The sequence below is a fragment of the Monodon monoceros genome, unplaced genomic scaffold (assembly GCF_005190385.1).
Source record: "Monodon monoceros isolate NGI ecotype Baffin Bay Population unplaced genomic scaffold, NGI_Narwhal_1 Super_Scaffold_18, whole genome shotgun sequence".
Lineage (NCBI taxonomy): Eukaryota > Metazoa > Chordata > Mammalia > Artiodactyla > Monodontidae > Monodon > Monodon monoceros.
Genome location: NW_021703774.1, coordinates 137,815,979 through 138,104,336, shown reverse-complemented (window position 1 = coordinate 138,104,336; position 288,358 = coordinate 137,815,979). Strand labels below are relative to the sequence as shown.

Here is a 288,358-nt window from a genome sequence, read left to right as displayed (position 1 = left end):
CTTTCCCAAAATACCATACTGCCCAGTCCTTCCCTAGACAATCTGGGTTGTTCTCTCATCTAACAGAAGACAGAACAGAAGTGAAGGTTACTACATTCATGGAGGAGAAATGAGACATGCATACATCAAATTAAAGATCATAGGTATATGCTACCTACTACATTATCACATTCAGATAGAATATGGAAAAAGTATGGAAAGATTCATTGTTACCTTTTATTGCTCCACCTCGGGAAACATTCCTGAATCAAGTTTATTAGTCACTAAAGTGCTACTATTTGTGTGTGTGTGTGTGTGTGTGTGTGTGTGTGGAGGTTAAGGTACCTTTTTTTTTTTTGAAGTATAATTGACTTATAACATTATATTAGTTTTAGGTGTACAACATAGTGATTCCATGTTTTTATATATTACAAAATGATCACCACAGCAAGTCTATTTACCATCTGTCACCTTACAAAGTTATTACAGCATTATTGACTATATTCCCTATGCTATACATTACATCCCCATGACATTTATTTTACAGCTGGAAGTTTGTACCTCTTAATCTTCCTTGCCTATTTCACTTATCTCCCACTCTTTCAAGTGCTATTATTATTTAAAATGACTCCCTCTACTCTGTTCTAAATTTTTTAACCAGTTATTTTCACCAGCCACTTATTTTTGTAAGTTAACTGTTCTATTCAGCTTGCTACAAAATTGAGTGATTCAAAATATTTCCTATGAGAAAACAGGACCCTGGCTAAAAGTAGATCTTTAGTGCCAAGGCAATGGACAAAGTACTAGGAGAAAAAAAAAAAAAACACTTAAATGCTATCCTTTAATTTTTTTTTAAGATATAATTCACATACCATAAAATCCACACTTTTAAAGTATACAATTAAAAATAAAATAAAATGTATAATAAAGTATATAACTCAGTGGTTTTCAGTATATTTATAAAGTTGTACAAGCATCACCTCTATCTAGTTCCAGAATATTTTCATCAGCCCAAAAGGAAACTTCCATGCCCAGTAAGCAGTTGCTCCCTGTTACCCACACCTCCCAGCCACTGACAACAACCATCAATCTGTGCTCTGGCTCTATAGATTTACCTATTCTGGATATTTCATATCCAGATAAATGGAATCATATAATATGTGACCTGTTGTGTCTTGCTTCTTTCACTTAGCATATTTTCAAGGTTCATCCATGTTGTAGAATGAATCAGTACTTCATTACTTTTTATGCTGAATAATATTCCACAGTATGCAAATTCTACATTTTGTTTAACCATTCACTCATTGAAGGACATTTGGATTGTTTCCCCTTTTTGGCTATAATGAATAATGCTGCTGTGAACACCAGTGTACAAGTATTTGTGTGGACATAGGTTTTCAATTCTCTTGGGTGTATACCTAGAGGTGGAACTGCAGGCTTATATGGTATCTCTATGCTTAACTTTTTAAGGAACTGTCAAACTGTTTTCCAAAGCAGCTGTACCATTTTACACTCCCACCCACAATGTATGAGAGTTCCAATTTCTCTACATCTCCAACACTTGTTATTATCTATCTTCTAATTTTTTTGCTTACTGCAACTCTCACTGCCTTCCATTATTATTACATTATTCCTGTTTCTCTGCGTATAGAAAGACACTTAAACAGCTTTTCTCTAGTTCAAGTAGCTGATTTATAAGGTATATTGAGTCCAAGTTCCCATGTGAAATAAAAATTACTTTAAAATTTTTTTTAAATTAAAAAAGACTGGCTTGAATAGTCTGAAAGAGCATTCCTATTTGCCTTTACTGATGAAGACAAGAAAAATATCTGAAGAGGAGATATGTCAACTTTGTTAATAAAACAGAAATATATAAAAGCTGAAATAAGCTGAGCTACTTGAGTTAAAATTTAGCAGTTCAAACAAAGATATGAACCTTTCTGATTTGTTCTTTGTACTGATTAGGTTTTAGTCTGAAATGTTTTGGGCTCATGTTTTAAAATCAAGACAAGCATTCATGAATACTGTGCTAAAGGTAAAAAAGAAAAAAATGAGCTACAAAATGGCGAGCTATAAAAAATGGTATCTTGAAATGTCTTGCTAAGAAGAAACTAGAAGGGCAGAAAGAAAATCTAACTCAGCTAATGCGAAAAAGCCAATCCCCCAAAAAGGAATAAGGGTATTAGTTATGGCTGTAGTCCACAATTCTTACTCCTACTCTTTCCCTGCCACAGTTCTGCCCACATGTTGCCACAACAGTTGATAAGAACACTGAAAAAAATCAGTACTGCTAAAGTTGATGGCAGGACTTGGGGGTTCTATGCATATCAATCAATTTATAGAAGAGAAGTGTCTATAGGACCCTCAAATGGCCAATATAAAACACAGTAGCTCTCTGTTTTCATAGAACAAGATTTCAATTTCAAATGACTTCAAACATATACAGCAGACTGTATAGGAATCAATAGCAACTGGAAGCTTATAGTTTTTGTGACCTTGTCCTCATGTACTTAAGTCTTCTCAAATTATAGTAGATATTTTTCCCTGGTGATGATCCAAAAAGGCAGATTTCACGATGCTCTATGAACTGGTGCTAAATTGGGGGCTCTTAATTAAGGGCCTACAGATACCTCCCACAAGATATCAGTGGACAAATTCAGGGAGGGCGGGAAGCATGAGTTTGATTGGGAAGAAATTACATATTTATTTTCACTAAACTCTAACTTAGCATTTTTATTAATTTATAAATATACAGGCAACAAACCACAGCAGTATTATCAGCATCTATGACTATAACCAATAGAAATCACAATATAGCTGTTGCAGATATCTCAAAATAGCACACTCAGAAGATGGCGGAGTAGAAGGACATGCTCTCCCTCCCTCTTTCAAGAACACCAGAATCACAGCTAACTGCTGAACAACTATCGACAGGAAGACACTGGAACTCACCAAATAAGATACCCCACATCCAAAGACAAAGGAGAAGCCGCAATGAGATGGTAGGAGGGGCACAGTCACAATAAAATCAAATCCCATAACTGCTGGGTGGGTGACTCACAAACGGGAGAACACTTATACCACAGAAGTCCACCCACTGGAGTGAAGGTTCTGAGCCCCACGTCAGGCTTGCCAACCTGGGGGTCTGGCAACAGGAGGAGGAATTCCTAGAGAATCAGACTTTGAAGGCTAGCGGGATTTGATTGCAAGACTTTGACAGGACTGGGGGAAACAGAAACTCTACTCTTGGAGGGCACACACAAAGTAGTGTGTGCATTGGGACCCAGGGGAAGGAGCAGTGACCCCACAGGAGACTGAACCAGACCTACATGCTACCCTGTTGGTGGGTCTCCTGCAGAGGTGGGGGGTGGCTGTGCCTCACTGTGAGGACAAGGACACTGGCAGCAGAAGTTCTGGGAAGTACTCCTTGGCGTGAGCCCTCCCAGAGTCTGCCATTAGCTCCACCAAAGAGCCTGGCTAGGCTCCAGTGTTGGGTCGCCTCAGGCCAAACAACCAAAAGGGAGGGAACCCAGGCCGACCCATCAGCAGACAAGTGGATTAAAGTTTTACTGAGCTCTGCCCACCAGAGCAACAGCCAGCTCTACCCACCATCAGTCCCTCCCATCAGGAAACTTCCACAAGCCTCTTAGATAGCCTAATACACCAGAGGGCAGACAGCAGAAGCAAGAAGAACTACAATCCTGCAGCCTGTGGAACAAAAACCACATTCACAGAAACACAGACAAGATGAAAAGGCAGAGGGCTATGTACCAGATGAAGGAACAAGATGAAACCCCAGAAAAACAACTAAATGAAACGGAGATAGGCAACCTTCCAGAAAGAGAGTTCAGAATAATGATAGTGAAGATGATCCAGGACCTCAGAAAAAGAATGGAGGCAAAGATCAAGAATGTGCAAGAAATGTTCAACAAAGATCTAGAAGAATTAAAGAACAAACAAACAGAGATGAACCATACAATAACTGAAATGAAAAATACACTAGAAGGAATCAATAGCAGAATAACTGAGGCAGAAGAACAGATAAGTGACCTGGAAGACAGAATGGTGGAATTCACTGCTGCAGAACAGAATAAAGAAAAAAGAATGAAAAGAAATGAAGACAGCCTAAGAGACCTCTGGGACAACATTAAACGCAACAACATGCACGTTATAGGGGTCCCAGAAGGAAGAGAGAGAGAGAAAGGACCCGAGAAAATATTTGAAGAGATTAGAGTCGAAAATTTCCCTAACATGGGAAAGGAAATAGCCATCCAAGTCCAGGAAGTGCAGAGAGTCCCATACAGGATAAACCCAAGGAGAAACGCGCCAAGCGACATAATAATCAAATTGGCAAAAATTAAAGACAAAGAAAAATTATTGAAAACAGCAAGGGAAAAACGACAAACAACCCACTCCAAAAATGGGCAGAAGACCTAAATAGACATTTCTCCAAAGAAGACATACAGATGGCCAAGAGGCACATGAAAAGCTGCTCAACATCCCTAACTGTTAGAGAAATGCAAATCACGACTACAATGAGGTATCACTTCACACCGGTTAGAATGGGTATCATCAGAAAATCTACAAACAACAAATGCTGGAGAGGGTGTGGAGAAAAGGGAACCCTCTTGCTCTGTTGGTGGGAATTTAAGTTGATACAGCCACTATGGAGAACTACTAAACTAAAAGTAGAATTACCATATGACCCAGCAATCCCACTACTGGGCATATACCCAGAGAAAACCATAATTCAAAAAGAGTCATGTACCACAATGTTCATTGCAGCTCTATTTACAATAGCCAGGTCATAGAAGCAACCTAAATGCCCATCAACAGACGAATGGATAAAGAAGATGTGGTACATATATACAATGGAATATTACTCAGCCATAAAAAGGAACGAAATTGGGTCATTTGTAGAGATGTGGATGCATCTAGAGACTGTCATACAGAGTGAAGTAAGTCAGAAAGAGAAAAACAAATATCATATATTAACGCATATATGTGGAAACTAGAAAATGGTACAGATGAACCGGTTTGCAGAGCAGAAATTGAGACACAGAAGTAGAGAACAAACGTATGGACACCAAGGGGGGAAAGCGGCAGGGGTGGGGGGGTTGGGGGGGGTGATGAATTGGGAGATTGGGATTGACATGTATACACTGATGTGTATAAAATGTATGACTATTAAGAAGAAAGAAATAGCACATTCATTGCTACTTAAAATTGTAATAATTATTAGATCTACCATTAGACTTTGTTATTTAATATATCGATACAGAGACCCATATTACTAATTTTTACTATTTTGAGTCTTTATTTCAGTATTCCTTTGTAACCTACTGGATTTTATCTTATGCATTTAAAAACACTATTCTATGAAAGGGAACCCTCCTACTCTGTTGCTGGGAATGTACATTGGTGCAGCCATTACAGAAACAGTATGGAGCTTCCTTAAAAAAAACTAAAAATAGAGCTACCATATGATCCAGCAATCCCACTCCTTGGCATATATCTGAAAAGATGAAAACTCTGATTTAAAAAGATACATGCACCCCAATGTTCATAGTAGCACTATTTACAATAGCCAAGACATGGGAGCAACCCAAGTGCCCATTAACAGATGAGTGATTTAAGAAAATATGATACACACACACACACACACACACACACACACACACACACACACAGAGTGGAGCATTACTCAGCCATAAAGAAAAGAATAAAATATTGCCATTTGCAGCAACATGGATGGACCTAGAGAGTATCATACTAAGCAAGTCAGATAGAGAAAGACAAATATTATGATATCATTTATATGTGTAATCTAAAAAATAATACAAATGAAATTTATACACAAAACAGAAACAGCCTCAGACATAGAAAACAAATTTATAGTTACCAAAGAGAAAGGGATGGGGGGAGGGATAAATTAAGAGTATGGGATTAACAGATACAAATTACTATACATAAAATAGATAAGCAGCAAGGATTTACTATACAGCACAGGGAACTATATTCAATATCTTGTAATAACCTATACTGGAAAATAATCTGAAAATATATACATATATACATATGTATCACTGAATCACTTTGCTGTATACCTGAAACTAACACAATATTGTAAATCAACTATACTTCAATAAAAACAAAATACAAAAACAAAACAAAAAACCCACTATTCTATGGGTTGCATAATAAATATTTAACAGTATTGTTTTAATGTTAAATTTCCTGAGCACAACAATTTTAGTGAGGTTATGCAAGAGAATACATTTGTTTGTAGCAGATACATGTTAAAAAACATTGAGAGGTGAAGTATCATGATATCTGTAATTAAATCTTAAAAAAATACACACACACAAGAAGAGGCGTGAGAGAGAAAGAAAATATGGCAAAATATTAAGAACTGGTAAATCTAGGTGAGGGATATACCAGTGATCATTGTACTACTAGGGCGATTTTTCTGAGAGTTTAAAAAGATGAAGAGGTGAAATAATATTCTGGGGAGGGGTCCATAGGATTCAACAGATTTCCAAAGGGATCCAAGGCACAAAAAGGGTTTTTTAAAAACCCTGCTCTAAACTCCTTACCTTTCAACTTTGCTTTCATATACCCTATGCCACAGACATGTAGGATCATTCACTTTTTCATAATACCCCAGAGTTCCTTACTTATGTGCTTCCTATTGCTTAGAATATCTAAACCTTATCCATTTTTTAATACTGAACTCAATTCAAATTTACTACATCCATGAAGGCTTCCCTGTCCTATTCCAGTCAAGGTAAATGCTTTCCTTACCCTGAAAGTACAAAGCACACTATTTCTAACATTATATATGGTAATTACTTCATATTACCTTGTAGAATGTCTTCACAATATTTGAATTCCCAAAATATCAAGCTCTCCATGAATGTTTATCAAAGGGATTAAAGGGACAGACATATGAAATGACTACATAGATGAATGATTGTCACACAACATGATCTGTGTCAATCTGCCTAATTCTCTCACTGTTACTCAATATAAATACTCAAAAACACAAGAGTGAATTTTCAGAAACCTCAAGGCCATCTTGAGACTCACATGACAGAGAGTGGCAGAATTAAAACTCCAGTGACACTTCCAAAAAGAGGAACAATGTCCACACCAGTTTCAACTTGGTCACAGATAACATTCAAAAAGAATTTGACTTCCAGTACCTGTTCTTGGTAATGAAATTCATTATCCTCAATTTTCTGAATCTCTTCAAAAATTCTGTGAAAGAAGAAAATTATAATTAGAAGACATATTTAAATTTCTCATTAGAATCGTCATCAAGAAAAGAGAAGTATAAAAATAAACAGACTGTCCACGTAAACCTAAATCTTTAACATACGTTCACATGTAGCGGAATAAGGATATGGAACAAGTAAAGGAAATTAAGCAAGAAATGCCTGGAAAACCACCAAGCAGGACTAACGCATATCTGTTGGTAGCCTGAAGGCTAAAACATATTAGGATTGACTCTTATAAGTATATATTACCTTTTTTCTGGGCCTAGCTTCTGCAGCATTTTTAAATACTGGAAGACAGTATGAGCAACCTAAAAATGAAACATCTAATTATACTTTTGCATAAAGTGATATCTATATAATTTTAAAAACCCTCCATTTTTATTACTTACCTCATAGAAATGTTCATAACCTTCATCAGTCAATGTAATAGAAATGCTGAACACTGAGTAAGTAGAATTTTGCTCAAATCCTGTCTCACCATTTCCACCAAATAGTGCAAGAGCCCAGCACCTACAGTTAGGAGAAAAAATTAATCCAGTCAATATCTTGGGATTGATAGTCTACAAATACTTCAAATTAACAAAATAGGTAGGCTTTCTATGTAAAATTTGGGAAGCCCAGGCTTTGAAGCAAACATGCTTTCCAACAGTAAGTTTAAAAGAACAATTTTTTTTAAAGTACAAAGCCTCCCAAGGAATTGTACTGCATACAGGAATGATCAGAAGGAAATAACAGCCGTATTTACTTCTTTAATGGGAACACTAATATTACAACATAGTAAAACATTATCAGTTTCATGAAGCCACAGTAATTTTTTGTCGAAGAGAACAAAGTAATTTTTTGTCAAAGCATACTTTTAATATATTGTGAAGTATGTTCTTCATACTTCATACTTCACAATATATTAAAAGTACGCTTGCTGGGAAGCATTTCTCTTTTTCTTTTTTTTAGCCGCACTGCTAGGCTTGCAGGATCTTAGTTCCCTGACAAGGGATTCAACCCAGGTCCTCAGCAGTGAAAGTGCGGAGTCCCAACCACTGGGACCGCCAGGGAATTCCCCTGGGAGGCATTTCTCGCATCCCTTTTTGAGCCGTCTCCCAAGAGAAGCCTTAAAAAACACTTCAGATACTTCCCTACTTAGAATGTTAAGTGGGCTCTTTGAGACCATCAGCTAACCTGCACAGGTTATCTAAAAAAGAAGCAATAAGATTGTATCTTTTCCTGACTAGAATAATCCTGAAAGTCTAAAATAAGGAGAGAGGAGGCCAGAATGAAAAACTTGAAATTCTAATAAAGTTCAGTAAGGTAAAAAGGTTATGCAAATCTCAAATCATATTACATTTATTGTGTAAGGCATATATGTACTTAACGTCATTCATTATTTTTCTAATAAGCCTGCCCTCTCAGCTTTCTTTTAATAATCTAGTACACATCAATATTTTAAAGTCTTATTTAAATTTCTCATCTACCTTCCATTCTTGAATAGTGTATAGAAAAGTCAAGCAAGGAATTACTTTAATGTGTTTTGGTCCTGATTCTAAAGCTGTATTTCTATTATTTGGCTAGGCAACTTAAACAAGTGCTTAAATGCTTTAGGAAACATGGCTAACATACTGCTAACATGGCTGCATATACTGTTCACAGTCTCCCATATTTATATGATTTATCTGCCCAGTGAAGTTTTCATTAAAGTCTACCTTCTGGGTTGGGAAAGCCTGGAGATCCACATCATTTAAATAATTGACTTCATTATTATTCAAATCCAAATTCTTGATTAGAGCTAAACTATCATGTAATTCTGGACTCTATTTATGAATTTAAAAATTTTGTGTACAACTATAATACTTCCAACATGGGCTAAAAGGTAGCTTCCAAGGAAATATACAAATATGATATGGCCATTACAATAATCTAGGTTATGAAGAGACTTTAATTATTAGATTTGAATCTACGCTTCCTGGCAGACAAAGCAAAAAAAGAAAAGAATGGGTTATATAACACTTGTCCATTATTTTTCAGAGATTGCTACACTGAAAATACTTATTAATTAAATACTTGCTTTTTTCTAAGGTAAGAAAGAATGCTGCCTTTGCCTTCATGTCCAACCAGCCAAGAGATATAATGAAGCGGCTTCACCCTTTAAAAAAAAAGTTAAGGTCAGAAATTTTTAAAAATTAAGGTATAAATACCTTAATTTTACTTTAGAAAATCTTACTTCTGAGATTGATATTTGAGAATGTGATTACAAACTTATTTTCACATAAATTCTACTAAATATGAAACTATAATTAATTTGACAGCAGCAAGATAAAAATAGAAAACATGGTGAAATTTAACTTTTCATCTGAAATCACTGAATAAGTACAAATATTCCAAAATTTAAGAATTCTTTTGGATACTACTTTTTCTTTTGGATACCAATCTTACTTCTTTTCATGGTAAAATCTTTATTTTTTCACCCAAAATAGAAATAATATAGATTCTTTATCATTTTAGAATCTGATGCAGATATGAATCATTCTGTATCCTTAAAAGCTTTCGGCATTGCATCAGGCTCTGTGGTAAACTGAAATGTGTTGCTTTATGGGTCAGAAAATCTAGCTTGTAGTTTTAGTTATTCCTGTAAGTACGTGCATGATCTTGAGCAAAAGACTTAATCTCACTCTATTTTCTTTTTCTCTCTAGTTGCCTAACTACTTACTCATAGGCTTTTCAGGAAAATGCAATAACAGGTGTAAAAAATATCTTATATAATAATATACATCAATAGTCTGAGTAGTTGTTTATGTGTTATTCACATCATCTTTTCCCACTGGCTTCTACTATAATTTTGGGAATATATTCCTACCAAAAATATACAGAAAAATCAAGCTAGGAAATCTAAACATTCTTAAATTTTAAACTTAGTTTACAGAATTATACTCAGTAAACTCTTAAAAGTCACTGTTTAAAATATGAATTTGAAAAAAACCACAAAATATGAATGACATATTTTAGATTTCATCTATCCTAAAACTGACATAGAGGAGCAAATCAGTTAAAGAATGAACCCAGCTGAATACATAACATTTGCATGTGACCAAATCTAATTGTACTGTATTTGGTAACTCTGGAGGGAGAAACACTTGCTTCTTTGTAAAAAAATAAAATCATTCCCCCAAAAGCTAATTTAGTGGGAGTTCACATATTTGGGATAAACATCAGGTTAAAACAAATATACAGTTCATTAAAAAAATAATAATAACTGGATCAAAACATACAGAAATGGTAACAGTCTTTGGAAAACAGAATCATGGATGACTTTTTTCTACTTTTCAGTAGTTTTCAAGATTTCTACAATGAATTACCTTAGTAATCAGGCAGAAGATAAACAAGGCTTTGTTAATTAACAAGAAATGCAAAAAATGGGAAAAATGGTATACATAGTATAATTCTATTTCCATTAAAAAAGATATGTTTTATATTCATTATTTTAATGTCTGAAGGATATATATGGAACTATTAATGTTGGGCATATCTTTGAGGACAGAGGAGAAGCAGAGCTTTACCTTTTACTTAATACTCTTTTGTCCTCAACATTTTACAAGCATATTACTCTTATAATATAAATTTAAAACAAATGGAATAAACTTTTAAATATGCATGTAATCATTTTAACACTTTTTGGGATACTCTAACATAACTATACAACCAATGGACATTACTTTTTCCTATATTATCCTTGCACTAAAAAAAAGTAAGTAGACAATACACACGTTCTCTGCTTTCTCACTGGAGGCATACTGTTATTGTTAACTTCATGGGACTTGATTGTTAAAAGCATTTTTTACTGAGCTTAAAGCAATACACATTACTTTTCTTTCCTTCTGCTTGTATGTGTCTCTTCTTGGGTTTGTTTTGTTGGTTAGTTTTAGAAACTTAAGTTAAATTTTTATCAGTTCATTAGCATTTATTTCCAATGAGAAAAGCATTTGTAGCCATTGACTGATCCTTATCTTTAAGGAACTTCTTAGCCCATGTATATTGCTCATGTAAAATAATTATATAAATAAATTGAAGTGTTTTCCTAATTTCTAAAAATCTGACCTAACTCATTCCCAACTCAAGTAGGTCCTTGAGATTTATGCTGTAGTTGTGTTTCAGGCTCAAAATTATTTAACTTTACTTTTGACAAGATCAAACTAAATGGCCACCACTGACAAATAAATCATAAGCTAACATATATTTGTACTCAAAGTGCTAAAGAAAATAATTACAAAAGTTAGCATTCACACTAAGACACTTAACTTCAAAGACTCAGGAAAGGCAACTAATTATAAGAAAACTCTAGCTTTTATACCCAAGAAGACATTAAAATATATAGCAAAGGCTTGAACAATCCAGGAGTAGTGAGGTCCTAGTTTACCATGTTACCTGTGTTTATAAATCCGGAATGCCCAAATTTAAACCATTTAGTATGCTTTTAAAATATGATTTTCACTCAGTATCTAGTGGAGTAAATTTGCCTTTGAACTCTTACCTGTAATGTTGCTGTTGAGGGGGAAGTGCCCATGTGATGGTCAGAGCATGAATTTTTCTGATTGGAACAACTGAACAAAAATATTTTTCAGAAGAACAGATATAAGTGTTTCTCTATAACTTATATATACTATGTTACATGAAATTTTTTTAAATTCAATATATTTCATCCTCCAATAAGCATGGGAAAGTTAAATATAATGCAATTATTATTTCAAGTTGCCAATTTTCCGATTTGAATAATGCAATTTTTGTAAATTTCTTTTCAATTTGGTTTCACAGATAGAGAAGGCATGGATAAAAGAACTATGAAAATAGGCAAGCCCCTAAAGATGGATCCCTTCTTGCAAGAACAGGTACAGGACTAGGAGTCAGGAGACCCATGGCTGAAATCCAGCCCTACTACTGTCTTGCTATCTGTGTTTATACAACCTTGAGAAAATCACTTGCATTTAACTCATTCTGAATCTGTTATGGTATGACGAGTGGGGTAGGCTGAAGTAACTCTAAGATTCTTCCCAGTGCTTCCCATTCTTCTATGATTCTTTGAAGAGAAAATCTACAGCCAGGAAGAATACAACCAAAAATAAGTTGTCTCTGGGAAGAGTCAGCTTAGATAAAATGGAGCCAGCAGCAGATAAAGAGTGTGACAAAAGTCATTGGTCAGAGAAAGGGAAGAGGAAAGAGACTGGCAATGGGGTGAAGGAGAAGAAGGGAATAACTAGGCAATTAGGAGAAAGAAAAAAATCTGCCATGATAAAAAGAGCAAAGAAAGAGAAATGGTGAATTAGGAATGTTTCTGCAATATTCACTATGGGCAAACTGTTAAGTAAGTTATAGCATAACCATGCGATGGCTCATTGGGCAGTTATTACAAATATAATATTAAATGAAATAAGCAAGAGATAGAGTGTATATACTTTATAATCTCAACTACATTAAGAAAATATACCTACAGAAACTCAAAAGGAAATCTGCCAAAACCACTTCTCTGGATGGTAAGATTTAAGGGTAACTCCCCCCACCCATTTTTTTTTTTTACACTAAATCTGCCTTCATTTAACAAAAATTGGTTTTATAATGAAGATAAAAGGAAATTATTTCCAAAGTGTTTTCCCATCCTCTATTTTTCTCTTTTAAAGGCAAAAAAGAGCAGAATATAGATAAAAACAAAATAGGAAAGAAACAAAAAACCAAGAACAAAAGGGAACAAGAAGAAAATAGGGAGAAAGCATGAAACAGACTCAAGTAGCATTAAGGTGCCAAACCAATGAAACTGCTACTAGTTAGTGGCCTGCTATCTGTCACTAGTTGGATTTCCACTATCTACTCCCTTTCCAATCCAGCTGTACTTTCTGTTGTATTCTCATTTTCAAAGAAAATTGGCAGCCTCAGTTAAGTTTTAGAGAATGTGCTAAAGTTATTTCAAACAGTTTTAAACCTTTGGTTCACGAACCTCTATAAAGTTTGTTAAATGCTGGTGTGTCAAATGGATCCGTTAAATGGCCAAAGTTTGGTTTGGGTAACCCACTGAAAATAAAACAAATACATTAAAATTTAATTGGCAAAAGCCTTTATAAGCAGTATCTTTAGGGATGCCTAAACTGATAGGTTTTTATAGTCTATTCTACATACTCCTGGCTGAAAAGCATTCTAGGCATAAGCGAATAGATGGCAACAAAGCCACAAAATCCTGAACTACACAAACTATTCTTAACCTCAGCCCCAGTAACTCAAATACTTTTAAAACTCACAGGAGACAGAAAACAATGAATTGAAGGGACCTCCCCTCCCAATATTTACTGTCTCTATCAGTCTCATCCAACTTCAGTTCTCCTCTTAATACAAAGCCATTTCAGAAAGAAAACTTACACTAGAGATTTTTTTTTAATCCAAGAAATATACATGGAGAGATTCTTACATATAAAGTACAATATTAGGCACTGTAGTATTTGAGAAACTTGGACTCTTCCTTCTAGAGGCTTCCCACCTGGTTGAATATATTGTAACTAATATTTCTTCTAAAATATGGTCAGTATGAATCAGTATTAATTACCTAGAACACTTTTTAACCCGTCTGATTAAGGAACCAAAGTTCTTAGTGAATAATATGTAAAAGAACGTTTTTTAATTTAAAATTCTTATTAGGAATTGATTGACAAGACCTAATGAATCCGTCTATTCAATATACCTCTGATTTTATTAGTAAAGTTTCACAGTGAAACACATTTCAATCTGCCATTTGACATTTCCATACCTAATACTCATTTCTTATCAAAACAAACAAACAAAAACAAATTAAATAACCTCATAACTTTGGCATGGCTTTCATTATCTTAATTAGCATACTTAAAAGTATTGCTAATTATCAACAAAAGTTTACATAAAGCCAAGATAATAATAACCAATCTGTTGCTATTACAAATTATTCCAACATTTTTAAAGCTAATTTTTCTTTCATAAATTTAAAACAAATTGTCTTGGAATGAAGAACTGGAAAGAGTCTAGCTTACTCACCTGATGCAAGAAAAAATAATCTGATTTCATTTAGTTTACTAAAACGCAAACTGCTAAGAGTGGGAAGAGACACTTTGCTTGAGAATTAAATTTTCTGTATTCTTTGCAACAAAAAATGTAACAATAAAGTATCTTTTAAATATTTGTATTATTTTGATGAATTTGAGGTGGACAAAAAAATAGTAGCTTTCTGAACTAGAACCCTACATCCAATTTCTAATAAAAGGCAATTTGATTCAACTACAATATATGCAATAGACTTTTCAGGCAATATGTAAAGTCAGTCATCAACTACGAGATTATTTTGTTTATGGGGAAAAAGCATTCCAAGTTCCAAACAACTGACTTTAAAAAACAAACCTTCAGAACTTAATTTGTTCTGAGACAGGGGATACATATATGTATATGCTACCTCTCAATACAATATTTGCTTTCATATCATAATTTCAAGCACTGTACACAGTAACAGAAAAGCTCTGAATAAATGTAAAAGGAGGCACAAATTCTTCAGGGTTACTGCTTACTATAAGTTTACAAGCTTATAAGTTCTGAACTACAGAAACTATGGGATCTTTGGTTATCTTAGTTTTCCCACTCAAAGGCTGTGCAATCTTGCTAAACTACTTTAGTTCTTAATATAATCACCTGTTTAAAAAAAAACTAAAAGCAAAAACCTCTGTGATTCACACGGGAAGATATGAATCTTTAACTCTTTAACTTTAGCCTCTTTAACTCTATAGGTGTATGATTTATGAAAATAAATGTCTTACTTGTTTGGTATCTGAGAGAAGATTTCAGTCACCCACTTTTCTAAAGTATCCAGTGTTTCTTCGTGGAGAGGGCAGGAAGGAGACAGGGAAAGGCAGTGTTGTTATTAAAGGTAGAAATGCAATTATATTTCTCACAGATCTTTAACTATAAAACAAAGGAATACTTTAGTTTGGGCATCACTTGCCACTCCTTAATCAGTAATAGGAAAAATAATATTTAAGAAAACCTTGAGACACATATAATTTTGTTAAGACTCCTTTATTCTTTCTCCCTGGCAAAGTTAGAAAAAACACACAAGTAGAAAAAAAAGTTTTTGTTTATCATTAGGCTAGATGAAGGACCAAGAGATAAAAATACATCAATCATCCTCCTACCCCATTCCAAAACTTACTTCCTCTAGGAAGGTTTCTCTTAATTAACCTACACTACCCTTCTCAGCAGCTCATCAGTACTATTATACTCCATTTACTTTACATTAATTTACACTTGCTGTGGTTTTAATATATGTCTTCTTAGGCTGATATGATTTCTATCTTCTTTTGATTATTTTCTTATATTTCATAAGAAATTCTTCTGAAATTTCTAGTAAAACAGGAGATCTAAATGAAAAAGGAAACCTTTTAGCTTTATCCCAGTGACTCGTTACCATCACTGGATAGTATTTGTTAGTTTCACCAGCTACATGACTTTCACTAATTCTCAAAAGAGATGCCCCAGTATATAAATACAAGATGCAAATTAGACTAATCAAGTTCTGAATTTACTCTATACTATTTATACTGATATTTAACTCTTAAATGATATAATAAATGCTGAAGCTCCGAAATCAACTGACTCTAGACTGGACAAGGTTTTCTAATCAAACACGTGGGGCTTATTTTAGAAATCTGCAACAAGCGTTAATATGCTCATATTTGTTATCACAGAGGAAGAGAATGAAAAAGAATCAATACCTAGTTGAAGAAAAATGCATGTTCATGACAGATTTGAAAACAAAAATTAATTAAAAATTGCAAATTAATATTACATACCATAGAATTGCCTTTTTTAATAAATGCTGTAAAAGGAATCTAGAAGCATATTTGTAGTTTGAATGCCATACCATATCTGTAACTTTATGTTCAAGTTAACTTTAGTGGACTAATTTTGATCCTAAACACAAAAATATTTTATAATCAAGTGCCAAGTCAGCTCTGATCTTAATTTTGACAATGAGAGAGCAAAATTTTATAAAAAGGAGAATCACATTAGGGTGAGAGGATTAGTTTTTCAAAAAGAAATATACAAACTATAAGGTATTGACATATCAAAATGAACAGCTTAGCAAATGACTGACTTTGAAAAACAGCCTAAGGAGATTAAAATATAAAGAAAACAAAAGAAAGGTACTATGATTTCTTTAATGAGAAAAGTTGACACAACATTATTTTCAGTAATGATAAAAGAAGGAAAAGAGTAGAGGTATTGACCAGTATTATTACATTTAAGACACTTCTGCTAGCATCACCATGACAGACTTCAATTAATCATGCCATTTTACTGAACCCTATGTAAGGATGAAAAGACAAACACTGTGCCCTTTAAGAGTTTATGATTAATACAGATTAAATGCAAAACCGGAGATAACAGAGGCAGCAGCCAAATGTGGCTTAAAAGGCCAATTCATGGGAATTCCCGGTGGCGCAGTGGTTAAGAATCTGCCTGCCAATGCAGGGGAAACGGGTTCGAGCCCTGGTCTGGGAAGATCCCACATGCTGAGGAGCAAACTAAGCCCATGTGCCACAACTACTGAGCCCGTGTGCCACAACTACTGAAGCCCATGCACCTAGAGACCATGCTCCACAACAAAGAGAAGCCATCGCAATTAGAAGCCCACAAACTGCAACGAAGAATCGCCCCCGCTCGCCGCAACCAGAGAAAGCCTGCACACAGCAATGAAGGCCCAACACAGCCAAAATTAAATAAATAAATAAATAAGTTTATTAAAAAAGAAAAAACAATTCATGATCAATCAGTACATTAATACACTCATAGACTAGCCTGGAGTTAAGACCTATGTCTATAAAAGAAAAAACATTTGCCTGAGAATCAGATGATTTTGTGCTTCCCTGAGCTTTGCCTCTTCAAATTCTGATTTTCTTTAGTTCATATTAGGATCAAGCACTAAAGTATTGTAAATTAACAGTGAACTGCAACATTGATACGACAGACAAATCCTAAGAAAGCACTACTTCCAAATAATTTTAAGGGCCATAGTAGACAATATTACCTTTGGATTGAACCACTAAAGTCATGTAATGAGCAGAATAGTAATGCATCCAGAATTCTCTCAATCTAGCATGTGTATCAATATTATTTCTTTTTGGTTCATGTTTGAGAGTCTCAGCATTTCCTATAAAAAGATGGAAAAGATTATAGAAATAACTAAGTTTATTAAGTCTCCACACTGACAATGCATCCTTTGCTACTATATTTAACTAATGAAATAACCCAAGTGACTCAAAATACTGAAAGTGTATAATAATAATAATAAGACAAAAATTCATAAGAAACAATTTCAAAGTATATTTTAACACATAAGGAATTAATCTCTAGTTGGCAATACCTTAACAACAGTAATTGCCTTAAGCTTCCTTTCTTAATAATTAGTCTACTATTAGGTTTTATCTCTTAATTATTTTAGTAATATTCTGTATAATTCTTAAAAATAAACCACATAAAGCAAGGATGACATACAAAGTGTATATAACTGTACAAACAAGCAAACAAGCAAATCATCCTTTGAATGAAGTACCATTTAGATCAACTCATTCCAGATTCTACTCTGTGGTCAAGAGGATTAATATAAGGCTATAATAACTGAATTCTAACACTAAGAAAAAGCCATAATAACTGAAATCTAATGCTAAGAAAAAGTCATTATGAAAAACCAGATACCATTTAAACAGCTTAACAATTAAACAAAATTAGGTCACAGCTCAAAAGCTACTAGAGAAATTGTTGCTGAATCTCTGTTGATAACTGGAACTGTCAGGTTGGGGAAGAGCACACACTTTATAACCAGATAAACAGAGGTTCAAATCCCACATCCACCACTATCATATTTAAGAAAATTAACTTCTCTGAGCCTGTTTCTTTATCTTTAAATGGAGATTATAATGGTACCAAGCTCATAACATTGTTATGATGATTGAATGGGATAATTCATGTAGTGTTACCAGAGCATCTGGCACCCAGAAAACATTCACAAAATGTTAGGTGCTATTCCTCATATATCCAATGTTAGAGAACCAAATATAGGCATGCTGAACTACTTTCTATTTGAAAAGCTTCCTACCTACCCTAAAAAGTAAAAGGTACCTAGCTACCCTACCTTTATAACTTTCCATTCTTTATAAACTTTTCATATTCTCAATCTTCCTTAACTAGAAAACATGAAATAGATGAAGTATTTAGTATCTTACCCCAAAAAAATTTCCCCATAGGATGTCCAGGTCTAGCAAGGCTTCCAAACAACATTTCCTTTCTGTTTGCATCAGAAGGTCTTGCAAGTTGATATTCTGTCAGTTTTAAGGAAACACTTTTAATAAAATGAAACTCAGTATCTTGCTTTATTATCTGGAAATTCAAGCTTAAAGAACTGAAAGTAAGGAAGTAACAAAAATTAATTTTATGAATAAAGTGTAGTAAGACTGAAGCAGGGAAATCAATGATCTAGGACAAGTTCTATGACTTAACATATTCTCTAACTTTGGGTAGTCAATTCACCTTTCTAGAGATTTTCCCTTATTTTCAAATGAAACAGGCAGTTAATAATCTGAAGGTTATTATTGTGAGAACTAAAGTATTGCCTGCCATATCAGTAAACAAAAGATGTTGCAGCCATCAAGCCATCACATTACAGCCACAGGGACGGTGCGCCCTCAGGAAGCTCAGGATGAGAAAACATAGGATACTGGACCCAGATAGCTGCGGTGCCTATCAAAGGAATGATTTCAGTGAGCCCAGACTCTTGCATCTTCCCGTACATAGAAAAGCGCTAAATTCCTTAACTTGAGATATCTCGGTTTCTTTTATTAACAGTAATCTTCTGATGTTCCGACTACCTGGTCTTTTGTTGCAAAAAAATCCTATATATCCTAGCTCCCCCGCTTGCCTCTTTGGAACAGTTTTCTCAGCGTTATCTGAGATGCTGTGTCCCAGGCTTGAAGTCCTCAGAAAATCCACCAAATAAAACATAACTCTCAACTTTTAGGTTGTGCTTTTTTTTTCAGTCAACAGATGCTATGTCCAAGATCTTACTGATGAAAGTGCCAAGAAAATGTTAAATCAAACTCCTTACTGTCTGGGAACTTTGTCATATATATTGTTTAAATCTCCTCCAAAGCCAACTGTGTTGGTAATAAAGTATTAATGGTTAAAAACAATCACTTTGAAGTCAGAAGTATCTTGGCTAGAATCCAAGTTTTGCCATTTACTAAACTATACAACCTTGAGAAAGTTATCTAACTTCCCTGATTCTATTTCTCATTTATAGAATGGAGTTACAAGTACCTAGCTCACAGGATTCTTATAAGAATTAAACAAGATATATTCCTTCAACAAATATTTACTGAACATCATGCAGCAGGTACTACTAAAACTAGCTGCTGGAGGCAGAAGGTTCAGAATCAAAGCAGAGGCAAGATATCAGGCCGAAGAGTTAAGAAACAATTTTTGAAAGAGCACTTCTAAGCCTCAGTTTCATTGTATGTCAAATAAGGATAATGGAGGTAATAATCATAACAATGCACATAATAAGTGCTCAATAAATGTTAGCTATTTGGGGGGGGGCTTCCCTGGTGGCGCAGTGGTTGAGAGTCCGCCTGCCGATGCAGGGAACACGGGTTTGTGCCCCGGTCTGGGAAGTTCCCACATGCCGCGGAGCGGCTGGGCCCGTGAGCCATGGCCGTTGAGCCTGCGCATCCGGAGCCTGTGCTCCGCAACGGGAGAGACCACAACAGTGAGAGGCCCACATACCGCAAAAAAAAAAAAAATGTTAGCTATTTTTTTTTAATCATAGGAGTAATGGTAAGTCATTACAAATGTTTAATAAGGAGAGTAACATTATCAGATCTGGACTTCACTAAGTTCATTCTGGTTGTAAATGTTGAAGCAAAAGTACAGACAGGGAAACTGATTAGAGGCCATCACTGTTATACTTGGTAAAGAGAGTGGAAACTAAAGTGGTGACAGAAGAGATGGAAAGAAGCAAAAGTATATTCAATAAAATACTTCAGTTATAAGCCATGAAGTCTAAATCAAAGATGAGACAGTAAAAAAATATATACATTTATAATTTCCATACCTGGAAAACATATGTAGTAAAAAAATATATACATAGCTTCAACAGAGTAAATTTTTTAAATCTCTGTAAAAATTATGAAGATATGGCTGTAACACAGAAGAAACAATTCCATTATTAAGGTGACAGGCTGAATAATGGCTCCCAAAGATTGCCACATCTTAATCTCCAAAACCTGTGAATGTGTTACCTTATGTGGTAAAAGGAACTTTGCAGTGTGATTAAATTAAGGATCTTGAGAAGGGGAGATTATCCTGAATTATCTGGGTCCCAATGTAATCACAGGGTCCTTAAAAGAGAGAGGTAAGAGGATCAAAGACAGAAGATATAAAGACAGAAGCAGAAGTCAGATAGCAAAGAAGATTCTACACCCATGGCTCTTCAGATAGTGAAAGGAGCCATAGTCTAGGAAAGTAGGTGGTATCTAGAAGGTGCAAAAGGCAAGGAAACAGATTCTCCCTTGGAGGCTCCAAAAGGAATGCAGCCCTGAGGAAATATTTTAGACTTCTGACCTCCAAAAGTTTAAAAAATAAATCTGTTGTTATTTTAAGCCTGAGTTTCTGGTAACTTGTTACAGCAGCAACAGAAAACTAATGGAGTAGACATATAAACATACCTACAAAAAGTGATTTAGTACCTCCTACAACTGATAAAAACAGAGTATAAATACTGAACACTTAGAGAACACACTCAACCACTTGATTATGTAAAAGAAGTCTTTGGCCATATCCTCAGTCTCAATTACTAAGGTACAATATGCAGGCAATTAAACATGCTTATGTAAAAGTATGAACAGTCATTAAAATAAAGAGCTAATCATTAAAAATAACTTTTTTCTCTATAATCTTCTTTTAGCAATAAGTTAATCCCATTTTAAAACCTACCCTGTGGACATTTATGAGCTTCTGGGATTAAATGTATTCAAGAAAATTATAAAACACTGAACAGACCTATCTGCATTGTGCAAATAAATGCTTATAAATTTGTGTGTATAACCACTCCACTGAAAGATTAGACCAAAAACAGATTGTCGATGCAGGGCATGGTGATAAAGTAACGAAGGTAAAACAAGATAATAAATTTAAAACTCAGGAAAGAATCTCTTCCATAAGCAGGTGGAAAGGAAAAAAGGAAAAAGAAAATGAAAAGATGATTCTACCAGGATAGCTGAACTTCCTTTCAACTCCTCTCACATTGAATGGGCCATCCAAGCATGCAGGCAACTAAAAACATGCGAATGAGATGAGAATGATAGAATAAAGACTATCACATCTGAATAGAAGAAAATAACACCTGATTATTGAGCTTTCAAAAATAGATCTCATTATTTGCAGATATTGATTTTGGAAAAAAGAAAAGCTAAGATGTATGAATATAATACTGACTTAGACCTGGCCTAGAGCTGTTAACTCTTAATGGTCTGCATACTATACACGTTAACATGTAAAACTGTTAAACATTTTGTGGTTTTAGCCAAGATAAATTTATACTGTGTTCACAATAAATATCAATATCTATCAATGTATAAATATTAAGTCTCCAAATGATCTTGTTGTATGTTCATAGAATCTAAACTTAGCTCTTGTCTTATTTATAATTTTCTGATGTCTTATAAATGCAAATAAAAGAATAATACATCATAAACAGTATGCTAAAAAGCAAAACTGGCTAATGAATACTAGTTTATTACACAAGTTAAAATTTAAGACCTCTCCCATCTCCCTAATCTCAAGTAAATCCTTCATACTTAGAAGGTTAAGTAACTAATGATACTTATATCAGATTTATATCAGATCACAAATTGAAATCTAGGTCTCCTATCATCAAAAACAAACAAAAAAACAGAGGCTTTAGCTTAAGTTCATCTTAAACCAAAAAGACTTATTGTATGTGAGTGTGTGTGTACATATCATATATCACATATGTACATATATACATATATTTCTGCATAATATTCAAAATATAATAAAATATATTCTGAATTAAACTTGTAAAATTAAATTAGACGTTTAATCTTTCTTTTTTGGCCGCACCGCACAGCTTGCGAGATCTTAGTTTGCCGACCATGGATTGAACGTGGGCCCTGGCAGTAAAGCGCTGAATCCTACCACTGGACTGCCATGGAATTCCCTAGACGTCTAACCTTTTAAATGCCAATTTCGACCCACTTTAGAAACTGTATAAAGAAAAACACACTTGAAAGAATTAAAGACACAGAATATAGTTCCTAGGTCCCAAAAAGTAGGGAAGGCTTTTGGAGTTTTCCTTAGTTATTTTGGTTTTTCATGTATTCAACAAATACTTATCTGGGCCTATGAAAAAACAGACACTGTGGGTAGGCAAGTAACAAAAATGAAGAAAATAAATCCTTGATTATAAGGAGCTACTAGAACCAGGAGGAATCTAACTCCATTCCACCCTCTTTTACAAATAAATTGAGGGCCACAGTTAGTGACATTTCTATAAGTAAAACACAGTTTGCTGACTTCAAGACAGTTCTTTCCAGCCATCTGCAGTTTATTCAGCCTAGTGAACACAATAAGTGATTATTAGAACTAGACAATCAAGCCAAGAGGGAAAATGCTACAAAGGGAAGAACTAGTACAGAAACCTGGCCTCTTCAGCTATGCAAGCCAAGCCTAACCCATGTGAACTAGAAATCCCCCCAAGTCTACTGTTACATGTTTCTAATACTAAAATAAGGAAGCAGGGTTAATCTGCAGTGGTGCTATTTACTGGTACTTTGTAATTAAGGGATATGTGCAGCACAGTTCTCTAATGAACCTGCACCCCATAGAGACACACAGCCTTCCTTACGGTCTTCAGTATTTAAATCACAAAGATAAGAAAAACTGTCAAAAAGTAAAATTAAACGCATTTCCTGTTCAGGAGTTTAGTTTCTTCATCCATAAACATATCACGATTGTTTTCAGAACTACAGAAACTCAACCCACAAAGCACTGACACACAGAGGCAACAAAAAATAAGCTATTTAAATATCAGGATGGTGCTTAAAATAAAGCCTCAGAGAAAATGCCTCTTCATACAAAAAGAGTATGTGAACTTTTAAAGTTTTAACACCCAGTATTAGCTTTAAGAATTAGGCTCTTATCCTGCAAAAGGTCAGTCACTGTGGTAAAACCCTCAAAAAACAAAGGCTGAAAAATCGAAAATCTACCATTCTTTGACTTATTTCAAATATATACTGAATTAAACATTTAATGGCTTCAAAAATAAACATGACATATTTATTTTAACTTAGCCCTTTATAATATAAAGAGTGACAAAGAATAGTAAATGTGCTAAACGACTGGATCAATGAAGGAAAAAGCAGCAAGACATAAAGCACTTACCACTATCAACAGCTTCAACTTCCCGGTCAATTGCATCTCTGATCATTAGTGGATGGATGAAGAATTGGGCCCATCTGAAAAAAAAAAAAAAAAACTGTTTGGTAAAAGCTTTTCATCAGTCAACATCTACTTTTTTAATTAAGAAGCTTTACTAAGATGGAGATTTAGTTCATAATCATGCATATAAAACCTAAACAATACACAGCATTTCTAGATTTTAAAGTCTACAAACTACCTTTTTTCTATTATGAAATATAATACCCATACAGAAAAGTATTATATATAAAACATGGGCATATAGACTATAAGGTAAACACCTGAGTGGCCACCACTCAGATCAAGAAATAGACCACTGTCAGAACTCTAGAAGAACCCAGCACCCACCTTATCCTCAGAGTTAATACCATGAATGTTACGGGTATCACTTCTCTGCTTTTCTTGATAGTTTTACCACATATATATGTATTTCTAGGCTGGTGTTTCTTGATCTTTTTTTTTTCCATTATCAACCCTAAGTGGCCTTTTCAGAAATTTTCTTCTAATCACTCCCCTATGACATTTTTACACACATATACAATCTGTTTACATATTTTATGTGTATCTGTGATTTTATAAATAAAAAGTATCTGAGGCCTACTTTTTTTAACTTTTTAAGTTAAAATTTTTTTTAATTAATTTATTTATTTTTGGCCGCGTTGGGTCTTCAGTGCTGCACGTGGGCTTTCTCTAGTTGCAGCAAGCGGGGTCTACTCTTCGTTGTGATGCGCGGGCTTCTCATTGCAGTGGCTTCTCTTGTTGCGGAGCACGGGCTCTAGGTGCACGGGCTTCAGTAGTTGTGGCACGCGGGCTCAGGAGTTGTGGCTCGCTGGCTCTAGAGCGCAGGTTCAGTACTTGTGGTGCACAGGCTTAGCTGCTCCACAGAATGTGGGATCCTCTCAGACCAGGGATTGAACCTGTGTCCCCCGCATTGGCAGGCGGATTCTTAACCACTGCACCACCAGGGAAATACCAAGTTAAAATTTTAAAGGCTATTAGTATTTCACTTAATTTTATAACTGTATTTGCTGTTTAATGTAATATATTCCTTATATAAATTGTGATGCATCAAATTACATATGCAAATTAACAATTTATATAATAACAGCAATGCAATCAAGTTTTTAAAAAATTAAACTCATTTTTCCAACAAAACACATTGAAAAAATTAATTTCCTACAATATTTAATAAACTTTGAACTTTTGCTTGCTCTGAGAAGAAACTTTTAATTTAATTAGATACTCATTAAAATATTACTGACATTTTTTTCTTGTCGGTACTTAGTATAACTAATGAAGGGTTGAATAACTTTTGTTGAACTAAATAATAAAACAGAATATTTTTATTTAATTCTAAAAATCAAAGTCACAAACAAAAGCAGAGAGAGGATCAAACATAACATCCACAAGGCAGCCAATGGCAACCAACTGACACACACAGACCACCTCTAGTGATGATTTCAAGACCAGTCATTTGAAAGTCCTCCAATCATCTATCCACCACAATTTTGTACCCCTGACCTTGCAGACGCTCTGCACATCTTCCACAAAGTCAATGTCAGAGTAAATGGTGCTCAGGTGATATTTGAGAAAACTCAAAAAGAAATCAAACACTAAGATTTTGCAGGTAGGGTTAAGCTTTGGAGGGCCACAAACGATTATAATATCAAATGTTTTTTCACCTTCAAGACCAATTTTTGCCACCAAAAGAAACAGTATGAACCCTGCCAAGAATGCATGCTCTAGACAATATAGGTTCGTTTTTGAACTTCATATAAATGGATATATAGTGTATGTATTCTTTGAGTGATTTATTTAACTCAACACTCTTTTTAGTAGTCATCCATGATGCTACATGTGGCTGTGGATCATTTATTTTCATTGCAGTAGAATATTCCATTGCATGAATTTATTCATCCATTCTACTGCTGGTAGACATTTGGGCTGGTTCTGGGTTTGAACCATTACAAACAATGCTGCCATAAACATTCTTATAAATATGTACCACAGCACATGTGCACAAGTTTGTCTAAATATATATCTGAGAAAGGAACTCCTAGGTAATAGTATATGCATCATATGTTCTACATCACTAGGTAATAATCAAACTTTTCCAAAGTGATTGTGCCCATCTACACTTGCATCAGATCATCCTCCAATCCTCTACAACATCACCCTCACTTGGTATTGTCAGACTAAAATTTTCTGCAACTTTTAGGAGGATAGTTAAATCTCATAATGGTATTAATTTACATCTTCCTGATTGAACATTTTATATATTTATTAATAATTTGAATTTCTTATCTTGTAAAATGCCTGTTTAAGGGTTTTTTTCTATTGGGTTGTATTTTTCTTACTGATCATAATAATATATATATAATTATCCATTTATATGATATTATCATATATAAATTATGTTACATACAATTACATATATAATCTAATAATTAAATCTCTGGTCGTTATTCTAAATATAAGTCCTCTGTTAGTTACATGTGTTGCAAATATATTCTCCCACTTTATACTTGCTTTTTTCATACTCTATGTTATCTTTAGATGAACATAACGTACTATCATTTTTCTTTATGTTTTGTTTTTGCATCTTGTTTGATAATCCTTACCTAAGGCTAAAGTCAAGCTTACCTATAAAACTTTTAATTGTACTTTTCACTTTTTGGTCTATAATCCACATAGAATTGATTTTTTTGTGCATGTTGTGAGATAGGGAGTCAATTTTGGTTTTGCCTTTATAGAAGCCCAACTGTCTCGGCATCATTTTTTTAAAAAGCCCTTTCACCACTGCTCCATAATGCTCCTATCAAAAATCAAGTGTCCACATATGTGTTGGTCTATTTCCATTCCAAGAAATATCCTGTTCCATCATCTCTTTGTCTAGCCCTCTGCTAACACCCCAATGTCCTAATTACAAAACAAATCTTAATATCTAGTAGGTCAAGTCCTGCTACCTTGTTATTTTTCCAATTCAAAAGTATCTTGTCTATACTCAGCCCTCTGCATTTCCTTATAAATCTTAGAGTTAGCTTGTCTATTTAAGACTAAGTAAATCTGAGATTATGGTTGCGATATCACTGAATCTGTACATTAAATAGGAAGATTAATGTCACTAAAAGAAAAAAAGGCTTCAGGGAATTCCCTGGTGGTCCAGTGGTTAGGACTCCGGAGCTTCCAATGCAGGGAGCACAGGTTCGATCCCTGGTTGGGGAACTAGGATCCTGCATGCCGTGCAGCATGGCCAAAATCAAAACAAAACAAAAAAAACAAGGCTTCAAATCCATGAATAGTATTTCTCTCAATTTATTTAGGTCTTTTTAAATATCTCACAATAAGGTTTTAATATATTCTCCATGAAGAGGTCTTACACATAATTTTTGGGATGATTCTTGAGTGTCTGATTATTTGTGTAGCTTTTATAAACTTTTTAAATTTTAATTTCTAACTGTTGCTGATACATAGAAGTTGTACTTTTATATGTTAAACATAGTATCATTTTTATCATTTTTAATTTTTGCATATCAAGCTATCTTACTAAATTCTGTTAATGTTACTAATTTTTATATGTAGAAGATTTTAGATTTTCTATGTTCACAATCATATGTTTTGACAGTTGTGTATTTTGCTTATTTTTCTTTCTTGCCTAATATAATAGAATGATGAACAGAAGTGATCACAACCCGTATCTCTGTCTTGTTCCTGATCTCAACTTGGAATCTTTCAAGGTTTCACCATTAAATATAAGGTTTGGTTTAAACTATCAAATATCATATTGAGAAAGCTGCCTTATACTCTATTTGCTAAGAGCATCTTTGTGAATAGATACTGAATTTCACCACGTAATTTTTTTCTACATATACTGAGACATGGTTTTTCTCCTTCAATCTGACAATGCGATGAACAGCACTGATTTTCTGTTAACCCTACCTCATATTTCTAAGATGACCCCAACTCAGTACTGCTATATCAGCCTGTTTGTGAATCTGGTCTATATTTTTTCTTATATTATACTTTCTTAAATCAAGGTCATGCTACCTTCATAAATGAGGGAGGAATTATTTCTTCCTTCAATTTTTTGTACGACTCTAAACAAGTTTATTTTTGAGAAGAGTTTTTATTACTGACTGATTTAATGATTATAAGAGTATGAAAACTTTTAAATTATAATTTCTCTTATGTGGGTTTTATAAATAATATTACTAAGAATTTGTGAACGCCATCTAGTTTTTTCATTTACTGGAATAGGTTGTTCAAAATACCTTATTGTATTTTCAATATCTGCCAATATGTCTTAATTCTTTTCCATTCCTGATATTTGCACATACTCTTCTTTTTCCCTGACCAGTCTCATGAAATGTTTACCTATTTTGTCAGTTTTTTCAAACCAACATTTAGCTTTCTTGAAACTACCATATGTATATTGTTTCTACTGAGGAATAATTCACATACCACAAAATGCCCTTTTAAAGCACATAATTAAAGGGATTTTACTACATTCACAGAATTGTGTAAACATTACCACTGTCTAATTTCAGAAATTTTTCATTAACCCAAAAATAAACTCTGTACCCATTAACGGTCATTCCCCATTTCCTCATCCCTCCAGCCCCTGGCAAGCACTAATCTGCTTTTGGTCTCTATGGATTTGCCTATTTTGGACATTTCATATAAATGGAATCATACACTATGGGGCCTTCTGCATCTGGCCTCTTTCTCTTAGCATAACGTTTTCAAGATTCATTCATGTTGTATTACTTACCAGGACTTCATTCCCTTCTTATTGCCAAGTAATATTCCTTTGTATGGATGTGCTACATTTTGTTTATCCATTCATCAGTGGATTGACATTTAGGTTGTTTCCACTTTTGACCTATTATATATAACACTGCTACTAACACTCATGTAGAAGTTTTTGTGTAGATATATGTTTTCAATTCTGTAGAGTATGTATACTAAGAGTGGAACTTTTGGGTCATATGGTAACTCTATGTTTAACTTTTGAGGAAGTTTTCTAACTACATTTTCTAACACAGCTGAACCACCAGCAATGTACGAAAGTTCCAATTTATCCACACATTCACCAATAATTGCAAATGTTCTTCTTTTCAAAGTGGTATCTCATTGAAGTTGTTTTTTTAATTGAAGTATAGTTGATTTACAATGTTGATTTCTGCATACAGCACAGTGACTCAGTTATACATATTCTCTTCCATTCTGATTTATCACAGGATATTGAACATAGTTCCCTGTGCTATAAAGTAGGACCTTGTTGTTTATTCATTCTATGTATACTAGTTTGCATTTGCTAATCCCAAACTCCCAATCCTTCCCTCCCCCACCCTCCTACCCCTTGGCAACCACAAGTCTGTTCTCTATGTCTGTGAGTCTGTTTCTGTTTCGTAGATATGTTCATTTGTGTACTATTTTAGATTCCACATATAAGTGATATCACATGGTATTTGTCTTTCTCTTTCTTACTTAGTATGATATTGCTGCAAATGGCATTGTTTCATTCTTTTTTATGGCTAATATTCCATTGTATATACATACCACATCTTCTTTATCCATTCATCTGTAGATGGACATTTAGGTTGCTTCCATGTCTTGGCTATTGTAAACAGTGCTGCTATGAACACTGGGGTGCATGTATCTTTTCAAATTAGTTTTTGTCTTTTCCGGATATATGCCCAGGAGTGGGACTGCTGGATCATATGGTAACTCTATTTTTAGTTTTTTGAGGAACTGCCATAATGTTTTCCATAGTTGGTGGGAATTTATATTCCCACCAACAGTGTAAGAGGGTTCCCTTTTCTCCATACCTCTCCAACATTTATTATTTGTTGACTTTTTAATGATGGCTATTCTGACCAGTGTGAGATGGTATCTCATTGTAGTTTTGACTTTCATTTTCCTAGTGACTTAAGATGTTGAGCATATTTTCATGTGCTTATTGGCCACCTGAATATTTTCTTTGGAGAAATGTCTTATTCAAATCGTTTGCCCATTTTAAAATTGGGTTATTTGTTTTCTTATTGTTGAAACTAAAAGTTTTATATATATTCTGGATACTACCACCTTAGCAGATAGATGATTTGTAAGTATTTTCTTCCATTCTGTGAGTTGTCTTTTCACTTTCTTCATAGGACCCTTTAAAGCAAAAAAGTGTTTACTTTCAGTGGAGTCCAGTTTATCTAGTTTTTCCTTTGTTGCTTCTGCTTTTGATGTCATACCTGAAAAACTATTGCCAAGTCCAAGGTTACAAAGATTTATGCCTATGTTCTCTTTAGAGTTTTATAGTTTTTGCTCTTACACTTAAGCATATGTCTCAATTTGTTAATATTTGTATATGGTATGAACAAAGGATCCAACGTCATTCTTTTGCGTGTGGATATCCAGTTGTCACAGTAGCATTTGTTGAAAAACTATTCTTTCCCATTGAATTGCCTTGGCACCCTTGCAACTGACAATAAATGTAATGGTTTACTTCTGGAGCCTCAATTCTATTCCACTGAAGTATATGTCTATTCTTATGCCAGTACCATGTTGCCTTGATTACTGTAGATTTGAGTAAGTTTTGAAACTGGGAATATGAGTCCTTTAACTTTGTTCTTTTTCAAGATAATTTTGGCTATTCTTGGTCTCTTCCTTTCCATATGAATTTTAGAGTCAGCTCATCAATTTCTTCAAAAAAGACAGCTGAAATTTTGATAAGGACTAAGTTGAATCTGTAGACCAATTTGGGATGTACTGTCATCTTAACAATATTAAGCCTTGTAATCTATGAACATGGGATGGCTTTCCATTAATTTAATTTGTTCTTTAATTTCGTTCAAAAAATTTTTGTGGCTTTCCACAAACAACTCTTGCACCTCTTTTGTTAAATTTATTCCTAAGTATTTTATTCTTTTTAATGCTATTGTACAAGGAATTTTCTCTTAATTTCATTTTTGTATTTTTCATTGCTAGTGTATAAAAATACAACTGATTTTTGTACAATGATCTTGATCCTGCAACCTTGTTGAACTTGATATTAGCTCTAATCGTTCATTTGTGGACTCTGTAGGATTAGCCATATACAATGAGTTCCTATTATTTGTGGTAGTTATGTTTTCTAAAGTTGTCATGACTGCTGAATTAGCGAGTATTGAATGACTGTCCTAGGAGTAATACACATACACAGATTATGATCTTAAATCCTAAAGGTATCTCATTCTAGTTGACTCTCTTTTCTTTATTTCACAAAAGAGAAAATGAGGTTCAGAAGTGTTAAGGAAACTGCCTGAGGCCACTTCCCCAGTGGGTACCAGAGTTGGGACTCAAACTCCATAGAACTGGCTCCAGAGCCAGAGCTTCTCTTACTATATTGTACTGTCCCTTATCCTCTGGTCACTTCTGTATGAAAGTTGAAACAAAAAGGTAGAGTGTTGCCTTTTTCAACCTCAGCTGAGGTGTGTGTCAGGCAACTCAAATTTTTCACAACAATTTTCAAATTTTTTCCAAATTTTTCACATGTCCATGAATGACTAGAAAAGCACTGCAAGTATTCATTTTGGAGTTACAAATAAATTTTAGTGAGTAGGTGAATTCTCCACAAATAATGAGAATCATCTGTACAAGATTATGCCATCTGCAAATAGAGATAGTTTGACTTCTTTTTGAATCTGCATGATTTTATTTCATTTTCATGTCTAACTGCTCTAGCTAAAACCTCCACTACAATGTTGAATAGAGGTGGACAGGGCTGATATCTTTATCCTAATCTTTGGGGAAATGCTTTCAACCTTTCACCATTAAGTATGATGTTAGTTGTGGGTTATTCAGATACCCTTTATCAGGTTGAGGAAGTTCCCTTTTATTCCTAGTTTATCAAGTGTTTTATCATTAGAGGGTGCTGGATTCTGTTAAATGTTTTTTCTGTTTATATTGAGATGAATTCTGGAATGTGTTTTTGTCCTTTCTTCTATTAATATGGCATATTATGTTGATTGGGTTTTGTATGGTGAACTAACCTCGCAATCCTGGGATAAATCCCACCTGGACTGTGCATAATCCTTTTTATATGTTGCTGGATTCAGTTTTGTGGTTTTGTTGAGGATTTCTGCATCTCTATTCATAACAGATACTAGTCTGTAGTTTTCTTGCACAATGATTGTCTAGTTTTGATATCAGAGTAATACCGGCTTCATAGAATGATTTAGGAAGTGTCCCTCCTCTTCTATATCTTGGAAGAATTTATGAAGCATTAGTGTTAATTCTTTAAATGTTTGGTAGAATTCACCAGTGAAGTCACCTGGGTCTATACTTTTCATTTGGTAAATTCTTGATTACTCATCCAATCTCTCATTACAGGTCTATCCAGATTTTCTGTCTTCTTAAGTCAGTTTCAATAGTTTTGTGTCTTTCTAGAAATTTGTCCATTTCATCTCAGTTATCTATTTGTTGGCATAAAATAGTTCATAATATTCTATTATACTCTTTTTTATTTTGGTTAAGATCATACTAATGTTCACTCTTTCATTCCTCATTTTAATAATCTGAGCCTTCCTTTTTCTTGGTTAGTCTAGCCGAAAGTTTGTCAATTTTGTTCATCTTTTCAAATAACCAACTGTTGGTTTTATCTTCTATTGTTTTTCTATTCCCTATTTATTTCCACTCAAATTTTTATTATGTCCTTCCTTCTGCTTACTTGGGTTTAGATTGCTCTTCTTTGCCTTGTTAATTAAGATGGAAGTTTAGGGTCACTTGAGATCTTTTTTAATGGAGGTGTTTACAGTTATAAATTTCCCTCTGAGCACTGGTTTTGATGCATCCCATAATTTTTGTATGTTGTTTTCATTTTCATTAGTCTCTATTTTTTAAATTTCCCTTGTGATTTCTTTTTTGATCCATTGATTATTTAGGCTAAGGTTGTTTAATTTCTACAGATTTGGGAAATTTCCCAAATTTCCTTCTGTTACTGATTTCTGATTTCATTACATTATAGCTAGAGAACATACTCTGTATAATTTCATCCTTTCAAATTTACTAGGAATAAATTTATTTTATGACCTAATATATATCTATGCTGGAGAAAAATACATGCTGCACTTGAGAAGAATGTGTATTTTGCTGATTTGGGGTGAAGTGCTCTGTAGATGTCTAGTTAGTTTATACTCTTGTTCATGTCTTCTGTTTCTTGTTCATCTACCTAGTTTGTTCTATCCTTTATTGAAAGTGGGATATTTACATTTGCAACTATTATTATTTAATTGTGCATTTTTCCCCTCAATTCTGTCAGTTTTTGCTTTATGTATTTTGAGGTTCCTTTGAAACATGAACTTATGTTTATAACTGTTATACCTTCTTGATGAACTGACCCTTTTATCATTACAAAATTCCCTTGTCTCTAGTAAAAAGTTTCATCTTAAAGTCTTATTTTGTCAGATATTAGTTCAATCACTCCAGCTCCCTTTTAATTACTATTTGTATGTGTATCTTTTTTCATCTTCTTATTGCCAACCTATTGGTGTATTTTACTCTAAAGTGTGTCTCTTACAGACAGCATTTATAGCTGACATGTTTCTTTCCCCAGTCTGCCAGTACCTTGTCTTTTAATTGAAATGTTTAACCTGTTTACACTTAACTTAATTACTGATAAGACAGGATTTATATCTTCCTTTGCTATCTGTTTACTGTAAGTCTTATGTCTTTTTTCCCCTCTATTCCTCCATTGCTGACTTCTTTTTGTTAAAATAGATATTTTCTAGAGTACCATTTAAATTCCCTTGCCATTTCTTTTACTATATTTTTTGAGTTATTTTCTTAACTAACATCTTAACTTATAACAATCCATTTTGAATTAATACCAACTTAACTTCAGTAGTATACAAAAACTTCGCTCCCATATACCTGTTCTCTCTCCCTTCCTTTGTGTTATTATTGCCATACAAAGGATGTCTTTATACATTACATGCCTATCAACACAGATTTATAATTTTTGCTTTATACAGTTAGTTATCTTATAAATCAGATAGGGAAAAAATTACAGAAAGTATATTTATACTTTCTTTTATATTTACCTATATAGTTACCTTTACCAGTATGCTTTATTTCTTCATGTGGATTTCAGCGTCCTTTCATTTCAGTCTGAAGGACTCCATCCATCTAGTATGTCATATAGAGAAGATCTGCTAATGACAAACTTAAAACTTGGTTTTTAACTCATCTGAGATTGTCTTAATTTCTCCATTTAGAAGGATATTTTTGCTGGATATAAAATACATGGTTTGTAGTCTTTTTCTTTCAGCACTTTGAATGTGTCATACCATTGCCTTCTTGCCTCCATGATTTCTGATGAGAAAGCACCTGTTTACCTTATTGAGATTAACTTTTATGAAAAAAGCTGCTCTTCTCTTGCGACTTTCAATATTCTTTTTACATTTGGCTTCTGACAGCTTGATTATAATGTGTCTTATTGTGAATGTCGTTGTTGTGAATACCATTGTGTTTATCCTTCTGGAAATCCTTGAGTTGCTTGAATGTGTAGATTTTGGTCTTTTATCAAATTTGGAAAGAGTTTGGCTATTATACCTTCAAGAATACTTTCTACCCTTTTCTCATTTCCTTTTGGAACACCTATGATACACATGTTAGTATGCTTGATGGTGTCCCACAGATCTCTGAGGCTCTGTTTATTTTTCTTCATTCCTTTTCTTTATTTCTGTTACTCAGACTGGACAATCCCAACTAACCTTTCTTCAAGTTTGTTTACTCTTTCCTCAGCTAACTCAAATCTTCTGTTGAGCCCTTCTAGTTAATTTTTCATTTGAGTTGTACTTCTCAACTCCAGAATTTCTATTTGGTTCTATTTAATAATTTGTATCTCTTTATTGATGTTCTCTATTTAGTAAGACATCATTCTCATATTTTCCTTTAGTTCTTAGACAGTTTTCTTTAGCTCTTTGAACATAATTAAAATAGGTGATTTAGGGTAAAGAAGATGTGGCACATATATACAATGGAATATTACTCAGCCATAAAAAGAAATGAAATTGAGTTATTTGTAATGAGGTGGATGGATCTAGAGTCTGTCATACACAGTGAAGTCAGAAAGAGAAAAACAAATACCATATGCTAACACATATATATGGAATCTAAAAAAAAAAATGTTTCTGAAGAACCTATGGGCAGGACAGGAATAAAGACGCAGATCTAGAGAATGGACTTGAGGACACGGGGAGGGGGAAGGGTAAGTGGGGACGAAGTGAGAGAGTGGCATGGACTTATATATACTACCAAATGTAAAATAGCTAGTGGGAAGCAGCCACATAGCACAGGGAAATCAGATTAGTGCTTTGTGACCACCTAGAGGGGTGGGATAGGGAGGGTGGGAGGGAGATGCAAGAGGGAGGAGATATGGGGATATATGTATATGTATAGCTGATTCACTTTGTTAAAAGCAGAAACTAACACACCATTGTAAAGCAATTATACTCCAATAAAGGTGTTAAAAAAAAAAAAAGGTGATTTAAAGTTTTTGCCTAGTAACTCCAGAATCTGGGCCTTCTTAGGGACAGTTTCTATTGACTACTGTTTTTCTGGTGTTCAGCCATACTTTCTGCATCCCTCATAACTTTCTGTTGAAAACAACATTTTAAATAATATAATGTGGCAACTCCGTAAATCAAGATTCTCCTCCCTCCCCAGGGTTTGTTATTATTGCTGTTTGCTGTTCTTACTGTTTATATATTTAGTACCTTTCTTAAACTAATTCTGTAAAGTCCATATTCTTTGGCAAGTACAACCACTGCTTGGTTAGCTTAGTGATAATCTTTGGTTGAGGAGAGATTTCATTAAATGCCTTGCCAAGGGGTTGTCTGTGCATATTGGGGGATGCTTTCAACATTCAGTCAGGCAGTTTACAACTCTGCCTTAGCCATCACATCCTGCTTGCCCAGAGACTCAAGGTCAACCATGGTGACAGCTTAAGGCATTCTTAGGTCTTTCTTGAGCATGCACACAGCCCTGGACATGACACAGCTATATGCACATATGTGACCTTCAAAATTTCCAGGAATATACTGGAGCTTTTCAAAGCCCCTTAGGATATCTCATTTTCCAGTTTTTCCTTTTAAGCTTTTTGAATAGCCTATTTGTTTGCCCCAACTGTTATCCACTGCCTCAGGTAGTCATAAAGGTAAACAACTTCCATCCAAATGTTTTCAACAAATGCCTCCAGAGAAAGATTTCTGCAAATGGGTGAGCTCCCAGTCAGGCCAAATACATAAAAATCCGTGAATGGTGGTTCCCAGGAAATTACCAGACAGGTCAAATAATGAAGATTCTCCAGAATGATGTTTTTAGAGAGCTCTAAATCCATCCAGCCCCCTTCAGTGGCTGCTAGACTGCTGTTTTTTACTGAGATTGTGGGACCTCTTTGTTTTCGAGACTACTGTAGAGCTGGGTAGAGGGCAATGGAAATAGGGCAAGTTAAAATGCCACAAAACTCACTGTTCTTAGTAAGATTTAGTCACTCACTTGAATAAATACTCCTTGGATTGTTGCAAGCTTTTGGTTATTTCCAGAGTTCTGAAAAAGTTGATTTTGACAATTTTTGGCAATGTTCTCATTGCTTTTATAGAGGAGGAGCTTTTTGGAGGTCCTATTTCACCATTCTTCTGAGGTCAGTCTGCTTTTTATTTCATTTATTTTCATCATTTCTTTCTTCTTTCTTTGGGCATACTTTGCTGGTCTTACTCAGACTTCCTGAGATTGATCAGCTCATTAATTTTAAGCCATTCTTCTTTTCTAGCATATACATTTAAGATTATATATTTCCCTCTAAGTACTACTATTGCTGCATCCCACAACTTTTGTTCTATAATATTTTTATAATTCAGTATAAAATACTTTCTAATTTCTGATATGCTTTCGTCTTTTACCCAGGTGTTTCTTAGAAATATATTTAATTTCCAAACATAAGGCAATGTTCTAGTCGGCTTTCTGCTTCTGATTTCTAGCTAAAATTTAACTGTACACTGTTTTCAGAAAACATAATTAATATGGTTTCAATGCTTTGAAATTTGAGACTGAACTTGTGGCTTAAAATAGGGTCAACTGAAAAAATTTTGTAGTTGGAAAGTGTTAATTAGGCATTCTGTATACATCTATGAAAAAAAGTGGTAATCCTTTTGTTATAATCTTCTACATCCTTATTGATTTTACGGTTGTTCTATCAATTACTGAGAAAGGGGTGTTAAATCTCCCACTGCAGTTGGTACTTGTTCATTGGTCTTTATATATGATTTACTGTGAGGCTATGTTAGTAGATGTGTTCAAACTGGAAATAATTATGTCTTCCTAGTTAAGTTTTATCAATATGAAGTGAGCCTTTTGAGCAACAGTAGTATTTTTTCCAAGCCTTACATCTAAGTCTTGAAAACTATTTGATTGGGTTTTTAAAAATCCAGTCTGACAATGTTTAATTGGAAATTAATCCACTTACATTTAATGAGAATTACTGTTATATATGGATCAACATCTACCTCCATCCTACTTTGTACTGCTTCTCCCACTTGTTCTGTCTCTCCTACTACTTATTTTTCTTTGAATTTATTATTAAAAAGAATTATTCCAAATGTTTTCCCTGTACTGGTTTGGAATTTTTACGCTCAAATTGTGTTCTTTTAGAAGTTACCCTTGAAAATATTACATGTATCCTTTTAACTTATCAATGTCTAATGTTAATCAATACCTTATAAAAATACCTTTTTCTCCATCATCATTATTCCTGATTGATGTTATTGTTGTTTTAATTCTGTATACTTTTTAAGTTTTTTAATTACTGTTTTAAGTAATCAATGTTCATTTATATTTATTCACATAAAATGACTTTCATTGTTCTTCTATCTTTTTTTGCCATCTCTGATCTGCATTTTCCTTCTGCCTGAAATAAATTCTTTAAATTTCCTTTGGTAAGTTGGCTGGTGGCACACACTCTCAATTGTGTGTCTAAAGGTCTATTTTACAATCATTCTTACAAGGTATTTTTTGCTTGGTGTAGAATTGGTGGTTGGTAGTTATTTTCTTTCAGGCTATTACAGATATCCCACTATCTTTTTTTTTTTTTTTTTTTTTTTTGCGGTACGTGGGCCTCTCACTGTTGTGGCCTCTCCTGTTGCGGAGCGCAGGCTCCGATTGCGCAGGCTCTGGACGCGCAGGCTCAGCGGCCATGGCTCACGGGCCTAGCCGCTCCGCGGCATGTGGGAACTTACCGGACCGGGGCATGAACCCGTGTCCCCTGCATCGGCAGGCGGACTCTCAACCACTGCGCCACCAGGGAAGCCCCCCACTATCTTTTAGCTTCCACTACTGCTGTTGAAAAGTCATCCATCAGACTAACTAATATGACTTTGAAGGAGTTCTGCCCTTCCATCTTGCAAAGATTTTCTGTATTTGGTTTTCTGCGGTCACTATATCTTTCTATATGTGGATGTCTTTTTATATACACTTTTGGAATTAGTTAAACTTCTTTAACGTCTGATTTGATGTTCTGGAAATTTTCCAGTGATCAAACCTTCAAGTATTTTGTCTACTCTATCTTTCTCTCCTCTCCTTCTAGGACTTCAGGTAAATACATATTTGACATTTTCACTCTATCCACTATGCCCCTTTTCCTTTTTTTCTGTACCTTTCATCTTTTTTCTCTTCATACTGTATTAGGGATTTCTTTTGGTCTATCTTCCAATTCACAAATTCTATCTTCATCTACAGCTACTCTTCTCTTAAACTTGTCCATTGGGTTTCAATTTCAATTATCATGTCTCAGTTCAAAATGCTCTTTCTTTTTTTTATATTTCAAATCCCATAGGTCACATTTTATAGTTTCCTATGCCTTGCAACTGTATTCAAACTTGTCCCTTATTTCTTTAAAATTGAATCATTTTTGTAATCGTACATTCCAATCTCTAAGATTTCTAAGGCATTAAAAGTCTTTTTCTGTTTTCTGTTCTCATTCATGTTGTCTTGTTTTGCTGTGTGCCTGCTTATGTGTGACTGAATGCTGGTCACTCTACTTGAAAAACTGTTTATAGGAGTAATATAAAGCATAAAATAAAGGTATTTTCCTTTTGAGAGGATTTGTGTTTGCTTCTCTTGGGCATCAGAGAACACTACCAGCTCTGGACCATGTTAAATCACAATCAAGGCTTAAGGTTTGCTAGGCAACTCAGGCATTTTGAAAGCAGGCTGTAATTCCTCAGAATGGCTAATCCATTTCTTCAACCTGAGGGTGATGCCTTCTGGAGTCCCAGTTTATCACGAGAAGGGCATCCTGTTAGACATCCCACCATATGAACATCCTGGGCTTTGATAATTCTTGCTCTTGCCCTGAAATACTGATAAACCAAAGTTCAAATTTACTGAAATTAGCAAATGCCAACAGGGCAAAAGCAGCTTCCATTCTCATTTACTTACTAGAGTAAAAATTCAGTCATCTCAACTTTTTATTTAAATGATTCAAGATACTGATAAACAATGTGACCTGTGAAGGAATTGGATTTTACTGACTTATTAAAAAATACTGGCACTTAATCCACACTATATAAGAGTCCTTTGAAAATGATCCAAAGACTTTTTATTCCTTACTAACTGTAGAAGTGTAATATTTTCATATTTATTATAGTATAGGCAATGCTTAATGCTCTACCACTATCTACCATTTATGGCATGAATTCATGGTTTGATATTCTTATTTATTTCTCCTATTAAGCAGTAGCATTCTTATTATTAATTCTGATAGGTTCTTTTTCTTTTAAGTAGAAATAATATATAATAAATGTGTAAATATCTTTTGATTTCCTGAAGTAGTCCTTAGATTTCAAATACATAGAATTTCTTAAGAAGAAATGAAACAAGTTCTTTAACTAGACTTTATACCAAGTTTCATCATCTCTGAGGTGGTCAGAATTTATTCAACATATCCCTTGCCTATTCTTTTTTCCAATGAAGTGGATTTTTTCCTTCTTTATATCTGGATATAACCAAATATAAAGTCATGAGAATTCAACTTGTCTACTGCTTAAGCTTTCTTCACACATAAAGACCTGTTTCAATGTTGTGAAACTTGGAAGCTGAAAACTTTGAAACAAGAGCAAACATGCAGTCATCCTAAAAGTATTCCTAATTTTCTCATGGCTTTTTTTTTCTTTCTGGCCATGCGGCATGTGGGATCTTAGTTCCCCAACCAGGGATTGAACCTGCACCCCCTGAAGTGGAAGCGTGGAGTCTTAACCACTGGACGGCCAGGGAAGTCCCAGAGTATTCCTAATTTTCTAAGTTTATAGAAAAGATAAATTTGGGTATCATTTGCATTGCCTTTGTTAATTTCTTTTGTCTCTATTCCTTGGTTTGTTATTTGGGAATTAAATGTTTAATTAGAGAAACACTGAGATCAAATCTATGTGCTATAAGCATGTCCTTAAGTATATGATTAAAAAAGAGCTATAAACTAGTTCACTGAATGCAAGTAGACAGCCATATTTTAGATTAATGAAGAAAAACCACTAAGTTGTATCCTATTATAAATATTGTCATCAAAGTAACTGCATCAATTTTAATGGAATTTTGGCATTGTTTTAGGAAAAAAAGTTGTTAATTTGGGGGTTCAAGAACACATAAAGGGGCTTCCCTGGTGGCGCAGTGGTTGAGAGTCTGCCTGCCGATGCAGGGGACAAGGGTTCGTGCCCCGGTCCGGGAAGATCCCACATGCCACGGAGAGGCTGGGCCCGTGAGCCATGGCCGCTGAGCCTGCGCGTCCGGAGCCTGTGCTCCGCAACAGGAGAGGCTACAACAGTGAGAGGCCCGCGTACCGCAAAAAAAAAAAGAAAAAAGAAAAAGAAAAGAAGAACACATAAAATATTTATTTCATTGAAAATAATGGTATATGCTTTCAACTTACAGGAATTTACCTAAAAGTTTTCTCAGGGTTAAATTAATCTCTTAAGGGATGAGACAATTTCTTTAAGAAAACTGGACCTTTGTCATGTTTTGAGATTTTTTTTTGCCATTTCTGTTTTGATTTTATGGTATTTTTTTCTATTAAAGAAAAACTGTGTTAATTCATTCAAGAAATATCAAGTATCTGCCAAATTCTTGATGCTGGAGATATATCAACAAAAAATAGTCCAAAATTTCTGCCCTCAGGGCTTACATTATACTGGTCAAACTTGAGATTTCTTTTTTTTATATTTCAATCTTATATTTATCTAGATTTTGGTATAAAGTGACTCCTTTTTTTCCAGCGTAGGCTTTGGTTTACAACCTTGTGATAGCAAAGCTCTACTAATGCCCTGACGTAAACTTTCTAGAAGACAATTTTGCAGTGAGTATCAAAAGTTCTTTTAAAAAAAGCTTTAAAAATATTCATGAAAATAGACAGAAATTTCACTCCTTAGACCTTAACTAAAAGAAATAATTAAGGATGTACACAAAGATTAGGATATTCATCATAGCATTACAATACTAGAAAACTGGAAACAATTCAACTGTCCAATAATATGTGACTGGCTGAACAGATTACGGTACTTCTATATAATATGAATCATAAACAATCACTTAAAATCATGCTTTATAAATTATAAAATTATATGTAAAAGTGATATACCTTGTTTAAAAATATGAAAAGATATGAACAAGCTGATCCCATATACATTACGAGTATAGATAGCTATATTCCAAAATATCAACCACGGTTAACTCTAGATTATGAAATTGGGAGCAATCTTATCTCTTTTTGCTTCTCTGTTTTTCCATATTTTCTACTAAATTAGAAAATAACAATTGCAATAATGAGTCAATAGAGACTATGTTATGTACAAAACTCAAAAGGTGTTTAAAGGGCTTCAGTTTAGTCTTTAAAACAAAGACTAAGGATTACAAAACAAGAGCCAAGGCGTATTTATAATTTGCTCTTTTCTCCAAATAAAGTATTGTGACAATTCTACAGAATTAGAACACTGCTCAAAAAGAAATACCATAGAACAATGCCCAATATTTCCAATTGTAAGGTGGCATTAGATAATCAAAATAAAAATACATTTTGAGTTAATTACCTATCCAGGGCTTCTTTGAAGTACTTCCTCTGGACATCAAACTGAAAGACTGTACGTTCACAATCAGTTGAAGCATTATCACTACCCCCATGTTTCTTCAGGAAGGCGTCAAACCCATTCTCATCTGGATATTTCAAACTACCCATGAATACCACTAAGTGGAAAGAACACAAAGTCACAGAACACAAAGATACAGACAATGTTTTTATTAACAAGGATGAAATTTCTCATATGCAGGAAAAAAAAAAAGAAGAAAATATGTCATGAACAATGGTTACATCTGGATAATACTTTCTTCATTACACTTCTGTTTTTGTAATTTTCTATAACGTTCATACATTACTTTTATTCTCAAAGCCTAAACATTTTATTTTTAATGAAAGAAATACATAATTTATTTGTGAAAAGGTTAAAATGTAAACACAGACATATAAGCAGATTAATTTCTACTGTAAAATCTCATGAGAAGTTTACCCTCAAGTATTGAATAGCTTAGAAAACCAGAACACAAAAAAATGAGTAATTTAAGTATCATAACTGTATAGCATTCACAAAGGTTTTACTTGGGTACATTCATAATTAAACTGAAGATTTTCTGTTTTATTTTGATATTAATCATGCCTTTTTATTTTCTGTATTTCTGATGCTTTGACATCTTGAGGCCTTGCCAGCCCTGGAAGAGACTGCCCCTCCCAAGGCTACAGCCTAAATTCCTCGAGGTTAGCAATTTTCTCCTGATTTGTTGGGCTTCCTGTACCTGAATAATAAAACCTACATTTTAAAATAGTTTTCTAAGTGGTTTCACTCTAATCTTCAAAATAAGTGCACTCAAGGAGATTAAAATTAAGTCTTCCCCTATGATATCCACTAACATTTTTTCTTAGTTTTTCTCTTATTAAACAAATTATAATTCTACCAAACCAGTTACTTATCTTTGAAATCATTTCATTCAAATTTAGAGGGAAAAACACACCCGGGAATGATATTTTACAAAGATCTTACTGTGCTCCAAAAAGTGTGCCAGCCCTGGCAGGTCATCTGGATCAGCAAAACTCCCAACTCCAACACAAAGAGCCGCTGCAGACTGGAGTAAGTAGAACACATACAAATAAACAGTGAGTCAATCCTAAAGGAATAATATTATCATCTCATTTTAAAGATTCACTTGGAGATGGGCTTTTTCCAATAGAAAGTAACAAAATTCTTTCCCTGAGAATCAGGAGGAGCAGCAAAGTGAAACTCACCAGAACTGTGTCAGTTTCACCCTGCTGCTCCTCCTCTTGCCATCCTGCCAAATGCTGAACAGGTGCAGACCTAAGGAAAAAAGCAGAAACAGACAGAAAAAAGCGAAGGGGGACTGGCCAGCCCACCCAAGTATTATATTGTGCCAGCATTTCAAAGTTCTGGACCAAGTTTGTTTCCTGATTTATCAGATTTCAGAAATCTGCAGAAGTAATATACCTGAGTAGATTCTGTCTAAAGATCTCTAAGCAATTAAAGGCTCTCTGTGTTCAGTAACTCAGTTACTAGATGGAAACTTCTCAATATGTTACTCAGAAAATCTTGTTTTTATTAAAACAGGGCATAAAATAACAAGTCAGGAAAACATCTAACAAAGAAAATAAATAAATGGTTAAGAAAGAAAATCTTTAACTATTAAAAAACTACAGAACTAAACTTTAAAGAGGCTTTTTAGTTCTTCACTTCTTATTGAAGATATATAAAATACTTATTGGTTGATATTCTCGCAATACCTTGGGAAAATCAGTTTCCAACAAAATAGATGGTCAGGAGGCATACCAAATTCTGCATTTAAAATGATCAGGGCATACCATTATATCATTATAAGTTAAAAGATACAAAAGGGGAGAGAAAAATAGTCAATTTGAATCCTTGAGGATAGAAAGTTGAATTATTAACTTTTCCAAATTTTACAAATGTCAATTTTAAAGGGCTAACAGATTCGATGACACAAGACTGTTTTGATAAATGGTTATCCTCTTAGAGGGCTTTTAAAAAATAGCATACACCTGGTATAAAGTCTAACCATGTGTCAGAGGAGAAAAAAAAGTACGTTTTTGGAAGAACCAAATAGTCTCACTTGATACCATAAATCCCATACTTAAGACTTAGGCACATAAACTCAGTTACAACATGAGGGAATATCCACTTCTTTAAGGCACAGTCTAACCTGTTCTGTGATGTTTAATAGATGCCTAACCTGCTTTCAGCTCCAACTACCCCATAAAGTTTTCTTGTCTCGACCAGCAGGGTTGAAGACATTTTTGTATAAGTTGACTTAAACCACAGTCTATCAGTCAGCTTTGACAACAGCAAAAACAGGCTCTGCAATTGCTAGAAAAGAAATTCATACTTGAGAATTATCTACCCAAGAAATTCATACTTGAAAAATTCATACTTGAGAATTGACTTAAGAAAGGCCTAAACATATCATAATTCAGCATATATCATACTTAAATTCCAATCTTGTTAATTTATCAAAGCTTTCAGATCAAGAACAATTTCCTTTTGAGAGGAAGAAAATAGAGGGGATAAAAATGATAACTCAAAAGAGTAGTTAACTTGCTAATTAGGTAAAAGTTCTCCAAAAACCTCAAAATTTTTTCTTCCCACTACCCTTATAAATTCACATATTTATCTTGAACACATTTCACATTTTTCAAACAAAAAATCATAAAACTGCTGCAAACCCTATACTACTCTTAAGCCACCTCTTACCTAGACTATCTACGTTATTTCCCTTTTGTAGGCATTTATTCATTCAATGAATATAAATCATTTTCCCAGATCATGGGATCAAAGGAAAGCCTTTCACTCGTGTACCCACTGCATCTGAATCTAAACAATTCGATCTCTTCTTCAAATTACATTAGGTTCCTCCATTCCTTTCTAATATCCAGAGAATTAGCTATCAATATCATATGAGGGAATATATCATACCAAGTTCTCAGAAAAGAAAGGCAGCATCTAAGCCATTTTTTAAATGATCTCTAGAATGTGACCTTACTGCTTCTAGACAAGGTAACATTTGGAGTTTGATGCACTTAAGCAAGATAAAAAGGGGTACCCAAAATACTGGATGCACATATTCATTTGTCAAAGATGTTCACAATTTCTGTATAAATCTAAGATATTTTATTATATCTTGACAATAAAATTGGCTGTCAAAACAATTCTTAATTTAATCCTAGAGTTTTGCTCATCAGTTGATAGAAGGTATACAGAAGTCCAAAACACAGGAAAAGCTACAAATAGATATATAGAAAGAAACTTAAAGACAAGGAATATTCAGGTATGAAGTTATAACACAGTAAGTTCTGGAGCTAAAATGGACTTTAAAATTTATGTAACCTAATTCTCTTGTTTTAGAAATGAGAAAAAGACGAGAAAATGAAAAGGCCTAAGATCATTCAGAAAGATAGTGACAGACTCAGAATTAGAATTCAGGTTTCCTGACTGTCAATGTTCTTTCCATTTCTGACTTTTATCATTTCTTCCCTTCTATTATTCCTCTATTTGGAATTACTAGATCTATTTTAAATTAAAAGTGAACTTATTAATTCCCAATTTACTTACAAAGACTTTAGTATAGACTATCAAGTAGCATATATATATATTTTTTTTTCCCCCCAGTGTTTTGGTTTTCATCCCTAAAGCTTTCCAAACTAAAACCACTTGACCTATCTTGCTCTCCCAAAACAGGCATCACTCACTATCTGAATAGCAAGGGCAAATAGCTTCTTTAAACATGACTCAATCCCTCCAACACCTCAGTGAAAGAATTGCCACAATCTTCTTTAAAAAAAAATATTTTTTTCCAGGAAGAGTATCTATCAAAGAATTTATTTAGGCCATATCTGCTACTTAAATCTCACATCTTCACACTTTGAGAGCTGACTTTATAGTATTATACATATGACCTTTAGATTTTAGTGTTAATAATCTGAACTTTAATTCATTTTTTGAGGACTGTACCATGTTGAATGCATTATCAATATTCAAGATACTAGCTTTAACAAACATTTGCTGATCAATTCCACTATAATAGCTCCAGAATATTATCCTCCAATATAGGTATTTCCTACTGCAAAATGGAAGCATTCTTAAAAAAATATCCAGAGAGGAAAATTATCTCTATCAAGCCCTACTTATCTATTCACCTATTGTCATTATACGTTTCACTAACTAAGCTCAACTCCCCATTTCTATTTCATTTCTTCCAATTTACTTATTACTTATTCAGACCTCTGGTGCTTCCTCATAAAAAGAGATAAATCACATTCAATTACCAAGACAGAAATTACCCATATGAGGACTCTTAGAACCCTAGGCCCAGGTGAGGACTCTACACTAGCCTTGTTCTTTTCTTATGCTTTTTCCAGTCTCTCCAAGGATGATACTCTCTCTTATTCCTCTATCCCAGGCTAAGAATTATGCGGATCCTCACCTCCAGGCATTTGTTTTTAAAACATATAACGCAGTCAAATACTACCAGTGATTACCTCTGAGAGTTATGGTTATGGGCAACTTTTATATTTTTGTTTTTCTTTATTTTCCATTAGCTTCTATAATAAGCATTTGTCACTTTTAAAATTAGAGCAAAACATTTTTTTAAATGTAATCTTTATACAGAATAAATATACCTTTACTAAGATCAAAAGATATATATTTCCTTTTGGCCATTAAGAGATAAACATAAGCTTGGAACTTATCCCAAAGAATTCCCAAATTAGAAAAAGATATAACAGACATGATTCACACCTGTTTTTCGGTGGTTTTCTTTCTAGCTTCTGCCCTCTCTTCTAATTCTTCCAATTCATTATCCTCAGTATCAAGATCATCATCATCATGTTCATCATCATCATCAAACTCATCTTCATCATCAAAACCCTCTTCATCATCATCTTCTATTTCCGCTCCAGAATCTTCATCATCATCGTCGTCGTCGTCATCTTCTTCTTCTTCCTCCTCTTCTTCTTCCTCTTCATCATCTGTTGCATCACCCATTTTACCTTCCACATTACTTAGGTCTGAAATCAAAAGTGCCTGCAAGCCATTTCGTAATTTGATGTATCTAAAAAAAAAAAAAAGAAAAGAAAAATCACAAAACATTTGAGTCAGCCATTCATTATACTACACCAACGCAAGTGATCAGCTTAGCAGAATTATTTTAAAAATCCAAGTACACGCACACACACACCCAACACTATTTTTAAACTAATGAAAACTGGTTGATTGTGAGGAGAACCTCAAAAGCTTATCAGTTTCCAAGTATCTACAGGGAAAGTATGAGAGAGATGCTTCCCTGTTTGTATTTTCTAAATACAGGGAATCTACCCTGTTTGTATTTTTAATTTTGTACTATGAAAATATATTTACCTATTCAAAAACTAAATTTTAGAAGTTAAACATAGACAACAAACCCACCACCCAGCCTCCCTTACTATTTTTTTTTAGCTTATAAGTATTTAATAAACATTCTACCATACCAGAAGACCTACCCTAAAAGAGACATATCACTCAATATACAGAGCAGTCATATCAGCTTAAATATTGAATCAAAATCTCATTATATTTAAACTCTGTTGATTCCTTTTGGTACAATGTGTTTGATATTTTATACCAGTCTCCAAAGATGCTTTTATGAACTAAGAAAATGGCTACATCTCTAAGAAAAGTAAATCCCACAGACTAGTAGCACCGCTGTAAGCATGACTATCCTAATTAGTAAAACTGTTGTGCCAGTTTGATGACTGAGTACCTATGACAAACTTCTCGCATTTATACTCATTCTTCAGTGTGTTAGTCAATAAACATTTACTTAGCAGCCTGAAGTGTATAAGATACATTAAGGGTAAAGAGAATAAAATCACATTATTCATCCTCAGGCACTCACTGTCTAGTACAATACAATAAAGCCAGTACAATACAGAATGACAGAGGTAAACACAGGATGTTAGAAAGAAGGAAGCAGTCAGGGAAGGCTTCTGAGATAAGGTACACTTAACCTGAGCATTGAAGATGGGAAAAAAAAAAGTTTTCTAGCAGAAACTATAAAAAATAACATGCAACAAGAAAAGGAGCCTATGAGTCAAGATGGAAGACAAAACACATGGATTTATCTCCTTCCCATATCAAAAATCACATTTAAAAAACAGCGGGCTTCCCTGGTGGCGCAGTGGTTGACAGTCCTCCTGCTGATGCAGGGGACACGGGTTCGTGCCCCGGTCCGGGAAGATCCCACATGCCACGGAGCGGCTAGGCCCGTGAGCCATGGCCACTGAGCCTGCGCGTCCGGAGCCTATGCTCCGCAACGGAGAGGCCACAGCAGTGAGAGGCCCGCGTACCGCAAAAAAAAAAAAAAAAAGTTATGGTTATTTTTTGTTTTGGCTTTGTTTGAGAACAAAATCACAACAGACTTTGAAAATGTTAGCATAGGAAACCATAAACAAGACGAAAAGACAACCTACAGAATGGAAGAAAATAGCTGCAAATGATACAACCAACAAGGGGTTAATTTCCAAAATGTACAAACAGCTCATATAACTCAATATCAAAAAAACAAACAACTCAATCAAAAAATGGTCAGAAGACCTAAATAGACATTTCTCCAAAGAAAACGTACAGGTAGCCAACAGATACATGAAAAGATGCTCAATATCACTAATTATTAGAGAAATGCAAATCAAAGCTACTATGAGGTACCATCTCACAACAGTCAGAATGGCCATCATCAAAAAGTCTACAAATAATAAATGCTAGAGAGGGTGTGGAGAAGAAGGAACCCTCCTACACTGTTGGTGGGAATGTAAATTGGTGCAGCCACTATGGAAAATAGTATGAAGGTTCCTTAAAAAAACTAAAAACAGAGTTACCATATGATCCAGCAATCCTACTCCTGGGCATATATCCAGAAAAAATGAAAACTCTAATTTGAAAAGATACATGCACACCAACGTTCACAGCAGTGCTATTTATAATAGCCAAGACATGGAAGCAACCTAAGTGTCCATCAACAGATGAATGGATAAAGAAGATGTTACACACACATGCACACATACACACACACACAGTGAAATATTACTTAGCCATAAAAAAAGAATGAAATACTGCCATCTGCAGCAACATGGATGGACCTAGAGATTACCATACTGAGTGAAGTAAGTCAGGGAGAGAAAGACAAGTATTATGTCACTTATATGTGGAATCTAATACAAATGAATTTATTTACAAAACAGAAACAGACTCACAGACGTAAAAAACAAACTTATGGTTACCAAAGAGGAAAGGGAGGGTGGGGAGAAATAAGTTAGTAGTATGGGATTAAAAGATACACACCACTATATATAAAATAGATAAACAACAAGGATTTATGTATAGCAAAGGGAACTATATTCAATATCTTATAATAATGAAAAAGAATCTGAAAAATATATTATATTTATATATGTATAACTGAATCACTTTGCTGTATACCTGAAACTTACACATTAATGTAAATCAACTATACTTCAATAAAAGAAAGAAAAGGATGCCATTACGCAGATCAGAAGTTTTTAGAAATTATTAGAAAACAACATGTGAATTTAATCAGATTAATGGAGAAAACAGAAAAGAGAACATGACAAGGTATTAGTTCTTCCCAAGAAAGTCTGAAAAAAAGCCTACACTACCCACTCCCACCCCACACACATACCTCAAGTCTATCCTTAGCAGCCTGAAGAAAGCAGATCAGGTGTATTATGGGCTAACTTGTGTTCCTCCAAAAGTCTTATGTAAAAAGTCTTAACCGCAGAATGTGACTGTATTTAGAAATAAGGTCTTTAAAGATGTGATTAAGTTAAAATGAGGCCATTAGGGTAGGCCCTAGTCTAATCTGACTGGTGTCCTGATTAAGAGGAGGAAATCTGGACACACAGACACTGGACATGCCCACACACAGATCAAAGAGCAGATGGGGAGACAGCAAGAAGACCGTCAACTGCAAGCCAAAGGGAGAGGCCTCAGAAGAAACCGAACCTACTGACAGCTTTATCTTGGACTTCTAACCTCCAGAATTGTAAGAAAATAAATTTCTGTAGTTTAAGTCACTTTGGTATTCTGTTATGGCAGCCCTAACAAACTAATACAAGGCCATTTCTCTTTTCAAAATCCATCAATGGCTTCCCATCATACTTGGAATAAAATCCAAAATCCTTACCAGGGCCTAGAAAGCTCCACATAATCTGGCGCCCCACCACTTCTCCAAACTTCTTTCCTACTCTTCCCTCATTCTCTTTGCTCTGACCAAAACGTTATTGTTCTTTCTTGAACATCTGCTCCATCTCTTTCAAGTCTTTGCTAAAATGTCCCCTTTTCAAACACGCTTTCTCTGACGCACTAATATTGCACCCCAGTCCATCCCTATCCTCTTTTATCCTGTTTTAACTTTTTTCACACTATTTATCATCACTTGTTTTTGTTTTTTAGTTTTTTGGGGTTTTTAAAAACTTTTCTGTCTGCACCTTTAGAAAGTTAGCTCTGAGGGCAGGGCTTTTCTTTTTCTTCATAGCTATATTCCCAGCACCTAAGACATTGCCTGGCACTTAGGAAACATTTAAGAAATATTTGTTGAATGAACAAAAGAATGTTAATGCCTAAAGGGTACCTGATACATGATAGATACTTAATATCTGCTAAATGAAACAAAATATCAAGTAGTTTTATAAAATAAATAAAATTATGTGTACACATATACACACTAAATGTACATAAAGGTATAGCAAAAGAACTAAAAGGATACAAACCAAATGTAACAATAATATATACATCTGGAGAGAGGAATAAAAGTAGAGCAAGATACAAGAACTTTCATGCTTTACTCTATAATTTCTACATATTTTTCAATCTTTTGTAATAAAAATACAATCACTTATTTGTATAATAAAAATAATTTAATGAAAATCCAAAACCCACTCCATAACAAATTAAGAACACACACACACACACACACACACACACACACACACACACACTCCCCTTAGCTTTACAGAGAGTTAACTTCTACAAAATCATCAAATCCATTTAAAGATAGTTATGGACAAAATGCTCTTCATCATCACTTCTATTCAGCACTGTATTAGAAGTCCTAGCAAATGAAAACAGCTCCACAATATAAATAAATAAAATACATTTATACAGCAAAGATACTGAAAGCTAAAACAATTCATTGCAAAAATATACGATTACCAAGAGAATGCAAGAGAATTTAAAATATATATATATATTAGTATAGTATGAAGAGTTCAGCAAAGCATCCAAATCAAGAACCATGAACGAAAATCATGAATTTCCTATATACCAAAAGTAACCAATTAAAATGAGATTTAAATAAAAGATCCTATTCACAAAAGCAAAAGAAACTATAAATATATATTTAATAATAACACCTCACATTTTAAGTGTATTAACTTATATGTCTTAACCCATTTAATCTTCATAATAACCCCAATGAGTTATTATTCCCATTTTATGGGTGAGGAAACTAAAGCACACACACACACACACACACACACACACAAAATAAAGGATTTTTATTTGCCCAAGCTTAGCAGGGATTGAACCCAAGTAGCATGGCACCAGAAGCCATTCTGTTCCTCATCCAACATGAGGAAAACTAGAAAATTTTACAGGAGAAAATAACAGACATAACTAGTCATACCATGTCATTGCAATGGGAACTTCAATATTACAAAGATATAAATTCTTCCCCCAAATTAATCTATAAATTCAAGGCAATTCCAATTTTAAAATCCCAGTGTGTGTGTGTGTGTGTGTGTGTGTGTGTGTGTGTGTGTGTAACTTGGCATACTGATTCTAAAATCATATGGACAAAAAAAAAACCCAAAAATGACAAGAACATTTTGAAAAGGGAAAACATGAGGGGGAACTACCTTACCAATTATAAAAATAAATATTTTAAAGCAATTAAAATTAAAGAGTATACTGGAACAGGAACACCTACAGATCAATTTAAGAAAACAGGTTCTAGAAACAGAGCAATGTTTATAATATTGTTGCAATACTTTATTATAATTCAATAAATGATGTTGAAACAAGAGATAATTCATTTAGGGAGATAAAATAGCCATCTCTATCTTGCACCTAACACATATAAATTCACATAGCTTACAGAGCTAAAAGAAAAAAAATGTCTTAAAAGTATTTATGAGAAAATATTGCTATAATATTGGTATGAAGAAAATTTATGCTAAACAAGATACAAAATCCAGAAGCTATAAAGGGCGGTGGGGGGGAGGAAAGATTTCACTATATTCTAATTTAAAACTTTTCTAAAACAAAACATCATAAACTAAATCAAAGAGAAAAGTACATATTGAGAGAAAAGAATAATATACACGAGTCCCTTCAAATCAATAAGAGCAAAAAACAAAAACTAATAAAAATAGGTTTAAAAATATATACAAACATTTCAAGAAGAGATACAAGATGTCTAATAAATGAAATGATGCTGAACCTTAGCAGAAATCAAAGATAATCAACTGAAACAACAAAATATTTTTCATCCAGCAAATTAGCTAAATTTGTATTGCTATCCAATACTGACAAGGGGACAGGGTATTCTCACACACTTGCTTATGAATCTCAGTGGGTACAGTATTTTTGTAGAAGAATATGGCCATACCTATTTTCTTAAAAATGTAAACTCTGCATACGTTTCAACCCAGTGATTTCATTTCTATATATCTTATAGAAATGTTCACACACATGCACAACAATGTTCACTGCAGCAACATTTGTGGTAGAGAAAAATTGGAAATCATCCAAATGTCCATATATAGAAAAATATGCAAATACATTATCTCATAGCCATACCACAGTATACTATATAGCCTTCAAGACCTCATTTCCATATACAGAGAGAAAACCATTAGCGACTCAGGTTCTATCTTAAATTGCTATTTTTAGACCTAGACTATGCTAAATCATTATAGGTCAAAAGAGGGTACTAGGGGGGCTAACTTTGTAATTATATAACTCGTCATTACCTCCCCCCAAACCATGTAGTCTCAATTATTCGTGTGTGTGTGTGTGTGTGTGTGTGTGTAAATTTTTGGAGGGGTAGGGCTCTTCTAAGATGTCTAAGAAAACCTCTCTCCCTCTAGCTTATTCAACTTGTCTACCTTTATTTGATTTCATCCTCACACTGCTCCTGTACTGACTATAAAGACTGAAGTAGGGAATTCCCTGGCAGTTCAGTGGTTAAGACTCGGTGCTTTCACTGCCGGGCGCAAGTTGGGGAACTAAGATCCCACAGACTGCAATGGCATGGACAAAAAAAAAAGACTGAAGTATATTTTTCAAACCAAGCCCAAGAATCAAGAATGTGGCATTATTTTCTTTATAATAAAGTATCCACCCACTCATTTTTATTTGTTCCTTAATTAAATGAACCAACCTTTTGTGAAGCCACTTTCAGTCACTAAAATTACTGCAGTTAAGAGCTCATGTATTTAAATCCAAAAATACTTGAGACCATATAGTGGGGGGCAGGGGACGGGTAGTGACAAGTTACATAATTACAAAGTACCGTCTTTTAACCTAAAAAGATTTAGTACTCTCTTTCTAGACCTGGAATTAACAATTTAAGGCTAGAGCCTTAGTCATTAACTACTGTATAGTACATTTGAAACTTTAGACATCTTTGCAGTTTAAAGCTGCAGACCTGGTTTAAGAAGTCCATAAAAGCATTAATTGTTATGCTCACCAAACCATTAAAAATTAAATCCCTGTTCAGTTTTGCCTATAATTCTAGGCCAGTTGCAAATCTCAAGTTAAAACAGTCCACATAGTAAAGCTGATATGGCCTGCCTGAGTCAGCTAAAGCCTTCTCACCCAAGCTGCATTAGTTTAAAGCTAACCATACAACTTGTTTTAAAAAAGAAGAAAAAGATGGGGACTTTCCTGGTGGTGCAGTGGTTAAGAATCCACCTGCCAATGCAGGGGACATGGGTTCGATCCCTGGTCCGGGAAGATCCCACATGCCCCAGAGCAACTAAGCCCGTGCGCCACAACTACTGAGCCTGCGCTCTAGAGGCCACGAGCCACAAGTACTGAAGCCCGTGTGCCTAGGGCCCATGCTCCACAATAAGAGAAGCCACCGCAATGAGAAGCCCGCGCACCACAAGGAAGAGTAGCCCCTGCTTGCCGCAACTAGAGAAAGCCTGTGCACAGCAGCCAAAGGTAAAATTTTTAAAAAGAAGAATAAAAAGAAACAAAAACTTACTGCATGGTACAATATAGTTCTTGCAAATAACCAAGATCAAAAAAATCCACATGCTTCTCTGCTTGTTAAAACATAACAGCAAGCTACCCCATTTAAGACTCACCAGAAGGCCTTTTTGTTCCCTAATGGCAGTCCTTCCCTATTTCTCAAGGTTCCTCATCTATGGATCAGTTATTAGGTTATTAGGTGTAATTGATCATTTTAATAATGGCCCCCACAGTGACCTGGTCAATCTTCCCAAGAGTTGGAGTCTATTTCTCCCCACCCCTTGAATCTGGGCTAGCTTTGTAAACTTTGCCCTATAATTTGTCGTGAAGTCCTAGAGCCTAGGCCTCAAGATGCCCTGCAGCTTCTGCCTTCACTCTCTGGGAACTCAGCTGCCATGTCAAGAAGTTTAAGCTAAACTATGAATGAGGATATATTATGTGCAGAGAGAAGGCCTACCTTCTAGCTGTCCCCACCAAGGCCTCAGACATGTGATTGAAGCCATCTTAGACCCCCTAGCTCCAAACAACCCACAAAATGAATATAGCCACAAAAATGAGCCCAGGTAAGAAGAAAACAAAAATTGCCTGGTCATCCCATAGGATTGTAAAAAAATAATAAATCATTGTTGCTTTGCGCCACTTAAATTTTGAGGTGGACTATTACACAGCAACGCTAATACATTAGGAGGACTCAAATGACTGAACAAGTCCACTTCCTGGTATATACCCAAATGAGTTTAAAGCAGGGACTAGAAAGAGTATTTGTAAGCCAGTGTTCACAGCAGCATTATTCACAATAGCTAAAAGGAGGAAACACCTCAAAAGTCTATCAACAGATGAATAAACAAAATGTGACATATACATACAGGGGAATATTATTCAGTCTTAAAAAAGACGGAAATTCTAACACATGCCACAACATGGATGAATTTTGAAGATATTATGCTAAATGAAATAAAGCAGATACATAAGGACAAACATGGTATAATTCAACTTACATGAGGTACCTAGAATAGTCAAATTCACAAATAGATAGTAGAATGGCAGCTGCCAGGGACTGGGAGGAGGAGGAAATGGGGAGTTATTATTTCACGGGTGCAGAGTTTCATTTTAAGATGAAAAAGTTCTAGAGATGGATGATAGTGATGGTTGCACAGCAATGTGAATATACTTAATGCCACTGAACAGTACACTTAAAAATGGTTAAAATGGTAAATTCTGTTATGTGCAGTTTACCACAATTTTAAAAAAGCACGTCTCTTCCCCACTTGATTTCAGAATCAGATGAGAAAAAGAGAGGGAACAGAAAAATTGAGAGCAAAATGTCAGCTTTATCCTTGATATAAAGCTAGGTTGGAGAACACAGCTCAAGAGCGGTTTGGAAATGGCTTGCTAACGCTCTCTGAATTGAAGTTATCCACAAGAACTGAAATATTTCCCCCAAAAGGCAGAGCTAGTCGTGCACTCAGTCTACTGCACTGGCTAAGAATATGCCAAAATACTGGCTGTCTGCAGGCTGGAATGAAAAGAGAGATGAAAAGGTTAGAGTGAGCATGCCCAAGGTCATTCTACTGCACTCACTAATCAAATAAGCCACTCCTGTGAAGGGGAAGAAGAGGTAGAGAAAGAGGCTAACAGTGTTACCATAGTAAAGTCCCTCTCATTGAAACAGTGTTCCTATATTATATAGTAGCTTCAAAAGAAAACAGGGGAAAATTAGGGAAAAAATTCAAGAAAAATTTCCTGGGACTGAAGAATTTATATTCTAAACTGATTGAGGAATGAAGATACAAGATAACAGTTGAACTGATGGATTTATTGATGTGTTTGACCATAGTTAGAGGAGTTTTAAAGCTCTGGCAGAGAACTACGGTAGAATTCATGTTAGATCACAAAGAGCACTAAACAAAAAAAATAGTAATAAGGCATCTTAGATATGATGCACAAGCAACAATAAAAATAATCATAAAAATTTAGAACTTTTGTGCTTCAAAGGACACCATCAAGAGAAAATTTTTGCAAATCATTTATCTAAGAAGACCTATATCTAGAATATATAAAGAATTATTACTACTCAATTAAAAAAAGTAAAGTTGGACAAAGGATTTAAACAGATACTTGTCCAAAGAAGATACACATAGTATAAGATAAGAAGATGACAGATGACTAGTAAACACACGACAAGATGTTTAACATCATCAGCCATCAGGGAAATGCAAATGACAATGAGATACCACTTTATACCCTCTAGGATGGCTATAATCAAAAAGACAGATAGTAGCAAATGTTGGTGAGGATGTAGAGAAATTGGAACTCTCACACGCTGCTGGAAGGAAAGTAAAATGGTACAATCACTTTGGAAAAGTCTGAAAGATCCTCAAATGGTTAAATGGCTTCCATATGATCCAGCAATTCTATTCCTATTTATTATATACTTGAAATAAATGAAAACCTACATCCATGCAAAACTTATACATAAATGTTCATAGCAGCATTATTCATAATAGCCAAAAAGCATCCATCAACTACTGAATGGATAAATAAAATATATCCATACCATGGATTAGTCAGCAATAAAAGAAATGAAGTACTGGTACATGCTACAATATGGATGAACCCTGAAAACATTAAGTGAAAGTAGTCAATCACAAAAGATGACATATTATATGATTCCACTTATATGAAATGTCCAGAATAGACAGAGGCACAGAAAGTAGAGAGACATCTAGAAAGCAGATCTATAGAGACAGACAGGGATTAGAGAGACAGAAAATAGATTATCATTTGCCTAGGGCTTGTACAGGTTGGACCACTGGGGAGGGCTGACAAGGGGTGTGGGGTTTCTTTCTGAGGTAATGAAAATGTTCTAAAATTGTGGTAATGAATGCACAACTCTGTAAATATACTAAAAGCTAAGGAGTTGCACACTTTAAATGGGTGAATTGTATGGTATGTGAATTATATCTAAATAAAGCTGTCTTTAAAAATAAGGCAATTTTTAATACTAGAGACAACAAAGTTGCTCAAGAAAGAAGATGTAATCATAGTAGACTACATGTTTCAATATGAACAATATTTTGAGCTATAAATACTGATACTGGTTTATCAAAAAAAATTGGGATGTATTTTAGAACAGGAAGTGGGATGTTACATCTAAATTTCATCTTCAGTAAAGACCTATTAATGAAAAATTAATAAGTTACTAATTTTAGCAACAAAATCAACCAGATTAAAGATTTATATCAAGTAAAATAAATGGAAACAGCAAGAAATCAAATTTTTAGTCCACAGACACGAAAATTATTTGACAAACCCTCTCTGCAAATAAAATATGAATTTTTAGGCCATGACATAATGAAAAAGAAATTTACAAAATAAAACATAATAAAGATCCCTGAAAAAAGATTCATTCATATATGAAAACTTAACATATGACAGAGTTGGCAATATAGGAAAAAAGATATACCAGGAATTACCAAACTATGGCTTACAGCTTTCAAACTAAGAATGGTTTTTACTTTTTTAAGTGGTTGGAAAAAAATCCAACAAAAGATTAATATTTCATGATACATGAAATTATCTGAAATTCAAATTTCAGTGTCCATAAACAAAGTTTTATTGGAACACAGCCACACTCATTCATTTACTTATTGTCTATGGCTGCTTTTGAGTCACAATGGCAGAATGGAGTAGTTGTGAGAGAGCACACGCAGCATTTTCACTGCTGCTCGACAACCTAAAAACCGCAGCAACGCATTTATAACTGAACATTTCAAGTGTCACATGTACTGTAACTTTTTCTTTGAAACAACAGCACATATCTATCATGTCCAAATAAGGAAAGGGGAAAGTTGAATTCAAATGTCACACTTTCAATGTGGATTTTGTTAATAAATTCCCATCTTAAAAAAAATTTTTAAATAAATAAATAAATTCCTATCTTTAGTAGTCATTTGCTCTTGTAGACTTTATAATCATTAGTTCTGTTAATTTTTGTCAGAAATAGAAGCTGAGGGACTTCCATGGTGGCGCAGTGGTTAAGAATCTGCCTGCCAATGCAGGGGACACGGGTTCTGAGCCCTGGTCCAGGAAGATCCCACATGCCATGGGGCAGTTAAGCCCATGTGCCACAACTACTGAGCCTGTGTTCTAGAGCCGGTGTGCCGCAACTACTGAGCCCACGCACCGAGAGCCCGTGCTCTGCGACAAGAGAAGCCACCGCAATGAGAAGCCTGTGCACCTCAACAAAGAGTGACCCCCACTCGCCACAACCAGAGAAAGTCCACACGCAGCAAAGACCCAACGCAGCCAAAAATAAATAAATAAATTTATTTAAAAAAAAAAAAAAAGGAAATAGCTGAATATTTTTTTTTTTGGCTGCTCCGCACAGCTTTCAGAATCTTAGTTCCCGAACAGGGATCGAACCCAGAACCGTGGCAGTGAAAGCACAAGTCCTAACCACTGGACTGACAGGAAATTCCCAGAAACTGAATATTTTAATTTCCTTTACTCTAGAGTAAGCAGTTTGATGGCTTAGCAATAGGAACCTTTTATTGCAATGTTTTGAGCTCAGAGTAAAAACTTAAACTTTTTTGAAGAACAGCCTTCAGCCACTGTCAAATACCAGATGGCTTTGGAAGTTAGCTTTTGCTGTGGACTTCATGTTTCTTAATGATTTCAACCCAAAATTACCAAAGTGCCTATACGCAAAACTTATGTTTCAAAAACAACTAATGTTATCTGAATTACAAGCAATGGCAAGCGACTTTATACTTTTCCTGTGCTGTTAAAAGTTAAAACAAGAAGCCCTATCTCCATTCCCACACAAATTTGCCACAGATATGTTTTCCAAGCAAACTACGGTTCCAGCAGTGTTTTTCAGACGGTGGTGCAATCACAAAGGAAATTTCCTTATTTCAAAGTCCTTTTAACTGTGCAATTGAGGAGCTTCCACCTAATTTTCAATCAGAAATGATTAATCTACAATGTAATGGCAAAAATATCAGAGAAGAAACTAAACGGCAAAAATATCAGAGAAGAAACTAAAAGAATTCTATAAATGCCTTCCAAGCAATGAATATGCTCAAATAAAATCAAATGCTCGTAGACTAATATCAGTATTTGGTAGTACCTGTCTGTGTGAAAACACATTTTCAAAGATGAAATATGTAAACTCTCATTACAAATCAGTATTAACAGATGACACATTTGCAATCAACTTTAAAGACAGGGAACATTAACTTTGAACCCCCCCAAAAGCAAAATGCTATCCCTCCCAAAAAGAATTCCACCTCTTCTCACTAGTAGACCTGTATTACTAAATAAAGTACTACTACTGTATTTTGAACTTAATAAAAATTTTATTAAAAATTTGCAGAGGGAATTCCCTGGTGCTCCAGTGGTTAGGGCTCAACACTTTCACTGTGGTGGCCTGAGTTCAATCCCTGGTCAGGGAACTAAGATCTCGCAAGCTGCACAGCATGGCCGAGAAAAAAAAAATTTTTTTTTTTAATTTGCAGAAATTTGTTTTCTTTCTTGTTATATAGGTACCTACATAATATCCTTAATTTTACCTCTTGACTGACAAAGTCTAAAATATTTATTATCTAGCCCTTTACAGAAAAAATTTGGTGATTTAGACTTTTCAAAAGGTGTGCTTGGACAACTGGCTGCCCATATTCTTAAAGAACAATAATAAAATCAGATCCTTACGCAAGTGTAAAAAGCAAAACAATAAAACTTCCAGAAGGAAATAAGATGAAAAAGCACAAACCATAAATAAAAAGATGAATAAATCTGATTAAATTTTAAGACTTTATAAACAAAGGGTAATGATAAGCTATATAGACTTAGAGAATATATTTGCAACTCATATAATCAAAAATGGATTATTTAAAATATGTAAAGAATTCTTACAAGTCAATTTAAAAGAGGGGAAAAAAAAAAACCCAACAGAAAAATGGGCGGTTCATAAAAGGAGAATCCAAATGGCCAGGAAACATGAAATAATGTTTGATTTTATTAGTAATAAGGGAAATTGCAAATAAAAAAAATTTTAAGAGAAAAATATTTCCCACAGATGAAGTTCTCAATAATTTTTTTAAAAATCTAACAATATCAGGAATTGGTAATAATATATAGAAGCAGGAACTCTGGAACAAATGTAAATAGTACAACTAATTAGAAGAGTACTTTGGCAACATCTATAGTAAGGTTAAAAATTAGTCATTTCACTTATAGGTATATAAATAAAGTCTAAAATGTGTACTCAAAGGGTCATGTATAAAAATGTACACTAGGGCTTCCCTGGTGGCGCAGTGGTTGAGAGTCCGCTTGCCGATGGAGGGGACACGAGTTCGTGCCCGGGTCTGGGAAGATCCCACATGCCACGGAGCGGCTGGGCCCGTGAGCCATGGCCGCTGAGCCTGAGCATCCGGAGCCTGTGCTCCGCAACGGGAGAGGCCACAACAGTGAGAGGTCCGCGTACCGCAAAAAAAAAAAAAAAAAAAAATGTTCACTGAAGCACTGGAAATAACCTAAATATACAACAATCGAGAAAAGATAAATTGTGGCATAATCAGAAAACAAAATACAACAGAAAATTGGGAATAACCTAAATGACCAGTGGTAGGAAAACAAATAAATAATGATATATTCACACAAGATATTAAACAGCATGTAACACAAATAACTAGTATTACACTTACCAGCATGAACAAACCTCAAAAGCAATGTTAAACCAAAAAAAAAAGGTTATGAGAAATCTAATGTGATATAATTTCTATTTATATGTCTTAAAACATGTGAAAGCAATAATTATACTGTTTATAGATAAATGCAAATTTAATAAAAAATATAAGAATATACATAGGAATGGTATATATATATAAAATTCAGATAATGGTTAAGACTGGAAAAAGAGGATAGGGAATGCAATAGGAGGGGGCAATATCCAAAGAGCTTCAAGTGTATCTATATGGCTTTATTCCTTAAAAAAATATTTTAATCTGAAATAAAAACAAGAAATAAAATGATTTTTAAAAAGGAAGACTGCAAAACATATCCTTATATATCCATCAGGCCAAAGAAAAGGATGAAGGGGTCAGAGATGGAAGCAAGACTATGAGAAAGGCACCATTCTAGGCACTAGAGATATAGGGATGAACAAAACAAAGTCCTTGCTCTCATGAACAAGTAAATATATAGTATATCAAATAGTAAATAAGTGCTATGAAGAAAAATAAAACAGTAAGCAAGAGCATAGGGGTGGGGAACCTAAGTAAAATTGTTATTCAATACAGGGTGCTATTTAAAGCCACAACACAGGGAGCAAAAGCAGACAGGTAAGAGAAGTCCAAGAACTGAGCCCAGGCGCTCCAAAATTTAGAGATAAGGAGAAAGGAGATAAGGAGAAACCTTGCAAATGAGGCAGAAAGAGAACTAAGAACAGTGTTGACCTGGAACTGAAAAAAAGCATTTCCAGAAGGAAAGAACGATCAACTGTGTCATAAGATACTGAAAGGTCAAGTAAGATAAGAACTTGAGAACTGACCAATTGTAAAAGTTATTGGTGATCTTGAAAATAGCTATTTTGGTAAAGCAAAGTGGCAAAAGCCCACTCTGAGTTCAAGAAATAATGGGAGTAGATGAACTGCAAATTTTGAATACAGACAACTCTTCTAACAAGCTTTGCTATCAAGGAAATAGAGAAATTTGAGTAGCTGGAAGGGCATAGGTCCAAAGGGATCTGAGCAAAGAAATGCTTTTCCCCAGAAGATAGGAACAATTATAGCATATTAGTATGCTCATGGGAATGATCCAGTAAAAAGGGGAAATTGATGATGCAGGATGGAAGGGGAACAACCGGTGAAATAATTAGTGGCTGGGATCAATAAAGAGGGGATGAGATCTATTGCACAAGTGGAAAGATGGGTGTTAGGTGTATAGACAGTTGATTTATTAATAACAGAAAAGAAGGCATACAAAGATTCAAAGAAACTAAATCCCTCTCTACAAAAATTTCAGCATAATAGAGGGGAAAGACAAACCAGTACTTACAAATATATGAAATAGCTTGAAAAAATTTGCTACAGGGGCACACAAGAGTGTAAATAGCTCACATATAGGAGGGGAAGATTGAAAGAAGAGAAGTAAAGGGTTCAGAGAGGAGGTAACGTTTGACCAGAGTACAGCATGTGCCAAGAAAAGTAGCACAAAACTGCATAACAGAATGTGAAGCTGGAAAGTTAAGAATCAAAAAATGGAAGGACTTAGACCTTATCTGCCGTGGTTAAGAATTTTGCTTAGACGGAACCAAATGAGAGAACACAATTCATTTATACTCCAGTTAGTGCTCAGTACCTGCTCAGGAATGTATTTTCATAGAATAGCATTTAGGCTATCATGTAATAAGAGCACGATCTAATAGGATTACTGTAAAGATTAAATGAGATAATCTATGTAAACGCCATAGAATAGCACTTAATACCTAGTAAGCACTCAACAAATACCAGTTATTATTAGGAGAACAAAGACCATTGTTGGTGGTGGTAATAGAAATATAAATTCTCTGTCTTCAGAGGACCAAGTGAACTTTCCAAACTACAATCTACTTCCAACCTTTCTGCAAACAGTTTAATTCTGGTCCATGTAACTAAGCCCACCATCTCCACCACAAAAAAAGAAAAAATAATACATACACACACACACACACACACACACACACACACACACTAGAAAAGGACTATAATATACTCAGTTTCCTATGACTTGGACAGGCTTAATGACTGACTTCATTCTAGGAACCAGTATGAAAATAAGACCTATGTCAGAGTGAAAGTCCCAGAACAAACCATCTTCTTATCTGCCAGTTCTCCCAAGTAAAGAATATCCTAGAAACAGACCAGATCACCAGAGGTTACCCTACATATCTACCAAACCCATTATGATTGGGTCTACACCCAAAGAATTCAGTTGAGAATAAACAGGCTTCTAAGGTAAAGAAAAATTTGATAATCTAAACATCCTATAAAATGCTAATGATTAAATTATGGTATATCTACACCATGGACTTCTAAGTGGACAAAATATATTGAAAAACACTTAATAAGAAAATGTTCACAACATTGTTAAAGATAGTATTATACCATTTCAAAATTATAAATTACAACTGCATAGCAAAAAGGAATAAACATTACCAGTGGTTAATGCCAGGTGGAATGATTATAGGGAATTTAAATTTTTTCTTGTGGACCAAATAATACTTTTGTTTATTGATCAATCTTTTTTAATTACTAAAAAGTAAACAACTCAAGTCAAATCTCTCCTTTTCTCTAGAGAAACAAGCTTACTTAATATCACTTCTAATCATTTCTCTACATATCTAAACACAGTAAATTACATTTTAGGTAAACATATAACGGGAGGTGTTGTTTTCTGGGTTTTCTTTATAAAACTGGAATTATACAATATATTGTGGTTTGCAACTGGTTTTTTTCATTCAATAGTAAATGGGACACCTCTCCATATCGATATATAAAACCATCTATCTATTTTAAACACTTTATTTTTTTTAATAAATTTATTTATTTACTTATTTATTTATTTTTGGCTGCATTGGGTCTTTGTTGCTGCGCGCAGGCTTTCTTTTTAGTAGCAGCGAACGGGGGCTACCCTTCATTGCGGTGTGCGGGCCTCTCATTAAGGTGGCTTCTCTTGCTGCGGAGCACAGGCTCTAGGTGTGCGGGCTTCAGTAGTTGTGGCACGTGGGCTCAGTAGTTGTGCCTCACGGGCTCTAGAGCACAGGCTCAGTAGTTGTGGCACATGGGCTTAGTTGCTCCACGGCATGTGGGATCTTCCCAGACCAGGGTTCGAACCCGTGTCCCCTACACTGCCAGGCAGATTCTTAACCACTGCGCTACCAGGGAAGCCCCTCTATCTAGTCTTATAGTTACATATTATTTTCATTGTAGAATGGTATAATAATAATCTTTAGCCAACCAATGGACAATAAAGTTGTTGCCAACTTTTTGCTATTACAGTGCTGCAAATATCATTTAATTGTGAACATATTAAAACAATAACAGCTAACATTTGAATGCTTATTACGTGCCAACTACCACAAGCTTCTATATGAATTAAATATACTACAATATCACCATTCATATTATTATTTGTATAATTTATATTTTTTCTCTGTAACCTGCCTATTCATACTTGTTTTCTCTCAAAAATCAAGTAATTATTTTTTAAAACTGGCCAGGATACAAATTTGATCTAAAAAGTTCCTAGCAGAATATCCCCAAGAGTTCCATGAAAATGCCTGGCATATGGGCACTCATGCATTTAGACTTCCTACAAATACTATTTGAGAACTATGACATGCTGTGAGTGAGCAAAACAGAGTTGAACTCCAGATTCATAGGTTTTTAGCCTAGCAAACATTTGTTAAATTAACTTAATAAGAGGAAAGAAAAAAAAAGTGAAGAGAGGAACACATCAATTACAGAAAGAATAGTACCATATACATCAGCACACACCATTCAATACACAATTATTGGGTTGGCCAAAACATTCATTTCAGTAAGATGGCTCTAGTAGCGCTTAGTTGTGTTTAACCTCATTCAAAACAATTTCATTAGAGTGTTTTGTTACAGCTGTCACATCAGCGTGCATTTTAAAAAAACATCAAAATTGGTGAATTTGTGTAGCCATTTTAATATTGAAGATGGAAGAAAAAAAGCAACATTTTCGGCATATTATGCTTTATTATTTCAAGAAAGGTAAAAACGCAACTGAAACGCAAAAAAAGAGTTGTGCAGTGTATGGAGAAGGTGCTGTGACTAATCAAACGTGTCAAAAGTGGTTTGAGAAGTTTCATGCTGGAGATTTCTCCCTGGACGATGCTCCACTGCCGGGTAGACCAGTTCAAGTTGATAGCGATCAAATTGAGACATTGAGAACAATCAATGTTATACCACCTGGGAGACAGTCAACATACTCAAAATATCCAAATCAAGCGCGAAAATCATTTGCAGCAGCTTGGTTATGTTAATCGCTTTGATGTTTGGTTTCCACATAGGTTAAGCAAAAAAAAAACCTTGACCACATTTCCGCATGCAATTCACTACTTAAACGTAACAAAAACGTTCCGTTTTTAAAACAAATTGTGATAGGTGATAAAAAGTGGATGCTGTACAATAATGTGGAAAGGAACAGAATGAGGCAAGGGAAATGAACCACCACCAACCACACCAAAGGCCGGTCTTCAGCCAAAGAAGGTGATGTTGTGTATATGGTGGGATTGGAAGGTAGTCCCCTATTATGAGCTCCTTCCGGAAAACCAAACAATTAATTCCAACAAGTACTGCTCCCAATTAGACCAACTGAAAGCAGCACACCACAAAAAGCGTCCAGAATTAGTCAACAGAAAACTTATAATCTTCCATCAGGATAACGCAAGACCACATGTTTCTTTGATGATCAGGCAAAAACTGTTACAGCTTAGCTGGGAAGTTCTGATTCACCAGACACCGCACATTCGGATTTCCATTTATTTCGGTCTTTACATAATTCTATTAATGGAAAAAATTTCAATTCCCTGGAAGACTGTAAAACGCAACTGGAACAGTTCTTTGCTCAAAAAGATAAAAAGTTTTGGGAAGATGGAATTATGAAGTTGCATGAAAAATGGCAGAAGGTAGTGGAACAAAACGGTGAATACATTGCTCAATAAAGTTCTTGGTGAAAATGAAAAATATGTCTTTTATTTTTACTTAAAAACTGAAAGAACTTTTTGGCCAATCCAATATAATTACCCCTTAAAACAGTCTTGCCACATCTCGTGGGTCTAAGCTACTATCTTCACATTAATCTTAAAACACTGCTTTATTTACATCATTTTCATGCTCAAGAACTCATAACTTCTGTCTTAGTATTTCTCAAATATACTTCACCCATTCTCTACACTATCTATTTCAAACCTTCACTGCTAAAGGCTTCCCTTCTGTTTCCCACTCCTTCCCGTACAACTTCTTAAAGGACCACTTAAGTTGACCTCAATGCCTACTTTACAGGAAAAAAAGTCCCTAATCCTTCCAGAAGAGAAGGAAATCAACACTTACCAAGCTACAGATCACTAAAAAAAGCAGAATGGATGTCCTGGAGGTATGATTAACATTTCCAAAAACTTAAAACAAATTACATATAGAGAAGTAAAATTCCACAGGCTATTTTAATAAACGCAGACTGGTAAACAAGTATTTTGAGGTGTTATTTTCAACAAAATATTCCTTTAATCAGGTCCACCTCTGGTACTTATTCACACATTCAAAAGATAAATAATTATAATACAATGGATGTGTACTGTAATGGACCATGTATAAAGTCCTACTGAAATACAGTGAAAGGAGGGATTAGTTCTGCCTGGAAGTGCTTCACAGAGATAACATCTGAGCAGGTCCTAGAAGGGATAATTCAGCTCTCTGGGCTGCAGATGCCTCATGTCTACTTCTGGTTACAAAATTCAGAGAATTTAACTTTAGGATGGTTAAATCTTTAAAATTCATCTAATATCGAGGTTTTCCACCTTTATTTTAAAGTAACAAAATCTTTCCTTTAAGAGTCTAATGGAAAACGTTGGTATATAAAACAGATAAAAGTGGACCTGCTCTTTTGAAAGGAGAGGAAGTTATTGGAAAACACTGCTATTCTTAATCAACACCCTTCACTTTAAAATAAGAAAACTGAGACACTAAGGACAATGATTTGGCAAAAGACCACAAAAATGTAGAAATGCAACAATTACTCAGACAATACTTTTTAAGCATTATCTCCTCTTTCAAGTCTTTTCTAACTTTCTCCCCAGGTAGAGTTTATACCACTCCTTACTTTATTCCTTGCTATACCCAGCACATACTTCTATTATAGTTTCTATAAAACTTCAGTGCTCTATTTATACCTTTTTTATGTGTCTGTGTCCCTCTACTACATTGGAAGCTCCCTGAAGGCAGGGACTGTCTTAATCATCTTTGTATGCTCAGTACCCAGAATAAAATATCATTTATTAAATTATATTCAACCGAGTTTCAGAAAAGATTTAAGATAGCTTAAGACTTGGTAAGTATTTTTCAAATGAATATGCCAAAAATGAGGTCATTAAATGAAACAATACATCAAAGGTAGTTAGAACAGTATCTGACACATAGTGTACATTCTATAAACATTACCTGTTATTATGTAACTTTATATAGGCAGAAAAAAACTGAAGCTGTTATTTAATCTGGACAGCAAAAACTAAATAACTTTTATCAAGGTTTCAACTTGCTCATTTACATTATTACTACTATAACCACATCTTTGATGAGAAAGAGAGAAAACTTAGCCCATTCATAAAGATCTTCAGCCTGGGAAGAACAGTACAAAGAGTTGTGTACTGTTAATCTCTAGATGTGGAGTGAAAGAAGAATTTAGGCCTGTCTTCAATTTAGGGCTAAAACACTTCCTTCTAGACCTTAGTTTCAGTCACCTGTCTTTTGCGGGTGGTGGGGAGTGAAAAAGATTAAGGCTAAGGTTCTTTCCTGCTCTAACAATGTAGGGGCATACAACAAATTTAACCTAGAATCCTTCAGCTTTCAACTCAGTAAGAACTTTATAAAAATCAGTAAATTGTGCAGGGCATTTGGTGTCAGATGGACAGGGTTCAAACCAGCTCTGTTATTATTCAGCTGTATAATTCTGAACAAGAAGCAGACTCTCTGGATCTCAATTTCCTCAGCCTTTAAAATGAAGTTAGACAATATGCTCTCTCCTTAAAATACATTACAGTCATGACGTCCTATGGAATAAGTTACCTGTGAAGATAATATTTAGGTGGGGATTGAGCCACCAGTTATCAGAGATGTTTAGAGGATTATGGCATAAACCAAAAGTTGAGAATTTCAGGATTAGAAGAAACCTTACAAGTAAGTCTTCTATGACTCAGTTGAGATTCAAGTCCTCTCTAACACATTCTTGTAAGAGTTCACCCAACCATTCTAGCAATGAGAAACAACCCATGGAAATAAGTCACTTCATCACAGGCCAACTCTGATGCCTAAATTCTTTTACTGAAACCACACGATCCTCTAGTAACTTCCACCCATTAGTTTTACCCCTCTTTCAACTACAGGCACCTCAAGTATTTGTGGATAGTGATGATATGCCCCTTAATATCCTCTCCAAAATTAAAATCCCCAGCCCCTTCACCCTTTCCTCATAACAGAATACCAAGACTCCCTGACCATCCAGCCTGCCATCCTCAGGAAAACCTCCACTCTTGCTTTAGCGAATGTCATAACTACTCGAACAACCCTTCCCGTTCTGACATCCTGATTCCTGGTTGGACCCAAGATCTGCCCCTCGTCGAGCTGACACCACACAGATGCCCCTAACTGCCCTTGCCACTTCCATCCAAGGAAGCTTCTGGGGTGGGAAGTGTGCCCCTGGTTGCTCCTTCGGAAGATTAGGAGACGAGAAGGGACCACAGCGGGAACAGAGAGGCCGCCCCCTGCTCTCCTCCCCGGTCCAAGCCTCCTCCCTCACCGGTATTGCTTGGGATCGCTGGGAGACTTGACGATCTCAGGGTCTCCGACATTACTGACAGGCCCCCTCCGTCCCTCCTCCTCAGATTCATCGGCTCCCAGACGAGCAACCCGGCCGCTCTCGCCCAAATCCTGTCCATTGGGCTGCAGGTCAGGGCAGCTGCAGGTGGACTTCGCCTTGTTCCTTCCAGGCATGGTCAGAATAGGAAAAGGTCTGGCAGCCGCCGAGTCTTCGCACCGACCCCGCGCTTCAATTCTCCACAGCGCCGCGAGCTCCCGTCCGGCCTCACACCACAACTTCCTCCTGGTGGCACAGACTGCAGCAACCGTGACTCTCCTCAGCATTCACCACCAAGCCGGAGCAAGTGGCATCCCGCTCGCCAAGACCCACCTCCTGCTCCAGCTGCTCCTCCTCCTCAGCGTTCCAGAGGCGGTAGCGGCCGGTGGTGGTGCTGCCGCAGCCGGCGGGGGGACAGGCCTGAACCCCTCCCCCAACCCGGTCTCCCTCACGCCAACTTCCCTCATCCCCACGCCCTCCTGGCCGTCGATGACGCAATTGATTCTAGCCAATAATAAGGCAAGACACCAGTCACGCGCACGTAATCAACCAATGGGAACAGGGAATAAAAAGAACCAACGAGCGCGGGCCGAATTCTCGGAGCACCCAGCGAGCTCTTCGAAACCAGGGGTGGGCGGGGCGAGGAAGAAGAGGCGGAGAGAGTGGCACGGAGGACGACGGGAGAAGGGCGCCAGAAAGGTTGCGCAGAGTTTATGACCGAAGCGGGAAGGTGGTTTGAGGAAGTGGTTGAATAGCGCTTCGGGGCTCAGAGGAAAATATTCCCCTGAGGAGAAAACCGATAGGCGAGTGGAGAAAATTAATTCCCAAGCCTTTTTTTTTTCCCCACTCGTGTCATATTTTGCTCATCCTGCCCCTCAAACCTGGGGTGGAGACTGTGGCCGTGACTCAGCACGTAAAAAGCAGAACGCCGGAAGTATTTTTCTGCCGCCGGATGGAAGCTGCGCTTGAGTGGAGCTGAGCTGAACGCCAAAAGCAGCAGTTTTGATTCTCCGCCTTGTGGCCTGCTAGACCTTCGTGCTGTTCGCCCTCAGGGCCTAAGAAAGTTTAAGAGACAGGTGTAGATGTGTTCAGTCTTGCACGTGAAAAGATTTTTTAGCTCCCCCTCAGACTGGAGTCCACAGCCTCAAGTTAGCCAACTTTTATTGAGCAGCCACCTCGTGTCAGGCTGCTACCCTCAAGTCCTTTTCCCAAAGTTTTTTCTGCTTTCAGTGGCCTTTGGTGGGCAAAAGGTGATTGAAACAGACATACTTGAAAATAAAAAGCAGCTGACATACATACAATATGTCTTATTAACCATGGGATGAGGGTTCCTAGCGCATAAAAGGAGTAAATATGAATGAGTGAATGGAGAAACACTTGAAGAAAGGAGATTTATTGTTGATCGTTATAAGTCTTTAAATTTTTCTAGGCTTCCCCAACTCCAGACACAGGGGATACAATCATGAACAAAACAAAAAAACTTGTCTTCTTGGAACTTGCATTCAAAGGGGAAAAAACACAATAAAGACATTTTTTTAAAAGTGTAAGCTATGACAATGAATAACGCAGGATAGGAGAGGAGAGTAAGGAGCTGGGAAGGAGAAATGCAACGATTCAGGCAGGAGGTGAAACCTGAGAGGGCAGCAGATGAGATAAATTCATTGAAAAATATCGTTCAAATATCCCAGTTTGTTTTCAAGAACCTATCAATTTTTAAACTAAGCAATTCCACTAGATTGCCCTCCTTCAGAGCAGTGTATTTTCTTTATTACCAGTCCCTAACATAGCTTCCCAGCGCATTGTAAAACAGTAATGTTTGTTGTTGAATAAATACCTGAAGTGACATGACTATTCTGGTTTTTTTTTTTTAACTCTCCAAAGCAATAACACATTACAAGTAATGATTCCCAAAATTGGGTTCACCTCTTGGTGGGTGTCTAGCCAAAAGACACAACTAAGCCAAAGATAGGGAGAAGGAAGGATTAATTACCTGCAGCAAGTAAGGAAAATACTGGGGATCTTTCCTAAAGCAGTGTCTCCCTGAACAGCAAAACTGGGGAAGTCTTAAGCTAAGGGAACATGCATATTCATGAAGGGATTTGGGTGGTGTATGCATACACATGCAGGGGCTTGAGCAGCGGCAAATTCAACAGTGAATTGGGGCAAAGTTTGACAAAGTCCAACCTTTAGTAGATTGAAGTCATAAGGGTCAGAAAAGGTCAACATGATCATTCCTTAGATTCCTACCAGTCTGAGGTCTTAGCATGTAGTTAGCATTCTCCAACAGGGTGTAGGAGGTTAGTTCCTGTAGAACAACTCCAAGATATGTATCAGATTAATACTCGTCCCTTGAGGAGGAACTAGCACTCTTTTATCACTGAACTATTGTTTCTTGACCTTTTCGTCTGTTCCTGCATTCCTTTGTTCCCTTAAGATCATTAATTACTGAGACCTGCTCAAGGGCAAGCATTGTGGCCAGGCTTAGATCACAAAATGGCTTAATCCAAAATGGCTTCTCTTGTGTCAAAAAAACTATATCTGGTTCTTTTCCTCTGAGGACTCCCTACCCTATCTGCTTACCGTAAGGAATCTTCAAATTCAGCCAACAATTGGTATTTTCTGACTAGAAACAAAGAGAGGCCACATCCTAAAGTGTGACCGTCAGTTTTTCCCTTTATAAAGAGGCCTCTGAATCTTACAGGTCACCAGACTATTGAAATAGGGCTTCCCTGGTGGCGCAGTGGTTAAGAATCTGCCTGCCAATACAAGGGACACAGGTTCAAGCCCTGGCCCAGGAAGATCCCACGTGCCACGGAGCAGCTAAGCCTGTGGCCACAACTACAGAGCCTGAGCTCTAGAGCCTGCAAGCCACAACTACTGAGCCCACGTGCCACAACTACTGAAGCCTGCATGCCTAGAGCCCGTGCTCCGCAACAAGAGAAGCCACGACAATGAGAAGCCCGCACACTGCAAGGAAGAGTAGCGCCTGCTCACCGCAACTAGAGAAAGCCCGTGCACAGCAATGAAGACCCAACACAGCCAAAAATAAATAAATAAATAAATTTATAAAAAAAGGAATATAACAGCACTCTGTAATTAGGCATTCATTTATTCATTCAACCAACAAATTTAGCGCCTAACATGTGCCAGACACTGGGAATAGAGTAATGGATAAGAAAATTTCCTGTTCTCTTGGAGCTTATAAGCAAACTAGTTGGAGAGATATTAAACAAGCATGCAAATTTTTAGATTTATCATTGTGAATAGTTTTTGAAAGAGGGACCTAGTTTGGTCAGAGAGCTTCTCTAACGAGACAGTTAGGCATCCATTTGGAAAATGTATAAGAATTGGTATAGGAATGTATAGGAATAGACTTGTTCAAAAGCTCTGAGAAAGCAAGTCTAATATGGCTAAACTATAGTAATCTGGGAGCAAAGGAGAAGTGAGTCAGTGGTCAAGATTATACAGAACCTTCCTAAGAGTAAAAAGAAGTCATTGCCTTGTCTATTTTGTGTGTAGCTGGATTCCTAGCTTCTAGAATAGTGTCTGGCATATTAAAGGTACTCAGTAAATAATGGTTGAACAAATAAAACAGGAAGACATTATCACAGGTGTTTTCCAAGTAGATCACTCTGGCTGATGTGTGAAAAATAGTTTGGGGGTCAGGTGGGGGGAGGCCAAGACAAAGAAAGAAAAGAGAGAGCACTTAGGAGGGTATTAAAGTGATATAGACACTAGAAAATGATGGCTCGGATTTGAGGAGTAATAGAGATACATGTACACAGATATGTCATATATTCAGGAGGTAGAATTGACTGGTTTGGGGTAGTAACTGATTCAATGTGGAAGAAGGGAGAGGTGTCACTCCCTTGTGTCTAGTTTTCTGGGTGAATAGATGATGGTGCCAGTATCTCAGTAAACAAGACATTTTGAAAGAGGAGCAGGTTTGGGAGGAGAAAAGCCTAAGCTCAGTTTTGGATATGTTATGTTTGAGTCATTTGTGAACCATACAAAAGGAGGATCAGGTCTGGAGCTCAGAAGAGAGGCCTAAATTGGAGATGTCAATTTGACGTTTATGGGCTTCTAGGTGGTAACCAAAGCCTTTTGAATAAAATCACCTACGCTCATTGTGAAGAGAAAAAGCTCAGGAACCAAACTTTGAGAAGCTTATAGAAGAGGAAGAACTCCCAAAAGAGACTGAGAAGGAACTACCAGAATGGTAAGAGGAAAACCATAAGAATGTAATATCACAGGAAAATTTTCTCTTTGATGCTTGGCCCAATACAATTCTGACCCCATAGCAGATGTCAAAGGTGTCAGATTAGATGTGTAAAATGTGAGAACTAGCAAGGGATCACAGGAGTACTTTAATCTGGTCTCTTCAGCTATAAAGAGAAATACCTATCCAGAGAGGTGAAGCTCACAAGTAACCCGTGGCACAGCCAGGACTCCCAAACCAGGAGTGTTATTTTCCCATTTTAAATAATTTAGAAATTTGCCATCTTCCATTTGAGTATTCATAATTATTGTGAAGAATATTCCTCAGAGAAAACAGATAAATTAAGCTATTGCCATTTTACAGGAAACTGAGATATTTGAAGGTTAAAAAGATCTTAAGAGCCCCAAGAAAGATAAGAAGCACAGACTATAACTTTTAGCCTTATTTCTCCAGGCTCTCCTAGAGTGTTTAAGTGCTTTTTTCTAATGTGGCCTCTCCCGTTGCGGAGCACAGGCTCCGGACGCGCAGGCTCAGCGGCCATGGCTCACGGGGCTAGCCGCTCTACGGCACGTGGGATCTTCCCGGACCGGGGGACGAACCCATGTCCCCTGCATCAGCAAGCGGACTCTCAACCACTGCGCCACCAGGGAAGCCCACTCCTTCCCATTTTTACCTTAAGGATTTCTCTCCCGGGAATTCCCTGGTGGTCCAGTGATTACGGCTCCACGCTCTCATTGCTGAGGGCCTGGGTTCGATCCCTGGTCTGAACCCTGATCGGGGAACTAAAATCTCACAAACTGTGTGGTGCAGCCAACTGTCCTGTCAGGTCTGGTGACCCTTCTCTCCCTATTTTTTTCTGATGAGGTCAGAAATCATGAAAATTAAGCACATCTCATTTTTATGTTTGATGCCTGCTTCAGAAAGTTATTTTAGTCAATGCAATGGCTGTCTGCCTCCCAGAGGGACAAATCTGCGCCTTACTCCTAAACATTCAAAGGTAAATTGTTTTATTCACCCCATTACCCACCTTTATAGTTGAGATTCAGGATAATCAGAAATGTGGAATGTTGATTCTAGGGTGAGTAGATTGGGAGTGCTGTGAGCCTCAAACCTAAAGTTATCTATCTTACTTTAGTGTCTAAAATTCCCCCATTAGTGATTCATTGTCCTCTTTAGAACTCCTCTTAAATGCCAATAATATCCTTGAAAGGAGTAAAAAACTAGCACCATTTTGTGAATGGATTTGCTTTTATTTCCCCCTTTTTGAAGCACACTGTGGGCAACTTGAGATCACCATGAACCCAGGTGATAAAGAGGTTGCTAAATGTGAGAGGAAAGGCACAGAAAGAGGAGGTGGGTAACAAGAGAAATACTATTTACTTTACAATTCTGTCCTGGGCCCATGCTCTAAGCAATTATACTTTTGGAGCTCTAGTTATTAGTGTCCTGCCCACTGATGGCTCTCCACATTTGGTAGCTTTGTATCTAGGTCAAGAAGTAGGCATGTTCTTATGGAGTCTTCTGTTGTGAGACTAAATGTGTGCACAACATACCAAAGAATTTGTGTGATGATAAAAATAGTTTTCTATTGTACTATAAGCATACTTCTAGAAAGAATTTAGTGTTCAAACGTCAAAATAAATTGAGTGACTTTAAAAAATACTTTATGTCAAATGAAAGTTATTCTATCACAAATCCAGCCAAGAGCTCCTCAACTCTCATCTAAAGATACAGATTTTGGGCATAGGAGGGAGGCCAGGGAGATCAGGAGAGGCCCTCCCAGACCAGAGGAGCAAGAGAGGAGAGGAGGGCATTTGCCCCACCCACTTGAGCCCAGGAAGCCTTCTGGGCTCCCAGGTGAGGTCCCCTGCCCTCTGAGACCAGGGGTGAGGGGCACACCTGGGCCCCTTCTGTTCCTTGAGCCTAAGCCCCACCCCCCACAGCCCCCAGGGCCTTTTCCAGCCCTGTGGGTCCTGAGCATTGGCCCCACCCACTGCCCAAACCTCATCCTTGCTTAGGCCCCGCCCTCCACAGCCAAGGCCTTTTCCCCCCACCTTTTTTCTTCTTTTTCCCTCCTCCTCTTTTTTACTATTGTGGTACTGATGTACCTTCCGATTGTTGATTCATATATTTTTTTAATTAATTAATTAATTTGTTTATTTATGTATGTATATATGTATGTATGGCTACACTGGGTCTTCATTGCTGCTCGTGGGCTTTCTCCAGTTCCAGTGAGCAGGGTCCACTCTTCGTTGCAGCACGTGGGCTTCTCATTGCGGTGGCTTCTCTTGTTGTGGAACACAGGCTCTAGGAGCGTGGGCTTCAGTACTTGTGGCACACAGGCTCAGTAGTTGTGGCTCATGGGCTCTAGAGCACAGGCTCAGTAGTTGTGGCACACAGGCCCAGCCACTCCATGGCACGTGGGATCTTCCCACACCAGGGCTCAAATCCATGTGCCCTGCACTGGCAGGCGGATTCTTAACCACTGCGTCACCAGGGAAGCCCCATCTATATTTTTATTTTTATATTCTTTCTAACATATCTGTTAGTTTCATAGTCTAATTTTATTTTTTACTTTGTTATTGTTCTTTTTTTTTGGCCACCCCATGCGGCTTGCAGGATCTTGGTTCATGAGCCCAGGGTCAGGCCAAAGCTCCTGCGGTGGGAGCTCTGAGTCCAAACCACTGGACTAGCAGAGAACCTCAGACCCCAGGGAATATTCATCAGAGTGAAGTCTCACAGAGTTCCTCATCTCAGCACCAAGACCCAGCTGTACCCAAGAGCCTACAAACTCCAGTGTTGGAAGCCTCAGGCCAAACAACCAGTAAGACAGGAACACAATCCCACTCATCAAAAAAAAAAAAAAAAATTAGATGGCAAAAAAATATGTCACAGATGAAGGAGCAAGATAGAAACCTACAAGACCAAATAAATGAAAAGGAAATAGGCAGTCTACCTGAAAAAGAATTCAGAGTAATGATAGTAAAGATGATCCCAAATCTTGGAAAGCGAATGGAGGCATGGATTGAGAAAATACAAGAAATGTTTAACAAAGATCTAGAAAAACTAAAGAACAAACAAACAGAGATGAACAACACAATAACTGAAATGAAAAATACACTAGAAGGAATCAATATCAGAATAACTGAGGCAGAAGAACAAATAAGTGAGCTAGAAGACAGAATGGTGGAAATATCTGCTGAGGAGCAGAATAAAGAAAAAAGAATGAAAAGAATTGCAGACAATCTCAGAGACTTCTGGGACAACACTAAATGCACTAACATTCAAATTATAGGGGTCCCAGAAGAAGAAGAGTAAAAGAAAGGGTCTGAGAAGATATTTGAAGAGATTATAGTTGAAAACTTCCCTAACATGGGAAAGGAAATAGTCACCCAAGTCCAGGAAGCACAGAGAATCTCATACAGGATAAAACACACCAAGACACATATTAATCAAACTAACACAAATTAAATTCAAAGAAGAAATATTAAAAGCAGCAAGGGAAAAACAAAAAAAACATACAAAGGAGGGCTTCCCTGGTGGCGTAGTGGTTGAGAGTCCGCCTGCCTATGCAGGAGACAAGGGTTCGTGCCCCGGTCCGGGAAGATCCCACATGCCACGGAGCGGCTAGGCCCGTGAGCCATGGCCGCTGAGCCTGCGTGTCCGGAGCCTGTGCTCTGCAATGGAAGAGGCCACAACAGTGAGAGGCCTGCGTACCGCAAAAAAAAACAAAAACAAAAACCTACAAAGGAATCCCCACAAGGTTATCAGCTGATTTTTCAGTGGAAACTCTGCACGCCAGAAGGGAGTGGCAGGACATATTTAAAATGATAAAAGAGGAAAACCTACAACCAAGATTACTCTACCAGCAAGGATCTCATTCAGATTCGATGGAGAAGTCAAGAGCTTTTCAGACAAGCAAAACTGAAGAGAATTCACCACCACCAAACCAGCTTTAAAACAAATGCTAAAGAAGCTTCTCTAAGCAGGAAACACAAGAGAAGAAAAAGACCCACAAAAACAAACCAAAAACAATTAAGAAAATAGTAATAGGAACATACATATCGATAATAACCTGGAATGTAAATGGATTAAATGCCCCAACCAAAAGACACAGACTGGATGAATGGATATAAAAACAAGACCCATATATATGCTGTCTAAAAAAGACCCACTTCAGACCTAGGGACACATACAGACTGAAAGTGAGGGGATGGAAAAAGATATTCCATGCAAATGGAAATCAAAAGAAAGCTGGAGTAGCAAAACTTGTATCAGATAAAATAGACTTTAAAATAAAGACTGTTACAATAGATAAGGAGGGACACTACATAATGATCAAAGGATCAATCCAAGAAGAAGATAAAACAATTTTGTATGTTTATGCACCTAACATAGGAGCACCTCAATACATAAGGCAAATGCTAACAACCATGAAAGGAGAAATCGACAGTAACACTTTAACACCCCACTTACACCGATGGACAGATCATCCAAAAAGAAAATTCATAAGGAAACACAAGCTTTAAATGACACAATAGACCAGATAGATCTTATTGATATTTATAGAATATTCCTCCCAAAAGTGGCAGAACACACTTTCTTCTCAAGTGCACACGGAACATTCTCCAGGATAGATCACATCTTGGGTCACAAATCAAGCCTCAGAAAATTTAAGAAAATTGAAATCATATTAAGCATATCTTCTGAGCACAACAGTATGAGACTGGAAATCAATTCCAGGAAAAAAAATGGTAAAAAACACAATACATGGAGGCTAAACAGTGTGCTACTAAATAACCAAGAGATCACTGAAGAAATCAAAGAAGAAATTTTAAAAATACATAGAAAATAGTGACAACGAACACACGATGACCCAAAACCTATGGGACGCAGCAAAAGCAGTTCTTTTTTTTTTTTTTTTTCACCTTGAGCATAAATGCTTTATTGTCACCTTAGGGTTCTCAGGTAGGTGGGGCTGTTGCACATCATGGGAGGGCAGGTACACTGAGCTGATGGCAGAGCTGCGACCAGTGCTCTCTCTGTCCTCCCTACCCTCCCCCCACTCCGTGGCTCGATGGAGTGCAAGTGGGTCATTCATAGGCTGCCCCTGGGGCCTTCTCAGATAGAAAGGAAAGGGGCCCCCGACATGTGCCCCCACACCCCCTCATAAGTGCCTTGCCCTGTACCCTTCTCCTCATAGTCTGCTACTGCTGTTTCTACAATTAACATTCATACTTGGGTGGTCAGTACCACACCGAGGAAGGTCTTACTACCCCTGTCCTTTTCCTGTCAGCTTCCAGTCCTTGTCCTGTCTGGCTCCCTAAACAGGCTGAGCCAGTCAGTCAGTGCACTCTGCCTTTCAGGCCCAGGCCCTGCACAACCTCCTTCCTCTTGCTACCCCACCCGCAGCTGCACCCCCACCCCCACACTCCCATCCCGGACCCCAGTCCAGACCAGGGCTCAAGTCTTACGGTGCATTCTGCTTTCAGGATCACGTGCTCCCTGTGGGCACACCGTCTTACCTCTTTTAAGTCTCCTTGACCTCAGTCCTTGGCAGGGCCCTTCAGCCTTCCAGTCAGCGGACCGGGGCCCAATCCCAAAGCCAGAGTTTCTGGATATGTCCCCACCCATCCTCCTGCGACCTCACCTCCCAGGGCAGGATGGCGGGGAATGGGGCCGGTTGGTCCGCCTCAGCCCGCTCCCCAGGCCCTGGGCCAAAAGAGAGTTCAGCGGGGCAGAGGGGGGCTGGCACTGCGCCCCCAATTGGAAAGAAAGTCGATGGCGGCGCGCACGGAGCGATTGGTGCTGACGTCGACGGCAGTGACCTGAATCTCAGTGTCGCCAAACTGCATGGCAGTACGGATCTCGCGGCGGCTAGGGGGCGCGCCAGCGGCATGGGGGCCTCCCTCGGCGGGCTCGAGCTCTAGACTGAGCTCGCCGCACTTGCGCAAGCCCGGGCGCGCGTCCTGGGCGGCGCAGCAGTACAGGTTGATGAGCACGCACCGCTGGCCTGGGCGCGCCGGGCAGTAGCTGCGCAGCACGTCCTCGCCCAGGGCCACCGACTGCTCGGCGGCCACGAAGCGCTCGAACACATCGGTGCACCAGCGGCGGCCGCCGCGAACCAGCAGCTTGTCGGGCGGGTGGCGCCCAGCCACGAAGCGGTTGAGCACGTCCACGCCGTACGTGAGCGGCGAGCGGCGCACCCGAACCACGCCCGGAGCCTGCCCGAAGAACACCGCGCCCTTTAGGATGGCGAGGCCCACGTCGTGCGGAACCACCACGCGGAGGCCGCGGGTGCCCAGTGCTGCCTGCACCGCGTGCTGCAGCACTGCCGACTCTGAGAAGCTGCCCACCAGGAACAGCAGCTTCACGCCCTGCACTTCGGGGCGCGCCAGCAGCGCCTCTGCGGTACAGGAGTGGAGGGTGGGGGTAAGGAGGAGGGACGTGGAGTGGGCCACTGAGGCCACCACTGCGCAGCCACTGGCGCCTCTCCTCTGCCCGCCTGTATCCTCGGGCAACCAGAAACTAGTCATTTCACTATAAAACGGTAGCCTGGTTCCCATAAAGGAAAACACCGGGCACTTTCATGAGGGCCCCTGGCAATCTTTATGGGCTCTGCTTCCCCACCACACCATTGAGGGCTTGAGATAAGGGTTTGCATTTACACATATTAAATGCCTACTATGTGCACGACATTGCACTCACTCTCTAGATACTTCAGCTCATTTAAATCCCTGTGATAACAGTTTGGGGGACCTAATACTATCACCCTATTTGGGGAAACATGCACCAGAGGTTCTTTAACCTGGCAAGACTGCATATCTTCCCGCCACACTGCATCCTCCAGGTATTCCAGATGATTCTGGGTCTCATTCCAGTGTATGGATATGGGGAGGTTTCCAGGCACTAACAGGGTAACATATTCCCGCATCTGGGTATGTATGTTGAGGTGAATGAAGGACCCAGGCACAGGTGCTCACCTATGTGCTGGATGATCCCGCTGACCGTGGGCTGAAAGAGGTTGTTCATGGCCTCACAAGACATCCTGAGCATCCCCTGTGAGGACCACTTCACGAAGTTCGCGCTGCTCCTGCGCAGGGCTGTCTCCACGTTGTAGCCTCGCTGCTTGCGGTAGAAGTCAATAACCGAGAAGGGCAGCGAGATGTTGAGCGCCCCCGCACGGTGTGGGCCTGCGGTGCGTTTGCAGGCCTCAAAGGCTATAGTCAGATCCACCCAGGCTGCGGGGCTTTGCGTTTTGAAGGTGCTGATGAAGTCCTCGCCGAAGATGCGGCTCAGCAGCTGCTCGAAGGCCAGGTCCACGCCCACCGCGCCACAGGGGCCACCAGATGCCTTGTAGAGCTCCTTGAGGGTGCCATGGGGCTGCTCCAACTGAGGCACGGTAAGGTCCACCGTGCCTACCCCACAGTCTGCCACCACGTAGCGGTCTCCTGCTTGCATCTCAGCCCACAGTTCTCCGACACCCGATTCCACCAGGAACGTGCGGCTGTGGCGGGACCTTCGAAGCTGCTCTCGGGCCTGACGGAAGCTGGGATCAATGGAGTGGCTCTCGCCCAGGCACCCACTGCCTGGAGCTCGGCTGCTCAGGTCCACGAGCTGGTGCAGACGCAGCTTGCGGCAGTAGACAGAGGCGGCCTCAGGCTCCAGGGCGATGAGTAATTGCTCTGCATCCTCTCTTGACACCAGTCCGGCCAAGTAGGCAGCCTCTCGCATGAACTGCTTAGCTGGCTGTTTCCAGATGGCCGGCACTGTCAACACCCAGCACACAGTGTCCTTCTCTGGCAGCGATGGGCACTGGTCCCTCAGCTCCTGAAGGGCATGCTCCTTGAAGAAGCGCAAGGCATGGGCGAACACCTCCAGGGCAGGCATTTTCTTTCCATTTACCGCTTCTAGCTGGGTCTTCAAGATGAGATCAGTGGCACTGTGGATCTTCATCTTGAACTTCTCAAGTAGAGCCAGTCACGAGCCTCCTCAGGGTCCAGATCGTGGTAGTAATCACGGGCTGTATAGCCAAAACTGTGAAAGGCACCCTCTGGGGTCAGCAGCAGGCAGGTGGGGGTCTTCCGGTGGGCCACACCTGGGTCCCCGCCCTCCCATTTCCTTTTAGGGTTCTTGTGAATATGGTGCTTGGCATCCACTTAAATCTCCATAAACGTTGCTCATGGGATCCTCTCTATCCATGGGGCCATGGGTCCCATCCGACATCCTCAGCTCCTGCTCCCTCATCATGTGGATGGCCTCAGGGTCACTGGCAAAGCTGAAGGCATAGCTACTGGATGTGGTGCCGAAGTCAATGGCCACTACCACAGAGAAGGGGGCCTGCTGGGGGGCTCGGGCCTCAGGCTTTGGAGACTGTGAGGGTGTGAGGGGGGCAATGCCACAGATTTCCTGGGTCCTTGGGGAGCCGGGTGGGCTGGGCACTGGAGACTGCTCTGGGCTGGAGCTGCTGTACAGCACCTGCAGGCCCATCTCTGGGACAGCCAGCATCTTTGTAGGCCCTGTGGCTCTGCCCTGCCGACAGCTCGACCTGTGTCCAGACGCCTGGATCCTGGGCCCAAAGCCAGTGGGGCCCAAAAGCAGTTCTAAGAGGGAAGTTTATAGCAATTCAATCTCAACTCAAGAAACCAGAAAAATCTCAAATAAACGATCTAACCCTACACTTAAAACAACTAGAGAAAGAAGAACAAAAAAACCCCAAAGTCAGTAGAAGGAAAGTAAGCATAAAGATCAGAGCAGAAATAAATGAAATAGAAATGAAGAAAACAATAGCAAAGATCAATAAAACTAAAAGCTGGTTCTTTGAGAAGATAAATAAAATTGATGAACCCTTAGCCAGACTCATCAAAAAAAAAAAAAAAAAGGGAGAGGTTGAAAATCAATAAAATTAGAAATGAAAGGAGAAATCACAACTGACACTGCAGAAATACAAAGGATTGTAAGAATCTACTACAAACAACTCTATGCCAATTAAATGGACAACCATGAAGAAATGGACAAATTCTTGGAAAGGTACAATTTTCCAAGACTGAACCAGGAAGAATTAGAAAATATAAACAGACCTATCACAACTAATGAAATTGAAACCGTAGTTAAAAATCTTCCAACAAACAAAAGTCCAGGACAGATGGCTTCACAGGAGAATTCTATCAAACATTTAGAGAAGAGCTAACACTGATCCTTCTCAAACTTTTCCAAAAAATTGCAGAGGGAGAAACACTCCCAAATTCATTCTACAAAGCCACCATCACCCTGATACCAAAACCAGAAAAAGAAATCACAAAAACAGAAAATTATAGACCAATATCACTGATGAACATAGATGCAAAAATTCTGAACAAAATACTAGCAAGCAGAATCCAACAACACATTAAAAGGATCATACACCATGAAGCTTTTGAGAAAATTCAACACCCATTTATGGTAAAAACTCTCCAGAAAACGGGCATAGAGGGAACCTACCTCAGCATAATAAAGGCCATATATGACAAACCCACAGCAAGCATCATACTCAATGGTTAAAATCTGAAAGCTTTTCCACTAAGATCAGGAAAAAGACAAAGATGTCCACTGTTGCCACTCTTATTCAACATAGTTTTGGAAGTCCTAGCCACAGCAATGAGAGAAGAAAAAGAAATAAAAGGAATACAAATTGGAAAAGGAGAAGTAAAACTGTCACTGTTTGCCGATGACATGATACTATACATAGAAAATCCTAAAGATGCCACCAGAAAACTACTAGAACTAATCAATGAATTTGGTAAGGTTGCAATTTGGTATTGGTATGCAATGAGGAAAAACCCAGCATACTTCTGTGCTAACCCTGCTAAAAATGTATAACCTGAATCTAATTAAGAGGAAACATTAGAAACCTAAATTGAGGAATATTCTATAAAATATTGATAACTTCATGAAAATCAAAGTTTCAGGAACTGTTTTGATTAAAGACTAATGAGATTTGATAATTAAATGCATCACTATAAAGGACATTATTGGGACAGTTGGCTAAACTTGAATGGGGTCTGTGGATTAGATGATAGTAATGAGTAGATATTAATTTCCTGATTTTGATAATTTCACCATGGTAAGGCATCATACTGGCAACCTATTCTAAAAGGTTCAGGGGAAAAAAGCCCTCCTTTTTTTACTGTTCTTACAATTTTCTCTTAAGTTTGCAATTTTTAAAAAAGAAATAGGAAAAAATATTACCAAGGGGGTCAAAAAGGATACCATTTGAAACATTGGACCTGATGGCCAATGTCCTAAATATAATACATGATTCCTGAAATTATGTGTAGAAACACAGTGCTTTGCAGGTGTAACAGTAGCAATTGCTCTCCATCTAACCACACCTTCCAAGATCCTGCTCAAGACCTTCCTCCTCTTGGAATCCTTCTTTGAGTCTTCCAGCTCACACTTACCATCTATTCCATACCTGAACTCCAGATACATATTTTTTATATCACTTCTTTGATACTTAATCATATACAACCTTGTGACTTCTCTTATGTTATTGTCTTATATAAATTTTGAGTTACAGTTTAAATCTTCTCTTGAATATATCTCCATTATTATATTGTAATCAACTTAAGAGCAGATATCATATATGATCTCTTATTCTCTCCCGAGTACCTAGCATATGTTTTGCAATCGCGTTTCCACATTCCAAGGACTGTCAAAGAATAATTAATCTCACTTTGCAAACATTTCCTGCATACCAACCATGTATTAGGTACTGTAAATAATAATTCCTTTCATATATAGAATGCTTGATAGTTTTTACAACACCTACACATCCATTATCTCATTTGTTGTACATAATAACTGTGAGGTAGGTGCCACCACATGATAAACATGCTTAGAGAAGAACTGTGATTTACTGGAAGTCACACAGCTATTTAATGGCAGAACTGAGGTGCCAATCTTGGTCTTCAGATTCCAAGTACAGTGCTTTTTCCACACCACCACAGGAAACAGGTAAGAAGTTTGGACACACTGATGGTCATAGGTATTGCACATTTTCCATTGCTGCTATAACAAATTGCCACAAACTTAGTGGTTTATACAACACAAATATATTATCTTATAATTCTGTGAGGTAGAAGGCTGACCCAGGTATCACCGGGCTAAAATTGAGTCAGCAGGGTTGCATTTCTTGCTAAAGACTCTAGAAGAGAATCTGTTTCATTGCTCTTTCCAGCTTCTAGATGCTGCTCACATTCTTTGGCTGATGTCCCTCTTTCTCCATCTTCAAAGCAAGCAACAGTGCATCTCTATGCCTTTCTTCTATAATTACATCTTCCTCTGACTCTTCCATTTATAAAAAACCTTTGTGATTAAGTTGGACCTACCCAGATAATACAAGATAATCTCCCTATTTTAGGGTTAGTTGATTAGCAATCTTAATACCTTCGGCAACCTTAGTTCCCCTTTGCTGTGTATCCTAACATATTCATAGATTCTAGGGATTAAGATGTGGACATCTTTAGGGGGCCACTATTCTGCCTATCATGTACATGGTTTTCAAAGTTTCACTTCTCAAAGATCCACTGAGCGTTTTAACAACTTAACTCATCATATGAACAGTTCTTCCATCTACTAAAACTCAATCATCAGATTCCAATGGGACACTTTGTTTACTGGTATGTTATTAACTTTTTAAAAAAATAAATTTATTTATTTTTGGCTGCGTTGGATCTCCACTTATGCGCGCGGGCTTTTCTCTAGTTGAGGTGAGCAGGGACTGCTCTTCGTAGCGGTGCTCGGGCTTCTCATTGCGGTGGCATCCCTTGTTGCGGAGCACAGGCTCTAGGCACACGGACTTCAGTAGCTGTAGCTCTCGGACTCTAGAGTGCAGGCTCAGTAGTTGTGGCGCACGGGCTTAGTTGCTCCGAGGCATGTGGGGTCTTCCCAGACAAGGGCTTGAACCCGTGTCCCCTGCATTGTCAGGCAGATTCTTAACCACTGCACCACCAGAGAAGTCCCTGTTATTAACTTTTAGAAATTAGTTTCTATGAAAAATAAGCCAGAGTTTGATTTACAAAAATTAACATTATTTGAGTCCATTGGTTCTTTTTTTTTTTTTTTTTTTTTGGCTGGACAACCATGCAGCTTGTAGGATCTTAGTTCCCCGACCAGGGATCGAACCCGTGGCCCCTGCAGTGGAAGCGTAGAGTCCTAACCACTGGACTGCCAGGGAATTCCCAGTCCATTGGTTCTTAATTCAACAAGTAAGGGAATTGAGGCCAGTGACATTAAGTAACTTGCCCAAGAATACACAGCTAGTATGTGGCAGAGCAAGTGTTCAAACTTAGGTGCTATTGCAAAGCTCTTGGCTTTTCCAATATACCATTTTCTCAACAAGAATAGGTAATCGTGGGCCTAATGCTCTAATCTAATGCCTGTGATTTAAACATTAATTTGTTGCTTTGGATCATACATTTCTTATGGACTACCTTGAAAATGCAAATCCCTGCAGTAGAGGATTAAATAAGATATGTGTGTTGTAAAGGGAGAAAAACATATGTGATATATGTGTGCATTAGTTTGTAAGCAGACAGTTGTGATAGTAAGGAAAGGCCTAGAAGGGGCTGGTTCAAGGTTCTGACTGCCACCTGTATGATCTTTGACAAGTCCTAAACTCTGGTAAACTCTCTTAACCTTGTTTTTCCAACTATAAAATACATCTTTCCTAGGTTTGTTTTGAGGATTAAGTTCTTGAATAGCACTTTTACAGAGCCTGGCCCAAAATATGTCATCAGGAACTGCCGGCAAGTGTAAAGATCCTGATGACTACCGAACACCCCAGTTGATGGGGAGTGGGTGATTTCTTTTTTTTCTTTTCTTTTTTTTTTTTGCGGTTCGCGGGCCTCTCACTGTTGTGGCCTCTCCCGCCGCGGAGCATAGGCTCCGGACGCGCAGGCTCAGCGGCCATGGCTCACGGGCCCAGCCGCTCCGCGGCATGTGGGATCCTCCCGGACCGGGGCACGAACCCGTGTCCCCTGCATCGGTAGGCGGACTCCCAACCACTGTGCTACCAGGGAAGCCCAATGTGGGTGATTTCTTGACTGACCACAAGGTGGAGCTAGAGACATGGGAATGTACGTCCTGTCCTTGAACAGGAACTTGGGACTTTAGGGGAAAAAAGAATAACCTTTCTATTTCAGTCTTAACAGAGTACATTCTATCTCCCTTTAAACAGCTGCCATGTTGCTCTGTCATGAGAGCTTTTAGGTTTTTGTCCGGTTGGTTGGTTCTTGTTTTTCAAAAAGAACCAGATGGACAAAGGAGCTTTCAGTAGATATTCTTTAATAATGTTAATTTTATTTCTTCTTGGAGAAGATGACTGTACAGTTATGAGAGAAAATCTTTAATACATTTTATTTTCTTTACCTTCTTCAGTCCAGAAGACAGAGGCAGTATTTGTCTATATTCTTTGCTCCAAAACGCATACTTATCATTTTTCCCAAGATGTCCATTGGGTCCCCATGCAAATAGGACTCCTAGAAGTCTACTTAACATCCTAGGATTCTAAGGATGTAGATTAGGCTTCTGTTGTTCTCAGAGGATCACTCTGAAGGTACATTTCGGTAACCTCATTAAAAATTTAACTCTCCAGAGGGTGTGGAGAAAAGGGAACGCTCCTACATTTTTGGTAGGAATGTAAATTGGTGCAGCCACTATGGGGCACAGTATGGAGGTTCCTTAAAAAACTAAAAATAGAGTTACCATATAATCCAGCAATCCCACCTCTGGGCATATATCTGGAAAAGATAAAAACTCTAATTTGAAAAGATACATGCACCCCAATGTTCATAGCAGCACTATTTACAATAGCCAAGACATGGAAACAACCTGAATGTCCATCGACAGATGAATGGATAAAGAAGATGTGATATATATATGTGATGGAATATTACTCAGCCATAAAAAAGAATGAAATAATGTCATTTGCAGCATCATGGATAGACCTAGAGATTATCATACTAAGTGAAGTCAGACAGAGAATATTATATGATGTCACTTATATGTGGAATCTAAAAAAATGAGACAAATGAACTTATTTACAAGCCAGAAGTAGACTCCCAGACATAGAAAACAAACGTATGGTTACCAAAGGGGAAAGGGTGGGGGAAGGATAAATTAGGAGTTTAGGATTAACAGATACAAACTACTATATATAAAATAGATAAACAATAAGGACCTACTGTATAACACAGGGAACTATATTCAATATTTTGTAATAATCTATAATGAAAAAGAATCTAAAAAAGGATATATATATATATATAACTGAATCACTTTGCTGTACACCTGAAACTAACACAACATTGTAAATCAACTACACTTCAATTAAAAAAAAAACTTAACTCTCATTACTTTCAGGCTTGATCTTGCAGGCTATATATTTATTATAATTAGAATCTCAAGAAAATCACAGAAGTCCACTTAAAAGATAAAGGTACGCTCAAATAGCCTCAAAGTACCACTATTTTCAGGACTCAAGAAACCATTGCTATGTAAACAGAGATTAGATCCCCCAAAATCTAACTGGATAGGAGAAACCCCTTCATTTCTATGAATAAATAAAGAATGAGCATTAGCCAAGTGAAAGAGAATGAAAGAGAAAAGATCATTACAGGCTGAGTTCCAAGATATGCAAAGGATCAAAGAAGAGAAAGCAGTGTTCTTGTAGGTGTGAAAGTAATTAAATATGTCTCCACAGTAAAGTTTGAGAGGGGAATGGCAATAGTTAAAACTGGTGGGGTAAATTGGAGATAAATCATTAGGCCCTGTATTTTATGTTGAGTATAGACTTCATCTGAGGGTGATACAGAGCCGCTAAAGGACATCAAAGGGGGCAAGACAAGGTTAGATTCATGTTTTAGAAAGATCATTTTGTTTGCAAGTTAGAGACTAGAGGAAGGCTAGACTAGATGGAAGGTGTGCTGGATATTTTCTGTTTGTTTCTCCAGATACCACCCTACTCCGCTTACTCTGTGTCCCAGAAGTTTGGCCTATGTTGGCTCCCCAGAGTCTTCCTTGCCCTTTGGCTTCTGGTTGGGCCCAGCATTGGGAGATAGCAGCAGGAGATGTGAGGTCAGGAGGAAAGAGAGGTCTGAGTATTTATCCCCCAGCTCCCTCCCTGTTGAGTCACTTTGTGAGGATACTTCCTTCCACCAAAGGCCAAAGCTCTTATCAGGCAGCACCCTCCACACAACTGCCCACTTTAGATTCTATTAATCACTTCCTCCCTTTATTCTTTCATGCTTTTGGCTAGTAATGATTTACACTGTTGCTAGCACCAGGGGAACTTTATATCTCATGTTTGTCTCCCTAAGCCCTGCACACATTTTGTAAATAGTTCCTTTATTAAACACATCTCAAATCTTCTAGCTTGAGTGTGCCATCTATTTCCTGCCAGGACTCTGAAATAGAAAGACACAATTAATAATAATGATAACTCAATTTATTATGTTCCATGCATGTTCCTAAACAGTTTACACACATTAACTCATTTAATGCTCAGAGAAACTCTATGAAGTATCCTTCCTTTACAGATATGGAATCTGAGGTATATACAGATTAAGTAATTTTCCCAAAGTCACACAGCTAGTGAACGAGAATTCAAATCCATACTGTTTGCTTCCAGAGTCTGTGTTCTTAAACACAATGCTCCTTTGGTGAGGTAAAAGCTGATGCTGTAAATTGAAACAATAGCAGTGGAATGGAGAGAAAAGAAAAAATTTACAGGACGTTATTGCTAATCCCAGCGTAATTTTGAGGATCAGCTGAGATTAAGAGTCAATAAAATGCACTGGTATAGGAATAAGATGGACCCACGTTCGTATTTTGGATCTTACTACCTGGGTGATCTTGAGTAAGTCACTTTACCTTTCCAGGTTTCAGTCTCCTCTTCTGTAAATTGGGACTAATAACACCTACCCCATGGAGTTGCTGTAAGAATTAAGCAAAGTATTGGAAGTCCTAGCCAGAGTGATTAGGCAAGGAAAAAAAAGGCATCCAAATCAGAAAGGAAGAAGTAAAACTGTCTTTATTTGCAGCTGACATGATTTTATATATAGAAAACCCTAAAGATTCCACCAAAAAACTGTCAGAACTACAAAATGAATTCAGTAAACCTGTAGGATACAAAATCAATATACAAAACTCAGTTGCATTTCTATACACTAATAATGAATTATCAGAAAGAGAAATTAAGAAAACAATCCCATCTACAATTGTATCAAAAAGAATTAAATATCTGGGAATAAATTTAACTAAGGTGAAAGAGCTCTGCACTGAAAACTATAAGACATTGATCAAAGAAATTGAAAACATAAATAAACAGAAAGATAGTTTCTGTCATGGATTGTAAGAATTAATATTGTTAAAATGTCCCTACTACCCAAAGCAATCTACAGATTCAAGGCAATCCTTATCAAAATTCCAGTGGATTTTTCACAGAAATAGAACAAACAATCCTAAAATTTCTGTAACAACAAAAGACCCTGATAGCCAAATCACTCTTGAGAATGAACAAAGCTGGAGGCATCACATGTCTTGATTTCAAACTATATTGCAAAGCTACAGTAATCAAAACAGTATGGTACTGGCATAAAAACAGACACATAGATCAATGGAACAGAAACCAGAATTGAACCCATGCATATATGGTTAGTTAACTTACAACAAAGAGGCCAAGTATATATAAGGGGAAAGGATAGTCTCTTCAATAAATGTTGGGAAAACTAGACAGCCACATGCAAAAGAATGAAACTGGACTCCTATCTTACACCATACACAAAAATCAACTCAGAATGGGTCAACTCAAAATGGATCTTGAATACAGACCCCAAACCATAAAACTCCCAGAAGAAAACATAGGGGATAAGCTCCTTAACATTGCTCTTACAATGATTTGGGGGGATTTGACACTAAAAGCAAAGACAACAAAAGCAAAAATAAACAAGTGGAACTACATCAAACTAAAAAGCTTCTGCACAGGAAAGGAAACCATCAACAAAATGAAAAGGCAACCTACAGAATGGGAGAAAATGTTTGCAAATCATATATCTGTTAAGGGGCTAATATACAAAATGCATAAAGAACTCATGACTCAATAGCAAAAAGACAAAGAACTTGATTTAAAAATGGAAAGAGGTTCTGAATAAACATTCCAAAGAAGATATATAGATGGCCAACAGGTACATGAAAAGGTGCTCAACATCACCAATCATCAGGGAAATGCAAATCAAAACCACAGTGAGATATTATCGCACAACTGTTAAAATGGCTATTATAAAAAAGACATGAAATAACAAGCGTTGGCAAGGATGTGAAGAAAAGAGAACCCTAGTACACTGTTGGTGGGACTATGAACTGGTGCAGCCACTATGAAAAACAGAATGGAGATTCCACAAAAAATTAAAAATAGAACTACCATATAATCCAGCAATTCCACTTCTGGGTATTTATCCAAAAGAAACAAAAACATTAACTTGAAAAGGTATCTGCACCCCCGTGTTCTTTGCAGCATTATTTACAGTAGCCAAGACACAGAAACCATCTAAATGTCTATCAATGGATGAATGGATAAAGATGTGGTGGGTATATATATATATATATATATATATATACACACACACACACACATATATGCATTGGAATATTATTCAGCTATGAAAAAGAAGGAAATCCTGCTATCTGCAACAACGTGGTTGGACCTTTCCTTCCTTTGGATGCCCACAGTACTTTGGTCATCTTTATGGCATGCCTTTAACTCCGACTTATGTTAGATTTAGTGGTTTACATGTCTCTCTCCCCTATCAAGCTCCAGTAGTCAGGAACAGGGTCTTAAAATCCTGATTCATATCCTTATCCTTAGTTACTACCATAATACTTAGCACACAGTAAGTGCTCCGTAGTATTTTTTGAATGAATGGATGACTTGATATGCTTAGGAAATTATTCCCTGAGTTTTATCTGTTTGCCTCCCCTACTGTCATGAAGATGAGAAAATTACTCTGCTGCTTCATTGATTACTTTTCTTATTTATTCACAAAGCCTGGCATACACTAGGGACTTAGTAAATATTTGTTAAATGAATGCGCTAACAGCAGGCCATTACAGTAAATTGGCAGCTTAGCTCAGTAGAGGCTGTGGAGTCAGATTAGCTGGATTCAAATCCTGGCTCTAATACTGTGAGACCTTGAGCAAGTTACATATTCTAAATGTGCCTCAGTTTCCTCATAAATAAAATGAGGATAATAGGAATTCCCTGGCAGTCCAGTGGTTAGGGCTCTGCACTTCCACCGCAGGGGGGACGGGTTCAATCCCTGGTCAGGGGACTAATATCCCGCATGCCGCACAGTGCAACCAAAAAAAAAAAAAAAAAAATGGGGATAATACAACCTATCTCATAGATGTAAAAGTATTGTGAGAGCTAAATGAGATAATGCTGTCCAGCTCATAGTAAGGGCATAACAAATGTTATCCACATAGTGCTGAGGGTGGGGTGTCACTCTGGGGCCACCATCCTTTTTTTTTTAGGTCAGTGTATGAATCCTGGTTTGCAGGTTATTACTGAGTCTGGCCTCCTCAACACTAGGCAAATGAATAATCTCAAACTTTAGAGGACTTAACAACTAGGGAAGCAGTTTTAAAACCAGAAATACAGATTCCTAGGCCCACGTTTTGAGGAAAACTGCACTAGACCCTTAGCAGATCAACCTGATGGTTGAAATTGGCTTGATATTGCCACCTTGTCCTTGACCCTGAGATTTAGCTTTTCCTTCTTCTCAAGAATTGGCACCAGTTAGCCCTAAGTTTCAGTATCTCATGATCTGCTGCCCTGGATAATATTGTCAATGGATAGTATTGTATGCTCCTGCCAGATGATTCCTCAGGGCTCACTGCCTCAGACAACGTGCTAATTTCCATCTCCTCATCTTGGCCAGTAAGCCTCAGATGCTTTCTTTTCTGTTTCATTGTTTTGTTTTGTTTTTCTATTCAAATCCTTCCCATCCACCAAGATTTAGCTCAAACTACACACCCTGGTTAGCCCATCATATGTACCTCCTCACATGTCCTACTTGGCCCTCTCAGTTGTATCTCTCTCTCCTCCTCATTCTGAGAAAAATAATCTCCCTCATCCTTTGCTTGTCCATCTGTGCTTTTCTCAAGTACTGCTTTAAGAGTAAATGAAATGAGTTTCATGAAAAATAAGATCTAAGTTTATTTTCCAGGGGGCATCTATCTTACACTAGTGAACCAAGAGGGTTGAGGTCACAAAGCTTGTAACTGATTCCAAAGCTGCATTATGTTGTGAGCATCTAGTCTCCATGAAACTAAGAAGCCCATGTCATTTTTAGACTAAAATGTGTTTGTTTGTTTGTTTGTTTGTTTTTAACCAGAGTTTCTGTTAAAGAATAGAAAAAGTATGATGGTAGACAAAACAGTCTATGTTAGTGATAGTCTTGGTTAAGGCCGTAGTCCCCTGAAAGCTGGACCTGGCCTTTGTCACCAACATCTTTGTATCCCTCACAATCCCTAGCAAAATACTTTGCACCAAGTGGGTACTCAATGCATGTGTAATTGAACCGTGGCCTGCTGATCCAAGTTCTCAATTTTCTTGCCCTACTGGAAAAACACTAAGGCCTAGGGAGAATGATTTACGTATGTGATGAGTTGTGTAAATATGAGATGAAAAGGAAAGGATAGGGACTTCCCTGGTGGTGCAGTGGTTAAGAATCCACCTGCCAATGCAGGGGACACGGGTTCGAGCCCTGGTTCTGGAAGAACCCACATGCCGCGGAGCAACTAAGCCCATGTGCCACAACTACTGAAGCCTGTGTGCCTATAGCCCGTGCTCTGCAACAAGAGAAGCCACCACAATGAGAAGCCCGCACACCGCAACGAAGAGTAGCCCCCACTACTACGAAGAAAGCCCGTGTGCAGCAACGAAGACCCAATGCAGCCAAAAATAATTAATTAATTTTTTAAAAAAAGGAAAGAATAAAGGTGTGACCCAATTATGTACTGAACTGTATGTACCCCAAATTCATATGTTAAAGCCCAAAGCCCAATGTGACTATATTTGGAGATAGGGCCTTTAAGGAGATAATTAAGGTTAAATGAAGTCATAAGGGTGGGGTCCTAATCCAATATGACTGGTATTCTTATAAAAAGAGAGAGAGAGAGAGACACCAGGGATGCATGTAACAGAGAAAAGTCCATGTGAAGACACAGCAAAAAGGTGGCCACCTGCAAGCCATACAGAGAGGTCTCAGGGAAAACTAAACCTTCAGATACCTCGATCTTAGACTTCTAGCCTCCAAAACTGAAAGAAAATCAGTTTCTGTTGTTTAAGCCACCAAGTCTGTCGCACTTTGTTATGGCAGACCTAGCAGACTTGGGAGAATGATTTACATATGTGATGAGTTGTGTAAATATGAGGACAAAAAGGAAAGGATAAAGGTGTGACCCAATTATGTACTGAATTGTATGTACCCCAAATTCATATGTTAAAGCCCAAAGCCCAGTGTGACTGTATTTGGAGACAGGGCCTTTAAGGAGATAATTAAGTTTAAATGAATACAGATCCTATTCTACTTTCTAATAAGGGTAGAATTCCCCGAAAATGTGTTTGGTAGAACATCAGCAGAGTATTAACAGGGGTCCAGAAAAGAGGTTCAATGGTCAAATAAACTTGAGAAACAGAATTAAACAGAGTAAAGCTGATTCTCAGGGGCTTTAGTTTCCTAACATATATTCTGATTCTCTAAAAAGACAATGTAGAGGGGCTTCCTTGGTGGCGCAGTGGTTGGGAGTCCGCCTGCCGATGCAGGGAACGCGGGTTCGTGCCCCGGTCCGGGAAGATCCCGCATGCCGCGGAGGGGCTGGGCCCGTGAGCCATGGCCGTTGAGCCTGCGCGTCCGGAGCCTGTTCTCTGCAACGGGAGAGGCCGCAGCGGTGAGAGGCCCGCGTATCGCAAAAAAAAAAAAAAGACAATGTAGCATGCAGCATTTCCCAAACTTGCCTGACCGTAGAATACCCTCCGCTTCTCCCTTTTTAATTTTTATTTTTTGGTAATGAATATTCTTACAAGACTAGTATTCTGTGAGAAACAATTTGGAAGAGGCTGATTTATAGTTTTGTTTTTCTTATGCTGATCTTATGCCTGTTCTTAGCTATCTCATAACCCACCTTCAGTATCTGGACCAATGTTGAACAAAGAACCTTGGAGAAAGAAGTCTGGGGCATGTTAAATAATGCTTCAAATGAATAATTCCTGGAATGAGAAATGACCCTCCCTGGAAGTCCTCAGAGAAACAAGCTGTTTACTGTCATTCCACCAAGTGATTCCTCCAAGGACCAACCCAGAGTGAGTTGTAATAACCAAACCCACAGGAAGAATAATTAAAAGGGAAGGGCTAAAACCTAACCTGACTTCCTATAAGGAATTCAAATCACAGTCAGGGAACCAAGACCTTTGTAAATACTTCTTGTTTTGTATTCCTTTTCTATTTCCCCAAAATGGTTGGTAATAAAATCCTTTAAACAAAATGACTCTTTGAACTTGCTGTCTAAGAAGAAAGAAAGATGAAGAGAGAGTATATTTAATTCTGGAGTCGGATTGAGAGAAGAATGGGGTGGAGAGATGGTAGAATACCCCCCAAAACAGAATTATGGTGGTAGCCACCAAGAAGAGAGAGAAAGAGAGTCTGCGGAACTTGTAACAAGGAAGACAGAAAAAGGGAAGCTCTTCCTGGCTTGTACAGTAGGATTTAGAGTTAAAAAAAAATCTGAGCAAAGATTCCTTGACTCCATATCATGGATGGGGAGGTCCTAGGCCAAAGTTAGATATCCATTCAGTCAATGTTCAAACACATATTTTTGTACTTACTAGTGTCAACACCAAAGAAACAAGACAAAAATCTCTGCCCTCATGATCTTTCATTCTAGTGAGAGTTTATTATATTTTAATTTTTACTGTAAGATATACATAAAAAAGGTTATCTATAACACATTAAAGAATAACCATATTAAAGAATAATCATAAAGCAAATACACATCTACAAAAGGCCTAGTTTAAGAAATAGAATATTACCAGTACATGAGTCCCCAATGTGGGTTTTTTGTATCATATTTCCCTCCCCCACAGAGGTAATTACTGTCATGAATTTTATGTTAATAATTCCCTTGCTTTTCTTTATAAGTTTTACCATAGTGTCTGTGTATCCCTAAACAATATTGTACCAGTTAGGGTCATGGCAGGAAACAGGTGGCACACTCAAAGTAGGATAATTTGAGAAGAGTTTATTAAAGGAGCTATTTAGAAAGGTGCAGGCAGCTATGGTGAGCATACAACAGGATATTATCTTTAAGCTAGTGACAGTGCTCTTTATCACCCTAGGCTTGAAGCTGTAGTAGTGGAGGTGGTTATGGGAGGTCAGACAAAGAGGGCCTTCCGATAGGAGATGAGACTTTCAGTGGAAGGAATCCAACCAGCCGACAGCAACCCACAGCAAGGGTACCAGAGAGTAAATACTCCACCCCACTTGCTTCTACCTCTCCAGTCTTCTGCTGGTGGCTCCCATCAACCAAACCTAACCAGAAGCTACAAATCAAAAGAGCCCATTAATTCAGTTCACTCAGTGCAACCTCCTAGAAATAGAAGTGTGGAAAGTGAAACTGGAGGGGCAAACTGAAGATATCCAGAAAAAATACATCGCTTAGATTTGCCTGTTTAAGTTTACATAAATGGAATCATACAGTATGTTACTCTTCTGTGACTTGCCTTTTTTGTTTATTCATTAAAGTAGTTCAAGTGTGTAGCTATAGTTCATTCATATTCAGTTCTGTATGATAGCCCATTGTATGAATCTACCATAATATATTTATCCATTCTACAGTTGATGGACATTTGGACTGTTTCCAGCTTTTCATTTTTACAAACAATGCCGCTTTAGACATTCTTTTTTTTTTTTTAATCTTTATTGGAGTATAATTGCTTTACTATGGTGTGTTGGTTTCTGCTCCATAACAAAGCGAGTCAGCCATACATATACACATGTTCCCATATCTCTTCCCTCTTGCGTCTCCCTCCCTCCCACCCTCCCTATCCCACCCCTCCAGGTGATCACAAAGCACCAAGCTGATCTCCCTGTGCTATGCGGCTGCTTCCCACTAGCTATCTATTTTACGTTTGGTAGTGCATATATGTCCATGCCTCTCTCTCGCTTTGTCACAGCTTACCCTTCCCCCTCCCCATATCCTCAAGTCCATTCTCTAGTAGGTCTGTGTCTTTATTCCTGTCTTACATTCTTATGTTTATCTTTTGCTGTGCAAATGCAAGAATGCATATACATATGTAGTTGCTAATTTGTACAATGTGAATGAAAACTATTTTCCAAAGTCCTACGAATTTACATTCCAACTAGCATTAAATGAGGGTTCCTGTCATTCTACAATTTCACCAACACTTGGTTATTATCAGAATTTCTAATTTTTGTCAATCTGGTAGGTGAGAAATAGTGTCTTGTGGTTTTAATTTTCATCTCCTTGTTTCTAACAAAGTTGAACATCTTTTCACATGCTGTTTGGCCATTAATATGATGACATTTTTTCTTTTACTCATTTTACTCTTGAGTTTTCTGCCTTTCTTTTGTCAGCCATATGTTACAAATATATTCTCCCCCTTAGTACCTTGTTTTCTCACTCATAATAAGGTATCTTTTGGTGCACAACTGTTGTTAATTTTAAAGCAATTGAAATTACACTTTTTTTTTCCTTCATGGTTTGCACTTTTAGTCCCCATTTAAGAAATCCTTCTCTACCCTGAGGTCATAAAGATATTTCCTATTTTGTCTTCTAAAAGTTCTGTTGTTTTACATTCTGCTATAAGCTTTAAGTCTTTCATATTAAGTCTTAAATCTAGCTGGAACTGATATTTGTGTATGGCGTAAGGTAGGGATCAGATTTATTTTTTTTTCCCACATAGATAACCAGTTATTGAATAGTCCATCTTTTCCCAACTGATCTGTAAATGCTTTCTGTGACAAAAAATTTGTTTCCATATATGTGTTAGTCTATTCCTCGATTCTTTATGTATTCTACTGGCTTGACACAGCACCTGAGAGTCTGCCATTAGGGCCTTCAGCTCCTGAAGACTCTTACTTGATATTAGCTCCCATGGAGAAATGATATATATATTAGGCCATTATTTTTCAGATCATCTCAGTGGGAGACTAATTTATTAGCATCTATCATGTAGCAGGATCTAAGAGTGTGGTTATTTTAATGTTTGGGGGGAAGGAAGAATAGGGGAAAAGAAGGCTCTAAGCAGCATTAAGACACTGGTTACATGATAGGCGGTGCCGTTTGCCAAAGGGAGCGGATGAAGGAAGATGCAGAGGGGTGACGCTAATCCTAGCAGCCGAGGGATATATTTGCAGGTCTAATCAGCTGAGGATGAACATGTTTACGGAGTAGAAGTATTTCTAGAATCATATTTTCAATATAATGTGAAGAAATCTGCTTATGTAAGGAGTGAAATATATACATATATAATAATATATATGAAAAATATCTATTTTTATTTTTAGCTGTTCTTTTAAAAAGTCAGTTTATTGAGTCATGCATAGATAACCCAAGTATTTCATTTAGACAATTACCAGCTGATTCCCAGGCATTCTATATGCCCACTATGAAAGGCAGAAAGACACCAGTACGGAAGGGTAGAGACCTCCCTTTCCATAGGCACAACTGTGATCCAAGCAGCTCTTGTAAGAGCTGGGAGCTTGGAAAAACAGCTCCCCATAAGTGCCTGGTGTTGGACTCTGGATACTGCTGCCAGCTTATCCTTGAAGAAAAACAGGGAAAAAAGATTCTTCAACTTAAGCAGACTGTGGAAGTTTTAGGGAAAGATTTTAAAAAGGCCTTTGGCCATGAAGGGCTTAAACTTGTGAACACCTGAACACACCATTTTTTTTTCATGGCTTCTTCCAGAACTAGCTTGATTGTGATCTCTCCATCTTCTCAACACCTTTCCAAAATACCATCACCATCACCACCTTTCAGCTAAAAATCTAAGATAGCAACTGCCTTGTCTAGGCATCATCCCATCTGTTGACAACGACCATTCAATTCTCTTTATTCAACAAATAGCTACTGGAGGCCCTTAATGTGCCATAACCTGTGGGGGACCTGGGGTCTGAGAGAGAAGTAAAACTCTCTTCCTTGACCTCCAGTAGCTCACTTTCTTGTGGTGGCAAAGACAAATGGCTGGGTCATATAACAGTTTATTTCTTAAAGGATGCCCCAGTAGTATCCTATAAATCACCGGTGCAGCTGTCAAAGCCAGAAGGGGCTGAAACATGGGCAACTGAGACAGATTCTCTCCTCTGCTTCTGTCACTGCTGGAGTGAGTTGCTTTGGGTGTGTCTCATGTGGTGTGATGGGGGCTGGGTCTCCAGCACCAGTCCCTGCTCTTGCCGCTAGTGGGAATCCCTGACCAGGCTTCTGAGGCTCTTAGGATGTGAAGGAAGACAATACCCCATCCCAGCACTACACTCAGCCAAGAATTACCTTTCTCCTTACTACTTTATAAATTAACCCTCACAGCCATTTCCCTAGGCACAAGACTGACCACAGAAAGACAAAATAGATGCAAATTCAGTATCGCAGCCTCACGGACCCCAAACCACTATTCCCCTTCAATACTTGTCTTGAATTTTGAGCCAGTCCACTGGTTCCATCTCTTTCCATTCTCTAAGCGATTTTATTCATTCAAAAAGGATCTATATTAGGGGCCAGTACAGTGTTACGGTGAAGTCTGGGACTCTGGGGTTTCAATGTCTGCTCTGCATTTACTAGCTGTGTGGCCTTAGACTAGTTAAATAACTTCTCTGTTGGGAATTCCCTGGCGGTCCAGTGGTTAGGACTCCACGCTTTCACTGCCGAGGGCGTGGGTTCAATCCCTGGTCGGGGAACTAAGATCTCGCAAGCCGCACAGCCAAAAATAAATAAATAAATAACTTTTCTGTTTCCTCATCTACAAAATGAGGCTCTTATAAGGTTGTTGTGAGGATGAAGTTGATGTACAATCCCTCTCAGTATCCACGAGGGATCAGTTCCAGGGCCCCTGAGGATACCAAAATCCGTGGATGCTCAAGTCCCTTGTATAAAATGACATAGTATTTGTGTATAACCTATGCATATCTTCCTGTGTACTTCAAATCATATCTAGATTACTTATAATACTTAACACAATGTAAATGAAATGTAAATAGTTGCCAGACATGTTGGCAAATTCAACTTTTGCTTTTTGGAAGTTTCTGGAATTTTTTTCTGAATATTTTCGATCTGCTGTTGGTTGAACCTGAGGATACAGAACCCACAGATATGGAGGGCCAACTGTATATGTAAAGTGCTTAGAATAGTGCCTAGAACACAGTAGGCACACTATAAATGCTATGTAGTATCAACTGTCAACTTGTGCCAGGCACTGGTCTAAGGTCTTATGTTAATGCATTTAAATCTCACAATAACCACATGAGGCTGGTATGTTTTACAAATGAGAGGTTTGCAGTAGACGTTTTAAGTAAAGGAACTTGCCCAAGGCTCTGAGAGTACAGCAGTAAACAAAACAGGCAAGGTCCCTGCTATCATGAAACTTTCATCAAATAAAATAATTTTATGATGATTAATGAAGATTTATTTTCATGAAGAAAATAAAACAAGTTGAGAGGGTATGATAGAGTCAAGGTACACTTCTCTGAGGAATGACATTCCAGGGACCCACCGCCTTTCTCTGTCACTGGTCTGTGTTCACAGCTACCCTGGTTTACCTCAACACATTTCAATAACTCTGAATCTTGTTAGTGAAACTATTGGAGTCTCATTTCCTTTGTTTAAGTAGGTCTCCAGACTCCTTATGTACATTTGCCTAGTTCTTGCCTGGTTTATTTCACAGAAAACTGTGTTCTGTATCATGGGACAATCTATTCCTACAAGTACTCAGAAAATCACAATATGGCACAGTAAGGTCTATGGCAAAGGAAAACAAAGCGGGATGTGGTTTCCCAGAGGAGGCACCTAACTGAGCTTGGGATACAGAGGAGTAGAAAGAACAGCATATGCAGACGCTCCGATCTAAACTGTGCCCCAGTCCCCTTCTCAAACCAAGGAGAGGTTGCCACTCATTTTATTGGCAGCCCTCACTCTATGAATTACTACAGTTTGAAAATACTGTTTACTTTCTGTGCAAAGGTGGAGGTAACAGGCACTTCCAGGATACCCTTGGTAGTAGTACTTATGAGGAGGTCCAAATACTTCTGCTGGGATCTCTTGAGTACCTGGGTTTTCTATGTCTTCTACCAGGACATAAAGGTAGAGGAAAATTTTACTACTGGGGCTGCTGCTAGTCCATATCTTACCTGTATTAGGTTCCTAACAGTGCCATAACAAAGTACCACAAACTGCAGGGCTTAACACAAAAGAAATTTATTCTCTTACAGCTCTGGAGCCTGGAAGTCCAAAACCAAGGTGTTAGCAGTGTTGGTTTCTTCTGAAGGCTTTGAGGAAGAAAGTTTCATGCCTGTGTCCTAGCTTCAGGTGGTTGCCAGCAATTCTTTGCATTCCTTGGCTTGTAGCTGCATGATTCCAGTGGCTGCCTCCATCATCACATCATCCCTGTGTCTCCGCTGTGTCTCTGTGTCCAAATCTCCCTCTCCTTCCTCTTATAAGGCACCAGTCATTGCATTTAGTGCCTACCCTAATCCAGTATGGCCTCACCTTAACTAGATTACATCTGCAAAGACCCTATTTCCAAATAAGTTCACATTCATAGGAATTAGGACTGAATATATCTTTGGGGGGACAAAATTCAACCCACTACAGCATCCTTGTGCAAACTGGAGACAGCTGCCCGCTCTGGATGGATGTTGCCCCTCTATTCATGGCTCAGTGAGCAGATAGCACCTTTGCGTGAATTACACAAAGGAACACTTCATCCTGGTGGAGGCAGCTCCACGCTGGGACACAAAGTGCAGCGCCTGGAGCCTAGCCTGCATGTCAACCGCCATTCAGCCTCCACAGGCCCCCTTAGCAGGACACAGCCTATTCAATCATATATACTGATCCTGCCTGCTCTGCACTCAGCTGGCTGCCTCGGGTCTACGCAAACCCGCACCCCATGCCATCCTTGCCCTCATTCTTCCTTCCAGTTCCATATCCTGGGGGTAGAACTCATTTTTGTTCTCCTATGTCCAGTTGTAGGGAGTCTTTTGTGGAATGATCTGATTCTGTATCTCCCGTGAATAGGTGATGTTTTTGTCCAGCCAGCACCCATCCTCTTCTCTTCTGGAAATAGCACCCAAATTTTACTTAGGGGCAACCACTCCTCTCCCACTTGCCGTTCATCTGGTTTCAGTGGGACTGACCCCACTCTCCAAATGCAGAGATGGGCACAAGGTACAGGTTTAGCCAATCAGAACACCTCACCTCCTGGTATGATGACTGATCCTAGAACAGGTACATGACCCAGGACTTTTGACAAAACTATTGAAGCATCCATCAACAGATGAATGGATAAAGATGTGGTGTATATATACAATGGAATACCACTCAGCCATAAAAAAAGAATGAAATAATGCCATCTGCAGCAACAGGATGGACCTAGAGATTATACTAAGTTAAGTCAGAAAGAGAAAGACAAATACCATGTGATATCACTTATATGGGGAATCTAAAATATGACACAAATGAACCTACCTACAAAACAGAAACAGACTCACAGACATAGAGAACAGACGTGTGGTTGCAAAGGGGGAGGGAGGTGGGGGAGGGATGGACTGGGAGTTTGGGATTAGCAGATGTAAACTATTATATAGAGAATGGATAAACAACAAGCTCCTACTGTAAGCACAAGGAACTGTATTCAATACCCTGTGATAAACCATAATGGAAAAGAATATAGAAAGAATGCATATATATGTATAACTGAATCACTTTGTTATACAGCAGAAATTAACATAACATTGTAAACCAACTAAACTTCAATTTTTTAAAAAAGAGAGAGAAAACTATTGACGCAAAGGTACTCTCTTTTTGTCCAGATGGCTACATGGTAAGATAAGCTTGAAGCAACCTGGGAATGAAGCCAACCCAGAGGAGAGTGAAACTGGGAGATAAAGGGAATCCTGATAATATAATTTAATCACCTAGTTCTAGCTGAGCCTGAAGCTAGATATACCCCTGGACTTTGTGGTAACATGAGCTAACAAATTCCCCTTCCACCATGACCTTTTTTTCTTATGATTATTAAAAGTGGGTATATGTCACATAATCAAAAGGATCCTGACTGAATGTAGTATCTGACACTTCCATCACTTCTGCTCTGTTTCTCCAAAGCTCTGCATCCTCTCTGGCTCACCAGGGTCTTGGTGCTGAGTCCTGACAAATGATTAAGAGTTAACCAGGCTAGACAAAGGGAGAGGATTCCCCACCATGGTGGGGATGGGTGGAGAACCAGACTGAATTTGCTATCTGATATGCTTGTTATACATTTTTTTGGGGGGGTTGGCAAGTGGGGAGTGGGTTCTGCCCTTTTTAGGAGCAGCCATTTCTTTCTCTTTTTTTTTTCTTAATATTCATTTATTTATTTGGCTCTGCCGGGTCTTAGTTGCGGCATGTGGGATACAGTTCCCTGACCAGGGATCGAACCCGGGCCCCCTGCATTGGGAGCTCAGAGTCTTAACCACTGGACCACCAGGGAAGTTCCAGGAGCTGCCATTTCTGTCTGCACTTTGTTTCATTTTCCTGTGGGCTGAGCACTTTCTCTCCAGCTCAGCAGTGTATTGAGCAACTCTCTTGCTCCTCAATGCTCCAGCAGTGTATCCTAACCCACTGCTGGGAGTCAGTGTTGAGCCACGCTCCTCGGAGGCACACACTGCCCCTTGTGATTCTCTGCATCCTCTGTATCAGCCAGCACAGAACTGGGACCCAGAGGATCTTCACAGGTGCAAGCTGAATGGCTATCCCTGTCCTCTTGCAGCTCCGGTCCTTCCTCCTCCATTAAGCCTTCCCTGACTATTAGAGTTCACCCTGATCTCCTCCTTTTCTGAGTCATTCATGGACTACTGCCTTGTATTGTGGCTTTTATTGCATTGGTGCTGGACCTGTCTCCCTAGTCCCCAGGATCTCAGATGGCAGGAGTCTTTTCCCAAAGCTCCTGGCACAAACTCAGGGAAGAGTCACTGCATAAATGATGTATACTTCGGATGAACTTTAATGCACATACCATCGTTGACACCATGATGAGGATAGGGGCTACATTAAGAAAAGCCAGTTTATACCAATAAGACATATCAACACAGAACAAGGAGACACCAGATATTTGCAAATAGGATGTTTCCTTTTGTTACTCTGTACACCACTATATCTCTTTATATTTGTACAAACTCACAACACCACATGACATTTTATATTTCATGTGTCCCTAAGAAGAGGTGTCAGTATACAGAATATAAGAAGAATAAAAAAGAATGAAAACATTTGTTTAGCTAGAATCTGTCGGGGGGCGGGTTGGAACATAAGAGTTATGATTCCTCTCTCTGCTCAGTCTTATAGAGTGACAACACCAGTTTTTGCTAATTGCTCCTCCTGAGGAATTCTGCTCAGCCTGTTGTGGTACATCTCCTAGGCTGGCATGAGACCGGCCCTGTCCCTGGTTGAATAAATTAGAAAGAGCCATTGGGGGAATTGAAAATGGTGTGCCAATTGAGTAAGGTGACATTTCTCCGTGTGACTGGGGAGACCATCTGCCCCTGGCCCTGTGATGGGAGGAAAGCCTTTGCTGCTCAACCCTGCTCCGGAGTTTCATTTTATTGAGAGTGTGGAGGCAGTGAGGAGTGTGTGTTCCTCTCTTCCTTCCTTCTCGCAAGCAGAGAAGCAGCCAGATATAGACACAACTGATGCTTCGGTTTTCTCTTCAGCTTGCCTTCCTCCTGCCCACAATAGGCAGGGTCCTACAGTAGGACTGCCTACTCCTGGGCCACACCTTCCCTGGTTCTGAGACTAACTACGCCATTTGTTGCCTTCTTTATGTAGTCTTGGGCTGGTTGCTTCTCTGATGCAGGCCTCAGTTTTCCTCATCTGAGTACTGGAAATAATAAAACCCATATTACAGGGTTGTGTCAAAGATCACTAGGGCTTCGATGAGAAAGTGCTTTGGGGGCTTCCCTGGTGGCACAGTGGTTGAGAATCTGCCTGCCGATGCAGGGGACACGGGTTCGAGCCCTGGTCTGGGAAGATCCCACATGCCGCAGAGCAACTGGGCCCGTGAGCCATGGCCGCTGAGCCTGCGCATCTGGAGCCTGTGCTCCGCAACAACAGAGGCCGCGATAGTGAGAGGCCCACGCACTGCGATGAAGAGTGGCCCCCGCTTGCCACAACTAGAGAAGGCCCACGCACAGAAACGAAGACCCAACACAGCCATAAATAAATAAATAATTTTAAAAAAATAAAAAAAGAAAGTGCTTTGGGAATTGTAAAGTGCCAAACACATGATTGGTGATTTTTGTTATGCTATTCTAATCATAGTGCATATGGACTCCACTGTCTGCCGCTCCTGGGTCCCTATCCCATCATAGCTCACTGCTCTGTTCATACAACCCCGCATGCACTGGCTGATTCCCTTTGGCTGCTCTTAGACTCTGGAAGTTTCTCTGAAGTTAAGCAAACCTCTGGGTGTAGGGCATGCTGGCTCTGATATTTCCATGTGAGGTTAGGTTCCTGGGACCAAAATGTGGGGGGAGGGGAGAGGCTGTGGAGGGGGGAGGGGACCCTTGGAAATGGCTCCAGGAGGGGTATGCTCAGTTTCACTCTGTGATGAATGCCACCTGCTGCCTACCCCCAGCCCCTTCACAGTGGCTCCATCCTATATGTCCACAACATTCTGCAGTTTCTAAAATGTACTTTCATTTGACTCTCACCCCTATTCTGTGAAGTAGGCAGGATTATTAATCTCATTTTATAGATGAAAATATGTTTGTCCAAGGTCACACAGTTAGTATGTTACAAAGGCAGGACTCAAACCCAGGTCTCCAGGATCCTGGTTTCCTGAGCACTGGAGGACATCTCTAACAAAGGCTCCAGAACTCTCTAAACCTCATTTTTGGCTTATTCCTCACCCCCGGAGGCTGGTTTCTGCATTCCGTCAGGTGTCTGGTGGCAGCCAGCCCAACAAGGTCATGCCACAGAGCCGTTCAAGGCCAGTTTCCTGGATTCTCTTCCCTTGTTCCTGATGAGACTCTACCTTGATCCACTTTCCAAGCCCAGGCTCCATCTCCTACTTATAGGCCCCATTCCCACCCCCCATTGTTCTGTTGTCCATAATGTTTATGCTGGGTATTTCCTGTCTCTGTTCCTAGAGCACTTACAAGGATCCTGGATTGGGTTTTCTCCCTGCTCTGCCTGATTGGATGATTTTGTGTAGCACAGTAGTCAATACCACATGTTCGGCACCTACTGTGTATGTCAGGCCTGCACTAAAGGCTTTTTTTGTACCATTCTTGCATTTAATCCCCTCAACAACCTCTTGAGGTAAATATTATTTTTCCATTTACATATGAGGTAACTGAGGCGCTGAGAGTAATTTGCTCCAAGTCACACAACTAGTTAGTGATGAAGAGCTAAGAATTGAACCTGGGTCTGTTGGACCACGAGCCCTGTCCTCTTAAACCATGCACCATACTGCCTTCTCAGTCCTCATCCCGTGGTCTTAAGTTTAGAGGGATTGGAAGATAATTCAGCACATGCAGATCTCTCAGCCCTTCAGCTCCCAGGATCCTAGTTGCATGATGGAGATTGCCTGCAGAAAGACCTTGCCCAGCTGAGCCTGGCACACTTGGCACTCTATAAATTAAGTCCTCCTTGAATTGGAATGCAATTTATGACTCTTAAACACTGGCTGCTGCCCCAATGTCTCTTCTCAAATGCATTACGTTTGTGCTCCTTTCTTAATAAGTCTCTTCAGAGATTCTTGTTTCTCCACTTCCTCTTGTTACACTTTAGGAACCTCTCACCTGGGACAGGCAGTCAGGGACCATCCAGATGCACTTAATTGCTAAGATGGTTTCTGGCAGCCTCAGAAACCAGAGCCACAAGCCTGGTTGAGTGATGAGGGGGTCACATAGCCTTGGCTGTTTTCGTTATACCCAAGGAGAAAAGAGGCTTTCATAGTGAAAGGATCCCTGCCAAAATCTTGTTTGCCACTTACAGCTCTTACAGAAAATGGGCATAAAATCACAGAGCACTCGTGCCAAGAGCGCCTGCAGAAACCATCTGCTGTAAGCTCCTGAAGCCCAGAGATAGGGAGTGACTTAGCTAAGGTTGCACAGCCTGTTAGCTTTATCCCAGTCCATTGGTAAACCCCAGGAAAACATCCAATCCTAATCACACCCCTCAGACACTTACTGACTTACTTTGCATTTCTTTTTTTTTTTTTAAACATCTTTATTGGAGTATAATTGCTTTACGATGCTGTGCTAGTTTCTGCTTTATAACAAAGTGAATCAGCTATACATATACATATATCCCCATATCTCCTCCCTCTTGGTCTCCCTCCCACCCTCCCCTATCCCACCCCTCTAGGTGGTCACAAAGCACAGAGCTATCTCCCTGTGCTATGCAGCTGCTTCCCACTAGCTATCTATTTTATATTTGGTTTACTTTGCATTTCTATTGCACAGTTTTACATCAAGCAAAGGAAATTCTTTTAATCATCTCCCTTCAAGAGACTTCCTATTTGGTTATTTGCTGTTTGACCACTTCAAAATGATAGAAGAAAAGCAGGTGAAAGCGTATGCCACACAACTCAGCCCATTCAATGGTGTTTTCTCAAGACAATGGGTGTCACCGAGTTGGCAGAGAAATAGGAACAGATGTGGAGAGCTAGCAGCAGTGGTGTTAGATGTTTTGTGTAGTTTCTGAGTACCTGGGAAGCCAGACTCTGTGCAGATCAGTGACCTAATCATAGGAACCTTTGCCTGTGCTGTCATCAGAGTTCACGGAGAGCTGCTTTTTACCTTGCAAAATCCCTCTTCCTCATGCATTCAGGTATAAGAAGTGGAAATGGTGAAGTGAGTAGGCTTTGTTCCAGATTATACAAAGTTCTTGATCAGAAAGTCCATAGAAATGGGATTTTCTGAAGACTCAGTGTTTAAAAATTTGGAGCACCAAAGAGAACCAAAGAGGAAAGAATATGTTTTGGTTGCAAGTTATAAGAACCTAACTCCAATAAGCAAAGCTAGATGGGGGATTTATTAAAAACATATAGTGAGGTGTCTAACAGAATCAAAGAAAGAGGTGACCAGTCAAATCTCAAGGCCAGGAAAGCCACAGGACACACTCTCTCATCTTATGTCTATGGCTACTCTCTTCATGATGAGCTTGTTTTCTCTTACCACAGAGTGGCATTCTACACCTGAGCTGAAGATACACCATCGGTTTTAGAGCGCACATCCTCATATATTTGTCATTCAAAGGGAAAGAAAATAGCTCCAGTTTTAAAAAAATCTTAGAGAGGGATTCTGGTTGGCCCCACTTGATCACATGCCCCCTTTACTGACAGTCTTCACTAGAATCACCTGGTTTGAATGAGAAAGTAGTAGTACTGCAAAAGAAGAGGTTGCCATTTCCTGAAGAAATGAGGGGAGACATGATAGCTGGCTATTAAAAGAAATGATTTACCAGAGGTCCTACAGCAAGTGAGGGACAAATTCAGGGCTAGAAACGGAATCAATAAAATAATAATTATTAACAATAGTGGAAGTCTCTAGATTCTTTTCATGTGTGGTGTTGAAGTAAACCTCAGTGCTACGAGTGCTCATTCATTTCTATTTTTAAAAGATTGCTATTGTGTGGAGGGTAGACTGTAGGTGTGCAAGTGTGGAGTAGGGAAACTGGCTACAAGCTCTGTGTTAGCTCCTAGGTAAGAGAGAAACAATGGTGCCTTGGACCAAGGTCATGGCAATGGAAATGGACAAATGTGGGCAGACTTGAGGTAGACTTTAGAAGTAGAATCATAGGACTTGGTGTTGGATTAGATGTGGACACTAAGAAAAAGAAATACAAGGAATTAAGAATGATACCGGGATTTCTGTGAAGAGTAGGGTTAAAATAAATTTGGAGCAGAATCAAGAGTTCCAGTGTGGACATGGTAAGTTTGAGACATGGAGATGTCTAGTAGGTACTTGTGTATACATGTCATTAACAAAGATGTAACATCTAAAGCCTCAGGACTAGATGAGGCTCCAAGGAAGAAACTATACCTAGAGCAGAGGGCCCAACTGTTCTTTAGTCATCTCTTCTGCCTATACTGAATCCTTCTGCTAGGCTTCCAGCCAGGAACTTCAGGTGGGAATCAGAACCATTATTACAGTGAATCCCATGCAATGAGAAGCCCGACTCATTCCTTGGGGGGAGCTAAGAACTAACCAAATGAAATGTTAAACAAGCATCAAAACTCCATGAGACGTGACTTGATTGCTCCAAAGTACACCCTTTGGACGACTAAACAAATGATGAGAAACTGCCCTGCTGTAAACCATTGTGATATTTCCCTTTGGGGTCATCTTCAGAGCCAAGCTTTAGAGCCCAGGGAAATTTACCAGACTTAGTTTCAGATGACTTAGGGTTGCTTCCATTGGTAGATTGGAAAATGGCCACAATATTTTACAGCTCCTCCTATCAAGAGATGGCATCTATTCCTCCACCCCTTAAAATTAGGCTTGGCTATATGACTTGTTAGTCAGTTGGACATGAACAAACATGATACAAATAGAGGCTTGAAAAGTGCTTCTGCATTGGAGCTTGCCCTTTCTTGCTGCTGGGAAAACGTCCACCGCCATGTGAACAAGTCTGGGTCCCCTTCTGGAAAATGAAAACATGGAGAGAGACCTCAACCACCCTGGTCATCTCAGCTAGGATCCCAGACACGTGAATGAAGCCATTCTAGACCATCCAGCCTGGCCAGAGCAAACACCCAGCCGACCTATAGAATCATGAGAAATAACAAATGTTTGCTGCTTTCAGTCACTAAGTTTTGGAGTGGTTTATTATATCTCTCAGAGGGCAATTAACTCTGAACCAGGCAGTCTACAGGTGTGTCACAGGTACAGATATTCTTGATCTCACTCTTACATTTTTTTTTTTGGCCACGCCACATGGCTTGCGGGATCTTAGTTCCCCGACCAGGGATTAAACCCAGAGTCCTAACCACTGGACCACCAGGGAATTCCCGCTCACTCTTTTTGGAGGATTTGTGTTCAATCAGCCATCAAAGGTTTAAACTAAAAGGTGAAAGCTTAACTGAGAAATGTAAAGCGATGGCCAGGGGCAGTGGAGTCTTCCTCATGCCCCTGACACAGCTCCACATAGGTGATTCAGGTTTTCCAGTTACGTGTTCTCATAGAATGATGTAGCTTTTCTTCACTGCATTTTGTAATTCTATTTGGGTGATTATTTTACAATGTCTAGACTAAACTACAAGCTATTGGGCTATAAGCTTGATGAAGGCAAGGATTGTGTCTAATTTACCACTGATTGTATCCTGGCACATACTAGACACTAATTTGTTGAATGAATAAATTTGAATTTTGCCTACCTCATATAAGGGATCCAGGCCTTCAAAACCATCACTTAAAAGTATTTGTATCCAATGGGCCTGTCTCTTGCAGGCACTCCCAGTCACAGGCTGTTGCTTGATTCTCCAGCTGTGGCAGGTAATCAGGTGTAGGTTTGGGATGGGGAATCTGAAATCAATGAGATCCCAGGACATTTGTTGCTGTAATTCCTTCTACTTACACCGAACTATTGGCAAACAAACTCAAATAAACATTCCTCAAGACACTGTAGGAAGCTTGATACACAAGCAAGGAGCTTGGAGCAGGTGGTGTAACTGGGAAAGTCAGGTCTGGAGAATGTTCATATCATTCTGTGGACATTATAAGGCTGCAGTCACAAAACAATTGTGAAACCAATGTCCCAAGTGAGGCTGTTTAATTCGGACAATCTTTGGAAATCTGTCACTACCAACACCTCAAATATACAGTCTGAAGAGGAAAATTGAAAGAGCAAGGGTCAGACCGAGGTGGGTTCAAATGATACTAATGAATGATTTAGGCATGTTAACTTTTTCAAGGCTATGTTTCCTTGCCTGCCAAATTGGGATAATAATATTTCAGAAACAGCACCTCCCTTAGACTATAGGTACCTGCAGGGAAGGATCATTTGTTTTCATTTATATTTATCCAGTGTTTAATAGTGCCAGACCTATAGTAGATACAGAATAGGTGAATTTCTTCCTAGAGGTAATCCAAGACCTAGTCCTGGCTCCATCACTAATCCACCCACAGAGTGACCTTAGAAAATTTCCTCCCCCTCCCTGGACCTCAACCTTCCTTTTTGTACAAAGAGGAGCCTGGACAAGATTTTTTCTAAGCTCCCTTCCAGATCTAATGTTTAATGAGTCTGTGACCATTTAGTACAATCTACAATCTAGGAGCATTGCTGCTCCTAGAAGTTACAGACTGAGGAGACAGTAGTAAGTCACCAATCACTTTGTATTTACAGATACACATGCATTTAAAACAGCTTCTATAAATAGCTACAATATTGTATTGCACTTTTGGCCTACTTTTGCCTTTTTAGAGGTCAAGAGGTTTTTTTTACTCTTCTTTTATTTGGAATGTTAAGCAAGATGAAAACTGGGACAAGTTGCCATAAACATATATTATGCAGCTTGAACCTAATTGCACTATTACCACGATCGAAGAACGTTCACTGCCATCAGCTGGAAGCTGCTGCCTTCCATTCGGCAGAAACGAGGTCACAGAGCAAGGCTGGGGAATTGCCATCTAACAAGCAGATCTGTTTGTTGCCCGGTAGAAGAGTTTGTCACTATTACATTTAACTGTTGATTCCATCTGTTGTGAAGATGCCTGTTCCCTTGAACTGGCACCTGAGTTATTAGGAATTTGACAGTTTTTAAGTAAAAAATTCAATTTTTGCCTGGATACTCAGTAGGAGAGAAAGGATTATTGGATATATGTACTAACATACCCAGGGGTCATGAGGAGCTTGGTCTGAAATCCTAGTACTTGGGTAGATGGGTGTTACTGACCAGAAAAATAGTAATTATTCCTGACCTGTAGAGGACTTTACAGTGTAAAGAGCACATTCAGAACACTGCCCTGGGAAGGGACCGCATTCTTCCATTGTCAGAGAACTTTATAAACTTATGCCCCATTGCTGATGCAGGGAGGCTGCTCGCAGCACTGCTTGAGAGCTAGATAAGAATTGCCTGACAGAGGCAGATACAGGGAAAGCCAGCACTTAGGCCTCAGAAACATGGGCATTTTTTTTGCTCAGGCCCATGGGACCTGGTTGCCTCAGAGCCTCCTTCCCAGAAGCATTAGACAGCTATCACCTCAGATTAGCCTAAGTAGCTGAAAAATTTATTAACAGATTGGAGACATAAGTCTTTTCTCCAGTAGACTTGGGATCTGATGGCCTTGGGATTGAATTCTACTGTGGCTCCAACACTTGCTAGTTGTGTGATCTTGGCCAAGTCTCTTAACTTCTTTGGATCACTGTACTCTAAGAAATGTAGTACAGAATGTGGTGAAAAGCACAGACCTTGGAGCCTACTTTCTGGCTTTGAACCCCAGCTCTACCACTTACTCATTATGTGACCTTAGGCAAGCCAGAGAACCTCTTTGTTCCTTAATTTCCTTGTCTTTAAATGAGATTGATTATAGTGCCTCCCTCACAAGGATGTTGGAAAGATAAATGAGTTAATACATGTTAAGTGCTTGGAGCAATGGCTAGTATTGAGTAAGCATGACAACAGTATTAGCCTCAGTGATATTGGGGTGATAGTCCTCATCTCTTGGGTTTATTTTGCAGATCAACAGAAATGTTGAAGGTGAAAAAAAAGAGTCTCAGAGTTATTCATGCCAGAAGGGACCCGAAAGATTACCCACGTAACCTCCATCTTTTTTTTTTTTTTTGCGGTACGCGGGCCTCTCACTGTTGTGGCCTCTCCCGTTGCGGAGCACAGGCTCCGGACGCGCAGGCTCAGCGGCCATGGCTCACGGGCCCAGCCGCTCCACGGGATGTGGGATCCTCCCGTACCGGGGCACGAACCCGCGTCCCCTGCATTGGCAGGCGGACTCTCAACCACTGCGCCACCAGGGAAGCCCACCTCCCTCATTTTATAAGTGGGAAATCAAGACTCAGTGATGGGGAATAACTGGTCCAGAGTCACACTTGATTTAAGGGCAGAGTCTGAGTCTCCTGATTCCAAGTCCAAAGCGCCATCCTCTGCACTGTGTCAAAGAAGGCAACATCTCCACAGAGCTGACCCTGAAGGGTCCTTTTATGTAGTCATTGGACCTGTCGCTAGTTAATGCACTTTCCTAGGAAAATAAGCTGCATTTGAAATGGAGAGAAAACTTGGGAGAGACTCTCCCTCCTCCCCCACTGACTTCTGAAGTGTCAAGCTGGGGATTCAGGCCAAGGCTGGGAGGAAAGATTTTCAGGAATCGTTGCTAGCTCCACATCATTATTTCAGTTAAAAACCAAACATGTGCCTGTGTCCAAACAAGCTAGAACCATGAACTGATGCATTCAGTTTGTTGCTGGTGTCAGAGGCGTGTTTTTTGTTTTCTTTGGGTGTTTAATTAAGTGGCTTCCACCAGAAGGAGTTTCACATCTGCTCTTCAGTAGAAACTAAGCTTTCACCCTCAGGAGAATGAGGTTAGGATTGGGACCTCTGAGTTCACTTTTCCCAATTTTTTCAGGGTCATACCTCCTTAGATTTATTCTGCTTTGAATCACATTTCCCAGTTGGACTACCCAGGAGTGATTGAAACATGGGCTGGAGGAAAGGGCAGGATGGGGAGAAGACCCTAAGAAGAAGGGCAGATGGGATTAGAACTATTTGATTTAGAGAAAGGGCAGATTCCAGGGGTCATGATTTCTGTTCTCAAATCATCTAAGGGTGTCACGGGGCAGAGGGAGCAGAGACTGTGAAGTCTCTGACAGCAGAGCTGGTAAAAATGGAGTGGGAAGAGGAAGAAGAATTTCCAGGAGGCAGATTTCAGCTTAAAGCAAGGAAAACTTTCTGATTATGAGAGATGGCCAAAGATGGTGTGGAAACTGAGCTCCCTGCCTAGAAGGTATGCTTTAGAAGAGATTTGGCTGTGAGGCTTGACAGCCAATTGTCAGAGACATGAAGATTGGAATTGACTAGTGAGACTTGGTAAAATTTGGGATTCCACCAACTATAAATTTTTCAGATTCTGGGAGTCTAAGAACCAATGACCAATGTCATGGAGTTCCACAGTTAAGAACCTACTGGAAAGCAGCAAAATCAGAAAAAATTCGTGACCTGTTTATCTTGCCTGTGTTTCTCTTTTTCTCTCTTTGTCTTTCTTGAGCTCATGCACTTGCTCTTTCATATAGCAGGAACCTTTGACATTTTGCAGGGGATAATCTTTTTCTTTTAAGTGTGTTTCTGACTCAGCCTTTGCTCCTTCAGCATCATTTAGAGAGGCTGAGCTCTCTGGAGATTAGCTCTGGCCTGTCACCACAGCAACTGCCCAGGCCCTGTGGGCATCCGTGGTAACAGGCGAGGGCTTTGAGAAACAAGGCTTGTCTAGTGGTGAGAGGAAGCCCTACAGGGAGCCTGATATGAAACAAGCAGGTTGTGTATGGAGAGGTCTTTTTCAAAAGGATTAGCTATGCAGGTGTGTCTCACTTTACACAGTTGGCCAGGCCCTGAAAAGTGTGTGTGGGTGTGTCAAATTTTGGTCAAGGGAGGAAATCTTATTTTAAAGGCAGGAAAGAGACTCGCTTTTCCAAGTCCCTGTAGTGAATCCCCTTCATAAAGTGGATTCTCCTTTTGTAAAATGAACCTCTGCCCACATTATGACCTAGTTAGTCTAGTGCTGAGTGTCTGTGAGTGGGGCCATCCATACAGAACCCCAGGGGCATGCTTCCACTTTCACTGCAGGCAAGGAACAGCAGCAAATCAGCTGAGGGAAGACAGAGTATGACGGAGAAGCAAAGTGGGTGTGGTGCCACAATGAAGTGAGATCAGGACAGTGGGCCTTGCCTAGCATGAGCAGCTCTGCTGCAGCAGTGGCGGGGTGTCCGAGAGACGGGTGTTCTTGGAGGTGCCCAGCAAGGAGGGGTCTGTGTCCAGCGTATCAGACATCTTGTCGCAAATGGCATCCACCAGACACTCGAAGGCCTGCCTCACGCTGATGTTCTCCTTGGCGCTGGCTTCAAAGAAGTCAAACCCTGAGGATAGAAGAGAGATAGCAGTAAGGATCTTTCCCTTCCTTTTCATGCCCCCTGGCCAGAACACTCTGCATTAATACAGCCAGTGCTCAGGAGTAAAGCAAGGAGGCCTAATTCCACGGGCAGAGGATTCTGCCTCAAGGAGAGGGTACCAGGCAAGTATTACCTGCACTGGTTTTAGAGTCAGACGGATCCTGGCTCTATCACTGACCAGCTGTGTAACCCTGGGCAAGTCACCTGTTTTCTTTATGAATCAATTCCCTGGTTTATAAATTGGGATAATTTTATGTATCTCATAGAATTATTTCAAGGTTTAAACAAGATGATGCATGTAAAGTGTATAGTCCTGTGCCTGATAACACGGCGGGTGTGTGTGTGTGTGTGTGTGTGTGTGTGTGATAATTAGGTGTTTTCTGAGAGTGACTACTTGACTATGTGTACACAGCACTTGAGCTTCCAAAGCATTGATCAGCATCCATTATCTCATTTGATCCTCATGTCACCCCTGGGAGAAGGAGGGTCCAGGCAGACCCTCTCCATTTCACTAATGCTCACGCTGTGGCTCAGAGAAGTAAGCTGACCTGCCCAAGGTCACCAGTATAAGAAGCACAAGCTTTGTCCTTTTTGACCAGGGCTTTCACTCCACTTTCCCCTGCCTCTACTCACCCCAGCCTGGCCAGTCTAGTCTGGGTTCTGGGAGACATTCCAAGATCCACACTGGATAAGCAGAGCTTCATTTGCTCTGTCTACTCACAGACACACTAGGTTATCTCCCCTCAGAGGGGTTCCTCCTCCCTGAATTTCCAGGAATCGCCCTGGATCTCTCGCTCCTCACACGGACCCAACAAATCGCCCAGGAAAAACTGCACCTGAAGGGTGAGACATTCTTGTCTGTTTTGCACCTTGAGATCCTCAAAGGTACTTTCTGTGACAATGAACAGAACTTGGTTGTCCCAGGAGACACGAGCAAGGCCCTCCTGATTCAGACAAAGTGGCTGCTTTCCAACTGAGGGTCTTGGCCAGGTTGGTGGCAGCCCTTAGAAGCATAAGCCTCCATTCTCCATCATGTCCCTGCGTCGGCCTACTCCTTCCTCTTTTGTCTGTCCACCTTCCTCTTTCCCTTCCTTCTGAGTCCATCTTTATTTCTCCTCAAAATCTTCCCTCTTCCCTTTTTTCCATGTTAGCTCCTTCTTTTCCCCTTATGTTTCTCATACTCCTTGGGATCCTTAATATTTATTGAGTGCCTACTATATGCCAGATGCTATGCTAGGAGCTTTACAAATATTGTTTTCCTTAATCCTCACAACAGCCTGTGGGGTAAATATAATCATCTCCAATTTACAAAAGAAAAATGAAGGCTCTAAGAGATTACCTAACTCACACAAGGTCACGTGACTGTGTTAGTGGAAACTGGTTTTAGATCTGGGTCTGGCTAGCTCCTACATCCATACACACCCCTGCCTCCCGTTTCGGCCTCCTTTGCTTTTATCTGACTACCACAGTGTCTGAATCTGGGCAAGTCACTTCATCTTTCTGAATCACTTAACCTCTCTGAGTCTCCGCCTCCTTGTTTGTCAAGTGGGAATAACAACAGCATCTTCCTGCTGAGAGCAGTCCTGGAGGACTGAGCGAGACAATGGATAAATTGCTGTACGAAGTTGCCTGTTACAATGACAGTTTCTTTCTGCTCGTCTTTCATCTGCTCCTCTCACTTCCCCTTCATCCCTTTCCTCCCTCTTTTGTCATCCTCTCACACAGAGGAGGGGGGTCTCTTTCCTCCTCCCTCCTTCTCCCTATTATCCCATTGTCCACAGAGAGGGCTGAAGCCCCCAGGTACAAACAGGGCTCCTCTTCCCCGGGCCACACCAGCTTGAAGGCACTCGCAATTCCTGCCAGCCCGCCTCTGGTTGACAGCCTCTCCTGTAGCCCATTTCCCGACCTGAGAAAGCAAGGTGCAGAAGTGCCTGCTAATTGAGGACATGTAATGAAGAAGGAAGCGGCTGCTGGCTCCTTATCCTCAGGCTGTAGAGACGCAGTTGGCTTGAGAGACCCTCCAGCATGTAGCTTTTCCTTAACGAATATCATAAACATTGACTCTCTGGCCTTTGACTGGTTTGTTACAAGTGACAGTGTTTGGGGAAGTGGGTGGAGTATGTTGCTTGCCTAGGAAAGGGGCAAACAGGTAAAGAAGTAAGTAGGCTTAAACCATCAGTTTGGATGAAGATGGGGACACAGGTCAAGGCCAGGATCACCAATCCCTTCTGCGGAATTGGCACTGAGGGGAGGACGTGTCCCATTGTGCAGGTGGGAAGTGGGAAGAAGCCCAGAAGTCAGACAGCCTGGATTTGAATATAGTCTCTGTCAGCTACCAGCTGTGTGACCTCAGGCAAATTGCCTAATTTCTCCCAGCCTCTGTATTCTCATCTGTAGAATGGGTGAATATCACCTACCTCATAGGGTGGTAATAAGAATTAAACGCACAAAAGTATGTGAAGTGGTTGGCACGTGTAATACATGACCATTCCCTTTCCCTTATGTTCCCAGCCCATCTGAGTCCCAGCTTCCTTGCCCCTCCATCAGTCCCCAGGGCCTCTGGGGAAAGCCTCTTTTTCTTCATCATTCAGGGTCAATCAATAAACCAGGTCTTTATCGAATATTAACTTTGTGCCAGGTCTTGCATTGAGTGTCAGGGACAAGGGGAGACCAAATCTAATTGTGGAGAAAAGACACACTTATCAGAGTGTCAGTCCCTCACACGTTCATAGTCCTTAACGATTCCTAAATACAATTTTAAAACAACTTTTTGGGGGGGTCAAGGCAAGGGTTATCACTTATAATTTACAGATAGGGAAACTGAGGCTCAGGGATGGGGCCAGGGCTCTATCCCTTATGCCCCCTTGTCTCACTCTCAGTTGGGACAGTGACAGAATACACTATAACCCAGGTAGAGCAAACCAGAGGCTGTGCAGGAATGTGGCAGAGGGAGAGAGCGGCAGGGGAGGAGAGGGGGAATAGGCTTCCAAAAGTTAGTGGCGATGGGTGTCTTTAAGGCCAGAACAGAGCAAAACTCTTCACCTGACTAACTTATTCTTTAGGACTCAGCTTAGGTATGGCTTTGCCTCCTCCTCTGTGCTTCCCTCTGCCACAGCACGTGTTACCGTGCATGGTGGAAGTCCAAGGAGCTCCCCAAGCGGGGACCACGTCATTCATCTGAGCTCCAGTACCAGCCAGAAGAGTAGGGGCTTGGTGAATGTTAACTGAATGAACAGACAGATGGATGCAGGAGACGGGAATGAGCATGGAGGATGTGGTTGAGGGGCTGTGGACAGTGGGGTTCATGAGAACTCATCTCAATAAGCACGGCAAACCCTGTGCTGGGCACTGGGGACACTGAAGTGAATCAGATGAGGTTCCTAACCTTGAGAAGCGGAGACAGACACACTGACAGTGTGATAAATGCTGGAAGGGTGGGGAGTGAGGGAACTGTCATGGCACAGAGGAGGCACTTATCTGAGCCTGGGGCCCAGGGAAGTCTTCTTGGAGAAGCTGATTCTTAAGCAGATATCAGCTAGATAAAGACATGTGTGAGCACATGCCTGTATAGGACACCAGGCAGGGGAAACCGCATAAACACATATAATGGGACAAAAAACTGTCTTGGTATATCCCAGTATGACCATAGCAGTTTGTTATCATTAGAGCAGCAAGCTCAAAGTGGTGACGGAAGAGGGAGTAAGTAACCAAACACGGAGAGCGCATATGTCAGGCCAAGGAGATGTCATCACTGCCGTCTCAAAGATACCCAAGGTATGAGAACTCTGATTCAAGTAACTGGCGCGTGACCCTGGCCAGCTCGTGGGTCTCTTTTGTTAGCAGAACAATCCCAAATGCACCTCCACCCAACGACTGTCAGACTCCTGGAAGGCTCTTCATTAGTAGGCCCAGGTGGTAACCTTTCCTCAGGTTCATTAGTCAGGAGTCTCAGGAGCTGAGAATCTAGAGAGCTCAGGAAGATGATGACCACTTAATCAGACTATCCTCCAGTCCTTTCCTCCCTCTAATTGGCTTCAGAACAATGGAATTTCTGCTGCCTTTAATTGGGCCCAACTCTTAATTGAATCTGAGATGATTCCCACCCCCAAAATGCTCCTGTTTACCTATCCTGTCCAAAGGCAGCTGTCACAGCCCCACAGATTCCACTGACTCTGTCCACACTGCCTGCTTCTGAATTTGACTTTAGAACTCTTTTCAGAAACTCACAACTAGCTAAACTTGCTTCTCCTCACCCTGAAACTGCCCCAGAACATTTCTCCTCTACTTTTATGTTCAAATCCCTTCTCTAGCCTGCTCTGATACCTCATCATCTCCATCTTGTATCAGTCTTCAACTCAAGCCCCTCTGGTCACTGATGATCTTGGCAAGGGATTCACTGTCTTCCTTTCCACCCAGGCTTGTACTCATTCTCAGGAACTCTGGGTTTCAGGTGGACAATCCATCCAACACCCTGGCTCTTAATTTCTTAACCATCTCATTTCCAGCAACATTCTCTTCCGTTTTGTTTCTGCTATGCCCCTGTCCTTATAACTTGAGCTATTTTGACTTAGATTTGTGTCACTGGAACTCAAAGAGGTTTAATTCATCCAATATCCAGCCTCATTAGGTTGACACCCAAGATTCTGCATGGCTCAGCCTCTGTCCACTTCCCCAGCTTCATCCTCCTGGCTCACACCATGCTCCAGAAACATCGACACTTTCTTATTTTGTTTCTTTACTCATGCTACTTACTACTCTTTAGTTCCTACACCTAATCCTCTTCATTACTCACCTGTGGAATCCCTGATTCCACAGAGCCTTCCCTTTCTCTCCCCACCCCATCTCCACCACTCAGAACATACAATGCACCTCTCCCCTAGACTCCCATGGTACCTGACATGATTGTTTCAGTCAGAGTCCATCAGGAAAATGGGAACTATTCTTAAAATTTTAACTAGAGGGAACTGGTTATATGGGTGGTAGAAGAACTAAGAGGCCAAACAGAATACTGAAGAAACCCAGAGATTATTAACAGAAAAGAAAACTATTAATGGGGCCAAAGGAAGTTAAAACTGTGGGAGCAGGAGTCAGAGAAGAGGAGCAGCCTCTACTGGGGGAGCCTGCCAAGGGGTGGGGGAGACACACATGCAGGTTTTTCTCTTTTCCCCAACTCCCATCACTTGCCAGTGTCTCTCCTTGGCTAAACCCAGCCAGAAGCCACTGTCACAGGAGGCTGGGAAACACAGCCTGCAAAGGTCAACTTCCCAGGGGGCGGTTTCAAGAGAGAGAGACAGAGCTGGAGAAGGGTGAAGAATGCTAGTAAAGAGGACGTTGAGATTATCTCTCTACTATTTTGCTTCCCTGGTCAATAAGCAACTTGAGAGCAGGGAACTTATTCACCTCTATGGCACCAGGGTCCATCATGTGCTCAGTGATTGTGGCAGATTTTTCACCGCCCTCCCTGTAGAAGATTTTATATTACCACCCACTGCCAAGTGGCTTGCAGTGCCTCCTTGTGGGAGGAACGTATCTCCCTTGTCAATCAACCTCAGATTTCATCATGTAACTTGCTTTGGCCAATGGATGTGGGCATACCAAGTCCCAACAGAAGCTTTGAGAGTCTTTGTGTGGCTTAGGCATCTCAGATTGGATCTCAGAGTTGCATGACATGGACAGAGTTGCAGCTGACTTGCTGCTGGCATGTAATGTGAGTGAGAAATACACCTTTATTATCCAAGCTCCTGACTTGGGTTATGTGTTACCACAACATAATCTAAAGAATTCTCACCAACACTGGGACTGAGGGTGAAATTTCAAGAGAAACTACTGCAAGCTTTTGGGAGAACACCACTGGGTGGTGATACAATGGAAGAGTTAAGATATTGAGTCTAAAGGCTGAGTTAGAGTACTGGACCTGCCACCTATGATCTGTGTGGCTTAGAAAAGTTACATAATCTTCAAGTGAAAAAAGAAAGACACGGAAGTGTGGCACAGCTCATTGCATGCAAGAAAACATAAGTGGTCTGAACTCAGCTTCTTCAGTGTAATGGAGCTGAAGACAATGCTGCCTCCCAGACTAGGAGTGAGAGTGAGGGTCACAAGAGAATTGTTGTGAAACATAAGTCACTACACCAAGGTTAGTTATTCTCAATGTCAGCTAGGTCTTTGTTTCTCTGCACCAGGCTGAGTGATGCAAGGTTTCAATTCACCCCAATCCAAAAAACATTTATCAAGAACCTAAAATAAGCAAAGCCATGTACAAGGGTCTTGTGGGGACTGAGTGATGAGTGGGGAATTGTGTGAATTGAAATCATGGAGTCAGAGGGATAGAGCTGAACAGACCTTCCCACTCAACTAATCCAAATCCCCTGTTTTTCAAAAGGGAAAAACTGAGACCCAGAAACAGGAAATAAGATGCTCAAGGTTACACAGTAAACTAGTGGCAGAAGCAGGATAAAACCCTCAGTCTCCAAACTCCTAGGCTGATACTTTTCCCTCCACACTTCACTGAAGTGAGTGTTTATGTGTATGTTTCAAAACCACATTTTGAACAGGTTTCTCCTGCCCTTGTAGGCAGAAGCACATTTCGCTTTTACTAGCATCCCTGGGCTCCAGTCTAGACCCATTCCCAGTCAGATCGAGGAAGAGACAAGGAGCCCCTTTTCGAGCCGCACAAAGAGGTAGAGGCCCTAACATGTCATGCTTCCTGGAATAGGAGTCCCTGAAACTTCTCTGCCCTCCCAAAGATCCACTTGCCTCAGCGTCTCTACAGCCTCATCCATGTCCCAGGAACTTTGAGGATATAGAAGACCTGCTGCTACTCAAAGCTTTAATAAATGTTAGTTGCTGGCCATATCAGTAGTTCTGGCTGAGAGAGCTGAGAAACACTAAAAGAAAGGGAGTCCTGAAGAGGAATCCCATAAAGCAGAGGATGGCCCTACTGCACTGGCAAGCAGGTCACTGAGACTTCCTTAAATGTTGGTGTAGCAGAGGCTGAGGATGAGGAAGGCTGAGCATCCTCTCTCACTGCCCGCAGATATGATCACATCCTTGTGAAACTCTTGACATGGTCTGCAAGATCCTGCATGATCTGGCCCCTGCCCACCTCTCCACCCTCACCTCCCACTACTCTCCCCTTGACTAGTTAGTCCCTGCAACATGGTCTTTCAAATCTCATGAGCGTTTTCAGCTCTAAACTACGTTAGGGCTGGTCTTGATGTAGAACACTCCCCTCCCTGACCCACCCTCAATCTTGGCCTAATTTTTTTCTGATCCTTTAGTTCTCAGCTTAAGCGTTACTTTCTCAGAAGATCTTGACTCTCCAGTCTAAAATTAGGTTTCTCTCTTTTTTACTTTCTTAATAGCACTTGCAGTGGACTTATGTTACTCTTATCGGTCCACCATTCCTTCCTTTATGGAACTTCTACTTTAAACAACTGTGGTGGGGCGATAGGTTACAATACTTGCCTCCCCCAGCCACTGGGACAGGCATGTGACTCACAGGTAGCCAATCACAGTCTTCCGTGAGATTGACATAAGGTAGTTGGGAGCAAGAATCCTCTTTTTGCAGAAGTCGGAAGATATGAATCTGGAGCTGCCATCATCCATCTTACTCCCCATTCAGAGTCTGACTATAGAAAGAGGCTGAAGGCATACACAAAGCTAAGAAATAGTGCAATTAAGTTGCACTCATAAGCTAATAACTTCTATTTTTTAAAATTAAAGCTTGTTTAATTTGGGATTTTATCACTTGCCATAATGAGAGTCCTAAGTCAAATAGAACTTACCACAATTTTTAACAGCTTTATTGAGATATAATTCACATACCATACAATTCACCCATTTACACAATTTTTAATTATATATTTATTTGTATAATTATTTGTTTAGTGTCTCTTTCCCCCATTAGTTCCATGACAGTAAGAATCACAGCTAAGTGCCAAGATAAAACCTGGCTCAGAGTATGTGCTCAATAAATATTTTTCAATAAACAAATGTACGAGTGAATGAGTATCTATCCTGTGCTGGGTGGTTGGGATAATGAAAAAAAATTTTAGACGTAACCCCTGCTACTGCTGAGGTCTACCAAGAGAGACAGACATGTAAATAGGCAAGTTCTGGTAAGCAGTAGAGGAAAGCTCAGGAAGTTGTGTAGGACTGAGATGGGTTACCTCGACCTACCCAAATCTAACCAATTCATTAAGGCCCTCTTTAAGTACCTTCCTAAACCCTGTAGTAAGAATTAATCTCACTTCCATCTGTTTTCCTACATAAATTAGATAGATCTTTATTGGCTCTACCACTTCCTAATTGTGTAATCTTGAGCAAGAACCTAATTTTTCAGAGTATTGAACATGACCTACCTTGAAGACTTATAGTGAGAATTAAATGAGATAATTAATGCAAAGCATTTCATATAATGCCAGCCGTTATTACGATATTTGCTGTATAGTGAGGTTAAATGGTTAGAAGCACAGGCTCTGGAGCCAGACTACTGCTTGAATTCAAATTCTGACTCTACTTGTTACTAGCTGTATGACCTTAAGCAAGTTACTCAACTTCTCTGTGCCTCAGTTTTCTCATCTGTTAAAAGAACAACTTGGATATAAGAAAAGTACCTATCTCAGAGGGTTCTAGGGGGATTAAGTTAAATGAGTAATACTTTAAACACTTAGAATAGGGCCCGGCACGTGGTAAACACCTAATAAATGTTTAACTAACACACCTTTTTAAAATGCTAGTCATAAGGGTCTGGCATGCTGGCTATATTTTTTCCAAATATAAAATTAACTCACCTTTTAAAAACTTAGTCTTGTTTAACATTAAGGGCTTGACATGCTGATTATATATTTTTTCTAATACACACCAAAATATATACATAAAATCATCTTGCACACTTCCAGTGACATGAGTCTCCCGCTTGGAGAAGCACTACTCTAGACTCACACAATCCAATGATTTATGGTTCCCTAAACACAGAGTGCTGTTCCTTGCCTTTGCCAGTGTTATTCCCCCCCACCCCCCGAACGTCCTTGCCTTTCTTTCTCACTTGGCTGCTCCTACTTGTCTTCAAGACTCAGAGTGGGCGTCATGTTCTCTGACCCCAACTGAATATGTGCCTCCTCTGTGCTCCCACAACCCCGGCACATCCCTCTATCACAACATTGATCACCAGGTGGATCCCTATTTCTGTCTCAGACCAGGGAACATAGCCTATTTCACAGCACAGTACTTGGCATGGAGTAGGAGCTCAGGAAGTCATAATTAGAACGAAGTAAAATGAAGTAGCCAAATACTTGACTCCATAAAATGTTAATCCAAACATAGTCTTGCAGTGTTTACTCACTGCCAGGCCATTTGCCAGGCACGGTGGGTATAAAGATAAACAAGACTCACTTCCTGTCGTCATGGAGCTTTCTGGAGACAAATATGGAAACAAGTGCACCCAAGTGTGATGGGTACTGTGCCTGTTGCATGTACGGGGTACACTAAGTGGGGGCACAAAGAAAAGAGCTGGGGGAATATGGAAGAGGCTTCAGAGCGGTGAAGATGTTCTGAAAGCTGAGTGGGCTTTCAACAGCTGGATAAAAGTAGGGGATGGGGAGTAGAAAAGAGCCTTTCAAACAGATGGTACATCGTTGATCCAGGGACAGCGTTGGGAGTCTAGGCGACAGCAGGCTGAAGACATAAAGAGATAGCCTGAGGTCACCCATGTGAGGGCTTCGCCACATGCTCACTGTTCTGTGAACTATGGGAATGGGTAGAGGCACATTCTGGATCCTGAGAACCTCTGTGATGGGGTAAGAACCATCAAGAGCCAAATGGCCCAGCCTCCGTATTTATTAAGCACCTACAGTGTGCTAATTTCTATTCCAGGACACACTGGAGGACAGGAGAGGGAAGAAAGAAGTATAGGACACTCTCCTATACATCTACTCACAATACACATAACACAAATATATACAAGACACAACTCACACTTGTATATTATACAATTTTCCCACCTACCAGCCCAAATATCTGTACTTCAGAAACTGGCAGAGAATATAACTTTAAACTCCCTATTCCTCGATATTTACAGCACCTAGGTTGTAAGAAATACTTAGGGAGACTGGCTAAAAGCTAAGCAGTACTTCATTCTTCTAGAAGAAGACTTCCCTAAGGTGATCTCACATTGAACCCCAATACAGAAAAGAAAAGAAAAAAAGGAAGAAAAGAAAGGCTGCTCTTTTAAGCAAGTGTAGGTAGGCGTCCTGCTGTGCAGTCACTGAGACACATCTGAGGCACCTGGGTCTCAGTGGAGCACAAGGATCAAGGTGCTTTAACCTTGGAAAAAGTCAGAGCATCACTGAGCTGCATGCTTAAACCATGTTGTCTCATCCCTCATGCAATTACTTTTGCCGTGAATTGTATTTTGGTGACAAAGCATCAGTTTACACGGAGAGAAATTGTAAGACACAGCCTACGATGTTCAGTGTTGTAGTTGCTGTAAGGCATGTTTGATATTAAGGACGTTGTCATATTCAGCATATAGAGTCTGCTCTACAGTTGCCAGTGGAGAGCAGTGTTTCTCTGGAATAATGGGTTTGTTTTCATCTTAAGGACCATCTCTGAACCATGTAACTGATTATGTTTCCCTCTTTGCAATGGTTGCTGGGAAGCTCAAAGCAAATATTTTGGCCCAACTCTTGCACAGGCCCAAAAACTTATAAAATATACACTTATCTCACCCCTGGCCTCCTCTTATGTTCTCCTACACTTGCTTTCGCTTTGCTTCAATTGTCTCACTTATTTTTTTATTGATGTATTGATACTATGATGATTTTTATAGGATACCTCAAATCCTTTGTGGAAGGAGCTGGTTAAAAAAATGATTTCATAAATTTACATTTTATTTATACATTAAAGGACCTCGCTGGTGGCACAGTGGTTAAGAATCCGCCTGCCAATGCAGGGGACATGGGTTCGATCCCTGGTCTGGGAAGATCTCACATGCTGTGGAGCAACTAAGTCCGTGCGCCACAACTATTGAGCCTGCGCTCTAGAGCCTGCGAGCCACAACTACTGAGTCCGCGCACCACAATTACTGAAGCCCATGCACCTAGAGCCCATGCTCCACAACAAGAGAATCCACCGCAAGAAGAAGCCTGAGCACCGCAACAAAGAGTAGCCCCCGCTCACCACAACTAGAGAAAGCCCGTGTGCAGCAACAAAGACCCAACGTAGCCAAAAATAAATAAATCTATAAAAAATTATTTATACATTCAATGTAACAAAATATACATGTATAATAAATAATGAATACCTAGAATTCACTAGCACAAAGCCCATATGTACATCACACAAATATGAAACAATACACACAGAGCACATATGCACATAATTCACAATCACAGCACATCCTTAATGTCACAAATACAAACACACACTTGTCCTCTCCATTTGCCCCACTCCCGTGCATACACACGTGTCATGCACATACCCAGCTGCTCTGCGAGGAGCCGGCCCTTCTCGGTGGGAACAACCCTCTCTTCCTCCATGTCACACTTGTTCCCCACCAGGATGACCTGCGCATTGTCCCAGGAGTAGGTCTTGATCTGAGTAGCCCTAAAGAGAGACAGAGAGATGACGGTGTTAACGACATCCTCCTAGGCTAGAAAGGACCCTGCAAAGCTCACAGAAGCCCCTTCAGTGGGGTTCGCAACACACAAGATACTGTCAGCTAATTCATCCTAGGACAGTCAGACCTCTGCTCCTGCTGGCTGTCACAGATGCTGACCCTTAAGCCCTGGTTGCAAACTTCACTCAGCTATTTGGAGTCCACCTCTAATGCCCTCTCCTCACAGGCAGAGAGCTCTTTCTAAAACATCTATCAGATGATTCGTCCTTTCTTAAAAGCCTTCTCTGGTCCCTGGACTAGCTAAGCGATGAAGTCTAGATCCCTCAGTTAGGCGTTCAAGACCATTTACATCCTGTCTCTCCAGCCTCATCACCCTTCCTCTCACTTCACAAACCTCACCCATTCCCCAAAGGCTCTTCCATGGCATGTGCCTTTGCCTTTACTGGAAATCCCTTCCCCACACTAAGTCATCCTCCAAGGCTCAGGGCTGATCCCACAGTTGCCTGGGGGAGGCTTCTCAAGCTTCCCCTGGCCCAACAAGCCTCTCCCTCCTCCTCTGTGATTCATAAATCTTCACTGAGGCCTTAGATCATTATTATTTGTAGAAACCAAAATGTCAGCAGTGGTTTCCCTCACGTAGGATGATTATGAAATTTTATTCATTTATTTATTTTTGGCTGTGTTGGGTCTTCGTTGCTGCGTGCGGACTTTCTCTAGTTGTGGCGAGCGGGGGCTACTCTTCACTGCTGTGCACGGGCTTCTCATTGTGGTGGCTTCTCTTGTTGTGGAGCATGGGCTCTAGGTGCATGGGCTTCAGTAGTTGTGGCACTCAGGCTCAGTACTTGTGGCTTGCAGGCTCTAGAGCGCAGGCTCAGTAGTTATGGTGCACGGGCTTAGTTGCTCCGAGGCATGTGGGATCTTCCCAGACCAGGGATCGAACCCGTGTCCCCTGCATTGCCAGGCAGATTCTCAACCACTGTACCACCAGGGAAGTCCCAAAACTTTAAAAAAATACTTTACCTTTCAAAATTTTGAAAGTGAGCATGTATTACTTTTATAATGAGAAACAAACTTTTAAACAGAGGAAATAAAATCAGACCTTTTTATTGAGGAGACATCTTTTTGTGTAGTTGGCCTAACTCTGTCCCCAAATACCTCATCAGGTAGAAACAATTACCTTCCCTTTTGTTCCCCTACTCTTTTTTGTGGCGCCTGTCACATTTGGCTGAATTTATCTGTCTCTCCTTGAGAGCAGGGACAGGCTTATTCATCTTTGGGGTACCAGCCCCCAGCATAGAGCACAGAGAAAAAAATCATTGATTGCCTGGTGAAGGAAGAAGCCAGCAAATGATTGATCCTGAAGCAGATCTAAATAAAATCTGACCCTATCCTGACACTGACAATCTAACTTAACCCTAACTGAAATCTGGACCGATAGCCAACCCTGCTCCTAAAGCTCATCTCACCACCAATCTTCTCCTTAAGGGTGAAAAGCCACTCCCTCAAAGGCTGGAATTTACTCAACCACCATTTGTGGTGAACCGACAGAGAGCCAGGTTCTGTGCTGGGTACTGGGGCTTAGATGGCAGGTGGGTGCTAGGCTGGGACCAAGTTCCACAGAGGCAAAACTAAAGGCCAGAGCTTGGGAAAGATAGACATTCAGTCTTCAGCTTCAAGACAGGTACATGGAGCCAACTCCCCAAGTCTCCCATGCCACTCTTCTGTCATCTTCCTCCCTCCTCCCACCACCATCCAGGCTCAGCTCCCAGATTAGCAACTTAGGTTATTCTTGGAGGAATCTTCACCAGGTGTTAAAGTCACTGTGTGCCTGAGGCAGAAGGAACAGCGACAGATGGAGAGAGGGAAGGAGGTCAAGGCCGACAGGGAATGGGCAGTGTGGAGATACTTAAAGAAAGAGCTAATCACTTCGTGGTGGAGGTGGGGGGGGAAAGATGGAGACATGGGAGAAGGGAGGAGAAGAGAAAAATCATGACTGGAGGAGGGAAGAGAGGGAACAAGAAAGGAAAAAAGCAGGAGAAAAAAGAGGCATAAAGAGAGAGGAGGGGAAAAAAGAGGGAGGAAAGGAGAAAAAAGGAAGGTGGAGAGAAGGACTTGTTAAAAGGAAAGGGGGAGAAAGGAGGAAGAAGGGGATGACCAACAGACTAAGAAGGACCACACATGGGTGACAGGCATGTGGGTGGCACCCTAGACTGATGCTCAGAACTCAGGGGGTGGGCGGGGAGAACGTGGCAAGCAGCCTGCAAGGCCACTCCCAGCTCAAGGCTCCAAGGCACCAACAGTGCTGCACATAGTCATGACAACTGTTCCTTGGGAGACAGGAAGTCTTCAAAGGGTAGCTGTTGGGCAAAGAAGAGCGGGAGACAAGCTTGGCACTGGCCAGCTCTGCTGCTGTGTGCCCAGCCTACTCAGCCTCTCTGATTGTGAAGAAGAGCCAGGCACACACGCTCCATCTTCCCCATCCTTTCCACTGATTAGGGGCACCGGGTCCTGGCCCTCTGTCTCACGTGCCCTTCCTCTCGTGCTCCCTTCTCCCTGTGAGTAATGCTCCAGGAAGAAAGATGTAAGTTGCTCAGAGGTTATACCTCTGGGAAACTGTGCCAATTTCTATCGTATCAAGATATTGAATCTTTATGAACTTGGACCCCCGGCCCAGGGATAAACTTTATAGGGAAGCAATATGTGGATTCACTTAGCACTATGTCCAGAATGATCTCTCTAAAACACTAATTTGAACCTGTTGTTTCCCTGTTCAAATGTCCTCACCTACCAGATAAAATCCAAATCCCTCATCCCAGTACACAAAATCCTTCATGACCTCTGCTCTTCTTACCCTCTCACTTACCTTCTTATCTTTGCACATCTGTACTATTTTTCTGGAACATTCTTACCCATTTGTCCCTCTGGCTAACTCCTGTTCATCTTTCAAAACGCAGCATATGTGTCAGCAATTCCAGGGCAACTTCCCTGACTTCCCAGGCTGGGTCAGAGCCCTCCGCTGGGTTCCCACAGCCCTGGTGCCACTCTCATCACTGCACCTGTCACATGATATTTTCATTGCCTGCTCACTGATCTGTCCTCTCCTCTCATCTGTGAGCTTTTTGAGGACAGGAGCCACGTCTGATTCATTCGAGTTTCCCTAGCACATAGCACAGAGCCTAGTACATACTAGGTTTTCATAACAGTTTGATGAGTGGGTGAAGGAACGAATCTCATACCAGTCTTGGACAGCATTGAAGGATTCCTCATTGGTGACGTCATACATCAGGATGAAGCCCATGGCTCCACGGTAGTAGGCTGTGGTGATGGTCCGGTACCGCTCCTGTCCAGCCGTGTCCTGGGTGGGAAAAGGAAAGTGTCAGCCTCCTAGAAAGTCTGCTTTGTTTCTAAAGAGTCCCCAGGACAATTAAAATCATCCAAAGTATATTTAAGGAGCACCTAGTATGTATCTTTTATTGTACTTGGTGACTAGAATAAAATGGTTTCTGAAACCTCATAGAAATTAATAAGAAGATAATTAAAATCCCAATAGAAAAATGAGCAGGAGTAAAGAACAATTCACAGAAGAAATGTAAATGGATAATCATTATATTAATAGGTTTTAACCTTATTTTTAATTATAATTCCCATTATAGTTGAGGATGTAGTGAGATGTATAACCTCATACCTTGCTTGTGGGAATGACACTTGGTTCAATCTTTCTGGTAATCAATTTGGAAGTCCCAAGAGCATTAAAAATAGTTGTACCCTTTGAACTAGAAATTTTTCCTTCTAAAAACTTTTTCTACAAAAATAGAATATCAGACAAATATTTATGCACAAAAATGCTTCTTACAACTTTATTTAGACATTGAAAAACTGCCATCAACCTATATATTCAACAATAGGAGAATGGTTAAAATACAAGATTTTTAATGTGTTTATTTATATAAGAATATTTATTATAATGGAACAATTCTTGTATGTGCGATATAATGTCAGTTTCATAACTATATATGCAGAGAAGAAAACTGGAAAGAAACACATCAGAAGGTTAATAGTGATTATCTCTGTATGAAAGATAAGAACTACCAGGATTTTCATTTTCTTCAGCTATTTTTATTTCCTCTATGCTAAGCATGTATTACTTATATAAGGAGAAACAAACATTTTTACTAAAAAAAGACGAAGACAATTCTTTATCTCAAGCAGCTCACAGTCTAGTTGGAAAGACAAACATGTAAGCAAGATAAGCTAAGCCCCACAACAAAGTGTTACTGGAGTACACTGGGATGCTTCACAATGTCCACATGGTCCTTATGTGAGGGACCAGCCGGTCTTCTCTGAAGCATTAGTTTTAGATGTGTGATACTTGAGCACATATAAAACATTTCCTCATATATTATCTTATTTAAATTTTATAATAATCTCTATGAGGTAGGGATCAGTATTTACATTTTGTGGTTGAGAATGCAAAAATGCAGAGAGGGTAAGTGATTTTTCCAAGGCCACAATGCTGGTGACAAAAGCTATGCCTTAAATCTAGGACTTCTGATTCCAAGTCCAATGCACATACCATTATACCTCAATCAATGAAAGATTTATCCACAGGCATTTACTGAACACTATCCATAATGATAATAAAAACAAATAGGGATTTCTCCCTGGTGATCCAGTGGGTAAGGTTCCATGCTCTCAATGCAGAGAGCCTGGGTTCGATCCCTGGTCAGGGAACTAGATCCCACATGCATGCTGCAACTAAGAAGTCCACATGCTGCAACTAAGAGTCACACGCTGCAACCAAGAGTCACACGCTGCAACTAAGAAGTCTGCACACCGCAACTAAGATATCTGCACACCACAACTAAGAAGCCTGCATGCTGGACTTCTCTAGTGGCACAGTAGTTAAGAATCCGCCTGTCAATGCAGGGGACATGGGTTTGAGCCCTGGTCCAGGAAGATCCCACATGCCGCGAAGCAATGAAGCCCGTGCACCACAACTACTGAGCCTGTGCTCTAGAGCCTGTGAGCCACAGCTACTGAGCCTGTGTGCCACAACTACTGAAGCCTGTGCACCTAGAGCCTGTGCTCTGCAACAAGAGAAACCACCTCAATGAGAAGCTCATGTACCACAAAGAAGAGTAGCCCCAGCTCACCGCAACTAGAGAGAGCCCATGCGCAGCAACGAAGACCCAAAGCAGCCAAAAATAAATAAATTAATTAAAAAATAAAAAAATAAGAAGCCTGCATGCCACAACTAAGACCTAGCACAGCCTAACTAAATAAATGGTTAAAAAAAAACACAAATAATGAGAACAATAAGAATTATAGCCTGCCATTAATTGTACATATGTTGCACCTGTTATCCACAAACTTTAGAAAAACCCTGTAGGGTACATATCATTACTCCCATTTTACAGATGAGAAAACTGAAGTTCAGAGAGATTGCCCATCAAATGTAAGATTTGGGATTCAAAACAAGTATGTCTGACTCCTACACCCATTACAGTATATTGCCTTGGCTATGAACCATACTTTGTGTGACACAGAAATGGAACAAGGACCATCCTTGCCCTAAGGAAGCCTCAGTAAAAGTAAAGAGGTGGCTAAGACATACCACTGAACTCATAATAGCAATATGTGGCAGTATGTCATCAGTACCGGGTATGTGGCATAAAGAAAATGTGTTACACAAGTCAGATAAGGTAGAAACATGGTGGTTTTAGGTAGTTATGGAAGATGTCAAAGCAGAGATAGTGTACCAGTTAGGGTAGACTGGGTTATTCAATAATACGCAATCTCAAAATCTCAACAGCTTCAAAAACAAGGTTTTATTTTTCACTATTTTTACATATCCATCAAGGGTTGGCTGGGTGCTCTGCTTTTTGTCTTCCTCATTCCAGGATAAAGAGTGACAGGGTGGGGCTTCCCAGGTGGCGCAGTGGTTGAGAGTCCGCCTGCCAATGCAGGGGACACAGGTTCGTGCCCCAGTCTGGGAAGATCTCACATGCTGCGGAGCGGCTGGGCCCGTGAGCCATGGCCGCTGAGTCTGTGCGTCCGGAGCCTGTGCTCCGCAACGGTAGAGGCCACAACAGTGAGAGGCCCGCGTACCGACAAAAAAAAAGAGTGACAGGGTGGCTACGAGAGGGAAAGAAAGTGTATGCGTCATGTGTTGGCTCTTCCACTTTTCCCATTCACTGGCCAAAGCAAGTCACATGCCCATACCCAAGAAAGCACAATCCTATAATACGCCCAGGGGGAGAATGGGAAATGTGGTAGATGGCATAGCCACTCCCATGTACCAAGCCCAGGAGCATTACCTACAGATGTGCTTACTTGGTAACAGAAGGAGACAACAGGGATTTTCTGAAAGAAGAATTTTCCAAGCAGAAAAGTGAAGGAAAGGTATTTTGGCAGAAGGAAGATTTTTTTTCCAGTGACTACTCCAGAAGAACTTAAGGAACGGCAGGAAATGAGTAGATGAAGCTAGAAAGAGCTTTGAATGCCGTGCTATGGAGTTTGAACTTGATCTTTTTAGGGTCAAAGATTTTGAGACAGGAGATTAACATGATTGGATTTGAACTTTAGAAAGATCACTCTGACTCTGATATGGAGAATGAACTGGAGGAAGTAGAGATTGGAGGCAGGAAAGCTGGTTGGTAAGATCTTTGCAGTGGTTCAGGTGCAACCTAAGACGGATTTGAACTAGAGTGGTAGCAATGAGGATGGAGTAGAAATAGACTCAAGAGGTATTTAAGAGGTGAATTACAGGGCATGATGACAGATGGGTTTTGTTTCTGGCAGGGCTCAGTTTCTTCATGTCCTGAGCAATTCAGCTCTGACCCAGACTTGCACATTACTCAGCAAAACAAAATCTGCATTTAACACACCCACCATCCTTGGAGAGCATAGGAATCACCATCTTCTGTTTGCTGAGCAGGTTTTTGGGTGTCTTACTCTTTACCTCAAGCAGCCTAACAGAGTATTCCTTCTGACCACATACAGTACTTCTCCCTAAGAGTTCTGGCAAACAGAATTTTATCCAGCTCATGAATGGGTGAGTGGATGAATGAATTAAAGAATGAATGAAGAGATAGATGATTGAGTGAGTGAGTGAGAGTGAGTGAGTAAACATCTAACACAGGAATCTTAGGCACTAATATTAGAGAAATATTCACTGTCTGCCATATCTCACAAAAGCTCTGTGTGTGTGTGTGTACCTATGAAACACTGCAGCAGAATTTGATCCTCCCCTCCCACGCTCTTACCTCTGCTTCCTGAGCTCCTCAGAGCCAACACAACAGATGAGACTCCTCCCACCAATCTACAGGCTCAGACCTTAAATCTTGTCCTGTAGGGTTTAGAATTAAGCCACCTGTCCAGACTGGTGATCTAAAGGCCCAAGCAGGATTTCTGAGCAACTGCACTGCCAGCAGTTCTCATCTCTTCTCATTCCACCCACATTATACCATTTCTCTATGAGAGTTTCCAGTCTCTTAGCTCTGCCTGGAGCCTGGCCCTGTGCCCCAGCTCTTTGACAAAGAATCCTGCCACCCAACTGATGCCCAATTAATTGGAAATCCTGGTATAGAATAATAAATGAGCTTGGACATGGAATCAGTTTCACCTCTGTACTCCCAGTGCCTAGCACAGGGCTATGCACACAGTAGGGATTCAATCACCACCTTGTTAAAGAAAAAGGCCATATAGTTTTAAGGTTAGGAGCACGGTCTCTGGAATTAGACTTCTGGGTGTAAATCCCTGTTTTAGCACTTACTATGTGACAATGGCAGGCAGCCTCTAAAATAGCTCCCAATGATTGCTGTCTCCTGGTATTCATGCTCTTCAGTAATCCCCTCCTGGGGCAATTTTCCTTTCGGGGCCTTAGTTTCTTCATTTATAAAATGGGAATAATAACAATACCTATTTCACAAAGTTATCGTGAAGATTAAGAACGTTATTATATCTAAAATGCTTGGAACAGTTCCTGATACAGAGTAAATGTCACTTAGGCATTATTTTTGTACTTCCACAGTCAGCCCCAGGAGCAGGGCCAGCTTCCCAGGGTCTGCCCAACAGGAGTGAATGAGTCTCATGCCATGTGCCACTTCCTTCTCATTCAAACCTGCCCAGGGATGCCTCCACCCAGGGTCTTAATATGATGCTTCCCTCAAGGAGCAGAAAGTGGCCAGACAGAAAGGGAATGGATGAGTTAAGAGTTGAGCAGGCTTTGGACTTCCCTGGTGGCTCAGTGGTTGAGAATCTGCCTGCTAATGTAGGGGACACGGGTTCCATCCCTGGTCCAGGAAGATCCCACATGCCACGGAGCAACTAAGCCCATGCGCCACAACTACTGAGCCTGCATTCTAGAGCCCACGAGCCACAACTACCGAAGCCCGCGCACCTAGAGCCTGTGCTCCGCAACAAGAGAAGCCACCCCAATGAGAAGCCCGCCCACCACAATGAAGAGTAGCCCCTGCTTGCCACAACTAGAGAAAAGCCCACACGCAGCAACAAAGACCTAATGCAGCCAAAAATAAATAAATAAATAAATAAAATTTATTTTTAAAAAAGAGTTGGGGCTTCCCTGGTGGCGCAGTGGTTGAGAGTCCGCCTGCCGATGCAGGGGACACGGGTTCGTGCCCCGGTCTGGGAGGATCCCACATGTCGTGGAGTGGCTGGGCCCGTGAGCCATGGCCGCTGAGCCTGCGCGTCCGGAGCCTGTGCTCCGCAACGGGAGAGGCCACAACAGTGAGAGGCCCACGTACTGCCAAAAAAAAAAATTAATAAAATAAAAATAATAAAAATTAAAAAAAGAGTTGATCAGGCTTTGGTCTGACTCCCAGCTCTGCCACTCATCAACTGTGTGCTTTTGGACAGCTTGGTTCTTTCATCTCTCTGAGGCTCAGCTTCCTCACGATTCGAATGGAATAATAATGCTTACTTTGTAGGGTGTTTGTAATTAACTAAGATTATTTTAAATGTCTGGCTCATAATAGATACTCAAATATAGGAGTATTTGTCATTTTCATTATTATTTTACTTTTCTAAGCCTTAATTTCCTCATCAATAAAGTGGTGATAATAATACCAGCCCTGAAGTGGTTATGTGAGGATCAGTGACAATGTACTGGTAGAGCTTGGCAGAGTGCCAGGCACATAGTAGGTGCTCAATGAAGTTCATAGTAGCTACTGCTATTACTGTTGATATTGTTGTTGTTGTTGTTATTCATCTAAAGAAAAGCAAGGTTGGAAACAACAATCCAGCTCTCACTACCCTGTGCTCAATAGAAAGTAGCCCAGAGAATCGCTTCTAAACCTCCCTCTCTCTTTTATTTTTAAAAATCACTTTGACGAACATTGATTCCCCTCCCACTGAGGAGAGTCAGAAATAGAACCAAAGAGGAGACAGGAAGGAGGAGAAAGAAAGAGGCATGACTCACTGGCTACTTGAGGAAGGAGACCGTGTCATCAAGAGCAATCAATTCACTTCTACGAAGCAGACACTCATTGAGCTCTTCATATGGGCAGAGCCTTATGCCAGAGAGCGGACACCATGATGCACAAGCCACCATCCTGGCCTGCAGCAGCCCTGTCAGTGTGGCCGACAGACACTTGCTATGTGCCAGGCGCTTTGATAAGTGCTTTATATATGGGATCTTATTATTTGTACTAACAAAATAAAACTGCTATGTGCCAGGCACTATGCTAAGCACTTTTCCTACTGTACTTAATTTTCAAAACAGCCTTGAAATACTGTTATCTTTACTTACAGATGAGAAAAATTTAAATAACTTGCCTACAATCTTGCAACCAGTTCATGGCAGACAGATTCAAAGCTAGGTCTGATTCCAAAGCCTGTGCTCTTCCTGGGATGCCCTTTGCTCTACGTTATTTCTCTTAATTATTATGTCAGCCTGAAGCAGGACAAGTTTGAGTCCCCATTTTATATATGGATTAACTGAGGGTCACAGAGGTTAAGTAAATTGCTAGAGTCACAAGCTATAAGGAAGCAGAGTCAGGATTCAAATTCGGTCTTTTGACAAGTGTGTATTTTCAGCACAGCCTATAGCCCAACCAGACTGTGTATTCTAAATCCCTCTCTGCCCCTCAGGACGGGACCCAGCCCACCCTGAAGTCTTCCAGATAGGAGATCCTCCAACCATGTCTAAGACTTCCTAAGGCCAACAATCTCCCCTCCACCAGAGGGTAAGGCTGGAAATCACCCACAAAGCTTAAATGGAATCACGTGTGTCTGGCACACAGGTGCTCAACAATATTAGTTATGTTCTCTGTCTTGATTGAATCATTGATCCAACAGAGATCCATCATTTCTTTCTGGAGTTTCCTCCTTGTCACCCACACATGCAATACTAATTTCTGCTCCATATGTCTGTTCATGCTACTCTCTCTGCCACATATGCCCCCTCCCAGCTCCTCCACTTGTCTTGACTATCAGATTGTTGAGTTCTAAAATTAAAAGTAAATCTTAGAAGTTACTCAATCCACCCGCTCACTTAAAAAAGGAATTCCTTCTACAGCATACTTGCATTGAGTGTTCCCAATGTTGGATGCCTACCACCTCCAAAGGCAGCCACTCCACTGATGGACAGTTCTGAGTGTTAGAACATTTCTTCCTTCCATAGAGCAGAAAGCTGCATGTGGTAATTTCTATTCATTGATTTAACGCTGTTCTCTGGAGACCCAAAGAATAAATCTATTTTTTCACTCGTGTGGCAGCCCTCCAAATATTTAAGTTCTAGGTTTGTTTAGCTCTTAGAGTTTACAAAGTTTTTTTCTTATTATCTCAGTTAGTTCCCAGAGAAATCCTGTAAGAGAAGAACCAATAGGTGAATGATGAAAAGAGGCTTAAATAAAACCAGGTCTCCTGACTCCAAGAGACCAATGCACATGGCACAGAGCTACATCCCTGATGTTTTAAATCATGTGTGACAGGTACCACAATTAAACAGAATGACCAGAACAGTGACGGGAACTTGAAACTGTGTCATGGGAGAAGCAACTGAAGGAAGGAAGAAGCTTTGGGGAATCGTACTGCTATCTTCAAATATCTAAAGTGCCTAAAGGGAGGGTATTCCTCCTTTTCCTTTCTATTTTTTTTTTTTTTTCAAATCTTCACTGGGCACTGATTCTGTGGCAAGTGTTGGCTAGGTCCTGAAGATAAAAGGTTGACTACTACACATACCTACTTGAAGTCTACAGTGTCTGTTGACTGGAAAGAGAAATGTGCATTGGATGGGGATTCTGAGGCAGGAGAAGCCCATTCCCATAGAGCCTTCTAGCACCTTTCCTTGAGGCAACACTCTTCCTTTGGAGCTCAGCTCAGCAGAGGAACTAGCCTGACCATCCTGGCAATGTCAAATGCTCCAATTACAGGTTCTCCTGGCACCATATACTTCTTCTTTTTAGCACTCCTCCTCACTGTAATTTTGTATTTATTTGTGTAATTATTTGATTAAAGTCTGTCTTCCCTGCCAAACTGCAAGGGCCACAAGAACAGGATGTCTGGTTTTGCCTACTATTGTGTCTCCAGTGCCTGGCACAGCCCTGGCACATGGGGTGGGGGAGATTTCCAAAAAATACTGGTTGAAAGGGTGAATTTTGTGGGTGACTGCAACATTTTTGACAGAGCACACTGAATGTCAGATGGGAATTTCTAAAAATCCAAATCTCATCTCCTTACTCTGGGTCTAAATCCCTTCCCCAGCTGCCCACACGATGGGGTCCAAGCAACTCCATAGAACATAGACCCTTCAGGATCTACTCAGGTTTCCTTTCCAGTTTCTTCCCTCCCATTCCTCCACTGAACCAGTGAGTTCCAGCTTTGCCTAACTAGTGGTTTCCCAAACACTGCTCCTTCACACCCCTGGGCCTTAACCTGATATGCTGATCTTTGCCTGAAATCCCCTTTCTCTTTTATAATTCACAATCTTCTTCAAGGTCACATCCTCGGAAACTTTCCTTGGCCTCCTCTCCTCTGACAAAGTAACTTCTTCCTCTGCCCTTTTATGATTTGGCATTATATCATCGCACACATCACATTTATTATAGTTACTGGTTCATTCATCTGTCTCCTCTTCCAGATTATGAGCGTCTTTTTTTTGCCACACTGCGCGGCTTGCTTGTGGGACCTCAGTTCCCTGACCAGGGGTCGAACCTGGGCCCTGGCGTTGGAAGTGCAGAGTCTTAACCATTGGACCACCCGGGAATTCCCTATGAGCATCTTGAGACCCAATCTTTATTTAGCTAAATCCCAGGCCCTCAAATATAGCGTCTGGCACATAGTAGGCACTTACTAAGAATGCTGGTGAATGAAACTCAAAGGCTGATTATGTGCTGAGGAGGGAAAACTCATTTAGAACCTCAGGATTGGTTGGAAAAGCACCTGTGAGAAAAGGGTCACCTCTTCTTTCTGATTCCTTTCCATGTTATAGACAAAAGAGAGAGGCCCAGAGCAGTGACAGACTTAAGAGGTCACACAACTAGCAAGAGGTTATCTCTGGGGCCTCCATCCCTGGATCCTGCCCTGTTATATACATGCTCCCCCAGCCAAACTCCTCCATCCCCCCCTCTTCAATTCATTCCCTCCAGGCCAGGTTGGGGGGTGGGGATGATGACACCAGGGACGCAAGTAATAAGAGCTTCTGGGCTGGTTCTCCCCTCACCCTGTGCCCCAACGCACAGCTGCCAAGCTCCAAGCCCTTTGTATTTTGCAGCACCTGGGAGCCGAGACATTACGTCCCATGGGAATGGGAGGAAAGCCGAGGGAGAGAGCTTTCCAGGGAGGTTCAGTGTGGCCAAGGAGAAGCAGAGGACTGAGGAAAGGAAAGAGTATTCCGTTAAAGCTGGCTTGGTGTTACACCCATCTGTCCTCAGTAGTACAGACCACACTCAGAGCACCCTACAGTTTACAAGCATTTTTGTTGCATCATCTCATTGGATCCTAAGAGTGACCCTGTGATACAGATTTTTTAGAGCCAGAAGAAACCAATCTTTGAGGTCATCCAGTCTGACTGCTTTATTTTGCACGTAGGGAAATTAAGACTTAGAGAGGTAACTTTCCTAAGGTCATGCAGCTACTTATTTTTTGGTTAGGCTGGGACTCAAATGCAAATATTCTGACTCCACATCCAGTATTCTTTCCAGCACACCATGAATTATTGTCACTATTGATTTACAAGTGAGAAAATTGGAGTCCAAGTGCACATAGGTAGTAACTGGTAGATCCTTGAGGGCAGAGGGAAGGAAAGAGGTCACTGGAATCCAGGACTTCCCTGCCCACTGTAATCCTATCTAACCTTTGAGGTCCAAGTCAAAGGGCACCTATTCTAGGAAGTTCCTTGGGATCCAGCAACATTTTTTCTGGGCCTTCACAGAATGTAGTTGGGCCTTTAATTTAGCCATAGCAGAGCACAGAATATTAGATCTAGAAAGTCCCTGTGAGAGTCATCAATTACACAAATATTTACTGAGCCTACACTGTGCCGGTGAGTAAGACCCACGTGATCCCTGCCCTCGGAATTCTCAGACTAGCAGGGAAGCTACCTCACACGTGACAAATCCTGTGACAGGTACACATAGGGTCACTCCCTCCCACAGATGAGGAATCTGCGCTCGAAGAGATGAATGCCCTGGTTCTTATTTTTAGCCTTGATCTCACACAAAACCCTCAAAACCTCAAATCCTCTCACAGATACTTTCCACTAAGATGTAGGTACTACATTTTACTCCATGCAGATAAACTGAAAGTTATAGGGGTTCCTTTCATTGCCCCTCAAAGCACCTGGCATATCTTAGGTGTTCAATAAATTTTTTTTTTTTTTTTTGCGGTACGTGGGCCTCTCACTGTTGTGGCCTCTCCCGTTGCGGAGCACAGGCTCCGGACGCACAGGCTCAGCGGCCATGGCTCACGGGCCCAGCTGCTCCGCGGCATGTGGGATCTTCCCGGACCGGGGCATGAACCCGTGTCCCCTGCATCGGCAGGCGGATTCTCAACCACTGCGCCACCAGGGAAGCCCAATAAATATTTTTGAATGAATGGATCACAGAACCTATATCAGGGATTTGTTTCAATTCTCATCTATAAATCCTCATTTAGACTGTGGATTTGGGGCTATGCCTTTTATTTCTGTAATAAAAGGAACAATGTCTAGAGCAATGTCTAGAGCAATACATGGCACCTGGCAGGTATTCCAAAAATACTGAATGAACAAAGGAATGAATGAATGAGAGAAGCTGAGTAATATTATCTCTCTGTTGCCTTAAATAACAAAGAAGACATGCTCCAAACATACTCCTCTTATCAAAACCCCTCCTTTCCTCAGCTCCTCTGGAACCTCGCTTCACCAGTGCTCTCCCTACATCTCCCCTGCTCCTGCTCTGTCTCCTAAACTGGCTCTTTATCCCCTGGGCCCCTTACTTCCAAGTTTCAGATGGAAATTTCCAACTGTCTGCTGGACATCTCCACCTAGTCTGAATGCCTTAGACATGTACATAGTTGACTATTAAGTATGACCTATTTCATTTGTGTCTTCTCCAGCTAATATGCCTTCATCAGTACCTGGCACAGATCTAGGCACGTAGCAGGTATTTTAAAGATGCCTGCTGAAAGAACCATCATCCCTAACACCGCAGTGCTTTGGCATGGTCAAATTTAGCATTACAGTTGCCAATCCATTTCCTCTTCAGGCTTTTTGCCTCCCAATTGACATCAGCACCATTCAGAGCATTCTGCGAAGTCTCTTTAGGGAATTTGCTTAATTTGCCACCTGCTGTACACTTTAGGTGACTCACCCAACTCCCCTTCAAGACAGGAAGAAATGGGGGAAGAAGTGATGTGGGAGAGGGTCAGGAGGAAAAAGAGAGGCTTGAAACAAGATTATACTTAATATATCCCCAGGTCACAGCAACCAAAAGGAAATGAGAGTCAGGTCTTGTACTAAGAAACTGCTGGTGATAAAAATAGGACCCTTGTCAGGCAATTTGCAGAAGACAAATGGTTAATAAACATATAGTTGATTGTTCAGTAAGTAATCAGAGAAATGCAATTTGAAATAATGATACCATTTTTATCCTATTAAATTAGCTAAAATTAAACTAAGATAATATTTGATTCTGGCCAAGGTAGAGTACAATAGGAATTTCACTACTGAAAATCTATCTAAAGGAAATAATCTGAAACCTAGGAAAAGTTCTACACACAAAGATGATCACTGATCACTGCAACGTTATCCATAACAGCCCCAAATTGAAAAGTAGTTAAACGTTCAAACAATGGAGAACAACTAAACTTTGAGAGGCCAGAGATTGTGCCTCATTACTTTACCACTGTTTAGAGTGCCCAAAATATGGTAAATGCAACAAACATTGTTGATGAAAGAGTTAATGAATAGATATGGTATATCTTCCCTATAAAATACAATGAAGTCATTAAAAACATATTTATACTATTTACAATAGCCAGGACATGGAAGCAACCTAAGTGTCCATCGATAGATGAATGGATAGAGAAGATGTGGCACATATATACAATGGAATATTACTCAGCCATAAAAAGAAATGAAATTGAGTTATTTGTAGTGAGGTGGATGGACCTAGAGTCTGTCATACAGAGTGAAGTAAGCCAGAAAGAGAAAAACAAATACTGTATGCTAACACATATATATGGAATCTTAAAAAAAAAAAAAGGTCATGAAGAACATACGGGCAAGTCAGGAATAAAGACGCAGACCTACTAGAGAATGGACTTGAGGACACGGGGAGGGGGAAGGGTAAGCTGGGACAAAGTGAGAGAGTGGTAGTGTATATATGGACATATATACACTACCAAATGTAAAATAGATAGCTAGTGGGAAGCAGTCTCATAGCACAGGGAAATCAGCTCGGTGCTTTGTGACCAGCTAGAAAGGTGGGAGAGGGAGGGTGGGAGGGAGGGAGACGCAAGAGGGAAGAGATATGGGGATATATGTATATGTATAACTGATTCATTTTGTTATAAAGCAGACACTAACACACCATTGTAAAGCAATTATACTCCAATAAAAATGTTTTAAAAAAACATATTTATAAAGATTTTCTAACAATTTAGCTGTACTTATGTCATAGTTTTACCTTCAAAAAGGCAGGATATAAAATTGAATATACATTATGACCTCAACTATGTTAAAAATTCATAGAAAAGAAACTGGAAAGAAACCAACCACAATGTCAGTAATATTTTCTTCTTTATGCTTGGATATAATTTCAAAGTATTTTTTAATGAGCATATGTTACCTTTATAATTAAGAAAAACTAAACCCATAATGATTAATAGCAGTTGCTATTATTATTAATAGTCCAAGGAGAAGGAAATATGGGGAAAATATGGAAGATAAATCATGAGTTGATCATCATTGTAGATGAATGATGGTGTTCAAGTACTAGTTAGTCTCCCTACTTGAGTGTATGTGTGAAATTTTCCATTATAAACAGCTAAAAAGAAAAGAAAACTAGTAAAGCCTAAAACAGCATGGCATCTGGGGAGAGTACAAGCAGTTTCATTTTCACCTGAGTGTAAATACAATATTATATGGATTTTACGATGCCCATTTCTTTGCACGTTTTAGCATTTCTGAAATAAGGATATATCTTATTGATAGCATTTTCAATTTCTGAAACACAGTACTTAAAATAGGAAGTGAGGTTGGAGCTATATCATGGAGGTATCAAATGCCAGGCCAGGCACTTGGACATTGTCTGGAAGGGAATAGGGAACCACTGAGGGATTTAGTGGCACCCAACATAGGGCCTATTGCCTAGAGGACATTCAGTAAGTGTGTGCTAAATGGTGAGGCTTTTGAGGATGGGGACACTGCTGCTTATGTCAAGGGCCAGGAGACACCGACCTCTATGAGGGAGGTATTTGAGGCCTTGCTCTCCCCTCTTTGTCGTCTCACGAGTCCCATCTCTCTCCAGCTCTGCAGGGCAAAACCATCAGGTTGTCTGATAAAGCCTTTCTGTCTCCAAACCCCCACATTACTTCCATTTTCCTGATAGTAAGAAATAATTCCTAAGAATCTGAGCCAGCACCAGAGCTAAATAAATGTGAATTTATTTATTTTAAATGTGAATCCACAGGCCTGGGTTCCATGGCACCTTCTGACACAACATCATAAGTCCAAAACCTTGGATGGAAGCCTGGCCCAGAGACCCTCTTATGAACTCATTTCCAAACAGAGACATATGGAGTTGACATATACAGGGTAAGGAAGAGATTAGAATGAACTCCCTAGGACTTCTGGGACTTAACTAGAAAGACAGTCCAGGATCTCCATCCTGCCCTGGGCTGTGTTTTCCCTTTGGTCTCATAGCTGCTTTCTTTTGGGAGTTGGCCCAAGTCACTATAGCAGACAAGTCCCCTGAGGAACATTTGCATACAGGTGCCAGAGTGTTCTAAAAATAGGATAAACACTCAGCTCCACAAAGCAAATGCCTTGAAATTTATTTACAAGGGAGGGGAGACAATCATCTGAAGAGGGAGGGGGAACCTGTCAGAGGCAGCCTGATGATAGTAAGGGGGCCACATGGTGCAGGCCAGGAGTCAGGAGGCCTGGGTATGATTTAATTCGATCATTAACTTGCTTTGTGGGTTTATGAATACCATCCCCCCACACACGCTGGGCCTTGGGTTCTCCATCTTTAAAACAGGGATATTAGACTAAATGATTTTTAGGGCCCCTTCTAGCTCTAAGGAGTCAGGATAAATAGTAATAATAATAACTGCTAACATGAAATGAGTATTTACCAAGTGTCAAGCACTGTGACAAGTATTTTTCACACATTATTCATCAATCCTCACAATCAGCTCTTTGAGGCAGGTAGGATAAAGAAACTGAGGCACAAAGAAGTTAAGTACTCACCCAAACTAACAAATGTTGGAGCTGGGAGTTTAAACCCTGTGCTATACTGCCTTCCAGGATGCTAGAATGCTACACTTATTCCTGTTTTTTTAATCCAACAGTTTCACTGCCTTTTTTGCCACCCCTCCCATTTTTTCTCCTCAGGTTCTAACAACCCTGAGCTAATCCCCCAGGTCCCAAACACTGTGCTCCTCAAAGTTTCTTTGCTTTTCTCATGCTGGTCCCTCTGCCTGGATCAGCCTGATCCCCTGCCCTGCTGAACCAGTCACTACTCAGAATTCAGTTCAAATGCTTCCTCCTCAATGAGTCACATTTCCTCCAATACCCACAGGCAGAAGTGATGACTGATTGCCATTTGTTGAGACTAAGAGTATGCCAGTTACTATGCAAATTCTTACAACTTTCGGAGAGAGATTCCATTATTATACCCATTTTACAGGTGAAGTTACTGAGACACAGAGGTTAAATACTTGCCTTAGGTCATACAGCTGGTTAAAGATCTGAACCAGACAATCTGACCTCACAGCCTTCCTAAGCCCTTTTCTACCCCCTCTCTAATGAAATATGAATTGCCAAGGTGTTTGTCTCCTCCACCAGACTATAAGCTCTTCTAGTTTTGTTTTTTGTTTTATAGTATTGACTGAACTGCTGGGAGATCGTTTGGAGCAGCATACTTAGAAAAAAAAATCAGCCTAGAGTCTGACCAAACTGAAAAAAAAAAAAGATGAAGTCCCTCATTCTGTCTAATCTTTCTCTGCCATTTAAATCCCTTTGGGAACAAGACCAAAAATATATAACATATATTATATATATATATATATTTTTTTAATTCTATACCTTGGCACTATTTCTGTTTCCATCTCAGGGGGTGGGGGAATCACCTCCTCCAAGAAGCCTCTTAAAATCCTCATTCTCATCATCCCCTTAATTTTAGTGTTCTTTAGCACTTACATGTCATTTAATTAAACAGAGCAAGCATTAATGAGTGGGTACTGTGAGGGGCAGTGGTAAGAGTATAGATTTGGGGGTTAGGCACATCTGAGTTCAAATTCCAGCTCTGCCGCTTCCTGGCACATGACCTTGAACCAGTTATCTAACTTTCTGAGCCCATTCGTTAGCTGCAAAATGAATATCCTTTTCTTGGTGTTGTTGGGTAGATAAAATGAAATAAGTGTTGTGATAGTGCTTGGGTATCTGTAAAGTTCTGTATAAACATTAGTCATAATCATTTAATTGACAGTTTGCCCTTGATAATCTGCTGTTCTTCCCCTGGTGCCACATCCAGGACAGGCCTCAGATTCCTGGAGAGCTGGAGCTGTAGGAAAGTGCGAAGAGGGAGGAACCCAAGAAAGCAGAGCTGATAACTGCCTGAGCAAACTTCCGTTGGAAGGAAATTAAAGGGCTAATTATGCCTCTGCTGGTAGCTGGCCTTGGGCTCAATCAGTTGACACAGCAACATGACAGTGGGGGAGGATAGTATCCAAAGGGTACGTTTTCTCTCCCCACAAAATGGCACCTCATGGGAGCCTGGACACAATGTCCAACCTTAGAATCACCTCTGATTTTCTCTATTCACTCTTTCTCTTTTACTTCCCTTTTCTCTTCCTCCCCAAATCCTAGTGGAGAAAACTGAAAGTTTCAGCCAGTTTATGGAACTGTGGGTTCAGCCTGCAGCCCTATTAGAACATTCCCTGCAGGAGAGACTGGGATATACTGGAATGGCTCCCGAACAGCACTTAATTGTTGCTTGTGGTTAGGTCTCACTTTTGTTTTTTTGTATTTTTGTTTTCTTTGCGGTACGCAGGCCTCTCACTGTTGTGGCCTCTCCCGTTGCGAAGCAACAGGCTCCGGACGCGCAGGCTCAGCGGCCATGGCTCACGGGCACAGCCGCTCGGCGGCATGTCGGATCTTCCCGGACCGGGGCACGAACCCGTGTCCCCTGCATTGGCAGGCGGACTCTCAACCACTACGCCACCAGGGAAGCCCAGGTCTCACTTTTTATATGTGGAAATTGTGAGGTCTAGTGGGAATGTTTGGAGGTGAGTCACAGAAGTTTGGGTTCAAGTCTCACGTAATCCAGCTGTGTGACCTCTAGTAAAGCACAAGCACTTTACCTCTCTGGGCCTCAGCGTCCTCATGTATATAATGAGGACGACAAGATCCTCCTCCTTAGGATCAAATGAGATCAGATGTACCAGATGATCTGACTGGACTGGTATCCAGAGGGCTCTGAGAGGAAAGCAGGGAAGAAAGCAGCATGTCCATTCCACAGAGACTAACCCGAAAGAAACCCCAAGCCTCCCAGCCACTGAGGAGTAGAACGGGCTAGAGGAGGTTCCTGGGGAGGTAAAACTTGATCTGAGGCCAAGAGGAGGGTTGGACATGTCAGGTGCACGGAGAATGCTGGCCTTAACTTTGAGAGGTATAAAGCTCAGCCTGAGAACTCACTTTTATTTTGCAAACTTCTATTGAATGCTTACTCCTTGCCAGGCCTTGTGCTGTGTGATAGAGCTATAGACATGTATCAGACCTGGCCCTTGCCCTCAGGGAGCCTGCAATCTGAGAGGAAGACAGGTAAGTTCCAGACACAGTACAACTGGTGAGTGTTGGAAGTAAAGGAGGGGCCCTTAATCCAGGCTCGGGGAGAGGTGGGTCAGGAAAGGATTCCCAGAGGAGGTTATACTTGAACTGAGTCTTTAAAGTCAAATGGAAGTTTGCTGGTGAGAAATAGGGAGGAGGGGTTATCTCTAAGGAGAGGGGGAAGAAAGTAGTAAAAAATTGCATCCTAACTCTCACAGCCAAGAAGAGCCTAAGGAGACATGGCAATTAAATGCATTATGGTATCCTGGATAGGATCCTGGAACAGAAAGGGGATATTAGGTAAAAAACTAAGGAAATCTGAATAAATTATGGATGTCAGCTTATAATAAGGTATCGATATTTGTTAATTAGCACAAATGTACCATACTAATATAAGGGGGTAATAATAGGGGAGGGCTTCCCTGGTGGCGCAGTGGTTGAGAGTCCACCTGCTGATGCAGGGGACACGGGTTCGTGCCCCGGTCCGGGAAGATCCCACATGCCGTGGAGCAGCTGGGCCCGTGAGCCATGGCCGCTGAACCTGCGCATCCAGAGCCTGTGCTCCGCAGCGGGAGAGGCCACAACAGTGAGAGGCCCGCGTACCGAAAAAAAGAAAAAAGAAAAAAATAATAGGGGAAACTGGGTAGGGGGTAAATGGGAACTCTCCACACAATCGTTTGTAAATTTTCTGCAAATCTAAAACTATTCTAAAAAATAAAGTTTGGGTTTTTTAAAAATGCATCCTGTGTTTGGATTGGCAGTTTGGAGAACGCATGGGTGGAGTGTGGACTGCCTGAAGGGTGAGTGACTGAAGATGGAACTGGGAAGGCAAGAAAGGGCCTGGAATGCCAGGCAAGGAGTTTACTGGGTATGGATGGGCAGCCCTCCCTGGGTTTTAAGCAGTGGAGTGACAGTGATCGGAGAGCATATGGAGGGAGGAAGATTGAGGGCAGGGAGATCTACTGGGGCTTCTGATACAGTCTAAGGGGGAGAGAACAAGAATCCGAGGTAGGAAAAGAGCAGAGCGCCAGGCTCAGTTTGCTCTGGATAAATGTTTATGGAACAGAACTGAGGAGGGGATGCATTCAAGAGAAATTTGGGGGATAGAATTAATGATTCTTATGAACAACTGGATGAGTAGGACAAGAGCTGAGAAGAATAAAGGAGGAGCCTCAGTTTTAAGCTGGTGGCAGTGGTTGGGGTGCTCAAGAGAGGGAGCATAGACACCTCCTTGGACTTGACCTCCCATCATCTCCCCTCTCTTCCACCTCCACCCCAGGCCTGAGCTCAGAGCCTCTGCGTCATTAACACAGAGTTGACAGTCTTCACAGAGGAATGTGAGAAGCACAGGCGTACAGAGAGGGTAAGAGTTTCCAGCTGTCACCTGGCAACCCAAGGTGTGGGGCAATGGTGCTGGGCCATGGTGTGGGGGAAAGGGGAGTCTGCAGAAGCCAGAAATTATAAATCCTCAGTCGAGTGGCCTCCCCGACTCCTGCCCCTGCCCTTAGCAGCATATCAGGCAGGACCCAAGCAAGCTAGGAGAATCTCTTGCCTTTGAAGGTAACTGGGCATCTTCAGGGGCAGAGCACTGCTTCTCTTTCCATCCCCCACTGAAAATGGGAGTAAAAGGTCCATGGCTCGTATCTAATTTCTCTGCTGATGAACTCTACCCTGTAAATGCCATGGCTTCAGTCTCAAAAACGGCAGTAACCAAGACCAATCACAACAGTACAGCACAATAGGACGTTCAATAGTGGTAGAGTTATCCTGCCCTACCACTCACTGTGCGACTGTGGGCAAGTTTATTGAGCACCTAATATGTTACAGGCACCATGCTAGGTCCTTTCCTTATATTGTCTCCTTAATCTTTACGGCACTACTAAGAAGTAGCCATTAATGTTATTCCTATTTTACGGCTGAGGAAACAGAGATTCAGAGACATCATAACTTGTCACACTGCCGGTGCCATGTTTTCATTTTACTTCTACCACAACTAAGGAAGCCCCCACCCCTCCTCCCACTCTGCCAGAACAGTGCAGCGGCTCCTCACAGAGCACTACATTAAGTGTCAAACCACTTAATGACATACATGGATATCAGTGATGCCCATTAGAAGCACCTGTGAAGCTGTAGGGGGTGGAGAGAGAGGAGGGCTGCTAGAAAGGGAGGGGAGCTAGAAAGTTAACAGGAGATAGTTTGCAACAGATAACCCATCCCTTTCTGAGAGTGTTTCCTTGGAGACGCAACTCCAAGTTTCAGCTGTGACACTGACTGTCGACCACCTGTGAGGTCCCTGGGGCATCGCAGGGCAATGGGAAGAATGGAGAAGGCAGTTGACTGTAAATAGAACACAAGTTCTGGCAGCAGACAGCCTTAATTTTGAATTCCCGTTGTTTCATTTACTAATTTTGATAATATCTGGTCAAGTTCCTTAACTTTTGAGTCTTAGTTTTCTCATCAGTTTTGTGCACCATCATTGCAATGACTTAAAAAAGAAAGAAAAAAAAAAGACATGTAAAATACCTGTACAATATATAGTTGCTGCCCAATAATTATAACTCTTAACATTTTCACCATCTATTGAGTGCTTTCTGAGCACCCAAGTCCTTATGTATGTAAAGATATAACAAGGAGGGTGGGGTACAGGGCATGGGGCATACATGGATTTTGAAGTCAAATATACCTAGATTAAAATCTGGACTCTACCACTTACTATTTGTATGAACTTAAGTAAGTTATCTAACTCCTCTGGACCTCAGTTTACTTATCTGTAAAACAGGGATAATAACAATACCTAGCTCACAAGGTTGTTGTAAGGATGACATGAGTTGCTAAAAGCACTGAGCACAGTGCTGGCCACTAGCCAGTGCCGGCCCCTAGCCAGTGCCACTGTCAGCTCACGCGAACCCTGCGGGAGGTATTATTAGCCCCATTTTACTGGTGAGGATATTTTACATAAATGGTGGTTGCTGATAATTGCCACAATAATTACAGACGTGTGAAATGGAGAGGGAGGCATTCTGAGTAAGAATGGCAGCTCTGCCAGCCTCTGGGCCTCTAAAAGCAGGGATTAAGAGGAAGCAAGGCCCGGGACTGCCCTGGCAGTCCAGTGGTTAAGACTCTGCACTTCCAACGCAGGGGGTGGCGGTTTGATCCCTGGTTGGAGAACTAATCTCACTTGCTGCGTGGTGCAGCCAAAAAAAATTTTTTTAACTCATAAAAAAAAGAAAAGAGGGGGCTTCCCTGGTGGCGCAGTGGTTGAGAGTCCACCTGCCGATGCAGCGGACGTGGGTTCGTGCCCCGGTCTGGGAAGATCCCACATGCCGCGGAGCGACTGGGCCCGTGAGCCATGGCCGCTGAGCCTGCGTGTCCGGAGCCTGTGCTCTGCAACGGGAGAGGCCACAGCAGTGAGAGGCCCGCGTACTGCAAAAAAAAAAAAAAAAAGGAAGCAAGGCCCTTATCCCTCCTCTCACGACCCCACACAACCACTGTCTGCCCTGGTGCCATCTGTCTGCGTTACAATTTGGTTTGTTGCACTTTTTATCCCTCTATTCATGTGAGTCATGGCAAGAAGCCCAAGTCTCCCAGGCCATCCCGAATTACTGGACTCTGATTCCCATACAGCTCTGTACATCATCTTTTCTAATCCTATCTTCTCCTCTCCCCACTGAAACCTTTCCCTGGGCCTTCTGAAACCCATAGTCGGTCATCAGGAAAATCTCATTTTCCTCAACCTCTGGTCTGGGTGTTTTCTTCACCTCCCTGCTGTGATTGAAACCTGGTTCTCCTCAAGGACACGGCTTCTCCCAAAGCCTCCAAATTGATGGCTGCTCCTCTCTCACCACCTTTGAATCTCTGGGCCAGAAAGTGGGATACATGTTATTGCTTTTCACCCCTGCCTGCATATCATTCTCTTTCTCTCCTTCAAAAAACAAAACGGCCTCCAGCTTTGGATCTCACATCATGAGATTATGCCACCCACTCATCCCTCTGCTGACCAGTGAACAGCTCCTGCTTCACTGTTACTCTCTCCATAATTCTTGGTGATTTCATAGCCACAGAGGTGAGCCTTCCTACATCTTGAACTCTCATTCCCTCAAATTCCTCTCCTCCAGTGATACTGATCTCCACCCCTACCTCAGCCACTCACCCACAATCATGCCCTGCACCTTGTCAGTACCAATAGGAACTTCAACCTCCCACTCTCAGATCGCTAGGATCTTTCTAGCTCATTCTTTCTAGATTACCAGCTGCAAGAGTCTTAAACCTCTATCATCGTTTCACTGCCCTTATATCATCACCTCTTCTCTGCCCAGCTTGAATTCTATGGCCAATTATGACAATGGCTTCCGCACAACCCCCTGACTCTCTTGGCTCTCTATTGCTTTGTCATAGTCATTCAGCAAAACAATACTTTCATTAGAGCCAGCTCGCTGCCTATTCTATGACTGCATCCACAGAGCAAAACGTGATTGGAGAAAAACACACAACCATGCTTCAAATTCATAAATTTATATTTACGATCCCTAATTTCAAGTGGAGCCTTAATGCCAATCAGCAATCAAATTTTATTTCCCTAGTCTATTCACTCTCCCACCTTCCTCCTCTCTCCTTGAATCTCTACGCCCCTCCCCTAACCTCTCTCAGCTGAAGACCTTGCTTCCTATTCCTCCAAAAACTTGTATCCAAGAGAACTCCCACCAGCACACGTAGCCCCTAGCTGCACCTGTGGCCCCTCCTTCTGTGCTCTGCCATGTTAATATGGATGCACAGTCTGTGCTCCTAGCAAGGACTCGCGCTCTGCTTGTGATCCCATCTCCTCTCACCAATTCAAGGATATTGTCCCAGAAACTCGCTTCTCTCTCCTATAGTGTCAGTTTTGTGTTGTTTCTTTGTTGGTTGCTTGGTTTGTGAATCTCTATTGTATTGTTCCGCCAACACACAAACACGCAGCTAATTCTCCCATCTTAAAAAACAAAAACCGGGGCTTCCCTGGTGACGCAATGGTTGAGAGGCCGCCTGCCAGTGCAGGGGACACGGGTTCGTGCCCCGGTCCGGGAGGATCCCACGTGCCGCGGAGCCGCTGGGCCTGCGCGTCCGGAGCCTGTGCTCCGCGGCGGGAGGGGCCACAACAGTGAGAGGCCCACTTACCGCACACACACACACAAAAAAAACCAAAAACCTCTTCTGACTCACATCCCCCTTCACCTTCAGCTACCACTCAGTGGTCTCTTTTTCCAAAGAGCAAAAATCCTTAAAAGGGCTATGTACACTTGGTTGTCTCCAGTTTCTCTTCTCCCACTCTTAGCAGGCTTTCATCCCCACTACTCCACCAAAACAGGTCACAACAAGGTTACCAATGAACTCCCTGCTGCTAGATCCAGTGGACAAGTCTCAGTCCTCATATACACTAAGCAGCAGCATTGGACACAGTTATCTCTTCTCCCTCTGGAAAACTCTCTCTCTGTTTGGCTGCAAAGTTCCCACACATTTCCTTTTCAGTTGCTCTTTTTCAGTCTCCTTTGCGATTCTTCCTCATCTTAGCAGCATCTTCGTATTGGAATGTCTCTGGTCTCCGTCCTTAGAATGTTTCTATCTTCACTCCTTCCCTTGTTGATCTTGTTGGCTTCTTTTAAATACCAACTCTATGCTGATGACTTGCTAATTTATATCTCCATCCAGGGCCTCTGCCCTGACCTGCAGATTCATTTATCCAACAGCCTATTCTGTATCTCTACTTGGTTATCTAATAGGCATCTAAAACTTAGCATAACCAAAACTCAGTCCCCAATTGTCTCCCCAAATCCTGCTTTCCCTGAAGTCTTCCATATCTCAGTCAGAGGCATCGTCAGCCTTCCGGTTGCTTAGCCCAAACATTTGGGGTCATCCTTGACTCCTCCCCTTCCTTCTCTCCCACATCCAATTCATCTGCAAATCCTGTTAACAATATTTTCAGTGTATACACACTCTCACTACCACCACAGACCACCTTCACCACCACCACTGCTACTCCCCTACTTCAAGCCACCATCATCCCCAGCCTGGATTATTACAAGTCCTAACTGATCCTGCCGGCTTCTGCCCTTTGTCAGTTTAGAATTTATTCTTGAAATAGACATAAGTCTGCCTCAGAGCAATCCTGTTAAATATTAAAATGTAAGACACTAAAATGTTCTGGAATTAGTAATGATGGTTGCACAATTTTGTGAATACTAAAACTCACTGAACTGTATACTTTAAAAGGGTGAATTTTATGATATATGAATTATATCTCAATTTTTAAAATGTTATTAAGTGCAACATGGATTGGATCCCAAAACAGTAAAAGAACATTAGTTGAAAAACTAGTTAAATTCAGATAAATTCTATAGCTTAGTTAATAAAACTGTACCAATTTTAATTTCTTACTTTTGACAAATGCACCATGGTTATATAAGATGTTAATCTTAGGGAAATTGGGTGAAGGATATATGGGAACTCTCTGTACTATCACTGAAAATTTTCTATAAATCTAAAATTATCAAAGAATAAAGTTTATTTTAAAAAATATTTGTCAGATCATGTAATTCCACTGCTCATGAGATTCCTCCCATCTCATCCTGAGTAAAACCCAAAGCCTTCAAAGATTTTTTTGAGGAAATTCCATACTGTTTTCCATAGTGGCTGCACCATTTTACATTCCCACCAACAGTGTACAAGGGCTCCAATTTCTCCAGTCTTTGTCAACAGTTATTATCTTTTTAATTTTATAATAGCCACCCTAACAGGTATGAGGAAATATCTCCTGGTTTTGATTTGCATTTCCTTAATGATTAGTGATGCTGAGCATTTTTCATATACTTGTTGGCCTTTTTGTATGTTTCTTTGGAGAAATGTCTATTCAAGTCCTTTGATAGACCTACCATACGATCCAGCAATTCTACTTCTGGGTATGTACCCATAAGAATTGAAATAAGAACCTCAAAGAGATATATGCAATCCCATGTTCATTGCAACATTATTCACAATAGCTGAGATATGGAAACAACCCAAATGTCCATTTATAGATGAATGGATAAAGAAAATGTGGTATAAACATAAAATGGAATATTATTCAGCCTTAAAAAAGGAAATTCTGCCATTTGTAACAACATGGATGAACCTGGAAGACATTAACCTAAGTGAAATAAGCCAATCACAGAAGGACAAATACTGCATGATTCTATTTATATGAGATATCTAAAATAGTCAAATAAAAGCAGAAAATAGAACAGTGGTTTCCAGGGACTGAGGGGAGGGGAAATGAGGAGATGATCGATTGGTATAAAGTTTCAGTTACACAAGATGCAAGTTCGGACTTTCCTGGTGGTGCAGTGGTTAAGAATTTGCCTGCCAATGCAGGTCTGGGAAGATCCCACATGCCACAGAGCAACTAAGCTCATGGGCCACAACTACTGAGCCTGCACTCTAGAGCCCGCGAGCCACAACTACTGAAGCCCACGCACCTAGAGCCCGTGCTCCGCAACAAGTGAAGCCACTGCAATGAGAAGCCTGCACACCACAACTAGAGAAAGCCTGCGTGCAGCAATGAAGACCCAATGCAGCCAAAAATAAAATAAATTTTTTTTAAAAAAGATGCAATTCTAGAGATCTGCTGTACAACATAATGCTTATAGTTAAAAAAACTGTACTGTGCACTTAAAAATTTGTTAAGAGGGTAAACCTCACATTAACAGTTCTTACTGCTAAAAAAAAAAAAGGAGGTGAGGGGACACAAGGAAACTTTTGGAGTTGATAAATAAGTCTATTATCTTGATTGTGGTGATGGTTACACAGGTATATGCATGTGTCCAAACCCATCAAATTATATACATTAAATATGTATAGTTTTTTATATATCAATTATACTTTTTGGGTTACAAAAACCGAAAGTCTTTACAAAGGCCTCCAAGGCCCTACACAGTCTGGCCCTCCCACTAACTCCAGCCTCATCTCTGACCACTCTCCTGCTCCAGCCCCACCGGGCTCCTACTATCCCTGGAATGTCCCAGGCATACCCCTGCCTCAGGGCTTCTGCACTTGCCTTTCCTTCTGCCTGGAATCCTCTTCCTCCAAATATCCCACACCTCCTTCAGGATTTTATTGAAAAGTGTCCTGCTCAGTGAAGTTCACCATGACCACCTTGATTAAACTTATAAACAGCCCTCCTATCCTATCCTATCCTATCCCCCTTATCCTGCTATATTTTCCTCCAGAGTGCTTATCATCACAGAACATACTGTGTATTTACTTTTTTATTGCCAGTCTCCCCCTTAAATCTAGGGGAATGTGGGATAGGGGATTCCATTTGTTACTTTCACTGCTGTGTCTGTAGCACCTAGAACAATGCTTGGTGCACACAATGTAAATATTGCTGAATGAATGAGTAAATAAACGAACAAAAGCATAGAAGTTTGTTGTGGCTGGAATGGCTACTGCACATGGGATGTGGAGCAGAGGCAGGAGCTGTGGCTGGGAGATAAGGGAGGAGTCCAGTCATCTCACAGAAAGACCATCGTACAAAGCACATGGCAACTCACCCTATCCCCTAAAGTCTGCCCCCATCTCAGCCTATGTTGACCCCTCCCTTGGTTGGAATGTCTCTATTATACCCTCCTCTCTTGCCTTACCCTGCAATGCCCCCCACCTTCCTCCCAGAGGCCTTTCTTACCCACTCTACCCAATACTGAACTCTTTCTTCTTGGCATTCTACTGCATTCACTCAGCACCACACATCTGAGCTCTTTATGGTTTTCTGAATCGTTTTCTATCCCCAGCTAAGCAGCATGTGCCATCAGGGCAGGGCTCTGCCAAAGGGGTCAGCCATCAACTACTGCAGACTCAGCTCAAGACTCAGAGAAAGAATTCGGGTGGATGTTCCTCAGCTCCTAAAAAGGATGCAGAGTCTAGCTCAGATCACATTCAGACTTCCAGTTGCCACAAATCAACCCTTGAGAGTAACAGAGTTACTAAGAATAAAGGCTACCAATTAAGGATCATTTACTATGTACCAGGCACTAGGCTAAGGATTATCTTGTATTATTCTCTCAACAACTCCATGTGGTTATTACTAAAATTATCTTTATTTTAGAAAGAAGAAAGTGAAGTACAGGGAAATAATGGGACTTGAACAAGGTGATAGTGGCAGAAGTGGGTTTGGAGCACAGGATTGGCTCTCTCCAAAGGCTGCGCTCCTGACAATGTGCTGCATTGCTTCTTGAACATACAAATAATTGCAGGGATGTCAGCACACTGCCGCTGAGTCAAAAACTGAGATCAGCCTGGACCACAGAGCTGGATGAATGAGACGGAGAGCCTCTGAGGATGTTATTACATGCTAGAGCCAACTTTCATTACCATAAAGCCACCTCCTCCATGGAGGCCTTCCTGATGCTCTCAAGCTTAGAGGGAGCATTCACTCTCTGAACTCCTCAAAACTTTCTGTACCTCTCTCAAGGCATCATTCATATCTGTAGCATCGTCGCTATTTGTGTACATGCGATATCTCTCTTACTACGTGAGCACCCCCTTAGAGGTAGGGATGTTGTCTCACCAATCCCTGCAGAGCCTACCACAGTCAGGCACAAAACGGGTCCTTGAAAGCAACTGTGATTTTGCGCCTGTCTTTTCTTTTGCTTGTAAAGATCTTCCCCAACATTAACCTGAAATACTCTTACTCATTTGCCAACACCCAGTTCAAAGGCCCCCTCTTTTGCGAAGCAGAAAATAACTTTTCTAGGTAGAGGTAGCAGCTCCTTTCCCTGTGCTCCCACAGCACTTTCTTCATCCCTTTATATCACTTATGTTGTATTGTAGCTGTTTATTTGCCCTATGATGACAGTGCCTGGCATCTAATAGGCATGTGACACATGTTTATTGAATGAATGAATGTACAAATTTCTTTTTCCCCCACACCAGTTTGGGTGGAGGGAAGGCAGTGGTGGCCCCAAAGTGTGGAGGCCCCTTGAATAGCCAATCAGGATTGCTGGTTAACTCATTTGCAAATTACAAAGGCGGACTATGCCTGCAATTCTGATTTGACCTCCCATAGTCTTTGTTGTGATTTTAAAAATCAGATTAAACCTCCCCAGCAGCTGGTTCCTACCGGCTTCGGGAAGATGAAAGTGTCAACGTGTCTCTGCAGCCACACCAGGGAACTTGCTGCCTAGAAAAATCAATTCTGAATATTGTAAGAGCTAAGTACAGGATGTTGTACTCAGCAAGTATTTCCATATTCCTGGAGCCACAGGGACCTGCCGCAGCCCTCATGTTCCTGTTCAGCCTCTGGCCTTTTCTGTGCTGCCCATCAGTCTCTCTGGGTCCCCATTATGTTCTGGTGGCCAGATTTCAACTTCCTGAAGGTGGCATAAGGAGTTTTGGAATGAGCCCTTAGTAAGTCCTATCTCTCTCTGGACCTCAGCCTCCTCATGTCTAAAATGAGACTGAGATGTGGTAAGCTCTAAGTTCACAGGCTTGTTGGCACCTAAGAAGATGACAGGCATTCTCAGCAGATAGTCTTTGCCTAAGACACAGACAGCACCTGTTTCAGGGAGTTAGCAGAGGGGGCTATCATTAGAGAAGAGGGAACCTGAGTTAAAGCCTTGAAAAATGGGGAGAATTTATATTAGATCATTTCCATGTTATTAATGGATGCTGTGGTAGTCAGAATAATGGTCCTCCAAAGATATCCATGTCTTAATCCCCAGAACCCTCTGAATATGTTACCTTGCATGGCAAAAGGGACTTTGCAAATGTGATTAAATTAAGGTTTTGAGATGGGAAGATTATCCTGGATCACTCAGAAGAGACCAAGGTAATCATGTGGGTACTTATCAGAGAAAAGCAGGAAGGTCGGAGAGAGAGAGAATTTGACAGAATTTATACCGCTGGCTTTGAAGATGGAGGAAGGGGCCCTGAGCAAAGGCATGCAGGCAGCCTCTAGCAGCTGGAATAAGGCAAGTTAATGGATTCTCCCCTTGCCCCCAGAAGGAACACAAATCTGCCAACACCTTGATTTTTAACCCAGTGACATCCGTTTTGAACTTCTGACCTCCAGATCTATAAGATAATAAATGCATGCTGTTTTAAGCCACTAAATTTATGGTAATGTGTCAGAGAGGCAATAGGAAACAAATGCAGATGCCCATTAAACAGTTGACCAATCATGTATAATAATCCATTATTATATATTCTTAAATATACAAGGGAAAAGTCAATCTCTCTTGATGTCCCAGTTTGCTTCCCTTAACAGAACAAGAGAATTATGTTACTCATTTTACTTCACTTTTGGAGCTCAGAGGTAAATTCATTCTCACCAGTTCCTGGAGAGCAGAGAATGTGTCATATTCATATTAACTTCTCTAGCCCCATTGTCTGGCATAGTAAATATTTGTTAAATGACTGCTCAAGAGCCACAATCCTCCTTAGTCTCGGTTTCTGGTATGGTCTTTCCCCACATTCCTAAGCTCCATTACATGTTATTATACTCTTATATTGTTGGTCCTAAGATATAGGTCCTTGACATTCCCAGATTTGATATTCACGTTTTAATATTTATAAGTGATTCCAAAGCCATGTGGCAACCTAAATGTCATCGAGGCAGCTATGTGGGTGGTTGGCTAGTGAGTGAAAGAAACTAGCTGACTACCAACAGCCTATCTCGCCCTAGTCTTATTGTTCTCAGCTCCTGGTTATGGAGTCACTCTCAACACTATGGAATTTAGGATTTCCATGAAACCCCCTAAGACTCCTCCTATTTTTCCCAGATTTCATCATTCTACCCAACCTCTCTTTGGAGCAAATGCTTACTTCTATTTCTTTAATTATAAAAAAGCTGTTGGAGGAGGGACCCTCCTTTCCCCCTCCATGAAGAAGACTGTCCATGGAGATCGAGGCTTCTACTGTAGACCTAGGTGGAATGTTTCAAGCCTTAAGCCTTAGTAAGTCTGGGCCACCTGGACTTTGACCCTGGGTGCATGTTGTAGGAGCTAGTGGCAGCTAGCCACTCATGTCGGCCTGTGATTGGGTCTGTATGTCTATCTGACTTCAGAGTGAAGTATTAGCCAGCTCCAATTCCCTGAAGACTTGGGCCATGTGCTTCATCCTAGTTTTATCACTAAGAAGGCTGTCGCATTACTCCCCATCTCTCTGACTCTTGTATCTATCTCTCAATTGGTTCCATACTTAAGGGGCGAAGACAAGGAGTATCATTTCTTGATCTCCCTAGAACTTTAATAAAAACTACTATTTGTTTAGTGTTTACTCCATGCCAAAGACTACGCTGGTGCTTTATACACATTATCTTTTCAAAATCATCACCAAAGGGAATTCCCTGGCAGTCCAATGGTTAGGACTCCGCGCTTTCACTGCCATGGACCTGGGTTCAATCCCTGGTCAGACACGGAGATTCCGCAAGCCTCACGGTGTGGCCAAAAAAAAAAAAAAAAATCATCACCAACACAACAAAACAAGTAGAATAATGGAGGTACATGCAAGCACCGTAGTGACTGAGGGTCTCAGAAGAGGGAGTTGCAGAGAAAGAAAGAGGATGGAGAACAGCAATACCAGGACAAGCCCAGGAGTGAGGACAGTGGCCTTTAAATCCTTCACAAAACACAGAGTTCTCAAACTCTCGACAGAAAAATGTTAGACCAGCCAGTCCATTCCCCAGTCTCTATACAAGTAACCCCGGACACATGAGACACTTTAAAGAAAAGTCTTCTTGACAAGAAGGTCACCAAAAAAAGCCTCACTGGTAGGAGCAAGAAGGAGGACATTCTGTCCTTCCACAGTGGAGGCCCCTGCCACCACGTCCCCTGACAGAGACCAGGCCTGGAGTGAGCTGGTGTGGTGAAGGTCATCAGCCTTTTAAATTGTGAATAGAATTGAGCCTGACCCCAGCTGCATGCGGGGTATGAGGCTTAAGTCACAGTTCAGTGATTCCTGAGTTCTGTGACTCAGTGCTTGAGTTTGAAACAAGTCTATTTTTTTTCCTTCACGGCCCTTACCACAGATGAAATTAGATATTTTTCACCCATGTACTTAGTATCTATATTTCCTGCTACAGCGTTAACTCCAGGAGAGCAGGAAGGGTGTTTCCCCACTGCTAGCATAATGCCTGGCACAGAGGGACTACCAGATGAATGTCTATTGAATGAATAAAAGAATGAAGTTTACTGTTTGGCTCTGCACAAGTAACTTGACATCTCTGGGCTCAACCACCCATTCTTTAAGGAGATGACTACCTCCCTGGGTCAGAGGGAAGGTGGGAAGACACAAAGAATGATTTAAAGCACGTACAGGAAGAATTCACATGGTTGACAATATCCACAGTCCTTCTGATCTACTCAAAACTTCATAGTTGTCCTTGGGCTTTCCTTTCCATATCCTCCCTTGAACTTCACAACATCCCATGAGGCAAGAAGAACAAGGATTATTTTCTCCTTCTGATAGTTGGGGAAATAGGTCCAAATAGGTCCATGGAGGGGAGGGGTTATTCCAGATCACACAATGACTGAACTTCAGGGAGAGCCAGGACTCGAATGCAGGACTCCACAGTGGTGGGTCAGCTCAGTCATCCCACAGACCCCCGGATCCTTCCCTTGGCCAGCACCAGACCCAATATCCCCTGCAATGGGCCCCACATGGAGGTAGTGGTAGGCCCTCTCCCACTCTTTTCTTCCCACGTGTCTCCAGGAGTTGCTTGGCAACAAGCACCCAAGCAGTAAGTGGCCTCTAGTCAAGTGTGTTGCTGTGGCGTTACCAATTCTCCCTCCCTCCACACCTGTGCATGCTCTCACTCTCTATTAATGAGATTTGTCCCCTACCCTCACCTCCCCACTAAGATTCTTTTCTCTATTCCACAATAATTAACCTCTCTGGACACAGAGGAGACTCTCAGGGACCTATATGGCAAGGGACCCCAGAGAACAAGGCACTACCAATACCATGATGATCCCCCAGAGATGACAGAAACTCCTTTTGTGAATGGTCCTGCTCAGTGATGCTCATAACCTCTTCTTCCCTCTCCAGCTTCCACCCTGACAATGACTTTTTTGAAATCTCCTGGGAGAGATAAAATGAGCTTGAAAAATTTATATGAACACTTCATACAGTGCTAGTGGATGCTGTTCCAGCACTTCTGGAATCACAGGTGGGAAACCTTGTGAGGGAACCCAGTTACCATTTGCATGAAGATCAGGAGGAGAGAAAGGACAGAACCTAACATTTATTGTATTCCTACTATGTGCCAGGCACAATACTATGTTATCATGTAGCCCCTCCCTCAACAAACCTGTGAGACCTTTACAGTTGAGAATATTATCTATTCATAGAAGTAAAGTGACTTACCAAAGCTCACACAACTTTAGAAAATCACAGAACTCTCAGAGAAGTAAATATGTATAAATAGATGTGTATAAGAAGATACGTGTTCCTCCCTCTCCCTATACAATTAATTAATCATCAAATTCTGTAAATTTTAATCTTAATTCTCTCTCCTCATTTCCATCACTTATGTCATTTTATCACTTTCTCAGTGTTATGTACCGAATGTTTGTATCCTCCCAAAATTCATGTGTTGATGCCCTACCCCCCAGTGTGGTTATATTTGGAAATGGGGACTTGAAGGAAGTAACTGAGGTTAATTGAGGTCATATGGGTGGGGCCCTGATCTGATAGGATTAGTGCTCTTGGAAGAAGAGACTCCAGAGAGCTTGCTCACTCCTCTCCAGTGTGAGCACCAAGGAAAGGAAGTGTGAGCACACAGCAAGAAGCCAGCCATATGCAACCCAATGGGAGAGCTCTCACCAGACATCAACACCGGCTGGCACCTTGATCTTGGACTTCCAGTCTCCAAAACTGTGAGAAAATTAATGTCTGTTGTTTAAGCCAACTAGTCTGTGCTATTTTATTATGGTAGCCTGAGCAGACTAATACATTTAGTAACTTACCCAAACCACTAGTTTCTTTGCCTCATATCCATCTACCCTCCCAAACTGAAGCCAGAAATCTTTCTAAAATGAAAATCTGACTTTGTTAAAACCCTTCTATGCTCCCCAATGCCCGTGGTAGTAGCCTCCAAATTCATACCCCTGTAAGAAAAATGTAGGCACAGCATTCACAGTATTTGCATATTTACTTAGATTACATATACATATATATTATACCTACTTCTGTACACAAATGATGTTAAAATACATTAAAATAACAAATAATATTTAAATGTTTACATTTAAATGAGTTGGAATCCCATTTTGTAGCTGCGCGGTCAACCTAAGGCAAATTAATTACTCTCTGAATATCTGTCCCATGGGGTTGATTGTGAGATAGTATTAACACATGGAAATAATTTGTAAAAAGAAAAGTACTGTATACAGACTATACTAATAACATATATGTACAATGTATTAATGTTGAGTGGACTGATAATAAATATATTTTGAATACTTTAAATCACAAATTTCTGAAATTTCTAATCCCAGTGCTAATTAAGTATAGAAAAGTATATGATGTACATGTTGCTATATCATCTCAAATACATATAAATTTTATTAGTACCACTGGTAAATACCAATAATAGTAGCTGTGGTGGCCAATTTCCAAGGTAGTCTCCAATGATCCCCACCTCCCAGGATTCATACCCTTGTGTAGTTTCCTCCTACATTGAATCAGTGACCCATAGAATACTCTAATAAGAGACACTGCCACTTCCTGTTTGGTTTCTTGGATCTCTCCCCCTAGGAGATGTCATGAAGACACTCTGTGGAGTGAAGCAGATCTGTGGAAAGATACACGTGGAAAGGAATGAAGGCCTCCTGCTAAAGCCAGTGCCAGACATGTGAGTAAGCCACCTTGGAAGGTAATCCTCCAGGCCCACTCAAGCCTTTGGATGACTGTAACCTAAGCCAACATTTGGCAGCAACCTCATAAGAGACCACAAGCCAGAAACCAAGCCACTCCCAAATATTTGATCCACAGCAACTGTGTGTTAATGAATTATTATTGTTGTTTTAAGCCATCAAGGTTTGAAGTGATTACAGAGTGATAGATTATGGATACAGTAGCTAACATTTATTGTGCATTTATTATGTTCCGGGAACTATGCTAAGCACCCAACAGCCCTATGACATAGATGCTATTATAATCCCCAAAGAGGAAAGCGCGGCCCAGAGAGGTTAAGTAATTTAGTCAAGGTTCCATGACTAGTTACTGGCAGAACTGAAATCTAAATCCAGGTCTATAACTCCAAAGCCCAGATTCTTGGTTACTCATCCATATAAGCCAGGATAAAACCTTTTGGACAGTTAAGCAGCAGAAACACCTGAGTTCCCAGAGGAGAGCAAAACTGTATAAAACCAACAAGGGATAGGCCAGGGGCCAGATACACAATAGCACTGGTGCCTAATGTCATAAAACTCAGAAGTTCTAAACTGGCCTCACCACCCAGCCTTTGTACGAGCAAACGAGTCAGCTCTTGGGACACTTCTACCCAATATGCCCAGGACTCACCCAAATCTGCAGCTTCACTCGCTTCTCGTGGCAGTAGACTGTCTTCACCTTAAAGTCAATACCCACGGTGCTGACGAAGGCTGGGGTGAAGGTGTCATCAGCATAGCGGAAGAGGAAGGATGTTTTGCCAACACTGCTGTTGCCAATGATGAGCAGTTTGAACATGTAGTCAAAATTCTGGTCAGAAGCATCTTTGACTCCGGCTTTACCATCAGTCACTGAAGCCATCTGCAGGAGAGACCTGTGGTCACTCAGGAATACACCTCCAGTGTCACCCTGGATCACCTAACTTTTAATGGTCACACCGCCCTGCATACACTCACTCCACGCCCCAGCATCACTGAGGAAATACACACTACTCAGAGTCACCCCCTCACTGCACCTGTCCCAAATGTTGTCTCAGGATTGGGGTGGAGCCCAGCTCCTCCCATTCATTCCTTCAGCAAATATTTACTGAACACATTGTTCTGGGTCAAGCCCTGTGCTGGGCACAAGGAATACAAGTATGAATCAGACATGGTGTCTGACCTCTGAGTGGCCACAGATTAGAGTAAAAAACTCATAAACACAGAGTAACAAAGCAGTGGATAAGTGATAAGACAGAGGGAAGCCTTGGCTGAGGAAGCCCATAAGAAGTATCTAACCCAACCTGGAGGCATGGTGGGCAAGGAGAGGCTCCTGTAGGGGTAGCTCCTAAGCTGAGTTTGGAAAAAAAAAAAAAAAAGGCTAAAACAGCAAGTCAAAACAAGGGAAACAATCACAACGACCTCATACCATCCTCCACTCTGCTGCTAGTCGTCTTTGTTTACAAAAGAAAATCTCTCCTTTGAAAGTATATATCCATTACAAAATGTTAGAAAAAAACACAAGAATGTAAAACAGAAAATTTTAAATTACTAGACACGGCATCCACTCAGAAACTGCCACTGTTAACATTTGAAGTTTATTTCCTCCTTTATTTTTTCACGCACCAGAGTGCCATCTATTTTGAAATTACACCTTATTATTCAATTTAAAAGGTAATACATTGTAGTATACCTAGGCCTTAATATTACCAGCAAATATTTGTCAAGTACTCGTTATTTCCCATGAGAGATATGATGGTGACAATAACCATATAACAGTTCCCATTTATTGAGCACTGTGATATTGTGATATAATAAAAGACATGTATTTGGTCTGGGTCCCTGGTTCCAGGCAGAGTTCCTGAAACCTTTGCAACCTCTGGAAGTGCAAGTGAGAAGTGTCTTGTTGTGTGCTGATGAGATGCCTGGTGGCTGGGGCTCCAGGACAGCCTCAGAGTGGGGGCTGGTTGCCAGAGGCACCAACCACATGATTAGAGGGTTGGAACTTTCAGCACCACCCCCTAACCTCTGGGGAGGGGAGAAGGGCTGGAGATTAAGTTGATGGCTAAAGGCCAATGACTTAATCAATCATGCCTACAGTAATGAAATCTTCGTAAAAAACCCTAACCAAAGCGGAGTGGAGATCTTCCAGGTTGGTGATCACGTTGATGTGCTAGGAGAGACCCTGGAAGCTCCAAGACACCCTTTCCCCCTACCCTGCCCTATGCATCTCTTCCATCTGGCTGTTCCTGAGTTGTATCCTTTACACTTTTACAATAAACCAGTAATTAGTATTAAAAAAAAAGGGTAATGCACACACTGAAAATAATTCAGACAAACTTTACTATTTGCAAGTATTACTTTATCACCATCTGCAATTTGCATTATTTTCTTAACCTCTTGCATAAAAAGAAGGTAATATGGAACCTAAAGGTTTACAGTAAAAAGTAAGTCTTGCTTCCACCCCTGATGCCCAGTCTCTAGCTCCTCTCCCCAGAGGCAAACATGTTGACGATTTATGTATCTTTCAAAGATATTCTTTGCATATATAAGCACAGAGGTCTGTTCATACTTTATAAATATGTATATATATATATAAAAATGATAACATACAATACATTCTAGTCTATATCTTCCATGTATATTTTAATAGCTGAGATAATTAGTTTTGTATCCTGCTCCTTTTCACTTAACATTATATCATATACTAAGATTTTAAAAATTCTTCGTAAATATGATTTCAATTGACTACACTTTATTCCATCCTATGGTTGTGTCATATGACCAATTCTTTAAAGTCATATATTTATTTTTCTGTTCTTAATTATAAAAATTAAGTTGCAGTGACCATTTCTTTACATATTTGTTCTCTTTCCTATTTATTTCCTTAGGAGAGATTCCTAGAAATGGAACCCCTGGTCAAAGAATAACTCTACTGAAACACAGATTTGATCCTTACCTCAATTTCCTTTATCTTATTTTATCCTCTAGATAGACCTGGGAGATAAAACTGGAAGGACAAAGATTACTATCCCCATTGGATCAAGAAGGGAACTGAGGGCTAGAAATTATAAGGATTTACCCAAGCCTCACAACTAACAGCTGAGACTAGACCTAGTACCATGAAGTAATATGGGAGAGGTCAAAATTCCTGCTCTATTCTTCAGCTGAATTCTTGGGTGAGTAATATCAGCTCTCTAAGCCACAGCATTTTACCTTACAACAGAGAAAATGCCACCTACTTCACTGAGCTATGGTACCAATAGAGTGAGCAGTTACCATATGTAAATAATCTGGCATGGTTTCTTGATCTATGGGAGGTACTCAATAAATATTAATTCACTGGCTTTTTAATTCACTTCTGCAGCCAAATCTTGTTCAAGTGTCCTCTCCCTGATCTGGGCTCCATAATTTGAGCCTGTTTTACAATTAACTGTCTGTCTCTCCTTCTGGATTCAGCTGAGTTTTATCCATCCTTATACCCTGTCAACAATGAATCTAGAGTAAATCCTTGGGCATGTTACTCCTTTCAGTAAACATTTATTGAACATTTGCCATGTGCCAGACTATTGATGTAAATGTTGTATTATTGGTTTTCATTTTTCTGATGCAGCTGTTTGCACTCTTAGATTACTGGAATTAGAAGAGATTTTAGAGTGGCAGCTTTATCATAACAAAAAGCCTGGCTACTGATCCCAGCTTTCCCAGTAACTCAATGTATGAACTTGGACAAGTCACCTAAACTCTGAGCTTCAATGTCCTCATCTATGATATGATCACATTACCTACTGCAGAAGGCTGCTGTGATTTTTAAATAAGAAAATGTAGGAAAAGAAGAAGTAAAACTGTCACTGTTTGCAGATGGCATGATACTATACATAGATAACCCTAAAGATGTCACCAGAAAACTTCTAGAGCTAATCAATGAATTTGGTAACGTTGCAGGATACAAAATTAATGCACAGAAATCTCTTGCATTCTTATACACTAACAATGAAAGATCAGAAATAGAAATTAAGGAAACAATCCCACTCACCATTGTAACAAAAAGAATAAAATACCTAAGAATAAACCTACCTAAGGAGGTAAAAGACCTGTACTCAGAAAACTATAAGACACTGATGAAAGAAATCAAAGATGACACAAACAGATGGAGAGATATACCATGTTCTTGGATTGGAAGAATCAATATTGTGAAAATGACTGTACTACCCAAAGCAATCTACAGATTCAATGCAATCCCTATCAAATTACCAATGGCATTTTTTACAGAAGTAGAACAAAAAATCTTATTTGTATGGGGACACAAAAGACCCCGAATAGCAAAAGCAATCTTGAGGGAAAAAAACAGAGCTGGAGGAATCAGACTCCCTGACTTCAGACTATACCACAAAGCTACAATAATCAAGACAATATGGTACTAGTACAAAAACAGAAATATAGATCAATGGAACAGGATAGAAAGCCCAGAGGTTAACCCACGCACTTATGGTCAACAAATCTATGACAAAGGAGACAAGGATATACAATGGAGAAAAGACAGTTTCTTCAATAAGAAACTGGAAAAACTGGGAAAACTGGACAGCCACGTAAAAGAATGAAATTAGAACACTCCCTAACACCATACATAAAAATAAACTCAAAATGGATTAAAGACCTAAATGTAAGACTGGACACTATAAAACTCTTAGAGGAAAACAGAGGAAGAACACTCTTTGACATAAATCACAGCAAGATCTTTTTTGACCCACCTCCTAGAGTAATGGAAATAAAAACAAAAATAAACAAAAGGGACCTAATGAAACTTAAAAGCTTTTGCACAGCAAAGGAAACTATAAACAAGACAAAAAGACAACCCTCAGAATGGGAGAAAATATTTGCAAATGAATCATCGGACAAAGGATTAATCTCCAAAATATATAAAGAGCTCATGTAGCTCAATATTAAAAAAAAACAAACAACCCAATCAAAAAATGGGCAGAAGACCTAAATAGACATTTCTCCAAAGAAGACATACAGATGGCCTAGAGGCACATGAAAAGATGCTCAACGTCACTAATTATTAGAGAAATGCAAATCAAAAGTATAATGAGGTATCACCTCACACCAGTTAGAATGGGCATCATCAGAAAATCTACAAACAACAAATGCTGGAAAGGGTGTGAAGAAAAGGGAGCCCTCTTGCACTGTTGGTGGGAATATAAATTGATACAGCCACTATAGAGAACAGTATGGAGGTTCCTTAAAAAACTAAAAATAGAATTACCATATGACCCAGCAATCCCACTACTGGGCATATACCCAGGGAAAACCATAATTCAAAAAGACACATGCACCCCAGTGTTCATTGCAGCACTATTTACAATAGCCAGGTCATGGAAGCAACCTAAATGCCCATCGACAGACAAACGGATAAAGAAGATGTGGTACATATATACAATGGAACATTACTCAGCCATAAAAAGGAAAGAAATTGGGTCACTTGTAGAGACATGGATGGACCTAGAGATGGTCATAATAGAGTGAAGTAAGTCAGAAAGAGAAAAATAAATATCGTATATTAACGCATATATGTGGAATCTAGAAAAACATTACAGATGAACCGGTTTGCAAGGCAGAAATAGAGACACAGATGTAGAGAATAAACGTATAGACACCAAGGGGGGAAAGCGGAGGGGGGGGGGGGTGGTATGATGAATTGGGAGATGGGATTGACATATATACACTAATATGTATAAAATACATAACTAATAAGAACCTGCTGTATAAAAAATAAATAAATTTAAAAAAAAAGAAAATGTATATAAGCGTGCTTCATACCTACACTGTGTGGAGAAAACTACACCTGGCCTTGCATAGAATCCAGTTGGAAAAGTGCCTGCCTTTATTAGCTATGTCTGCCATAGGTGCAAGGCAAGAGTAAAAAATACTTTCAGCTCCTGGTCTGATCCACTCCCCTTCATTTTCAGGTAAAAAAAATTGAGGCTCCACAAAGAGAAGTGACTTGTCAAAGGTCATACAGCAAGTCAGTTGGAGCATCATTACTAGAACTTCTGTCATCTGATTACCCCCAGATTGGACTGGGATTAGGGAAAATAAAAACTACAACAACTTTAGGGTGAGTAGAAAAGCATCCCCAGCACCCTGAGATCTCTTTCCTAGCACTTGCCATACTGTACAGTCAACATTTGTTTATGTGCACACAGCATAGCTTTCCCAGAAGGTGGTATGAAAACAGGGAGAGCTGAGAGGTACAGTTGGAAGGCAGGTTCATGTGGACGCCCCCAAGGGGATCTTCTCAAGAGTGGGGCAGGGGCTACACAGACATTCGGAAGAGAAGTAAAAACCACCCCAGCAGGCAGCTGCCTGAGGCAGATCTGAGCAGACAGGTCAAGGCACAGGTGGTGTCTGCAGAACTGCATTTGTCAGATAAGCATCAATCAGATCTTCTCTCTCTTTTTTGACAGTCACATAAATGACGGAGCTGGGTAGCTCACTGTCTTCTGACAAGCAATACAGATGAAGGCCCAGGGAAGTCATATCTGGTCCTAGACTGGGGGAAAGAAGGAAATGGCTCCTCCAAGGGTTGGTGTGAAAAACAAACAACACTTTGAGTCTGATAAGCATCTAAGGAAGAACCGGACTTCAGGCAGGAAAGAGGAGGGAAGAGGAGACAGCCTTAAAATCCAGCAAGAAGAGATCAACTGAATACATGTAGTGAAGAAGTAAATGGATGAACTTCTCTTTTGAAGGAAAGAGCGCAAGACAAAGTCAGAGACACCTGGACTGAGCCCTGGCTCTCTAAGCAATTGTGTAACCTTAGGCAGATCGCACCCTGGGCCTCAGTTTCCTTATCTATAAAATGAGTTAATAAAGTGACTTCTGGGCAAACTATTGGAAGAATTAAAACCAGTACATGAGAGAGGCAGGAGCACAGCCACAGCTCAATTAGTTATTCAATCAACATTCATTGAGCACCTACTGTGTGCCAGGCCCTGTGCTGTACTCTGGGGAGATGAAGAGAAACCATAGAAATTCCAGCTTAGAGGAGAAACCTTCTTAAACATCCTCTATAGGTTGCTGGTGTCTCCCTTCATATTGTAATCCTTAAGAAACTGGAGATTTATTTCTTGGACTGGAGATCATTTTATATTTTTGCCTGCTTCCATACTGTTTCCTCTGACAGGAACATTCTTTCCTCTGCGGCTAGCTAAATCCTTCATGACCAGGAAGTCTTCCCTGACCTACCATCCTCTGGCAGAATGTCTTTGCTAGGGCAAACTCAGCACCAAGGCTTCCCAGTACCACAGACAGGGCTTTTCACGGACTTCCATTGTCTTCCTCCCTTTATAGGCTCAGAACAGGTGAGCAAACACACACACACACACACACACACACACATCCAACTCCTTTTACTATCCCCCACCCTTTTCCATCTGGATTCCAAGAAGCTGGGATGGATGGCCCTGTCCTTCTCCCACTCCCCTCCACACCTCTATTAGCTGCCACCTCCCTCCCTAAAATCTCTTCCCACACTTCGACTCCAGAATAGAGTCAGCCTGTGGATGAATTTCTCTGTCAACGATTCTCTTCTTGTCTCTGACCCCAGGTAGCTGTGTAACAGGGTCCAGTGCCTGCACCCCCTCCTCAGCCTTCTAAGGAGCTAAGACACAGCTACCAGATAGATGCCCTTGGACTCCACTCTGGGCCTCAATCATCTTCCCACTCCCACACCACAACCCACACCTGGCTTCCTCCGCACCATGACCCAGCCCATCTACCAGCCTAAACTCTCCAAGTTCCCCGACAGTTCCTCCACTCCCGGCTGCCAACCCCTTGCTCTATTCCAGCGCCTCTCCATGCGCCACCCCTAGCCAGAACTCAGGTGCCCACAGCCCATATCCAAGGCCTTGGCTCTCTCCCTCCATCAGCTCCCCACCCCCTTTCTCTGCAGCCTGGATAGACCCAGCCTTGCCTCCCATCTTCCCATTCTTCCAAGCTTCCCACCTCCAAGCCCCATCCCTCTCCCGCACTCAGGTTACCCCCCTTGCCTAGACCCACCTGGGCTCCGGCACCACACCACACTCACTTTACCTTCTCCCGGCCCAGCACCTCCTTCCTGCCCAGCGCCCCTTCCCCTCACCATCTCACTCCTCTCCAGCTCGAAACGACCCCCGCCGGCCAGTCCCCTCCCCTTAGCTCTTCACTTCCACGCCTCCCTTCCCTCGTTCCTCTCAGTCCTCTCGCTTCAGCACCCCTTCCCCGCCCCTCGGCTCACTGGTACGCTCTTCCCGCACTGTCCCTCTCAGCTCCCTCCTTACCTCTCCCCCCCATCCCCCCCCCCGTTTCCCCCTCAACGAGCCCTCACTGCGCTCCAATTGCCGCTCATCCTTTTCCCGAGCCCCGGCGCCCTCTTTCTCGTTCCCCCAATCCCTCTGCCCCTGCCTTTGGAGCCCTCCTTGCGGCCCTCACAGCCCGGGTAGACGCTCCTCAGCGCCCCTCCCCAGGCTACGCGCCCCTTCACTGCCGCGGTGCCCCTCCTTAGTGGCCTCGCCTGGCCCCTTCTCCTTGGTGTTCCCTCCGCTGCCCTGTGCTCCTTCTCAACGCCCACTTACAGTCCCCAGCGCCCTGCGCCGGGAATCGGTCCCAGATCCTCCCCGGGCGGGCTGCCGGGCCGCGCCCCTTACCTGGGACTCCGGGTGAGGACGAGCGGCTCGCTCCCTGGCAGCGCCGCGGAACCGCTGGACCTGGCGGCGGGCGGCAAAAGGCGCAGTGGGTTCGCGGAGCAGGGCGGTGCAGGCGGGTCTGGTCCCCACCGCAGCGACTTCGGGCTGAGGCTCGGGCTGCAGCTGGGCTGGGCCATCACCGCGACCAGGGCCCACCCATGCCCCGCCCACGGGCGGAGTCCCTATTCGCCGGGCCCCCAGCTCTGGGCAGGTGTAGGAAATCCGAGGTATCTTGGGGGCCCGGCGCTCCCCAATATCTGGGTGACTATCGTGATTTATCTTAATTCTCACGCCTCGTTCCATACACTGAACTTACTAGGGTGATCAGAGAGCTTCTATGATAGTGTAGGTGATGATGGGTTTGTAGCTTTGCCATTTCTAAAGCACTTCCCTGTCGTTATACCGCTTCATCCTCACAAAAGCCCGGGTAGAGAGGCAGAATCTGGACGGCTGTCTACAGGTGGAAACGAAGCCAGAAACCTGGGCATTGTTCTCTACCCTATGCACTCCTTCACACCCTACATCCCATCAGCCTGGTGATGACGCCTCTGTAACATATCCTATCCCTTCCCCTCTTCTCCGTCTCCACTGCTCTCGCCCTGGTTCAGCCCTCATCACTTCTTGCCTGAACTAATGCAACAGCCTCCTAATGGGTCTCCCTGCCTCCACTCTCCAATCCATACTCTATGTTGGCAGCCTGAGTGATTGTTCTAAATGTCACCATGTTACCATCAACCCTGAAGAAACAAACAGAAACAAAACATTTTCAATGGCTCACCATTACCGACAGTAGCCTGGAGTGAGAAAATGTTCTTGCCTGGTCATTAGGAAGTCCCAACTCTGTCAGAGAAGGCAGGTATAAGTGGTGATTAGCACCCCACCCTCACATGTGGACCTGGACTTCCAGTCTTCCTGAGGTCACAGGAGCCAGCTGCCAGCTTTGGTTTAGAATCATCATCCCTCCCCATACTCTTCCCCCTTCTCAAATCTTAGAAGTCTTGAAAAAGAATATATATATATATATATATATATATATATCAGAATCACTTTGCTGTACACTTGAAACTAACACAACATTGTAAATTAACTATAATTCAATTTTTAAAAATCTTAGAGGCCTGAGTCATATACCAAAACAATTATTTCCCACATTCCATTATGACCTGATCTACAGTTTGTCTCTATGGCCCGAGGAACCACCCAGTAGACAGCCCCTCTGGTTGTCTGACTTCTCCCTCAGACTCATCCTTGAACTGTTCTGAGTTTCTCCACCCACTCCCTTTCAGTCACTTCCCCACTGTCTTCATCCTGGCAGCCCTTCCACTGTGCCCTCTAGAATCCTGTTCTTTTGTCAACAAACTCTCCTACACCCTCTGCTTCCTCAGAGAGTACTCAGGTCACTTCTTTACCTTTGTTAAAGCTTGACCCTCCTCCAGGACTCCTCCTGTAACCCTCTGCAGGAAGGCTTCTCACTTTCTCACTCCCCATACACCACAGGACCAGGAGGTGGGGTCGGCATTGCCACTTCCACCCTTGTACAAAAATTCCTTCTCCTTTGGTCTCCAGCCATACCACCTTCCACCCTTCCTCATCAAGGACATGATTGACCTCCAAGTGCTCCTATGCATTGAAGATTTCAGCCCCTGGCTCATGGTCGTTCTCATTAGCCCTGTCTTGCCATCCTCCTGGTGCCTTTGGTAGCCATGTGGTTTCCTGATCCCTCAGTCCTTGGTCTCCTCTTCACATTACCTCCCATGGTCATACCTTGAACTTCTTAATCACACAGAACTAGTGTCTCTGTGATCTTAAAATCAAATATCCTGCACTGCCTGCTCCCTCACTCCCTTTCTCCCATAAGGCCTTAGTTTCCTCATTTCAAAATGGGTGTCATGATAATGATTATTCATTCTTCACAAGAATAACGAGATAACACATAAAACCATCCTTTTAGAGTTGAGAGACAATATGAGAACAGATGGTATTGTGTTTACATTGCCTCAGGTCTTCATATCACTTTCTCCTTCTTTCCTGAAAGGCCATGTATTAAAGTGGACAGAGCACAGACTTGGAGCCAGACAGATATGGTTTTAAATCCTTATTCTACACACTTACTTGCTGTGTGATCTTATGTAAATTACCCCATTTTTCTGACACATGCACCTCATGCTCATGTGTAGAAAGAACAATAATGTTGTGAAGATCAAATAAGAAAATGAGATAGCTACCGGAAAGCACCTGACAGGCACATAGTAAGCCAGGCACATAGTAAGCCCTCAATAAATAGGAAACAGTGTGGTTATAACAGAACAAAAAATGCTATTTTCTTAACCACAACTGCCTTCCAAGAAAGGTAGACCCTAATGTTCAGAGGTCCTTTTGTCCTACTTAGGACCTTGAGGAGTGTGGATATGTAAGTGTAAGAGGAGAAGGGAGACACCAACTTGCTCTGTGCAAAAAAAGGGAAAGAATTTGGAATTCACTTAGCAATATGGGTGAGAAAGGTAATAAAGAGAGCTGGGGGGAGGAAAGGAAAAAGATGAGTAAGAAAATCATTGTAAGGGTAGGTGCTACATGGATAAAGGGTCAGAAGAAACCCTCCCATGGCAGCTGTACAAAGGGTGTTTAAACACTGGAATGCATTAAATGGGAGAAGCTGTTTGTTGCACATATAATGTAACCAATTTCTGTGACTCTCAAGACTTCAGTAAAGGCCATTACACTCAGGAATGCTTTCTGAGAGAGGAGTTGTAAGGATGAGTGAGTGGGAAAATTGAGCAATGGGCTTTGTTTTTCTGAGTTGAAAAAGGAGAGTAGAGGCAGAGACGAAGAGAGCACAAGCCCTCGTGGAATTTGCGGAAATCTCCAGGAGGTCTTCCAACTTACAAGGGTTATCAAATCAATGTAAAAATCGAGGTTCAAGCTCACTGCTTTTAGATCTTAAAGGGGGAGGGAGGCCATATCTGACATTTGGGCTGTGTCATTTGTGGCTCCCTATTGACTAGCAGTTGACCACCAGAGAGAATACAAAACTAATCATACTACATTGGACTGTCTTCACTTCCAGATCCAAATGCCAAGTAAGAATAGGAAGAAAGACAAAATGCTACCTTTTGTCTTAGATCAGATTGGCTAACAATTATAATCATTAAGACCTTAAAATATACTGGGTTCATTCATATTTTTTGTCTCATTTAGTCCTCAATACAATCATACAAGGTATGGATTGCCATCCCCTTTTTATAAATGAGCAAACAGAAGTCAGAAAATTTAAGTGACTTTCCAAGGTCACACATCTGGTAAATGGCAGAACCAGATACCAGGTCTGTCTGACTCCAAGTCCAGGGCTCTTTCTATTAGACTCCAGAATCATGGTTGCTTGGTGAACACCATTTGTGGTTAAGAGTCCTACAAACAAAACTACCTTAAATCTTTTCTAGTTGCCAGAGCAATCAGACTTCTCTAGCTCCTAGTTTTTATATGAAATATAAAAGTGATACTTTTTATTGAATGAGAATCAGTCACTTAGAAAAGGTAGTAGCCTCATTGTAAATCATCTATACTTCAATATAAAAAAAGAAAGAAAGAAGAAAAGAAAAGGAAGTAGCCTAAGTGTGGATTGCACTTGGAATGTTCAAATCTTTACAAGGTTCAGATCTACACCCCAGTGTGCGTCCCTCATGGCCAGCCTAGGAATGCAGATACGTTGGCAGGTCAAGCGTTTTTCTCTCACCCTTTCAGTGGGTTGCCTCATATAACAGGGGAGCTGGAGCAGGTGCCAGAAAGTCACCAGAACATGTAAAGCAGCTCTAGAAACATAGGGTTCATGGGAGGAGTGGTGGAAGACAGGGCTGGGAAGAAAGGCAGAGACTAGATGGCCTAAGGTCTTGTAAATCATGTTAGAGGTTTGGGAAATTACCTTGCAAGAAAAAGGTTTGAAGCAATGGAGTAACCTGGTTACATATGCATATAAGAAGAATAGTTCTGACTGTGGTGGGTGTGATAGATGGGATGCAATGAGTAGGGAGCAGGGAGAAAGGAGATAGGGAACAGTCAGAAATTGCTTTAAAAATCCAGGTGAGAGATGAAGAGGACCAGAAATCATGTCATAGCAGTGGAGAAAGTGGAAAATACAGGGATTTGATTTGTATTTAGGACCTGGTGGCAGATTAAATGTGAGATGTGTGGGAAAGGGAATTGGCATCAACAACCAGGTAGACAGTGAAGCCATTTACTGGTAACGGGAGCAGAGAAGTTGTTTTAGTTATCTATTGCTGTATAACAACCACTCCCAAAAATTCAGTGGCTTGAAACAGCAATAATTTATTATTTCTCACAATTCTGTGGCTGGCTGAGTGGATTCATCTGATGATTTTACCTTGAATCACTCGTGAGCAGCATGCAACTGGAAGGTCACTCCGAGGCCTGGCATTTAGTACTGGCTGAGGGCTAAGTGCCATGGTTCTTCCCCACGCGGCTTTTAATCCACTGGTAGGCCAGACCAGTTTACATGCTCTCGCGGCAGTGTTCCAAGACAGCCAAGGCAGAAGATACAATCTCTTGAGGCCTAGCTTCAGAAACTGCATAGCACCCCATATACTGCATTCTATTGGCCAAATCGAGTCACAAGCCCAGCCCAGATTCAAAGAGCTCTGAGTGAGAAGAGCAAAGTCGCATCACAAAGGGGTATCAATAGAGAAGGGAGGAATCAATGGCCTTTAACCGATCTACCACAGGAATGGGAACAGATCTGGATAAGGACAAAAAATGATAAGTATCTCAAACACCACTTCATACACTAATCATTCCTTCTTTATTCTCTGTGCCTCAGTTTTTTAATTTGTAAAATAAATGAAAATGCATGCTGAGGACACTGCCCCATCATCAGGGCATACCGCTGTCAGCAGGGGAGGAGTCTGAGACACACACACAACACACAGACACACACACACACACACACACACTCACACACACGAAGCATTCAACATGTGAATATTCAGAATCCAGGTCCCACCCACCACTCCTCTCTCTTTTGTCCACCCTACCAATCCTTCACCAAAGCCTGTCCGTGATACTTCCTGAGAGCTCTCCATTGCACGGCCACAGCTTTCTCACTGTCCTATTCGCACGATAGCATCCAAACTTCCCCTGTAATCCACACTCCATACTGCAGCAGAGGACTCTTCCTAACCCAGGTTAAATCTGTTAATGTGCACATATGGCCTCTTGTGGTCTGGCCTCAACTACTCTCTAGTCTCATTACTGGACACTCCCCCCTCCTGCCCTAAGCTCCAACAGCATAAACTACTTTTGGTTCCCAGAGGGTGACCTGCTGGTAACATCTCCATGAATTTGCCTCAGTTTCTCCCACTACCTTGAATACCATTCACTCATTCATTCATTCACTCACTCACCCACACAACAAATATCACCTGAGCACCTGCTGTACACCCAAGTGGATAACAAATGGTCCCTGACCCAAGTTGTTCAGGGTCTGGTGCAGGATAGCAGGCTGTAAGACCCACTGTTCTGTGTTCACAAAGGCATAGGCCAAACTGCAACCCAACATGACCTCCTGGATCATTCTTAGAAGGGGTCAGGGGATATTTGCTGAATAAATAGGCATACAAATATTCACAAAAGGTTTCTTACATCCACCATCTCATTTAGCTTTCACAGTAAACATATGAAGTGGGGACTGATTCATACCATCCTGGATGTGAAGAAGAAATAAATAGCCCATGGTTTCTCAGCTACTGAAAGTAGGGGAAGCCAAGACTAAAATCAGCCACATTAATGAATTTGGCAAGACATGGCTGTTTTCTCACTTTGGGACACATCAACGGGGAGGAGCCTCAGAGTTAGGCCTCATGCTAGGAGGCAGGTCCTGGGATGCAGAGTTGAGACTTAAGCTGAGTCTTCGAGGATAAGTAGGAGTTAAACTCACAGAGAAGGAACCCAGGTAGAAGAACCAGCATGAGCAAAGGCCAAAAGTTATGAAATTATATGAAGGCTTCAGGGAACATCAGGGACTGTAGGTCTCTGGAAGCACAGACATGATGGGCACAGTACAGGTGATGAGTGAGGTGGGAGGGTAGGTCAGAGCCAGAGGTCAGCCAGGGCCTGGGGAGCCATGCTAAGGATGATGGACTCAAAGATCAGGGCAATGTGGAGCCGTTACTTTTGAGAAAGCCGTTACTGCTTTCTCCAGGGGTAAGATGGCCAAATTTACGCTTTAGAAAGAACTCAGCTTATAGAATGGAGATGGATCAGAGGTTCCAAGATACAGAGGACAAGGAGACCAGAGAGAAAGCTGGTGCAGTGACTTCAAAAGAAATTGAAGTAAACCAGTGTGGGATAATCAAAAGGACATAAACTTTGGAATCAGAGAGGTCTAAGTTCAAATCCAACCTTCACCATTTGCTAGTTATGTGATTGAATTTCTCTTGATCACACAGGTTACTCATCTGTAAAATGGGGATGAGAATTATTTCATTGGCTCCTTAAGAGAGTTCAATTAAAAGTGATAATGTATGTAAATTAGGGGGTGATAAATAGGATATTCAATTCAATAACATCAGATACTTTAAGGGATCTGACAACTCATAACTAAGTATATCATGCTTGCCAATGATTTCTCCCTTCAGATACATGTCTAGGGAACTTACGAACAGTTGCACTCGCTTAGACTCTATAAAATAAGTCAGGTTGCCTCTCTAATTTTGGAAAAACATCTGTTTCCTCGTTCTCAGAGGGCTTGCTGAGGGATGCTGCTTAAGATGCCCTGTGACCCTTTGCAAAGGTTCAGTCTCATACTCCCCCTTGTGCTCTAAAGGGGAACTGCAATCTCGCTGGACTGACCAGCAGTCATGGTGCTGAAATCAGCTTGAACATAGGGGCTGAAAGGAAGGGAATTGACGTTTGGTAAGCACTTACCATATTCCAGAAGCCTTCTGAAGTGCCTTCCATACACTATCTCATGTCTCTCATCAACCATTCAACAAGAGGAGACTGAAGCTCAGCTAGGTTAAATGACTTTTACAAATATCCATGGATAGTAAGAGAGAAAGCAGACCTAAACAAAGGAAAGAACTGGAAAAGCTGGTGATGTTTACTGCATGATAGAATAAAATCCAACCTCCTTAACAAATTCAACCTGGTCCTTTTCTCTCTAGATTTATCTCCCACCACCAACCCCCTTGGTCCTTTTCTCTGGCCATACAGAATAACTTATACTGTAAGTCTGCAGTATAAAAACTGCTTTATACTTCAGCATTTCACATAGGCTTTTGTTTCTACATTGAGTGCCTTCCTGAATACCCCTCCTTTATCAAGAAGACTCCTTCCTACTCATCCTTGTATCCATCTCATCCTTACTTGGAGGGAATTTAATTACTCCCTCCTTTGTACTACTTCTGGACCTTAGGCTTGCAGTTGGTACATGATAGCTAAAATAAAATGTTCAGTCCTAGGAAATTAACAGTGCCCATGCTTTAACACAATTATTCATTTATGGTATACCAGGCATGGCTGAAGGTACTGAGCACTAGAAATACAGTAATAAGCAAAACAGATACAGTCCCCATTCTCACAGAACTTACACTCTGATAAGGAAAGCAGACATTACACAACTAACCATATCAATAATTACCATTGTGATCATTGTTTTGAAGGAAAAGTAATGGGAGATATAAAAGAAAAAGCTGTTTTGGTGCCATGATCAGGGAAGATTTCACAAAGCAACGTTTAGGTGGGATTTCTGAAGAATGAGTTAGGCAAAAATATGGGGAAGGACACTCCAAGTAGAGGGAATAGCATGTGTAAAGACCATGAGGAACTTTGAAAAATGGAAAGAAAATAAATGTGGCTGGAATTTGTGATAGAATGAGACAACGACATGCAATGAAGCTGGAGAGAGACTTGAGAGCCAAATTATACCACTCACTTAAACAGTATTATTGATTTTGGACTTTATCCTGGGAGTAATGGAGGAGAGACAGTGAAGAGTTTCAAGCAGGGAAATGATATAACCAGAATTCTATTCTAAAGAGAGCAGTCCCTGTGGAGAACATGTGGAGAGAGGGGCAAGGATGGATGCAAGGAAACCAGCTAAATAGCTATTCATTTATTTAGCCATCTCATTAATGTTTATTGAATGCCTACCACGTGCCAGATTCTATACTAGGCTTTGAGGATACAGCAGTGAACAAGACAGACGAAAGCCCTGCCCTGATGGATCTTACACTAAAAGTCTAGGTGACAAATGCTGGTGGTTTAGACTATGGTGGTGATGATATGGATGAAGAAGAGTGTATTAGTCAGCTTGGGCTGCCATCATCCAGTACCACAGACTCGGTGGCTTAACAACAAATTTATTTTCTCACAGTTCTGGAAGCTAGAATTCTGAGATCATGGTTGATTTCTTTCTTTCTTCTTTTTTTAAAAAAATATTTATTTATTTATTTGGCTGCTGCAGGTCTTAGTTGCGGCATGCTGGATCTTTAGTTATGGCATGTGAACTCTTAGTTGTGGTATGTGGGATCTAGTTCCCTGACCAGGAATCAAACCCAGGTCCCCTGCATTGGGAGCATGGAGTCTTAGCCACTGGACCACCAGGGAAGTCCCAGGGTTGATTTCTTAAGGCCTCTCTGCTTAGCTTATAGAGGACCATCTTCTCTCTGTGTCTTCACATGGTCTTCCCTGTGTGTGTGTCTGTCTGTGTCCTAATCTCTTCCTGTGAGGATATCAGTCATATTGGATTAGGGCCCACCCATATGACCTCATTTTAACTTAATTACCTCTCTAAAGGCCCTATCCCCAAATACAGTCACATTTTGAGGTTGAGGGTTAGGACTTCAACATATTAATTTGGGGGAGGACATGATTCAGCCCATAACAAGGAGTGAATGGATTTTTTAAAAAAATATTTAGGACAGAGAATGAACAGTAATTGACAACTAAGGAGTAAAGAGAAGGAGATGTCAAGGATGGGTCTCAGGTTTCTGGCATGTAGAACAATAGGGTGGTGCTATCGACCTATTTGATAAGGAACACTGGAAGAAAGTTCACAAGGATCCATTTCCTCTTTTCAGTAGTTGTGGTCCTTTTAGGGTCCTAAAGCAATGTACAAAGATATGATAGTTTGGCCAGCAGCATATCACAATATTTATTGGCACATGATATCAAATATATGGGGGGATTGTATCATCCATGAAAATCTGAATTAGAAAGAGAACTTTCAAAAATGATTTTGTCAGCCAGACTTTCCTCATTCACTTCGCAATTCCATATCTCCTCCCATTACCTTAACAGGAACCATTTAGGTGGAGTTGTGAAGGCCAAAGGCGGAGTGTAACAGGTAGAATGTCAAAGAGAAAATGAGGTGAGGAAAGGTTGACAGTGTGGGTCAGGCTGGAGAGACACATAAAGTCCACGGATGGTTTGTTTTTAGATGAGAAGTGTTTGTTTAAGTTTGCATAGGAATAACCCAATAGAGATAGAGAGATTGATGATATAAGAGAGAAACATTTATGGCAAAAAAAAACTGAGGACAGGGAAGGGCTGACTGCAGAGCTCAATGGAAGGATTAGCCTCTGATAAGTAGAAACCATCTCTTCCACTGGAATAAAAGGATAGGAGGAGAAGATGAGACAGATACAGGGAAGGTCTGTAGATTTATTTACCAGGGCAAAGTTGAGGAAGTTATATCAGAAGATCTGGATAAGGTCAAAGTGTAATGGAACATATTGATCAGTTAGGTTGAAAGGATAGATAGGTGGTTGTGCTCAGAGAATGGAATTTCTGATTCAAGGCTTCAAAGGTAGAAGAGTTTTGAGTGATAATGAGACCATTCGAGTCAGTGGCTGAGATAGAGTGGAAGTCATTGATGTGAAGGAGGCCAAATAAATGAGAGGCCAAGATATTAGAGGAAGGTTTTTTTTGCGGTACGCGGGCCTCTCACTGCTGTGGCCTCTCCCGTTGCAGAGCACAGGCTCCGGATGCGCAGGCTCAGCGGCCATGGCTCACAGGCCCAGCCACTCCACAGCATGTGGGATCTTCCCAGACCGGGGCACGAACCCACATCCCCTGCATCGGCAGGCAGACTCTCAACCGCTGCGCCACCAGGGAAGCCCTTAGATGAAGTTTTTCATGGCTTTTCATGGCAAGTAATGGGAAGCCAAGCTTCAGCTGACTTAAATTGTTGGAATATTAGGTCATATATCTTGAAGTCCACAAAGTGGTATTCAAGGTTGACTTCATCCACTGGCTCCAAACATGTTTCACTGCAGTTTTCTCATTATTTCCCCCCCTCCATGTGTTGGTTTCACACTCCATCTAGTAGCAAATAAAAATATCCTGTGAGACCTCTCAGAATTTCTAAAATATTAATTTTAATTATAAATCATTCCAAGAGATACATTGTTATCCAAACTTATTTAGCCATGGAATGCCTTTCTAGGGACACTAGTGTTGCGTGGAATATACTTTGGAAAATGCTTCTATAACCTTGCTAGACAACAGCTGTTGACTATTACAGTGGCTAGCCACAGAAACTTACTCTGGCTTATGTAAGAAAAAAAGAATTTATTAAATAACACTGACTAGGGACTTCCCTGGTGGCACAGTGGTTAAGAATCCGCCTGCCAATGCAGGGAACATGGGTTCGATCCCTGATCTGGGAAGATCCCACGTGCCGCAGAGCAACAAAGCCCGTGTGCCACATCTACTTAGCCTGCACTCTAGAGCCTGCAAGCCACAACTGCTGAAGCCCGCATGCCACAAGTACTGAAGCCCACACACCTAGAGCCTGTGCTCCACAACAAGAGAAGCCACTGTAATGAGAAGCCAGCACACCGCAACGAAGAGTAGCCTCCGCTCTCCACAACTAGAGAAAAGCCCTCGCGCAGCAACGAAGACCCAATGCAGCCATTAATCAATTAATTAATTTAAAAAACATAACACTGACTAGATCATAAACTACCCAGGGATGCTGGAGAACCAGGTTTGGGGTACACATTGCAGACATGCTGGGGAAGACACCATGGCTGTCACCACTAAGTACTAAACTTGTACTGCTTGAAAACCACTAGCCTCCAACACTGGACACCACTGTGGGCATTATAACCACCACTGCCCCAAGAACTCAGTCTTCCTGCAAATGCTGTTGTCTGTGCTGCAGGAAGGTGTATCTGATTGGCTGAGCCTAGGTCATTTGCCTATAGTCTAGCTGCAAAGGAGGCTGGGAAAGCAATTATCTAGTATTTCCAACTTCTAAAATAGAAAGAGAGTTCTGTCTCCCTCCAAAATTTATAAGGTGAAGGATTTCTTGAATCTAAGATGGATAATTTATTGGCTAAAAAGAATTTTTTAATGGCTACATAATACACTAATTTCTTTGCCCAACTTGAACTATATTATTTCCTGCCTAACCATATTTACACTTAAAAGAAAAAAACACTTCAATATAATGCAACTCAAAATGCAATTACCCACTCACCAAAAGCAGTGCAACCCAAAGTCTCATTATTTACTACATCCAGTTACAAATCTGGAACTTCTAACTGCTATTTTTGGAATCACACCTGTATATATGATATCTTAATCAGGAAGTTCACTGCTATAATAAGCAAGGTTCTATTGTGGATAATAGGAACCATGCTAGCTATTTTAATCAGAAAGCATTTAATACAGGGAATTAGGTACTAAAAAAAAATCACTGAAATGACTAGAAGAACAAACACTAAACTGGGCCCCAAGGAATGACTCCAAGACATCGTAGGCTGTCCCGACGTGGGAAATGAAAGTTTTACATCACTCGGGAAGGAATCTGCCCTCCCAGGCTATGGTTTCAGGATCACACCATCTTGGCCACCATCTGGAAATAAGCAAGCCATTGTCCTCCTGGAACACTCTGCGATAGCTACAACCTGGGATCAGGAAGCTGCTGCCAGAACACTTGTCTCCAGAGCCACATCACACCTGCGAAGTCACACCAGCAAAACGGAGGCCTCACAGTCTGCCAACTCTTCCCCAACAGTTCCCAATTCAATCCCACATGAAAGCATCACTGTGAAGTGAGTGCACTTTAGAGGCAATACTGAGTGAGACAGCATGATGGTGACTAAGATGGTCAGCAAGCCCACAGATGGTGGTACCAAAGCAGAAGCTTGGCAGAAGGGAAATCCAGATTAAGACTCTCTTCCAATAAAATCAGATCGTTGCTTCATCCAGGATAAAAGGAACCCAGTGTAATTAAATTGACACGAGGGGGAATTCCCTGGCGGTCCAGTGGTAAGGACTCAGTGCCTTCACTGCTGAGGGCCCAGGTTCAATCCCTGATTGGGGGAACTAAGATCCCACAAGCCATGCAGCACAGCCAAAAAAAAGAAAGAAAAAAAAAAAAAAACCGACACGAGGTACCTTGCTGTTGGAGTCTCTGGATTGTGTCACCAAGTCCAAAGGCTCAGTGTTGGTTGCTGCAGCTGACAAGTTAGGCGCTCAGCAGTGACAGGTTATCCTTGGAGAGGCTGCCTAACTGTGATCAGTGGCCCTGATGCTCATGGCCTACAGTGGCATGGGAGAGCAGCCCAATTATCCCGCCCAATGAAGGGAAGAGAAGTGGTGCTGAGGAGCTGAAAGGGCCACCTGGAGGGGCCTTGTTGACAAGATAAAGGGGCAGGGTGCGTGGACTGACCACTGGAGACTGATAGGAAAATAGACATCTCAGCAGATGCCTTCGTGGAAGGATGTGCCGGGACCAGGTAGGATGCATTATACCTCAGAAGATGCTAGCATGAGCAGTGTCTCTTATCTGATGTCATGACACTGTATAATTCTCTGAGATTTAAATGCCATCCAGGGAAGGAGAAAAGAGACAAAAAAAATCCTAAAGTTGATCAAGTTTCAACCTCAAATAACCTAAAAAAGCTTGGACCTGACTGTAAGTGGTTTCTCTGTCTTCAGGCAGAATGGCAGTTTGAAAGGGAATTGTTATTGGAATAGACAGTTATGTTGCTATTTTTGTAATTGTATAAGTTGGCTTGAAAATTTATACTTGCTACACAGCATAAGGCATTGATGCAGTCCTTGAGTTGGCTGACTTGAATACAAATTGCCTAGTATGATGTAGTAGTTAAAAGCATGGTTTCAGGGGCCAAATTGCCCACATTCAAATCCCAACTCTGATCCCACTAGCTTAGGTAAGATACTTACCCACTGTGTGCCTCAGTTTCCCTATCTATAAGGCAGAGATGATGATGATGGCAATAGAACCAAATCCATCAGGTTATTGTTAGGATTCAATGAGTTAATACGACTGGATGATTTAGAACAGTTTCTGGCACACAATGCTGTATAAATGTTTGCATCTTTAGGTAAAGAATGTTTGAAACCTTTAGTCTTGAAGCTTCTATGGTTGCATGATCCCTGAAAGAATTTTGGAAAAGTAGGTACTTTTTTTTTTCTTTTTTTGCAGTATGCGGGCCTCTCACTGCTGCGGCCTCTCCCGTTGCGGAGCACAGGCTCCGGACGCGCAGGCTCAGCGGCCATGGCTCACGGGCCCAGCAGCTCCGCGGCATGCGGGGTCCTCCCGGACCGGGGCACGAACCCGTGTCCCCCGCATCGTCAGGCGGACTCTCAACTACTGCACCACCAGGGAAGCCCAAAACTAGGTACTTTTAAGTTGACTCTTTTGAGATCTAAAAGCTTCATCATTTAAATAACGGCAAAGGACACAATTTCTGGTGTACTGTAAATATTAACATTTAGAAAAAGCTGTTATGTCACTTTAAAAAAATGTATACGCTAGAGCCTAAGTACCACAGGAATTTTATACCCACCTTATCCACTTAATTTTTTTTTCCACTTAAAACTAATACATGGACAGGCTCTTCTTAACGGTTGGAAATTTTACATTATTCTCTTTCTTCTTGAACTTGCATTTCTTTCACTCCACCCACAGAATTATAAGCTAATGTAATGCATTTATATGCTTAAAGTCTCTTATTGATCACCATGTCATACCTCTCTATAGTAAATTTATGTATTTAATAGGAATTAAAATGCTAAAATTCTTATAATCAAATTCTTTGAGTATAAGAATCTAAGTTACATTAGACAATTTTTGTACCCTAGTTTACAACCTCTTTATCTTTCCCCCCATTTGGCTGTCACTGTGGTAACCAGCTACGTTTGGAGGTTGAGGACACCTCTCTAAAACTGCATTCCTTATCTCTTGCTTTCTGCTTCCAAGGCTCTTTGTTACCTCTGTGTCGACGTTCTTCCAGGAAATTAGCTCCTCTGAGGCAACCCTGGACCAGAGAGGTAAACAGCTCAATAATAAATCCTATTTTGGTTCTCCCTCCTGTGCTTCACTTTCCCCAGTCTCTCATTCCTGTCCCCGAGAATCTCTTCCTAGAATATATTACCCGTACAGGCCTTATCTCAGGCCCTACTGTTAGGGGAACCTAAGCTAAAATCTAAGAGTTAAAATTTTTTTTCCAGATTCAATTATCGTTACAAGAATTATTAGTATGTCAATCAAAACAATAAATATTACAAATGTTAATAATTATTAAACATAAAAAGTAAAGTTTTATTAAAATTGCATCTTAGTGACATGACTTTTTAAAATGTCATTCATATATCTGTGGGAAGAATATTACTTATGGCTAGAATGGGACAGGATTCAGCATTAACTACTTTTTATATCAAGAGTATTCTCAAAATGTTAAAAATTTAATTCTCAGACAGATTTTAAGCACATGCCAAAATTTTAACTTATTAATCAGGACCAGCAAGATGACAAAACCAATTCAAAGTTGAAATAAGATTATTAAATCAGATACAAAATTGGTTAATGACCTAAAGGCATTAAAGCTATAACCTCTGAGGTTATCTTCTCCCTGGGAAAGAAATCATTTGCTTCTTATCAGTTTTCTATAAATTGACATCTAACTCTATAGAGTTGTAAAATGTGTGTACCCTAATTAACAGTAAATAGTAAATCAAACTAATTTGTATTCTCTTAGAAAGTCAGGTAACCCTTTAGGGAGGCTTGTTACTACAATGCTGTACAATAACATTAAAAGTTTGGAACAATTTTTCTTAACACTAGTTATTACGTTTAGAAATATAAATGCTTAGAAATGTTCACATAAATAAGTACATGAGAATGGAAGTTTTGTTAGTGCAATAGCATTAAATTCTTTGAACTCTTACTGAGTTATATGCCAAAAAATCACAAGTGACCTAACATCAAAAATTTAAAATACCAGTTGATACTTCAATTAGGCCCTCTTTTAGTCATGTTGTAAGCAAAGAAATAGAAAACACTTACCTTGTGAAAGAATTTGTTACCCATTCATTAAAGTCATTCACTTTCTCAGTTTCTGGAAAGTATACCACAAAGACATCAAATACTTATTAACTACCTCTCAAACATTTTCACTTGCCTTGGAGGTACACCACACAACCCAAATGCCACAAAAAGGGCTAAGAAAATCTTTGCCAATGCAACATGCTTTGATAAACTGTGTTCATCTTATCATGTGCTTCAAGTGTATTTTAATGAAACACTTGTCTTTCATTCAATTTATGGAAAAAGTATTATATATTAGCTAAATGGCCAAGTCAGTCTTCACTGTTAAGTCAATCAGCTACATCAGTCTTTCATTTAAAAAGACTTCATTTTGGAGAGTTAGAGTGTTTTATTTTATTTTATTTTTAAATTTATTTTATTTTATTATTTATTTTTGGCCGCATTGGGTCTTTGCTGCTACGCACGGGCTTTTTCTCTAGTTGCGGCGAGCGGGGGCTACTCTTCATTGTGGTGCGCAGGCTTCTCATTGCGGTGGCTTCTCTTGTTGTGAAGCATGGGCTCTAGGCATGTGGGCTTCAGTAGTTGTGGCACACAGGCTCAGTAGCTGTGGCGTGTGGGCTTAGTTGCTCCGAGGCCTGTGGGATCTTCCCAGCCCAGGGCTCGAACCCGTGTCCCCTGCATTGGCAGGCGGATTCTTAACCACTGCACCACCAGGGAAGCCCCAGAATAAGTGTTTTAAAATCAAATGTATTGGGACTTCGCTGGCGGTCCAGTGGTTGACTCCATGCTTCCACTGCAGGGGGCACGGGTTCCATCCCTGGTTGGGGAAGTAAGATTCCATATGCTGCACGGTGCAGCCAAAAAAAACAGTAATTCATTATCTCTAAAATCAAAATGTATTGATATATACATACAGTAAAATGTCTATATAGAGTTTACAGTTGGATAGGTTTTGACAAATACATACACCTAGGTAAGCATCACAATCAACATTTGCATCACCACAGCAAGTTCCCTCACGTGACATTGCAGTTAAATTCCTCTCCCCACACCCCCAATCTCAGGTAACCACTGATTTGATTTCTCAGACTACAGACAAGTTTTGCCTGTTCTGAAACTTCATATAAATGTACTCTTTTTTGGTCTTTTTCACTCAGCATGTTTTTGAGATTCATCCATGTTGTTTTATGTATCAGTAGTTTGTTTTTCTTTATTCTGGGTAGTAGCCTTTTGTATGAATATACCACAATTTATCCACTTATTTGATACGCATTTAGGTTGTTTCCAGTTTTTGGATATTATGAATAAGGTTTCTATCATTCTTGTACAAGTTTTTGGTTTTTTTAAATATTTATTTTGGCTGCACCGGGTCTTAGTTGCGGCACACGGGATCTTCTTTGCGGCATGCAGGATCTTTTTTAAATTTAATTTAATTAATTTATTTTTTTGCGGTACGCGGGCCTCTCACTGTTGTGGCCTCTCCCGTTGCGGAGCACAGGCTCCGGACGCGCAGGCCCAGCGGCCATGGCTCACGGGCCCAGCCGCTCGGCGGCATGTGGGATCTTCCCGGACCGGGGCACAAACCCACGTCCCCCGCATCGGCAGGCGGACTCTCAACCACTGTGCCACCAGGGAAGTCCAGCATGCAGGATCTTTAGTTGCGGCATGCGTGTGGGATCTAGTTCCCCGACTAGGGATTGAACCCAGGCCCCCTGCATTGGGAGCATGGAGTCTTATCCAGGAAAGTCCCTCTTGTACAAGTTTTTGTTTTTGTTTTTGCAGACTTCTGTTTTATATAAATCACATAATCCTGTAATCCTGGAATTGCTGGGTTGCATAGTAAGTGTACATTTAACTTTATAAAACACTCCCAAACTGTTTTCCAAAATGTTTGTACCATTTGACCTTCCCATCAACAATAAACTGGAGAGTTCTAGTTGCTCCACATCCCCTCCACACTTGGTATCAACAGTCTTTTTAATTTTAGCAATTCCAGCAGGTGGGAAATAGTATCTCATTATAGTTTTAATCTACATTTCTCTGTTGCCTAATATCACACATTTTCACATGCTTATTGGCCATTCTTATATCTTCTTTTGTGAAGTATCTGTTCAAGTCTTTGCCCAGGGGCAACAACGTAACTTCATTTCTCAAGTCAAATAAACATGTTAACATGAATCTGTATGACAACTATCTTAGTTTCAAATCCTAACTCTAAAACTAATTGCAAATTCTAAGAGGTGAAGACCTGTCATGAATTTGTCACTTGGATGATTTCAAACTTCTTTCTCTTCTCCTTAGACCTCTCCCTCAGGAGAAATGCCTTCTTTAATAATAATTGGGGACTGGAAGAAGCAAATTTTCATCACTTCCACTCTACAACATTTCTGAATTCAAAACATGTCCAAATGGTGCAAACTGCCCATTTCTAATGTTAGGTTTTACTCTTGACAAACTACGCTTATGACAACTATGTACAAGACATAAAGCCTTTCTTTAATCAAGGAAACTTAGTACTATTTCAAGTTACCTTGGTTTGGCACCCCAGAGGTGTTTGCATAATACAGCAATGCACCATATTAAAATTCAGGGTAAGAGGTATGCCTTTCTTCTGTGAAGTGGGGAAAGGTGAACAGTGAGTGATAAGGGAGGTGGGAATGAACCATCTTGATGACATATCCTGGGAAATCTTTTTTGTTTAACTGTGGTAAAATGTATGTAACAAAATTTAAACCACTTTCAAGTGTACAGTTCTGTAGCATTAAGTACGTTCACATTGTTGTGTAACTATCACCACCATCCATCTTCGGAACATTTTCATCTTTCCCCACTTAAATTCTGTATCCATTAAACACTAACACCCAACCCCCCTAGTCCCTGGCAACCACCAGTCTTCATCTCTGTGAATTTGACTGGTACCTCATGTAAGTGGAATCATACAGTATTTGTCCTTTTGTGACTGGCTTATTTTACTTAGCATAATGTCTTCAAGGGTCATCCATGTTTTAGCATGTGTCAGAATTTCCTTCCTTTTAAAGGCTGCATAACATTGCATTGTATGTATATACCTCATTTTGTTAATCTACTCATCTGTTGATGGACCCAAGTTGCTTCAACCTTTTTTACTATTATGAAAAATGCTATAAACAGAGATGTGCAAATGTCCATTCAAGTCCCTGCATTCAGTTCTTTTGGGTATATACCCAGAAGTGGAATTGCTGGATCATATGGTAATTAATTTTTTGAGGAATCCTGGGAAATCACTTTTGGGAAAATGAAGACCTGGATATCAATTCAGTAAAGATTTTTTGCCCATGTATTTCTTGTAAAGTCTTTACATACCCCAGACTGAAAACTCTTGTTCTGAGTCACACCTTAGAACACAAAGGAGGTAATGCAATGTGTGGTGAAAAAAGTATGAGTTTGGAATAAGACAGGGGTGGTTAGAATCTAGTATTTAGACTAGAAATGAGGGCAAGCCACTTCTCTCGCCAGTTTCCTTTTCCATAAAATGAGGCTAATAATACCTATCCATTAGGACCATTAATGGGATTTAAATAGAATGAATGAAAAGAACCTACCACAGAGCTTGACAATTCACTTGAAAGGACATTGTTTAGAGACCTTGGTACACAGGATAGAGGAATAGCTCTGCCCTAGAGCATGGCTGCCTGATGACAGCTACAGGTGTGCAAACAGGTAATTACAATATAATGTAGTGCTGAGCCAAGATAGATGTATTGGGGAGAGGGGCATTTTATCCTCCTGAGAAAAGCCAGGTCTGCAAGAGGTGGCTCAAAATGTGAAGAATGAGTAAAAAGAAGTTTTAGGCAGAGGAAACAAGCCAAGGAAAGACAAAAAAGCATGAAAGAGCATGTTGTGAGGGGAACTTGAAGCAATCTGGTGTCACCACAACACAAAACGCAAAGACAATGGGAGCAAATGATGTTGAAGAAGCTTCCTAAAAGGCATGGTAAAGATCTTGACTTGATCCTGTGCCTTGGTTTCCTTGTACACCTCAAATTCTTGTATAAAATGGAAATGATAATAGTACCTTTGTCATAGGCCTGTTAGGACTAAAGGCAAACGAAATGGGATAATACACATAAAGCACTTAGAAGAGTGCCTGCCACATACTGAGGCCCAAATATTTTCTAATGTTAGTATTATTTTCTTGAGGGTGGCAGGAAAGGCTTTAAGCACGGGAGTGACATGGTCACATCTGTGTTTTGGAAAGATCACTCTGGGGGAAGTAAGGAGGATGGATTGCAGGAGAGAATACTGGAGGCAAGTAGGCAAGTTACAAGGCTACAACAATAAATAGTCTAGGAAGTAGAAAAGGCCTGCCCTGTACAAGAGTGACCGTGAGGAAGGAGGGAATTCAGTTACTTAAAAAGTAGAAGAGAAGAGCTCTGATGCCCATTAGAATGTGGGAGGTGCAGGTGCACGAGGAGTCCTAGACAGAGCTCCTAGATTAGGCCCTCAAGGTTAGTTTTCTTCCTAAATGATCTCCCTCTCTCCATTCTCCAATAACAAAAAGGCCATCAAACACATTTCCTTTTAAAGTTTTATTAAAGTTTAATGGAACAATTAATATATATATATATATATATATATATTTTTGGTTAACCCCAGTACAAAAATACAGTTGACGACTTGACAAAAATGGCTCCATCTAGGGCTTGAAGGTTTGTTTCTCCAACAGTAACAGGGGAAAGCATGCTTCCAGCTGGGCTGAGTCCAAAGCACACAGCCATTCCTGCACACGCATGCGTGCAAACAGGGAAGCCAAGCCAGAGAAGAGGAAGGAAGTTGAAGGGATTCAGGAAGAAGGCCAAAGATTATTCCCAGGAGAGAAAGAGAAGAAACAGGCTGGTCTCCTTGGTGGGGTAGAATTACGGATTTACATTTAGGACTTGTTTTAAATGATAAGCTATAAGCTATTTTAACATTATAAAAAAGATGCTTCTGGTCTCTCTTCACCACTAAGGTGAGTAAAGCAGGAGGAAATGGAAAGATTCAACTACTGCAGTGTGAGGAGTAAACCTCCAAATGGCTCAAGTTTTGTGTCAAAAGGTGTCATTCTTTACCTTCAATGACAGAGACATTTAGGTGAGAGGGGACAGGAGAAGGAAGTCTGCCACACTCTGCTGGATCACAAACATGGAGACCAGCTTCTGGCAGCAGAACTCTTCCACAGTGAGAGGGCCCCTTCCCATGGAGGCAGGAACAAGGTTTAAATGTTCTGAGTGATTCCTCAATATTCCCTTCCCTGCTGCCTTCCTTCCAGAACAGTAACTTTGATGAAAGGAGGGATACATTCATGTTACAACTCATCTTCGAGATGTTTCTCTCTGAAGGCATCACCCGTCAGCCTTTCCTGAGCTTCCTTCATCCCCTGAACAACTGTGAAATAAAGGTTGAGGGGAAAAGTATGAAGCACGTCTTTAATATTTGGCATGTGACAACCAATACAGATTTTTATGTTTTAGGAGAAATATAAGAGGAGCACAGGATCTGGATTCAAGATCTAGTTCTGGATTTTAGCCCTGGAAAGTCTCTTGAATTTGTTTCCTCATCTATAAATAAGGTGATGCTACTTACTTCACACAGATTATAAAAATTAAATGAGAGAATGAATAATAAATGTGCTTTATAAACTATGAAGTCTTAAAAAAATGTTAGTAGTTACTTTGGCTTACCCTCCAGGATTAGAGTTGAACCCCTGTCACAGGCTGTAGATATTCACTTGACACTAAGGGAAAAGAAAACATCTTCCTACCATCCCCATCATCTCTCCTGGAGGATCGCTGCATTTATTTCATATCCTGTGGAGGTTACAGTTTACACTGGTATGTGAGTGTGTGCGTGTACTTGGAGGGAGGATGGTCTTCACTGAAAGAGGTCGTCATATCTAGTATCAATTACATATGGAAGAAGTCAAGTTCTCAGGCACAGGAGAAACCTGGAAGGCAGGCCCTGGGCAGACGGAAGATGAAACTTCTCATCTATCTTGGGCATCAAGGAGGGCAGCTGTTTTGGTACAGGCTCCCCATACAATGGCAGGCCAGTTGTTAGGCTGAGCCAGAGTCTGTGGATCTCAGAAAGCCAACCAGGTAGTATAGTTTGTTACATCCCTTTTGTTTTACCCAAGCCTTTAGTAAAGCCAGGTTTGAATATTCCAGTTTCATGTCAGCTGAGCCATGGAGAATTCAGGCAAAGGGTTCTGTGTCCACATTTGGACTAATGTGTTAAAGGATGATGCTGGTGTCAAGATGGAAGTGGTAGCTTCATGAAATTCTAAAAGGAAGGTGAATCTCAGGGTCAAGAGTTGGGGACCTATGGGAATTCCCTGGTGGTCCAGTGGTTAGGACTAGGTGCTTTCACTGCCGTGGGCCTGGGTTCAATCCCTGGTCGGGGAACTAAGATCCCACAAGCCTCACAGCCAAAAAAAAAGTTGGGAACCTAAAGTTCAGCTACCCTTCTCCATGTGGAACATTTCCCTGTAACACCAACCTCCAGTGATCAGCATTTGGGTAGGAAAGATGACATTCTCCTTACCCATGGAAAGGAGAGGATAACCTCTGCAGATCTCTTTCCTCTCCCTATCCTGAGAAATTAGAGTTCCGAGGACTCAGAACATAAAGTGATCAACAACCTGGCAGCATGGCAATAGGAGACACATGGCAACTTAGCAAACAACCGTCTTTTACAGATGGCAGGGAGAAATTCAGAAGGAAAACAGGGACATTACGTGGCATGAATTCCAACCTCTCCCTCTAGAATGACTGTGCTCAAGGATTAGAGAACAAAAAAGCATGACTGACTTATGATTTCAATCTTCCCTCACATGTTTGTGCTGACGCTGTTCCCTCTGCCTCGAATGATGCTTTCCGCATTCCTCTGCTGGCTAGGACTCAACCCAGTCATCATCCCCTCTAGCATGCCTCACGCCCTCTCCATGTTGGGCTACACTCCCCCCTACACACACACACCCCTTGCTTCTGTAACTTGAAATGTCCTCTTCATATGTGTCCATAGAGACAAATTCTTATCCGTATCCATCTAGATCCAGTTAAAGTTTACTATCTATGAAACCTTTCAGACTAGATCAGCTAACAGTTAGCATTCCCCTTCCTTTGAATTCTCACAAGAATAGCATTAGTGCAGTGGAAAAAAACTAAGTTCTGGACTGAAATCCTGGCTCTGTGACTTTTTAACTGTGGGTCCACGGGCAAGTGACTATTTCTGGGACCTTCAGTTCTTAACAGTTTCCTGTGGGTCAGTTAGCTCCCAGCTGGATTATAAAAAGCTAGGGAAGGGGCTCAGTCTTATCTTTCTCCTATATTCTACACAGCATCTAGCCAAAAGCTAGTCATGCAGCAGATGCTCGGCTAACATGTTGAATTAGTTTCCCATCACAGACCTTGCATGTGGTTCATCCTACTGAAACCTAGCAGCAACCCTCCCTCTTCTCTCTCAACATAACCATACCTTGCTCAGCACTGACGTAGAAATACTTGTAGCTGGGGTTTCCACTCTCATTGATGATTTCAGGACGCACCTTGCCACTGGGATCTATTGTAGACAAAATGGCAGAGGGATTGCAATAGTTACAACAGAGAGGTACTTTAAGCACCATATGGTACATTAGGCCTTCTGGAAAACGAGACCTGCCCATCTTTGCAGCCCATTATCTCACCACCTTACCCCTTGTTTTTTATGTTGCAATCACAATGAATTCCTTGTAATTCCCTGAACACAACCCACCCCCACCCTCACTCCCCACCATGCCTTGGTATATGCTGGTCCCTCTTGCTGGCATGTTTCTTTTCTGTTTGATAATGGTGGGATCTATATTTTTGTTTCCCCCATAGAATCTAGCAGAATGCTGAGCAAAGATTAGGTAGTCATTAAATATCTTTTATAAAATTGTTTGTGGAAATACATTTTTCTTGTTATAGAATCCCATTGCTTCAACCTCACTACAGGGTCAAGGGTGGGAGCTGTGGCTTATCTCAGTCCCTGTAGTGCCTAGCAGTGCTTGACATATGGCTGATGCACAAATGATTGCTAAATTGATAAATGAATGATCACTACTCTCCCACTGCTCACAAAAGCAGTTAGTTTTGGGGTTTTGTTTTGTTTTTTACAAAAGCACGTAGTTCATGGGAAAAGTTTTCCTTCAGATCCGAGGTTCTGGCATTTAGAACTCCCCATTCTCTCTTGAAACTGGTTTTTGTTTTTGTTTTTAGCCATCCCAATAAAATTTCACTAGGTGGAGTCAGTGCCTTGATTCATTTCTCTCTCCTTCTGCATCACGGATCCCCAGATTAAGACCTTTCACCTTACCCAGGAACAGGATTCGTGGAATATAACCCCCATCAGGGCTGAAATCTTCATCTTTGGGCTCTTCTTCATCCTGTTAAGTATAAACCTTAAGTCAGATCATGTTCCCTCTCTCCTCAAAACCTTTCAGTGGCTTCCCCTCCCACTCAGGGTAAAACCTTAAGTCCTTGCAGTGGCCTAAGAGGCCCTACTTCACCTGCCACCTGGGCACTTCTCTAACAACACGCCCTACCCCTTGTTCAGTCTTTTCCAACCACACTAAGTTGCCTGCTACTGCTGTCATTCAACAAGCTGGGCATGCTCCCCACTCAGGCTTTTGTATTTGCTCTTACACTCCTCCTGGACACACTTCCCCTTTCATCCACATGGCTCACTCCCTTTTCTGCTTCAAATCTTTGCTCAAATGTCACCTTGTTTTCTAACTACCTAATTAAAATTGCAAACTATCCCCTCCATTCTTCATTTTTAGCCATAGCATTTACCACTATCTGACATACTTTACTTATTTGTCTGCCTCCCCATATTCAATTCCTCATATGTAACTTAATGACAGCAAAGAATTTTGTCTGTTTTGTTCATTGCTGATTCTCAGTACCTACATCACTGACTTGCACAGTTTTTCTTGAATGCATGAATTGATGAGACTGACATTTTAGTACAATTGTGAAGTTACACTTCTCCCAGGAGACATGACCACACAGTTAGCTTTCTTTTTAAGAAATCTCTCAAGTTGGAGAATGCTCACTGAACACATTTCTGTTTCCTGTGAGTGGTGATTCTAACTCATCACAGAAAGTGGTGAGGCGTTTAGGTGCATAGAAATCAACAGTAATTTTGTCGTTTATGGTGTGATTCCCATTTCAGAAGTTGTATCAAATAGTTAATATAACTTTGCCTTCAGTGAGGTGTGTCAGCATTCAGGCTATCCACTAGCTTTATAAGCAATCCCTTAGCTACCTCAACATTAACTGGTAATGTGTTCAGAAGATTTCCAGTCCTATGTTTAAATAAACATCATTTTATAGAAACAGGGCTAGGAGTATCATCACAGAGCATCCGAGCATCCCACATTGGAAGAGTACAGCCTAAAAGGCAGCACAGCTAGGTCATAGTACCTATTCTTATCACCTATTAGGCTCTATGACCTTGACTAACCTAACTCCTTCAGGCCTAAGATGCTCAATCTGTAAAACAGGGATAGCATCAATGGCCTAAAAATCCCTTCTAACTCTAAGATCTGATATCCTGACTTGGGATTCCAACACCTCTGGTCAATGTGAAATACATAAAGGATATCTAATGAAATAAAAAGAAGCTCTACATATAAGCCCAGCACAGAGTAGGGTTTCAACTGAATCATATTTTGCAGGGAATTGTGGCCTACACATGTGACCACATCTTTAGTTCAGTTATACAAAGATGTAAAAACATGTCATAATCATAAGCTAAAAATGAAGGGACCTTAAAATTTAGTCATCTTATCCAATCTATCTTCTCCTACTTCCTCCCACAAATGGGGGCTCGATAGCATTCTACCATATCTGATGCAAGACTTAGTATTAGAGTTCAAGAGAAAAACATATACAGACAAGAAGACAGCTCTGCTGAGTAAGATTTTATACCATCAATGAGGCTAACTCTAAAACAGTAAAGACTTAAAATCATAGCAGAAAGGAGAAACTCTGGAAGTCTTACCTCAAGATTTACCATAACAAAATTATGGGAAAGTTCTGAAATTTCTGTAGATTCTGCAAATTTGGGCTTTAAAGCTAGGGGGAAGAAAAGATTTTGGAACAGAAGAAAACATCATTGTCATACCCAAGCCCTAATTTGCTGAGATGATTCATATAACTGACCCTTTTGCTAATCTTAAGACCCAGAAATTAGGACACTTGAATTCTGGTCCTGCTTCTGCCATTTACTTGCATAGTTATGTACACTTAAGTGGCTGACTTTATTTCTCTTAAGCTTTCACCTAATTTATAAAATATAGATAATGGCATACTGACAAAAAAATTATTACTATTGGCTTTTTTACGCATTTCAATAACATCTATTTAAGAATAGATGTAATAAAGACAATAGAGTAACAATATTCTACCATATTATTAAACTAGCAATTTACACTAATTTCATACTCTTTTTCCTACACGATTTTATTAAGTGTAGCATACCAAACAAAAGGAGGAATCTGACTGGGAAGTGGCAGGCTGGTATACCAGAAAGAACACAGGCTACAAAGTAAGAAAACCTGGGCTCTAATTTGGTTCCCACCTCCTCCAGTAAGACCACTCCTCATGTCTCTCTCTGTTACATACAACTGTCCATACAACTACTGTAGCACCTGATCCCATATTCTACATAACCATATCTTAATTGCCTCACCCTCCAACCCCTTGCAAATACAACTGCAAATTTCTTGAGGGCAGGCAATCTATACCATAAATTTCTTCGGTGTTCCTTCAAGCAATAAGCATTGCTGAGCCGAAGTCAGTGTTAATATATTTTAAACATTAATATTTGAGAACACATCTGAGGTCTGATCATTTGCACCTACCTTTGCAAGCTCCACACCAGGACTTATGGATAATCACCATCAGGGGTAATCCACTTAAAAACAAAATGAAGAAATTATAATCTAGTAATTCCACTTCTTGAAATATATTCTAATAAAATGACCAATCAATGAAGACAAAGATTAATGTACAAGGATGTTCATGTAGTATAATTTCAATAAGAAAAATTTTAAGACAATCTATTCAATAATAGTGGACTATTACAACAAAATTATTGCTAAGTTCTGACATTCCAGTAAATTCTGCAAATTTGGCTTTAAAGCTAGGGAAAAAAGACTGTAGAAGAAAACAACAAATAACAGCATTTCTAAATGTTATGGTTATATAACCACTGAAACGTTAATAAAATTTTTCATTGGTACACTGTTAAAGGCTAGAATATAAAATTATTATCTATAGTTTAGTTTTAATTATACAAATATGTAGAAAAGAGTCTAAAAGGAAATGTTCCAAAACATAATAGAGGTTATCTCTGGATAATGGGATTGTGGGTTTTACTATACTTTTCCTGTATTTTCCAATTTTTCTACAATTAAGTGTTTTTTTGTTTGTTTGTTTGTTTTGCCACACCATGCGGCTTGTGAGATCTTAGTTTTCCAACCAGGGATTGAACCTGAGCAGCGACAGTGAAAGCACCAAGTCCTAACCACTGGACCACCAGGGAATTCCCAATTAAATGTAATTTTTATAATCAGGGAGGAAAAAGCTTTTTCTTTCATAAAGTAATAAGCAACATATTCCACCTGAATCAGTCTTGGCCAGCTGAAGCTCTTACGCTGTCAAGGCTCAAATGCTGACTTGTAGAAGGGTCCTATGTAATCAGACGTTGGCTTTCTCCATCATCCAACCCCCATATCACCACATCACCACATGCTGTACAATACTATCACAGCATTTAACACATTGAGCTGTATCTTTTATTTACCACATTGAACTGTATCTTTTTATTTACTTAGAGCTTCTTAAGGAAGGAACTCTTAGCTGCCTCTATACTTCCTACACCTAATATAGAGAATAATATTACTGGTAGCAAAAACTCATACAGCATTTACTGTGTACCAGGTACTATTCTAAATATATATAAATTAATTTAATAAGTGTCAAATGAATTAGTCAGCTATCTCATCATAGGCCTACTACGAATCTGGGACAGAATGGTGCCTCTAATACTTGTAAGAGCTTATAAACTAAATGAGCAGGACAAGGTTAGGTAAGAAGTGGGATCTACATAGCCATAGTAGCCAAATGTGCTAAACATTTATTATATGGCATTGTTGTATGTGCTTTACACACATTATCTCATTTAAATTCTAACAGGGCTTCCCTGATGGCACAGTGGTTAAGAATCTGCCTGCCAATGCAGGGACATGGGTTCAAGCCCTGGTCCGGGAAGATTCCACATGCTGTGGAGAAACTAAGCCTGTGTGTCACAACTACTGAGCCTGCACTCTAGAGCCCGCAAGCCACAACTACTGAGCCTGCGTGCCACAACTACCGAAGTCCGTGCACCTAGAGCCTGTGCTCCACGATAAGAGAAGCCACCGCAATGAGAAGCCCGTGCACTGCAACGAAGAGTAGCCCCCGTTCACCGCAACTAGAGAAAGCCCGCACGTAGCAACAAAGACCCTACGCAGCCAAAAATAAATAAATAAATTTATATATATATAAAAATCCTCACAACAATCCTAAGGTAATGGTCTCATAATAGAAATGAGAAAACTGAGACTTCCAAGAAATTAAGCATTTGGCCACATAAATTCTAGGTTCTGCCACTGAGTAGTTAACTTAAGTCTGACTCCAGAATCAATATTCTTTCTGACCACTATCATCTACTTCAATTTAGAACAGCAATCCAGAATCCATGGGTTTAAATCCAATCAACCGATAATCAACTAACTTGGAATTTGAGAATGAAAATGGAAGAGGCCTTAGATGCTGCCTAGTCCAAACCTCCATTTCATGCAGGAATCCAGTCTCATATATCAGAAACAAAAGGTGGTCCAGATAACCTGATAAGCAAGAAATAATCACCAACCAAGGCAGCCCATCCTTTTAACAGCACCGTGTACTTACAGAACAGTTTAGAATGTCTTGCTTTCTCTTTTCTCCCAAGCAAACTCCTATTCATCCTTCTAGAGCAGAGGTAAGCAAACTAGTCTGCAGGCCTAATCCAGCCCACTGCCGGCTTCTGTACGGCAATGATATACAAACATGTTTTTTTTTTAACATTTTTAAATGTTTGAAAAACAAATCTGAAGTATAGTACCTTGTGATATATTAAAATTAAATATAATTCATATTTCAGTGTAACTAGTTTTATTAAAACACATTCACACTCATTTGTATACTTATTGTCTATGGCTGCTTTTGTGCTACCATGGCACAGTTGATAAGCTGCAACAGAGACCCTATGGCCCTCACAGCCTAAAATATTTACTGTTTGGCCCTTTCCTGACCCTTGCTCTAGAGTGACGGTCCAAATGTAAACACCTCTGTGAAGCCTTCCCAAAACCACCACCTCTCAACAGCTAGTTAGTCCAATTCCTCCTCTGGGATCGCAAAGCATTCTAACCGCCAGTCCTTTTTATCCTCTAATCACCTGTTTACTTGTCTAAACTACTAACTTCTCAAGGGCAAAGACTATCTAATACATCTTTGAAAAACACAAGCACTGGTAAGGTAGGTACCATTTGTTTACTGAAATCAATGAAAAAAATGAAAGACAAGCTTAAAGTGCTATTTGTCTTGAAAAACAGAATGAAGCACCCAGTTATGGGAGTTGTCATAACAGTCACTCTAGGTTAAGACCAAAGCATTGAGACTCTCACCCAGCACTATGAAAGTATTTTTGATCAAAGGCATAACAGGGATACCTGTGTATCTAAAATGTTACATTAAGTAAATTACATGAAGAACATAAAGTAAAAGAGATGCCAGCACACTGTCTTCATCTAAAAGATTTTATTAAATGAAACAATCTAGTGGTTTTGTCTTTCACCATTAGAACCAAAACTTCCCAAGGACAGAAACCAGTGGATCTATCTGTGATCCCAGGCCCCAGGACAGAGACTAGCAAAAAGTAGGCACAGTACTCAAAAAACTGTGGTATGAAAAAAGGGCCAGTACAGATGCAAAACTGTGTCATCTTCAGTTCTGTTCACAATTATTTTAAAACAATTCATCCATCCAGTCGGCTTTCCCACAATTCAGATGGGGGAAATCAATGGTATGTGATGTCCCAAGTAGAACCCAATCTAAGTAAACCCTGTCCACCAGAGCTCTGTCCTCTAGAGAAACTTGCCAAGCTCCTCCAAGCTAGTTCTCCATTCTTTCTAGTCTCAATTTATGCTGTAAACTCAAGGCCTGGCACAGAGGCATTCAGAAACGTACGAGTGAATCGATCACAATAGCTCTATTTCCACGCATCAATATATTCTGCAGACCTTCAGATTATTCTTCCCAGAAAAACAGAGAGTGCAGTAGTTAGACAAGGAGCCATGACTTTCCCCCACCAGCTCTGGTTAGTGCAGGCTCTGGCTCAGATACTGCAGAAACATGTTGGCCAGTTGAGGCAGGTTCTCATTATTGGGATGCATCTTGGTGTAGGAAATAAACTGGCGACGGAGGCGACTCAGTTCTGCCATGGTCAAAGGCCGGGTAAACCGCAGGTGCTCTGTGGTGCCAGAAAGCTTAAGCAAGTCTCCAGGGACTGCGCTCTTCTGAGCTTCCATCAGTCCTGCCAACACCTGGCTGGTGACCTGGTCCAACTGGTGCAGAAAGGTGCCGGAGGCAAGTGGCTGTGACTGTGTAGACTGATGGGGTGGAGGAGCCCGGTTCTCAAACAAGGCAGCTCTGATCTCTGACAGAGGCAACGGCTCCTCTAAGCCCACCAAGGTGAACAGGGGCCGGTCCCAGCGGTTCCGAGAGTCGGGAGCTTCGAAGCGCAGCGCTAGGGCCTCCAGAAGTTCGGGAGGGTAAAAGGCACCGGACACACGCTCTGCAGATTTCTCGAATTCCGAAGTCACAAGAGCTTGAAAATCTGGCGTCCTGGCTTCCTCCCGCTCCAGTTCCTTAGGTACTTCTGCCTGGTCTCTCCCATTTATTACAGAGTCCACTGCCTGCGGTTCCCCGAGGACACCAGTGCCCGCCGCCAGAGGTCTCCCTCCCTCCTCAGCTCGCGGCCTCCAACTCACACTGACATTGCGGCTCGGACTCTCATCCGCGCCCGCCACCGGCGGTCCCCCGCTCAGACCGCCTGGCCTTACGCAGTAGACCAGGCAGAGCGGAGTGCGCGCCGCCCGCGCCAGGCAGTACAGCTCGTAGCGGAAGCCCTTGATGTAATTAAGCGAGTTGAGAATGACCACTTCGTGGCGACTCAGGCGCCGCTCCACGGCCGCACGCAGGGCCCCACGCAAGGCCTTCTCACGGGCCGAATCGCCGTACACTGTCGCGTCCTCCGCGCCCAGCACCTCCGCGTCGTCCACCACGTACACCGCGCGGCCCTCGGCCGCCAGTGCCACGCGGAGCTCCTCCGCGCGCCGGCTCTTGCCGCTGTACGGCAGCCCGCAAAACACCACCAGCGGCATCCTCCCAGGGCGCGGCCATGTGCAACCGCGCAGCGTCAACTTCCGGGTTGCCGGCTGCTCCGACGCAAACCGGAAATGCAAGCCACACTTCCTGCCTCCCTTGACTCTTACAGGACCTCTGTTGCTATGGAAACAGGAGTTCTAGACCAACGAGAGCCAGATCCTGCTCTCTCCGAAAGGAGATGTAGCTTAGAACGGCATCGGCTATTTCTGTCAAATGTTATACGTCTCAGGAGAATGTGATCTCCTGGCGGCCAAAGACTATGTCCATCAATTTATAATGGAGCCTTAAAGAACATTAAATATTGCAAAACAATCAGCACTATATTTAGCAAATGGAAGACAGTTCACAAATACTAGTTCCCCTTCATTCCTTATAGCCAATAACATTCAGTAACTGTTTATTCAATAACCATTTCAATCATTCAATATCTTCATGGTTGGGAATTCAGAGATGAACATAAAACAGTCCCCCGACAAAGCAAGGGTCTGAATGGGAAAAGTCAGGCACCTACAGGCAGAATAACATACACTCTAACGGACAGAGGTAGGTTGGGTTGTAAAAGTACAGAAGAGAAAAACAAAATGCCCACAAAAGTTGCCGAAGACTTTACCTAGGGATAGTCATTTGATTTAGAACGTGAAAAACTAATAGGAATTTTTCTCCTGGGTAAGGATGCCAGATAAAATATAGGATGCCGGGCTTCCCTGGTGGCGCAGTGGTTGAGAGTCCGCCTGCTGGTGCAGGGGACACGGGTTCGTGCCCCGGTCCGGGAAGATCCCACATGCCGTGGAGCGGCTGGGCCCGTGAGCCATGGCCGCTGAGCCTGCGCGTCCAGAGCCTGCGCCCCGCAACGGGAGGGGCCAAAAAAGTGAGAGGCCCCCGGACCCAAAAAAAAAAAAAAAAAAAAATATATATATATAGGATGCCTAGTTAAATTTGAATTTCAGACAATCAACAAAAAATGTTTTTAAAATAAGTATGTCTCAAATATTACTTGGGGCATATTTAAAATTACTTATTGTTTACCTGAAATTCAAATTTAACTGGGCATGCTTTATTTTTATTTGCTAAATCTGGCAACCCTACTCCTGCAGAAGGTATGAGGCTCAGAGCCATGAAGCTGTAGGATCTGTTCTAGCAAAAGCAAGCACTATAGTTTGGTAGGTGCAGAAGTGTGAGTATTTCTGTGCAAGGATGTGTGTGTATAAAGGAAGTACATATACATTGTATCTTTATATCTCTCCAGTACAGTATAGTAGAGAATGTTCAAGTCTTGGCTCTGCTACTTACTTACTAGCTGTGTAAACTATTGTCAAGTTATGTAACCATTGTGTATCTAAATTTCCTCTCCTGTAAAATAATAACAATGGTTCTTATTTCACAGGCTGAACCAACCTCATAGGTTGTAAGGATTAAATAAATTAATGAATATAAAGCACTCAGATCAATGTTTAGCCTTTCCTCCCCTGTTCTGCCTTTTTCTCCTCCTTTGTATAAGTCTTCTGTGAATAGACTAAACCTACTTGGAACTTAAGACTATTCAACTTGAGACTATTAGGCAGTATGGCTTACTGGTTGAGTGTAGGCTCTGAAGCCAGAGTGTCTGGGTCCAGATCTTGGCTCCACCACTTAACTAGCTGTGTGATCTTGGGCAAGTTATTTAACTGATCTATGCCTTAGTTTTCTCATCTGTAAAATGAAGATAACAACAGTACCCACCTCAAAAGAGTTGTTGTGAGAATTAAATGAGTTAATTCACATAATTCAATGTCTGGTGCATAGTAAGCACTTAATAAATGTTAGGTAGTATTATTATTTTTGTTGTTATCAGGCAGCCCCTCCATTGCTCTGCCTTGGCATAATCCTTCACCTGAAATTAATGCTAAGTTGATGGCTGGAAAGTGTTTTACCACCATAAGTAACCTAAAACCATATCTTGTACCTGGCAGCTGCTTCTTTCTTCCCATCTTCTAGTGTCCTCCAATGAATGTGATCTCCAAAACCTGGAAGGAAAGAGCCTCATAAACATTCACACATGAACAAAGGGCAAAGACCCAAGAAAGAAATGTGGCATGTTCACAAGATACTCATAAAAAAAGGCTTTCCTTTGTCAAAAGCATGGTATTCAAGTCCCAAATCCACTGCTTTCTAGGTGTATGGGACCATGGACAGTCCTATACCTCAAGCCTCAGTTTTCATACCTGTAAAATGGAGATAATATCGCCTAATTCAGTTTTTAAGGAGATTAAATTAAATAATGGTGGACTTCCCTGGTGGTGCAGTAGTCAAGAATCTGCCTGCCAAGGCAGGGGACACAGGTTCGAGCCCTGGTCCGGGAAGATTCCATATGCCATGGAGCAATTAAGCCCATGCACCACAACTACTGAAGCCCACATGCCTAGAGCCCGTGCTCTGCAACAAGAGAAGCCACCGCAATGAGAAGCCCTCACACTGCAACGAAGAGTAGCACCCGCTCACTGCAACTAGAGAAAGCCCACAAGCAGCAGCAAAGACCCAACACAGCCAAAAGTAAAATTAATTAATTAATTTTAAAAAGACCTAAATGTAAGACCTGAAACCATAAAACTCCTAGAAGGGAACATAGGTAGAACACTCTTTGACATAAATCGTAGCAATATTTTTTTGTATCAGTCTCCTAAGGCAAAAGAAATGAAAGCAAAAAGGAACAAATGGGACCTTATTAAACTTAAATGCTTTTGCACAGCAAAGGGAACCACTGACAAAACAAAAAGACAACCTACCAAAATGGAAAAAAAAGTTGCAAATAATATGACCTATAAGGGGTTACTATCCAAAAATACATAAACAGCTCATACAGCTCAATATTAAAAAAACCAACAACCCAATTAAAAAATAGGCAGAGGATTTGAATAGACATTTTTTCAAAGAAGACATAGAAATGGCCAATAGGCACATGAAAAAATACTCAACATCACTAGTCATTAGGGAAATGCAAATCAAAACCACAATGAGATATCACCTCACAGCTTTCAGAATGGCTATCTTGAAAAAGACAACAAATAATAGATGTTGGAGAAGATATGGAAAAAAGAGAGCCCTTGCACACAGTTGGTGGGAATGTAAATTGGCACAGTCACTGTGGAAAACAGTATGGAGGTTCCTTTAAAAATGAAAAATAGAACTACTATGTGATCCAGTAATTCCACTCCTGAGTATATATCTGGAAAAAATCGAAAACTAATTCAAAAAGATACATGCATCCCAATGTTCATAGCAGCATTATTTACCAACAGCCAAGATATGAAAGCAACCTAAATGTCCATCAACAGATGAATGGATGAAGAAGATGTGGTATATACAGGGGAATTCCCAGTCATTAGGACTCAGCACCTTCACTATGGTGGCCCAGGTTCAATCCCTGGTCAGAGAACTAAGATCCCACAAGGCACGCAGTGTGGCCAAAAAGAAAAAAAAATTATATATACATATAATATATACTTTATATATATATAATGGAATATTACTCAGCCATAAAAAAGAATTAAATTTTGCCATTTGCACCAACATGGATGGATCTGGAGGGTATTATGCTAAGTGAAATAAGTCAGACACAGAAAGACAAATACTGTATGTTTTCACTTATATGTGGAATCTAAAAACTAAAAGAAATGAATGAATATAACAACAACAACAAAAAAAAGAATTTAGAACAGTGTCTGGGACTGGAGAATTGCTACAAGTATTTGCTATTAATATACCAGGCACTATTCTAAGTACTATACCAATATTGATCTTCATAACAACACTAGAGGTAGGTACTCTTATTAATACCATTTTACACATGAGAAAACCAAGGCACAAAGTTTAAGTAACTTTCCCAAGTTCACACAGCTAATGAGCATCAGAGCTGGAAACTGAACCTATGCACTCAGGGTCCAGACTCCTTACTTTTAAGCACTAAACAATGCTGTCCTTCAAAGCAGAAGGAGGTAAGGACAAAGAGGCAAGGGAGGGAGTAGACAATGCAGGGCCTGATAGGCCACTATAAAGATTCTTGCTTTTACTAAGCTCTTAGTGGGTTTTGAGCAAAGTATCAATAGTAACATGATGTGATTTCTGTTTTAACATGATTGCTTTAGCTTCTGTGATGAAAACAGACTAAAGGAAGTGCTATGGGTTGAACTGTGTCCCTCCAAAAATGATATGTTGGAGTCTTAATCCCCAGTACCTCAGATTGTGACCTTATTTGGAAATAGGATCTTTATAGAGGTAATCAAGTTAAAATGAGGTCATCAGGGTGAGACCTAATCCAATACGGTGTCCATATAAAAAAGGGAAATGTGGACACAGATATTCACACAGGGAGAGAACCCAGCCATCTATAAGGAGAGAGGCCTAGCACAGACCCTTCCCTCAGCCTTTAGAAAGAACCGATACTGCCAATACCTTGATTTTGAACTTCTAGTCTCCAGAACTGTGAGACAATAAGTTTCTGTTGTTTAAGCCATTCAGTTTGTGGTGCTTTGTTATTGCAGCCCTAGCAAACTAATACAGGAGAGAAAGGCAAAAACAAAAGAGACTAGGAAAGTGGTTATTGCAATAATCCAAGCATGCAATGACAGTGGTTTGGACTAACTGTGGTGGTAGAGGGAGTAGATCCTATCAGATTCTGGACATATTTTGAAGGTAAAGGCAAAAGAAAGGATTTTGTTCTGGATATGGGGTGAGAGACGTTAAGGATGACACTAAGGTTTTTGGCCTGGGCAACTAGAAGAATGGAGTTGTCATTAATAGAGATGGGAAAGAGAGTAGGTGGAGTGAGTTTTAGAAAGGAACATTAAAGAGCTTGGATTTGGAAATGTTCATTTTGAGATGCTTACTAGACATCTAAGTAGAGATGCTGAATAAGCAACTGAATATCTGAGCCCGGAATTCAAGGGACAGTTATCAGCATACGGATGTTATTTAAAGCTTAAGACTGAATAAGATCACCATGGGAGTGAGTGTAGATGAAGAGGGAGTCCAGGAGCCCTAGAGCACTCCCAGGTTAAGGGAGATAAAGAAGAACCAGCCAAAGACGTGAGAAAGAACTACCAGTGAGATCAGCAGAAAACCAGCAGCACATGCAATCCCAGAAGCCAAGTGTTTCCAAGATGTTTCAAGAAGGAAGGATGATCCACTGACACCAATGCTCCTATTAAATCAGAAATGACCACTGGACTTAACAAGTGGAGAATAATGCTGACCTTGACAAGACCAGTTTCAATAGAGGAGCGAGGATGAAAAGATGATTAGAGCAAGATCAAGACAGCCCAGGGGAAGAATTAGAGAACAAGTACACACAACTCTCTTAAAGAATTTTGCTGTACAGGGGCAATTGCTAGAGGCAGCTGTGAGTCCATGAAAGGTTTTTATTCAATATGGAGGAAAGTATAGGATGTTGAAAGCTGATAGAAATGATATAATAAAGTTAGGAAAATTGATGATACAGGACTAAAAGGGAGAGTCGAAAATATCTTGAGTAGATGAAAGGAGATGGGATTTAGTACTCAAGTAGAGGGATTAGCCTTTGCTAGGAGCCCTGATAGCTCATCCAGTAAAGACAGGAAAGGAAGGATATATGGATACTGGTGCTAGAAGGGAGGTAAATCTCGTGGTGACAATTTTTGAAAGGTCTCTTCTGAGTCCTTCTACCTTCTGTTAAATAGGAAGCGTGGTGACTGGCTGAATGCAAGGATTGTGGAGGAAGTATTGGAGGTTTGAAGAGACAAAAATAAATACGAAATAGTCCTTTGGGAGAAAACCAGAGAAACTGATAAAAGGCATGTTTCAGGAAAGAAGTGATTCCAGAAGAAAGCCTAAATACAAGGAACAGTGAGCAAATTAACTGGTAAACATGTAGATAAATCTAAATATTATCTGTATAAAAAATTTATTGCTCAATTTATAGAGTTAGAAAAGGAGAGAGAACTAAAATATTGGACAACAACAGCTTATAAAGAAAGAGGAAGAGACTGAAGTTAAAATATTCTAAGGCCCACTAACCATTGGGGGGTTAAGATATTAATGTTAGATTTTGTTAAATATGTGAGTAAAATTTCAAAAGTAACCACTAAAAGAACAGAACTAGAGTGCCAACTTCCAAACTCATAAAGGAGATAAAGCAAAATAAGAATCAGCAAATACTCAACCCCCAATGAAAGGGCAAAAAAGAGCAAATAAGAATAGAAAAAACAGTAGCAACGGAAATTGGATGAGAGAAATAAGACCAGCTCTGTCAATAATCACCACAAACATAAGTGAACTAAACTTGCCAGTTAAAGTTAAAAGACAGAATTTGTCAGATTTTGGTTAAAAAAAAAACAAACAAAAAGAAACTACCTCTATGTTTACAAGAACACCTAAGACAGAAGGACTTGTAAAAGTCAAAAGTAAAATGATTGAAAAATATATCCCAGGCAAATGTCAGCCAAAAGAAAGTCAGGTAAGCTAGATTACTATCAGGCAAAATAAAATTTCTCCATAAACATGGACTACTCAGAAGCTAGCTGACAAAGCTTACAGCCATTGGAGGTTATTGCTAAGAGAGAGCCTAGGGCAGGGCTGTTCAATTGAACTTTCTCCAGTGATGGAAATTTCTATAGCTGCACTGTTCAATATGGTAGCTATTAGCTGTTGAGTACTTGAAACATGGCTAATGTAAAAGAGGTGCTGAATTTTTTATTTTATTTTAATTAATTTAAAAATTAAGAGTGACATATTCCTAGTGCTACTTTATCGGACAGCACAAACTTAAGAGATCAGTCTGATCCTCTCATATTACAAAGGCCTGGAAAACGGAAGAGGCTACCCAAGACCACAAAGGAAGCCACAACCAGAATTTAGTCTGATTCCTAATTAAAATGCTTTTCCAGTGCCCCTGGCTGCCCTACTGCATTATCCCTATGAGTAAGTCTAGAGGTATAATTTGAAACAGTTCACTACGTGTATAAAATTTCTTTGAAAATTCATATTAAAAAGTACATTGGAATTTTTCACGAGTAATAATCAGCACCATCATTTGTTGAGTGCTTACTCTACGTTATAATTACGATAATATAACAGCATTAATGACTAACACTTATATGCCATTTATTATATGCCAGCCATTGTTGTTCATGCTTTTACATGTATTATTTAATCCTCACAGTAAACTTATGAGGTAGGAACTTAATTGTCTTCATTTTACAGATATGGAAGGTGAAGTTAAATAGCTTGCCCAAGGCTACAGTGCTAGTAAGTGCCAGAGCTGGGATTAGAACCTACGTGGTGGTGTTCCAGAGTCTGTAGTTTGCTCACGATACTTCACTGACTCTCTAGCAAAGATAAAAATGAATAAATGAATAAAGGAATGTGGCTTCACCAAAGCAGAATGAAAACACACACTTCAGGTCTGGAAAACCTGGGTCTTTATGTTTCCCTTCAAAAACAACTTGAAAAGGTACAGTGCTTACCGTGTTGCTACCTACTCCCCAATAACACCCACACTCACACCCATGCCAACGTGGAACATCTGAAGACAGTCCAATTTCCTAAAGTATCACCTGCACAGACACTTTATTTACTCCAGTTATCTGCAGAGTGAGCTGAAAGCTCCCATATTAGCAGCTCCTGCCCTAAAACATTAATTTAAAAAGGGGGAAAAAAGGGAAAGTGGCAATTTCTAAACACAGCATTTACATCAGAATTCCCAAGCCCTTCATGCTCAAATTGTTTTCATGAGTGTAAGCTAAGGACATCAGAAAAGTATTATCCACCCTCTCCCAGCTGACAAAACAAAAGGTTAAGTGTCAGAACTGGCAGCCAAGTCTCTGAAACAGGGAACACTGTACCTAAGAGGTGGAATAACACAGTGGCTAAATGAAGTCTGTCTGCATCAAACAGACCTAGTTTAGCCACTTGCTGTTTTCCCGTATGCAAAATATGACTAACAGAAATATTTGTCCCATAGGGCTGTTGCGACTGTGAATAGGTCACAGTATGGAAGGTAAACATTCCATATGTGTCAGTGCCAAATTTGCATTTGAGACTTGACAAAGCCATCCATTTCTGTTTCAGGCAGGAGAGCACATGAACCGCCCCCACTGAAAACTTTCTCATTTCTCCTTTAAAGTTTTCAAAGGAGCTTCTGCATTCTGAGCAGGAGTGGTATATTGTTGAGAACAGAAGCTCTGGAACTCGTATCTCAGCGGGTCCACTTACTAGCTATGTGACTCCTGTGTCCCATTTTACGTTCTTCATCTGTGAAATGGGGATAATGATGAAAAAATATTATCTATGCTGTAAGAAAAAAATGGATTTACACATGGATAGATGACTATGTGGAGAGAGACATGATAGGACAAGGATAGTCAGACATCAATGGTAGACCTGGGAGGCAGACATAAGGGGGTCCACTGCGAAATTCTTTCAACTTTGCTATGTGTTTGAAAACTACTGTAATAAAATATTGAAAATATAATATCTTAATGAATGAAAATATTTATTTAATAAAATGTCAACTTCACAAGGAAAAAAATATATTATGTATCTTAGAGGGTTATTATGAGGATTAAACCAGTCAATACAAGAAAAATGCACAGAACGGTTCCTGGAATACAGCAAATATACAGTAAATGTTAATCATTACACTCCTCCCCACAGGTGATACATATTCCAAATTTTTAGCACACGGAAAACAACAAAATTATTTTAGAACTCTAGGATGTTAGCGCTGGAAGGACTCTTAGGAATCATTTCTAGTTCCAGCTCTCTCATGTAATAAATGATCCCCAGGGAAGACGAGAGCTGGCTATATAGTCTGACCAGGATTAAAACTCAGGCCTCCTGATTTCTATCCAGTGCTCACACCACACCACTGTACTTCCTCTTCTTAATGAAAACACTAGGGTCATTCCGTCTCTCCTCTCTGCAAACCACCAGGCCATCTTCTGGAAAGAGTCAAAACTACTTAAACATCTGGGAAGAAATCTTACTCATCACTGCTCCAGGTAGCACTTTTTTGGGAGGTGGGTGGTGAGCTGTAATCTATTTTCCAAGAAACCACACTCACAAGATACAAAAAAATAAAAACAAACAAACAAAAACAGTTTGAAATATTATTAATTCCTTTCAGGAACAATTCAATATTCTTCTTTGGGAGGATATAATAATAAACATTAAATAAACACTTTTCTAAGTTTGTGACACACATTAAATACCTTCTGTTTTTTTGTTTAATCCTCACAACACAGCCCCTCCCCACCAAGGTTGCCCTTCTATATGCTCCTAAGTTACCTGCTATTTCCCTGCTTACAGTACATATCACAGTGTCATGTAATTGCCTGCTTACTTGTCCTGACAGTCTTCAGACTATGAGCTGAAAAAGACAGGAATCTCAACGATCATGTGTACCATTCATTTTTTCTTTCAACAAATATTCCTGGGCACGAATAAGACAGAAATGGTCCTACCTTACTAGGGCAGTCTGTACTTTCCAAAGACGGTTGCAACAATATCTCCCATTCCACATGCTCTTTTTACAATGGGACCTCAACATTCCTCCCATGGGGGACGGAGCGGGTGTGGTTAATTTCCCTTGCCCTTGAACATGCCCACAGAGTACAGTGGAAGTGATGCTATTTGACTTGTACAGCTAGATGATAAAAATGCCATGCATTTTCACCTTGTTCTCTTAGGGCACTCACTCTTGGAATCTAGCTGTCATATGGTGAGGAGGCCCACACTAGCCCATGAAGACAGACCACATGTAGAAGTAACCAGCTCAGCTGAGGCCCCAGACTTGGATCCAAGACATATACCTTCCCCACTGTGCCTTGTTTAAATTCCTAGCCCACAGAATCGTGAGCATAATAAAACGATTTCTTTACACCACTGAATTTGGGGGTGGTTTATAATGCAGCAATGGTAACTGGAACAACCACACAGAGCTTAATGTCTAACAAGGAATACTGAATACGTGACTCCAAGGTATTGCCTACACCTAACACAGTATACTGGAACAGGGTAAATTATTTGTTGCGTGTCTGAGGTAGTTATTATTCTGCCCCTTTTGCAGATGAGGAACTGAGCTTTGAGAAGTTTAGCAACTTGCCCTCGGCCTCTCAGCTGGTTAGTGGCAGAATAAATTAAAACTCAAATCTAAACCCACACTCCTAACACTACACTCTTCTGTCTCCTTCAGTACAATTTTACACTAAATATACAATAATCTGCTTTAAAATGGGACTGTCAGTACTTAAAACATTCTGGCTCAACAGAATTCACTGTGCAGTTTCATCGTTGAGATGGAAACCCACATGTCACCTTCTCAGAGAAGTCTCCCCTGACCTTCCTAGCTCAAGTAATGCCAGCTCCCTCATCCTTCTCCAGCCTTTCTACTCCATCAGTTCCATTTTCTTCCCAGAACTCATCCCTAGCTGAAATTATCTTGCCTTTTAATTTGTTCATGTATCTACTCTCTGTCTCCCTGAATTGAATATAAGCTTTGTGAGAGCGGAACCTTGTCTGTCCTATCCATTGATATATCCCTAGTGCCTAGGACCATGCCTGTAATACGGTTGGTGATCAAAAATTATTTACTGAATGAAGGACTGACTGCATTCAGGCACACTGAACGTCCACCCAATCTCATCACCCACCAATAAATGTGCAAATAGGGAGGATAAAACACAATTAACAACAGCAGGATTGCAGCAGAGACATTCCATACAGCAATGTCACTACAAAAAAAAAAAAAAAAGGAAAGGGAGGGGAATGCATGCTACCACACAACCACTTAGAAAAAGCATAAAACCCTGAGTTCCAATAAAGATGTAGGTAATGGGATGGATGGAGTAGGGGGTCACACCTCTTATTCTCCATTCATAACCACTGCCCCCTCACTCTTCAGAAAAACTCAGTTTCTTCAGACACACCTACTGAACCACACCAAGGAACCAAGAACAACTGTTGGTGACCTACTGTTCGCCAAAGTTCCCTGGTTGTTTTGAGGGAAAAAGCTCTTGTATGATTGAGCTGCAAGCTGAGCTTGCCACCAAATAACTATGGTTATTCCAACCAGGGTGTTTGGCAGACATTTTCCCCAAAATGAACTGAGCCTTTTAAATATATATATATATATATATATATATATATATAGGCTGCATTGGGTCTTCGTTGCTGTGTGCGGGCTTTCTCTAGTTGCGGCGAGCGGGGGGGCTACTCTTCGTTGCGGTTTCTAACATCAGACCTTTGACCCTTCATCTGGCCCTTCCTTTTGTGCCAGTCACCCCTCCCTAGGATATAGGTGCTGTTCGCTCCAAGGTAAGGAAGCAGTAACCTAGCTCTTAAAAGAAGAGGTGAGGAGGGGACTCTTCAGACCCAGGGCAAGGGTCTAAATATACAGATCCCCAAAGGTCCTATTTCTCCCAGGAGGGAAGGTAACGGTGCCTGAGGGCCTACCAAGTGCTAGGCACTATTCTGGTCTCTTAAACATGCTTTTCCTAACATAAGGGAAATTCCTTACCCCAACCCAAGAATTCAGGGAGGCCTCAAGTAAAACTTCCCCATCTCAACATTCCCCAGACCCGCTACTCCCCACCCCAAATTCCAGGAGCAGTTCGAGAGGATAAAAAGAAATCTAACGTGGCCACAGAGATAAAATGGGAAAGGGATCATGTTAGAACAAGAAGAGGGTTGTCCCGGGCTGGGGCCCAGGATAAGTAAAGATTAAGATAAGAACGCGGTCTGACCCTTTCCAAGCCCATTATGTCCATCAGAAGAGGTGACGAGGAGCAGGAAACTGAAGCCCAGCAAACAGGTGGCTCCGAGACGAGGCCGCAGCTCCATAGGGGTAGGTGCGCGGAGCCACGGGGCTGAGCAGGCGTAGGGCCCGAGTCCTAGCAGAAAGTCCGCGCGGTTTCCCAAGTGCTGCTCAGCCCATCCGCTCCTGTTCCCAGATTTTCTTTTTTTTTTTTTTTTCTAACCCTGAAGGAAGTGATGTTAGACGGATGTGGGTGGTGCCTCCGGGGTCCGGTTTGGGACCGAGTGAGAGTTTAAAGGTGCAGATCACGAAGAAGGCTGCGGGGGCTGCTTTTGAGCGCTAGTTGCTTCCCCAGGTTCCGGACTTTCAGTCCGAGTACCGAGAGAAAAGATGGGCCAAGATAGTGGGAGGTGGGGAGGAGGCTCGGGAGAACCGTTGCTGCTTGCATCCGTTGCTCGCGTCCGCCTGCGGGCTAGCCCCTCCCCCCAAAAACCGGTCACTTAATATTCACTACGCAAATTATTGATCTGTGAAGTCAGCAGTACCCAACAGTGGGCGGGGTGCCCATTGGCTTCGGGTCCCCCCTCCCCCTTCGCAAATAAAAAAAGGCAGACAACCGGATTTCATTCTTAGGTTCCTGCTCGAGTCTCGAAGAGACCTGGCAAGTCTGTTCTGCGGTGCATGGTCTCGTGCCTGCAAGAATGCCCCTTCCTGCTGGAGAAGAAGCACTGCACCTTATTTTTCCTTGTAACCCAAATTCTTCCACTCAGGGATGATGCAATCAACTGATGCAAGCTCTGAGGAAACCAGACTTGGAACCTCTCATTGCAAAATTGACCTAGCTCTTCAGGGCACCAAGACATAAGTTACTGCAGGCACTTAAAGTGTAAAGCTTCTTCTGGTTAAATCTATTTGTTTTTGTTGTATTTAAAATCCGTGGGTTAAGTATTTCTCAGTTTTCCTCTCTGATGCATAACAAACAGGTCAAAATTTCCCGTGTCTCCTGAGTGGAGACTAGTTGAGTCTGCACACTCGTGAGTCCGCACTAGTTAAGTTCGACAGTGCGTACTTAATTCCTAGTGAAAGACATCCGGCAAAAGTAGACACCCAAACAAAAATACACAAAGCCCTTTTATTAGGCTCCCTACAAACTGCAGGCACGGACACAATGGAACACCAGGGAGACTGCAAGCTCCAGGATGCAGCGCGGCCACCTGCACCTGCCGCTTTTCTATTGGGAGGCGCAGAGCAGCCTGGGCTTTGTAGTTCGTATGTGGGCTCCCGGGATAGGTTGCTCTGGTGAGAGAGAGGAGGGGCCGGATGTGTCACGTGGGACCGACTCCCGCCGCCGCGGCCGCCTTCGTCTTTCTCTGTCTCGACTGAGGTAGCCATCTTGCTCTTGCCGCGTGCTGGTGTTGGAGGACCCTCCTTGCTTCAGGTGAGACCCCCGGCGGTCCCGCCACTCCACGGCCTTAGGCCGCTGCGCACGATCTCCCCCCGCCCTTTTCTGCCGACACCCGCCAACTGCTGGGGCTGCCACTTCCGCTGTGGCGCGCCGAGTGGGGGCGGAGGCGGCTGGCTTGGCCTCTGGGTTACCGGCGGCGCAGCTGGGGGTCGGCACCTGAGGGAAGGTCCCCAGCACCACCGCTTTCTGTGAGCGAGCGGGCCTGCGCTGTTGCCGCCCAGATCCAGTCCCAGGAGGCAGGTGGTCCCCCGCCTCTGTCCTGTTATTCTTCATTATTCACAACAATAATGCTGTGAGCTTTATACAGCCTATCTGCTGTCATCTCGTTTGATCTTCCCACTAGACAGATAGGGAAACTGAGGCTAGCAGCCCCCGCCCTCGAGCGCTGGAGACCGAATTCCGTTGCAGCGCTCTTCACCTCGTAATGGCAGTGTTTGCTTAAAGTCTGCCACCCTCTCTGAGATATTGCTTTGCCCATTTTTATAGCCCCATCACACTGCCTGATGCATAGTAGGCTGTCAGGAAGTTGATGATTGACCGACGGGCAGTGTTACACAGCTCGTGAATGGAGGTTTCAACTTCCGTTCCCACGTTCTTTCACTCTACCAGATCTGTCCCTTAGGGAATGGTAACAATAGTTACCAGTTTCTGAGTGTCTGCTGTGAGCCATACCCTGTGCTTGATACCTTAATCTTTAACTCTTAAAACAACTCTGTGAAGTATGTGGTGTTACACTGTTTCTAATACGGAAGGGATAGAAGTTCAGAGAAGTAAAATACCGTTCTGAAGCCCTAAGTGGTGGAAACTTGATCTTTCTGATTCCAAAGCCTGTGCCTCTCTTATTAGATAGAGTAACACACAAAATAAAAAGTCAGGATTAAAGATTGAAATTATTTTATCTCTTTGTGAACATGGTGTATGTGAAAGTGCCCACCATAATGCTTGGAACTTAGGCACTCAATAAATGTTGATTATAACCTCATTATTTGAATCTTTTCGAGATTCCTTGAGGAAAAGGCTAAAAGATCCTAGGATCCCTAAAGAAGAACTCACTAATCATATGGGCTTAGGAAGTTACTTCTTCCTTTGGGGCCTAGGAAGTGACTTCTCCCTTCTGGTCCCTCATTTCCAAATCTATTAAATTGGGAGGGAGGTGAACTTTTATTTATTTATAATTTATACCCTGCTGCTGCTTGCAAGTATTTGAAATGGCCACATGTACAAGACAGAAATAATGCGTACAATAAAATGAAGGTTGATTGAGGAATAGGGAGTTAAAGCAGGTGATCTTTGAGGTCTATTCCAAATTCTGAGCTTGAAATCTCTTCTCTCATAGACTGAGTCCAATCTAATTTCCTACTTGAATTCCATGCACCCCAACCTGCTAGTAGACAAAGGACCACTCTTCTTCCTCCCCTACCAACCTTGAGCTTCCAACCTCCCTAAAATGCTTTTTCTCTGAGGTACTCCTTGGGAACAAGTTTTCTGTTATACTGATTATCTGGAATGGACTCTGTTCTTTCTTGTCTACACATTGATATAAAGAGTTAATTTTGTCCTTGCTTTGTTTCAAACAAGTCAGGACTCTATTTTGGCTTCCACCTCTTCTCTTGGGGATTGTTACTTCAAAATGCAGAAGAGTCCCAAAAGGTTTACCCTGTGTCTGGTTCTAATATTTTCACTTATCCCCTTTTTTATGTAAAAAATTCCTTAGGCTCTTTGTTAGTTCACTACACCTTCGTGGCCACATTCCTTTGAGAGTAGTGAATATTGGTCCTTTTCTGTAGATAATGAATGTAGAGATTGGGATTTACATCAGCAGATTTAAGTCTGTGGCAGAGTTGAGATTGCCACACACCTAAGTCTCCTGATTTTGTACTCTAATCACACTCGCTCCTATGAAAGAGTGTTTTAGCTGCTTGAGCATTGTGATACAGTACTGAGTAAAGACTGAGAAATCATAAATTCTAAATGTTATTTAGGAACTGGACTTTGGCCTTAAAGCAGAGAGATATACAGGTTAGTGCCTAAGTACAGTGTCAGAGTATAGAACGATTAGTATTTATATAATCTTTGATTCTCTTTCATCTCTGAAATGAAGAAAACAGTAGCTTTTTCATCTGAATGATGATTATAAAGAGTTTAGAGAATCAGCCAAAAAGTTTTTACAACACCTTATCCTTTATTCCCTCTCTCATATCTCAGTAATGATCTGTTGATCCAAGAACAAGTAAAACAAGACTTTTAACATTGGCTTTTATTTGTTTACATAGTGTGGAATGTTATGGCCCATTATAAACTGAAGAATTTTTTTCCTTAGTAGGAAAGGACTGACCAGAGTAGGATTCATGACTTTATAATGCTCTTAGAGTTTTCAAAATCAAGATTAACCTTTAAAAGTTTATTTTTAAGAGTTTCCTCTCCCCTCCTCCCCACAAAATTTAGCATCAATGTAGCAGAGATAGGTTTTTGTCAAATTGTGCAAGGAGGCATTTTACCTTATATGCAAGAGTATCTTGACAAGTATGACATATTATATTAGTGCAAGGTATTGAATGAACTCCGTGGAAAGTGCTGCAGAAGCATTGAATGTCTGAAAATCTGGTTCTCTTTTCCTATTATTAACATACCACCTGACCTTGAATAGAGGACGTGACTACCTCACATCTTGACAGCTACACAGCCTATTGTTGTATTTTTTTCTTTGTCCAGATTTTTCTTTTCTCTTTTTTTTTCTTTCATTTTTTTTTTGTCTTCTTTTTATGGTTTAAAGAAATACAAAATGTGATTTGAGAGAAAAATGTTTACTTAAAGGTTGTGCTAATTTGGTAACAGCTCTCTGCTGTGAAAATCTTTGGGGGAAACACTGGCTTGCAGAGATTTCATGATTGGTTAGGTTTTATTGAATGCCAAAGTACTGAATCATGCTTTTAAGGAGGGATCTTCGAATAGGTAACTTTGAATCCCATTCTATTTTCTGTTTGTAAATTCAGCTCCCTCTTGGTATTATTTAATTTTGGATTTTTTACTGTCTGGCTTATGAAGCTAGGACAAGTTATTAATATTTTTAAGAATATAGACAATATGATTGTGGTGGTGATGCATATTACAGGTTCAGTGAACCAGAAGGTACTGTTGTATAAACAGTTATTTTGTTTTGGTAAATAAAACAGTGACTTTAACAAATTTATTTTTCCCCCCCTAGATTTACCAACAGCATGAATCAAGAAAAGTTAGCCAAACTTCAGGCTCAGGTCCGGATAGGGGGCAAGGTGAGTGTGGCATAAGAAAAACTGATAGGAGAATGTATTATTACCAGATAGTGTCATTATTTTGGATTTGTGGTCATTGAAAATCTAAAATCTTTTAAACAATCAAGATTAAACCACATTCCAATTTGAAAATAATTTGTCTAGATCTAAAATAGGTAATTAGAAGATCTCTCTCTCTGATGGTGCAATTGAAATAGCCACCTTTGAGTCTTCTTAACATCTGGTGGTTATATGAGATGAACAAGTTAACCAACCTTATTAAGCTTCCATTTTCGCATCTGCAAAACAAAAGTAATCCTATATAAGATGCTTCTAAAGATAGAGTAATATTTCTAAAACACCTAAAACGGTGTCTGGCACAGACTAAACACTTAATAAATGACAGCTATTATGTTAGACTCACCCTCAGGGCATCCCAGATATTAAGGTTATCTTGACTGGATGCCCCTACTGCTTCAGTTAGGTGTACAATGGGGCATGCTTAAGTTGATGGTACATTGTTCATTGCTAGGTTTTCCTCCCAAATTCCTACCTATTTGTCTATGTTAGTGAATATGAACATAAGCATTCTTTTCCCATGTACTTTGAAGCCTAAGGATGATCTAGTTCTGAACACTGAAAATCTTTGATTCCCTTCAGCTCCAGCCTCAGGCTCAAGGAGAATATTCTACCTTTATCTCTGCCCAATACAATCTTTGTAAAAGGAAAAGCATGAATAGTATTTACCTCAGACCTAGGGAGGGGGTAGGTAGGACACTATGTAGCAGCCCCACTGTGTCATTTACTTTGATGATAACCACAGTTTCTGGGGATGGGGACAGGAGAGGGGGAAGGGGAGAAGCAACTAGTACTTTCTCCTTCTTTCATAGTGATACAGTTATATGACTCTGGAGTCATATTAACACATTCCTATAACCAAAGTACTAGTCACATTGTAGCAGCAAGTGTAATGTAATGTACCAATGCAAAAACTAGGAATATTCAAGAACCATAGAATATACCTGTAAGAACTTGATGCAGCACATCACTATTACATATTTTAAACCAGATAGTTGGCACATTCATTCAGCTGGTTTATTGAGAATGTACTATGGGCCAAGCACACAGTACATAAATAAGTCAAGGTTTCCTGCTCTTGACACAGTTCAGCTTGGAAGAGAGACATACAATTCCATTACAGAATAGTAAATGTTAAAATGAAGTACAAGGTGCTGCTGCCTAGGAGAGAGAAGGACATCATCACTGAGCTGAGATTTGAAGAATAAACAAGAACAGGTGCAAGGATAAGTGGGTAGGGTGAAGGGGGGATTGTCGTTCTCACACATGCAAAGGCCCATAGGATGCTGAGATAGCATGGTGCTTAATGGAACAGCTTGCTTTAGTTTGTTATAGCTAGAGTTTAGAGTAAATAATGGATAAAGTATGGTAGCAAATGAAACAACCAGGTAATTTAGGGTTAGATCATAGTTTTGTATGCCATACTAGGGAGATTCAGATTTTATCCTATAGGCAAGAGCAACAGTAAACTACTGTAGAATTTTAAGAAGGAAATAACAGTCATTTTAAAAGGTAGCTACCAGCATTGTGGAAAATGAAATAAAACAAGTTTGGCATAGAGGAGAACAATCGAGAAGCTACTGCTGTAGTATGTGGGGCACAAATTCAGGGACTGGATATGACACAATTTAATGACCAATAGAATATGGGGGATGAACGGGTGAGAGGATTCTGGAATGACGTCCAAATTTCTGGTTTTAGAGCTACAAAACTTAGGAAATATAAGAAGAGTAGTTTGGTGGACTGATAAGCTTTTAGGCATGTTGACTTTGAGGTGTGTGAGGATCATTTGAGTTGTATCCAGCAAGCAATTGAGCTATCCCTGAGTCAGGAACACATCATAAATAAATGGCCATCTATGTAAAGAGTCACTCTTAGTTCATCCTTTAACTGGATTTCATTACAACCTCTCCTGCTACCCACAGGACTCTCTTCTACTCCCACCAGAGTTGCTGAGACTGAGGCTTCTGCCTACTCTCTATAAGCCTGATTGCCTGAGTAATACTGCAGGAGCTACCCAGAGATTGAAACCTCCTTTCCTTTTTCTTTACTCCTGCCAGGTCTCAGAAAGATTTAGGCCTCAAGATATAGACTGCTCTTGGCAGTGTTTCAGCCCTGCTTTAGGTTACATTTTTTTAAATTGGCTCAGGAATTTAATTCATTGTTTTAAATAGTTTTTCAATGGAAAAAATGTATTTAGAGTTTCAAAGTATCCATTTAGAAATGAACTTTTCCTATCTCAGTAAATAGTATAATTTTCAACCTATTTGCTCAGGTCAAAATTCTAAACATCATTCTAGATTCCTTTTTTCCCTCATATCCCATATCCAGTCCATCAGCAAGTCCTGTTGGTTCTTCTGACAGTCTGAGCTCTCACCACCTCCACTGCCACAACCCTCATTTCTCATCAGGACTGCTACAGTAGCTTCCTGATTGATTTCATTATAGTTCATTTTCCACAGCAACCTCAGTCATCTTTTAAAATTATAAATCAGATCCAGTCATTTTCATGCTTAAAACCTTCCAGTGGCTTCCTATTGCAATTGGAATAAAGTCCAACTCCTGCCCATGGGATTCTAGGCCACATGATCTGGCCCTTACCGATCTTTCTGATTTCATTTTCCTCCTCCTTTCCCATTGTTTACTCTGCTTTAGCCATACTGGCCTGCTTTCTCTAGAAATAAAAGGTTCACTCTTGTTTCATTCTGCTTGGATCACTCTTCCCCTAGGTCTTCCCATGGATCTCAGCTCATATGTCACCTCTTCAGAGGGGCCTTCCCTGAACATTGTAATAAAGTAGTGCTTTACCCCCATCTGATATTCTTGTCACTATGTTATTTTTTTTCTTAATACCCTTGTCCTGTTTGAAATGATGTAATTTGTTTATATGTTTATTGACTTTTCCTTCACACTGTAATGTGTGCTCCTTGAAGTAAGAACTTGATCTTTTTCATTCCTGAGTTCTAGGACTCTAGAACACTCACGTAATAGGCATTTGACTCTTTTTTTTTTTTTTTTTGCGGTACGCGGGCCTCTCACTGTTGTGGCCTCTCCCATTGCAGAGCACAGGCTCCGGACACGCAGGCTTAGCGGCCATGGCTCACGGGCCTAGCTGCTCTGCGGCATGTGGGATCTTCCCGGACCGGGGCACGAACCCGTGTCCCCTGCATCGGCAGGCAGACTCTCAACCACTGTGCCACCAGGGAAGCCCTTTGACTCTTAATTATGTCATAATCTCCAAAGTTTCGGAATATCTTTAGACTTTATTGTCAGGGGGTGGTAGGCACTGTTAAAAAAAGCATTCCTTATAATGTTTGAAAGTTGATATAAAGCACACTAAATTATAAATTATTTTTTATTAGAAACAATTTTTTTATTAGAAACATTTTCTTGAAACAATGTTAAAATGATAAAGGCTGGATATTGGAAAGAGTAAGAACAATTGGCTAGAAACTGACCTTTAAAAATCTGGGTTAGGCTGACAGTCTTATTAATCATCTAATCATTCGTTAGACTTCATTATGTCATTATTGTGTGTGGCACCACCTCACTATTGAGTTGAAGTTGGCAGTTTCTTGAGTGAATATTATGAATATTATGTTACAATATTAGTTAGAATATTATGTAAAGGAAGACAAGTGATTGCAGTTGTCAAATGCACGGCACACTAACACTTCTGTTTGGTTATCTTTCAGGGTACAGCGCGCAGAAAGAAGAAGGTGGTACATAGAACAGCTACAGCTGATGACAAAAAACTTCAGAGTTCTCTAAAAAAACTGGCTGTGAATAATATAGCTGGTATTGAAGAGGTATGGTCACTTAGTAAATTGTTATGTGGACAAGTAGCACATTCACAGATAATTAGCCACACTTTCAAATGTAAAATATCAGCTTAGATGAATCCGGTATTGTCTTTCTGAAGGACTATAGCTATTGAATTTGCTTATTGTATAAATTGGATGATTGTCAAAAAAAATGATTTTAGTAGACAGTTAAGGGATTCATTATACTTTTCAGACTCAAAGTATTTGCATATATGTCAAAATTATGGAACCGCTCTTGAATTTTAATAGAATAAGATTTTTTTCTAATGATACAGAAATAAAGAAACCCAAATATTTCTTCCAGTAGGATGGACTTTTTTCCCATACACAGTCTCTCAAAGCATTACCTCAGCCAAGCTCTAGCAATAGCTTTACATGAATTGGATTTCTTATTAGACCTCTTTCAAAAATTATTCATTAAATTTTTAAATTATTTTATTATATTTTGATAATACTACTTTTCTCAAATCTGAAACCAAAGATTGATGTTATTTCAAAAGGTACTCAAGAAAAATTATAATAACATCAACTGTTTGTGATTTGTTACCATCTAGACCTACTTCTACCTAATGATTCCATTTCTGATAGTAACCAATGTTAAAATTTTCACTGCCATCAGTTAGATTTCATTATGTCATTACCTCGTGTGGCACCACCTCACAATTTTTAGTAGATTATTAATGGACATGTGCTGTGAAACGTAGATCAGAAACAATGTGGTGATGGGGATTACTATTAAAGAAATAGCAGAGTACCAAAAAAAAGGCAGTGAAATAGCAAAGTGCTACATATTCCTTCAACCATGCATATGTGAATGAATGAACACATCGTTTAAATCTGCTTTGTACTTTCAAAGTCAATATACTGATAAAACAGTAGGAAATGTGAGCCACATATATCTTTTTTCCATTCAGCTTGATGAGGCTGTGCATTCTTACTCTGATAAATATTAGAACTTCATTTGCAAGTCTTGAAATTAAGCATTTAAAATGCTTTTTTGGGCTTCCCTGGTGGCGCAGTGGTTGAGAGTCTGCCTGCCGATGCAGGGGACACGGGTTCGTGCCCCGGTCCAGGAAGATCCCACATGCTGCAGAGCGGCTGGGCCCATGAGCCGTGGCCGGTGAGCCTGCGCGTCCGGAGCCTGTGCTCCGCAACGGGAGAGGCCACAACAGTGAGAGGCCCGCGTACCACCAAAAAAACTAAAACAAACAAACAAAAAAAAAATGCTTTTTTTTTTCTGAGCTATTGAAAGCTTTTATATATTTTCATTGACCTAAAATAATTTTCAGAGAGATCATTCTCTATCTGGGGTATATTTGAGAAAAAGCAAATTTAAGCCTGTCTTTAAAAATCACAGCTTGACAGCTGCATAGCCCAGGGAGATCAGCTCGGTGCTTTGTGACCACCTAGAGGGGTGGGATAGGGAGGGTGGGAGGGAGGGAGACTCAAAAGGGAGGGGATATGGGGATATATGTATAGTATAGCTGATTTGCTTTGTTATACAGCAGAAACTAACACAACATTGTAAAGCAATTATACTCCAATAAAGATGTTTAAAAAAAAATCACAGCTTGATTAAAAAAAAGAATAAGTTGTAATAATGGACATGAACTCTGATAATGTTAAGCCTAACTTACTTATAAGTGTTCAGGCAATCTTATATCTTTGCCTACCTTTCTACTCTCTGACTCCATGCCCACCCCTCCCCACCTCAACACTGTTGACATTTTGAACCAGATAATTTTTTACTGTGGGAACTGTCCTGTACATTGTAGGATGTTTGGCAGCATGCCTGGACTCTACCCACTAGATCCCCAGTTACAACAACCAAAAATGTCTCCAGACGTTATTGCATGTTCTCTGGGGGGCAAATCACCCTTGGTTGAAAACACTTCTTTAGAGAGAGGAAAAGATTGTATTTACACCTCCTTGAAGTATAGATTTTAACTGCATAATATTTCCAGGGGCATGCTTGTCTAAATGTTTGGTTTGTTCAAATTTGGAAGACTTTATGGTTCTTATAATTAATAAAACTTTTAGTGTTTTATAGTGAAATAAAAAGCCAGTCAGTTATCAGTCTTTGATCTCTTCAGAATATAGTCAAACTAGTTATAATGGTGTGCTGAGGTCATGGTTTATTTGTCGTCAAAATGATAAATTTTTAATGGTAGTGAACATCTGCTGTATGCCAAGCATTTTGCTAGGCAGTGATTCATAAGATATTATTCATAGTCTCTGTCGTTTAGAGCTTAAAATCTAGTGTGGAAACTAATTAGACAGCTAGACAGATAAACAAATATATATTATCCATTTCAGCTTCACAGTGTCTCATGGTTGGTTGTTACTGGTTACAGATAAGAAAGCTGAGACTTAGAGAGTCAGGTATCTGCCCAGGATCACATAGCTAGTAAGTGCTGAATTCCAGATTTGAACTAAGTATGTCAAAACCAGAGTTCATTTTATTCATTGATTTATCCTGCTTTGGTCTTTTTAGTTATACTTTCTTATACTCACTATTGGCCTTTTCCTCTCCTCCTGCCCCTCCTTCCTCTCTGTTCTTCCAAACTCCCCCCAAAGAAAGGGACAGTACCTGCCTTATATCCTGTATTATCGAGCACCTGCCATGTTCAGTTCATTACTTAACATTATAGATAAAAGAAATCCCCATCAGTATTTCCAAGGACTTTGCTTTTTCTCCTTTTTCAGGTATTAGTGTAGGTGTTATTTCCTCCCAGAAGCCTTCCTGGTAGCACACATACACATTTATGCAAAGAAGGGTTAGACGCCTTTCCTATGTGCCTCCATAATGCCCTGTATTTAATTTTATTATAGCATGTATTAAACTATATTATTAATTCTTTTTTGTTGGTATTGCCAGTGCAGTTTTGTTTGGAGACACATATCTCCAAAACGTCACACAGAAAATTAATGGTACATAATAGGCATGTACATGCTCTTGTTGCACTCCCACCCCCGTGTGTGTGTGTGTGTGTGTGTGTGTGTGTGTGTGTGTGATGTCTTCCAACCCTCACAGACTAGTTGTACAGAGAAAATATGCATAAAGAAAATTAACACTGTAAGGTAACAGCTGTAACATTCTGAATGTTTGAAACTAAAATGGGAAGGTTTGCTTTCTTCCTTTCCCTCTTTCTAAAATTGATTTTTTGAGAACCAAGATATTTGTTACTTTATATAACACTTTGCAGATCTAAAATAATTTTGTTTAGGCATATCTAGTGTACTGTATAATCTGGCTTGCCTCAAACATTATGTTTTGTGTTACTATAATTAAAGCAGAATTTTTTTCATTTTTTTTTTAAGAAAATTATGACACACGCTTGGTTTAAAACAGCTTCTAGGAGGAAAAAAGAAACTACTACATTAAATGTATACATGAAAACGTGTGCGGTTTTCAGAAACATTAAGATATGAAAAAATATATACATCTTAGAAGAAATGATTAGTTTACAATTTCGTTAATTTTAACTTGGGATGTTTTCAGCTTTTTTCAAAGTGCTGAACTCTGGAAGATACAATCTTTTTGGGTTTTGGCAGTTTAAGGAAAGCAGATAAAAACATTTGAAAGGAGAAGATACCATTACCATTGTTGTAAAGCAAAAATAATATTACTATGTTTTCTGTACTTTGACCTTCAAAACATCAAACCAATAGAAAGTACTTGGTTTGGTGGGTTGGAACAGAGAGATCAGAGTTGGGTTTCAAAAACTTATTGAATGCACTTTTGCTAAGTAAAATTTTATTTTATTTTATTTTATTTCATTTTATTTTTTTGCGGTACGCGGGCCTCTCACTGTTGTGGCCTCTCCCATTGCGGAGCACAGGCTCCGGACGCGCAGGCTTGGCGGCCATGGCTCACGGGCCCAGCCGCTCCGCGGCATGTGGGATCTTCCCGGAGCGGGGCACGAACCCGCGTCCCCCGCATCAGCAGGCAGACTCTCAACCACTGCGCCACCAGGGAAGCCCTGCCAAGTAAAATTTTAATCTTAGTTTCTAGGCTGTCAGTATCAGTAATTTTTTTCCCCTTCTAAAGCTTAATTTATGTCTTCTTCAAATACTTAAAAACTAAAGGACTGTTTGAATTAAGAGAGGCTTCTCTGAACTTTTATGTGTTCCCTAGTTTGTTAATTTGGGGTAATAAATTCAATCATATGTAGATTTTTTACCTGTTACCAAAGACAGAAATCCAAAGCTGTCAAAAAGGGGCAGGGGAGGGCTTCCCTGGTGGCGCAGTGGTTGGGGGTCCGCCTGCCGATGCAGGGGACGCGGGTTCGTGCCCTGGGTCCGGGAGGATCCCACATGCCGCAGAGCGGCTGGGCCCGTGAACCGTGGCCGCTGAGCCTGTGCTCCGCAGCGGGAGAGGCCACAGCAGTGAGAGGCCCGCGTACCGCAAAAAAAAAAAAGGGGGGGGGGCAGGGGAATGTCAGAGACTGTTTCATACAAAAAAGTCAAGTAAGTACCGGGTTTTAGGAAGAAATTCCTATGTGAACTCTGAGAGTATAATCCAGAACTAAATTTCTGAAAATGTTTTATGTTCTCTGACATTTGAAGATATTTGGATGTGCTTCTTACTTGGTAATCTAGTTGACTGTAGTGACCGTGTTGTCACCTTTCTTCTCCTGATGATAACATGTATCTATCAAAAGTAGGATCTGGGGCTTCCCTGGTGGCGCAGTGGTTGAGAGTCTGCCTGCCGATGCAGGGGACACGGGTTCGTGCCCCGGTCCGGGAAGATCCCACATGCCGCGGAGCGGCTGGGCCCGTGAGCCATGGCCGCTGAGCCTGTGTGTCCGGAGCCTGTGCTCCACACGGGAGAGGCCACAACAGTGAGAGGCCTGCGTACCGCAAAAAAAAAAAAAAAAAAGGTAGAATCTGTTTCATTTCCCAGAGATAATTGATTTCATCAGATGTATTTAATAAGAAATGTCACCAAAAATCTGCTTCCCTGGTTCAGATGGTCTAGTTGTTTCACAGAGTTTTACTATTCAGAGGACAGCTTCTATCTTAACTAAGGTATGATTCTGTCTCCATGAAACCTTCCCTATCTTTCCAGGCATAATTCATCAACACTTTATCTGTACTTCCACTGCCCTTAGCTTAAATTGCTCTGCTGTAATGTGTTTATTATTACAGCCTCATATTGTAGGGTGTGATTACTTATTAACCAAGTAGTCTGTTTGCAGTAGATTGTAAGAATCTTGACAGTAGGAACTGTGTTTATTCATCATTTATAATCTATAGCATGCTGACTCCCATGATGAGTTTGTTTGGGGCCTGTTAAGTTTAAGCAATACTGATTATTCTAGGTGGAATTGTTTTGCAAGAAGTTAGACATAGAGAGCTGACGCTCAGGAGAAAGCTTAGGGCTGGGAATTTAAATTTTGTAATTGTACACATAAGTTTTACTGTTTATATTTTCCTCTTCTTGGCTCTTATTTTTCTTGAACCAGTTATACAGAAGGAGAACCTAAAGTTGACCCTTACTGCGGTTCCTTCTTCCTCCAGCTAGAGCCTCAGGTGTCAATGGGTGTACAGCTCTTAGTACAGGAGAGTAAAAGAGAAACACTGTGTACCATTCAACTTATTATCACACAGCAGTCTTACATTCTTTAAATATCCTGCTTTTTTTGTTTTTTGTTTTTTTTTCCCTGTTTTTTGTGTGTGTGGTAAAATAAACATAACATAAAATTTGCCTTTTTTTTTCCCTATGTGCAGAGCTTTTTTTTTTTTTGGCTGCGTTGGTTCTTCGTTGCTGCACGTGGGCTTTCTCTAGTTGCAGCGAGCAGGGTCTCTTCATTGCAGTGCGCGGGCTTCTCACTACGGTGGCTTCTCTTGTTGTACAGCGCAGGCTCCAGGTGCATGGGCTTCGGTAGTTATGGCTCGCAGGATCTAGAGCACAGTCTTAGTAGTTGTGGCACACAGGCTTAGTTGCTCTGCAGTTTGTGGGATCCTCCCAGACCAGGAATCGGACCCATGTCCCCTGCATTGGCAGGTGGATTCTTAAACACTGTACCGCCAGGGAAGTCCCAGATCTTTTTTTTTTTTTTAACGATTTTTTAAAATTGAAGTATATATGGGACTTCCCTGGCGGTCCAGTGGTTAGGACCCTGTGCTTCCACTGCAGGGGCACAGTTTCAGTCCCTGGTCGGGGAACTAAGATCCCGCAAGCCGCGTGGCATGGCCAAAAAAAAAAAAATACAAAGAGTGTTCTGCCTATGTTTTCCTCTAAGAGTTTTATAGTATTTGGTCATGGTTAGGTCTTTAATCCATTTTGAGTTTATTTTTATATATGCTGTTAGAGAATGTTTTTATTTCATTCTTTTACATGTAACTGTCCAGTTTTCCATGCTCAAGTTATTGAAGAGACTGTATTTTCTCCGTTGTATCTTGCCTCCTTTGTCATAGATTAATTGACCATAAATGCGTATCTTTATTTCTGGGCTTTCTGTTCTGTTCTGTTGATCTATGTGTCTGTTTTCATGCCAGTATCATACTGTTTTATTGCTCTAGCTTTGTAATATAGTCTGAAATCAAGGAGCATGATTCCTCCAGCTCCATTCTTCTTTTTCAAGATCGTTTTGGCTTTTCAGGATCTTTTGTGTTTCCATACAAATTTTAAAATTTTTTGTTCCAATTCCATGAAAACTGCTATTGGTAATTTGATAGAGATTGCATTGAATCTGTAGATTGCCTTGGGTGGTATGGTCATTTTAACAATTATGATTCTTCCAATCCAAGAACATGGTATGTCTTTCTATCTGTTTTTTGTCATCTTCAGTTTCTTTCATCAGCGTCTTAATAATTTTCAGAGTACAGGTCTTTTGCCTCCCTAGGGAGGTCTCTATTCCTAGGTATTCTATTCTTTTTGATACAAAGGTAAGTGGGATTGTTTCCTTAATTTCTCTTTCTGCTATTTTGTTGTTAGTGTATAGAAATGCAGCAGATTTCTGTGCATTAATTTTGTATTCTGCAACTTTACCAAATTTATTGATGAGCTCTAGTAATTTTTTGGTTGCATGTTTAGGATTTTCTATGTATAGTATCATGTCATCTGAAAACAGTGACAGTTTTATTACTTCTTTTCCAATTTGGATTCTTTTTATTTCTTTTTCTTCTCTGATTGCTGTGGCTAGGACTTGCAAAACTATGCTGAATAGAAATGGTGATAGTGGGCATCCCTGTCTTGTTCCTGATCTTAGAGGAAATGCTTTTAGCTTTTCTCCATTGAATATGGTGTTAGCTGTGGGTTTGTCATATGTGGCCTTTATTATGTTGTGGTAAGTCCCCTCTATGCCCACATTCTGGAGAGTTTTCATCATAAATGGATGTTGAATTTTATCAGAAGCTTTTTTGGCATCTGTTGAGATGATCATATGCTTTTTTACTCTTCAGTTTGTTAATGTGGTGTATCACACTGATTGATTTGTGGATTCTGAAAAATCCTTTCATCCCTGGGATAAATCCTACTTGATCATGGTGTATGATCCTTTTAATGTATTGTTGGATTCAGGTGCTAGTATTTTGTTGACGATTTTTGTATCTAGGTTCATCATAGTGATATTGGCCTGTAATTTCCTTTTTTTGTGGTGTCTTTGTCTGGTTTTGGTATCAGGGTGATGGTGGCCTCATAGAATGAGTTCAGAAGTTTTCCTTCCTATGCAGTTTTTTGGAATAGTTTCAGAAGGATATGTTTTAACTCTTCTCTAAATGTTTGATAGAATTCACCTGTGAAGCCATCTGGTCCTGGACTTCTGTTTACTGGGAGTTTTTAAATTACTGATTCAGTTTCAGTACTGGTAATTGGACTCTTCATATTGTCTATTTTTTCCTGGTTCAGTCTTGGGAGATTATACCTTTCTAAGAATTTGTCCATTTCTTCTAGGTTGTCCAATTTATTGGCATATAGTTGCTTGTTGCCTCTTATGGCCCTTTGTGTTTCTGTGGTATTGGTCATAACTTCTCCTTTTTCATTTCTGATTTTATTGATGTGAGCCCTCTTCTTTTTTTTCTTGCTGAGTCTGGCTAAAGGTTTATCAATTTTGTTTACCTTTTCAAAGAACCAGCTTTTAGTTTTATTGATCTTTTTTATTGTTTTCTTAGTCTCTATTTCATTTATTTCTGCTTAGATCTTGATGATTTCTTTCCTTCTGCTGCCTTTGGGTTTTGTTTGTTCTTCTTTCTCTAGTTGCTTTAGGTGTAATGTTAGGTCATTTATTTGAGATTTTTCTTGTTTCCTGAGGTAAGCTTGTATCTCTATGAACTTCCCTCTTAGAACTGCTTTTGCTGCATCCCATAGGTTTTGGATTGTCATGTTTTCGTTTTCACATGTGTCAAGGTATTTTTTGATTTCCTCTTTGCTTTCTTCAGGGATCCATTGATTGTTTAGTAGCATATTGTTTAGCCGCCATGTGTTTGTGTTTTTTGCAGTTTTTTTCCTTGTAGTTGATTTCTAACCTCATACTGTTGTGTTTGGGAAAGATGCTTGATATGATTTCAGTTTTCTTAAATTTACCGAGGCTTGCTTTGTAGCCCAGCATGTGATCTGTCCTGGAGAATGTTCCATGTACACTTGAAAAGAATGTGTATTCTGCTGCTTTCAGATGGAATGCTCTATACATATTAAGTCCATCTGGTCTAATGTGTCACTTAAGGCCTGTGTTTCCTTATTGACTTTCTGTCTGGATGCTCTGTCCATTGATGTAAGTGGGGCGTTAAAGTCCCCTACTATTATTGTGTTACTGTTGGTTTCTCTTTTATGTCTGTTAACATTTGCCTTGTGTATTGAGGTGCTCTTATGTTGGGTACATATATATTTACAATTGTTACATCTTCTTGGATTGATCCTTTGATTGTTATGTAGTGTCCTTCTTGTCTCTTGTAACAGTCTTTATTTTAGAGTCTGTTTTGTCTGACATAAGTATTGCTACTTAAGCTTTCTTTTGATTTTCATTGGTGTGGAGTACCTCACTTTCAGTCTGTATGGGTCTCTTGATCTGAAGGGAGTCTCTTGTAGGCAGCATATATATGGGTCCTGTTTTTGTATTCATTCAGCCAGTCTGTGTCTTTTGGTTGGAGCATTCAGTCCATTTACATTTAAGGTAATTATCAATATGTATGTTCCTATTGCCATTTTGTTAATTGTTTTGGATTTGTTTTTGCAGGTATTTTCTTCCCCTTCTTTTGTTCTCTTCTCTTGTGATTTGATGGCTATCTTTAGTGTTATGTTTGGATTCCTTTTTCTTTTTTGTGTGTATATCTTTTATAGATTTTTGTTTTATGGTTACCATGAGCTTTTTGTATAACAGTCTGTATATTCATGCTTGTTTTAAGTTGCTCATCTCTTAATTTCAAATGCATTTTAGATGCCCTGCATTTGTATTCTCCTACCCTCATGATTGTTGTTTTTGGTATTATATTTTATATCTAATTTTTTGTGTATCCCTTAACTACTTATTGTATATACAGATGATTTTACTACTTTTGTCTTTTAAACTCCCTACTAGCTTTGTGTGTGGATGATATCATGCTTTATTGTATGTTTGCCTTTACCAGCAAGCTTTTCCATTTTGTAATTCTCTTGTTTCTAGTTGTGACCTTTTCTTCTCTGCCTAGAGAAGTTCCTTCAACATTTGTTTTAAAGCTGGTTTTGTGGTGCTGAATTCTTTTAGCTTTTGCTTGTCTGTAAAGCTTTTGATTTCTCCATCACATCTGAACCTCGAGAGCCTTGCTGAGTAGAGTATTCTTGGTTGTAGGTTTTTCTCTTTCATTGTTTTGAGTATATCATCTCTCCCTTCTGGCATGCAGAGTTTCTCCCGAAAATTCAGCTGATAGCCTTATGGGAGTTCCCTTGTATGTTATTTGATGCTATTCTCTTGTTGCTTTATTTATTTATTTATTTATTTATTTATTTATTTTTGGCTGCGTTGGGTCTTTGTTGCTGCCCGTGGGCTTCCTCTAGTCACAGTGAGCGGGGGCTACTCTTCGTTGTGGTGCGGGCTTCTCAGTGTGGTGGCTTCTCTTGTGGAACACAGGCTCCAGGCACGCAGGCTTCAGTAGTTGTGGCTCATGGGCTCTAGAGTGCAGCCTCAGTAGTTGTGGCACATGGGCTTAGTTGCTCTGTGGCATGTAGGATCTTCCCAGAACAGGGCTCGAACCCGTGTCCCCTGCATTGGCGGGCAGATTCTTAACCACTGCACCACCAGGGAAGCTCCCTCTTGTTGCTTTTAATACTCTCTTCATCTTTAATTTTTGTCTTTTTTTTTTTTTTTTTTTTGTGGTACGTGGGCCTCCTGTTGCGGAGCAAGGCTCTGGACGCGCAGGCTCAGCGGCCACGGCTCATGGGCCTAGCCGCTCCGCGGCATGTGGGATCTTCCCAGACCAGGGCACGAACCCATGTGCCCTGCATCGGCAGGCGGACTCTCAACCACTGCGCCACCAGGGAAGCCCTAATTTTTGTCATTTTGATTACAATATGTCTTAGTCTGTTCCTCTCTGGTTAATCCTGTATGGGACTGTCTGCTTCCTGGACTCGGGTGACTTTCCTTTCCCAGGTTAGGGAAGTTTTCAGCTATTATCTCTTCAAATATTTTGTCAGGACCTTTCTTTCTCTCTTCTCCTTCTGGGACCCCTATAATCTTACTATTAGTGTACTTGATGTTGTCCCAGAGATCTCTTAAACTGTCTCCATTTCTTCTCATTCTTTTTTCTGTTCAGTGGCAGTGATTTCCACTAGTCTGTCTTCCAACTCACTGATCCATTCTTCTGCCTCATTTAGTCTGCTATTGATTTCTTCTAGTGTATTTTTCATTTCAGTTATTGTCTTCTTTGATTCTGTTTGGTGGTTCTTTATATTTTCTAATTCTAAACTTCTCATTTCTCGCTCTGTGCATCCCTTCTCTCCTGAGTTCTTTGATCATTTTTACAACCATTACCCTGAACTCTTTTTTTGGGTAGATAGCTTATCTTCACGTCACTTAGTTCTTCTGGGATTTTACGTTGCTTAGTTCTTCTGGAATTTTACATCAGTTCTTCATTGTCTGAAACATATTCCTCTGATGTCTCATTTTATCTAAATTCCTATTTGTGTTTTTATGTATGTAGTAGGTTAATTATGTTTCTCGACCTTGGAGAAGTGGCCCTCTGTAGGAGACGTCATGTGCGTCCCAGCAGTGCACTCTCCTCTCATCACCCAAGGGCCAGAGGCCAGCTGGTCCCAGGGTAGTATCTGGCCTGTGTTTGCAGACTTGGTCTGCAGGCTGCAGAATTGTAGTGTTCTTGCTTCTGGTGTCTGCCCCCAGGTGGGCGAGGCTGGTCTAGAGACTTATGCAGGCTTCCTGGTGGGAGGGGCCAGTGCCTGCCCACTTGTGCGTGGAGTGGGGTCTTGGCCCTCTGGTGGGCAGGGACATGTCTAGAGGTGGCTTTGGGCTTAGGAAGTCTTTAGGCAGCATGTCTGCTGGTGGATGGGGCTGTGTTCATGCCTAGTTAGTTGTTTGGCCTGAGGCCTCCCAGTCCTGGAGCCTACAGGCTGTTGGGTGGGGCCAGGTCTTGGTGCCAAGATGTCAGCCTCCAGGAGAGCTCATGCAGATGAATGCTCCCTGATATGCCCACTACCAGTGTCTGTGTCCCCAGGGTGAGGCATAGCTACTCCCCAACCCCTACCCCGCCTACCCAGGAGACTATCTCAGACCAGCAGGTTGGTCTGACCCAGGTGCCTATCAGATTACTGCTTTTGCCCTTAGTCGTGATGCACATGAGATTTTGTGTGCACCTTTTAAGAGTGAAGTCTCTGTTCCCCCCAATCCTGTGGAGCTCGTGTAATAAAGCCCGGCTGGCCTTCAAAGCCAAATGGTCTAGGGGCTCTTCGGGGGGCCCAATGTGGGGCTCAGAACCCTCACTTCTGTAGGAGAACCTTTATAATTACTCTCCAGTCGCCCACCCAGTGGGTATGGGATTTGATTATATCTCAAGTGTGCCCCTCCTACATGTCTCGTTGTGGTTCCTTCTTTATGTCTTTAGTTACAGAAGATCTTTTCTGGTGGGTTCCAGTCTTTTTTATCAATGGTTGTTCTGTAGTTAGTTATGATGTTGCTTGTGAGAGGAAATGAGCTTAGGGGTCTTTCTACTCTGCCATCTTGGCCTCTCTCAGTTCCCAATTTCCCCTTCGTTCTTTTTTTTTCCTAGAGAATTCTCTTTTTTTTAATATTTATTTGTCTTTTATTTTTGGCTGCATCGGATCTTTATTGCGGCATGTGGGATCTTCATTGTGGCACGCAGGATCTTTCGTTGCGACACATGGGCTCTTCATTGCGGCTCACGGGCTTCTATCTAGTTGTAGTGTGTGGGTTTTCTCTCTCTAGTTGTGGTGTGTGGACTCTATAGTTGTGGCGCATGGGCTCCAGAGCGTGTGGGCTCTGTAGTTTGTGGCACACAGCCTCCGTAGTTGTGGCATGCGGGCTTAGTTGCCCGCGGCATGTGGAATCTTAGTTCCCCAACCAGGGATCGAACCCATGTCCCCTGTGTTGGAAGGCAGATTCTTTACCACTGGACCACCAGGGAAGTCCCTCCCCTTCTTTCTTCTAGAGATGATTTCACCTGTTATTCTGCTTCCTCTCCATCATCATTTCACTGATACTCTGCAGCATTTGCCAAGACTTTCCTTAAAATTCTATGCTTTGCTTCTTGTCCTTTCTCCTACTTCATTGTATCCTTATTTCCTTTGCTGTCTCCTTTTGTTTTCCATTCCACTAAAACTATTATTTCCTCAAAATTTTGTCACTAGCATTCTTTATTTGCTCCATTAATAGTTCTCAAAATTGGTCTTGGGACCACTTTTTTTCAGAACCATATAGGTTGCTTTTAAAAGTTCAGACTCATTGATCCACCAGAGAACTCCAGAATTAGATTCCCATTTTAACCAATTTTAAGTGTACAATTCAGTGGCATTAATTACACTCACAATGTTATGCAACCACCACCGTCATCTATTTCCAAATTTTTCATCATCCCAAATAGAAACTCTGTACCCATTAAGCAATAACTCCCCATTCCCCTTTCCCCCAGCTTTTGATAATCTCTCTTACTTTCTGTCTCTGGATTTGCCTGTTGTAGATATTTCATGTAAGTGGAATCATGTAATAGTTGTCCTTTCATGTCTGGCTTACTTCACTTAGCATATTTTCAAGGTTCATCCATGTTTAGCATGTACCAGAACTTCACTCCCTTTATAGCTGACTAATATTCCATTCTATGGGTAATACCACATTTTATCCATTTGTTTATTGATGAACATCTTTTGTTTTTAAAATAGCTTCCACCCCTCCCCCATAAAAATACATTGTCATCATAGAAAGTTAAGGGTATGCAGAAAACATGAAAAAGATATTAGCATTCAGTCATAACTCCACTACAAAGAAATAACTACTATTAGTCTTATATTTCTTTCCTAGCTTTATATGCATATATATTTAATATATCTGAGACTGCAGTTAGATGTACAATTTGGAATCCTTCCTTTTCCAAATAGTATTATATTATAAAAATTGTTTCATGTCATTAAAAAATTCTTCTTAATTGTCAGTCTAAATGTCTACATGTATTCCAATATATGAACATACCATAATTTAACATTTCTTTATTTATTATGCATTATAATGCTTTGATAGTAAAGACTCACATGTTGGACTTTTATATACATAAATATTTATCTTCATCTCCAAGTTCCTTAAGACAGTTTCTTGGAAATACAGTTGCTGACTGAAAGATCATGAACAGTTTTAGAACTCTTCATCCATATTGCCAAATTGATTTTCAGAAAGGACATGCCATTTTATGCTATCTACAGCATAGCTACAGAGAATCCATCTCATCAGACTCCTGCCACCAGAGCATAAGAGAAAATGATCCCAGCATATCATATAGTCTAATAATGTCTGTTAGCTTTCACTTATATTAGTAATAATAGGTTATGCTTCATACTAGCCTTTAGATATAAGCAGGTGCTGAGCTTAAAAGGATTGAATGTGAAAGATACTGACTTATGGGAGTGTGTGCAAAGGCCATAATCCTCAAAATCTGACATCCCTTAGCCTTACACAATCCAGACACTTACGTGTCTTATTCTTAAAATGTCTGTTATTTCACCCCATTAAAATATAGCAGGAAGGCAATAAAAGATTAATTTCCTAATAAACATTTAAGTGCCACTACATACAGGAAGGAGTAGCAATAAAACTTGATTTTAAGACAGTTATGAACTGCAGCTAACTGGCCTAGTGGGGACTTTGAAACAAACAAACAAAAATTACATAGCATAAGAATTTAAACCCCCTCTCTGAACTGAGAGGGCAGTTAGTTACCGGCAAGAGCTGTGGAGTCAATCATAACTTTGTAAGCCTCCTTATAGCCATGAAAACTTATTGCTGTGTAGTAATAAAGCGAGCATCAGATTTACCAGCTAGAAGGCTGCTATAGTTAATATATGTGCCCTACTCAAAGGCCAGCAAGGGCAGGGGTTGTTAAGGTTTTGATAAGTAGTGTAATTGGGCCACCCAGCAGTTGCCCAGAATGACTTAAAATAGCCCTCAATTCTATAGAGCAGTTGGGCTGATTCTGAAAGGGCAGAACAATAGGAAAAGTCAGGCCAAAAATACAGCCCAGGAGGTTCTGGGTGTCTTCATTGGGGGCACTACTGGTGCTATTTCTAAACCTTAATATGACCCCTCATCTAGCATTTGGGGAAGTGAGATCTGACAGCATCCATGGTTTTAACATAAGTTTTATAGGAGGTGTCCATTCAGCAAATTTGAGTGACTATTAGGTGCTGACAATTGGGGGGATACTGTATCTCGTAAGGCAATGGCCTCTGATCTCAAGGAGTTCACCTTCTAGTAAGGTCAAAGATTACAAACACAATTATACTACAAGATAATTCTATATAATATCAGTTTCCATGAAGTGCAGAAGGTGAATAAACCACCTTAAGTTTTCACAGAGAAAGAAGCATCTGACCCAAGTCTTGGATAAATGGGAACTTAACAATGCGGAGAAGCAGAAAAGGGTTCTTCTAAACAGTGAAAACAGCATATGTAATTGCACTATGCATGAGAGGACAAAGTATTTTCTGGTAACTACGAGACATGTCAGTATTAATTAGAGCAAAAAATAAGAGAAAGGGCATCTGGAGTTTTGGACTGGGGTCAAAAAAATGCCTCTTCGGGACTTCCCTGGTGGCACAGTGGTTAAGAATCTGACTGCCAATGCAGGGGATACGGGTTCGCGCCCTGGGCCAGGAAGATCCCACATGCCGCGGAGCAACTAAGCCCATGCGCCACAACTACTGAGCCTGAGTCTAGAGCCCTTGAGCCACAACTACTGAAACCCACGTGCCTAGAGCCCGTGCTCTGCAACGAAGGGTAGCCCCCGCTCGCCGCAACTAGAGAAAGCTCACGTGGCAATGAAGACCCAACGCAGCCAAAAATAAAAAATTTAAAATTTTTTTAAATGCCTCTTCCTCCATAACTCAAGTAGCATTCTTTACCTCAGCTACCTGTTAAGTGGAAAAAACACCGACATAAATGAGATGCTTGATCGATTGAAAAAGGGACCTGAGTGCTGTTGTAGTAGCTAGTTTAATAGTCTGTTTATTTGTCTCCTCCTTGTTATTATACTGTATATAGATTGTATGATTTACGTAGACCAAGCAGCAGGAAAATCACTGGGGGGAAGTGAAGTCTTAATATGAAATGCATACAATTTGCTTTGTGAATTTAACAAATTCCTTATCCCTCCTTTTGCCTCTAAAAGAGTTGGGAAGTGTCTAACTGATCTTGCTCAGCCCAACAATTAATCCTTTGATAGTTCTAATAGCCTGTATCTAGGAGCCTTATATAACCATGTCATTTGCTCAGTAGAGGGGAAGGAATGTTAGATAGAAATAAAATATTCTGGCCTTTTTAACTTCTAGTATTTCATTCTCTCTATTCTAAAACTAAACTCTCCACCCAATTCTGGACCTTGCTGTTCATGAAGCTACATCTTTTATACAACCCCATTTAAAACAACGATTAATAAATTTATTTGTATTTCACAGTCTGGGATGGCATTCATATTGCTTTTCACACTAAACTCAAACAACATATTTTAAACTACAAAGACCTACATCAGGCTGTAAAATATGACTTAACATTTAGCCTTTGGAAAAGAAGATTGAACAGAAGGAAAATTCATGAATTTATTTATTGTTTTTTGCCCCATGTTAGCCTCTTATTTTGCTGCTGGTAAGGTATATATTATCCATATATCAGCTGTTATTTAGCTTACATTCTGAGATAAATATTTCTCTGACAAGCTTTTATGGTGCCACAGAATTGAATTTTTATAGACAAATAAGTGTTTTAAGAATGAGAATGACATCATAGGAAGGAAACTAAACAAAGTTGGGAAATCCAGGTTCAAGTTCTGGGTTTGCACATAACCAGCTGTTTGTCCTTGGGTATGTTGCTTAACCAAGAGCGCTTGTCTTTAGTATTTATTTCTTTAACAAGAGATTTGAACTAGAAGACCTCTAAATTCACCAAATATATGGCCTGACTTTTTTGGAACAATATTGATTTCAAATCTCTTGTGACTTCAATGTTTGTAAATAAAAAATATCTCATATTACAATGTTTAAGGGCTCTTTTCACACCTGGAAGTATTGTAGAAATCCTTTATTAAATTAAGTGATTTGGTCTTGATTTGGAAAATATAGTCCTACCATATCTTTATTCTTTTCCCATACTAAAATTATGTGATTCTAGGATAGATCCAGAGCAGCATCCCATTTCATATCTACTATGCCACTGCCTTCTCAAGCCATTCCTCTCCTGTATTTTCAGCCATTTTTCCATTTAACTTTTCTACTTAAACAGTAATTATCTTCAGAAGTACATAGTTTATCTTTTTCTAAAGTTAATATAAATTATTTTTAACTTGTGATGATTTTTGTTCAGGACAGCTAGATTGAATGCTTACTCTGTGTAATATTTGTGGGGTTTAGTTACAATTTTCTAGGGGATTTGCCTTTATTTTCTCTGTGTTCCAGGTCTTGCCTGAAATTTAGAAGCCCCTTTCTTCCCCTTCCTTTCTGGTGCTGTCTATCAGTGGTGGTGATCACCTCTGAGGAAGAAAAGCCCACTTGCACTGACCATGGAGAACACTCAGCATCTCTGCTTGATTGTGACAAGGGCAGTTTTTGGATGGATCATGAAATGCTTCTAAAGTAGCCAAGAGTTAACTTTCGTAACCTTTTTATATAATAAGCATGTTACCACCAAGGTAACTTACCCAGTGAAATCAACTACATAGTGGAATCACATTATTTACACATTTAACTTATATGCAAATACAACTCTACTAAAACACAGAGTGAGAGAGAAAAATAGCATTTTACATAGTGCATGCACATTCAGCCTTCCTTTTCAGTGAGTCCTAGGCAATGAATGAAATTAAATCTGAAGCAGTCAGTTCATATTGGTGAAAGCTATAGAGAGAATGTGAGGATGGTTTTAAAGGTCTCCTAGTAATTGATAAATGTTCAGATGGCCAGGCAACTGGGTGGGAGAACTTCCTTGTCATTTACAAGGGTTTTTGAAGGTTGTTGAGAAGCTACACTTAAAAATCAGAGAAACTGACAAAATCCTCTACAAAGAAAGACATGAAGAGAACAAGTTGAGACTTTTGTAAATTTACTAAGTATTCAAAGGAGTGAAACACCTGATTGATTAAATTTCTGAGTGTTCTTTATGGGTTTTCAGTGGTTATTTTTACCATACACTATTACCCCCTTACAACCTGTCCCATAAGTAAGATGCTGACTATTGTACAGATACAATAGTATCTATTGATTTAGTTTGCTAGTATAAATTAAGATAATGGGTAATTTCATTATGAAGCCAATTCGTGGCTGATAACTCCATTTTTTAAAAATGTGGGCATGAACTTCTTCCTCGCAGTAGAAATCTTTGAATTTAAAATCTAGATTCTAGGGAATTCCCTGGTCCAGTGGTTAGGACTCAGTGCTTTCACTGCCATGTGCCTAGGTTTGATCCCTGGTCGGGGACCTAAGATCCCACAAGCCATGTGGCGTGGCCAGTAATAATAATAATAATAATAATTTTAGATTCTATAATAAAATGACTATTTCTTGACCATCCTAGTAATTGATGCCATGTACATTATTTTACTTTGTCACTAGGGTTTTTTTCCACCCAAATCCACGGCTTACATAATTACTACATTGGGATTGCATAACTAGCTACCAAGTAAAAATCAGTAATTGGATAAAATGTTCTTTAAAACATTTTTAAAGTTGTACCAAATATGTGAAATACATTTTTTTCTGTGATCACACAGGTGAACATGATTAAAGATGATGGGACAGTTATTCATTTCAACAATCCCAAAGTCCAAGCTTCCCTTTCTGCTAACACCTTTGCGATTACTGGCCATGCTGAAGCCAAACCAATCACAGAAATGCTTCCTGGAATATTAAGTCAGCTTGGTGCTGACAGCTTAACAAGTCTTAGGAAGTTAGCTGAACAGTTCCCTCGGCAAGGTAGGTATTTCAATTTAGTACCTCTTTCCCTCCTCACCTTACTTAAAGAACCTAATGATTTAAAAGGTGTGTCCATTTTATGCTAGAAGGATTTGCCTGTACATAAATTTTACTTTTTGTAATATTGTATGCTTCATAAATTTTTGAGTTTGTTCCTTTAATAATTATGCAGTGTAGCATGTAGAATATTCAGATACATTTTGGTAGTAATATAGAGTGTTGGGAGGTAATTACTTAAAAGGAAAGTGCCAGGATCTGCAGGCCACATTTTATAAACAGTTGATTTGGTATTCACTTCTGACTAATGACAACAAGACGATAATGCTATCACAGAACTATATTTTCATTTAATATTGTTGATTGTGCTATAGATGCAGCAACCATAAGTTCTGAGTGTCCAAGATAGTTCTGATTTCAAATGTGTCTTGTCATCCCTAAAAAATCAGAGCCTATTAGTTCAGTGCTAATACTACAAAGCTAGATAGTTTTACACCAAAAGAGATGGAAAAAATCTTGAATGTTGATTTTTTATTTGGAGAATTAATTAACTATAATGTCTTTATTTAAACTCACCTAAATTATTCCACTTTGCATGTAAGTTTTACCTTCACTACCCATTGAAATTGCCAACCATATTTAGTGTATATCTAATGAAGTTAAACTTTTAATAATTTTAGTATCAAGTAAAAAAATATGGCATTTAGATTAGGCAATATTTATCTTTTTCTGAACAACTATGTAAGATTTGTGTCTAGAACTATGTAGACGGGAAGAAAGGATAAACATTACAGGTGTTTGGTAAGGGTCTTTGTTCTCGATGGCTCATTTTAAAATAAACTTTTTGTAGTGTTGGATAGCAAAACACCAAAACCAGAAGACATTGATGAGGAGGAGGATGATGTTCCAGGTAGGTGACATTTCTTCAGTTTTAAGATTTTTAGCATCCTGTTTATCTCATTTAATTCATTGCATGATCATTTTTCAGTTTTTTGTTAATGGTGAGCTTGTGAATTTAAATGGATTCACAACGATGTGCATACAATCTAATGAAACAGGATAAAAGCCCTCCCGTTCAGAACTTAGAAATTGTCACACAAAGCTCTGCTGCATTTATTAAATTGGAATCTGCCTCTATTAAATTGGAATCATTGTGATTATAAATTTGCATAGTTATTGTTAACATTTCTGTAGGAATTATGATTGACATATGAAAATGCTAGTCACCTTAGTTTGCATAGGCAAAAGAAGACTAACATTTCCTTAGGGTTTCTGTTTTAAGCAGATAAATGAAGCATTATTAGTGAAATGCCACCAATTCATTTCTGCCACTTATATGTTTTCAGGCTAATTCTAGTAGCAACAATTTTGTTTTTGTTAGGCTAGAAGTTAGTAATTGCATTTTTACCTCTTTGTCTTTTTGTGTATCTTTAACTTATTTACTTTTTTTTTCAGATCTCGTAGAAAATTTTGATGAGGCATCAAAGAATGAAGCTAACTAAAATTTTTTCTGGTTTTTGGAAGCTGACATGGACTAGATTTAACAAATCAGCTATGTGGTTCCAAAGTTTTACAGACACGGAGAACATCAGCTGTTACTAGTTCAGTAATATAAATATTTTGTATATTAATAATGCTGTTTGTTCAGCATTTTTCGATCATTTGATTTTGCATTTTGCACTTCCTCCCAGGATCTATTCTTTTGGTCAAAATACGAAGTGTTGGTGCAGTTTGAGGGTGTTTTGGGTTTTGATTCTTGGTTTTTTTGTTTTGTTTTTTGTTGGGGTATTTTTAGTGTGTGTATGTGTATGTATGCGTGTGGGTATGTGTGTATACAGTGGAGAGCAAATTGGAAAACAGTTTTATTTATCCTCCTCCTTACCCCAGTAGAAATAAAACAAATCTTTACATTTGTTACTTTTTATTTTTTCTAATGATGCACAGAATTAATGAAAAGTGAGTATCTTGGATTTCAAATCAGGAGATTTTACCCTTGGAGGTTTGGTTTTAATTTGCTTCGTTAACGTATTTCTCATACATTTTTCTGGGTTTAAAATGTCTTGAGATATTTTGTCACCAGCTTCATGCTTGCATAATGGGTAGCATATCTTTGGTGCAGTTGCCTTGGATTCACTTACCTAGTTAGACCCAGAGGAATTTCTTCTACTAGTTTTTGTCCTAAATGCCTTGTTTTCTCCCCTTTTGGTCTTTAACTGGCCTGGTTAGCCTTTAGTAATGCTCTTCCTCATCTTCCATCTAGCCTGAGAAGGATGTTCTCCATATAGAGTTAAGTGAGTGCCTAATCCCTCTTTTTGTAAGATTGTTCCCACATCTTGAGGAACAACAGCTCCATCTTCAACTTCTTATTCTTTTGATTTTACAGTTTGGTAGATTTCAAACTGGAATAGCTAGCATGTGCTTGCTAAATAATTTTATGCCAGCCTTATCCTGTATCCTAGCTGTTCTTAATAGCAGGTGCAAAAATGCCTCTTTTTCAGCAAGGTTGAAATTGGGAATGTCCTTTTGAATCAGAAAAAATGGGCCATAGACTCATTCCCCAGCACAAATGGGCATTCTATGAAATGGTACTGGCCCCAGGAGGATTTCTTCAACCACTCCTCTACTCTTGGCCTTGAACCTACCTCTGGATTGGATCTTACTATTGTAGCTGCTCATAGCATCCTTCTGCATGCTTAGAGTAATGCTTTGGGGGAACACTGGTAAAACACAGTATTTATTTTTTCACCTCCTTTCAGAGGACTTGGAGGTAAGTTGCATTCATTCATTGACGCTTCCCTCTTGCCGTCTTATAAAAGCTTGCACTTTGTTTTATCAGCATTTGTTATAGCCAATATTTAAGGATAAGATTTAGAAAGTCTGTCATGGCCCATCATCAAACTATGGCTTAACCTTGCAGCATATCAACTTTTGTTTCAAGCTAGATATCTTTATTTGATATCTCTAGTGCAAGACCAACATATCAAGAGATCTATAGACATGAAGGCAAAGGTCTTGTATTTTTTTCCATCCAGACACCTCAATTTATTTTATACATTTGTTGATTTTTCCTGTTATGTTTTATATATATGGAGTTAACTACAAAATAAAATAACAGTAATAAAATAACAAAAGAGGATAATATTTCCTCTTGTGCTTCTCTTTTTGTTGTCTACAGAATTTACTTCTTTTGTATTTTCCCTCTGCTCCTCACCCCCAAATGAATTTCAACCTAGTCTTTTTTTGAAATTATGCTTCATCCATTGTTAGATCAGTAGCTCTACATGGTCTACATAGTCCAGAATGCTGTTCCTCTGACTGTCCCCAAAGGGCACATTGTGGGGCAGAGAGAGTTAAGGGGACTTCAGTGGTTAGGGAAACTTAAGAGGTAGTATACGAAATGGGGGGAAGAAGCACTCATGTGGAATTCAGGAGAACTGGATCCTAGTCCAAACTCTGGCATTAACCGTATGACCTTGGGCAGGTCACCTAACCTAATGACTTTGAAATTCATCATCAGTCAAATGAGATGTTTCCAAATCAACATTTCTTCTGCTCCTGTGGTTCTGTGAATCTCATTTCTGAAAATCCTCAAGGAGGTATTTTATCATTTTTTCAGAAATGTCTTTTTATCAATACTCATAAAAGTTCTTTGTGTGTATATACTTCTTCCTCTTTTACATTTTGATCATATTTTAACTGCTCACCCAGAGGAGCTCTGGTCAGTATTTCCTTTTATCCTGTTGACAATAACTCTTAATGGCTGCCCTCTCTTGTATACAATGAGCCAATACTCTTTTTTGTTTTATATTTTCATACCTTCCCTTTTCCTGGACAAAGCATATCGAGATCCTGACTCAACCCAAAGAAATGTTCCTGCCTTCAGAGTGAGTAGGCATAGGTAAGAATGTGGATGAAACGTCTATAAATTGTAGTGTTCTTGGCATAAATATGAATTATATAGTTTTTTTAAATATATGAAGTAGTTACTAAATATTTACTTTTTACTAAGGTTATGTATTTATTGCCAAGATAACTATAGAAGAATTTTCTGGGGAAATTCACCTTAAAATACTGAGATAATTCAAGAAATGTCTATAGAAAGTTGATTGATAATCTTAATTTTTATGGTTAGTCCTTTCAGTTTTTATAAAGCTCCTCATTTATCTGTTTTGGGGAAGCCCAAAGTAAGTAGTTAGGACCTTATATTTGTTTTACCCTTATTTTTCCCATTAAGTAATGGTTTAAGAATACATCAAGCATCTTGATTTGTTGTTAAATAACTAGTATTTATGGAATTCCATTAAATTAATTTTAATAAGCCTACCAGGTTCTTGTGAAAACCCATATTGGGATGTGTTTGATTTGTTTCTTTGTTTTAATTCAGTGTTTAACCCTAAGGGTGTTATATATCCATAAATACAATATTATGAGAAGACATAGTGTGGGATAGGGACTTCTCTGGTGGTTCAGTGGTTAAGAATCCATCTGCCAATACAGGGGACATGGGTTCGATCCCTGGTCTGGGAAGATCCCACATGCCACGGAGCAACTAAGCCTGTGTGCCACAACTACGGAGCCTGCGCTCTAGGGCCCGTGAGCCACAACTACTGAAGCCCTCACGCCCTAGAGCCCACGTGCCGCAACTATTGAAGCCCATGTGCTCTAGGGCCTGCGTGCCACAACTACTGAGCCCATGTGCTGCAACTACTGAAGCCCATGCACCTAGAGCCCGTGCTCTGCAACAAGAGAAGCCACCGCAGCCAGAAGCCTGTGCACCGCAACAAAGAGTAACCCCTGCTCACCACAACTAGAGAAGGGGCACATGCAGCAATGAAGAACCAATGCAGCCAAAATTAATTAATTAATTAAAAAGACATAGTATGGAATAGTAGGAAATGCACAGGTTTTTAGATAGAGGTCAGTTCCATTACCTACTATGTTATAATCTTTCCAGTAGGGCTACTGTAATGCACAACTTGGGGGGTTCACCATTCATATTTGTTGTGTCCCAGGGGTTGCCATTTTCATAGAGTATAATGTGACTAATGCCCCTATATTAGTGTAATGATGGCCTTGCTATCTGAGCCTGTTTTCCTCCACTGTAAATGGTCCCTGGATCAAACAGGGTTCCTTAGAACTCCCTAAATGATTAAGGTGAAGATGAAAGATGATTAAAGTGTGTGATCTCCCAAGCCATGGCAGAAAGGAGCTTATATTTCTAGGCACAGCAAAGCTCCATTCTACACTGCCACCCTCCTGTTCAGTCTGTATTGTTCTGCCACACACAGTTTGCCTAGATTATCATAGCCCCCTTACTGGGCTTGCTTATGGTTCACTTGCTCCAACCCATCCTTTACATAGGAGCCAAACAACGTAAATTTCATATCTGAGCATGTCATAGCCTTACATTTATCTCCAGCATACCACTCTGTTTCAAGCTTTCATCCTTTTGCACATATTTTTTTACTGTAGTACAATATTGAGATTACTTGATTTTCTTTATAGTTTTCCCATCTAGATTGTGAGCACCTTGATGGCAGATAGTGTGTCACACATCTTTTACTCCCAATATCTAGCATAGTGACAACATGTAGTCTACTTACAATCATAATAACATTTACTGAATGTGATCTCATTTAACACAGTTCAGTGGAGCAGATATTATGGTCTCACTTTTAAAGTGGAGCAAAAATGGTTTAGGGAAGTACCAACACAACTAACAGGTGAGAGAACCAGAATTCTAATCTAGATCTATCAAATTCCAGAGTTTAAATTCTAAGCATCACCCCACACCATTCAACAAATACTTATTGAAATAAAAATTATGTTTTTGTGGCCTCTAGATGGATATCCTCATCAAATATCACTCAATATTAGCCTGAAAGTCAAATCTTAAGGATTACTCAGTAAGTTTGAGGGTTTTTTTACAAGTAGGATTTGTAATTTTTGTATATATTCAGGAGTTGAGTTTTATGAACTTAATAATTGGGTATTTTGCAAACCTGGGATGGGATCTTTGACGGTGGTATATGGGCAAAAATTCTTAGGTTACATATGTTAATCTTCTTGGCACTGGTGTTTGCTCTCAAAATTTTGCATCCTTTTAGGGTTACCTTGTTAAAGAAAAATATACATTTGAACAAGGTGTGATGAATTTATCCTGCAGCCACACTTTTTTTTAATGTGTTTAAATCAAACTAGCCCACAAAAAAAGTAGAACTAATAAATGAATTCAGCAAAGCCGCAGGATACAAAACCAACACACAAAAGCAACTGCATTTCTATACACTGACAATGAACAATCCAAAAAGTAGATTAAGAAAATAATTCCATTCACAATAGAATCAAAAAGAATAAAATACTTAGAAATAAACTTTATCAAGGAAGCAAGAGACTTGTACATTGAAAACTACAAAATATTGTTAAAATAAATTAGGATATAAATAAATGAACTGACATCCCATATTCATGGATTGGAAGACTTAATGTTATTAAGATGTAAATACTACCCAGAGAGATCTACTGAGTCAATGCAATCCCTATGAAAACCCTAATAAAGTTTTTTGCAGAAATAGAAAAACCCATTCTAACTGTTGATGGGAATGTAAATTGGTGCAGCCACTATGGAAAACAGTATGGAGTTTCCTTCAAAAACTAAAACTATAACCACCATATCATCTAGCAATTCCACTCCTGGATATATTTCCGGAAAAAATAAAAACTCCAATTCAAAAAGATACATGTACCCCAATGTTCATAGCACTATTTACCATAGCCAATATGTGGAAGCAACCCAAGTGCCCATCAACATATGATTGGCTTAAGAAGTTGTGATACATATACAATGGAATATTAGTCATAAAAAAGAATAGAATATTGGCATTTGCAGCAACATGGATGGACCTAGAGAATATTATGCCTAGTGAAATAAGTCAGAAAAAGATAAATACTATATGATATCACTCATATGGAATCTAAAAAATAATATAAGTGAATCTATATACAAAACAGAAACAGACTCAGACATGGAAGACAAACTTAGGTTACCAAAGGGGAGTTGGGAGAGGGACAAATTAGGAGTATGGGATTAGTAGATACAAACTACTATACATAAAATAGATAAGCAACAAGGATTTACTGTATAGCACAAGGAATTATACCCAATATCTTGTAATAACTTAGAATATACTCTGAAAAAAAAAGTCTACTATGTTATACAGCTAACACAATATTGTAAATCAAATATACTTCAGTAGTTTTAAAAAGTTATAAAAAGAACATAAAGTATTCATGCTAAGGAAAACAAAGAAAAAGAAAACTCGTTCTAAAATTCATATGGAATTTCAAGGGGTCCCAGATATCCAAAAAGAAAGAAAAAGAAAGTTGGAGGACTCATTTCCTGATTTCAAGACTTACTACAAAGTTACAGCAAGCAAAACAATGTACTGGCATAAAGACAGACATACAGAGCAGTGGAATAGAGTAGAGACCCCAGAAATAAACCTTTATATGTATGGTCAAATGATTTTTGACAAGTGTACCAAGACCATTCGATGGGGAAAGGATGGTCTTTTCAACAAATGGTGTTGAAAGAACTGTATATCCACATGCAAAAGAATGTGGGGTACTTTACACCACAGACAAAAATTAACTCAAAATGGATCAAAGACCTAAACATAAGACTAAAACTATAAAATCCTCAGAAGAAGACACAGAGGGAAGCTTCATGAGTTTGAATTTGGCAATGATTGCTTTGATATGACACCAAAAGCACAGCCAAAAAAGAAAAATAGGTAAATTGGAGTGTATCAAAATTAAAAACTTGTGTATCAAAGGATACTATCAGGAGAATAAAAAAGCAACTCACAGACTGGGAGACAATATTTGAAAATCATATATCTGATAAAGGATTAATATACACAATATATAAGTAACCACAACTCAACAAAAAACAGCCTAATTGAAAAATGAGCAAAAGACTTGAATAGATATTTCTCTAAAGAAGATATACAATAAGCCTATGAAAAGATGTTCAACATCACTAATCATTAGGAAAATGCAAATCAAAACCACAATAAGCTACCACTCCACACCTATTAGAATTGCTATTAAAAACAAAACAAATGTTGGCAAGGATGTGGAGAAATTGGAACCCTTATGCATTGTTAGTGAGAATGTAAAATGGTGTGGCCACTGAGGAAGACAATGTAGTGGCTCCTCAAAACATTAAACACAGATTGTCCAGCAATTCCACTTCTAGATATATACCCCAAAGCAGAGAGATACTGAAAACAGAGACTCAAACAGATATTTGTACACCCATGTTCATAGCAGCAATTTTTTTTTTTTGTGGCTGCTCTGTGCAGCATGCAGGATCTTAGTTCCCCCATCAGGGGTCAAACCCGTGCCCCCTGCAGTGTAAGTGCAGAGTCCTAACCACTGAACCACCAGGGAAGTCCCCATAGCAGCATTATTTACAATAACCAAAAAGTAGAGACAACCCAAATGTCTATCAACAGATGAAGGAATCAACAGAATGTCTATACAGTAAGTCCCCTACTTATGAACCTTCAAGTGGTGAACTTTCAAAGATGCGAACATGCATTCGCATGACCAATCACATAAGTTAGTTCACATGTCTGGCATACAGTGTCATGTGCGTGCATCCTCCACAAGTGGTTGTGCTTTTGTGTACTTTATAGAGTACAGTAGTACAGCATCTTTATTTCAAGCCCAGGATGTCTGGAAGCAAGCATAAAAGCAGCGGTGATGTAGCCAGTACTGCTAAGAAACGCCAAGCAATAACAATGGAAACAAAAAGTGAAAATAATTGAGTGGAGCAAGGTGAAAATATGGTAGATGTTGCTCATTCTTAAAACGTGAATTGTTCAACCATTGGCACGTTTCTAAAGAACAAGGACAAGATCATGGAACATGTGAAGTTGGCTGTGCCGATGATGTCGACAACAATATCGAGGAAGCGTGTAAAAGTGATGGAGGAGATGGAGAAACTTCTCAGTATGTGGATTCAGGATCAGCTTCAGCACTGAGTCCCACTAAGCTTAATGCTAATTCAAGAGAAAGCCAAAAACCTTTATGAAGACTTGAAACACAGTGAAGAATCAGAGGGCGCATCTTTTAATGCCAGCCATGGCCGGTTTCAACGGTTCAAGGCTAGAGCCAACCTTCGCAATGTAAAAGTAAGCAGTGAGACAGCGAGTGCAGATATGGTAGCTGCCCGAGAGTTTCATGAAACACTTTGAGAAATTATTTATGAAGGCACATATTGACTCAAGCAGGTTTTTGGGTTTTTTTTTTCTGGACGTGCAGGCTCAGCGGCCATGGCTCACAGCCCCAGCCACTCCGTGGCATGTGGGATCTTCCCGGACCGGGGCATGAACCCATGTCCCCTGCATCGGCAGGTGGACTCTCAACCACTGCGCCACCAGGGAAGCCCTCAAGCAGGTTTTTAATGTGGATGAAACAGGGCTGTACTGGAAGAGGATGCCAGACCGAAGTTACATCAGTAAGGAGGAAAAGTTGATGCCAGGCTATAAAGCAGCAAAGGATAGGCTAACACTGTTGTTTGGTGACAGTGCTTCTGGCAATATGAAGCTGAAGCCTCTCTTAGTTTATCATTCAGAGAACCCAAGAGCCCTTAAAAACATAGCCAAGGGCTCTCATCCTGTTGTGTAGAAGAGTAACCCCAAAGCCTGTGTTACACAGGCCATTTTCCAGGACTGGTTTTTCCACCACTTTATCCCTGAGGTAGAGAAATACTGCTTGGAGAAGGATGTCCCCTTCAACATTGTTGTGCTGCTCAACAATGCTCCGGGCCACCCCCCATTCATGGACGACTTTCATCCCAGCATCAAAGCAGTGCATCTCCCACCAAATATTATGTTACTCATCCAACCTATGGACCAGGGAGTTATAGCGACTTTCAAGAAATATTTACATCACACTTTTCAGGCAGTAAAGACGAGTGACAAATCAGGAACAACCTTGCGACAATTTTGGAAGGACTACCATCTACAAGGCCTTAAAAAACATTGACTTTGCTTGGTGTGAGGTTACGGCTGTCATCATGAATGGGGTTTGGAAGAATATTTGCCTGCAGTTTGTTCACCATTTTCATGGATTTGGAAGGTGGATGAGGAGTCCAAAGAGGTCTTCTGCAACTTAGTGACCCTCAGTGAGAAACTGGAGCTAGATCTGCAAGAAGACTACTTCACTGAACTCCTTGCTGTGCAACACAAAGAGCTTACTAATGAAGACTTGATGGAATTGGAGGCCCACAGAAAGGATGAAGAGAGACAAGAGGAAGAAGAAGTAACTGAAGAACCAAAGAGAGTCATGATGCAGGAAATGGCAAGGGGATTTTCTTTATTTGAGGAGGCACTGTTAGTTTTTGAGGCATAGGACTGAACGAAGAACAGTGCACAAAAGCTGCAGCAGCCGTTCGGAATGCAATCCAGTGCTACCGTGTCATCTATGACAAGAAAAAAAGAGCTACTACCCAGACATCACTGGATCATTTTTTCAAGAGGGTAGATAGAATTGAATCCAGCAAGGAACCAGAACCTGTGCCATCAGCGTCAGGCGTGAGTGAAATTGCAGCTTGCCTTCCGTGTCCTGTTGCTGACGATCCTTCAGCTCTACCATCTCCCAGCTCCTCTCCCTCCTCCAGTCAGTAACTCTTCTTGCCTGTTCACCCAATGCCAGCCCCTGTATGCCAGCTGTTGTACTGCACTACTGTACTTTTCAAGGTACTGTACTGTAAGATTAAAAATGTTTTCTTGGGCTTCCCTGGTGGCGCAGTGGTTGAGAGTCCGCCTGCCGATGCAGGGGACATGGTTCATGCCCTGGTCCGGGAAGATCCCACATGACGCGGAGCGGCTGGGCCCGTGAGCCATGGCCACTGAGCCTGCGCGTCCGGAGCCTGTGCTCCGCAACGGGAGAGGCCACAACAGTGAGAGGCCCACGTACCCCCCCCCCCAAAAAAAAAAAAGTTTTCTTCATTTTTTGTGTTTTTTATGTATTATTTGTGTGAAAAGTATTATAAACCCATTACAATACAGTACTATGTAGCCAATTGTGTTAGTTGGGTACCTAGGCTAACTTTGTTGGACTTACGAAGAAATTGGACTTACAGACAAGCTCTTGGAATAGAACTTGTTCATATGTAGGGGACCTAGTATATATAAAATAGAATATTATTCAGCCTTAAAAGGGAATGAAATTCTGATATGTGTTTAAACAAAGGTGAACCTTGGAAAACACGCTTAATGAAATAAACGAGACACAAAAATACAAATATTGTATGATTCCATTTACGTGAGGTATCTTGGAATAGTCAAATTCATAGAGACAGAGCAGTGGTTACTAAGCGCAGGAAGGAGGGGAAAATAGGGAGTTACTGTTTAGTGAGTACAGAGTTTCAGTTCAAGATGATGAAAAAGTTCTGGAGATGGATAGTGGTTGCACAACATGAATGTACTTAATGCCACTGAAAAGGTACACTGAAAAGTGGCTAAAATGGTAAATTTTATGTTGTGTATATTTTACCCCACACACACACACAAAATCAAACTGTCAGTATGCCTCTTGGTACCCTATGTTTAAGAGATCAGCCAACAGTAGGTAAGTGTACCCCATCACAAATACTGTTTACCTCAGCATCAAGTTGTTCCAGGGCACAGTGTTGAGAGCCCTAGGATATGTGCTTTGAGGGGTCAGAGATGGATAGGAGGCAATCCCTGCCTCCTTGGTACTTAGTTAAGTTAGAAAATAGCAAACAAAAAATAAAAGATCATACCAGGTTGCTACAGACTCTGTTTAAGTGTCACAGAAAAAGAGGATATTCATCTCATCTTTATGTTTTTCTGAACAAGGTTGTTAACACAGTGTATCAAGCCCAGTTCACACCCCTTCTGAAGTTGTTTTACATCCACAGATCCTACTTAAACTCAGACAGCCATGGTTTCGGGGTGACTCCACCGTAGTCACAGGTGGTCAGATCAAGGTTAGAACGTGATCCAAGATCCAATCCATAGGTTAAACTGGGTCAATCTATTTATTTCTAAGGATTTTGTACTAAAAGAAAAGACCGAGTCAGATGATAATGGAATCTTGGACTGAAAGGTCAAGTAGGATGGGGCTAGAGCACTAATGCCAGGCCGTGAGCAAGCAATGGAAGCTGGTAAGAATGATATGGAATGAAAAATGAATGAAGCAGAAATGACAGCTTCAGAAAATGGCTTCAAAACTCCTGTCCCCGTGATGCCTGGTTGTCCTTTTTGTGTCCCTGGGTTGCTAACTTTCCAGTGAGATTTTTGTGTTCTTAAAACACCTCCCTCGGGACTTCCTTGGTGGCGCAGTGGTTAAGAATCCACCCGCCAATGCAGGGGACATGGGTTCAATCCCTGGTCCAGGAAGATCCCACATGCCGCAAAGCAACTAAGCCCGCGTTCCTAGAGCCCATGCTCCACAACAAGAGAAGCCACCACAATGAGGAGGCTGCGCACCACAACAAAGAGTAGCCCCCGCTTGCAGCACCTAGAGAAAAGCCCACGCGCAGCAACGAAGACCCAATGCAGCCAAAATAACAAAACAAAACACCTCCCTCTGCCTAGCGTGAGTGTTCTTTGCAACTTAATGATCCTAAAGAGAGGACATTTGAATTTCCTCTGGAAGAATCTCCTGATCATAGATGAAAAGGACCACTTTGAAGAGCTTGTTGTCACTGGTGGGCTTCAAATAGGAATTTAATGTTTAATGAAGGAATTGGAATACATCAAGGTATTTTCAGACTATTATGGATCACTGGAAGTAGCATGAAGGTAGTATGATATAGTGGTAAAAGAGGATTTGAGGTGCCAGAAGTAGCCCTACATTCAAATCTTAGCTCTAACACTTCATATGTGTCTTAGATGCCTTAACTTCCTAAACCTCAATTTTCTCATGTGGAGAGAGAGAACACCTTGCAGAATTTGGGGGGAAGATAAATGTATATGAAGTGTGTGGCATATACACAGTAGGTCTCAGTAATTGAGTTTTTATTGTTAAAGCATGACTGATGTGGCTTGTTCAAATCAAATCATGATGGCCTTGGCCTGATTTGTGGTCGATTTTTAGTTAATAGAATTGTTCTCAAGTTTTTCCCCATTTGGCCCCACTTTGTTACTACCTGAATCCTAGCAAATGCCAGGGTGTAGGAAATAGATGAGTCAAATGGCAGGCAAATAGTAAGAGTAAAATTAGACTGAGCTACTTGGGAACAGAGAATAGGTTTTATTACATCTTTGTGTTTTCAGTGTCCAGGACAGGGCCTGGCATATGGTAAGCACATATTAAGTAAACATGAATCAACTAAATTTAGAAATGCATGAATGTCCAAATATTTGAGCCAAGTGGTGGCCAGAGATTTCATACAGTGTCATTCTCTGTTCCCAGATAGCTCAAGTATCATGGGATCTGTCGAGTCATAGAGCCCAAGCAGCAGTGTTGATCATATCTCAGTTTTAATCTTTCAGTCCTTCCTTCCTCTGGGCCCCAATCAAAGGTTCCAACCTGTATGGTCAGGCCACTCAAGACGGCTGTACTCTTGTTCTCTGTAATGCCCTGCTCAACCAGTGCCTGCTTCACCAATACCCTATTCACATGACTGACCTTCCTACCTACTTGCCCCAGGCCCCAGCTAAGGATTGTTCTTGCTTTAGATCAGAACATCTCCACTATGATAGCTTATCAAAGGGGTAGTGAAAGGTGGTGGTGTGCCCCTCTGCTGCTTTCCCTGGTAACTGAAGAGCCAACCTGACATCAATTCGCCCTATAACTGGTAACCTCCCCCTCCCCCTGGGAACGAAGACTGCCACCATGTCCTGCCTCCCACCTGCCACACATGGTGGGGTGTTGCTCCAGTACCTTGCTTCAGACATGTGAGGTCCCCCTATCCATTAAATCATTGATGTCTCTGTTGCTGACTCTGGGCTCTTTGGTCTTGAAGCTGGGCAAGTACAGGGCTTGTAGGCCTGTGGGGTGCAAACCAACAAACCTGTATCTGCTGATAAATGGGTCTTAGCAGTAGTTCCAAGTGTAGAATATGCTGCCTCCAAAACCCAAAGAGGCCTACCAAATGTGTTTCTTGGTGGTAAGAGGTACATTGTGCAATGGTTTTTTTGTTTTTTTTTTTAATGTTGGAAGCAATGTACTGGAATGCTCCAGATCATTCAACCTGTAAAAACTTCACTGATGTGGTAGGCCTCTAAATATTTGTATAGTTTCTCCCCCACATTCTGGAGTATATATACCTTACTAAGGTATCCAGAATACTTGCCACTTACTTCCTATCACATCTGATGGTATTGATATACTGGACTAATATCATTGTTAGAATTTTCAAACGGTTCAGATACCTTTGGACTATAATAAGACAGAGAATATGACACTGGGGCAAGACCATGAATGTATAGTTGCCCATCCTGTGTGATCCTCTTTCCAGATGGGTGTGGAAAATAACACATTTTCTAGATCGATGGCTGTACACCATGTACCGGAGGCTCTGTTAATCTCCTCTAGAAAGATTCACATCTGGCATAGCAGGTGTAGTTGGAGCCACTGCTTGATTAAGTTTGCATTAAGTTTGTCATCTGCAATGATCCATCAGTTTTTGCAGAGGCCAGACTGGTGAATTAAATAGGAATATGACAGGAACCATCATTATTTCATTCTTTAAAGTTTTGAGGGAGGTACTAAACTCTGCCATTCCCCTAAAATGTGACAGGTTTTTAATTTATTATTTTGACCATTGTCCAGGAACAGTTTCAGGGGCTTCCACTTGGCCTTTCTTATTACTACTTAGTAGCTCTTATTCTACAGGTTAAGGAACTAATGTGAGAGTTCTGTTGTTTCGATGTACGCCCATTCCAATTATACTGTCAGGAATGGGAAATAACTGGGTAGGACCATACACCTAGTGGAACAACTGTGGTACAAACCTTGCCCAAGCCTTCATTTTATCTAACTCATATATGCTCCTATTCCAGTGAGGAGACCATGCTAATGCTTTAGGTCCCCAGGTACCAGTGTTAACTTGGACCCTGTCTCCAACAACCTCAGAAAGATCTGGGTATTTTTCTTACTCCATTGTAGAGTTATCTGAATAAGTGGCCATAGATTGGGGAAGGACTGCAGGAATCACTACTATGTATACTTGCTGTGATTTTATACGGGGCTTCCTCATGGGAAACTGGTCTCCTATAATTGATAGCTTCTGGGTCTGACAACAGGCAAAGATTTGTGACTTTCCAGTAGAGCAGCTGATCTCAGCCTTCTCATCCATTTTTTTGGTAAATAATTTAAAATTTTTTAAATTGTAGTTAAAAGCACACAACATAAAATATACCATCTTAACCATTTTTAAGGGTACAGTTCAGTAGTGTTCAGTGTATTCACATTGTTGTGCAACAGATCTCCAGAACTTTTACATCTTGCAAAACTGAAACTATGTCCATTAAACAACTCTTCATTTCCCCCTCCCTTTTCGTTATATACAATGGCCGTCCATCTATCTTGGCCCTAAGAACACCATGTTCTTTTTTTTTTTTTTTTTTCTTGTGCCACCCAGCTTTCAGGTTCTTAGTTCCCTGCCCAGGGATTGCACTCCAGGAAGTGTGGAGTCCTAACCACTGGATCACCACGGAATTCCCGGAACACCATGTTCTCTGAGCCATCGCCAAAACCCCTGCTGGCCAGACCCTCCTGGCTACTATTCTAACATTAAGCCCCACCGTTCTTCTGATGGTGAAGTACAGCCACCTGGTCTCTGCTAATCTGAGTTGTTATCCTCATTGCTACTAGGGAGCCCATCTCCTACCATCAGTCCTGACTTAGAGACCACAGCTGCTGCAAGATTCTCAATGATGCCGGTAATTTCCCTACCTAGTGCATTCTTTGTTGTCTTGGTAAATGGAGTGTCCTCCAAGCTTTCCAAAAAACACGATTGACTGGTGGATTTTTCAGTCTTAGATAATAAACCCATTATTGCAGGCCCACTTCATTGAGCCTTTTGATTCCTTTTACCATGGCAGTTCTGGCATCTCTATTTATTTAATGTGTGGCTATCACTTTTTTCAAGTTTTAAAAAGCCATTCCAGCAGTGTATAGAACCATTTCTTAGGGATCCTTGCTGAGTGTTAAATCCTGTGTCACAACAGAGAGCCCTGATATTGATGAACTCTCCCTTATCCAGCTTTAAATTCCCACCTCCATTTATCCAGCCCTCAGGCATCCTTTCCTGGTACTTGCCATTACGTGTAAGTCAGGTGCTATAGCTATTTGGGGATATAATATTGCCTGCTTGGGCCATTTGATCCTACTTATGAGTCTGGTGGCCATGAGGAGAAATCAGAGCAGATCCTGAGGAGGACTTACATTGTCTTATAAGGTACGTACAAAATGGGGAGGTATGGGCCTTTATCTTCCCACCTAGGCCAGAGGGGCACTTCTATAGGCTCAGAGGATTCAGAGGAGTCTTGGGATTCAAGCATTTCAAATGAATCTACCTAGATATCTTCACCCCAAATCTCAAGGTCCTACTTCTTCCCCATCAGGACCCAACTCTTATGAGGAAACTTTCCTACACTGAGAATTCAGCCTTTTCTAAAATTCTTCCTTTCTTAAATTTCTGCTTGATAATTATCTCTGAATACTGGCTGCAAGAGATGAGGGTCTCTTTAAATACTAACAGTGAGGTCCTTTGTTTTAAATTGTTGATTAATAGATCTTAGGTCATTTTCTTTTACCAGTCTTTCATCAGACCCAGCATCAGTCACCCACTTCCACAATCCTTATAGTTGCTATTTCCCATATATTTTTCTTTTTTTTACCTTCAAAGTGTTTAATGTTTTACAATTTAAAGGAAAAATCCATTAAGGAAAACAAATCCATTACATAAATATCAGTAAGACCCACAACTACATAGAGAAACTGTACAGGAGGATTATGGATTGTATAGAAACTGATGTACATCAATGGTATCAGTTTTTCTCAAGTACATTAATATTTTCACACCACTATTAACAACATAAAAGTTCAAAAATTATTACATTTTATTCCCTCTTCTAAAGTTGCTACATAAAAATTTTTTTCTAAATATAACCACATTTAAACAAAATCTAATTATAACTGCTTCTTGTGTTTAGCAGCAGTGTATAAGAAAGCATGTTATCCTTCCCCATGGGGTGTGCTATAACCTAATCAATGAAATTCCTCTACTGACAAAATGTCTCTTAGGAGACATTAAATAGAAGAGAACTGGTGGAAATTCATTCCACAATATGAACAAAATTAAAGCAAATTTTGATTATAATAATGAGTATACTATATTAACTTAGAAATGAGATTGTGTTCATGAAAAGAAAATGGAGATTCAACTCCTTGAGTAGCTCTATATATGAGCTATGAAGCCACAATTGTATCTAAAATTGAATCTGAAATATGGATAACAAAGTTGATCAAAACTATTTTCCATCACACAATGCAGCTTTTAAAAAGTATGCAACTGCTAAATTGCATTGGAAATATAGGCAGATTATCTAATAGTTGAAACGATAAAGTACTGTTACTGAACTGGTTGAAAAAAAAGTACAAAGAAACATACATTTTCATTCATTTGGAAAATGTAAAACTTTATATACTAATATATAATCTCTTCACTTTCTCTACAAATGGATACAATGCCTAGATATTTTCATGCAGATAAACTGTTCAGAATTCAATTACCAAAGCAAACAAACAAAAATAGACCCTGTTGGGAACACACAGATGAATCTCTTTAAAGGTTTCTATTCTTTAGCAGTTTTTGATGATTTCAAAATTTGCAGCTTTAGCTCTTTTATCATCATCTCTAACTTCTGTCTTGCCTCCCGTTCCTGTCTGAGTTCATCTTGGAGTTCTTGCCTATCAGCCTCAGCATGGTCCAATCTCTGTCTCAGTTCTGCCAGCTGTGCTGCATATTCAGCTTCTTTATCTTTTTCTAAATTTGAGTCACAGGTACATTTTTGTTTCATTGCCTGCTCTAATTTTATGTCTAAATCTGTTCAACATAAAATTCTTCCACTGTTTGAGCACGTTCATTCTGCAAAGATTCAAGCTCTTTCTGTAAATTCTGCTATTCTTCAGGGAGCTCCTTCACAGCTTTTGAGCTACTCAACATTTCAACTTCCATCTGAAGTTGTTGCTTCTGCAAAATTGAGTTCAGTTTTTCCTGTTGTTTTACATAAGTTCTCATTACTTCTTCCATGATTTTTCCATTATCATCCTCACAAATGACATCTTTGACAAGAAGTGGAGATGAAGCTGCAGCATCACAGTCAGTTCCCGCCTTACTTGTGTCTCTGGCTAAGTTGCAAGTGGTAGACTCAGGTTTCCTTTTGCTTGTAGAATTATTTGAAACTGATGGATCTAAGTGGCTATATAATTCTCTACTTGTTTTTAGATCCATTTTCTCCTGTTCCTCTAGTGAGACATCTAGATAAGACACTGTTTTTTGGTGTTTCCCACTGCTGTGAGGCTTCTCTGAATGTCTTAGTATAGATCTACTTGCTTCTGTCTTTGTGACCTCTTTAGGCTAGGATACAGCCAAAGTAAGCCACACATTTGGGGCAACCACTTTATCACACATGTATAAGTAGTAGCTAGGGTGTAGAAATGAATGTGTCTGAGAAACATGGTCACCTTCCTGCTTTATAACTGGATACCGTGACTATAATTCCACTCCTGGTGGTGTATCTATCTTGGATTGAGTCCTCTTCCCATTTCTCATGCTAAATTTCTCCTTCATTTCTTCTAAAATTATCTTCAGTTTCTTTTCTTCAGGTGTCCCTAAGTATTTTTGGTTCACGTGAAAATAGCAATGCCATTTGGCTGATTCAAAGCCCCAGTGGCAAGTCCTTTTGTCGGGTGATCTGTGAGAATGCATCACAAATGTCTGGGGCGCAAGCATTCCACAGTACTCCAGACGCTGAATACATGGAGCATCTGGCTGAACATAAAACTGGGGTGCAAATAAATCCTGACATTTGCCTAAGCATTCATGTTCCACTTCAAAGGCACTGCCAGTTACCTTCAACTGAGCCAATGAGTTTTTAGCAGGAAGTATACTACCATTTTGAGGAAAAGTATGTGGCCGCAATAAAGCATTACACAGCCTTTGTGCATCAGTTAATGTGATCAGCCCACAGGACGGGGCATTAAGTGGAAGTATTCCCAGGACCTTTAAGATATGAAGATGGTCTGATGTACACCTTGAACAATAGATGTACAATTCATCACATACTGTATTTATTTGTTGGAGTGAAAATTCTCGGAGAACAGAATTTAGGGCTTGGGGCAAACAGTCTCTTTTCTTCTCCAACGTGAAAACAAGAAATAGACTCCCCTTCCAACAAAGTCTGGGTGAGTTCTGTGGAGCTATCAGAAGGGATGAGCAGTGGACCAGGAAGAACCTGAGGAGATGGAAGAGGCAGAAATACAGTAGGTGACATGCTTTCTTGGGAATACTGAGCGGAAAATGCTGCTGGTCCACCCAGAGAGCTCTGACTACTGAAATGGAATTGTGCCAAAGTGTGTTTCAAACTGGGATTTAAATGTAAAGGTTCAGGCACAGAGGCACAGGTTCTCTTGACATGCTCTTCATCAGTTTCCATTGGCTCTTCATAGTCATCCAAGTGTTCCTTCTTTACTGTTGGCATCTTGTTTATCATCATTTTTCCATTTGTGTGAATGTCTATCATCATTTTTTTCACTGGAGGGCTGCCATCATCTTCCGTCCCGTTCAGTTTTTTATTTGAGCCCTGAACCAAGGAAAAATTTGTCTGTAGGTTTTCCATTGCTAAAAACTATTGTGTTAAATAAGTCTGAGATTTGCGTTGTTATTTAGTTACTTATTTGAGGAGAGAAAAGCAATATATACCAATACTTATGGTAACTTACTCTCACAGAAAATTTAAATTTCCAAAGAGACATCTCCCTAAATTAGTCAATAGATTTTGCAACTTTGTTTTGGTTCTGCTTGTACTCTAGTGTAATTTCACTGCAAGTGCTATAAAATTTCTTATTTTATGTCTAAAAGCAAATAATTTTAAGAGGCACACATCCGAGGAAGCCTTTATTTTCTTAAATTCTTCATATATATGTATTAAAATAAAGTTACCAGTTCTCTGAACTCAAGATGTCCAAGTTCAACACAACAGTTTGGTTTGGCTTTAAGCACAACATGTGAAAAGTTTATGCAATTACTTGTGTCAGTATTATGCACCCGAATTTAGTATTTGGTACCAAGGACACCAAAAAAGGAGAGAAAAAAGTATCTTCTCTAAAAATGATGATCTGTTGGTCTGTGTAGACAAAATGAAGGTTTGTATAAGTCCTCACACCAGTAAGAAGAGCTTCTGACTCCACTTGAACTTGTACAATTAAAAACGAAACCTAAAGAAAAATTGCCCAGTTATCTTCAAGGATTACTGTTCATTTTTCTTTTAATTAATCTTAAAACAAACCCAAAGGGTTAAGGACCAAGGCCACTAGCCAACGTACTGATTTCGCCCCCTACGGGAACACCTCAGCCAACGCAGCCCAAGGAAGAGGGCAGGAGGCGAGACCTAGAATGGGGGAGCCCCCAAACCCTGAAATCCTCGGCCCACGCAAAGCCACCCACCCACCTCAAACCCGAGGCGGCGGCGGGCGGGGGGGGGGTGGCCAGCAAGGGGCCTGGGACGCCTCGGGGCGTGCAAGGGGGTCGTGGGAAGTGGAGGAAAAGGAGTCCCCTAACACCTCCCCTCCCCCTCCGCGGTCTCGGAACACCCCAGGGCACTCCCAACACCGCCCCACTGAGGGGGCCGCGGGGAAGACTGTGGAAATCCCCCGTGCACCCTCTCCCCAGGAAGTTCTCGGGTTTACCTCACCACCCCTAAGGCTGCACCTCCCTCGCCCGCCCAGGGTCAGAAGAGAGAGGGGCGCGTGGGGCGCCGAGCAGGGATCTCGCAGCCGCTGGGCGCCGACCAGCCGGGTGGAGCCCGGGGCATCTCCGCGCGGCGCAGACGGGCGACGGGGCCGAGAGAGGGCGGTGACGGGCGTCCCGGTCTCCGGGGTCCAGACGGCTCCCATATATCTTTCACGTCTTAGACATTGCGCCAGTTAGACTGAGCATCCCCTTCCTTCCGCCTGTATTCCACCCCAATTCACTGTAGGTGAAAGTCTTTGCAATTACATTTACAGTATGCCAGGGAATCTCGTACTCCATCTACCACATTGCCATCCAGCCCTTGCGTGATCCAACTTGAGAATCCCATTCCTAGAATCTACTTTCTAGGACTACTCTTGGCACCAAATGTCTTAGGTTAGGTTCCCTAGAAGCAGAGCCTGAGGGATTTGCTCTTAGGAAAAGAGGAGAGATAGAAGCAGCATAGGAGAGGGGAGAAAAACTAAAGAAGAATGTGGTTTCGAAGACCGGCATTGGTCTAATCCCACAGGGAAACTCTAAAACAAGAACTGTGTCCCCAAATTAGTCTTTTAAGGCAAGGGATTATGTCAGACAGTCATTAACAGTTCTTCTCCCCACTTCCATCACCGCCGAGAGAGGTGGCTCCTGTTTGGTTGAGGGCTAGTTCCAGGAAGGGGACAACCGTGAGTTATCAGCCACCACCGGCAGCAGCTGGAGGACGGGTACAGCAACTGGCAAAAAGGATTTGGGTTGATACCAACAGCATCCCTCATAAAAAATACATATTTTCTTAAGCTATGGAGACCTGCATACATATAGCACTTGTATTATCTTCAAATAATACTAATACCTGTTTACAATCCCTTATCCACAAGTCCAAAACCCCAATTAAATTCAAGATGGTTTGAGAAGAGGTTTATATTTTTAATAAACTTGGTGCAAACGCTGCAGAAATATAAAAGTGTTGGATTATGTCTTATAAGACATAATCTTATAAGACATATCTTATGTCTTATAACACATAATCCAACACCCTCAGCTGGGGTGTTACTTATAAGACATATGTCTCATATTACTTTTTTTTTTTTGCAGTAAGCGGGCCTCACACTCTTGTGGCCTCTCCCGTTGCGGAGCACAGGCTCCAGACGCGCAGGCTCAGCGGCCATGGCTCACGGGCCCAGCCGCTCTGCGGCATGTGGGATCTTCCCAGACCGGGGCACGAACCCGTGTCCCCTGCATTGGCAGGCGGACTCTCAACCACTGCGCCACCAGGGAAGCCCCTATATTACATTTTTTTAATCCAAAAAAATTCCTTATTCTGGAAAAATTCTGGCTCCAAGCATTTTACATACGGAATTATGGACCTGTAGCTGCCATTTGTCAAGGTATTAGCATTACATCTGTCAAAAGTAATCCTTAACAATTCTGAAATGGAGACGTTCCCATTTTTCAGATGAGGGATCAGAGGCACAGAAAGGTTAACTAACCTACTCAAGGTCACAAGCTAGTGAATGGAAAAGTCCAATCTGTGAGACTTCAAAGCCTGCTCCTTCCCATTACATCATGGCATCTGCTAGTGAAATCATTTCCAGTTTATATAATACTAGCTGTCAGTAATCTGTGAAGTTTTGCAAAGAACACTGTGAGTTCCAGGAACTCTACTACCTGAACATATTTGAAAACCCCTAGATTTGATGACTTTAATGGTCTTTTCTCCCCCCTGGGATTCTGTGTGATTCTATAAATTCTAAGCACACTGCCACCGATGGATTTCTACCATTTTTATTTTATTTTATTATTTTTTTTGGCCGCTCCAGGCGGCATGCGGGATCGTAGTTCCCTGACCAGGGATCAAACCCATGCCCCCTGCATTGGGAGCACCGAGTCTTAACTACTGGACCACCAGGGAAATCCCCTACCATTGTTATTTAACATTTATGGAGAATCTGTGATTTAGCTTTGCACCAAAATGGCAGTTTTCTATTTTGCTTACTAGCATTTATTCCTCTCACAGAATAATTTGCATGGGATTAGGAAATGACCGCTTATAAGTACATCATGGTCAAGTGAAAAGAAAATGGGTTTGGGAGTCAGATATAAAATCAAATCTAGTTTTTGCCACTTCATTTATTCATTCATTTGGGCTTCTATTTTGACTGCCAGACTTCTATTATGACTGGATACCATACGGTAGATTTTAATATATGTCTTCTTAATTTTTGCAAAATATGTACCAAGTAAAAAATCAAAGTTCCTTTATGCAGATAACAAAAAACGTTTGTGAAGGTGTGACTTTTTCCTTTCACAAAATGAGTATAAGAACATTCATATCTTGTATATCCCTTGTGGAATGATTGACCACCAAGTTCAGGTTATACTGATGATGACTGTATCCAGGGAGCCAGAATCTAGGCCAATGATTAACTTCCCAATGCTCATTTTATCTAATTAATTCTTACAGTGGTATTGGGATATCCACTCACAACTCCTGGAGCAAATGGGACAGCAAATAGGACACAGAGATGGCTCTGTGTTGCATGGCTTCCTCAATAAGGCTCTGTGCTACCTGCCAGAGGCAATGGTTTCCTGCACCAGAGGCTACCCAGCCCTGACATTCATAAAGGGTTCAAGAGTATTCTTACGTTGCCACTGGTATTATTTTACCTTTTATCTGACTTTTCTTCTTTCCCTCAGGGGCTTGAGGTATATTTGGGGCAATAAAGCACAACAGTGAAACTCATTTGGCAATTGGTTGTGAGACTCATTTCCTTAACCTTATTGCCTGGGTCTAATAAAATAGAACTAAAATCCAAGGCATAAGAATGTGAAGTTTTCCACAGCTTTGATTGTGCTCTATTCCCCAGACCATCATCCAATCATGACCTCTAATTTACTAAACTACATAATCACTTTTTATATCACTGATGAGCTTGTTCAGTAGGTTAGAAGAATTTAATTTTGGCTAATTTCAACTCTCAAGTTTGCATATACTGATCTCCAGGTACTGTTTTGGAGGCAAAATGGGAAGTGGCACTGATAGCCCATCTGCACACACACCCTCATCCACCCTGACTCCAGCTTTTCTCCTTCATTCTGTATAAAACACTTTTCGAGAGCCAGGAGTTCTCCCCCTCTGGATGGCTGTGTCAGTTAGAGTCCTCCAGGAAGCAGACACCAAGACAGAGATAAAATGCAATAAATCTATTGGGCGTAACATCTGTAGAAGATGAAGGAAAGAAGGAGCAGGAATAGTAAGTGACTGAGGGTCAGACCTTTTACAGTGTTTCCTTTCCTCTCTGAGTCATTGTTCCTTCCAAAATAAAATTTGGCTAATATCTGGATTTAAATATACTCATCATGAACTCTAGCATTTAAAAAGGCACACATTCAGGCTTCCGTGGTGGCGCAGTGGTTGAAAGTCCGCCTGCCGATGCAGGGGACACGGGTTCGTGCCCCGGTTCGGGAAGATCCCACATGCCGCGGAGTGGCTGGTCCCGTGAGCCACGGCCGCTGAGCCTGCGCGTCCAGAGCCTGTGCTCTGCAACGGGAGAGGTCACAATAGTGAGAGGCCCGCGTACCGCAAAAAAAAAAAAAAAAAGGCACATATTCATTACGTTTAAGTGATCCTTTTCCAAGGGGGTTATTAGTCTGGGCCCTCAAAGAATCTAAGATGGGATTAATCATGCAAAGGTTTTATTATGGGAAATTTCTGGAACAGGCTGAGAGAGCTTTCAGACTACCATGTAAGTCTGACCCTAAGTGAAGGAGAGAGGGAAAACAGATTGGGTGAAAACACCCTAGGCTTCCTTGCAGTCAGAGGAAGGTTTGGCAAAGCCATATGGAATCCCCAAGCCAAAGTCAGTGATCAGAGAAGTCCCATGTCTCCCAGAAACAGGTCTGCCTTAGTATTCTGCCACACTCAGTAATTGATGGGCCAGCCCACGGGAGGCATGGCCTCAGTACAAATGCAGTGATGGATTTCACCGTTCAGCAGCTGGAGCCTTGGTCAATTACCCTCCCTGGTTGGAGGTCTCCCAAGTCACATTCTCATGGCTACCACAGAGAAATAATCATGAAAATATTTTGTAATGCATACATACATGGGCAGCAATATGCTTTACTTTTTTTAAATCACCATCTAAGGTGAGATCAGATAGCTTTACACCAATCATTCTATTTAATTCCAACAATAACTTTGAGATAGAAACTAATATTATGTTTGTTTTATCAATGAGGATAATATGGATCAGAAAGGTTGAGTAATTTGTTTGTAGGTGTGATCCTGGCTGGAATTTAAACACAAATAGATTTGTCTAACTCCAAAGCCAATGTGAAAGGTATTGTGCTTGGGCCTGCATTAGTGAACAAGATAAAGTCCAACCTTCACAGGAGTTTACAGTACCGATAATCCTCTATCCCCTAGTCTTGATAGCTATAATTTATTAATTACTTCTTTGTGCTAGTCACTATACTAAGACATTAGCTCACTTAGTCCTCAACCCTCTCCCTGCTGAATGGGTATTACTAGCCCTATTTTACATATGAAGAAACTGAGGTTTAGAAAAATTATAGCTATAAAGTATAGCTAATATTTATTGAGCTCTCACAATAACCTTATGAAATAGTTGCTCTTATTATTTCCATTTCACAGATGAGGAAACTGAATTGAAGCACAGTTGGTTTAATAGCCTTCCCAAGGGAACACAGCTAAGTGAGTGGTGGAGTCAAACCCAGGTACTCTGGTTTAAGGGCTTGCTTACTTAACCACTATGCTAAACTGCTCAATGCCAGGAGAGCTGGATTTGCATCCCTAGTCTGTCTGACTCCAAATTATTCTCTGTCCAGGCTATATATTGCTCTTCTGCTCAATTGTTCCCCATTCATTTACCCGTTTTTTTTTTTTGGGAACCATCCACTTTCTCAACACTCACTCACTGAGTACCTACTGTATATGATACACACTAGGGAAACAGGATATCCAAACAAAGAAGGATTATGCAGCCATAGAAAAGAAAGGAAGGCCTTAATATACAGCATAATCTCTGGGAGATATATATATATATATTTTTTTCACCCCCTTTGGCTGCGCTGCACGGCTTGTGGGATCTTAGTTCCTGGACCAGGGATCGAACCTGGGCCCACAGCAGTGAAAGCATGGAGTCTTAACCACTGGACAGCTAGGGAATTCCCTGGGATATATTGTTAAGTGAAAAATCAAGGTGCAGAAGAATACAGTTGGCCCTCCCTATCTGCGAATGTGTAAGAAAGAAGGGAACTATGAAACAAATGGTCTGAACTCTTCAAAAATGTCAGTGTGATGAGTGGCCGAAAACAGTTAAAAGGTAAATATTAAAAGACACTAAAGAGACTTGACAAACTAAATGCAACATGTCATTTCCCAATAGGATCCTGGATCTGGGGAGGAAAACGCTATAAAGTGTTAAGTCCTGCACTATAAACGGTCTGAGATGTTATCTCACTTCCACAGTTTTATACGCACACACACACATACACACACACAGAGGAACAAGAAACCTCTGGATCTGGATCAGAGATAGAACTGTTTCTACTGACCTAATCCTAGCACCAGTTTTTTATGCCCTATTTTCCCATGGGGTGACAGAAAGAGGGTACATACAGTGGAGTTTGTACTACATAAGAGAAACTCCAAAATTATGAATCCCAGAGCCTATCTAGCACGGCCTTCACAGCTGCCCATTGTTCCCTCTAGAGGTGAAGAGAGATCTTTGCTCTGGAATGGAACAAATCCTATTTAGGGAGAGGTTAGATCTCTACTTTACCTTCCTGGAGAAAATAGCTATGGGGAGGGAGAAGACTTTTTATGTCTCCAGAAGTCTTTATTTTTAGGGTTGCTGTTCAATCACCCTTTAACCCAGGTTGCCAGAATTTGTTTTCTCAGAAAGACCTAACCATGCAGAAATGCGAAAATATTTGTGGAGAGGTTGTTTCTTGACCTAAGGGACACTAGTGGGACAATGAGTGAAATTTGCCTATGGACTATATATTAGCCAAAATATGGAATGAATGTTAAATTTCCTGAAATTGATAATCGTAATATGACATATTTTTAAATGTCCTTTCTCTTAGGAGTAAGGGGTCATGATGTCTGCAGATTGATCTAAAATGGTTCAGAAAATAATAAAAATAACACCATCAATACTTTGAAGAAAGAGAGAGAAATTAAATGGAGGCGTGTTAATAACGGATGAATTAGGTGAAGGATAGTTCATTAAACTATTCTTGCATCTTTTCTGTAGATTTCAATTATTTTAAGTAAAGGTTTTTTAAAATTTTTATTGGAGTATAGTTGATTTACAGTGTTGTGTTAGTTTCTGCTGTACAACAAAGTAAATCAGTTATACATATACTCATTCTTTTTTAGGTTCTTTTCCCATACAGGTCATTACAGAGTATTGAGAAGAGTTCCCTGTGCTATACAGTAGGTCCTTATTAGTTATCTACTTTATATATAGTAGTGTGTACATGTCAATCCCAATCTCTCAATTTATCCCTCCCCTCAACCCCTCTTTCCTCCCAGGTAACCATAAGTTTGTTTTCTACATCTGTGACTCTATTTCTGTTTAGTAAATAAGTTCATTTGTACCATTTTTTTTAGATTCCACATATAAGTGATATCATATGATATTTGTCTTTCTCTGTCTGACTTACTTCACTCAGTATTAGTCTCTAGGTCCATCCATGTTGCTGCAAATGGCATTATTTCATTCTTTTTTATGGCTGAGTAATATTCCATTGCATATATGTACCACATCTTCTTTATCCATTACTCTGTAGATGGACATTTAGGTTGCTTCCATGTCCTGGCTATTGTAAACAGTGCTGCAATAAACATGGGGGTGCATGTATCATTTCGAATTACGGTTTTCTCTGGATATATGCCCATGAAGTAAAGGACTTCTTAAAAGAAAGAGGAAATAAACACAAACACTGTAAGTATTTTAGAAGCTACTAAAAATTTCTGCCTATCAAGAGAGGGAAAAATGTGGTGGAGAAGATGAAATGAAGATTTCTCCAAATATAGTATTTAAAATATTTTGACTTTAGGCTATGTAAAATGTTACATATTCAAGATGTTATTTTAAAAGTAAACACTGTGGGGGGAGGGATAAATCAGAAGCTTCAGATGAGCACACACATAGTACTGTATATAAGATAGATAACCAACAAAGACCTACTGTATAGCACAGGGAACTCTACTTAATATTCTGTGATGACCCTATATGAGAAAAGAATCTAAAACAAAAAGAATACACGCATAGGTATAACTGAATGACTTTGCGCTACACCTGAAACTAACACAACATTGTAAATCAACTATACTCCAATAAAATAAAAATTTTAAAAATAAACACTAAAATTGAAGATAAATTAAAGCATATGGACCTAACTGTACATCAAATTATTACTATAATTACTAGAAAGAAAAGATTATTTCAAGTTTCTTTTGAACGTGGTGCTAAGTAGGATGTGGGAGAGTGTCTAAGGACAAGATCTGCAAAGAAATCTTAAATTTGATTCTAGTCTTATTGTTAGTACATTGGTATTATAATTTCTAAACTATTTAATGTATATTATAGGATAAAACAAACGTGTTAATGTTATTAGAAAACATGATTTTCATGTTAAGAAAAATAGATATAATAGCAGCTAAGAAAAACTTAAGCTTTAATTGGAAACATCAATATTACCTAATGATTTTTAAAATATAAGTTTTCTAGTTCTGTCCACTAAATAAGCCCAGAAGCAGTGACACCCCAGTAGCAATAAGCACATCTAATGCCTAGATCAGGGCTTCTAGGTATCATTCTCCAATAAAAGGAAACAGGGGTCCCTCCAGAAAAATGGCTGATCCCAGGTCTAGGGCAGAGAAAGTATGAAGTGAATATGGGATATCTTTTTGTTCCAGAAAATAAGGAAATGCTCAAAGAATGATGGAGCCATATCAAAATTATACAGGAGGCAGCTTGAAGGAGTTTGCACTGGCCAAATCTGGGACAATTTAAGCATTAAAATAGATAATGACAAACTAAATGCAATTGTCATTGTTTGTAGAATACTGAATAAGTAAAAATCTACAAACCCAAAGGATACTATCTTAAAAAAAAGTAAAAGAAAAAATCCATTGCCACAATTGGAGGTGACTATTTCACTGACTCTTACTCTAAAAATTGGTAGTAAAATGGAAAAGAATTAAACATTTTATCACGCAATTTAAGAAAGAACTTTAGTTCATCCCATGTTGGAAACAAAAAGTTCTTTTCAAAAGAATGCCAGCCATAGATATAGAAGGAATGATAGAATTAGAAAATCACATTTCAACCACCAGTGAAATAACTAATTCACGCAAGTCTTTCAATAGATCCTAAACTATTAGGTGAGAGGTTGTTACATGGTACCAAAGCATATCACCATAGATTACTTGTTTATTGCAAAGGTGGGGGTGGGGGAGTGTGGTGATTGGCCGCCTTTAACCAAATAATCATAGCATCACTAAGAGTAGGCCAACTTGACATTATGTACCTCTCAAAGCAATTCAACATGAAGTTCACAGTATTACCTATGAAATAGTCTTCCCAAAAATGTTTAACCTATATTTAATCAAGCCTTTAGATTTAACTTCTACTTTATAAGAATCCAGACAATCAAGAATGTGGGAAAGTCTTTAAGAAAATAGGCCTTTTTCTAAAAAGTCATTGTAATTGAAAAAAATGGGGTAACTATTTTAGATGAAAAGAATATTAAGGTACACAGTGATCCAATGAGCTGCCTGAATCTTGATTGAAAATTGATTCAAACAAAACTAACTATAAAAGACATTTAGGGACAATTGGAAAAATTTGAACATGGGCTAAATTATAGATGATTTTAGGGAATTAATTTATTAGGTGTGATAATGGTATTGTGGTTCTGCAGGTGAATATCCTAATTCTTAGGAGATTTATGCTGAATTATGTAGTGGTAAAGTGTCATGGTGTCTGCAACTTCCATATAGTTAAAAAATATATACAAAGCAATCAATCAAAATGTTGATTATTAAACCTAGGAAGTTGAGTTCATGGATATTTATTTAAACTTTTCTGTATGTATGAGTTTTTCCACAGAAAGGAGTTTTGGGGAAAAAGACATAGTCTCTATTCTCAGGGAGCTCACAGACTCCCTGAGGGAAGTGTCAGTAAATGTTAGTAAACCTGATGGGTGAAACATAGGGAGAGATTCTTAACTCTGAAGCCCAACCTTTTCTTTCTATGCTCATGTTGTTATTTATCTTTCTTCCCAGCTGAATTTTTGTAAGGTATATGCAAGCAGAGGCCATCTCTCCTACACTGGTCTAGTTAGTATTCAGTTAGGCCCTAAGCCTGTTCAATATATTTCTGTTGAGCGAATCCCCTACTAATGACACTTCAATGCTTCACCATCACCTAAAGGCAATTAGCCTGGCACTAAAAACCTTTTACTCCAGCCTCATCAATGACCAGGTCTTCCAAAATACTGTTCCCTCCCATGCCTCTGTACTTTTATAAATTTTGCTTCCTCTGCCTGAAATGCCCTTTCCCGTTTCTGATTGTCAGATGCATCCTACCATCAGGACTCAGTTCTAATGTCACCTGCTCTGTATTTTCTTAACACTTTGTATGTGACTCAGCATATCATCACTATCATCATCATCAACTAGCATCCTCCATGTGCCTCTTTACACACACACACACACACACACACACACACCACACCATCATGAATATTCTGAATCCTCACAACAACCCTTGAGGGAGGTGTCATTATCCTCTTTGCTCAAAATACAAAGGGGCTTGCTTAGTTACATAGCTAGTAAGTTAATGAGCGTGCTTTCCAAACTCAGGTATATCTAATGCCAAAGTCATTTTAATTGTTTTTTCTACATAATTTCCTCAGAGGAAACTACTTCTGATTTCTTTTTATTTCCCCAGGGCTTACATTGTACCTAGTGAGTTGTGGACACTCCATAATACTTCCTTGTGGAAAAATTGCTAGTGCACACCATGTTAGATCCTGCTTCCATAAATGATTAGTATTTTCCCACCTGAAATGCCCTGCCTCCTCTTTGCCTATTTAAATTCTACCTGTCCTTTGAAATGCCTCCTCTGTGGATCCTCCCAGACTGTTGCAGCCTTCACTTATCTCTTTCCCCCGTTTCAATAATGCTGGCCTACACATTTTCGCCTGGATTACATTCTACCCTACATTGGGCTTGTATTGTCTCATTCATGGTTAGCTTCTCAGGACAAGGATAGAATCTTCCCTTTGGAATGCCTCGGAGCACATAACACAGGCTTAATCACCTGGCTCATTGATTAGAAGACTTCTTTCATCTAGAGCCAAATAGCCTTCAGTAACACTGGGAGGTTACATTCAATTCTACACACTTCTGAAAGTGGCAGTTGAAATCCTACCCTCTAAGAACCTTCCTTCATTAAACAGGAAACAGTGATTTTTGCTGAGGCACGATCCTACTATTAACACAGGATAAGGGTTGAAAACTGAGATGAAAACTAACTATATTGAGTCCACCATTATAAGTCCAAGTTCTACTTTAAGTCCCAGAATCCTTCAATTGCACCTCTAGATTGTTCTACTGAAACTCCCAAGTTCTATTTTGTGAACTCTAGATTTGAATAGTGGACCTCCTGGTCTACTCTGAGCATATCTGATTCTACTAATACAAGTCCATATTCTACTATCATTCCATAAAATTAATCTATTGAACTACAGTTTCTACTCTGGGAACCCAATAATTTATGTTTGGAATTCCAGGTTGTATCCTGTGAGTCCCCTATTTTCCCACTGGGCAAACAGATTCCACTACTAAAGCCAAAGATGCTGCTTTTGGAATTATACCTTCTATTTTGGCAACTCCAGATTCTATTCCCTAAATTCCAGACTCTAATATTCCAATAACCCCAGATTCTCTTGTCAAAACCCAAGGTTCTAATATTAGAACTCCAGGTTCTATTCTTTGAATCACATATCCTACTTTTGAAACGTGTTATTGTACTCTCTGAACCCAAAATCTAAATATTGGACCTTACATTCTATTACTTCAATTTAAGATTTCCTTATTGGAATCCCAATTTCCAATTTCGGAACTAAAGGATCCACTAATTCTAGATTCTGCTATTAAAACCCTAGGTCCCCCCAGAAAATTCTACCATTAAAACTCAAGGTTCTGGGACTTCTCTGGTGGCGCAGTGGTTGGGAATCCGCCTGCCAATGCAGGGGACACGGGGTTCAATCCCTGGTCCGGGAAGATCCAACATGCCATAGAGCAACTAAGCCCGTGCACCACAACTACAGAGCCTGAGTGCTGCAACTACTGAAGCCCATGCGCCTAGAGCCCGTGTTCCGCAACAAGAGAAGCCACCGCAATGAGAAGCCCGCGCACCGGAACGAAGAGTAGCCCCCGCTCGCCGCAACTAGAGAAAGCCCGTGCACAGCAACGAAGACTCAACACAGCCAAAAATAAACAAAACAAAACAAAACCCCTCAAGGTTCTACTCTCAGAAACTAAAATTATACTGTAGAAACTTAGACTTTACTCTCAGAACACAGATTCCATTTTTGGGATTAGACCTGAAGGTTCAGAGCTGAGTCTGAAGTTCTGGTAGTAGAATTTTGGACTCCAATTACTGAGATTAAATCGATGTCTTCATTTGGGGCTCTAATTTCGGAATTGAGTAATTTATGTTTTATTCAGTTTCTGTTGCGTGAGTCCCTCGTTCTACCATTGGACATAAAGATTGTTCAAGATGCTGCTATTGGCATTATAGTTTCTATTACGGTAACTCAAGGTTCTATTTGTTACACCTCAAGTTTTACTAATGAAATTTAAAGTTCTTCTAAACTCTAGAATCTAGAGGTACTTATCATAGTGCTTAAAAGCATGAACTCTGGAAGCATACATGCTTACAGTCAGATACCATCTCTGTGCTTCCCAGGTATGACCTTTGGAAAATTATTTAACCTCTCTATGCCTCAGTTTCCTCATTTGTAAAATAGGGATGATAATAATAGTACTCACCTGACAGGTTTTTTTCTGTGAGCACTAAATGTAATAATAATAATAATACATATAAAGGACTTAGAACCAGGGTTTAATCCCTGGTTGGGGAACTAAGATCCCGCAAGCCACACAGTGCAGCCAAAAAAAAAGAAATTCTACTTCTGGAATTTCAATAATAGCAACCCAAGATGCTATATGGAACACAAGTTCTAATCTGTGACTTTTGTATTTTTCTTTTGACCTCCAAGTTCTATCAGAGTCTGAGATTCTAACACTGAACTCCAGGTGCCAAACTTGGAATTTCAGACGTTACTATTTTACTCCAGATTTCATTCCTACAACCCCAGATTTGACTCTTGATTTTCTACCTTCTCTCTAGAGGATGCCAGAAAGGTTTCTTGAGAATTTCCCAGGCATTCTTACTTGATTCTACACTGTCCTGAACTGTACTCTCCAATTCCTGGGGTAACAAACCCCCTGATGAATGGAGTCCTCTGGCAATGGCAAAATCAAGTTAATGACAGGTTAGCCTATGGCAAAATTAAGTTAATGTCACTTCCTATAGTTCCCCATCCTACCTCTACCTGCCATCTCATCTTTGTGGCTCTTCTTCATGTCCCCAGTGCCCTTATGAACACTTATTGCATCCACCCAACCCGCTTAGGTCAAGTGGTTCTCAGGAATATATTTTAAACTTTTTACACTAAAGTGCAAATGAATTAAAGTATTTCATACATTCCCCTATCCCTACCCTCCATTTAAATATTTAAAATTTAAAGCCTCAGCCAAATATTTGACGCTCCTAAAGTAACATTTCACACATTTTCAAAAAAGGAGGGAGGTAATTTGGAAGGAAAATAACAGGGTCTCTGGTGGACCCTTGAAATCACCTTACCTAATTGATTGATATTGTGTTCTGAAAAGATTCTGGGATTTGGAAAAGTTCCCTTATTTCCCTCCTCATTTGTAAAGTGGGGATTAAAAATTCATGTAGATAATATATGTAAAAAAGCTTTGTGAACATTATGCAAATATTAATTATTGTTGTTACCCCTCTCCCTTTTCAAAAGAGCACTTCCTTGGCTGCTTTGACCATGATTACTGTGCCACCTGTTGGACATAGCTTGAATTACACTGCTATCTTCTAAGTGTCACTCAGCAATCATTTTAGATTTTCTCCGGCATACTTGAAGACCCTTAAGATAAAAAACTCCCTTGATTGGTTTCACTGAATTTATAATAAATGATTTAAGATTAATGAGTTCAACAAATAACTGTTGAACATTTACCAAGTGGACAGGGCCAAGGACACAAAGATGGAGAAGTCTCAATGCCTACCACTGAAGGGATGAGGGATATGCCAGCGTGTTAGGGAAGACTTCACAAAGTAGGTGATCTCCTACCTGGGTCTCATGAAAGGAATTTTTGAGAGGAAAATAAGAGTATTTCAGGCAGACAGAACAATATGAGCAAAGGCACAAAGCTGTAAAGGTGCCTTTGAGAATGATAACTTGTTGTGTGTAATCAGAGCATTGGATCTAAGGAAGAAGAAGATGGTAATAGTGATAAATGGCCAATTTTCACAGCCTTACTTTGTACAAAGCCCTTTCAAACATATGCCCTCAGGGAGACTCTAGCACAATGGCTTATACAATGAACTGGGATGGCAGCTAGACCTGGGCTTAAGCCTGTGTTATATTTGATAATTATTTAACCTAAGTTTCAGTTTTCTCATCTGAAAATAAAAGCACCTACTTTATTGGGCTCTTGTCAGGATTAAATGAATTTGTCAAATTTTTGTGCACTAGCCAGCACTTAATAACTGCAACAATTAGTAGCTACCATAAGCTACTATTATTTAATGGATAAGGTAGAAATTACTATCCCAGCACCACAGAGAAGGAAAAAGGCTAAGTGGCTAAGGTGGGATGCCAAAACTTACACTTTTTTTTTTAGCATACCAGAAGTTCCAGTCTGCAAAAGCAGGTTCGACCAGAGTGTTAAGAACTCTGAACGACAGTATAAAGTTTGGGCTTTATATCATGTAGGGTATGGGGAGCCACTGAAGATTTTTAAGCAGGAGAGAGGTTTTTTTGTTTTGTTTCCTGTTTTGCTGTACGCGGGCCTCTCACTGTGTGGCCTCTCCCACTGCGGAGCACAGGCTCCGGACACGCAGGCTCAGCGGCCATGGCTCACGGGCCCAGCCGCTCCGCGGCATGTGGGATCTTCCCAGACCGGGGCACGAACCCGTGTCCCCTGCATCGGCAGGCGGACTCTCAATCACTGCGCCACCAGGGAAGCCCGAGGAGAGAGTTTTGAATAGATTTCTGTTTAAGAGAGAATTCAGAACCTTATGAGTGGAGTCAATGGACTTAAAATAAACAATCATAATTATAATGATAATAAAAATGTATTGAACACAAATTATATATTGGACACTTGGAAGAAAAAAAGACTTCATTGCATTTTGGTTTTTAGAAAATAAGCAGTTAGATGGCATCGCCTCATTTTTTAAAAACTTGTAGGAAGAGAGAGACGGCTCTCTGAATATTCTATTTCTAATGTGATATTTTTTCCTTAAGTGAAAAGGAGATTACCATATGCTTTCCTTCAACAGGTATTTCACAGACGTTACCCTAATCTTCAGAGCATTCAGAGCTTGGGGATATGAGGATGAGGGGATAACCTGCCCAAGGTCACAGACCTGGTAAAATGGCGGGGCTAGATTCAAACCCAAGCCTACTTACCCCACAACTCTCGTGATTTCATCAGCATCTCACTTCCTCCCAGTGGGGTGGGGGGAGGAGATATTTTAAGGCAGGAAGATGCCACCCTCAAATTATACTCAGGGTATGAGTGTAAGGACCAAGGGTGAAGGCTGGGGATCATTCCTCCCTTGAATGCAGAGAAGAAAACGAATCTGAATCCTAGGAGCTTCCAGTCATCGGCTGTGGGGGACCAGATGAGGATGTTGGGGGAAAGCAGGGAGGGCCCAGCCACTGATGACATTCCACCTGATGAGCATCCCTTCACCAGGTAACCAAGAGTTCCGGCGAACCTACTCTGTAGCAGGAATCTGGAGTTGTGGGAACTGGTAAGTTCTGATCCCATATGATCAGAACTAGCAGGTCCCTCAGAAATTATGTCCAGTATCCTCATTGTACAGATAAGGAAACAGGCCCAGAGAGAAGCAGTGATTTGCCCAAGAGTCCCATAGCAGTGAGAGGCAGAATTTAGGGGCCCTGGCTTATTGGGATTTGCTTCTCCTCAATTCATACCAAACTAAGTGTCTGATAGAAGATCCTTTCCCCAAAGCATGTTTTTAAGAGTAAAGAGAGCACCTGGGGAAGGAAGGGGATAGAGAGGGAGGAATAGGAGCCTCGAATCCTGGGGCCAATCTGGCCCTCTCTCCAGTTTTCCTGGGAGCAGGCTTTGTTTGGGGATTTAAGAGGTTGTTATGTGGGAAGATAATGACTTGGGATTCTGGCAGGGAACTCCTAGGAGCAGAAGTGAGATTTGCCCCCCTTCCTCTACTCAAAAGCACATTTTCCCCACGTGGAATTCATTTGATACGGAATATCTCAGTGTAAAAGGATCATTGGGCCTATCAAAGAGCGAGCAGAGCTCAGTTCTGTGGGCACTATAGGCTGGGAGTCAGAAGACCCGGTTCTAGCCCCAACTCTGCCACTATCATTCCAGGCAACCCTTGTAAGCCCCTCCCTCCTCTCTGAACTCTAGTTTTTCGTTTTCTCATCAGTGTAGTGGGACGTTTGTACCCAACTATCTGTAAGAAGTCTTTCAAATTCTATCAATCTACAATTACACCTTTCTAGGGCTTAAATTTTTCATGTTGCCAAATAGTCCACACTACTGGGATCTAGGGGTCCTGATGGCCTGACCTTGTGCTGAGTCACATACAGTTCTCTAGTTGATATAACCTCCTCTAACCATAGGAGTTCCCTAACCTAGACTGATTTTTTTTCATCTGGAAAAAGACAAAGCCTTTAGACAGGAGCTTTATCATGCTAATCACCCTGACACCTACTCTGGGTCCTGAACTTCAGTTTCCTTACTTGGCATGAGACGATCATTGTTATACAGAGGGAAGCATGATATGGAAGCTGAACCTCTCTGAATCTCAGCTTCCTCATGTATAAAATAAAAAATCTGTAAAACCTGTAGAATACCTACATCACTGAGTTGTTGTGAGGCTTAAATAAGAAAACTTATTTGACAATATCTGGCATATATTTCAAATTCATCCACTCAGAGTTATCCATCTCCACTGCTACTACCTGAGATTAGTCCAAGCTACTGTCTTACTTGGATTTCTGAGCCTCCTGTTCCCTGCTTCAAATATTGTTTCTATAATTCCATTGCCTCTCAGCAGCCAGTGATATTTTAAACATAAATCGGATCACATCCCTCCCCTGATTAAAAACCCTCCAAGGCTTCCCACTGTCTTTGAGATAAAGTCCCAACTGCTTGCCATGGGCTACATGTCCTTTGTGACCTGCCTTTTGCCTCTCTCTCTCTCTGGTCTCATCTCTTGCTACTCACTACTTGCTCAGGCCACTCTGGCCACACTGGCTGACTGTCAGTTTCCCAGGCCATTGCACACGCTGTCTCCTGGCTCACTGCTACTTGGCCTTTAGGTCCCAACTTACATTTCCTTAGTAAGAACTGCCTGGACCCTCCTGAATAACTGCTTCTCAAAGACCTCTCTGGCTCAATTATTCTCTCTCCTAACAACCTACTTTTTATTATTAATGACTATCACTAATAATAATTCTCGGAATACTTCTAGGCCTGTGCTGTAGTACTTTTGTGCCATGGAAGACAACTAAATTTTGTGTCAGTATATCTGGGTTCCAGTCCTAAAATTTGTTCCACGAAGTTGGGCACCCTGTTTCTTTGAGCCTCATTTCCGCATCTATAAAATAGGTTTGGGCTTCCCTGGTGGCGCAGTGGTTGAGAGTCTGCCTGCTGATGCCGGGGACATGGGTTCGTGCCCCGGTCCGGGAAGATCCCACATGCCGCGGAGCAGCTGGGCCCGTGAGCCATGGCCGCTGAGCCTGCGTGTCCGGAGCCTGTGCTCTGCAGCGGAAGAGGCCACAACAGTGAGAGGCCCACGTACCGCAAAAAAAAAAAAGAGGTTTACTAACCCCTACCCTACTCACCATACAGGGCTATGATGGGGCTTAAGCAGGATGGTGCATGTACAAAGGCCTTATAAACTGTAAAGGGATATATGTAAAAGTAAATTTCTATTATTATTAATAATCCTTGGCTTGCCTCCCAAGGAGACTCTGGGTAAATAATACTGAAGTGATGTTCCAAGTGATTGAGGACAAGGAGAGAACTTTGGTCTGGAGGCCAAGTTTGAACATGATCCTCTTCCATGGGGCCAGGCCTCTGTTTAATCTTTTATTGAAGAGAGAAGCCTGAATATCTCCCCAATCTCTTTAATGCCTCAGGGCGTAAGGAGAGAAAAGTCCAAAAATAAGGCATGGCTTGTTTACCTGCCCTGTCTGCCAGGATAGGGAGAGGCACCTGGCAGGTCTCTTCTTGTGTCCTGATTTTTCTGGCTCCTCGTTCCCCCATGGGAGGTACACAGCATCATTAGAACTCTGGAGAGAAGAGCTTTTTATTAGCTAAACTGATGACAACTGTTTCACACATCTTCACTGCCCATCCTCACTCTGACATGTCATGGAAAACATATTTTCCTGGATACCCAGGGAGGTGGTGTTAAAGTGTAAAAGAATAGTACATGATTCGAAGGTTGACCATCCATCCATTCACTTGTTTGTGACCTTGGGCAGGTCCTGGGCTTCATGCCCCTAACATGTAAAATGATAAGAGATGCTGGATTATAGGATCATTGATGTCCTTTCCAGCCTATGGTGTGCTGGTACATGTTTAATAACCAGCTCTCTGAGTGCAGCTCCGACATGAATGTTGTTAACATTTTTATGTTAACAAATAAGATGAAAGTGAAACAACAAAGACATCTATTGGAACTTCACTCATTTGTCAATAATATGAGTGACTTATTTGCTGAATCAGGTAATAGTTTTCAAATGCTGGAAGAATATTTCCTCAATTTTTGTTGTTTTTCATAACGTAACAGCTATAGATACAACACAATTTTAAGTTTAATCTGCATTATTAACATTCACTCTGTCACTTTCTTAAGTCTAGACAATTAACAAAATTGATTTGTAGCGTTTACCAACTTCTATAGTATAAATAGTCCCACCATGACCAATTTCAGAAAATTTGAAATTTGGATGAAGTCCAATTTTTCCTTTTTTTAATTTTTTGCAGTACACGGGCCTCTCACTGTTGTGGCCTCTCCCGTTGCGGAGCACAGGCTCCGGACGCGTAGGCTCAGCAGCCATGGCTCACGGGCCCAGCCGCTCCGCAGCATGTGGGATCTTCCCAGACCGGGGCACGAACCCGTGTCCCCTGCATCAGCAGGCGGACTCTCAACCACTGTGCCACCAGGGAAGCCCCCTGTAAATCTCTTTAAAGTCAGCCTATTAGAAGACAGATGGGTTATCATATCTGCTTCTGCATTCAATCTGTCGGGATATGTTATTTTGGTTGATGTATTAATATATGAAGAAAATCTGTCCTTAACAGATATGTAGTTAGAAAAGTGAGGAGTATTCTAATAGACATTTCAGATAATTAGGGATATTTTCTTTGACACTACATCAAAACTTGACAAGTGGTAATTTCTTGTTTTGTTTTGCGTTTCGCGGGCCTCTCACTGTTGAGGCCTCTCCCGTTGCGGAGCACAGGCTCCGGACGTGCAGGCTCCGTGGCCATGGCTCATGGGCCCAGCCACTCCGTGGCATGCGGGATCTTCCCGGACCGGGGCACGAACCCGTGTTCCCTACATCGGCAGGCGGACTCTCAACCACTGCGCCACCAGGGAAGCCCAAAAAGTGGTAATTTCTTAATGGTTAGCTGCAATGTGGAATCTGAAACCATACTGATTAATTTTTTGCACTCTGTTCCATTAAAATCTTTTGGTCTATATTACACTTTAAAGGGATATTTTACCCAATTACATATTTGCAACATTATGCGTTGGTCATTTGAAAAAAATACTAGTTCACTGAGTTATGCAGACCTTCCCAATGTTGACATATTTCATTACACTATTAAAAAAAAAACAACACAACATTCCATAACATTTGTTAATAACCACCCATTCCTTCAGAAAGTTTGGGAAGCTGTCAAGTTTATCTTGATGAATACAAGTTTTTCAGTATTCTAATATTTACCTGAAAGCTTGAATTTTATCATTGGCAACAAATCCTGTTAGTTGCTTTCCTTGAAGTGACAAGCTCACTTCAGCCATTTTCTAGAAAATGTCTGCCAAATTTGAATACTGGAGTTCATCTGTTCTTTAAAGTAAAAATGAGGTTCAAGTAAAAGTGGTGTGTGTGTGTGTGTGTGTGTGTGTGTGTGTTTTCTAGCTCTACTTACTGAGAGAGCCTAGAAGCAATGGCACCATAGTGGTAATGAGCACACCTACCAACTAGATCTTAATTTCTAAATACCATTCTCCATTAAGTGGAACTAGGGCTTTTAGGGGAAATGTAAATTGATACAGCCACTATGGAGAACAGTATGGAGGTTCCTTAAAAAACTAAAAATAGAATTACCATATTACCCAGCAATCCCACTACTGGGCATATACCCAGAGAAAACCATAATTCAAAAACACACATGCAGCCCAATGTTCATTGCAGCACTATTTACAATAGCCAGGTCATGGAAGCAACCTAAATGCCCATCGACAGATGAATGGATAAAGATGTGGTACATACATACAATGGAATATTGCTCAGCCATAAAAAGGAATGAAATTGGGTCATTTGTAGAGATGTGGATGGATCTAGAGACTGTCATACAGAGTGAAGTAAGTCAGAAAGAGAAAAACAAATATCGTATATTAACGCATATATGTGGAACCTAGAAAAATGGTACAGATGAACCAGTTTGCAGGGCAGAAATAAGAGACATAGATGTACAGAACAAACGTATGGACACCAAGGGGAGAAAGTGGCGGGGTGGTGGTGGTGGTGGTGGGATGAATTGGGAGATTGGGATTGACATATATACACTAATATGTACAAAATATATAACTAATAAGAACCTGCTGTATAAAAAAATAAATAAAATAAAATTCAAAAAAACTGATGGTTAATGATTATAAAATTCACAGAATAAAATAAAAATTGATGAGTTTATCTTGACATAAATCAATAAATTGATAAATGAATAAATGGGGGGAGAAGCAAAAAGTTTGCCCATACAGTAGGAAGGCAAATAAAAAAATGTATTAGGAATGATAATGATGGAATTAGAAATTTGGCAACTACTATACTAATAACTGTTTCAAGCAAGAATTATCAATGAATGTTAAAACTTGTGATCTCTCCACAAGATATTTATTAATTACAAAGAGCAAAATGGTTACTGACACTGCATAAACCTGGCAGATACCACCTTAATTAATCAAGTGAACAAAACTGCTATCACCTATATAGGTGTCACATGTCTTCTGATGTGATGCATTGAGAAGGACACAACGTCAATTCTGTAGTACTCCTGCCAAAAATGCATAACCTGAATCTAATCAAGAAGAGACATCAGACAAACTCAAATCGAGGGATATTTTACAAAATAAATGCCATAAAAATGACAAGGTCATATGAAACAAAGACTGAGAAATGGTTCCCGATTAAAGAATATTAAAGAGATTTGACACTAATTATAATGTGTGATCCTGCACTGAATCCTGGGCCAGAAAAAAAAAGTGATTTTCTTTTTCTATAAAGAATATTAGTGGGACAATTGGCTAAATTTGAATAAGGTCATAGATTAAGTAACGGTACTGTATCAATATTATTTTCTGAGTTTGATAATTGTACTGTGATATTTGTACTTGTTTTTTTTTTTTGCCCCACCATGGGGCATTTGGGATCTTAGATCCCCAACCAGGGATCGGGCTGTGCGACCTGCCTTGGGGGTGCGGAGTCTTAACCATTGGACCGCCAAGGAAGTCCCGGTATTTGTACTATTTTGAGGAAATATACTGAAAAATATTTAGGGATAAATGGATCAGAAAATAATTACAGTAGTTTCTTTAAATATCTATATTTATATCTACCTCTCTGTAGAGATGGAAGAAAGAGTGAGAATGAGAGCACGTGTGCACACAAGAAAGAGACAGAATAAAGCAAATGTGGTTAGATATGGGTGAAAGATATATGGGATTCTTTTGTAGTATTTTTGCAACTTTTCTTTAAATATGAAATTATTTCGAAATAAAAAAACCCACAAACATGTAACATTTTGTACTATTTCCTTATAAATATATTTATGTATTTTACAAATATATAAAAACATAATTGGGATCATACAATGATCTTTTTTACTTAACACAATTTGATATTGAATCATGAGCAGTATTCAATGTCTTTTAAAATTCTTTAAAAATGCAATTAACAGATGCACAATATTTCTTTGTGTGGAGGTACTGTAATTCATTTAAGGCTTTCCTTACATTTTTATGTTATAAATCTCTAGTAAAATATATAATAAACACCTTTTTGCACATCTTTCTTCATATATTTGATTACTTCCTTATGCTTCATTCCTAAAATGGGAATTGTTTTGTTCCTTTTGAAATGACTCAAGTGACCTAACAAACTCCCAAACGTCCCCAATTTCCTTTTTAAGTTTGTGTTACTTTACTGACTTCTGGCTTGCTCTAGGGCTCTCCTGTTTGGTAACAGGTAACTGTGAATTTTGGGTTTGATTCCTGGCTATGATTGGTCAGAGGGGTGGGGGAGACCATAGCAGGCAGCAGCAGGCTGGGGTCAATTCTGGGCTGCAGGGCAATCGCCTGTTGAAGGGGCATCTTACTCTTTGGCGGACCCTGGAAGTTAACAGGTAAGGCCTAAAAAGTAACTGAGTGGGTGGGATGCACTAGCCTGATGCACATCACGCTAAGCCACAGCTTTGTTCAGCTTAACATCCCCTGAGGTGTACTCTGTGCTGAGACCGGTTGTGGGCACACAGAGATGAATCAAACATTTACAATCTGATAGGAGAGACATACAAGCAAACACATACTGACAGTGTAGTAATGAGTACTTATAAATTGGGAAGCACAAGGATTATTGGGAGCATGGAAGAGGTTTTGTGCTTTCTTTTAAACCAACTTTTATACAGTATATACTCTTTTTTTTTTTTTGCGGTACATGGGCCTCTCACTGTTGTGGCCTCTCCCGTTGTGGAGCACAGGCTCCAGACGCACAGACTCAGAGGCCATGGCTCACGGGCCCAGCCGCTCCGCGGCATGTGGGATCTTCCCGGACCGGGGCACGAACCCGTGTCCCCTGCATCGGCAGGCGGACTCTCAACCACTGCGCCACCAGGGAAGCCCCAGTATATACTCTTGTACACAAAGATAATATTCATTAGTTCCTCCTTCCTCCCTCCCTTCTTTCTTTTCATTCAGTGCATCTATAGAAGTGGAGTTGGAGAGAAGGAAAGAAATTCAATAAAAGCAAGAAGTAGAATTTATCAGGTTTAGTGAACAGTTGTCCAGGACAGAGACACAAGAGTTAAGGATGATTCCTATGCCATTCACCAAGCCAGAAAATGAGTATCATCTTGGTCTGAATTTTTTTCCCCAGCTATAACTGACAAATAACAGGCCTGAATTTTAAAGAACAAATTTTAAGGAGCAAAGAAAATTTTGTTTGGGGTGCTACATTTTAAAATCATTTGAATAAACCATTCTTAGAATACTGGCTTTCTATAGTATGTATATGGTATAAAAGCAAAAGTAGGTTTACCAGGTTGGGAATAAGGAGGTATTTTAGAGTCACTGAATAGTAGTGGAAATCAATGCAAAACTGAGGGTAGGGTAACCAAATCAATTGACAGCAGGTCAAGGTAGATTAAAATGAAAGAGATTTACAGTAGTGGAGAAGAGAACAGATGAAAGACATTTCAGAAGCAGAGAGCAGATTGGGTAGGAAGAGTCAAAACAACGGAATAAAATCATGGATGAAAAGATTTAAAGTGGACTACTATAATCAGGGAAGTGGTAGTGATGATAAAGGCAGCCTCTTTGAGCACCATAATTTGAAGAGAAGGAGGGAAAGCGGGAAGCAAGAGGAAACTGGTCCTGGGAACAAATGAATCAACTTCACGTAGTAGCTACACCCTGGGTAGCATGATTATTCATAAACAAATGCAGATTTCCTGCGGTGATAGTGAACTAGGCTTGGAAAGCACAGTGCTAATGTTAGGTTGCCATACTAATCTCAACTAAAGGGCCCATTCCTCTAGATTGAAATTTTTTTTAGCAACAGTAACTTAGTCTTATAGTATTTTCTAAATACTGAAGAAAGGACTGTTAGGGCATCAGATGGGAGACTGAAGGAATCTCAGGGTCTACTTCCAGGTTTTCCTTACGTTGGATGCATTTCACGTGTAGAATGGTGGCAGTATACTACTTAATTCACAGCGCTGTTGTGAGGATGAGTCACAGTTTCCTTCTGAGCCCCAGTTTCTCTTGTTATAAAAAGGGGATAGTGACTTTCTGGCGACGTGACTCAGAAGTATGTGGTGAAGGTACACACAGGAACAGCTTTCATTGATTGGAAGAGAGCTGTTAGGTTATATTTTCTCTAAGGTGGCTGCTCAATTATTATTTGAAAATTCCCAGAGACCTTATATAACTTTCTCATTAAGATTTATTATTATTAGGACATAACCTAAGGTAAGGTGAAATTGCCTTATAATTCTTTTTTATACAGAAAACTATACTGGTTCTATCCGGATATCTGCCATGCAACAGAATGTCATAGGATCCAGTATACTAGGCTGTATTATTCTTCAGTGGAGGGATGTTACATAAATCTATTAGTGAAATTTAGGGAGATTTTACCCAGACCAAGAATGATGACAAATGATGCACCCATCTTTCAACAGGAACACACACACACGCACACACACACACACACACACACATACACAGATTGAGAGACAAAGAAAAAGATGAGAACAACCTTGAATCTAAGAAAGACAGAGAGTGTTTTGGAACCAACGATAATAGGAACTAACATTTATTGAGTACCTTCCATGGGCCAGTTCCTTTACATAAATTATCTCCAATCTTCACAACAACCAGCAAGGTAGGCATCAGAAAACCAAGGTTCCGAAATATTATATAACTTGCCCAGAGTCATAAAGTTACACACCACAGAGCTGGAATTGGTTGTATCAGGATCTGTCTGCCACCAAAGCCCCTGCTCATTCTACTATACCACTTTGTGATAAAATAATGTATACTATTTGTAAAAGTATGGGACCACAGGACTTGAAGAGTTTCTCTCTTTCCCTATTTTCCCTCTGACAGTCTTGCTTCTTTTGTTTTTGCTTCTGATTTTGCAGACGAGAGTTTGAGTGGGATGGAATATGGGGTATCTGTAAACAGAACGATTCCACAGCCCCAGCTATATAACGATTTCCTTCCTTCAGAGCCTTACCTGGGATTTGGTGGGGGCTGGGGGTGGAAGAGTAGAGATGGGGGTGGGGGAGTCGGTTAGTTAGAAGAGATGGTGGTTCTTCTCTTACCTTTAAGTTATTTATGAATTTCAGGACAACTCGTTGGCTATTGTCTTTTCTTCCTCAGCATGTTATTATTATTATTATTATTTTTCTGTTTTGGGGGAGGTTGGGGGTTAAGGGTTTGGTATCCGTAGGATAAATTCCTCAAATGCTCTGCCACAAGATCCAAAAAAATTAAGGTCAAAGACAATTCCTTCAACTGTTTCGGGAGAGGATTGGAGGGGGGGGAAGGTTGGTTCTGGGTCACTCTTCTTGCATCCAGACACACTGCAGGGATTAGGAGGGATCCCCCTTGAATCATGAGAGATGAAAACGAGGAGATTCCCTCACACCCCTGCTCTCAGGTGAAGGTCAGAGTGACGGGAACGTTAACGTACCTTCTGGAGAGAAAGAAAAGGTGCAAAGGTGCTCAGGGCCTGAGGACTGGGGAGAGGGGAGGGGACCCACCAAAGTTGGTGGGGACCGAGGGGCTTCCGGCTCCCGGGAGGCGTCGTCGGGGGCGGGCCGGGGGCCCGAGGGCTGCGCAGGGAACACGGGGCCCCGCCAACGCCAGGCCGCGCTCCCTCGCGTTCCCTGCAGCTCGTGCCCGGGCGGCCGCCGCAGTCCCCGCGCCGTAGCCGGGCGTGGGGTCCAGGGGGCGCTGTGGCCCAGCGGCGCCGGCGGCAGGAGCGGCCACGGCGACGCTGGAGGCTTCACGGAGGATCCCCGCTTGCAGCACCTCGGTTGTCCCGCCGCAGCCTTGCGCCCCCGGCCCGGCTCAGCGGCGCTCCTGCGGGATCCGCGTGGCTGCGGCGACCCGGGAGCCCGATGCGGCTCGGCGGGCGCTGGGCCTCAGCAGCAGCGGCAACCACAGCTCCTTCAGGAGTGGGAGGCTTCGCGGCGGCGCCTGGGGCCGGGCCGGTGCCCTCCGGAGGAGGCTGTCTGCTCAGGGACGACCCCCACGGCCATGCTGAGGTGGCGGCGGCCGCTGCTCGAGGTGAGTGTGGCGCGGCGCGGCGGGGTCCCGTACTCGCTGGCCTTCGGCCGCCCGGGAGGGTCCTGGGCAAGCCCTCGGGCCAGGCGGACGGGGCGTCCTGCCGCTGCGGCCGCCTCCCCCACCCCGCGGCTAGGGGGGGGGGCCTCAGCCCTTCTTTCTCGCGTCCCCCGGGAGGCCGGAGGCGCGTGGGGGGCGACTAGGCCCCGCGTCGCCGGGAAGCCCTCGCCCCGGCCTGGGCTCCGGGGCAGCCGGGTGTGTGGAGCGGGGGACTGGCAGGGTAGCTGGCACCCTTCGGGTTGGCCCTGGTGCCGGGCCGAGCGCAGCCTCTTACCCTGGGCCCCGCACGTACATCCCGGAGGGAGGCAGAGGACGCCTGTTTGCGAACAGCCTGGGCTTTTCCGCGCCCCATGCTGAGTCCCGCAGAGTCCCGGGGGGAGGGGCGGGAGGGCAGGGAGAGAGAGAGAGCGCAGAAAGTGCGGGGCCCTGAAAGCCCTAGGAACTCCTGGAGTGTCATTCACCCACCTGACTTGGCTGAAAACAACCGTTTGCGTCTTATTTGAGGTGAAATTTCATCACCTACCGGTAGCTCATCTTTGCCTTCTTCTGTTACATTTTGCTTCTAAGC

General features: G+C 40.4%; 7 protein-coding genes and 1 pseudogene across 14 annotated transcripts in view; 2 read left to right on the top strand and 6 right to left on the bottom strand.

Annotated features, from left to right (window-relative positions):
* Nucleotides 1-78,755, bottom strand: part of NRDC (nardilysin convertase) — a 100,536-nt gene extending 21,781 nt beyond the window's left edge. Inside the window, exons 1-17 of one of the 6 annotated variants that reach the window (XM_029229108.1) lie at nt 78,575-78,738; nt 69,712-69,885; nt 46,682-46,994; nt 44,121-44,254; nt 43,144-43,213; nt 42,902-42,983; nt 41,900-42,053; nt 23,763-23,836; nt 18,530-18,625; nt 17,335-17,457; nt 15,065-15,122; nt 13,234-13,307; nt 11,779-11,848; nt 9,319-9,396; nt 7,649-7,769; nt 7,509-7,567; nt 7,185-7,239 (exon numbers count right to left, since the gene is read on the bottom strand). In XM_029229108.1, coding sequence (XP_029084941.1) covers nt 7,185-7,239; nt 7,509-7,567; nt 7,649-7,769; nt 9,319-9,396; nt 11,779-11,848; nt 13,234-13,307; nt 15,065-15,122; nt 17,335-17,457; nt 18,530-18,625; nt 23,763-23,836; nt 41,900-42,053; nt 42,902-42,983; nt 43,144-43,213; nt 44,121-44,254; nt 46,682-46,927 — 1,494 coding nt within the window. In that variant the 5' untranslated portion in view covers nt 46,928-46,994; nt 69,712-69,885; nt 78,575-78,738. Of the gene's footprint in view, nt 1-7,184; nt 7,240-7,508; nt 7,568-7,648; nt 7,770-9,318; nt 9,397-11,778; nt 11,849-13,233; nt 13,308-15,064; nt 15,123-17,334; nt 17,458-18,529; nt 18,626-23,762; nt 23,837-41,899; nt 42,054-42,901; nt 42,984-43,143; nt 43,214-44,120; nt 44,255-46,681; nt 46,995-68,773; nt 69,584-69,711; nt 69,886-78,574 lie in introns of those variants that run through there. The other 5 variants (XM_029229104.1, XM_029229109.1, XM_029229103.1 and 2 more) reach the window with 5 other exon arrangements.
* A 23-nt stretch (nt 78,756-78,778) lies between these two features.
* On the bottom strand, nt 78,779-81,557 carry LOC114897977 (heat shock 70 kDa protein 12B-like). The gene is given in 4 exon segments (XM_029227005.1): nt 78,779-79,455; nt 80,033-81,019; nt 81,022-81,170; nt 81,274-81,557. Coding segments are annotated over 4 exon segments (2,097 nt in total).
* A 32,309-nt stretch (nt 81,558-113,866) lies between these two features.
* Nucleotides 113,867-171,226, bottom strand: RAB3B (RAB3B, member RAS oncogene family). Its single transcript, XM_029229733.1, has 5 exons — nt 171,147-171,226; nt 163,115-163,342; nt 129,330-129,448; nt 125,956-126,080; nt 113,867-114,440 (listed from the first exon to the last, which is right to left on the bottom strand). Exons 2-5 carry the CDS (start codon nt 163,340-163,342, stop codon nt 114,253-114,255), a joined length of 660 nt encoding a protein of 219 aa, XP_029085566.1. The 5' UTR covers nt 171,147-171,226; the 3' UTR covers nt 113,867-114,252.
* Nucleotides 171,227-191,054: 19,828 nt separating this feature from the next.
* Nucleotides 191,055-214,129, bottom strand: TXNDC12 (thioredoxin domain containing 12). The gene is made up of 7 exons (XM_029230471.1): nt 213,770-214,129; nt 203,959-204,019; nt 197,408-197,460; nt 196,546-196,619; nt 194,854-194,923; nt 193,996-194,079; nt 191,055-191,907 (listed from the first exon to the last, which is right to left on the bottom strand). Exons 1-7 carry the CDS (start codon nt 213,864-213,866, stop codon nt 191,828-191,830), a joined length of 519 nt encoding a protein of 172 aa, XP_029086304.1. The 5' UTR covers nt 213,867-214,129; the 3' UTR covers nt 191,055-191,827.
* Nucleotides 200,377-202,225, bottom strand: KTI12 (KTI12 chromatin associated homolog). Its single transcript, XM_029230470.1, has one exon. It carries the CDS (start codon nt 202,010-202,012, stop codon nt 200,948-200,950), a length of 1,065 nt encoding a protein of 354 aa, XP_029086303.1. The 5' UTR covers nt 202,013-202,225; the 3' UTR covers nt 200,377-200,947.
* Nucleotides 214,130-215,103: 974 nt separating the features above from the next.
* Nucleotides 215,104-244,162, top strand: BTF3L4 (basic transcription factor 3 like 4). The gene is made up of 6 exons (XM_029229940.1): nt 215,104-215,218; nt 218,451-218,517; nt 222,270-222,383; nt 240,807-241,008; nt 241,856-241,915; nt 242,461-244,162. Exons 2-6 carry the CDS (start codon nt 218,464-218,466, stop codon nt 242,505-242,507), a joined length of 477 nt encoding a protein of 158 aa, XP_029085773.1. The 5' UTR covers nt 215,104-215,218; nt 218,451-218,463; the 3' UTR covers nt 242,508-244,162.
* Nucleotides 244,163-258,851: 14,689 nt separating this feature from the next.
* Nucleotides 258,852-260,897, bottom strand: LOC114897730 (annotated as a pseudogene).
* A 26,540-nt stretch (nt 260,898-287,437) lies between these two features.
* ZFYVE9 (zinc finger FYVE-type containing 9) overlaps nt 287,438-288,358 on the top strand; it is a 185,176-nt gene continuing 184,255 nt past the window's right edge. For 2 of the 3 annotated variants that reach the window (XM_029227521.1, XM_029227518.1), the window contains exon 1: nt 287,438-287,733. The gene's annotated coding sequence lies outside the window, so the exon portion shown is untranslated. Of the gene's footprint in view, nt 287,734-288,218; nt 288,295-288,358 lie in introns of those variants that run through there. The other variant, XM_029227520.1, reaches the window with a different exon arrangement.

What these genes read in the sequence shown, in the direction of transcription:
- RAB3B (XM_029229733.1), bottom strand. Translation starts at nt 163,342, where the DNA reads ATGGCTTCAGTGACTGATGGTAAAGCCGGAGTCAAAGATGCTTCTGAC. An exon ending in GAGTGAAGCTGCAGATTTGG is followed by an intron (nt 129,449 to 163,114) that starts GTGAGTCCTGGG and finishes TTTCCCACCCAG; the next exon opens with GACACGGCTGGACAGGAGCG. An exon ending in TTCAATGCTGTCCAAGACTG is followed by an intron (nt 126,081 to 129,329) that starts GTATGAGATTCG and finishes GTCTCTCTTTAG; the next exon opens with GGCTACTCAGATCAAGACCT.
- KTI12 (XM_029230470.1), bottom strand. Translation starts at nt 202,012, where the DNA reads ATGCCGCTGGTGGTGTTTTGCGGGCTGCCGTACAGCGGCAAGAGCCGG.
- TXNDC12 (XM_029230471.1), bottom strand. Translation starts at nt 213,866, where the DNA reads ATGGAGCTGCGGCCTCGTCTCGGAGCCACCTGTTTGCTGGGCTTCAGT. An exon ending in TTGTTATGGTAAATCTTGAG is followed by an intron (nt 194,924 to 196,545) that starts GTAAGACTTCCA and finishes TATACTTAACAG; the next exon opens with GATGAAGAAGAGCCCAAAGA. An exon ending in CTACGTCAGTGCTGAGCAAG is followed by an intron (nt 191,908 to 193,995) that starts GTATGGTTATGT and finishes TTTATTTCACAG; the next exon opens with TTGTTCAGGGGATGAAGGAA.
- BTF3L4 (XM_029229940.1), top strand. Translation starts at nt 218,464, where the DNA reads ATGAATCAAGAAAAGTTAGCCAAACTTCAGGCTCAGGTCCGGATAGGG. An exon ending in AGGTCCGGATAGGGGGCAAG is followed by an intron (nt 218,518 to 222,269) that starts GTGAGTGTGGCA and finishes GTTATCTTTCAG; the next exon opens with GGTACAGCGCGCAGAAAGAA. An exon ending in ATATAGCTGGTATTGAAGAG is followed by an intron (nt 222,384 to 240,806) that starts GTATGGTCACTT and finishes GTGATCACACAG; the next exon opens with GTGAACATGATTAAAGATGA.